General features: G+C 41.4%; 4 protein-coding genes and 8 non-coding genes across 18 annotated transcripts in view; 8 read left to right on the plus strand and 4 right to left on the minus strand.

Annotated features, from left to right (window-relative positions):
* DPP3 (dipeptidyl peptidase 3) overlaps nt 1-51,891 on the plus strand; it is a 112,771-nt gene extending 60,880 nt beyond the window's left edge. For both annotated transcript variants that reach the window (XM_089658077.1, XM_089658078.1), the window contains exons 14-18: nt 1,729-1,853; nt 4,423-4,543; nt 17,626-17,805; nt 30,307-30,469; nt 51,388-51,891. In XM_089658077.1, coding sequence (XP_089514203.1) covers nt 1,729-1,853; nt 4,423-4,543; nt 17,626-17,805; nt 30,307-30,469; nt 51,388-51,545 — 747 coding nt within the window. In that variant the 3' untranslated portion in view covers nt 51,546-51,891. The remainder of the gene's footprint in view (nt 1-1,728; nt 1,854-4,422; nt 4,544-17,625; nt 17,806-30,306; nt 30,470-51,387) is intronic.
* Nucleotides 51,892-62,161: 10,270 nt separating this feature from the next.
* BBS1 (Bardet-Biedl syndrome 1) lies at nt 62,162-129,201 on the plus strand. 2 transcript variants are annotated; one of them, XM_089658079.1, is made up of 17 exons: nt 62,162-62,429; nt 65,300-65,370; nt 86,880-86,914; nt 87,000-87,272; nt 94,787-94,833; nt 96,696-96,734; nt 96,874-96,946; nt 102,128-102,259; nt 102,492-102,598; nt 104,772-104,892; nt 105,014-105,172; nt 106,345-106,414; nt 108,099-108,257; nt 109,139-109,272; nt 116,975-117,109; nt 119,798-119,884; nt 126,098-129,201. In XM_089658079.1, the coding sequence occupies exons 1-17, from the start codon at nt 62,398-62,400 to the stop codon at nt 126,182-126,184; spliced, it is 1,761 nt and encodes a 586-aa protein (XP_089514205.1). In that variant the 5' UTR covers nt 62,162-62,397; the 3' UTR covers nt 126,185-129,201. The 2 variants fall into 2 exon arrangements, with proteins under 2 accessions (XP_089514205.1, XP_089514206.1); XM_089658080.1 differs by lacking the exon at nt 65,300-65,370.
* A 5,192-nt stretch (nt 129,202-134,393) lies between these two features.
* Nucleotides 134,394-134,465, plus strand: TRNAD-GUC (transfer RNA aspartic acid (anticodon GUC)). The gene has a single exon. It is a non-coding gene; the product is annotated as a tRNA-Asp (tRNA).
* A 288-nt stretch (nt 134,466-134,753) lies between these two features.
* TRNAQ-CUG (transfer RNA glutamine (anticodon CUG)) lies at nt 134,754-134,825 on the minus strand. Its single transcript has one exon. It is a non-coding gene; the product is annotated as a tRNA-Gln (tRNA).
* Nucleotides 134,826-138,931: 4,106 nt separating this feature from the next.
* TRNAL-CAA (transfer RNA leucine (anticodon CAA)) lies at nt 138,932-139,039 on the minus strand. The gene is made up of 2 exons: nt 139,002-139,039; nt 138,932-138,977 (listed from the first exon to the last, which is right to left on the minus strand). It is a non-coding gene; the product is annotated as a tRNA-Leu (tRNA).
* Nucleotides 139,040-140,220: 1,181 nt separating this feature from the next.
* On the plus strand, nt 140,221-140,302 carry TRNAS-UGA (transfer RNA serine (anticodon UGA)). The gene has a single exon. It is a non-coding gene; the product is annotated as a tRNA-Ser (tRNA).
* A 10,899-nt stretch (nt 140,303-151,201) lies between these two features.
* On the plus strand, nt 151,202-151,312 carry TRNAL-CAA (transfer RNA leucine (anticodon CAA)). Its single transcript has 2 exons — nt 151,202-151,239; nt 151,267-151,312. It is a non-coding gene; the product is annotated as a tRNA-Leu (tRNA).
* A 415-nt stretch (nt 151,313-151,727) lies between these two features.
* On the plus strand, nt 151,728-151,799 carry TRNAD-GUC (transfer RNA aspartic acid (anticodon GUC)). The gene has a single exon. It is a non-coding gene; the product is annotated as a tRNA-Asp (tRNA).
* Nucleotides 151,800-152,047: 248 nt separating this feature from the next.
* Nucleotides 152,048-152,119, minus strand: TRNAQ-UUG (transfer RNA glutamine (anticodon UUG)). The gene has a single exon. It is a non-coding gene; the product is annotated as a tRNA-Gln (tRNA).
* Nucleotides 152,120-175,531: 23,412 nt separating this feature from the next.
* On the plus strand, nt 175,532-175,614 carry TRNAL-CAG (transfer RNA leucine (anticodon CAG)). The gene has a single exon. It is a non-coding gene; the product is annotated as a tRNA-Leu (tRNA).
* Nucleotides 175,615-175,670: 56 nt separating this feature from the next.
* RNASEH2C (ribonuclease H2 subunit C) lies at nt 175,671-192,589 on the plus strand. The gene is made up of 5 exons (XM_089658081.1): nt 175,671-175,826; nt 175,912-176,073; nt 179,797-179,909; nt 186,594-186,713; nt 192,089-192,589. The coding sequence occupies exons 1-5, from the start codon at nt 175,769-175,771 to the stop codon at nt 192,107-192,109; spliced, it is 474 nt and encodes a 157-aa protein (XP_089514207.1). The 5' UTR covers nt 175,671-175,768; the 3' UTR covers nt 192,110-192,589.
* Nucleotides 192,590-217,728: 25,139 nt separating this feature from the next.
* Nucleotides 217,729-261,928, minus strand: KAT5 (lysine acetyltransferase 5). Of its 5 annotated transcripts, none has more exons than XM_089658084.1 (15): nt 261,796-261,928; nt 255,775-255,841; nt 254,145-254,213; nt 251,447-251,583; nt 248,563-248,634; nt 248,355-248,435; nt 246,296-246,364; nt 243,335-243,415; nt 240,225-240,473; nt 238,487-238,576; nt 232,829-232,969; nt 229,017-229,110; nt 228,776-228,935; nt 228,562-228,643; nt 217,729-219,220 (listed from the first exon to the last, which is right to left on the minus strand). In XM_089658084.1, exons 1-15 carry the CDS (start codon nt 261,802-261,804, stop codon nt 219,086-219,088), a joined length of 1,536 nt encoding a protein of 511 aa, XP_089514210.1. In that variant the 5' UTR covers nt 261,805-261,928; the 3' UTR covers nt 217,729-219,085. The 5 variants fall into 5 exon arrangements, with proteins under 5 accessions (XP_089514210.1, XP_089514209.1, XP_089514211.1 ...); XM_089658083.1 differs by having other exon boundaries at nt 246,281-246,364; XM_089658085.1 differs by having other exon boundaries at nt 243,320-243,415; nt 246,320-246,364; nt 261,796-261,927.
* Nucleotides 261,929-288,358: the final 26,430 nt, after the last annotated feature.

Genomic DNA, 288,358 nt, shown 5'->3' on the forward strand with positions numbered 1-288,358 from the left:
AATTCAGATTCCGGTCACCTTTCTGTTGCCAGTCTCCTTATTCAACAATGAATCATTATGATCACCTGTATCCTGGGAGCTGACCCAAGTAGGCAAGGCCCCACCCGACACATTTCATCATAGGGAGGACGTCGTCTGGGACAGGAGCCCCCCAGCTGTTGTTCCCTGGTGACATCCTCTCTGCAACATTGCGATGTTAATGCTGTCACCATACAAAGCCTGGAAGTAAGGTTTTTTTTTTTTTTGCCAGAGCACAGTCATTGCGGTAAACTAGTAAGGGGAAAGTGTATGCTAGTAATCTGTGATGTGAGTGTATTTCTTGATAATGTTTAATAAAATTTACATTTGTTTTAGCAGAAAAACACCGTCTTTCTAATTTTTTCCTGAGCACCCATTATAGAAATTGTATATATTTATTGAAAATAGACAATATATGAGAAAAGTCTGGTCTTTTGGAATAAATATTGGAAATTAGGATATCCAGGAAGTCGTGCTGCATATTCCAAGTAGAAGAGTGTGAAGGACCATCTGACATCCATTTGCCCCTTAAAGGGGAGAGCGCATATTTGATTTACTGCTAACCTTGTCAAATGACAAGGTGAGAGTGGTGTCACCAGTGGTGGATGCACACTGGAAGGCACACGTTTTAATGCCAAAGTGTTTTGTGGAGCACGTAAGATTCACATACAAGGACTTGGATTACTGTTGTTCACTGTTTGACATATACAGAGTGGCACGGTATACTGTATATGAACAATTGTCATTTTCAGTAAATTTTTTTTTTTTATTTGAGGCATATGGCAAGTTAAGGTATAATTTTGTATATTTGCAGTATTGCAATTGTGGTATTCCATTCAGTGTTGCCATACTTTTGTCCTATTTCAAAGCACCTGAAGTTAAGGTGCTTCATACTTGGAAGTTGTTTGGGCTGTTTGTTATTATCTGAATTTTACAGCTTAATTTCGACAGTCTGATTCCCTGTTTGTTCTGCCTGAAGGTCTTCATAAGGGTCAGGATGCTTCTAAATCCACTATATGATGTTGCCAACTAATTTCTCAGGCCTATGGGATCAAAGGCCAGATTCCTCTTTCCCTAATTAGGGCCCATTTCACGAGGAGTGTCAGTGCTTCCTAGGCCATTCAGCATCAAGCTTCTGTTCAAGTGTGTGAGGCTGCTACCTGGTCTTCTGTTCACACTCTTGAAAACTTCTGCCAGGAAGGCTCTTGCAGGCAGCTTTGTAAGGGAGTTCCCCCTTCTCTGTTTGAGAATTTGGGCTTGCTGGCCTTGTTGCTGTGTTGTTCTCCACTCAAATTCCTTGCTTTGGCACATCCCCTGTAGTAATGATTATTGACTCTTCTTTGTCCTGTGATGTACGATTAAGAAATTAGGACTTTTGATTTACCCATGGAATCCTTTACACGGGACATATAGAGCTCTCCCCTCTGGCTTGTGTTCCTCATTGCTTGCTACAAAACTGAAGCTTAGCTACGCTGGGAGGGGTTATACCTTTGCAGGGATTCCAGCCTTTTTTTGGCCGGTGTCCATTCACCTGAAAGGTGCAGCATAACCCATGTAGTAATAACTATTAACTTCTCTGTGTCCTGTAATGTACTCCAAGAAAAGGATTTTACAGGTAATCAAAAATCCTAATTGTTTTTGTTGACCCGTAAAGATTCCTTAATTTGTATATGTTCTTTTGTACTCCTAATATTGCTCTTTTACCTTCAGGTGAAGAGTTGGTATAAGCCAGGTGAAACTTGGGATAGTAAATTCTCAACAATTGCTTCTTCCTATGAGGAATGCAGAGCAGAGTGTGTTGGCCTTTATCTGTGCGTCAATGAAGAGGTGCTACGGTAAGAAAGTGGACCTCTACAGTGAATGTGTAAAGTGACACCTTACTTGACTGCTTTTGTGATGTTATTCCAAGTGCATTGATATACTGCTTTGAATGTGCTACAGCTTTAGCTTCCTTTCATTCTCACAACAAACAATAACCATGCATGTCTATGTTCTCAGGGTTGCCTGGATAGGCACCATCACCCCAAAAACTATGAACAAATAAACAATTCCTTGCGTTTGGGACTTTTAAAGGTGCCTATACAAATTATGCTACAACAATACTCCTACAACACATAAGTTTATTGTATTCATAAAAACTTTAACATATCTGGTCTGTTTCAACCACATTTTGTTACATGCATACATTAGGATGTGTACATTTTCTTACTAAATATGTTTCACGTTTCCATTCTACCCTGCTCTATATCACTTGGCTTCTCTATTCTTGTTGGAATGTAGTTATACAAATCCAGATGGTTCTGGCTGGGGAGAATTCACACTGACAGGGTGGGATGGAATACGATAGCTGTGAAACCTGTTTATGAAAAATAAAAAATCTGTGTCCTAATTTGTATGTAAGAAAATAATTATGTTGGTTGAAATAGACCAGAAATGTTAATGTTTTTATGAATACAATAAACTTCTATGTTTTAGAAGTATTTGTTGGTGTATAATATTTATAGGCACCTTTATAGTCCCATACTCAAGGTATTGGTTGTTTATTTGCTCACAGCAAACCGTCCAATTGTGCAGAATATGTACATGCTTGCATTGCTAGGTAATGTTCCATACACTGGGCACCTGCACATACAGTACTCAAACTGCTCAGATCTGCATCATGCACCACAAAGCTGCTATACAGAATACATGTGTTTCCAGGCAAACCAGCCCAAAGGGTCAAGTGCCCCAAAATTCCAAGTTAAACTTCTGCACACTGCTCAGTACCTTTCGTACACTTCTAGCAAACTTGCATAAAAAGGGAATTTTGATTTGTATACATTGCTTTTCATGCTAAGGTTGACCAGCTGCATCATTGATTCATTTCTGGCCCGTTCTTGCTGCAAAATCCCAAATGTTTACTTGCCCAAAGTATACTTTAATGGACATACAGTTGTGCTCAAAAGTTTGCATACCCTGGCTGATCATACTACTGATCATGCCAAAAACTGTCTTTTATTTAAGGATAGTGATCATATGAAACCATTTATTATCACATAGTTGCTTGGCTCCTTTTAAATCATAATGATGAAAAAAATAACCCAAATAGCACTGAAAAGTGTAATACCCTGGAATGTTTGGCCTTGGTACAGACACACAAGGTGACACAGGTCAAAATGCCAATTAAAGGCTAGTTTCTCACAACTGTGGCTTTTTAAATTGCAATTAGTGTCTAAATGTGTATAAATAGTGAGTTTGTTAGCTCTCACGTGGAGCAGGCTAGATACTGAGCTATGGGGATCAGAAATGAACTGTCAAAAGATCTGCATAACAAGGTATTTGATATTCCTCACCTAGCTTTTTTGTGGCATTGGCGCAGTAAAGGCTTCTTTCTGGCAGCTCCACCATGCAGCTCATTTTTGTTCAAGTATCATCGTATTGTGCTTAAAAACAGCCACACCATCTTTTTCCAGAGCAGCCTGTATTTCTCCTAAGGCTACCTGTGTTGTCGTGTGTGTGTGTTTATTTTATTTTTTTTGTTTTTTTTTTGTATCCTAAACAATTCTTTTTACCATTGTGGCTGCACACTTTCTTGGTCTACCCGACTTAGGCTTGGTATTAAGAGATCCCAGAACTTTCCACTTCTTAAGTGATTGAACAGTTCTGACTGGCATATTCAAGTCTTTGCATATCTTTTTATATCTGTTTCCATCTTTATCAGTTCCATTACCTTGTTACACAGGACTTTTGACAGTTCTTTTCTGCTCCCCATGGCACAGTATCTAGCCTGCTCAATGTATCCATGCGAGAGCTAACAAACTTACTGACTATTTATACACTTATGCTAATTGCAATTGATAAAGCCACAGATGTGGGAAATTAACCTTTTAATTGCCATTTTAACCTGTGTGTGTCACCTTGTATGTCTGTACCAAGGCCAAATATTCCAGGGTATGTAAACCTTTTGATTAGGGCCATTTGTGTGATTTATGTTGTTCCGATTTAAAAAGTAACCGAACAACTATGTGATAATAAATGGCTTCATATGATCACTATCCTTAAATAAAAGACAGTTTTTTTGGCATGAGCAGTCATATTTCAATATAAATGCCAAACTTTCACGATTTCTGCCAGGGTTTGAAAACTTTTGAGCACAACTGTATAGGAGTTGATTTACTAAAACTGGAGAGTGCAAAACTGGTGCAGCTCTGCATAGAAACCAATCGGCTTCCATTTTTTTTTTTTTTGTCAAAGCTTAAGCAAGCTGAAGTTAAAAGCGAATTGGTTACCATGCATAACTGCACCAGATTTTGCACTCTCCAGTTTTAGTAAATCAACCCCATAATGTCAATATAAGCTAAACTGGCACACTTTGAGAAGACCTACAGACCCTTCTGTTAACAATATTGTTTATGCAACCCACAGGATATTTGGCCATGAATCTCAGGAGGCACAAGATGTTCTGTTTGTTAACTGGCTGAATATGGTCCGGGCTGGATTGATGGGACTGGAATACTACACACCAGAGACTGGGCGTTGGAGACAGGTAAATTCATTCTTACTAGAAGAAGAAATCGCATAACGGAGCACAGAACGGTCACAGGCAACTTGTATTATTGGCACATCTGAAAACAAAGGGGGGACAGCTTAATATACACACATCCTGGTTTTAATCAGACACACACCTGATCATTTGATAAAGAACTCATTATCATTTCTTATTCACTACTTCTGCAGTCTTTGTGAAGCCAGGAGGTGGCCCAGACTGACAAGCAAAAGGCTACAGCCTTACCCTGAAGCCTTTTAAATGTCCCGATGAATTGTCTGCAAATGGGTCACTTGAAAATTGCATTTTGTTTTTAACTAGTTTTGTGATCCAGACAACATAGCCAAGTCTCACTTTCCTTGAAACCTTTCTGTAGACTTAAGCAGGCCTTCTATTAGCTAATTTTCTTTCCTTCAGTCACAGGTTGCAGGAAAGGAAATTGCTTGATTTTCCCATGAACACATTCGGTGTTCATAGGGGAATTCCTCCCATTAAGCTTTTGCATTCAGACAGCGGGAGGCTATAGGTGACAAAATGATCAAACAAAAAAAACCTGACAGGCTGGTTGAACTGAAGCTGAATGAGCAATCAACTTCAGTACAACCAGCCTGCCCATACATGGATCAAAATTAATCTGGTCCCTACTGACCGGATGAATTTCATTCTGTCTATGGCCGGCTTAAGTTGCAATTGAGGTTTACAGCTTGGTCCAAGACCCACCCAACCTGTGAAAGGATAGTGAAGATAAGAGATTAACCCCTTCACACCTAAGGGTAAAACAAATGTAAATGCCTAAGCACAATTTTGCAACGTTGACATGTTCGTAAAACCGTACATATCAGAACTACTTTGTACATCCAGATGGATTATACCGCGTTTTTTTCAGAACAAATGGGGCTTTCATTTGGTGGTAAATGAAAATAAAAAAATAAGGAGATATCCATTATCAAAGGAAAACTGGCCCAAAATAGCAAAAAAAAAAATTTTTTTTTTTTAATTAGCTGTGTGTTTCTTGTTACTACCATAACCTACCACCAAAGAACAACCCGAAAATAAATTTCCCAGCTCTTGACGATCGCAGAGATACCATATATGTGTATGTTATTTGTTGTTTGTACCCGTAGTACAGCCCAGAAACAATAGTGCGCATTTTGTTTTTGTCTTAAAACACACTGACATTGACACTAACTGACACCAATTATTTATTTATTTTTTAAATCCTGATTTTTTGACCTTTGACTTTGACCCAAACAATAACCCTGACACTGAACTAGATCAAACCTTGATCTAGGTATTTTTTAATTTTATTTTTTAATATTTGTTTATTTTACAAACTTATTTTTTTCTCTCTATGGCAGGAGTTAGAGAGATACAATGTATCTCTCTCCTCCATTCATAGAGAGGGAAAAAAACAAGGGGGCCGGGCTGCACAGTGACTGATCACTGTGATAGCCAATCAGAGGCTATCACAGCGATCATGTGACCCAGAATTAGGAGTCCCGATTGTTAGAACGGGACCCTGGTTCTCAGTGACACCAACGCAGTGCAGCGCACTCCCAGCATAAAGGCACGCAAATCTGCGGCCCCACGGAAAAAAGCCCATTTCCGCAAGGCCACATATTTGTGTGACGTTGGCGTCAAGGAGTTAATCTGTTGTTTACATCTCTTAGTCATCTCTCATTGCTAGATGTAATGATGTAGATCCTGATTGCCTTACAAAACTGCTCCTCTTTACAGGTTTACAGGGGGGTCATATCAAAACGCCTACTAGATTCTTGTATTTATTTTGAGTTGTATTTAAATGGTTTGACAATCTTTTTTTTTTTTTTCTTCAAGATGTAATCGTTATTCTATTTAGGAATTTATTTTTGTTTTTTTGGGGGTTTTTTCTATTTGCTAGAAGGTATTTTTTTTTTTTCTTTTTTTAGTAGATGAGGCTTTAAAAAAACATAAAATGCTTTACCTGACTGCTAGCAATTTTCTAATTTTTGGTCATTGAAGAACACAGCGTAGTGATGATTTGGCTGTTGGAGTTTAGTGAAGCTAGGCACCAAATACAAAAGTGCACCCTAGGGTCAGACACTGCTAGCAGCCAAACCAGCTATTTTCTAGAGGCAGCTCCAGTTTTTAGGTCTTAGAATCCTTAGTTCTCTTTCTTATCTTTGCAGGGTATGTTTTGTTTTCTTACATCTTTAACCACAAGCCTACAGGGCACTTATACCCCCTTCCTGCCCAGGCCAATTTCCAGCTTTCAGCGCTGTCACACTTTGAGTGACAATTGCGCGGTCATGCAACACTGTACCCATATGAAATTTTTATCATTTTTTTTGTGACAGAGTTTGGTGGTATTTAATCACCTCTGGGGTTTATAATTTTTTCTTAAACAAACCAAAAACCACTGAAAATTTTGATTGGCGGCACTGACTGGAATTGATAGGTGGCACTGACTGACACTGAAAGGCAGCTCAGATGGGCACTGATATGTGGCATTGATGTGCACCGGTAGGCACTGATATGTGGCATTGATGTGGCACTGACACAAGGCACTGATGGAAACTGACAGGTGGCACTGCTTGGGCTACACTGATCATAAGGGCACACTGATCATCAGTGCCCTGATGATCAGTGTACAGTTGCAAGAAAAAGTGTATGAACCCCTTGGGATTACGTGGAGTTTTGCATGAATTGGGCATAAAATGTGCTCTGAACGTCATCTAAGTGACAACAATAGAAGAACACAGTCTGCTGAACATAATACTACACAAACATTAGATGTTGCCATGGTTTAATTGCACATAACATGTAAACATTCACAGTGCAGGGAGGAAAAAGTATGTGAGGCCCTAGCTTAATGACTTCTCCCAGAGCTAATTGGAGCCAGGAGTGAGCCAACCTTGACTCCAATCAGTGTGATGATATTGGATGTGTTGCTGACAGCTGTCCTGCCCTTAAAAAACACACACCTGTTTTGGGTTTACTGGTTTCAAGAAGCACTGTCTGATGTGAACCATGCCTCGCAGAAAAGAGCTCTCAGAAGACCTACGATCAAGAATTATTGACTTGCATGAAGCTGGAAAGGGTTACAAAAGTATCTCCAAAAGCCTTGATGTTCATGTGTCCACAGTAAGACAGACTGTCTACAAATGGAGAAAGTTTAGCACTGTTGCTACTCTCCCTAGGCGTGGTCGTCCTGTAAAAATGACTGCAAGAGCACAGCGCAGAATGCTGCATGAGGTAAAGAAGAATCCCAGAGTGTCAGCTAAAGACCTACAGAAATCTCTGGCACATGCTAACATTTTTGTTGACCCATCTACAATAAGGAAAACATTAAACAAGAATGGAGTACATGGGAGGACACCACGGAGGAAGCCATTGCTGTCCAAAAAGAATATTGCAGCATGTTTGAAGTTTGCAAAAGAGCACCTGGATGTTCCACAGCACTACTGGCAAAATATACTGTGGACAGATGAAACCAAGAATGAGTTGTTTGGGAAGAACACACAACACTATGTGTGGAGAAAAAAAGGCACAGCACACCAACATCAAAACCTCATCCCCACTGTAAAACATGGCGGAGGGAGCATCATGGTTTGGGGCTGCTTTGCTGCCTCAGGGCCTGGACAGATTGTTGTCATTGATGGGAAAATGAATTCCAGAGTTTATCAAGACATTTTGCAGGAAACCGTACGACCATCTGTCCGCCAACTAAAGCTCCGCAGAGGATGGGTGATGCAACAGGACAATGACCCAAAGCATACAAGTAATTCAACAAAACAATGGCTGCAACAGCACAGAATACGCCTTCTGGAGTGGCCCAGTCAGAGTCCTGACCTCAACACGATTGAAATGCTGTGGCATGACCTTAAGAGAGCGATTCACAGCAGACATTCCAAGAATATTGCTACACTGAAACAGTTTTGTGAAGAGGAGTGGTCCAAAATTACTCCAGATCGTTGTGCAGGTCTGATCTGCAACTACAGGAAACGTTTGGTTGAGGTTATTGCTGCCAAAGGAGGGTCAACCAGTTATTAACCAATTCAATACCGGGCAATTTTACACCTTCCTGCCCAGGCCAGTTTTCAGGTTTCAGCGCTCTCACACTTTGAATGACAATTGCGCGGTCATACAACATTGTACCCAAACTAAAATGTTATCATTTTCTTCACACAACTAGAGCTTTCTTTTGGTGGTATTTTAATCACCACTGGAGTTTTTATTTTTTGCTAAATTAACAAAAAAAAGACCAAAAATTTTGAAAAAAAAAAAGTTTTTCTTTGTTTCTGTTATAAAGTTTGCAAATAAATAATTGTTCTTCATAAATTTAGGCCGAGATGTATTCTGCTACATGTCTTTGGTGAAAATAACCCAAATTAGGATGTATTTTTTAGTTTGTAGGAAAGTTATAGAGTTCACAAACTATGGTATAGATCTGAATATTGATCAGTCCTGAAGTACTGACGGCCAATCTAATTTCTTGAGGTCCAAGAATGTCAGAACAGTACAGATATCCCCCAAATGATCCCTTTTTGCAAAGTAGACAGTCCGACGTACTTCATAAGTGGCATGGCGATTTTTTTGAAGTTGTTTTCTTTTTTTGTCATTTTTTGTAAAATTAAAAAATTAGTTTCACTATTTTTTTTTTTTTACATATTGTCATATAACTGGCATGGCGGTGATCAGGGACACTGACTGGTGACAGTATGAAAAAAAAATTGTGTTTTTTTTTTTTTTTTCATATTTCACTATGACCAAAGTAGTACAATGTTACCATAGTAACATTGTACTACTTTGGGGAAGTGATCAGTATTTTTTTCTTTTTATTTTACAAAATTTGCTTATAGCAAAGAATTACTTTGCTATAAGCAAGCATTTACCTGAATTTTTTATTTTTTTTTATTTTTTATTTATTTATTTTTTTTTGTGCTTAGCTGTGATTTGGCCACAGCTAATCACATGACATGTGCATGTGATTAGCTATGACCATTCACAGCTAGGCAGTAATATACAATGGATGGCTTCATGCATGACATCCATGGTATACAACTGTCATGTGACCTGCTGTGATTGGTCAGAATCCTTCCATAAGGACTACAACAACCAAATCATCTATACCAGCATAAACATTGTCTTGAAAATTCAAAGAGAAAATCTACAATACAAAGATAAAAGTGTACCTTTAGTAACCTGTGACAATCTAGCACTAGAATGGATAAGAAATATAATCAAAGATTTGCAGCCCATAACAGAGGATGAAACTCTAAAATGAATATTCCAACAGCCCCTAGTGCTTGTTTTCAGGCAACAACCCAATCTCAGACATAGATTAATCAGAGGACACAAAGGCTCCATGTACACTGCAGCTGATAAACTCATGTTTTTAAGAGCTTTTCTGCTTTTTTTTCAGCAGCCCGCAAACTCTGCCTAATGTTTTCCTATATGTCCATGTACACTATGTCGTTTACAGACAGTTGAGTTTACAGTCAGTTTTTTTGAACGCATCAAACTTGCGTTCAGTAGTAGATTTTATCAGCGTTTCAAACGCTTGTAAACGCAGCTAACTGCATTTATAAGCGTTTGCGTTTGAAATTTTTTTTTAACTCTTCCATTTGCAGATGCTGTCCAGAGTCTTTTTTTTCTTTTCATGAAAAATGCATGCAAAGCATTTTCCTGGTACTCAAATGGACCCGGTACACTGTATTTTGAGGTTTCGCATGAAAGAAAATATGTCAGACACTGCTGCAATAATTTATGCACAGATGTGAGCTGGAACACATCCAAACACCAAAGAAAAAAAAAAAAAAGACAGCTAATCTCAACAAATAGAGCTTCTGCTCTCTCTAGTTCTCTCAAAATGTCTGCTATAGTTCATTTTTTTACTTTCTGGGTGCACTGTATGTTTGTTTGGGGTTTTTTTTTGTCAGATTGTTTTACTTAACTACTTCCCCTCTACCCTGTAGCAGAAATACGGATACAGGGTGGCAGGGGTGCGCAAAATCACATGTATATTTGTGATTTTTCAGTTCCGGGCCTCGGCTGTCAATCATCAGGTCGCGGAAGGTGATTACTCGCCGGCGGGGAAGAGACCTCTGTAAACAATACAATTCTCTCCCCTGTCAGCTCCTGCACACTGCTTTGTATGGCTCTGCATACAAAGCACTGTGCTTACCGTGAAACACAGACACAGCCCACGTAGCAAAACAGCACACGGTTAACCCTTTGATCGCCCCACGTCAACCCCTACCTGCCCAGTGCCATTAGTACAGTGTCAGTGCTTTTTATTAGCACGGATCACTGTACTGGTGTCATTAGGATGTCAGTGACACAAAATCAGATTTGCTCCACCCCCCCCCGTGTTAGAATGTCCGCCGCAGTCCCGCTATAAGTCACTGATTGCTAGTAAATTACTAGTAAAAAAAAAAAAAAAAATTACAGTATCTATACTGCCATTTGTAAATGCTATAACTTTCATGTAAACCAATTAATTTACATGTATTGGGATTTTTTTTTTTTTTTAGCAAAGACATGTAGCAGAATACATTTTGGCCTAAATTTATGAAGAAATGCTATTTTATTTTTTTTACTGTACATGTTTAATGGCAAAAAGTCAATAATATTTTTTTTTCTCAAAATTGTTGGTCTTTTTTTGTTTATAGCGCAAAAAATTAAACGCACAGGCGATCAAATACCTCTGAAAGAAAGCTCTATTTGTGGGGAAAAAAGGACGTAAACTTCATTCAGGTGCATCATTACATGGCCATGCACTTGTCAGTTAAATAACGCAGCGCTGTATCGCAAAAAATGGCCTGGTCAGGAAGGGGAGTAAATCCTCTGGAGGGCAAGTGGTTAACCAGTTGCCAACCAGCTCACAGTAAATGTACTGCAAGTGGGCGGCAGGTGCAGGCATGGCAACGTTTATGTACATTGCTGGCTTTCTTCCAGTTTTGGGGTGCGCACACCACATCACATGGTTGTAAGCAGGTTTCAGCCAGTGATTTTGGCAAAAAAAACTGCTGAAAAGCAGGGAGAAAAAAATAAGTAAAAGCAGCACATATTACACACATTACACTTGTTAGGCACACAGCCTGTTGATTGCCCCTTGATGCTAACCTCTTTCCAGCCAGTGTCATTGGTAGAGTGTACAGTATAATATCTGCTGACCGTATTAGTGTCACCAGTGAGATTCGTGTCAGTCAGTCAGTATCCCTCCCAGCCAGTGTCTGTTAACACCAGTTTGCCTACCACACTGTCACAATCCCTCTATAAGTTGCTGATCACCACCATTACCTGCGTAAATTCCAGTATACAGTATCTCACAGAAGTGAGTACACCCCTCACATTTTTGTCAATATTTTATTATATTTTTTCATGTGACAACACTGAAGAAATGAAACTTTGCTACAATGTAAAGTAGTGAGTGTACAGCTTTTATAACAGTGTAAATTTGCTGTCCCCTCAAATAACTCAACAGAGCCATTAATGTCTAAATCGTTGGCAACAAAAGTGAGTTCACCCCTAAGTGAAAATGTGCAAATTGGGCCCAATTGGCCATTTTCCCTCCCCTGTGTCATGTGACTCGTTAGTGTTACAAGGTCTCAGGTGTGAATGGGGAGCAGGTGTGTTAAATTTGGTGTTATCGCTCTCACTGTCTCATACTGGTCACTGGAAGTTCAACATGGCACCTCATGGCAAAGAACTCTCTGAGGATCTGAAAAAAAGAATTGTTGTTCTACATAAAGATGGCCTAGGCTATAAGAAGATTGCCGAAACCCTGAAACTGAGCTGCAGCACGGTGGCCAAGACCATACAGCGGTTTTACAGGATAGGTTCTACTCAGAACAGGCCTCGCCATGGTCAACCAAAGAAGCTGAGTGCACGTGCTCAGCGTCATATCCAGATGTTGTCTTTGGGAAATAGACATATGAGTGCTGCCAGCATTGCGGCAGAGGCTGAAGGGGTGGGGGGTCAGCCTGTCAGTGCTCAGATTGTACGCCACACACTGCATCAAATTGGTCTGCATGGCTGTTGTCCCAGAAGAAAGCCTCTTCTAAAGATGATACACAAGAAAGCCCGCAAACAGTTTGCTGAAGACAAGCATACTAAGGACATGGATTACTGGAACCATGTCCTGTGGTCTGATGAGACCAAGATAAACTTATTTGGTTCAGATGGTGTCAAGTGTGTGTGGTGGCAACCAAGTAAGGAGGTGGGAGTGTCATGGTCTGGGGCTGCATGAGTGCTGCCGGCACTGGGGAGCTACAGTTCATTGAGGGAGCCATGAATGCCAACATGTACTGTGACATACTGAAGCAGAACATGATCCTCTTCCTTCGGAGACTGGGACGCAGGGCAGTATTCCAACATAATAACCCCAAACTCGCCTCCAACACAACCACTGCCTTGCTAAAGAAGCTGAGGGTAAAGGTGACGGACTGGCCAAGCATGTCTCTTGACCTAAACCCTATTGAGCATTTGTGGGGCATCCTGAAACGGAAGATGGAGGAGCGCAAGATCTCTAACATCCACTAGCTCTGTGATGTCATCATGGAGGAATGGAAGAGGACCCCAGTGGCAACCTGTGATTCTCTGGTGAACTCCATGCCCAAGAGGGTTAAGGCAGTGCTGGAAAATAATGGTGGCCACACAAAATATTGACACTTTGGGCCCAATTTGGACATTTTCACTTAGGGGTGTACTCGCTTTTGTTGCCAGCAGTTTTTACATTAATGGCTGTGTGTTGAGTTATTTTGAGAGGACCGCAAATTTACACTGTTATACAATCTGTAACTCACTACTTTACTTTGTAGCAAAGTGTCATTTCTTCAGTGTTGTCACATGAAAAGATAGAATAAAATATTGACAAAAATGTGAGGGGTGTACTCACTTCTGGGAGATACTATATCTATCATGGTTTGTAGACACTAAAACTTTCACACAAACCAAGACATACACACGTATTGAGTTTTTTTTTTTAACCAAAGACATACCAGAATACATGGTGTTTTCTTTTTTTACTGGATGTTTTATAACAGAAAGTAGAAAATATTTTTTTTTTTCGTTTTATAATCAAATACCACCAAAAGAAAGCTTTGTGTGAAAAACGGATATAAATTTAATTTGGGTACGGTTTTGCATGACCAAGTAATTATCATATAAAGTAGCACAGTGCTGAATAGCAAAAAAAAATACTCAGGTCATGACAGGGGTAAAACCTTCCAGAGGTCAAGTGGTTAGCATAATGCTAAAAGTTTGGGTATTATTGCATTGACCTTCGAAGAAGGAGGTCCATCTCGAAGGCTTGTCTTTAAAATCTGGATGTTGGTGCAAAAAAAAGTATCACATGCAGTAGTCAACTGTTCTTTAAAGATCACGCAATCTATGTACACCCTCACTGGATTGTTTACTGGCTCATTTTAGCCATGACCTTGGTGTCCGACACTTACTCAGGTCGGACAGTGAAAAGGTGTCTCCTGTTTATGTTGTGTTATCTGACTGATTGGTCCAAGGTCTTGTTTGGCCTTTTTCCGCTCTTCTTTTTTCTTTTTTTTTTTTACCAAAGTGTTTGCTCCAGCTTTAGCCTAAGAAAATGCAAGATCTCCGTTGTGGGCTATCTGGACTATATCCTTCTATGTGTGGGCTCTCACTCTACCCTGCTAGTCACCATCCACCCTTTGGAGGATTTCAGTTGAATCCTGAACTTCAAGAAGTTGTTAATGGATCAGTCTCTTTTCCTGGAATATTTTGGTTTGTTTCTGGATACAGGTCAAGCCATGGTGTTCCTTTTTACTGGAAAAACATAGGAAGCTGTATGTCCATGGGAGAGTCTAACCAAATGGGGCAAAGCTCCTCTGTCTCTAGATAGACAGACCAGCGTGGGTTTTGCAGGTCAAGGTCTCACTATTATGGTCGCTCCACTCCTCATCGCTGTTAGCCAGAAAGTCATTCCTATCCCTACACTGGATGATTGTGACAACCGATGCCAGCCTGAGCAGCTAGGGAGGGGTGACAGGGACACTAGGGCTGTGGAGGCAGGAGGAATCTCTGTTAATCGATGTCCCAGAACTGTGTGTGATGCGAATGTGCCTCTTTGGACCGGTCTCTGACGGTTCAGTCAGACAATGTCAAAGTCACTGTGTCACCTACTTGGTGGAGTTAGAACTAGAGCGAGAGAGAGCGCCTCTTGTCAAACTTTCCTGGTAGTGATGAAAGGAGGTATTAGGAGTGTCGCGTGGGCTGGTGTAGCAGGCAGCACCAGCTGGTGTTTGCAAAAAGCATATTACTGTAGGTCACAGGGCAGGAACTGGAACGTGGTGACAAGCACAGTTAGGATACAAGCCGGAATCGGTACATAGCTAGGCAGTACAGAAGCACAAGACAAGAGCAGAGTCAGGATACAAACCAAGGTCACAGCAGGCAGACAAATCCAAAGATGTCAGGGGAAAGCTGAGTCGTGCACAGGTAGTGTCACGTACCTAATTGGAGACTGAAACAACGAGGTCGGCCTCACTTGTGTCACTAGCCCTAACCCCACTGGAAGTGAAACCGAGGGTGTCTAGGGACCAGGGGGACAAGAGCGCCAGCAGATGTTGTTTGCAGCTCTTGCAGTTGGAGACTTTGGAAGACTGATGAACCTCTGATTCAGGCACAGTAGTAATATGCAGAGCTGGTATGGTAGATCGCCAGATGTGCACCAGAGCAAGGCAGGAAGCAGGGATGGGAGACAGGAGCAGTGTCAAAGGAATAGTCAGGGTCATCAACGGGCGGACAGCGAGGTACCAAATCATAAGCAAGCCAAAGTCAGGAGCAGAGCCAAAGTCAGGAACAAGTATCGGGCAGGAGAGTAATCAGTCAGGTCAGGAATAAGCCGGGTCAGCAACAAGGAAATCACACAGGAACGAGCAGGAAACGGAACAGCTGAAGACCAGTCAGCATTCAGCACAGACAGAGGCACCTTTTAAATAGTCAGTCTGGCGCCAATCTTCACTGTGCGTGTGCACGTGCTTGTGCTTATGCGCACGTCTATTCACCAGCCATCTCACGGGAATTCCCTTACAGGTAGGAAGGTATGATAGGTCAAAGCTCAAGTAAAGCAGGAACTAGCTGAAGACCACTCGGCAATCCATGCACATCATAGGCCAGCTTGAATAGGCAGTTTGCCGCCAGTGCCAGTATCAGACGTGCCTGTGCACATGCGTGCTAATGCCTGTTCTGCAATTAGACTTCTGGTTCCAACACATACTGAGCTCTATTACACATGGCCATGTCAATCATCAGGGAGGAAAGAAGAGTCTTGGAGTGATGCAGGAGGTTGTCTCTATCATGTGATGGGAAGAACAGCATGATCTGGCTCAGTCCATGGTCTACATTCCCAAAGTAGACAACTGACAAACAGATTACCTAAAATGACAGACTAGATCAGGCCAGACAACGATCTTTCATCATCTCTTCCCAACCACAAAGTGAACAGGTTTGTAGTCAGGACAAGGATCAATGGTCAGATGAGACAGACACTCATAATTGTGGGTCTAGGCTGGCAACATTATCCCTGGTAATCAAACATGGTGTATCTACTCATGGATATTCCTTTGTGTCGTCTTCTTCAGGCAGATCTATTGTCTCAAAGCCCATTATTCCTTCATTCTTCCAGTTGCTTGCTTTACTGGCATGGCAATTGAAAGCCAAGTACTAAGGGACAGGGGGCAAGTTGACTGATTTCTGCAATGGTTAAGGCTCAAAAATCTACTTCTCGAAAGATGTATACCATTTGTATCTGGAACGCATACATTTAATGGTGTCATTCCCTTGGGGATCCATCCACATTCCGTTCTTTTCTTCACTGGGGTGTAAATCAACAGTTTTCAGCATAATCAAAAATCAGATATTATGCATGTCTGGTCAGACCCCTGATGTTCTGTAGGACCTGGTGCTTTGTTTTGCAGAAATTTGCCTTTTGAGAAAATTCAAGAACTTCCATTGCTGATTCTCTCACAGATTTGGACCATTTCTGGTTTACCCAAGGACAAAGTAGTTCTTCGTTCTTGGCTTTATTTTTTGCCAAATGTAGTGTCTTCTGTTCATCTAAATGAGGACATTGCTCTTCTATTTGTCTTGCCTTATCGGGGAGCATGGGTTATTGGACCTATTAAAGTTTCCTGTGCTCTCTCCTAATTCCGGCATCCTGGGGAGAATTTGCACTGGCTATGAAAGCTGAGTCGGAGGATTGGTGGAGAGCTACAAGAAAGATCCTGGTGGTAAAATCCTTGAAGTGAAAGAGTGGTGGAATCTCCTTTGGAGTGGAGGGGTGGTGGAACTCTCAGGGATAAGTGTGTGGAGAGAGGAGGAAGAGTGGTGACACCTGGAGAGAGATAAAAGTCCTGGAGTGGAGGAGTGATAGAACCCTCCAATACATTTCGAGTGCTTTTAGACCCGGTTCATAAGTGGGTCAAAGGATCTGGTGAGTAGCTCATGCAGATGGTGGAGATCATATGGTGGTCTTAGTATTTGACTGGACTTCTACTTTAAAGAAAGTAGGATTGTATAATTTTGATCACAAAATTATGGCATTGCATTTTGCTATTGTAATAGATAGATATTCAAGCTGTATGTTGTATCCTTTGTTAGACATAGAGATAAAGATTTTGATGATAAAAAGCGGCTCATGTACAATGTAGTGTATATTCCTAGCTGCAATGGCCATGTGCAGGAGTTACATTATCTTTGACCAACCAATGGCCAAAGAGCGACGGTAGAAAAATACCAACAGAAGGTTGCAGTAGCACCGACGAGTGTATTATTGCACTGAAACAGTTGGTCCTTTTTAGATCCTTTTGTCTCTACTAGTCTTTCATGTCTAATTTAATTCAAACATATAATATCCAAATTCAAACTAGGGAAATGTTGGTGCTCTTATCCTTTAGAACAAATCCTTTTTTTTTTTCAGTATAATATGAGGTATATCGTTTTTTTCTGGACGCTTGGCATAACTAGATTTGAGGTCATTACTGTACACTATTTAACTCCAGCACTAATGATGGTAACTGTGTTTGTCAGGAAGATTGTGTCACATTTCTATTCAACTTTTCCAGGCTCACATGCAGGCTCGATTTGTCATTCTTCGTGTCCTCTTAGAAGCTGGAGAAAATTTTGTCACCCTCACCCGGAAAGTTGGGGTTGATGGACGACCAGATGCACAGGTGACGCTGGACAGAAGCAAGATTATGAGTGTGGGCCGACCAGCAATTAAGCGATTTTTGCTGCGTTTGCAGGTGTGTGTGTATATATCACTACAGTATAAAAAAAGAATAACTGTCAGAATGCCCAAAACCATATAAAAGCAGTTGATGCAGAGTACTGCATGAAAAGAAATGTTCTGCCAAACATTCTTGTCATTTGAGATAGAAAAGAGACAGACCCTGCTGGTAGGCACAGTTTATGTCAGGGCAGCACAGTGAAGACCAGGGCAGATCTGTAACCTTCTTGAGCAGTTATTTTGCAGACAACAATTAACAAGTGGGTTCAGGGAAATTCCCTGGATATGGGATCGATTTAATTTCTGTGGGCAGAAAAACTGTCTTGCAAATTGCCTGCTTTTCTGACCTTAAATGTTTTGTAAAGTATATGTAAACTAAATTTTTAACACATTAATAGAATTCAAAAATCATTTTTAATACTTTTAAATGTACAGTTCAAGTTATATATATATTTTTTTTTCTTTTTATACTTCAATTAAGATGTTCACAGTCTTGCAGTGTAGATATCCGGAATTGTGTATCCTCCACAAAACTTTGGCGGTCATACCCAGGCTAGCCTGAAATGTGACCTTCAGATACTGGGCTCTGCATTGTGACACTGTCAAGACCTTTTTGTACTGTCTTGGTTAACAGCAGAGCGCTAGCAAGGTCCAGAACTGTGACCCAGCTTCCGAAGACTCACTTTGTGAGCAAGGCCAGTTAGGCTGACATGTAAGGAACTAACTCCACTGTGGCATTGTTGCTCACCACTGCTGATTTTATCATGGTAAAAGTAAGGCTCATAGATTTAAGTAAATTATATTATCAGTTTAGTGCAGTGTTGCATGTGCTTCTCCCTTTTTCTCCTGCCATTCCACTTTAGAGGAAGCACTAGCTCACTGCAGCTACTGCTTCTAAATCACCACATAGATCATCCATTCTCTTTCAATGGCATGCTTACTGGGATTTGGTCACCTCCGACCACCTCATCAGCACCAGTTGGGTTTGTAATTGAGGTTTTACCTCACTATGGGCATACACTGGATATGAAAAGTCTACACACACCTGTTAAAATGTCAGGTTTCTGTAAACTTTTTCCACCTTTTAATGTAACCTATAAACTGTACAACTCAGCGAGCATGAAACTGAAATATTTTAGGTGGAGGGAAGTAAACATAAAAAACTAAAATAATATGGTTGCATAAGTGTGCACACCCTCTTATAACTGGGGATGTAGCTGTGTTCAGAATTAAGCAATCACATTCAAAATCGTGTTAAATAGGAGTCTGTACACACCTGCCATCATTTTAAAGTGCCTCTGATTAACCCCAAGTAAAGTTCAGCTGTTCTAGGTCTTTCCTGACATTTTCTTAGTCGCATCCTACAGCAAAAGCAATGGACGACAAAGAGCTTCCAAAGCATCAGAGGGATCTTCTTGTTAAAAGGTATCAGTCAGGAGAAGGGTACAAAAGAATTTCCAAGGCATGAGATATACCATGGAACACAGTGAAGATGGCCTTCATCAAGTGGAGAAAATCTGGCGCAACAGTGACATTACCAAGAACTGGACAACCCTCCAAAATTGATGAAAAGACGAGAAGAAAACTGGTCTGGGAGGCTGCCAAGAGGCCTACAGCAACATTAAAGGAGCTGCAGGAATATCTGGCAAGTACTGGCTGTGTGGTACATGTGACAACAATCTCCTGTATTCTTCATATGTCTGCCGCAAAAACACTGCACATCACCAAAAAAAACCATACCCACAGTGACGCATGATGGTGGCAGCATCATGCTTTGGGGCTGTTTTTCGTCAGCTGGAACTGGGGCCTTAGCCAAGGTAAAGGGAATTATGAACAGTTCCAAATACCAGTCAATATTGGCACGAAACCTTCAGGCTGCTGCTAGAAAGCTGAACACGAACAGGAACGTCATCGTTCAGCATGACAACGACCCAAAGCATACATCCAAATCAACAAAAGAATGGCTACACCAGAAGAAGATTATTTGGAATGGCCCAGCCGGATCCCAGAACTGAATCTGATCGAAAATCTGGGGGGTGATCTGAAGAGGACTGTGCACAGGTGATTCCCTCGCAATCTGACAGATTTGGAGTGTTTTTGCAAGGAAGAGTGGGCAAATATTGCCAAGTCAAGATGTGCCATGCTAATAGACACACCCAAAAAGACTGAGTGCTGTAATAAAATCAAAAGGTGCTTCAACAATGTATTAGTTTAAGAGTGTGAACACTTATGCAACCATATTATTTTAGTTTTTTAGATTTACTTACCTCCACCTAAAAGATTTCAGTTTGCAAAGTTGCACAGTTCCACTGCAGTGGGTGACTTTACTTTTCCTATTTGTTCTAAAGGCGTTTACTCAGTATCCTCAGTAGGATTTGATGCCTGTAATCTAGCTCCTGGGACCCCTATTTAATATAGGATCATCTTTTTTGTCCATTATTATTTTGTTCTACAGGATTTATATAGCGCCAACAGTTTACACAGTGTTTTACAAAATGAAGGCAGACATTCCAGTTACAATACAATTTGGTACAAAAGGAATCAGAGGGCTCTGCTCGTTAGAGCTTACAATCTAAGATTTTACCCAATTATTGGAGCACAGGTTCTAAGCATGCTCTGGCACATTATCTGGTGTAGTGTAGCTATGACCCTTCTTAGCCCCCATCTCAAGGTGTGCCTGAGGCCCTTCCATTTGAAAGTGTGCCTGTGGTGATGTTACTTTCTTTGATTCAGAATCTTCATAGTCTGCTAGAAGCTGTTTTTGAGTCACCTGTAGATTACCTCATAAAAATCCAGAGTGCAGCGATAATAAAAATGTCCGTATGTCTGACCAAATGTGATATATAAAAGCTCAGATAAAAAGAGTAAGATAATATATCAAATAAACCGTCTGTATCTATAACTAAAATTGATATATAAACTCATGTAGATAAGTAACATCAACTAAATAAAATAAGTGAAAAGCTCATAAGGTGACAATCCGTGCTTATAATTCCAACTGTAGCGATGCTTTAGTGCTTGTGCTTGAAGGTGTAGTAAAATTACTCACTCACCAGATATGCATTGGAAATGCACATGTAAATATACTCTCAGAGGTCCTATTTAATGAAGCGAGATATGCTGGGCGTAAGAATAACCTCCCTCTGGGTAGTGTGCAGCACAGCAGAGGCTCCTGGATCGTATGGTAATCCACTCAGCCAGAGGTCCCCTTTAAGGGATGGATGGGTTTGCAGCCTGTGTTACAGGGACTCCATCCTCTGGATACTGGGATGGGCCAAAACTCTTATGGTAGGCTCTGGAAATTAGTAGCTCCACAAGAGAACCAAACAAAAAGTGCCCATAGTGTAGTATTTAAAAGAATTTATTTAACCCAAAAAGATCAGGTAAAATGGTCAAATAAGCAGAGTGAATGCGGACTGACCAAACACTAAGATGGCCGCCGGACCTTCTGAAGACGTGTGGTACGAAACGCGTAAGGGGGGGCCAAAACGCCGTGACGTCACGCCGCCAGAGCCTCGTGAAGGTCTGGCGGCCATCTTAGTGTTTGGTCAGTCTGCATTCACTCTGCTTATTTGGCCATTTTACCTGATCTTTTATCTGATCTTTTTGGATTAAATAAATTATTTTAAATACTGCTCTATGGGCAATTTTTGTTTGGCTCCCTTGTGGAGCTACTAATTTCCAGAGCCTACCATAAGAGTTTTGGCCCATCCCAGTATCCAGAGGAGGGAGTCCCTGTAACACAGGCTACAACACCCATCCATCCCTTAAAGGGGACCTCTGGCTGAGTGGATTACCATACAATCCAGTAGCTTCTGCTGTGCTGCACACTACCCAGAAGGAGGTTATCCTTACGCTCGGCATATATCGCTTCCTTAAAGAGGACCTCTGGGAGTATATTTACATGCGCATTTCCAATAGCATCTGGTGAGTGCGTAATTTTACTACACCTTCAAGCACTAAAACATCGCTACGGTTGGAATTATAAGCACGGATTGTCACCTTTTATGAGCTTTTCACTTATTTAGTTGATGTTACTTATCTGCATGAGTTTATATATCAATTTTAGTTATAGATCTGGAAGTTGTATTTGATATATTATCTTACTATTTTTATCTGAGCTTTTATATATCACATTTGGTCAGACTTACGGACATTTTTATTAGCGCTGCACTCTGGATTTTTATGGTTTTTGAGGTTTTACTTGGTTAGCTTTTTAGTGCACTAGCCGCTTTTATCAAGAGCGTTCACTGTTTTTTTTTTCCTCTTTTTGTAGATTACTTCAATTTACAAGGGGTTGTTTCTAACCTGACCAACGCAGTATGCACTACCCTGCATTTAGAGGATCAGCCTGCTGTTTCCTACTCAAGGTCTTTTAGAGCTCCTACAACTGCAAATATCTAACTGCTTCACTTTTATATTTAACCCATTTCTCTATGGGAACTGGAAACAACCTGCAGAATCCTGGGGACCTTCTGATAAAGTTTGAGCTTTTTTTTTATTCCCTTGAAAGGAAATTTATTCCACACTGTAGAAATTCCAGGGATCCACCTTAACAAGCAAACAGCTGAATGGGTTGATGGTGTTCTTACCTTTTTTAGAAATTCTACTGACCGGTAGTTATATTCTCGACCTAGTTCCCAGTTTGACTTAACAGGAATGACCCTCCGTCCTGTGTTGTTACTTTTGATTTCTCAAACTGTCATAATGAATTCAGTCCCTTAAAGTGGATCCCTCTATCACTGAGGCAGATCCTCATGTCCTGGAATGTTTGAAACAATTGTCTGGAGCCCTTTACTTTTGTTGTGATGGCTTCTTACAAAGATCTAAGCTTGTGTCTTCCATGGGGATGATGTCTGCTCATATGGGTTGGGCAGTCTGGTTATGTGCCTGGGATATTGTAGATGCTTTCATTTCAATTAACATCTCACTTGGTTGCCCTTCATGGAAAGTCGTCTTTTTGCACCTGCTATTGACACTGTCATTTGCAATGCGAAGTGTGCTCCTGCCCTAATGTAGGAGGTATGTGGTAGGCAGAGTGGAAACCCATCTTTCCCCTTCATCTGCTGCATCAGTAGAACCTCATAGTCAGTCTGTTTACCTCCCGCTCAAGCCACAGGACTCAAAGCCAGTGGGCGTCTATCTTCTCTGCTTAGCTCTACTTGAAAGTGCACCCCAATTTCTGCAAGTGGGGGGGTGTTTTATCCTGCATTGTCCCCTGATAGTGTTCTTCACAGGCATTTGAATGCTCAGTTCTCCCCCCTGTAGCCTCCTATTCTGATTCTTGAGTCAGCAACCTCAACTTTCTCTCTTGGTACTGCACACTCCCTCGTGCTTCTTCTCATGTTTGTCTGCACTTGCATCTTGAGACCTCTGATTCCTACTTTAGGAGTAAACTATCTGGGATTGGTATTCTTGTCAAGCTTGCACTCCTTTCTTCAATGGTATTCCATGTCCCTCCCAAGAGATTGTACCGCTTGCAGGGCCTGACTCTCCTCAGTCTTGTACTTCCTCTAAGCGACCTCTAGACCTATAAGGTCAACAGGAATCAGCCCTTACTGATCTCTTCTCTAGTAGGGACCTCACTCTTCACTTTCAACAATTCTGAAGCCTGCTCAAAGCACTAGTCCTAGTGCCTTTTGCTTGCATCCCCTTTGTGGAATGTTCAAAAAGCCTTCCATTTCCTGGATTCTACAGTTCTATTACTACAGAAGGTCCTATATTCTGTAAACCTTATCAAGAGCTGTTTTTCCAGATGTCTAATGTTGGTAGACTTAGGTTTTTATAGAGTGGGGTTGTTCAGGTCAAGTCCCCGCTCACAAAGTCCACTCTCTGTAGACATCTGATCCCTTTCTTATGTGTACCACATTTTTCCCGTACCCCCCTCTCAGGGGTTGTTTGGCAACCTCTTTTTTTTTAGCATGGTCTTCCCTTCTTATGCAATTGTTTTTTCGTTTCTCTCCCCTGTCCTGAGCTGGCCATGGACAGTTCCTGCTGAACCAGCTGAGATTTGAAGTGTGTATTAAGTATTGTTCTCCAAAATAGAAAGTTCCAAATTCATTAGGGAATCCTTCTGTGGGTTGTTTTTGTGCAGTGCCATCATCCTTGGAAAGCTTGAGGAACTCTCCCTTTGATAAAACAGCTGACCTTCCTACACTGGACAGCACTGAGCGTTTCATTTATGACCACTTTAATCTTTCTCATAGTGACATAGTTAATCTGGTTGCAAAAAAGACACTAGTCCATCCAGTTCAACTCAGTTCAATGTATTGTCTTCAGGATCCCCTCAATCGTTGGTTCCATGTTGAAGAGTAAGGCGTGCTACCTCTTTTACTCAGGTGAAGGCTTTCATTCCTGGAGGGTTCTGTATTCCCTTGCATGGTCAGCAGACAGGGGTTGCTGGGACCCTGCTGTAGATTCTCCCTAAGAGGCTGTCTGGCGGCCTTTGTGGGACATAATCAATAGGAGGAAGGTCCACTTTCAGTGATTGACCAACAGTCTTCTGGGGAACTCTCTTTAGATTCCTTCATCCCACCTATCCTCAATCAGGAGAATGTTCCTAATAGCACTAGGATTCCCATCCCTTGTTCTTGGTAGAGGATGCTACCATTTTTCCAAGGTAGGTTGGATCATTCTTAAATCATATAGTTGGTAAGTGGTTACGGAGGCTGCTGTGTACTTACATCACCACAGAAACACTTCTGGGTCTTGCTTGGAAGGAGATCTTCTTCTCCCTCTAGTCCATCAGTCTGGGTTACAGTTTAACCCAGCCACATCACCTTTATTATGTGGTGTTGTTTATTTCAGGAGGATTCAGGATCAATACTCATATATTTTCCAGCTTACGGGTTTTTCTCTTCTATACATTTGGATTGTATGTGGTGAGAATTCTCATACCCATGGCTATCTCATTAAGGGATTAGTTGTCTCATCAGGGGACATTTTCCTTTATCATGGACCTCCCTTTTCCCTGAAGTCAAGGTTTAGAAGTGTTAAGCACAAGCTTTCTTTCTGTTGACTGGCTGGACTTTCCTTTCCATTCTGTCTATTTAAAGCTTCCTTTCCTAAAGTCAAGGGTTGGGTATCCTAGACTTAAAGGGTTTTTCAGTAGTTGATCAAGTAGTGTTTCTGATGAACACAATACAACTGTTTGAAATTCCCTTTAGAGATATGTTTTCTTTTTGTTGACCACATTGGTTGTTGGTCTTTTTTTTTTTTCTCTTGTTTGAGTAATATTTGTTCCACCTGTTTTTTGGTGGATGGTTAAATGGCCCTCCATTTTTTCTGCTTGAGACAATTTCTTCAGGTAGTAGTTTCCCCTTAGCCAGTTCTTATTTGTGCTGGTTTGGAGCACCAGGTTGTTCCTTTTTTTGTGTCCCTTTCTTCATTTAACCTTGCTTCAGGGGTTGATTCCTTCAAATATACTTTTGTAGCTTGATCTTCAAATCTAAGGAACCTCTCAGTGGTTGTTGCCCACTCCTCAGACTGCTTTTTAGATGTCTCAACTGTTTAAGAATTCCTCAATGGGGAAAAATAGGGGGAAAGGCTATGGCAGATAAGAAGGTTCCCATGTTACAAACAACCAGTGGAATTGGTACCATTTTGTTTGGAAAAAAATATGCAAAATACATGTGAAAAAGGTGTCAATGCATTAAAGTGTTTGTTCACCAATGCCAGAAGTCTTGAGAATGTCCTGTGGGAGGGGCGAAACACATTGACGCACTTCCGGTCTGCCATCTATCCGTCCTATGCAACTTCAGATGAGTGGAAGCACGCTGAGCGGTGCGTTCCAAGTGGCTATCTTTGATGTTGGTTAGAGAGACACTCTGTCAACCTCTGCAATAAGGCTGTGAGGTTTCTGAAGCTGTGCTTGGATGTTATGGGAACTGTTTGGCCGGATGAAGGCAAATAAACAATGCTTTTTTTGATTTTGTGAAATGTGAGTGGCCTGGTATTATTACTATTATATGGGGTATTAGCAATATTACACTACATACACTTTTTTTTCTCTTGCACTACTGTGGAGCTGGTTTGGAAGGATATATCAGGAGTGATTGGAAGGAGAATCTAATCCCTATCTGGTAAAATGGAGTCCTGGAGGATGTAGAGTGGGTAAGGAGCAGGGCCCTCCTAACCTTCTTGTATTAAACTGTATTGTTGCTGTATTGTCTCCCTTTATTTTGTAAAGCACTGAGCAAACTGTTGGCGCTATATAAATCCTGTATAATAATAATATTAATATAGGATCCCCAAAAGTCCTAAAAGGCGTGTAATTCACCAACATCTGGTGAGTGCGGTTTATGTTGGTTACAGCACTGGTGGATGGTAGAAGCACATACTAAAAAGAGAGTTTTTTTGGTTGGAGCACTTAGGAGTTTGGGAATAAGGACTTTATATGTTTTTTGTACACTTTTATATATTTTCTATATTTTTATATTTTTACTTTTTATTTTTTGCACTTTTTATTTGAATTTATTATTCATATGATTTGGGGGTTGTTATTTAGTTTTTATGGGTTTTGATTTGCACTGTTTATATTGTTTTATAATGCCAGAAGTCTGCCAAGCAAAATAGGTGAATTGGAAGCTTTGGTGCATGACAAGAACTATGATTTAATTGGTATTGCTGAATCTTGGATTCATTCTTCACATGACTGGGCCATTAATATTCCTGACTATGTTCTCTTTCGGAGAGGCAGGGTAAATAGGAAAGGTGGTGGTGTCTGTCTCTGTGAGAAGTGATCTTAGAGCAAGTGTGAAAGAGGACCTAGTTGATGGAGAGTGTGATGAGGCTGAAGCATTATGGGTGGAACTGCATATGAGGGTGCGTACTACAAAGGTAATCACTGGAGTTTGTTATAGGCCTTCCAGTGTTAATGAGGAGATGGAAACTCAGCTCCTTGTACAGATTGAAAGGGCTGCAAGGGCTGGGACAGTGATAATGGGAGATTTTAACTACCCCGAAATTTACTACAAGACAATTTTATGGTACAGTTCATAGACGCCCCTACTAGGAATGATTCTCTGCTGGACCTGGTAATCTCAAACCATGGAGAGCTTATTACGAATGTCCATATAAAAGAACATCTGGGTAGCAGTGACCATAACATGATTTCATTTGTTAGCTGTAAACCGCAAGCACATACGGGAAAAATAAAAACGCTCAATTTCAAGAGAGCTAATTTTCCAAAGCTGAGAGCTTCTCTCCATGACGTAGATTGAGAGGGAATATTGGCATCAATGAACACAACACAGAAATGGAAGTTCTTCAAAAAAGACTGTATGTGAACACACTGCAAAATATGCAAATAATCAATAGAGAAGATGGTACTTTCAGGGTGCATAGACATGAATACCACAGATTAAAAGTTGTATAACCAAAATACGAAATAAAAATTATATAACTTTTAATGTGTGGTATTCATGTCTATGCACCCTGAAAGTCCCATCTTCTGTATTTATTATTGCAATTTTAAGGGATGTGGTGCAATAATCATCTGGTCACTCGCTCGCCACTTCACTGTTTCACACTGCAAAATATATTCCCACGGGCAACAAGTTTAAAAGGCTAAAAGTCAAACCTATGTGGCTTACAGCCAAAGTTAAAAAAGCTATAGATAATAAGAAAAGAACTTTTATCAAATATAAAAATGAAGGAACGCTATCATCGTTTAAACATTACAAAGAATGACAGAATATGCAAAAAGGAAATAAAGGCCGCAAAAAATGAAAATGAATGACAGATTGCAAAAGATAGCAGGACCAACCCCCAAAAATTCTTCAAATATATTAATAGTAAAAAGGTCCGGTCCGAGCATGTAGGCCCTTTACAAAATAATCTAGAGTGAGTGACTGGGGACAAAGAACGCAAATTTATTTTAATACCTTCTTTAGCTCTGTGTATACAAAGGAGCATGGGAGAGCTCTTGTCCATAATGGGCATAGTATTGACACAGCCCCAGATGATCCACATTGGCTCACAATTGATATGATCCAAAAATATTTAGATAGTATAAAGGTGAGTAAAGCACCTGGACCAGATGGCATACACCCATGGGTCCTTAAAGAATTGAGCTCTGTCATTTCAAAGCCATTGTTTCTAATTTTTAGGGACTCTTTAATGACTGGCATAATACCACTATATTGGCGTAAGGCCAATGTGGTACCAATATTTAAAAAGGGGTCAAAATCTTTACCAAGTTTAAGTTTAACTTCTATAGTTGGGAAGATACAGGAGAGTTTAATAAAAGACCACATAGATGAGTTCTTGCTGGAAAAAAATATTTTAAGCAACAGACAGCATGGATTCATGAAAGACAGAAGTTGTCAAACAAATCTGATTTCTTTTTATGAAGGGGTGAGCAAAACCTTGGACAGAGGGGTGGAGGTGGACATGGTATACTTGGATTTGGCAAAAGCGTCTGACACAGTTCCCCACACATGACTAATGTGTAAGGTAAAGTCTACAGGCTTGGAACAATCCGTATGTAAATGGATAGAAAACTGGCTAAAAGATCGAATTCAAGTGGTTTAATGATTCATACTCTGTATGGTCTAAGGTTGTCAGTGGTGTACCCCAAGGTTCATTGTTGGGACCCTTACTTTTTAAAAAAGGCCTGGACTCTTTCTTGGATACACAGAATATAACTGGATACTAACATTTATAGGTAAAGTTGATCCAGGGAATATCCGATTGCCTCTCGGGGGATCAGGAAGGAATTTTTTTCCCAGCAGGAGCAAATTGGATCATGCTTTGCTTGTTTTTTTTTGCCTTCCTCTGGATCAACTGTGGGTATAGGATAACGTTTTTTTTTTTTTGTTTTTTTTTTAATGGTTGAACTGGATGGACTTTTGTCTTTTTTTTTTTTTTTCAGCCAGACTAACTATGCAAAGGATGTAAATACAATTTTTCTCAACAGAAAGTGAAAAGATTGGATATAGATATTACATTATTAATTTATTATCCCATGTTCTCTGATATACACAACAAAGAGTAGCAATTTGCATACCTATTTATACAAAATCATCAAATCTATATTTATTCTGTTAAAACTAGACCTGCATAATTTAAAAACACTTTAAATTGATATCTACCAAACATGGCTAATACTGTATTTAATTCAAATAAGTACGTGTGTTTGTGTTTATTTCAATCCACCATTATTATCCTGACTTCAGTTAAAGAGACAAGAATCCACATGGACTTGACATTAATTATAATACCCAGCTGTGTACATTTAATCACTGGGTGTTGTGCATAGGTTGATCGTATCAAAGGACCTCCAATGAATTCGGTACTTATATCATCACGCCTCCACCCAGAAATGCACAATACCCTTGATACTTGCTTTCACAATATTAGCCTCACTCTCATTAGGAAAAAGGACATTAGCCAGTCAAACAAGATTTAATTTAAGATTTCATTAATAATCCTTCAGGAGCCTTAGCCAGCCAAGCAGGATTGTGGAGGCATCTCATATCATGCAGTCACAAGTACATAGCAGTAGAGTGGATAGATGTAGTAAAGGCAAGACAGCAGCTGATGGCAAATCAGATGTAAGCCATACATCCATTTATAGCAAACTGTGCACAAAAAATGTACATACTTTCCATATGCTCTGCATACAATCCAGGTCATCAGTATATATATCTTCCTACACTGATCATACTTCAGCAAGTACCAATGTCCAGGCAATCCTGTGGTATGAAAATCACCAAAACATGTCAATGAATATGAATCAGTAGATATACATAGTCTCTGCATTTGAGCATTTTATCTGTTCAAAAGCAGCATGTTATCATTCGTCTCCTGTATAAGCGGCAAAGATGCAGGCAAAGAGTGCTGGAAATTTTGTAAACACACTGGGGCTTATTTACTAATGGCAAAAAAGGCTTGACGTTGCAAGGGAAGTTCCATTTTGCAAGGGAATCTTCAACAGAGCTTAGTGAATTTTGTGAAATTTTACCTATGCAAAGAATACCCAATCATGTACAAAGAAAATTTTAAAAAAACTGCATTTTTACTTGCAAAAGACTGGATGATGAAAGTTAGCAGAGCTTTACTTCATTCCCATTGCAAAGTGAACAGTCTATTTGTCGTTTTTTTTTTTTTTTTTTTATGTAACAGTAGTGCAGTCTTATTGTCTTTTAGTAAACCAACCCCACTGTAAGATCAGCATACGTTTGTAGCTCACGTGAACTCTACACAATCTATATAAATGTTGCTATGGTCACATTTGTTGCACTGTTACCCGCATTTATAGTTATTTTAGCTTAAAAAACTTTGTCCAACTTGCGGATGTCATGTCTGTTACGCCACCTCAGAACTGTCACAACTTTTGGGCATCTCCCTGGTGACACAGTAATACATGCCCTGGTATACTGGTGTCTACATTTATCACAATGTTCTTTTTCTTTTGTATTTTTTAAAAGGAAGAAAAATGTCAGTTAATTAAAAGGGTTACAGTTTACATCTACATTAATGTCCATTTTTTCCACATTGTCTCTGATTTCCATAGGTATATAAATCCACAGCAGATGTAGACAGGGCACGTGAGATGTATGATGGATACTCCAAAGTTACAGACAGCGAACCATATCATTTTCTTACACTGCGAGACATTGTGATCTTAAGAAAAGAGGAGCGCAAGTCATTTGTACAGATAAACACACGGCTGACAGGTGAGTAATGCGACTGCAAACTACCAGACACAATAGAAATGTCTGCAGGCTTGTTAAATAGAATAAAGTGCAGTCAGTCATGGAAACCAGGTATATAAAGATAGCTGATTGTTTCCATAGGTAATGTATATAGGCATTTAACTTTGCAGTTCCTAATTAAATATTGAAATAATGCCCATAGTCTTGTTATCTGCACCATAGTGTCAAGAGCTTTCCACCAGAGCTTCTGGCTCCACCAGCTGCTGCAACAAGAAAAATGTATTTCTGCCCAGAACTGAGATGTCCGTTTCAGTGGATTGACTCTTTAAATGTAATCTCAAGTACAAAGCGTTTAGCAGATTGTATGGTGTTAGGTTGAGTCATCAATGAATTTGTATTTCATTGATTACAGGGAAGAGAAATGTAAAGGAAAGTTTGGCGAAGATTTAACTGTAAATGGGCAAAGGTTTTAAATTGATAACTTTAAACCGCACTAGAGATGAGCTTGGGCATCCTCCAAACTTATCTCTAACCCAAACTCCCACTTTTCAGTAAACCAATGAGCTTGGGACCAGGCCATTCCCCAACCCGTAGCTTCTGTGAGCTAAACTGCACCTATAGACTTTCTTTCTGCAGCATGTAAAAAAATGTTTTCATGGGTGAATTGGCTATTGAATAATTGTAAGGTTAGTTTACATTGATATCACACTCTTAAAAACATTAAGCACACCATGTTTTCTGGTCCTTTCAGTGGTCGTATTTTAGATGCATTTACCATGTATTAGAGTGCATTATTGCCTTTTGTAGATGAACGCAATGCATGCCAAAAGAACAATAAGTGTAAGTTAACATTACATATAATTGTATTCAAAATTTGAATACTGAGCCAGAACCTTTAAAAGTGCTTTACAAAAAACATATATAAAGTGAAACAGAAACCATTAGGAACAATTAAAAAAAGTGCGTATTTTTATGACTGTTAATTCCAGCACTGGCTTAAATTATGTTTGCATATGAGTACAGTAGATCTCAGTTGACATTTGAGGTTATGCTGCTTTGTTTTTGACTCTTAGTTGCCTATCTGCAAGGAATGACTTTAGCTGCTCATAATCTTGTTTCTTTCCCATCTGTTGAGGAATTAGTAAGTCATATACTGTTGGGTTTTATTGTTGCTTACAAGAAGATTGGATACTTGCAAACATACAATCTGTAAGCCAGAGCAGGGTAACCCCTTCTACTGGAAGAAGGCCTCAGTAATTTTTCTAGTGTCCTAGGAGGATGGACCTATTTTTTTTCCCTGCTCAACTTGAAAATGTCTAACCTAGCTTTTTTTGCTACCGTAGTATTTCCTCTTTTTTTGCTCAGTCAAGGTAACTTGCTTCATCGATGCATGAGCTGGTCTCTGTGATAGGAAGTCATCCGGACCAGCCTTTCCTCTGCCTAGCTTTGGATTGCAGTACCTAGACCCAACTAGACAGAGGGGGCAGTCCTACTACTACAGGTGATCCCAGCTCACATTTCTCTAGTGTTCCTTGGTAGTTTGCTCTGTGTCCTTTGAAGGCACTAATGTCTGTAATATGGAATCCAGTTACCCTATGAATATATGGCCCACCTCATCATCAGGGTCCTCCTTGGCTCCACCTGGTGAAGATGAGTCCCTTGCTGTTTTTGTATGTACTGCAGTTATTCAGGACTTTGCAGCCATGTTTACTGTGTTACTTGGTGGTGCCAACTGAAAAACCTAAGTGCATTCCCGGGCCTTCCCCTGCATAGATCGTTTCTTATCTTCCCGCAGCCTTGAAAGTGGCCAAGCCACCAATCGCAGTGATCATATCTGACTCTGATATGGGGTCAGCTTAGTCTCTCCCTGATGAGACTATTTTTGGGGAATCTCAGTCTTTAGCCATTACTCTAGATTTACAGGAAACCATTTTGGGCACTATTGATGCAGGACACTTATTGGTGGGTGAATGGGGAAAGATGGGGGGGAGGGCTATGGCAGATAGGAAGGTTCCCATGTTACAAACAACCAGTGGAATTGGTACCATTTTGTATGAAAATAAGAAATATGCAAAATACGTGTGCACAGGGTGTTAATGAATTAAAGTGTTTGTTCACCAATGCCAGAAGTCTGCCAAGCAAAATATGTGAGGTAGAAGCTTTGGTTCATGAACAGGACTATGATTTAATTGATATTGCTGAATCTTGGCTTCATTCTTCACATGACTGGGCCATTAAAATTCCTGGCTATGTTCTCTTTCAGAGAGACAGGATAAATAGGAAAGGAGGTGGTGTCTGTCTCTATGTGAAAAGTGATCTCAAAGCGAGTGTGAAAAAGGAACTAGTTGATGAATAGTGTGATGAGGCTGAAGCATTATGGGTGGAAATGTACATTAGGGTGCGTACTACAAAGGTAATCATTGGAGTTTGTTATAGGCCTCCCAGTGTTAATGAGGAGGTGGAGACTCCGCTCCTTGCAGAGATCAAAAGGACTGTGACAGTGATAATAATGGGGGATTTTAACTACCTGGAAATTGACTGGAGTAATGGTACTGCAGAAAGTTAAAGGGCAAACATTTTTAAACCTACTACAGGACAATTTTATGGTACAGTTCATAGAGGCCCCAACTAGGAATGATGCTCTGCTGGACCTGGTAATCTCAAACCATGCAGAGCTTATTACGAATGTCCATATAAAATAACATCTGAGTAGCAGTTACCATAACATGATTTCATTTATTGTTAGCTGTAAACAGCAAGCACATACAGGAAAAATAAAAACGCTCAATTTCAAGAGAGCTAATTTTCCAAGGCAGAGAGCTGCCAAGACTTAGATTGAGAGGGAATATTGGCATCAATGAACACAACACAGATATGGGAGTTCTTCAAAAATACTGTATGTGAACACACTGCAAAATATATTCCCATGGGTAACAAGTTTAAAAGGCTAAAAATCAAACTTATGTGGCTTACGGCCAAAGTTAAAAAATTTATAGATCATAAGAAAAGAGCTTTTATTGAGTATAAAAATGAAGGAATGCTATCATCATTTAAACATCACAAAGAATACAACGGAATATGCAAAAAGGAAATAAAGGCTGCAAAAATAGAAAACGAACGACAGATTGCAAAATATAGCAGGACTAACCCCTAAAAATCCTTCAAATATATTAATAGTAAAAAGGTCCGGGGTGTGTGGCCTGGAGCAGCATGGCGTAGGGTGCACTTTTGGGAGCTCCGTCCGAGACTAATCAGTTTCTGCTGATCCTGCATAATATCCTGCTCTCTCTCATACCTGTTACACCTGCTAACCTCTCTTCTAACCCTTCCGCATCATGTCACCTCCTGAAAAAAGTTGCTGACGCTAGCGGCAGACTTAACAAGTTCTGACATAAAGAGACATTACGGGGTTAGATGGCGCCATTGCTTCCTCTGCGGGTGAATGCTGATACGAACAACTGACTTGCAAAATTGAAGAGATTGATATTTCCCTTATTCGTCAAGACTTACTAAAACTCTGGGAGCGGGACACGGAGGCGGAAGCGAGCCTTAGCCACGTGGAGGATAACCTGCTGCCATTACAGGTTACCACTGAACGCCTGAAACACCAACTACATGCCATTCTGCAAAAGCAAGATGACATGGAAAATAGACTTTGGAGGTGCAATATCAGATTTGTTGGTCTACCTGAGGGTGTAGAGGGCTCGGATCCAGCTACTTCCCGGGAATTATCACCACTACCTACGGCAAGACAGCGTTCTCCCACATCGTTTTGGTGGAGCGGGCCCATCGCCTGGCCTCTAGGCCTCCGCCAAAAGGGTCACTTACACGTACATTTGTTGGCAAGTTCCTGAACTACCGTGATCGTGACACCATTCTTCGCCTCACCAGGGAAAAAGTAAGCATTCCCTTCCATAATATAAGGATTGCAGTGTTTACCGACTTCTCTGCTGAGGTGCAAAAGCGATGCGCGCAATTTGTGGAAGCCAAGCGTCAACTCCAAATCCATCATATTTTTTACGCTATGCTATTCCCTGCCAGGCTTCGCGTTGTGGGTGATTACAAGTTCCACTTTTTTTGAAGACCCAGAATCGGTACTAACGTGGCTGGATCAGCGAGCAGCAGCGGGTCCTGCACCAGCCTGACCTCCTGGGACATCTAGTGGAACTCTGCTCCATGTATTCCCACTCCAGGGACTCGTGAGTGTGTCAAGCCGCACCTGTCTGTGACTCTGACTCCCCCTTATTGTGCACATATTTATTTTTTCTCACTTCCCCCTCCCTCTACAACTGCAATTTTTTTTCTCTTTAATTTTTTTTTCTCCGTTTTTTTTGTCCTCCTGGTCTCAGCTCCTAATCCCCTTCATTTTGTCCTACTTGCAAGTCTTGGGCCTCTCCCATCCAGATGTCCGTTGATTTATTTTCTCTTCTTTCCCCTCTCCCCCTTTCCCCCCTTTCCCTTGCCTCTTCCCCTTTCCCTTGCCTCTTCCCCTTTCCCTTGCCTCTTCCCCTTTCCCCTCCCTCTTCCCCCTCCCTCTTCCCCCTTCCCCCTCCCTCTTCCCCCTCTCCCCTCCCTCTTCCCCCTCTCCCCTCCCTCTTCCCCCTCTCCCCCCTTTCCCTCGCCTCTTCCCCATCTCCCCCCTTTCCCTCGCCTCTTCCCCATCTCCCCCCTTTCCCTCGCCTCTTCCCCTTTCCCTCGCCTCTTCCCCTTTCCCTCGCCTCTTCCCCTTTCCCTCGCCTCTTCCCCATCTCCCCCCTTTCCCTCGCCTCTTCCCCATCTCCCTCCTTTCCCTTGCCTCTTCCCCTTTCCCCCCTTTCCCTCGCCTCTTCCCCCTCCTTTCCCCCTCCCGCTTATCCTTCTTCTCACTCCTTTCTCTTTTATACTAGTTCTATTATATTCTTTTATTTTTTCTTCCACTTGGGCATCCAACACCCTGGGCAGTGACCCGCTTTTCAGCGGATTGTTCACTCCCTTAGTAATTGAACCTTCCCCAGTGTGTTTCGGTCTTTGCTGTTTTTTTTGTCTGCAAGGTCTGTTTTTTAGGTGGAGGTTTGGGTTCCATTTTTTTATATTTTACCCTATGCAAGGTTTCTCTGGCCAGCTGGAATGTGGCACTTTGTCATCAATACCTCTACCTACTGCCATCTCCATGCTGGTCCAGAGTGTATTGTTTATTCTGTTCCCTGTTTAGTTTTGTTCATGTTAGTATTCCATAATGGTTCTAGGTTTTTGGATATGGATTGCTCCTCTTGGTTGTATGTTTCACTGTGATATTATTGTAATATGTGGCCTGTTCTTGTGGATCCATGTGCATATGTCTCTGTCTTGCATTCCGTTATGGCTAATCTCAAATTTTTGACGCGGAATGTCCGTGGCATGAGGGTATGGCCTAAACGCACTGCTGTATTGTCCCATTTAAAATTTCTGAAAGTTGACGTGGCAGTCCTTGTGGAAACCCACATCACTGACCAGCTCCAACTGGCCCTTAAGCCCTAGATTGGGTGGCTTTATCAAACCCATTACACCTCTAATTCTCGAGGTGTTGCCATACTAATTGCTAAGACCATCCATTTTCAGCTCCTAACTTTGCACTTGGATCCTCAGGGTAGGTTTCTTGTTTTACACGCAATCCTTAATGATATAGAAATGTTGATATTGGCCTACTATATCTTTCCCCCCCCCCCCCCTTCCAGTTTGCAGTGTTAACTGAAGGCTTGGTGTATATTGCACAGCACCCCGCAGTCCCTACAATGTGGTTGGGGGATTTTAATATGATTATAGACCCCAGTCTTGATAGATTGGACTGCAACCCCCACCCATTCCCCATCTCAAGTTACTAGATTTGGTAAACTGTTGGCAGAATTTGCACTGGTGGACACCTGGAGATACCTGCGCCCCACGACTAAAGCTTACTCCTGCTTTTCCGCTTCCCAATCTACTATGTCCCGCATAGATTTTATATTTATATCCAAATCACTTTTACCTAATTTTGAGGAGGCAGGTTTTGCCCCTAGGATGTTATCTGACCACTCTCCATATTGGCTGACACTTCGACAATCCTCTTCGACATCTACGTATATGTGGAAACTGAACCCCTTTTGGTTGACTGTTCTTCCTAATTTGGAGGGCATGCAGGTCGATTGGGACTATTTCTTTACCAATAACGAGGAATCGGCCGATTACGGGATAGTATGGGACTCCTTTTAAATTTCATGCCCACAGCATTTTGGCGTCCCGCATCTCTAGGTACAAGGCTACATCCAGACTGGTTATGCAACAGGCGGAGGAACGATTGCTAGACTTAAATCACTCTTTTCAGGCAAAGCCCTCGACTGAGGCTGCTTCCATAGTGAAACAACAGGCTCGCTTGGTTAATCACCTGCTTTTTGAGAAGGCCAAACAAAACATCTTTTTCTGTAGACAGAGAATATTTGAACATGGGGAGTGAGCTGGTCGCTTATTGGCATATTTGGTGCATCTGGATTTTAGGTCCCCCACTGTGATCTCTGCACGATGCCTCTGGTACCCATATCACTGACCCAGACCTAGTGGCAAGGGAGTTTCGCAACTTCTTTTCTGCACTGTATTCTTCCACGGTTACTTGCTCTCACACTGAGCTTAGCAATTTTTTGCAAACCATACCTTTTCTTACCCTTACCCCCTGTCAAACTGGTAAATTGGAAGCCCCTATCTCCATCAAAGTTATAACTGAAGCCATAGCCCACTTATCCCCCTCTAAAGCACTTGGCTCTGATGGACTCCCATTGGAGTTTTACACCTATTTCCAGGACTCTCTCATCCCTCGTCTACACAAGTTGTACCAACATAGTTATAAATCCGCCTCTTTCCCAATCTATGGGAGAAGCATTAATTGTGCGTATACCTAAACCCGGTAAGGATCCCCTACTTCCTGAGTCATATCGCCCCATTCTCCTCTTACAACTCGGTATCAACATCTTTGCTAAGGCCCTGACCCTGCGATTAAACAAAATAATTTTACATTTAATCCACCCGGATCAGGTAGGGTTCATGCCAGCTAAAAACACGGCATTTAATCTAAGGAGGCTCTTTATGAACCTGCAGGCATCCCATGATTATATGGGTTCCAGAGTTGTTGTTTCACTTGATGCTGCTAAGGCTTTTGACTCGGTGGAGTGGGGGTATTTATGGGATTGTTTGCGTAGATTCGGATTTGGGCCCAAATTCCTTAAATGGCTTTGATTACTTTATCACGCTTCTACAGCCAGTCGGCGGACGGGTGTCTGATTCCTTTCCCCTTTCCAGGAGCACACGCCAGGGATGCCCTCTTTCCCCCTTGTTGTATGCGCTGGTAGTGGAACCACTAGTCATAGCTCTCCAAACGCACCCCGATATTCGAGGTCTATGCTCTGGTCAACTAACCGAAGTGGTGAGCTTATATGCAGATGACATGGTCTTGTACCTGGAGGATGCGGGCCCCTCTCTTAGGGCCGCTCTTAACCTTATAGACCACTTTGGACGCTTTTCCGGTCTTAGAATATGCTGGGGGATACCCTGATTCTCCTTCTGGACATTGGTGCTCCTACTGAGGAGCAGGCCTCTCTCCCTCTAGTTAGAGTCAACACTATTCCATATCTTGAGGTTGTGGTTTCTTGCGTAGCTGAGGATTATCCTCAGCTTAACCTGGAACCTCTATACCCTATGCTGAAATCCAAATTACAGGCGTGGGCTCATCTTCCTTTAGGGGTTATGGGGCGTATCAACTTGATCAAGATGGTGCTTCTACCTAAACTTCTTTTTATTCTTTGGCATGCACCGGTATATTTACCCTTGCGGGTTTTTAAATCCCTTGATTCAATGTTCAACTCCTTTGTATGGGGCAATATTAGACATAAACTGTCATGGCGTGTTCTTAAACATCCCACACATTTGGGGGGGCAGCGCTTCCAGATTTTAGCCTCTATTATTTAGCAGCCCAATTGTCTCATTTTCTTCACTTGGACAAAGGGGATAAAGACCGATATCTTGCCTTGCTGTGTGCTCCAGTCTTCTCTTGGGCTACTCACCCCTTTCAGTTTTTACTAAAGGGCGTGCAGGACCGCTCAATTTATGGGTGGCCGCAGGGGATTGCTGTACCACCACTGGAAGATCTGGTTGTTGGCCTCTAGTAAGTTGCAGGTTCCCTGCATACATGCCCACACCCCGAACCTCCCTGAATTGCTTACCATCTCCAACTTTAATCTATGGATCAATAGGGGGATTTTGTATGTTTCCCAGGTGTTCACCAGTGCTGGTATCAAGCCCTTTCAAGACCTTAGGTTGGAATTTGACCTCCACAACTTTATGCTCTTCCACCATCTCCGGATTGCCCAGTTTGGTGACTCCAGATGCCTTATGGATGTGATTCTGGGTACGGAGTCAAAATAACTTACATACACATTTTACAATGCCCTCCTTCTACCCCCTGCATCTGTCGACATTGGCATATAGCCTTAAAACCCGATATGAGGTGGACGTGGGGAAGCTGGAGGATGAACTGTGGGAAGAGGTATTGTCCTCAAACAAATTGGTCTCCCCGAAAGTGTCGGATTGCCTCACCCAGCTGTAGATACTATATAGAACCTATTTTATGCCTATTCAGTTAGCTAGATACAGACCACAATACAATCCACTCTGTCCTAGATGTGGGTTTCTGATGGCACCTTTTTTCATCTCATATGGTCTTGTCTTATCCAGTGTTATTGGATTCAGGTGGTTTGGTTCCTTCATGATAAAATGGGCTCCCCTCTTACTGTATGCCCTAAGCAATACTTACTTGGTCTTCTCCTGAGTTCAGAAATCTACAAACTATTTTCTTACAAGAAACTCTTTATGGTCAGATTGATTGCCCATACTTTGGCTCCGAGCACTGCCACCTACATTTCCACAGTGGGTCGCTGCAATAAATAGTATGCTACCAGATAAGGTTATTTATATGCATAGAGGATGCCCTGTTAAGTAGCATCAAATTTGGGATAAGTGGCTTGACTCCATGTCCACGTGTGATGTGGAGGATGATGTGATTGCAGTTTGTTTATTTTGCCCTTTCCTTGTTACGTATATGGAGCTATGTTAGCTGATCATTGTCCGTTTTCTTTTACTTGCCCATGGCAAGTGTTTTCCTGTTTGTGTACTTATAATTCTTTTTGCCATTACTGTGTCCCCATTCCCATTGTATGGATGATGTGACTACATGTATTCTTCTCTTAATAAAGAGTTTGCTTGTTAAAAAAAAAATGGTCCGGACCGAGCATGTAAGCCCTATACAAAATAATGGGTGGGTGACTGGGGACAAAGAGGAGGCAAATTTATTAAATACCTTATTCAGCTCTGTGTATACAAAGGAGCATGGGGGATCTCCTGTCTATAATGGGCATGGTATTGACACAGCTCCAAATGATCCACATTGGCTCACAATTGATGTGATCCAAAAATATTTAGACAGAATAAAAGACCTGGACCGGATGGCATACACCCACGGGTCCTTCAAGCTAGAGCTCTGTCATTTCAAAACCATTGTTTCTAATTTTTAGGGACTCTTTAAAGACTGGCATAGTACCACTGGATTGGCGTAAGGCCAATGTGGTGCCATTATTTAAAATGGGTGAAAATCTTTACTAAGTAATTATAGACCTGTTAGTTTAACTTCTATAGTTGGGAAGATACAGGAGAGTATAATAAAAGACCACATAGATGAGCATGGATTCATGAAAGACAGAAGTTGTCAAACAAATCTAATAATGAGGAGGTGAGCAAAACCTTGGACAGAGGGGTGACGGTGAATGTGCTATACTTGGATTTTGCAAAAGCGTTTGACACAGTTCCCACACACGGGTAATGTGTAAGGTAAAGTCTACAGGCTTGGAAAAATCTGTATGTAAATGCTGTCACACAAAACGCTTTGGGTGGAGCCTTCGTTACTGACATCACACCACCAAGGAAGGGAGCGGCGGCCATTTTGGTATCTGTTTTATACCTTATTCCACGTGGATCGTTTTCTGCACATGCATATCGATATTTAATCAATAAATACAGTTGCAAGAAAAAGTATGTGAGCCCCTTGGGATTACGTGGAGTTTTGCATGAATTGGGCATAAAATGTGCTCTGAACGTCATCTAAGTCACAACAATAGAAGAACACAGTCTGCTGAACATAATACTACACAAAAATTAGATGTTGCCATGGTTTAATTGCACATAACATGTAAACATTCACAGTGCAGGGAGGAAAAAGTATGTGAGGCTCTAGCTTAATGACTTCTCCCAGAGCTAATTGGAGCCAGGAGTGAGCCAACCTTGACTCCAATCAGTGTGATGATATTGGATGTGTTGCTGACAGCTGTCCTGCCCTTAAAAAACACACACCTGTTTTGGGTTTACTGGTTTCAAGAAGCACTGTCTGATGTGAACCATGCCTCGCAGGAAAGAGCTCTCAGAAGACCTACGATCAAGAATTGTTGACTTGCATGAAGCTGGAAAGGGTTACAAAAGTATCTCCAAAAGCCTTGATGTTCATGTATCCACGGTAAGACAGACTATCTACAAATGGAGAAAGTTTAGCACTGTTGCTACTCTCCCTAGGCGTGGTCGTCCTGTAAAAATGACTGCAAGAGCACAGCGCAGAATGCTGCATGAGGTAAAGAGGAATCCCAGAGTGTCAGCTAAAGACCTACAGAAATCTCTGGCACATGCTAACATTTTTGTTGACACATCTACAATAAGGAAAACATTAAACAAGAATGGAGTACATGGGAGGACACCACGGAGGAAGCCATTGCTGTCCAAAAAGAATACAGCAGCACGTTTGAAGTTTGCAAAAGAGCACCTGGATGTTCCACAGCACTACTGGCAAAATATACTGTGGACAGATGAAACCAAGAATGAGTTGTTTGGGAAGAACACACAGCACTATGTGTGGAGAAAAAAAGGCACAGCACACCAACATCAAAACCTCATCCCCACTGTAAAACATGGTGGAGGGAGCATCACGGTTTGGGGCTGCTTTCCTGCCTCGGCCTGGACGGATGGTTGTCATTGATGGGAAAATGAATTCCAGAGTTTATCAAGACATTTTGCAGGAAAACGTACGACCATCTGTCCACCAACTGAAGCTCTGCAGAGGATGGGTGATGCAACAGGACAATGACCCAAAGCATACAAGTAATTCAACAAAACAATGGCTGCAACAGCACAGAATACGCCTTCTGGAGTGGCGCAGTTTGAGTCCTGACCTCAACCCGATTGAAATGCTGTGGCATGACCTTAAGAGAGTGATTCACACCAGACATCCCTAGAATATTGCTACACTGAAACAGTTTTGTGAAGAGGAGTGGTCCAAAATTACTCCAGATCGTTGTGCAGGTCTGAGCTGCAACTACAGGAAACGTTTGGTTGAGGTTATTGTTGCCAAAAGGAGGGTCAACCAGTTAAGTCCAAAGGTTCACAGTCGGTGGTGGGTGGAGCCTGGACATGGCGGCTGAGGGGAGCGAGCGGCACTAGCTTTCGGCTAGGTCCCGCTTCCCGACCTCCCTAGTGACCCATAGAGAACGACTCACCGGAGCCTGGAGAGCGTGAAATGGAGCCCGGAGAGACGGAGATGGGAGCAGGACAGAGGCTGCAGTGACGCGCCGGCTCCTCCGGTGCCTCGTGAGAGAGGGATCTGGACGGCTGGGAGGAGAGGTGACGCGGAGGGGGAGTGTATGCAACCGCGGAGGATCTCTGGGAGAAGCCGGCCGGCCGTATGATGAGACAGGGAGACGCCGGCTTACTGTTATCGGCTCCCTGTCGCCCATAACCCCCGGCCTATTGCTGCATACAACCCCCGGCTTGTTACTGGCCATGTCTCCTGGCTTGCTGTTGCCTGCGGCCCCCGGCCAGTAGACTGTTCAATCCGGGGAGAACTGGGAGTATTAGGAGACTCGCCCTGCATCCCTGGGACGAAGCCCAGAGAGGAAAAACGAGGCACTACGTGGGAAGACCAGAGGAATCCCCCCTCAGGACATGTGAAGGCCCTCCACTTATGCTTGGAGCCACCGTCTTGTGAAGAGAAGGGTGAGTGAGAGCTTTGGGGGGTCTATTGTGCAGTGGACTATTGAATGACAGTGGGATCCAGGGGTCAAGGAGGAGAGAGGAGGATTCCCTGGGCTTAGAAGAGAAAAGTCCCAGGTGCCCCAGGAGAGCAAAATACAAGAATAATCTGCAAACCTGTTTGGAGCACAAACCATAAAGGAGAGGTATACCCCCATCTAGAGCATATAGGAGACAAATGATATATAGAGGATATGAAGAATAAAGGTCCTAAGGGAGCAGGGCTCAAAGGGTCTCAATCAGGCACGCTAAGGAAATTTACATCATATGGTAATACTACCCCAGAAAGGCCCCAAGGAGACAGTGCTAAAGGGGAAATGGACACTAGACCCGGAAATAGTCCTAGATTGTCATTGGGTAAGAACAGCAGTAGAAGCCAACAAATAGAGGATGGCTTGGGAAAAAAAGAGCTTGATGGTGAACTACAAGTACCGAATAAGAAGGAGATGACAGAAATGTTTCAAAGTTTGGAGAAAATGATAAAACGTGAAATGACAGTTATTCGAAACGACTTAGGGCATTTGCTGTCGAGAATGGAAGAAATAGAGGAGAGAGTTAAAACCCAGGACCAAACCATAGATAGTCTAAGGAAAAAAACAACTCATTTGGAGAAAATCCAGAAAAAATTACTCTATAGGATGGAAATTCAAGAAAATAAAGAAAGAAGGTGTAATCTCAGGATGCGAGGAATTCCAGAATCTGTAAAAGGGGAAACATTATATGAACTAGTTAATAAAATCTTAAACTCCATAAGAGGCAGTCCTGAAACAGAAGTGATTGAACTAGACGGAGTGTTCAGAACAGGAAAGTTTAAACAAGAGACTGAGAGGGACAGATCGAGAGATATCGTTGTTATGTTCCAGAAATTTGGGGTCAAAAATGAGATTTGGAAGAAGATCAAGGGAAGATCATTAATTAAGTATAAAGATTGGACTATTCAAATTTTTGTGGACTTAACATCAGAAACTCTATGGAGAAGGAGATCCCTGAAACCCCTGTTGGAGCAAATGAGAAAACAGAAAGTGCAATATAGATGGGGTACCTCGGTACCTCTAATTGGCTGGAAAAATGGGGTCACAGCATATCTGAGATCCCCGGACGAACTGAGAGATTTTTGCGATAGACTGGACTTGCAAAGAGTGGAGATAGCTGGGTGGGAAGAAGAAGAAAAAGGAGATACGGTTAATGCAAGAAAGGAGGACTGGCAGCGGGTCGGGGGGAGGGTGAGGGAGGTCCTGGGGTTGGGGGGAGGGAGAATTAAGTAAAATATACGCTTTGCTTCTTCTCTCTCTTTTCTCCTCACCCCCCCCCCCCCCTCGTATCCCCCCTGTAGAAGCGAAGGTCCCTCTGGAAGCTCCGGTTAAGGGGGGAAGTAAAGGTATTGTAGAGCCCAGTTGATAGAGAAAGGGGAGCTGGGGAGGTTGGAGGAGAGGTGAGCCGTCCATGGGCGGAGCTTACGCCCAATATTTTAAATCAACCGTGGAAACAGTTCCACAAATGATTTGTAGGCAGTTTATAAGCCTAAAAATGGGTAGGGGGAAAATAAGAGAGAGGGGGTGGGGGAGGGGGTGGGGGATAGGGGTTGGGGGGTTAATACTCTGCAAGACAGCTGGGCCTAATAGGAAGAGACGAATTAGAAGAAAGATAGACAGACTTATGAAGGATGGAAGAAATACAGTTTATAACATATAATGTGAATGGGTTGAATTGTCCTGGGAAAAGATTTAAGTTGTTTAAAGAGTTACATCACAGGGCAACGTCAGTGGTATTTTTACAGGAGACACACTTTGAGATAGAGTCAAACGTGAAACTAAAATCTAAATATTATCCAACATGGTATTACGCTGACTCTCCAATTAAAAGAGCAAAGGGGGTGGCAATAGGTTTGGCAAAGAATATGAGATTTGAGCTGGAAGAGAGAAAGACTGATCCGGAGGGCAGATTCCTATTTTTGAAAGGTAAACTACAGGGAATTGAGTGTACACTAGCCAATATTTATTGTCCCAACAAAAAACCGGAGATCTTTTTGAAGGGTCTGTTGAAAAAATTGAATGATTTTAAAAAAGGGCGTTTAATTATAGCAGGAGATTTAAATCTTTGTATGGACCCACAAAAGGATACAACCTCCCTTGTGCAGAGAGAGGGGGGTAGGTCTCTGAGAGCTTTGAAGAAGGTGATCCACGAGTACCAACTGGTGGACTCATGGAGAATAATGCATATGAAAGACAGAGACTATACCTTCTTCTCTAATGCACATGAGATATACTCGAGACTGGATTACTTTTTGATAGATCATCAATTCATTGAACTGTTGGTTAAAATAGAAATAGAGACAAGAACTTTCTCGGATCATGCCCCTGTCATAATGAAAATAGGATGGGGAAGAAGGTGGACGGGAGGCTTGGGATGGAGGTTGAATGAGGCTCTTCTCTTGGATGAGGATATTGTACAGAAGATCAGGGAAGAGATCAAAGTATATTTCAAGGAGAATGAGACAGAGGAAGTATCGACAGCTACAGTATGGGAAAGCCATAAGGTATATATAAGAGGAATCTTGATTGCGATGGGAGCAAGGAAGAAAAAAGAAAGAAGAGAGAGGGTTAGCGGACTCCTAAAGGAAATCCTGGACTTGGAGCAGATACATAAGAAGAAAATAACAATAGAAACAAGACAGAAGTTAAAGGATAAAAAAGACGAACTAGAGAGACTGATGGAAGAGGAGAGGAGAAGAGTATATAACAAAGTATTAAGTGAAAGATATAGATGGGGAGATAGACCAGGAAAATACTTAATGAGAGCCCTGAATAAAAAGAAAAACAGGAATTATATAGAAAAGATAAAAAGTCCTAAGGGGGAGCTGGTTCATTCAACTAAAGAAATTATTAAAGTATTCACGGAGTATTATAGAAAGCTATATAATATTGGCCATCAAGGTACTCCAAAAGAAACTAGAGAAGGTATTAACGAAAAAAGGATGATATATTTAAAAAATGCGGGATTACCTAAACTCAGTGAAACACAATTGAACTCCTTGGACGTGGAAATTTCCCAGGAAGAAATAGAAGCAGCATTAAGAAGTACAGGGGGGGGAAAAAGCCCTGGCCCGGATGGTTATACAGTTAAGTACTATAAAAAATTTAGTGAATCACTGTTACCGAAGCTGAAGAAGTATATGAACGACTTGGGAGGTGGGATGGAGGGGAGGAGGGAATCCCTTCAGGCCCATGTAGTTCTCATTCATAAGGAGGGAAAAGATCCTTCTCAGTGCTCTAGCTATAGACCAATTTCATTATTGAACACTGATACCAAGTTGTACGCAAAGGTTCTAGCAAACAGGCTGAAAGAACTAATGCCTGAATGGATCCATGGAGATCAGGTGGGCTTTGTCCCAGGGAGAGAGGGCAGAGACAACGGGTTGAGAACTTTAATGCTTATGCAGAAAAGTAGAAAAGGAAAAGCCCCGGTGGTGCTCCTGTCAATTGATGCCGAAAAGGCGTTTGATAGAGTGGACTGGGGCTTTATGATGGACAACTTGGAAGTGCTGGGGATCGGAGAGAGAATGCGGGAGTGGATAGGTATTTTATATAGGGAGCCCACTGCAATCATTACGGTAAATGGGGAGAGGTCGGAATACATTGAGATGTCCAACGGAACAAGACAGGGCTGCCCATTGTCCCCCCTGTTGTACGTTTTGACACTGGAACCCTTGTTGTCAATAATAAGGAATAGTGGTGCGGTAAAGGGAATCCAGATAGAAAATATAGAACATAAGGTAGCGGCCTTTGCGGACGACCTATTGTTCTATGTAGGCAACCCCCGAATAACATTACCAAGTATAATGAAGACCCTGAAGGAGTATGGTGAACTATCAAATCTAAAAATTAACCCAACAAAAACAGAGATCCTGAACATCAATATACCAAAGAGCGAAAAAGAAAAGTTACAAAAAGAATTCCCCTTTATATGGAGAGAAAAAGATATAAAATACCTAGGAATAAAACTGGCTACTTCTTATAAACAACTGTATAGATTAAACTATATTTCTTTGATAAACGAGACTAAAGATGAGTTAAAAAGATTAGAAGGAGGAAATCCATCATGGTTAGGACGTATAAACCTAGTTAAAATGGTAATTATACCTAAAATACTCTATAGATTTCAAATGGTCCCAATTAAACTCCCAGAGGCGTTTTTTAAGATAATGAGAAGAATGTTAACAAGATATATATGGAGGAATAAAAAACCAAGAATATCATACGAAACATTGAGCAGGACTAAAGAGAAAGGGGGAATGGGACTACCTGACGTCAAGAGATATTATAAAGCAGTAATTTTAGCAAGAATATATGACTGGACATTTAACCATAAGGGAAAAAGTTGGGTAAAAATAGAAAACGAACTGAGTGGAATTAGTTTGAGTAAGATGATATGGGTCCCAGCACAATATAGAAGAATTAAAGAAAACACAAGCACTTTCACTTTAAATGTTTTAAGGACATGGGATAATTTACATAAACACATGAAATGGGAATTCAACTCTATATTAATGCCACTTGCAAACACAGAGTTTTTTCCTCCAGGAAAGGAAGAGATATCAGGGAGATGGTTTAAAAAAGAAGATATCCAATTGAGAGATGTATTGGTAGAGGGGGAATTGAGAACATTTAAAGAATTAAAAGAGAGGGGGGGGGATATGTTTAATAGAATAGATGAGTGGAAAAATCACCAATTAAAATGTTTCATTGGAAATCTCCCAAAACCTTTGAGATTAAAAAAGGAGTGGAATTTGTTTGAAAGGCTATTAGAAACACGTAGGGATGGGAAACACGGTGTTACAAAAATTTATAGGATCCTCACAGAATTAGACACGGACACAAAGTTAATTTTTATAACAAATTGGGAAAGAGATATGGAGGTGGTGATAGATGAAGATCAACAGAATAAGATATTTAGATTGGTACACGAGAGTGTTAGTATGAGAGACGTCGAGATCAACTATAAATGTCTGACACGATGGCATATTACACCGAGCACTGAGCACAAGATGAGTGGGGAGAATTCAAAAATGTGTTGGAGAGGATGTGGGGAGGAGGGCACGGTGTTCCACATATGGTGGCAATGTCCAAAAATTCAGGTTTTCTGGAAGACAATAGTTAAATTAATAGAAATAATAACTGGAAATGACATAGGGTTAGACCCAACCATGTGCCTCCTGCATAATGTTGAGACAACAGTAAAGAAATATAAAGAATCAGGAGTATGGTATTACCTAAGTGCTGCAAAAGGGTTGATACCTAAGTTTTGGCGGAAGACAGAGGTGCCGATGGAGGAGGATTGGATTAATAGGGTAAACCAGATTAGCAGAATGGAAAAATCATACTATATGCAGGAAGATAGGTTGGAAATATACTATTCGCGATGGGAAAAATGGGAAAAATCAGGAATGAAAGAGAAATATAGAAAATTTTAAACTAGGAAATTAATTAAAGTTAGTGGGTCTTGAGAGATTGGTGATCTTGCAGAGGGGAGGGAGGGGGTGGGGGGTAGAGGTGGGTTGGGAGGGGAGGGAAAGAAAAGAGGTAATTAGAAGGGGGCAAAGTAGAAATGTTTTGATTATTTGTACGTTTGGTCCTCTTCTTATGGAAATTTTGTAATACTATGAAAAACTAATAAATATTTAAATTAAAAAAAAAAAAAAAGTCCAAAGGTTCACATACTTTTTCCTCCTTGCACTGTGAATGTTTACATGTTATGTGCAATTAAACCATGGCAACATCTAATGTTTGTGTAGTATTATGTTCAGCAGACTGTGTTCTTCTATTGTTGTGACTTAGATGACGTTCAGAGCACATTTTATGCCCAATTCATGCAAAACTCCACGTAATCCCAAGGGGTTCACATACTTTTTCTTGCAACTGTACTACACTATATTAGCTTCTCTGGCTCCTGTAGTTGAGCTATCTTCCCAGATTAAGGATATTCGCACCACCGGTACTTAGAGAATGCTGGATGATTGACCCCTATGCTGCTTCTCTGTTCCTGCACCCAGATGTGACATTGTAACCAATTCTTGTATACATCTAAGTTCTGGTGAGTGTACACCCACCAGAAGTGGTGGATTACCTTCAAGAATATACGCACATCTGCACTTTGGTCACATGGATATATCATGTTTTAATCTGAGGACTGTTTCTGCTCATATATTTTCCAGTTGAAATTGGAAGGATATATATGGACATTTATTCACTTTATGCACATATTGTACTAAATAGCACTTTGAGTATTTTTGCACAGATATTTTTCTGAATTGATAATATTTATATATATATATATATATATATATATATATATATATATATATATATATATATATATATATATATATAGCGTTGCACTCTATATATTTTAGTGGTTAATGATTCATACTCTGAATGGTCTAAGGTTGTCAGTGGTGTACCCCAAGGTTCAGTGTTGGAACCCTTACTTTTTAAATACATTTATAAACGATATAGGGTCTGGGAAAATGGTAAAAATACAATTTCAGTCTTTGCAGATGACACCAAGCACTGCAGTGGAATAACGTCAGGATGTCTCCAACTTACAAGCCGACCTCAATGCACTGTTTAATTGGGCAACTATGTGGCAAATGAGGTTTAATTTTGATAAATGTAAGGTTATGCACTTGGGGGTTAAGAATATGAATGCATCTTACATACTAGGGGGAGTACAACTGGGGGAATCAATGGTGAAGGATCTGGGAGTTCTGGTAGATCACAAGCTTAATAATGGCATGCTATGCCAAGCTGCAGCTTCTAAAGCGAACAAAATCCTCTTTTTTTGTATTTAAAGACTTATAGACTCCAGAGAGAGAGATATCATTTTATTCCTGTACAAATCATTAGTAAAACCTCATCTGGAATATGCAGTTAAATTTTGGGCACCAATTCACAAAAAACATTGGGGAACTGGAGAAAGTACAGAGAAGGGAAACCAAACTGATAAGGGGCATGGAGGAGCTCAGCTATGAGAAAAGATTAGAGGAACAGAATTTATTCTCACTTGAGAAGTAGATTAAGGGGGGATATGATCAACATGTATAAATACATCAGTGGTTCATATAGTGAACTCGGTGTAGAGCTATTCACCCTGAAGTCATCAGAGAGGACAAGGGGGCACTCTTTGCGTCTGGAGGAAAATAAATTTAATCTCCAAACACGGAAAGGTTTCTTCACAGTAAAATGTAGAATAGACTCCCTCAAGAGTTTGTTCTGGCCAGCTCAGTGGACTGCTTTAAAAAAGGCTTGGATTCTTTCCAAGATACAGAGAATATAACTGGATACTAACATTTATAGCTAAATTTGATCCAGGGATCTCGGGGGATCAGGAAGGAATTTTTCCCCTGCAGGAGCAAATTGGGTCATGCTTTTTTTTCCTTCCTCTGTATTAACTGTGGGTGTAGGATTATAACTTTTTTTTTTTTTTTTTTTTTTTTTTTTTAATGGTTGAATTGGATGGACTTTTGTCTTTTTTTCAGCCAGACTAACTATGTAACTTCTGTTTTGCATTTGGTGGATCAGCCTGTTGTCTCCAGTCTTGGATCTTTCAGAACTCCTACAGCTGCAGAGACCTTTCTGTTACACCTGCTCTTGAGGTATTCATCTTATGGAGCTTAAAACACTGCAGTGGGCACAGGGACTCCCCGAGCATTTACTGGATTTGTTTTTGCTTGGAAAGAATGTTAGACAGTGGTCTAAACCAACCGTGGATCTGTGGTTAACCATGGATCTTAACCTAGGAACCACTAGGCCAGTAGAGGGCAATCTTAATTTGAGAATTCTACTGACCAACATTTAGAATTCCTTTTTAAACCCCAGTTCTCACTGGCAGGCTCTGCCCCTAAACATATACTCTAGGTGTGACCTTAATTTGCCAAACTGTGGCAGAATGTTCAAGAGCCCTCAAAGGAGATCTTTACACTGCAGCTGGGGATCCTTTCCTGATTGAGCATGTGAAGCAGGTGTCTGAAGCCCAACAATTCAGTGGAGATGGCTTGCTGGGTGCCTCTAGGCTTGTCTGTAATATAGGTCTGCTGTTATACAAATGCAGAGAGCACTTTGGTTAAAGTACTGTGAGGAGGACATTGCATCCAAGGAGTACTTGACTTACTTGGTCTTCGAGAGACTGTCTCTTCAGACCTACCATTGACATTATCCTCACAGATATCATTGGAGGTCTGGACATTTAGCTGCCTCAGCATTAGAAATCAAAGGTTGTCTAAGTCTCTTTCTACTCTCCCCAAATAGGGACTACTAGGCCTTCACAAGTTTGGTCCTCCACCTACCTACAAGGTCAGGAGAAGAAACCTGTTCAACTGTCAGGAAAGCCTTCAGCATGAAAATGCACCCCCACTTTTACAAGCAGGGGGAAATTTGTTGATCTTTGCAGGCTCTACAGTAGTTTTCCCTTTGGACATTCAGGTGTAGAGTGCCTTTTCAGGGTCACAGACTAATCCTTCACCCCCAGCTCTATTTCAGTTCCCATCTCTTTTCCTAATAGTGTCACTGCACAGATTAACAGACCTACCTCTGCTCCTTATTGGTCTTCTGAACCAAAAGACCCTTGTTCTAGTTTCTGCACCACTTTGGTCTCAGGAGCTGTAGTCAGTCTGGTCTCTGTTATCGCCCACAGAGAAATCAATTCTACCCTTTGGGACATGTAAGGCAATCAGTTGTGCTTGGTTAGAAGGGCAGGCATTGAAATTGTAGTAGATTGACTTGATTGAACCTCATATATTTCTGGAAAAAAAAATAAGACTTTTTTGTTTTTCTCTACAGGGGCAGCTGTAGAAGCCTTGCGATATGACAGCAGTCCTTCAGGTCTGATCCAGTCTGTCACAGAGAGATTCCCTGATGATGAAAAGGAGCTGGAGTGCCTAATGCTAGAAATGAGTTGTGCAGATGCCCATTTCTGGGGGAAAGAGTGCAGCAGATGATTACTGTGGCTTCCAAATCACATTCTGCAGGGCTGTGTCATGGATGGATTATTAGACAGTACTCTGCAGGTGTTCAGCTTGGATTGGGTGTAATTAGCAATATGGCAGATCAATTCAGGAAATGGTTTTGTGAGTAATCACTTATGATGATTATGGGGGAAAAAAATTTAATGGGGCCATGCCAAGATGAAAATTACAGAGGGTTCCTTAAGGAAAGAGTGGCCAGGACCATCCTTGTGTTGCAGTGCCAATACATTTAGGTCTGACAGGTACAGGTTTTTGTGGCCCAAAGATGAGATGAGGTCTAAAACTGAATGCATTCAAAAATAAAAATAATTTTACCAAACTGGATTGTGTTTTTGTATTTGTTTTTATTTATTGGTTGTTAATAGTTGTGACCTTCTTGGTGAACAAAGTGATGCCACATAAATAACCTTATTATGTTTGAAGGCCTCTGCTAAATGAATCGAGCACTCCTAATAAACAGAGTGGGACTAGCCGAAATAGCCATTACCTGCAGATTACACTAGGAGAGCACCTCCCCCTGTGTAATCTGCAGGGTTTGGCTAGCTGTTTCACAGTCCAGCTCTTTGAATCAGTCAGTCATATATTCAGTTTAGAAGGGGATCAGTGAATGATCTGGTGTAGGCCACAGATCCTGAACTGAGTCAAATGCTGATTTGAGGGAAGTAAAAGTTGATAAAGGGCCAATTAGGAATTATTTGCTTAAAATTACACTTGCTCTGCTTCTGAATTGCAACATCCTTTGGCACTCTTTTTTTTTTTTTTACATGTTTCTCCCCAATCATACAGCTGCTTCTGCAGCATCCCTGTTCTCTTTCCTTCATTTCTTCTCCATATTCATGTCATTCTCCAATCATATCACTGATTCATCCATCTTCCTCTTCTCTATGCTACTGCACAGTTTCATTTATCATTCACTTTCAGGACTCCTTACTCATTGTCACTCCCCAGTATCATCGCACCTTCTCCAGCATTTCTCCACCCACTTCTTCTCTATGTTAATGTATTCTCACAGTTCAGTCACTCACAGCACCCCTTCTTGCTACATTTCACTTCACAATCTCACTGCTTTTTCTCCTATATTATTTGGCACTCCTTCTCCACCTCCATGTCCATTAAGAAATATGCACCCACTCACAAAACTACTCCACTCATAAATGTTGCACAGTATGATGTAAGAGGTGGTATCAAAAAGTTTTAAGACTAGTTTTGTAACACGCCAACAGATGGCAGCACAAGGCTGCACACACAGTCACTGAGAGCACTGATGTTCATAAATCAATGTGCCAAAAAACATCATCCTGTGTGCATCAGGAGCTGTGCAACTGGTGCTGTTCTAGACACATGCATTGCCACGTCTGCTATTTCATCATGGACAGCAAGTTAGAACATAGAGTGAATGTGAAATTCTGCGTGAAACTGGGCAAATCTGCCACAGAGATGTTTGACATGATTCTGCAAGTATACAGTGATGCTGCAATTAAATGTTAGAAGTGTTTTGAGTGGTGCGGTCACTTCAAGAGTGGAAGACCACGAGAGATCAGGAAGACCTTCAACAAGCTCAACCCCCAAAAATGTCAAAACTATTCATCTACTTGTGCATGATGATCATTGGAGAACAATCCACAACATTGCTGCCATTGTCGGTGTGTCCTACGAAACAGTCTAGGCCAGTGGTGGGCAACATTTTTCAACTGAGCCAAATCTCGCCAAAACCACGATTGAAATTTATTTTGAGAGCCACATTTTTAAAACTGAAAATACATAGGATGGTACACTGTTTTTAGTTTCAATATGTTTTTATAGTAATTCATCCCCCACATAGTAATTCATCCCCCACATAGTAATTCATCCCTCATATAGTAATTCATCCCTCATATAGTAGTAGTAAGTAAGTAGCAAGTAGTAAGCCAAGTCCCCCCTGTGTCAATTCGCTTACCTTTGCTCCGCGCGTTCCTCTGGCCGTGTTCCCGCGCCGTTCCGGTCTTCAGGGCAGACTGTGAGAGGAGCCTAGCTCCTCTCACGTTCGTCATGCTCCCCCGCCTACACACATCCTGACAGCCAATCACTGGCTATCAGGATGTGAGTGGCAGCGAGACTGGCCAATCATTGCATTTGAGCGCGCTGCCCTAGCTGTTTTTTTTTTTTTTTGGATCACGCTGCAGAGTCCCTGCCGCCCGAGAGGAGGGAGGGGAGCGGGCGCCCGGCACACAAGAGCCGCATTAAAGCGTGTAAAGAGCCGCATGTGGCTCGCGAGCCGCGGCTTGCCGACCATTGGTCTAGGCAACCCTCATGTGTGATTTGAACATGCACTGCGTTTCTGCCAAGTTCATTCTCAGCCTGCTGATCCTGGAGCAGAAGGAACACAGTGTCAGTCTGCCAAGAACTCTGTCTGTGTGCGGCAGATGACCCCTCCTTCATGTAGAAGATCATTACCAGTGATGAAACATGGGTGTACGGGTTTCACAATTGCTCTTTGTTCTAACCAGCTGTCCATGATGAAATGGCAGACATGGAAATGCACGTGGTAAGAATAGCACCAGTTGCACAGCTCCTGGTGTTACATAGGACGATGTCTTTTGGAACACTGACTTATAAATGACGATGCTCCCTGTGACTCTGCATGCAGCCTTGTGCTGCCATCAGTTGGCGTGTTACAAAACTAGTTTACCAACTTTTAGATATTACCTCGCAACGCATACAGCGCTCAACAAAACTGTACAAGGTTTCCCCCTGACCGCCACATAACATACCTCCTGAGATGAAAAACATTTCTGTTTCCTCTCTCCCTACATATGCAGAGCAAGACATGAGAAGTATGCAAATCCTTACGGGTGCCTTAAAGCTGCATGTGGTTTGGTTTACAGGCAACAACAGCACTTGACAACTTTTACTGATTTCATTTCATTGTTGTTTTTTTTTTTTTTTAAATACTGAAAGTTTTAGCAGATGATACAAATGTTTTCATCACGTGGTACTAGGACTGCTTTGGCTGTCAGAAGTATTGGCCCCAGAATACTTTACTTTTTGCCCCTTGTGGACCAAAGCAAATTTTACATTTTCACTATGGGCATGTTTATTCAGGGATGCAGAGAATGCAATAAGGTAAAAAAAACAACCTTCTGCCTTTTAGAACCACTTTAAGAGGATGCCCTTTGACAAGCTATTGGAGGTTCTTTCTAGAACTCTGTTCTCCCTGGTAGACCCTGCTGGGCAACCTGTTCTGGTAATAATCTTGATTACTCTGGCTCCCTAGACTAGGACCATTAGAAGACATCTCATCAGAACCATAGAATTTTTTTTTTTTTTTTTTGTTCTGAGTTCACTGGTCCAATAACTCTGCTGAAATCTATTTCAAGCATTAATTACTCTTTCAGTGATAATCTCATGACCTTGTTTACTCTGGCTGACTAGACTAGGACCATTAGAAAGCATCTTATCAGAACCAAACAAGAGTGACTGCAGGAAAAAGACCATGAGGTCCATCAAGTCTGCCCAAATTTTTTTTTTTACTTATTTGAGTACACTAATTGAACGACTAATTACCTCTGGTGAAAGTCTATTCTAAGCATGAGCTACTCTTCAGTAATAATGCCGTCTAAGATTAGTTTGAACTTTCCTTTTGCTAGTTTGAGGTCATGTCCCTGGATTTGTCCAAATCAGGCTTGACCAGGAAGATTTCAGCACAGTTGCTGACAAACTTGCAAACATATGGTAATCAACAAACTGATTCTCATGACAATATGGGAGTTAATGCTAGTGTTAGAACTTGGGTTAGCCCTAGGATTATGGTTTCCTATCTTCCAAACTTGGACACAGAAAGCTGAAAAAAAACCTAACCTTCTCCAACACATCTGAAAAAAAATAGGTTTGGGTAGACTTCTCATTTAATAGGGGCCTTATTGATAGGGACTATGATGTCATGGATTAGTAAGGAGTGCTATTGGAACCACATACTGCATTTGGCAGAAAAATATGGCTTCTGGCCAGGAGGAGTACATTTCTATATGATGAGAAAAGAGTTGCAGCTGCACACCTCTTCATGTTTCATACATTGGGAGTTTTGTGGATCTCTCAGAAGAAAAAAAAACACCCAAACAGATAGGGATTCATTAAAGTGATACGATTTTTCGTAAAATAACAAACATGTTATACTTCCCTGCAGTGGTGTTCCACAGAGCAGCCTGGATTCTCCTCTTCTCAGGTCCCCCGCAGGCTCTCCCGGCTCCTCCTTTCTGTTGGGTGCCCACATAGCAAGCAACTTGTTATGGGAGCACCCGCTGCTCCATGTTTCTGTTCACACATGGAGCCATGGCTTGGCCCTGCCCCCCCTTTCTTCTCATTGGCTTGACTAGCTGTGATTAACAGCAGCGGGAGCCAATGGCTCCTGCTTACTGTCTCAGCCAATGAGGAGGCAAAGACCCGGGACAACGAGCCTGTTGTGCACATCGATGAATCGCAATGAGGCTCAGGTAAGTATTGAAGGGGCTGCACACAGAAGGTTTTTTTACACTCATGCATAGAATGCATGCAGGTAAAAAACCTTGAGCCTTTACAACCACTTTAAAGCATAAGTAAAGGTAAAAAAAAAATAAAGAATTGCAGACAGGCAGGCAATGTCTCTTCTGCAATAAATTAGGGTTATCCGTCTTTTCCAAAGCTTCACATGCACAGCTCCCTTTACAATACTGGCACCGGGTAAGTGCAGGAGTGATGTCATCCTGCATCAGGCAACCAAGAGGGCCAAAGAACAGCACCTGAAATAAGTTGGTGAGAAGATGCTGGTGCCAGCGAGGAAACTCACAGGCATAGGAGAGAATTCTTGCCTTGAGTTTCACACTAATAATGATTTAGCATTCTTCTATTCAGCAAAAGATTTTACACAAGGCCTTGTTCACACCATATGTGCAGAAAAACTGATGGAAACTGATGCGCAGATTTCACTTGCAGAGATATAGGTTTACACAGTTTTCATGCATGCTGCATCTGATACTAGTGTTGTGGTGTGAACAGAGCGCATGGAGAACAATTGATTTTGTTGTGCCCTTGCAGAATGTGTGCATAAACACGACGTCGCTGCGCCATGGCGTGAATGAGCCCTTAAGGTTAAACTGATATTAAGCTGCGCCCCCCCCCCCCCCCCAAAAAATACACTGCTCAAAAAAATTAAAGGAATAATTTTTAATCCGAGTATAGCATCAAGTCAATTAAACTCCTGGGATATTGAACTGGTCAGTTAAGTAGCAGAGGGAGTTGTTAATCAGTTTCAGCTGCTTTGGTGTTAATGAAATCAACAACAGATGCACTAGATGGGCAGCAATGAGATGATCCCCAAAACAGGAATGGTTTTACAGGTGGAAGCCACTGCCATTTTTTTTCCCTACTCATCTTTTCTGTTTTTCACTAGTTTTGCATTTGGCTAAGGTCAGTATCACTACTGGTAGCATAAGGCAATACCTGGACCCTACAGAGGTTGCACAGACAGTCCAACTCCTCCAGGATGGCACATCAATACGTACGATTGTCAGAAGGTTTGTTGTGTCTCCTAGCACAGTCTCAAGAACATGGAGGAGATTCCAGGAGACAGGTAGTTACTCTAGGAGAGCTGGACAGGGCCGTAGAAGGTCCTTGACCCATCAGCAGGATTGGTATCTGCTCCTTTGTGCAAGGAGGAACAGGATGAGCACTGCCAGAGCCCTACAAAATTACCTCCAGCAGGCCACTGGTGTGACTGTCTCTGACCAAACAATCAGAAACCGACTTTATGAGGGTGGCCTGAGGGCCCCGACATCCTCTAGTGGGCTCTGTGCTCACTGCCCGGCACCATAGAGCTCGATTGGCATTTGCCATTGAACACCAGAATTGGCAGGTCCAACACTGGCGCCCTGTGCTTTTCACAAATGAGAGTAGGTTCACCCTGAGCACATGTGACAGATGTGAAAAGATCTGGGGAAGTCATGGAGAACATTATGCTACCTGTAACGTTCAGCATGACTGTTTTGGTGGCGAGTCAGTGATGGTCTGGGGAGGCATATCCATGAAGGGACGCACAGACCTCTACAGGTCTAGACAATGGCACTCTGACTGCCATTAGGTATTGGGATGAAATACTTGGACCCATTGTCAGACCCTATGCTGGTGCTGTGGGTCCTGGGTTCCTCCTAGTGCATGACAATGCCCGCCGTCCTGTAGTGAGAGTATGCAGGCAGTTTATGGAGAATTAAGGAATTGATACCATTCAATGGCCACAACACTCCCCTGACCTAAATCCAATAGAACATCTCTGGGATATCATATTTCGGTCCATTCGATGCCACCAGGTTGTACCTCAGACTGTCCAGCAGCTCAGTGATGCCCTGGTCCAGATCTGGGAGGAAATATCCCAGGACACCATTTGTCGTCTCATTAGGAACATGCCCTGATGTCAGGCATGCATAAAAGCACGTGGGGCCATACAAACTACTGAGTACCATTCTGAGTTGCTGCAATGAAATTTCAGCAAAATGGACTAGCCTGCTGCATAATTTTTTCACTTTGATTTTCGGGGTGTCTTTGAATTCAGTCCTCTGTAGGTTGATAATTTTCATTTCCATCAAACAATGGGGCATCCTGATGTTCCTAACACATTACCCAATCCATATCAGTATAGATATTCAGCATGATATTTTTCCCCATTGAGATCTGTTGTGTTTTCAAAGTGTTCCTTTAATTTTTTTTGAGCAGTGTATATTGCAGCTTACCAATATTAAGGGCTTGTTCACAGCATGGTGCAGAGAAGTCAGTTTTTCTACACACATTCTGCAAGGGCACAACAAAATCAATTGTTCTCTATGTGCCCTGTTCACACCACAACACTAGTATCACAGATTTCTTTCTGTGCAAGAATCTGCAACATATATAAAACTCATTAAGGAACATGAAAACTGATGTAAACTAATGTCTTCAAGTGACATCTGCACATCAGTTTCCATCAATTTTTCTGCACGTATGGTGTGAACGAGTGTGATGACAGTTCAATTGTTTTCTTTTTTTTTCCCTTAATTCTCACTTGGTGATCCAGCCAGTAACACACTTCCTGCCTTAGGGTGTCTCCACTCTGGATAAGGGAGCAACAGAGAGCCCTTTGGACAGAAACACTCAATCTGGGGAGAAAGTAGTGTTGGATGCACTAGCAGGCTTACAGCCCTGGACAAAAGTTTTGAGAATGACATAAATATTTACCAATTTAATAATTTACCTGCAAGGAAACACATGCAGTCATTGCTTTGCATAAAAAAGGATTCACAGGCAAGGATATTGCTGCTGATGGTTGCACCTAAATCAACCATTTATCAGATCATCAAGAACTTCAAGGAGTGAGGTTCAATTGTTGGGATGAAGGCGTTGGGGCACCCAAGAAAGTCCAGCAAGCGCCTGGACTGTCTCCTAAAGTTGGTTCAGCTACAGGATCGAGGCACCACCAGTGCAGAACCTGCTCAGGTATGGCAGCAGCAGGTGTGAGTGCATCGTCACGCACAGTGAGGCAAAGACTTTTGGAGCATGACTTGGTGTCAAAAAGGGCAGCAAAGAAGCCACTTCTCTCCAGGAAAAAATATCAGGGACAGACTGATATTCTGCAAAAGGTACAGCGATTGGACTGCTGAGGACTGGGGTAAAGTCATTTTCTCTGATCAATCCCCTTTCCAATTGTTTGGGGCATCCAAACCTTGTCCGGAGAATAAAAGGTGAGCGCTATCATCCGTCCTGTGTCATGCCAACAGTAAGTCCTCATGCACACTTGATGTTTTTACAGCTGCTGTTTTTGGCTTTTAGTAGTTTTTTCTACAGCCAGTAAACTCCTCAGCATGTTACCCTATGTGTCCATGCACACACAGACTATAATCAGCGTTTTTTGGCTGGAAAAAAAACCCAGAACTAGTGGCTTTCTAGAGGAGTTTTTTAACTGTAAAAACACTCTAATGCTGAAAAATGCAGCAAACTGGCGTTTTTTTGGAGATTTTTTTGAGAAAAAGAAATTGGGGGGTAAAAAACACAAAAAAAATGCAAATGCGAAAAAACACGGCTAAACACTAATGCAAAAACGCTGATAAACTCACGTTATTAACGTCACTTTACACAACTAACGTTACCAGCGCATGTGCATGGAGCCTAAAGCGTCCTGAGACTATTTGTGTGTGGAGTTGATTCTCAGCCAAGGAAGAGGGAGCACTCACAATTTTGCCTAAGAACACAGCCATGAATAAAGAGCACTGAGTGCCCATTCACATATATGCAGATTGGATGCAGTTTGAACCGCATCCAATCCGCATGACATGTGAAAAAACATTGCTTCCTATGGTGCCTGTTCACATGTGTCCGATGCACTGATGGTGTGGATTCAGTGCAGTTTAAAAAGAGTCATGTCCAATTTCTGAGCAGTGCGATACGGTTTAGGTGTGGATTACAGGCTATTGACTTCTATGGGAACTGTTTCTAAACCTGACATGTGTGAACAGGATAAAATCCTGACCTGATCCTGTCCTAAACCTGATGTAAATCTGACCTCAACTGGAGAACAGCTACTGTGTCAATTAGCTGTGATACTGAGCTTCTATCCACACTGCACGTGTGAAACAGCACTGAATCCGCACTGCCAGTGCACCGGACATATGTGAACACGCACCGTAGGAAGCAATGTTATTTCACATGTCATGCAGATTGGATGTGGTTTAAACCACATCCAATCCGCATATATGTGAAAGGGCACTTGACCATGGTAAGCACTCTGTAGTACTGTAGTAAATGGTTTCCCCCAGTCCTCTGCCACTTTTTCTGGACAGCGTGGTCTGTCAAAAGAAGTTGAAAAATAGAAGACTTACTGGCTGGATCACCAGGTGAAATTAAAAGAAACAAAAAAGAAAACTAATGTAGTGACCACATCTAAGGAATGGTAAACAGAGTGTGGCTTGGCAGCACATTTAGCTGGTCGTGCTGTCTGTCTTCTTGGCCGATTACCCAGATCATTATCCTGCTGACAACCTCCCATGCAGTGGTGTGTGAGCATTGTGCAATGCAAAACGTATGGCAGGCTGTACCCTTTTCAATGCAGCACAGTACAGGACAATCCACTGCCTCGCACTGCAGCAGACAATACAACTGTGTGACATTTCAATAAAAACACAAAAAGGTTGCTCCTCCAGACCCCTGTAGACACGCCCAGCCCAGGACACACAGCTGGGCTGTGTGTGCCTGTAGACCGACACAGCCCAGCCCAGGACCAAGCCCCCACAAGTGCCCCCATAACAACTGGCTTGCTATGGGGGCACTTGGATAAGAGGAGTAGCCAGAAGTGTTGTTGGGGCACCCAGAAGAGAAAGTTTGGTGAGCACAGAGCGTTTATTATTTTGAGAAAAAAAGATGCTTTTAAATCACTTTAACCACTTCCTGACCGCGCTATAAGACATCTACAGCGTGGTCAGCTAGTTCTGGGAGGGCATCCATGGACGTCCTCCAAGAACCACGCCCCCTGGGGTATGCACCATGCACATTCTGTGATCACTGTGTCCTTGGAACACAGCTGATCAAGTGTCCATGTAGGGGGCCAGTCAGAGCTGCCATCTACATGTGACTAGCTGTGTCCAACCACAACAAATCACATGTAAACAGGAAATGCTGGTAATCAGCAGTCCTCTCCTCACGCTGACAGCGTGTGAGGAGAGGAGAGCCGGTAAGCGTTTCTTAGGGGGACATCTACACTGCTCATCAGTGCCCCGATGACCAGCGTAGCCCCATCAGTACAGCAAATAGTGCCCATCTGTGCTGGCTATCAGTGCCTCCTCAGTGATGCCTGTGAGTGCCATCTATCAATGCCCATCAGTGCTGCATATCAGTGCCTCCTCATCAGCACACATCAGTGAAGGAGAAAGATCACTTATTTACAAATCTTAACAGAAACTAAGAAAAACTTTTTTTTAAAAATGATAGCAAATAATAAAAACCCCATTGGTGATTAAATACCACCAAAAGAAAGCTCTATTTCTGTAAAACGAATTATAAAAATTTCATATGGGTACAGTGCTGCGTGACTGTGCAACTGTCATTTAAAGCAGTACAGCGCTGAAAAATGGCCTGGATGGGAAGGGGATGCCAGTGCCCGGTAGGCAAGGGGTTAATGTGTTATTGATCTGATGTTACTCATTATGTTGGCAGTAGAATCGCTGTCATACAGGCCATACACTAGTAGGCAATTAAAAAAAAACAAAAACCACCATTGTGAACCAGCGTTCAATCATAAATCGATCTGATGAATCTGGGCACCCCTCCATCAATAGTTGTGAAGTTTTGATCAGTTCTCAGTTTTTCTTTTACAAAGCAGGTCGCAGTTGGTTAAATTGTCATGCGATCAAACAGTTCTGTCTGCACATAAATCATAATGGCATTCGACTGCCTCCCTTCTCATTTCCGTTTTCTAGAAGCCACCGAAAAAAGGAAGAAATTGCTAGTTTCATTAATAAAGTTATTGAAGGGAAAAAAAAATAGCTGTACCCGGATATGACATATTCATTTGGCTGAGAGGACGGTCCAATCACCGTTCTGCAGTGGGCGTGTACGAGAGGACTTGGTGATGGCTTAACCGTTGTCGTGGCAACCGCAGGTCGGCCTATTAAGAGCAGAGCTATCAGTACACCGGGACGGTTTATTTACCTAACGGGTGAACGTATGAAAATTATAGACTGCCGATGATCATAGTGATCGGGCTGCGTATGTAGTCCGACATTCTGGGGGAGTATTCCGGTCCTCGTCTCCTACTTCTTCGGTCCCCATAGCTGGACGGTTACCTGAGCCGACCATGTCCTCCTCATCTGATACCAGCCGAGAGGGGTGAGGATGCCGCTTGTATATAATACTGTGTGCTGTGGTGGGCGTGCTCTGTGGTGAAGTAGGGTTGCCTCCTCACCCCTTTAAAACCGAACACATATTAATTACACAGGTTCTGGGGCTGATTAAGGTGGTAATTAAAATCACTTTTGTGCATTATCTGTGTTAACCACTTGCCCTTCAGAGGATTTACTCCCCTCCCTGACCAGGCCATTTGTTTTGTGTAACTAACAATTGCGCAGTCATGCAACGCTGCACACATATTAAATTTACATACTTTTTTTCCAGTTTACTGAACTTTCTTTTGGTGGTATTTGATCACCTCTGTGTTTTTTATTTTTTGTGCTATAAAAAAAAAAGACCGATAATTTTGAGAAAAAAAAACAATATTTTTGCCTTTTTGCTATCAAACATGTCCAGTAAAAAAAATTAAAAAATCAAATTTCGTCATTTAGGCAAAAGTGTATTCTGCTTCATGTCTTTGCTAAAAAAAAAAAAAATCCCAATATGTGTAAATTAACTGATTTACCTGAAAGTTATAGAATTTACAAATGGCGGTATATATACTGGGTTTTTTTTTTTTTTAATTTTTACTAGCAATGGCGGTGATCAGCAACTCATAGCGGGACTGCGTGGGGCATTCTGGCACTGGGGGGAACTGACTTGGTGTCACTGACATCCCCAATGACACCAATACAGTGATCATTCCACTGACACTGTACTAATGGCACTGGGCAGGAAGGGGTTAACATCTGGGCGGTCAAAGGGGTTAACTGTGTGCTGTTTTTCTGAATGTGTGTGCTTTCCACTGTAAAAAGCAGTGTGCAGGAGCTGGCAGAAAGAGAACTATATTGTTAACATACAGTTCTCTCCCTCTGTCGGTAATGCTGATCGATCACTGGTGAGTAATCACTGGCCGGGACCTGGTGATTGATAGCCGAGGCTGCGAATAGCAGCGTGCTCCCTACCCAGAAAGGCAAAATCACATGTGTGTATGTATATATATATATATACACACATACACACACACGTGATTTTGTGCACCTCTTCCGCCCTGTATACTATAGGCCAGTGGGAAAGTGGTTAAGGTGGTATATTATGCTTCTGACCACACAGTCGTACAGGGAGCGAATTCCACAGATACTGCAGAGTGGGGTGTAGAACCCAGACACACCATAAAACCAGCATAGAGGCTCTAGAGAAAACTATGAAAGTACTAGAGATAGGCTCTCCAGCAATCTGCCAGACCCATGGGACAGCACACTGCATGTCAGTTGTTTTTCATTCTAACAAGTGAAGCAGCAGGATTAATACTGTAGAGATCACCTTTATGCTGGGAATTGTCTGCAAAATATTCAGCCTTCTCAGGGGAAACTAATCTAGAAGACATATTAGCAGAACTAACCAAGACTGAAGCCTTAAACCAACAAAGTCTCTTATGCTAGCCATACACTGGTCGAAAAATCGTTCAAACTCTTTTTCAAATAACGAACAGTTGGTTGTGGGTGCAAACATATTGCCATCGTGTAATGACCGAATTTCTAACGATAAATTGATCAATGGAGATAAACGAAGCTATCTGGGGCTAGAATCTGCAGATTGTGTTTAGAGACTGTGAGCAATACCTATGGACTACCCACATGCTGGCCTAGCTGCTGCATGGGTAAGATGTAAGCTAACATATGGTAACTCTGAAGCTGTACTACAAACCTTTCCACAAATCAACAACAAGGATCATCAAAAGCTCCAAGACCTAAGTGACCTGCTGATGGACCTAGAGTTTTGAAAGGCAGGACTTAAGTCATTTGGACTCCGCTCATGGTTTAAGTCTGGTGCTGTCAAAACTGCCATTCAGCCTGCAAAAGAAATGGGCAGCATAGGGCTCAAAATACAAAAGAGATTGTAATGTATCCTTCCCAATGTTCTAACATGTTTACAGGTTCATCAATGATCAAGCAAGAACAAGAAATTATCCCAGTTTCAGCTTGAGTGGACCCAACTTTCAACCAACTTGCATGACAATATAGCAGCTAAACATATATACTTACAGAAAACAGTATCTGTTAAAAAGGCAGACCTTCCATCTTGTCTCATCCTCTTCTACTGATCTAAAGGAGGTAGAGATAATGATCCTAATCATCAGTGCCCGATTCACAATAAACCTCACCCTCTCAAAAAATGTCATGGAAAATTTGGGATAAGCTATAGGTGCTGTGCTTCTTAAGACCATTTTACTAAAGATCCTGAGGGTATTACTAAGTTCACAAAGAGCAACATTGACAAGCATGTTACAGCTATTCATCCTTACCCCACTTCCTGCCAATCCAAAGCATCCATGGACCAAACCATGGCTGAGAACAGAATCATGTTCCATCTGCAATAACTGTTACCTCTTCATGTGCTGAAGTCTATGTGAAGGCTCCAATTCAAATGCTGTGACAAGGTATGTCTAGTCAAGAAACATCCAGTGGGGCAACCAGTGAAAGCTATCAGGATGTATGCCATAAGTGGAGAACAAGGCAACAGATCTGTAAACAAAAATTATTTTTTTGGCATAAAAGGACATGCAACACCATATACACTCACCGGCCACTTTGTTAGGTACACCTGTTCATTTGCTTGGTAACACAAATTGCTAATCAGCCAATCACATGGCAGAAACTCAATGCATTTAGGCATCTAGACATGGTGAAGACGACTTGCTGAAGTTCAAACTGAGCATCAGAATGGGGAAGAAAGGACAGATGATTCCTGAAGTTTTTTTTATCATGTTTTTTTTGCAGATATATTGTACATGAGAATCCTGATTCTGTATACCTCATAATAATTCAGTTGGTATGATGTGTTGAGTTTTTTTTTTTTTCTCCCCTCAGTGAGTCCTCAAAATGGTTGGATGCCCATTATGATCCTGTTGCTGGTCTGAATTCATTATCATCCTGCATTGGTAAGTTTTGGAGACCTCACTTACAAAAGATATTGAGAAGATAGAACGAATCCAGGGACGGGCAACAAAAATTATGAAAGATCTGGGGGATAAAACATCAGCAGATACTTCAGGAACCTAATATGTACAGTCTGGAGGAAAGGGGGGGAGATGTGATTGAAACCTTCAAATACATTAAGGTTGTGAATAAGACTCGGGACGGCAGTATTTTCAATATGCTAAGACCAAGAATGCAGGGACATGACCTCAAACTAGCAGAAGGAAAGTTCAAAACTAACCTTATAAAGTATTATTTCACTGAATGAGTAGTTGCTTGGAATAGAGTTCCAGTGGAGGTAGTGAGCCAGTCAACAGTAAGTGGATTCAAACATGTTTTGGTCAAACATAGATCTCTGCTCAGACAAAAATGTTTAAAAAGTATGTGTGTGTATAGAATATACAGTTGTGAGCAGATAAAACACATTTCTTTTATATCTTGTGGGATTCTTATTCAACTGTAGGCCGTAACAGAATGGCACAACCATAAGGCAAAACATGAAAACACGTAAACAAATGAAATTAACCCTGTTCAAAAGTCTGCCTACCCCTAGTTCTTAATACTGTTTATTGCCCCCTTTAGCATCAATGACAGCATGTGGTCCTCTGTAATAGTTGTCTATGAGGCCCCAAATTCGTGCAGGTGGTACAGCTGCCCATTCGTCTTGGCAAAATGCCTCCAGTTCAAGTCTTTGGTCGGTTTACATGAACCACTCATTTGAGATCTCCCCAGAGTGGCTCAGTGATATTAAGGTCAGGAGACTGTGATGGCCTCTCCAGAACCTTCACCTTTTTCTGCTGTAACCACTGGAAGGTCAATTTGGTCTTGTGCTTAGGGTCATTGTCGTTCTGAAAAGTCCAAGAGTGTCCCATGCGTAGCTAGCTGCTTTCATATTGCCATCAATTTTCACAAGATTCCCCACACCTTTAGAGCTCACTCACCCCCAAAATATCAGTGAGCCACCACCATGCTTCACAGTGGGGATGGTATTCTTGTCGCTATAAGCCTTGTTGACCCCCCTCCAAACATAGCATTTATGTTTTTGACAATAAAGTTTTGTTTTGGTCTCATCTCTCCAGATTACAGAAGCTGTGAAGCATGTCAAGGTGTTGTCGGGCATATTTTAACTGTGCTTTTTTGTGCCATTGGCCTAGTAAAGTCTTTCTGGCAACTCAGTCATGCAGTTCGTTTTTGTTCAAGTATCGTTGTATTGTACTCTTTGAAACAACCATACCATCTTTTTCCCAAAGCAATTTGCATTTCTCCTGAGGTTACCTGTGGGGGTTTTTTCGTATCCTGAACATTTCTTCTGGCAGTTGTGGCTTCAATCACTCTTGGTCTACCTGACATTGCCTTGGTATCAAGAGATCTCCAAATTTTCCACTTCTTAATAAGTGATTGAACAGTACTGACTGGCATATTTAAGGCTTTGGATATCTTTTTATATCTTTTTCCATCCTTATAAAGTTCCATTCCTTTGTTACGCAGTTCTTTTCTGCTCTCCATGGCTCAGTATCTAGCCTACTCAGTACATCCATATGAGTGCTAACAAACTCATTGACTATATATATACACAGACACTAATTGCAGTTTAAAAAGTCACAGATGTGGGAAATTACCCTTTAAATGCCATTTTAACCAGTGTGTGTCACCTTGTATGTCTGTATCAAAGCCAAACATTCCAGGGTATGTAAACTTTTGATCAGGGCCATTTGGCTGATTTCTGTTATGATTTAAAAAGGAGCCTAACAACTATGTGATAATAAATGGCTTAATATGATCACTATCCTTAAATAAGAAGTTTTTTGGCATGATAGGTTTTGGCAGATCAGGTTTTCAATGTCGATGCATAAATTTCACGATTTCAGCCAGGATATGCAAATGTTTGAGCACAATTGTATATACACTCACCGGCCTCTTTATTAGGTTCAGCTATTCAATTGCTTGGTAACACAAATTGCTAATCAGCCAATCACATGGCAGCAACTCGATGCATTTAGGCATCTAGACGTGGTGAAGGCGACTTGCTGAAGTTAAAACCGAGCATCAGAATGGGGAAGAAAGGGGATTTAAGTGACTTTGAACGTAGCATGGTTGTTGGTGCCAGACAGGCTGGTCTGAGTATTTCAAAAACTACGGATCTACTGGGATTTTCACACGCAACCATCTTTAGGGTTTACAGAGAATGGACAGAAAAAGAGAAAATATCCAGTGAGTAGAAGTTGTGTGGATGAAAATGTCTTGTTGATGTCAGAGATCGGAGGAGAATGGGCAGACTGGCTCAAGAAGATAGAAAGGCAACAGTAACTATGCAGAACACCATCTCTGAACACACAACATGTTGAACCTTGTTGCAGATGGGCTACAGCAACAGAAGACCACACTGGGTGCCAGTCCTGTCAGCTAAGAACAGGAAATGGCGGCTACAATTTGCACAGGCTCACCAAAATTGGACAATAGAAGATTGGAAAAACATTGCCTAGTCTGATTCTCGATTTCAGCTGCGACATTCAGATGGTAGAGTCAGAATTTGGCGTAAACAACATGAAAGCATGGATCCATACTGCCTTGTATCAAAGGTTCAAGCTGGTGGTGTAATGGTGCGGGGGGGATTTTCTTGGCACACTTTGGGCCCCTTAGTATTAATTGAGCATCGTTTAAACACCACGGTCTACCTGAGTATTATTGCTGACCATGTCCATCCCTTTAAGACTACAGTATACCCATTTTCTGATGGCTACTTTCAGCAGAATAATGCACCATGTCACAAAGCTCAAATCATCTCAAACTGGTTTCTTGAACATGACAGTTCATTGTACTTCAATGGTCTCCACAGTCATCAGATCTCAATCCAATAGAGCACCTTTTGGGATGTGGTGGAACGGGAGATGTGCATTATGGATGTGCAGCCGACAAATCTGCACCAACTTCTTGCTGCTATAAATATGGACCAAAATTTCTGAGGAATGTTTCCAACACCTTGTTGAATCTATGCCACAAAGAATTAAGGCAGTTCTGAAGGCAAAAGGGGGGTTGTCATGTTTCACATGACTGTCATATGCCTTTAAGTGTCTTCTGTATTTTATCTCTGTTTCTCCTTTTCCTTTGGTTTAGTTAATGCTGTATAGATAGCCCACCCTTTTCCCCAGAAATGCATTGCAGCTCTAGCCTCATGTCATAAAGCAGGACATATTATGATCTTTTGACCTATCAGATGTTTATTGTTGTAAGATTCTCTCAGTTTATGGAATAAACTTCACAAGATATCATCTTGATTGAGTCACTGACTGTGGTATCCAACTGAGATTGGCGTTATCGTTATCTCATCACAACTGTAAGTTACAGAGATCACACTTTCAATGCTTAGATTGGAGAGACAGAACAGGGGTCCAACCTGGTACTAGCAAGGTGTACCTAATAAAGTGGCCGGTGAGTGTGTGCTTACTTAAAAAAATATCCTTTATATCTTTCCTGTCTGCTGGCCATCTCTTTCCAAAACTTCCTGGATTCCCTGAATGCTTTGCATCTTCTCCCCTGCTGTTTTACTTTCAATTTCTACTACAAATCCCATGGTATGTTGTTGCCTGCTGGCAGTGATTCCTGTATTGATTATGCCTCCTGGGCTCTGTGACACAGCAGAGCCTATACACTTGGCTTAGTGCATATGTGTTACATAATTCAAAGAAACAGATGTGTAGGGATCACAAAGTAAGTTTACCAACTTCAAGAACCTTCAGATTCATAGGCGTAGGCTAGAAATAATTTAAATACATTGGAGAATTGAACATGTAAACCCCCAGTTTAAATAGAAATGAAAGGCAAAACATTTGTGTATACATACAGAGGGTAAAATAAATATTGAACACGTCACTATTTTTCTAAGTACATATATTTCTAAAGGTGCTAGTTACATAAAATGTTCTCCACATGTCACTAACAACCCAAAGAAAAAAAAGCAAATAAGTTCAGAAATTAAGTTATATGGAATGACATGGGGAAAAAGTATTGAACACATGAAGAAAGGTAGGTGAAAAATGGCATGGAAAGCAAAGGCACCAGCTGAAATTGTCAGTAATTGGGAAGCGATCATGCCCCTTGTCAGTGCAAATAATATCAACTGGTTCAGTCTCAGCTGATGGCCTACAAAAAGGTGTCTCATTACCAAGATGTCCCATAAGAAACATCTCATGGTGAGTAAAAGCAAAGAGCTCTCAAGACCTTTGCACCTTATTGTTGCAAAACATACTGATTGCATTGGTTACAGAAGGATTCCAAAACTTCTGAATGTTCCAGTGAGCACTGCTGGGGACATAATCTGGAAGTGGAAAGAACACCATTTCACCATAAACCAGCCACGACCAGGTGCTCCTCTCAAGATTTCTGACAGAGGAGTAAAAAGAATTATCAGAAGAGTTGTCCAAGAGCCAAGGACCACTTGTGGAGCGCTTCAGAAAGACCTGGATTTAGCACACTCACACAAAAGACTCCATTGCTGAAGAAAAAGCATATTGAAGCTCATTTAAAGTTTTGCTCAACATTTTGACAAGCTTGTGAAATACTGAGAGAATATAGTCTGGTCAGATGAAACCAAAATTTAACTCTTTGGGTGCCATAATACACACCATGTTTGGAGGTCAAATAGCACTGCACATCACCCCAAAAACACCATACCAACAGTGAAGGGAGGAGGTGGGAATATCATGGCTTGGGGCCATTTTTTCAGCATACTGTACAGGCAAACTTCATGTCATTGAAGGAAGGATGAATGAATGGAAAAATGTACCAAGACATTGTGATGAAATCGGCTGCCATCTACCAGGATGATAAAGATGAAACCAGGGTAGATATTTCAGCAAGCCAATGATCCCAAACACAAAGCCAGTGAAACTTTCAATTGGTTTCAAAGAGAAAATAAAGCTGCTAGAATGGCCCAGCCAATCAGCTGACTTGACAGTAAAAAATCTATGGAAAGAACTAAAGATCCAAATTCATAGAAGAGACCCATGGAACTTTCAGGATTTCAAGACTGTTTGTGTGGAAGAATGAGCCAAAATCACACCTGAGCAATGCATGCGACTAGTTTCTCCATACAGAAGAGGCGTCTTGAAGCTGTCATTACCAACAAAGGATGTTGTACGCATGACCACACAATTGTCAATTATAGTACCGCAGCGCCGTAATGCAAAAAATGGTCTGGTCAGGAAGGGGGGTAAATCCTCAGGAGGGCAAGTGGTTAAAGGAGCCAGCTGAACGTCATGTAGAATTGACATGTGCTTTCTGGTAGATAGACTGTTTACAGATATGTGACATGGTCAAGAAACTGGTAATTTTGCAGAACCTGAAGTGCTTTTGCTTTGTTGTGTTACATGGCGTCATCGGGGAAGTGATCATAAGTTGGAGTAATATTGTTTCATGCTCATATCACATGATTTAAGAAGATTTCGAGGGATTATTAGAATTGGATTAAAAGAAGTTGCTTAATACAGTAATCAAATGAGCCTCAGTTTTTGTTTTTTTTTGTTTTTTTTATGTATTTATTTTTTATTTGCCTTCAGTTACTGATGATGATTAAAAGGAATATGCTGGGATTAAAATATGGCTGATGTTGTTTGAAATGTGATATTTTCTGACCTCTTACAAGCTGTTTATGTAGCAAAGTGAATGTTTACTGAGCGTCGTAAATAAGGTGAAGAAGTGATCAAATCCTTCAATCAAGTGCAAACAAACATTCACTATACAAAGTTAGCATAAACCTTGCAAAGTGAATAATCCCTCTACTAAGTAACTCCTTTTGTAAATCAACAATGTCTCCCATTTTAAGTGTGCTTTGTGAGTTCACAGTTAACTATTATAATTAAGGTGAAGCCCACATGCCAGCTAAATATCAAAGTAGGGAAAACAAAATATGAAGGGAGCATTCATCTTTTGTAGGTAAATCTGCACGGTTACAACTACAATTTCTTGTATAAGCCTAGCCTCAGCTGGTTCCCTATATACATATCCACTCTGGAAAATGATCATTAAAGTGATATTAAATCCTATTTTGTTTCTTTTTATTAAAATAAAATAGTGTATTGGGCAAAATGGTCCCTTACCTCGTCTTTGGGAGTTCTCCCATGGCACTTTCCCCACCTCCTCCTTCCGTGTGCCCCTTTGGCAATCTGTGTGCTAAGGGGGCACTCTTATGGGTGTGCTCCTGAGCCAGATTGTGTGCAACCATAGACACACAGTGTGACTTGGTCAAGCCCCCTGCTCCCTCCTCACAGGATTTGACTGACAGCAGTAGGAGCCTATGGCTGCAGCATGGGACATTCAACTAGAAGTTGAATTTCACCTTAACATTTTCCTGTCAATCCGTGTGGACATCATATGACATCCCTCCAGATAGCTGCCTCCTGCGTGCCGGTGGGGCCACGCTGCAATGAGATCTGTCACTGGCTGTGTCCAGCGGACACAGACAATGACTGATCTGTGTACCAGCCTGTTGCTGGTACCATGTGAAGGCTGTGACCATTCACAGCAGGTCACATGACAATTGTAAACCATTGATGGCTTCCTTTCTTGCCATCCATTGTATACAATTGTCTTGCTAGCTGTGATTGGTCACAGTGATCACATGGTACAGACTGGGCCAATCACAGCCCATCTGTGTCATGTGATTGGCTGTGGCCAGTCACAGCTAATCACAACAAAACAAACTGAATGAATAGATTTTCATTCAGTAAAATGCTTGTTTATAGCAATGACATTCATTGCTATAAGCAATCATTAAAAAAAATCACTAACCCAGAGTAGTACAATGTTACTATGGTAACATTATATTACTCTGGTCACAGTGTGTTAGAAAAAACAAATCATAAAAAAAGTAATAAAATTAAAAAAAAAAATTTATAACAATAATATATATTTTTTTTTTTTCATACTGTCACTATTCAGTGTCTCTGATCACTGCCACACCAGTTATATGATGACGCTTTACTGTAAAATGTTTGCTTATAGCAATGAAAGTCATTGCTATAAGCAATCATAATGTATAAAAAAAATACTGACCACCTCCCCAGAGTATTACAGTGTTACTATTACATTATATTATTGTATTACATTACATCATTCCGGTCACAGTGTGTACAAAAAAAAAATTACGTTTTTTAGTTTTTTGTTTTTTTTTGACTGTCACCAGTCAGTCTCTAATCACAGCCACACCAGTTATATGATGACTGGTGACAGTATGTTTTTTAAATTTCTTCATTTTTCACAAAATTATGACAAAAAAAGACAACTTCAATAAGCTCGCTTACTAAATATCTCAGACTGTCTACTTTCCAAAAAAGGGTAATTTGGGGGATATCTGTGTACTGTCCTGACATTTTTGGGCCTCAAGAAATGAGAGAACCCGTCAGTACAGCAGGATTGATCGATTTTCAGATGTATACAATAGTTTGTGAACTCTGTAACTTTCCTGCAGACAAAATAATTTACACTGATTTGGGTTATTTTCACCAAAGAAATGTAGCAGTATACATTTTGGCCTAAATGTATGAAGAACATTTTTTCTGTTTTATAACAGAAACTAAGAAAAACAATTTATTTTATCGTACATCACAGGACACAGAGCAGGCCATAATAATGACTGGGTTACATGCCACCTCCAGGTGAATGGACACTGACCGACCAATCAAACAGGCAGTCCTCCCCCATATAACCCCTCTTACACAAGAAGTTTTTTTCGCCAGGGACTGTAAGGTGTATGGTCACTAAACATGTGCTGCATGTGCTCTGTAAGCATACTGGGAGGTCTGGAATGATTCTACTGAGAGTCAAGGACCTCAATCAGATCCATTCAAAGGCTGTTAGCCAAAATGGATGGTACCCGAGCCTCGCTGGATAATGAAAATAATCTTCGGGGTTTTGCCTGTAATGTGGCTTTACAGCGCTAGACCCTGCATTTTCGAAACCCTGTGCAGTTTGATCTGACCAAGGCGCTTCTGGCAGGGTGCTATACGGGTCCAAGGCAGTGGTTCCCATTTTAGAAGGGGGACTGAGACCTTGAAGGTCTTTAGGGCAAGGCCCGCCGTGATGGGTGAAGGTTGGTCTCTGACTAAACGTTCAGGGGCCCACAGCGGTATTGGTAAGTGTTTGTGCGTGTGTGTATGTATGTATATGTGTGTGTGTGTGTGTGTGTATATGTATATATATGTATGTGTGTGTGTGTGTGTGTGTGTGTGTGTGTGTGTGTGTATATATATATATATATATATATATATATATATATATATATATATATATATATATATATATATATATATATATATATATATATATATATATATATATGCACCTGGGAAGACCACCAGGGGGAGTACCTTGGCTGCTACCGCTGCTGGACCCTGGAGAGATGACCAAGACACACGGCAGGTTATTCTAAGGGCATGAGAGTATTTCCCTAGGAAGGTTGTGTACATGGTACCCCTTTGATTCAGTGGACTGCATTGGAGTGTGTTGCTTCACTTTAAGGAGTACTATCGTGAATGCTGTGTTTTGATTAAATTCTTAAACAGTTCTTGTAACGCTAGTGGAGGTAATGTCATCCAGAATGCGGTGTGGGGCAGGCACAGCAGGAAGGGGTGCAAATGCACCACCGGAAGGTCCTGTAGAGCCTAGTCGAAATGCCACTGTGTTATCTTCTCCTGAAAGACCAGGGGCAACAGGTCAACATGAGCCACTGCGTTTGTCTGACATTTTGGTTACTACTGGTGTGTGTCTGCTTCAGCGTACGTAACCAAGGAGGATTCTGCATCAGCCTTAGCAGAGTTAGAATACAAGATTGCTGTGATTTTTGCATCCCCATCCTTGGACCCATCAGTCCTTGAACAAGAGTGGGTGGAATCTGAGGATGAGGATGCGGTAGAAGATCTTCTTCAAGAGGGTCGGGCAATTGATTCTCTATCAGAAGAGTCACAGCCTGATGAGAAGCAGGGGGTTTCTGCTTCTCAATCACAGAGGTTATTAGTTAAGACCCTTACCGATATGGTCCGGTCAGAGGTTTCAAGTTACCCAGCCTCCCCCCCCCCCCTTGTGGAGGCATCTGAGGGCTCTTTTTTTTTTCCTCTTTGAGCTCATTAAAGCCGCCTCAAAGTACTCAGGCTTTTTCCAGTGAACCCTCTTTTGGAGCAAGTTATGCTGAATGGGAGTACCCAGACAGAGTTTTTGTTCTGCCTAAAAGATTCTCCATTCTGTATCTTATGGAGGAGAAGTTAATTAGAAAGTGGGGCATGCCAGCGGTGGGCGCAGCTGTGGGACAGACTAAAACATTTAATGTGAAAATGGCTTAATGTAGCTTAACGTGTAATAAACTGCCTAAATCTTAATCAATTGACTTGAAACTTTGCACGGCACAAGGTCTCAACATCCCAAACATGTCCTACAAGTTTCATAGATTTTGGCCTGCCACAAAGAAAATGGGGGACATTAAGCTTGTTTTTTGGTAGCTTAATGTACAAAAAAGAGCTTAGATATTAACCAATTTCCCCCAAACTTCACACAATAGAACTCTATTGCAACATATTCTGAAAATTTCAGATCATTTGGTAAATTACACCAAAGGTTATTCACGTTAAAGTAATACTAAAGGCTGTGGGGTTTTTTTTGCATAAAAATAACAAACGTGATACTTACCTCCTCTGTTGCAATTGGATTTGCACAGAGCAGCCGGGATCCTCTTCTTCTCGGGTCCCTCTTCTGTGCTCCTGGCACCTCCCTCCTTTTCAGTGTCCCCACAGCAATCAGCTTGCTATGGGGCACCCAAGCTGTGTCACAGCGCCGTGTGTCCATTCAGACACAGAGCCCCGACTAAGCCCCACCCCCCTCATCTCTGATTGGCTAGCTGACTTTGATTGACAGCAATGGAAGCCATGGCACTGCTTTGTCTCAGCCACTCAGGTAGGAGAATCTCGGAAGGCTGAGAAAGTCATGGTGTTCGCTGGAGAGAGGGAGATAAGGTGAGTGTTAGGGGGGCTCAGGGGGACTGCTGCACACAGATGGCTTTTTATCTTAATGCATAGAATGCATTAAGATAAAAAACCTGCCTTTACAACCACTTAAAGCTATATTTTACAATGCTAAAACATTTAATGTAAACAGCTTAATGTAAAAAGAGCTTAACGTACCCAAACATGTCCTAGAAGTTTAATGGGTTTTGAGCTCCCCACAAGTGAGTGACATTAAGCTTGTGTAGCCCCTACCACCTTGTGTAGTGGCCATTGCGTGGGACAGCCAATGGGGGAATATTATGAGTGTGTGTTTGTGGCTCACCAACCAATCACTGGGGATTTCTTGGCTTGTGGTGCATGCTTGGGAAGTGCATATTTCCAAGTGCTAAATACCAGTCAATATTGGCACAAAACCTTCAGGCTTCTGCTCGAAAGCTGAACATGAAGAGGAAGTTCATCTTTCAGCATGACAATGACCCAAGCATACATCCAAATCAACAAAGGAATGGCTTCACCTGAAGATTATTAAAGGTTTAAAATGGCCCATCCAGAGCCCAGGCCTGAATCTGATTGAAAATCTGTGGGGTAATCTGAAGAGGGCAGTGCACAGGAGATGCCTTCGTAATGTGACATATTTGAAGAGTTTTTGCAAAGTCAAGATGTGCCATGCTGATGGACTCATATCCAAAAAGACTGAGTGCTGTAATAACATGAAAAGGTGCTTCAACAAAGTATTATTTTGAGGGTGTGCACACTTATGCAGCCATATTATTTTAGTTTTTTATTTTTACTTCCCTCCACCGAAAAGATTTCAGTATGTTTTTCAACTGAGTTGTACAGTTTATATGTCAAATTAAAGGTGGAAATTTTTCTGAAATTATTTTTTTTTGTCTCATTTTCTCACATCAGAGAAACCTGACTTTTTTAACAGTGGTATGTCGACTTTTTATATCCACTGTATATATTCATGAGAATTACTGTGTGCTCAATCTTAGTACAGTCTACCTCCAGGTCAAAATCTATGAAACTTCTAAGACATGTCTGGGAAGTTGAGAACGTGGGCTGTGCAAAGTTTCAAGTCAATTGACTGAGAGTTAGGCGCATTATGGTGCTTTTAGCTCTTTTTACATTAAGCTGTTTACATGAAATGTTTTAGCATTGTAAAATATAGCTTAATGTGAATAACTTTTGGTGTGATTTACCAAATGATCTGAAATTTTCAGAATATGTTGCTATAGATAGTTTTCTATTTTGTGATGTTTGGGGGAAATTGGTTAACATCTAAGCTCTTTTTTGTACATTAAGCTACCAAAAAAACAAGCTTAATGTCCCCCATTTTCTTTGTGTAAGGCCAAAATCTATGAAGCTTCTAGGACATGTTTGGGAAGTTGAGAACTTGAGCTGTGCAAAGTTTCAAGTCAGTTGAGATTTAGGCAGTTTATTACACGTTAAGCTACATTAAGCCATTTTCACATTAAATGTTTTAGTCTGTCCCCGCAGCTGTGTCTTCCCTGAATAAGCATTTAACTTGTCGTGTGGATAATGCCCAGGTGTTTAAGGATTTGGCAGATAAAAAAATTAGAATTCGCTCCTCAATGCTCCCTCTTCCCTGGCAGCGGCTGCTGCACAACCAGCGGTTGCTGCTATCAGTATCTGTCAAGATTCTGAATGACCATGTTAAACTGGTGGTTAAAAGACCATCTATTTTGAAGGAGGATATGGCTGGATTTGGCAGATTTACCACAGGCCTTGTGTTTTGCAGTTGATGCCCTTAAGGATTCTATTCAGCAGATCTCTCGAATGGCCCTTCTGTCGGTACACATCCGCAGGGTCTTGTAGTTAAAGAGTTAGGCGGCACAACTTCCGTGCAAAAGATTGTTGGCGGATGTTCCCTTTCAGGGAGAATGTCTGTCTGTTTGGGGATGTCTTAGACAAGTATATCCAGAAGATCTCAGGGGGAAAAGTGTGCTTTTACCCTTTAAGCGAAAGTCCAACGTCCGACCTTTAAGGGGCCAGTAACTTTGGTGGTTGGGGCTTCTTCCGTTAGGCAAGCATTTCACTGGACACCAGGGCTCTGCATCGAAAATGTCAGGGCCAGAGGAAACCCTGGGTGCAGAAGCCTACCAGGTCAGATTCTAAGTCCGCTTCATTATGAAGGGGCGCCCCCACTCGTGTGGGTGGTGGAAAGACTTGTTTTTTTTCAGAGATCTGGAGAGCTGATCCAGGACAAGTGGGTCACTTATACAGTTGCTCAGGGGTACAGACTGGAGTTTTGGGGCATTCCTGCTACCCATTTCTTAGGGTTCAGTGTATCCAAAATCCATTGAGAAGGAAATCTTTGTTTCCGTTCGACCAGCTGTTGTCCCAGGCCACGATTGTGGAGGTTCCATCGCATAAAAGGTTCCAGGGATTTTATTCAAACCTCTTCACAGTTCCTAAACCGAATGGGGATGTAAGGCCTCTTCTAGACTTAAAGAGGCTAACCTGGTTCCTAAAGATTTGTTCATTTCAGATGTAGTCAGTCCCGTCAGTAGTTGCTCCTTTACAAGAGGGAGACCTTTTAGCGTCCATAGACATCAAGGACGCATACCTGCATGTACCAATATTTCCAGCTCATCAAAAGCTTCTGCGGTTTGCGATAGAAACTCAACATTTTAAGTTCCTGGCACTACCTTTTGGGCTAGCCATGACTCCTTATGTGTTTACAAAGATTCTGACTCCAGTTCTGGGGCTGCTCAGAACTCGGAGAATATAGATTTTGGGCTATCTGGATGATCTACTGCTCAGGGATCAGTGTGGTCCAAGTCTGAGAAAAAATGTGGCACGCTTGGGCTGGGTGCTCAACTTTGAGAAGTCAGCCCTGGAGCCAGTACAGAGTTGGAGTATTTGGGGTTGGTCCTAGACACTGTCCAGGCAAAAGTGTTTCTGCCTCCAGGAAAGGGCCACTCCCTGAGAAATCAGGTTCAGAGTTTGAGGAGCAGGAAGTATCCTTCCAGTCAACTCTGTATGAGGTTAATAGGAAAGATGCTATCCTTATTTGAGGCAGTGCCCTATGCGTAGTTCCATTCAAGGCCTTTGCAGAGGAATATTCTGTTGCCATAGAACAAAAACATTCCAGCGCTTGATTACTGCGTTTCTTTCTCCCCCTGGGTGCTGCAAAGTTTGAAAGCTCTGAATTTGGAAAAGGGGAAGATCTTTCCCACCAGTGGTTTGGAAGCTGGTAACAACCGATGTCAGCCTCTCGGCTTGGGGGGCTGTTCTAGAAATGACCACAGTCCAGGGGATGTGGTAGCCACAGAAAAAGATTCTTTCCATAAATATCTTTAGATAGCTTTGGACGGTGCGGCTTGCCCTGAGATACTGGACGACCAGGCTTCATGGTTGGCCAGTTAGGGTCCAGTCCAACAATGCTACAGCAGTGGCACACATTAACCACCAAGGCGATACCAAAAGCCGGAGGACTCAGGAGGAGGTAAGTCACATTCTGGCTTGGGCAGAAGGTCGTGTTCCAATTCTGTCAGCAGTATTCATTCCAAGGATAGAGAATTGGTAGGTGTTAGAAGCTTTCCTTAACCCAATATCTAATATCTTCTTATTAACAGTACTAACATAAGTATGAATGAGTTGGATCTTAATAGAATAATTGAGTTATTATATTTATATTTGTTCTAGATTGGGAAAAGTAAGGAATTAGACTTCAGAGTCTGTGAACATATATCTTGGGTTTTTCCTTTACATTCAAGCCACATATGAGAGCAATTAGCTATACCTTCCCCCATCCTCCCCCATCTATGTAAGAGATAAAGTTACACTCAGACTTTGAGAGAAGTACATTGGAGGTTTTGTTTTATTACTTCTGTTGGTGTCAATTATCTTAGTGGGACTACAAGAGAATACCAACCCACTTTTAGGTTGGTGGGGGCTGGATTGCTCTTTTTTAATAGCAGAACAAAGGTTTGAGTCTCGGGCACTCTATAGCAGCCTTGATGCGACAGACATACACACACACATACACACACATATACATATATACAATCTTATTATCAAGAACTTAACTATATTTTTTGGACATTATTTAAACATTCTGTATGCCAATATTTTATTTCTAATTTTATGCAACGTTATTATTAAATCATCTTTTTGACTTTTATACAAGCAGTGGAAGGACTTTCTATCTAAACATTTCTCATCAATACAAGTTAATAAAATATCGAGTCAATACGATATTTTACAGTGGCGAGCCTCCAGTTCGATTCGTTTCCGCCGATCGCTTATTTTTGACTTTTTTTCTCTTTCATCTTGCTGAGAGGGAAGCTGTTTGTAAGTCAACAAAATATGAAGTCAAGCTTTCAGGAGAAGTAAAAGTCTGCAACAGATGAATCGTCGGCATAATCGAGAACCTAAAAGCAGAATTGGTGAGAATTTTGCGCAATTGCAAGAAACGCTGTTCCTTGGTGATGTCATTTCCCGCCAAGAGAGAAAAGACGCGTTATGTAAAGAAAGACCTTCTTAATCGGTAAGTAATGGATTTTATTGATGAATTATCTAGAGAGAGTAAGTTAGAATTCAAGAATCTGTCTACATTTGTTAAAGATAATGAACTTTGGCGGTACATGTATAATGAGTGCTTACAGGCTAATATTAAGATAGAAAAATCTAAGTTTTCCTTTAAGAAACTGAGCAAACAAGTTAGAAATGTAATGAAGTTAGTTCATGTTTTTAACGCCATGATTTTTGATGTTCCTAAGACTGCTACATGTGTAATGAAGCAAGATCAGAGCAGTGTATGTGCTAATTGCCAGATTTTGACTGAGCAAATAGATGATATGCAAAGTGCAATTCAAACAAAAGACATTCAGTTATCTGACCTGCAGAATGATGTAAAAAGAATTTGTGTGAATACTAAGGCAGAGAAACAAAAATCTTTTGTACCAGAGATCCAGTATATAGAAGGAGATCCTACCAATCAGGAAGAAATGTGTAAGAGAAAATTAAGGGATAAAGCTGCAAAACTTAATCTTAAAATCCTTGATCAGCTCATGAAAATTTTGAAGGATATGCCAGCCTATGATATGGAATCTGATGCTTTCTATAACATGGAGGTTTATGAAAATTTTTGTAATAATTTTTGTTTAAATCAGGAGCAAAGAAATTTTCTATTCTGTTTATGGCTCCCCAGTGTTATGGCATGTAGATTAATCAAAACGCCATATATTGAGGATGATGAGGAAATGCATAGCAATGCATCAGACCGACTACGTCAATTATTGAAATTTACTACTGGACAGGAAATTCCTTCTTTGGAAATCTTATACTCCTTAAGAGCTACGATTAATGATGATCCTTTTGAATTTAAAAATAGATTTTCTAAAGTATACAAAATGATATTTAATTTAGACAATGAGACTCCTTCTATGGTAAATGCTTTTGTTAAAAAATTCAAGTATCTTGATCCAGCATCTGTTATTATTGCTACTGGAAAAAATGATTTAGATCACGCAGCCAAAGTTATAGATACATTTAGAAGGCTTAAATTAAACAATCAGAAGAAGGAAAGTTTAATTGTTCAAAATGGAGAAGAGAGAGAGACCATGTGCTTAGCCACACCCAGTTATGATGATGAATACGTCACAGGCAGGACGAGAGTCTCAGAGCAGACAGGAAATACTATTTGTTTCTATTTTAAACTATTTGGTCATTTGAAAAGAGATTGTATTCATTATAAATTAGATTTACAAAGAAAAGCTTTGGAATTAGAAGACCAAAATATAATTTCTGAACAATCTACTCCTCCATGTTCCAACAATAGTCTGTCTGAGTTGCCTTATGCCTCAGAAGTTAAAAAGATCAGTTCACTGAGAGTCAACAACAGCTTAAACAATATGGTAAACAGTGCTGTTGTCATTAATAGGAATGGTTTACTGCCATTGCCGAAATTGAGATCAGGATCAAATCGAGATTCTTCTTCTTTACTGTTGGAATATGTTGCTCCAAATTTATTGGATGAAAGTGGAAGGCCCAAATCAACATCAATTGATTCTTCCATGTACGGTAATGTTGGAAGTATTTGTACAGCAACTGCTGACATGTCTTCAGATCATAAATGGCCACATACAGGAACCAATCTTGAATTGGAACAATTGGTTATATCACATAAGGATCTTTGGAGTCAAAGCAAAAATGATGTAGGTTTGTTTACAAATTTTGAAATTGACATTGAAGGTAGAGACCCTAAGCCTCAACCTCAATACAAATTGCCATTAGAATCAATTAATCCACTCTCTTCCATTGTAGATGAGTTTTTACAGCAAGGAATTTTAAAGAAAGTACAATCAGTGGTGAATAATTGTATTTGGCCTATCAAAGTTGATAATTCATATTCTTTATCAGTTGACTTCAGGACATTGAACAAATGCATCACAAATAACAAATCTATTGTTCCTGATTGTAACATAATGTCACATCTGGATGCCAAGGCCAAAATATTCTCAGTACTTGAAATTGCCAATAGCCATTTGTCAGTACCCTTAGCTAAGAGTTGTCAATATAAACTTGCTTTTAGCTTCAACAAAGAAACTTATACATTCACAAGATTAGCCCCAGGCATGGATATAAGTGATGGCATTGTTCATGAGTATTTGGGAAAAATATTATCTAAATTCTCTAGGCCAGAATGTATTGTCCAGCATGTAGACAAGCTTCTTTTGTCTACACAAAATATAACTGAACATATCACTCTTTTGTCTGAAATATTTAAGTTATTACAAACAGCAGGATTGAAATTGAATACAGAGAAAGTTCAGTTGATGAAAAGACAGGTGGAATTCCTTCATATGCAAATTAGTCATGGACAGAGACAGTTGTTGCAAGAAAAAGTTAGAACTATTTCTGCTTATCCAATTCCAACAAATCGCAAGGCTTTGCATCAGTTTTTGAGTGAAGTAAATCATTGTAAAGATTTTATACCCAATTTTGCAGAGAAGTCTAGATCATTATTTGATCGTTTGAGACAAAAAGATGGAGTATTTGATCAATGGGATCAAACTGAGAAAGAAGCTTTTGAACTATTGAAATGGGATTTGCAGAATGCTACTACATTAAATACTGTTGAGTTTTGTAGTAAAATTCCTTTTGTTTTAGAAACCAATGTTTCCAGTAATGACATCTCAGTAACTTTGTCACAATTAAAAGAAGGTAATCAGAAAATAATAGGTTTCTTCTCAAGAACTTTGACAAATATGGAGAAAAACTTTGATGCACATATGAAAAAATTGTTAAGTGTTTTCTTTGCAGTCAAAATAACTGAAAACATTGTTAGATCAAGTAAGATTATATTACAGACACCTGATTCATCAATGAAACTCCTAGAGGAAGATGGTTCAACAGAAAATTACCGTGAAAATTATCCTATATGGTATAAAACACTGTCTTCCAAACACATTCAGATAGATGTAACAAAAAGACATTTTCAGGAAAACATACCAACACATGTTTGTACAGCTGTAGGTGAGAAGTTTGTACCTCATGTTTTCAACATAGGAACTGAGAAAAGTTTGAAACCAGTATGTATTACTGCAGATCAGTCTTACACTACAAGAAGTGAGCCAATACAGGAAACAGTTACGCATTTTTCCAATTTTATAGAGATAAGATCAAAGGCATGATCCTTTGTCATCTCTGGGTTGATACAAAACCTTTCTTTGGTTTTGAAACCAAGGTTTTGAATCATGACCAATAATGGAGATGTAGCGTCCTGTTATATTTATTTTTGTTTATTTCAGGTACTTATATAGCGTTGTGAATTTATGTAGTGCTTTTTACATATATAGTACATTCACATAAGTTCCTAACCCTCAAGAGGAGTACAATCTAAGGTCCCTAATTCACAGTCATACATACACATACTAGGGACAATTTAGATAGGAACAATTCTCCTACCAACATGTCTTTGGAGTGTGGGAGGAAACCGGAGTACCTGGAGGAAACCCACACAAGCACAGGGAGAACATGTAAACTCCAGGCAGGTGATGCCATGGTTGGGATTTGCATCAGCAACCCTAGTATTGTCAGGCGGAAGTGCCCGCATTCTAAAATAGAACACTACAAGTCAATAAGAAGTGTTATAATCAAAATATGTCTTCCATGTCATGACTAGAAATGTTTGTGATTATGATATGTAATATTAACAGATAAATGTAAGAGGATTAATCAATGTAAAATTATCTATGCCAAAATAATGATACTGCATTTCTGTTACAGGAAATGACCTAAGAGTAACTGTTAAAGGAAGAAAACTCAAATATTTCTAAACCTTTCAGATGATCATACATTTTCCAAGAAGGAAATTTATTCTGGAAGAAGCTTTGCAACAAGAATTTCATTCATCATAGTTTTGTTGTTCTTTTTATGTTCAATAAAGTTATTTTAACTTTACAGAGCGCTAGAAGAAGACAAGACATCTCAAGGCATCTCATAGAGGAAGAACTTATAAAACAATTGACTTTTGACTACTGATGAAATAATTCATTCATCATCAGATATATTGGTTTTTTGTGTGTACATTTTATTTTGACATATGTTTACCATATCAAGATGAGATCCGTTTTCACATGAACATTTGCAATCACACACTATGTATTTTCAGAAATGAAAGGGTTAAACTTTTGTTATAACAGAGTCACTCTACTTAGTTAGAACATCTGTTGTTAATTAAGCTAGAGATATGTTATTCTAAGGTACATATAGAAAAACTTAGGCAAGCTTTACATTGTTATATGTATGTTTTTTAAAAAAAAATCATTTGATATACATGTATGGATTGAAGTTAGAGAACATATGTTATGTTTAAATGTTGATAAGGTAATTTGAAAAATGTATGGATTATAGAACTGTGTGCTACACACATTTTGGAGGGAAAATATGAAACATCTATTTTTTAAGTGACATATTTTAAAGTATTGTACTATAATGTTACAGTTATACATTTATTAAGGGGATGAATTATTTGGTGAAAGGAAAGGAAAATAATAAGGGTAAAAATATTTTTATGTGATACATAACAAAAGGTTTATCAAAGAATTTGTTTTCCCATTATAGAATCAAATTAAAGATATGTTCAGATCAATTATCTTAAGATCCAAAAACGCATGAATGGATACGAAAGTGACGAGAATGTGTATAAATGGATTAAGATAAGGAAAATGATTAAGATTCGATAAAATCGATCATTTTGAGAGGGAAATGTTAGAAGCTTTCCTTAACCCAATATCTAATATCTTCTTATTAACAGTACTAACATAAGTATGAATGAGTTGGATCTTAATAGAATAATTGAGTTATTATATTTATATTTGTTCTAGATTGGGAAAAGTAAGGAATTAGACTTCAGAGTCTGTGAACATATATCTTGGGTTTTTCCTTTACATTCAAGCCACATATGAGAGCAATTAGCTATACCTTCCCCCATCCTCCCCCATCTATGTAAGAGATAAAGTTACACTCAGACTTTGAGAGAAGTACATTGGAGGTTTTGTTTTAATACTTCTGTTGGTGTCAATTATCTTAGTGGGACTACAAGAGAATACCAACCCACTTTTAGGTTGGTGGGGGCTGGATTGCTCTTTTTTAATAGCAGAACAAAGGTTTGAGTCTCAGGCACTCTATAGCAGCCTTGATGCGACAGACATACACACACACATACACACACATATACATATATACAATCTTATTATCAAGAACTTAACTATATTTTTTGGACATTATTTAAACATTCTGTATGCCAATATTTTATTTCTAATTTTATGCAACGTTATTATTAAATCATCTTTTTGAGTTTTATACAAGCAGTGGAAGGACTTTCTATCTAAACATTTCTCATCAATACAAGTTAATAAAATATCGAGTCAATACGATATTTTACAGTAGGCTTCTTCCTCATTCATCGGCGGTTGTTTCTGGGGGGAATGGGCTCTGCATCCTGAAGTTTTACTGCTTTACTGTCTCTGAATTTGATAGCATGGCTGTTGAGACCCAAATCTTGAAAGATAGGGGATTGTTAGGCTTGATTATCTACATAATGTTGAACGCTAGGAAGCTAGTTTCTAGGAACAATTATTATAGAACTTGGAAGGCCTATATTTCCTGGTGTGAAGATCGAAAATGGCACACCTGGAAATATTTGATTGGGAGAATTTTGTCTTTTCACCAATCGGGAGTAGAAAATAAGTTGGCTGTTGGTACTATTAAGGGTCAGGTGTGCTGTTCCTCCTGTCAGACCGCCCCTGTGTCCTTGGAACTTGGCAGTTTTACAGAAACCACCATTTGAAACCATCAGGGAAATTCTGTTAGTTTTGCTAACTCGAAAGTTTCTGTTTTTGGTGGCAATCACCTCTTCAAGAAGGGCATCGGAGTTGGCAGCCCTTTCTTGTAGGGAACCATTTGTATTGCCAGAAGGACCCAGGAGAAAACAGGCGGCATCCAAATCCACTATTTCTAAGTGGATTAGTCAGTTAATCATTCAAGCCTATGATTTGAAAAGCAAGGTTCCACCCTTTCAGGTAAAAGCACACACTACCAGGAGTGTGGGGGCATCTTGGGCTAACCACCACCAGGCGTCAGTTGCTCAGGTTTGCAAGGATGTTACATGGTCTTCGGTTCATACATTCACAAGGTATTACCAGGTGGATGTCAGGGCCATGGAGAATTCTGCCTTTGGTCGCAATATTTTATGAACAGCTAAATATCTCCTTTTGGGATGTTGGTGGGAGATTTATTGTGATGTTACCCACCCCTCAAGGTTATTGCTTTGGGACATCCCACATAGTCATTATTATTGTCTGCTCTGTGTCCTGTGATGTACAATAAAGAAAATTGAATGTTTTCATAAATTGAGTACATCACGAGACACAGAGGTCCCTCCCCTTTCTGGATTTTCATTGCTTGCTACAAAAAGTACTTCCTGTGTAGGAAGGGTGATATGTTTGATTGGTCAGCCAGTGTCCATTCACCTATAGGTGACATGCAACCCACATAATAATTATTATTGCCTGCTCTGTGTCCCTTGATGTACTCCAAGAAATGGATTTTACAGGTAAGTATGTAAAAAAAAAAAAAAAAAAAAAAATCATTTTTTTTTCCCTTTTAATTTAGCAAAAAATAAAAAACCCGGTGGTGATCAAATAGCTCTATTTGTGTGAACAAAATTAAAAAATTTAGTTTGGGTACAGTGTTGCAATTGTCATTCAAAGTGCGACTGTGCTGAAAGCTGAAAATTTGGCCTGGGCAGGAAAAGGGTTAAACTGCCCTGTACTGAAGTGGTTAAATTGTTCAACCATATAAAAATTAACATCCTCCCCGAAATTTTGCTCCAGGTACAATTAGGCATTTTGAAGGCCCTCATACTTTTTTAGCAGTGAGTTGGCAAACTAACATTTTTTCTTAAATAAACCACTTACATTACATATTTTCTGTTTTTCTCCATGAAGCTCTTGCTGATTTACATGGGGATGGCGAGTATAAGGTAATACTTGTTCACTATAAGTAGATAATCTCTTGTATTGATATATTTTAATTACATAAATAACCGTTACTACTTTCTGTGGCAGATGGTGGTGGGTGACCTGGGCAGCGGGCCCTATAACATGAAGCTGAAAGTGTATAAAGGCACAAGTTTGTTGTCAGAAAATGCCTTGCTTGACATGCCAACTGGCGTTGTGGCTTTCCTGATGGATCAGAATGAGCCACGAACACCAGCTGTGGCCGTGGCTTCTGGACCTTTCATATATGTATACAAGAATTTGAGACCCTACTTTAAGTTTACCCTGCCAGCACTGGAAGTCAATGCCCTGGAGAAGGAAGTCTGGGATCAAGCTAAAGAGGTAAGATGAAACAAGAATGGGCTGAAAGACAGCAACTATTTGTCCAACAGCTGAAGGGAGCCTGAAGCTGCTTACATGTAGTTGTTACATGGCTCTTTGTATGTACCTTATGTGCAGCAGGGAACATGGGCAAATTAAGTTAGTGTTTTAGGTTAAGTTTTATTTCATGAAATAGGAAAAGTATAGCCAGAATTCTAGTTTTGTACCAAACAAGCTGCATCCTTCAAGTCTGTCAGCCTGGGTAAAGTTTTGTAAAATAAAAAGAATAACATTGCTCACACAGGACAGCGAATGAATTTGAGCCATGGGTGTACTTTTCGGCACCACCGGGCTTTACAAGTCGATTGAATATTTCACTTATGCCAAAGAAGCCGTGCAGAAAATGGTTGGCTGAACAGTGTCTGCATCCTGTCAAATACAGACACTGGATATTTTAACAACCGCTAGAGCCGTCTGTTAGACTACACTGAATTAAAGGCACTTTATTAGTAAAGGGCTAAAAGTTCTGAAATTGTATGCAAAAGATTGTGCCTAAAGGTGGGCTATAAATACTACATAAGGACTGATTGATAGATCCTGAGGAGGTAAACCACAAAACAGATTCCTATATCTCTTAGGCACTGTGTATGGCTTTGATATTATCGTAGGCATGAAAACAATGTGCTACTCTCCTTGTTGGAAAGAAATAAAAGAAAAAGGGGGTGTTTCTAAGAGTACCTGTAAAGAACCCTGTGGATGTACAAGAAACTAGTGCTATAGCCGACGTAGATCATACCTGGCATTTCAGCCAAAGTCCGTCATATGAGTACGTTCCTATTGTTGAATTTTGATGCACACTGATGTAATGTTCCTTTTATTCAAGAGTGATTGCAGGTTTCTTCTAATGGAGCATGAAATCCCTATGTGGAAAATGACTATAACTAAAGCTAGATTTCCATGATACACAATATTGTGTTTTTCCCAGCCACTTGAAGAGGCGAGTACCATACGTATACTGATTTATAAATTTTGGTGGTACTCTTAGAAGCAACCTGTTTTGCTTCTGTATTTTCCAGTATGTCTTCCTGTGTGGGTTAATCCAGTGGCTGCTCAAGGATTGTAGATTATACAAATCTCTGTATTGGATTTCCACTCTCTCCCAGTGTTCATTGGTTCTAGGAATTCAAGCTAAATTGTACCTGTTGGCACTTTTTTTCTTTGTAACCACTTGCTGCCCCACCACATTACATTTACTGGGTCGGGGCAGCATGGGAAGGCACAGTCGTGTGTGCGTGTGTGTGTGTGTGTGTGTGTATACCTTCTTCCGGGTTTGGGGCATGCACATGTGTGCCCCCTGCTGACCCGTGCTGTGTTTTGACACAGCATAAGTTTGGCAGCTGACTTCAGCCAATGATTTTGGCTGAAGTCCGCTGATCTGCTGTGTTCAGTCACACACACAGTTCTGCGTTTTACAAAACCCAGAATTCTGTGTACAGGGATCAGCAACAGTAACCGCATGTATGACACACATTACACATTGTTGGGCACATAATTAACCCATTGATTGCCCCTAGATGTTATCTCCTTTCTATACAGTGTCATTAGTACAGTGATAGTGAACATTATTAGCACTGATGACTGTATTGGTGTCACTATTGATGCCCAGTAGTGTACCTCCCAACCAGTGTCAGCTAGTGCCAGATTGCCCGCCACACAATCACAGTCCCACTATAAGTCACTGATCACTGCCATTACCAGTATAATGTCATAGCTTTGTAAATTCTGGTATGTGTATATGTACACCATTGTTTGTAGATTATATAACTTTCGTAGAAACCAATTAATATACACTTTTTGGGATTTTTTTTTTTTACACCAAAGACGTAGCAGAATACATTTTTGGCCAAAATAACAGAAATTAGAAAATATTGCTGTGTTTTTTTGTTTATTTTTTCCTCTGTCTTTTTTATTTTATATAATATATATAAAAGCTCTATTTGTGTGAAAAAAATTATTTAAATTTCATTTGCATATAGTGTTGCATGACTGCGCAAATACCAGTTAAAATTGGCAAAAAATGCCCTGCTGATGAAGGGGCAAAAAATCCCCCCACCCCAGTCCTCTGCACACATTGCACCCTATCTCCCACCGGTATACAGTCAGGTCCATAAATATTGGGACATCAACACAATTCTAACATTTTTGGCTCTATACACCACCACAATGGATTTGAAATGAAACGAACAAGATGTGATTTAACTGCAGATTGTCAGCTTTAATTTGAGGGTATTTACATCCAAATCAGGTGAACGGTGTAGGAATTACAACAGTTTGCATATGTGCCTCCCACTTATTAAGGGACCAAAAGTAATGGGAGAATTGGTTTCTCAGCCGTTCCATGGCCAGGTGTGTGTTATTTCCTCATTATCCCAATTACAATGAGCAGATAAAAGGTCCAGAGTTCATTTCAAGTGTGCTATTTGCATTTGGAATCTGTTGCTGTCAACTCTCAAGATGAGATCCAAAGAGCTGTCACTATCAGTGAAGCAAGCCATCATTAGGCTGAAAAAACAAAACAAACCCATCAGAGAGATAGCAAAAACATTAGGCGTGGCCAAAACAACTGTTTGGAACATTCTTAAAAAGAAGGAACGCATCGGTGAGCTCAGCAACACCAAAAGACCCGGAAGACCACAAAAAACAACTGTGGTGGATGTCCGAAGAATTCTTTCCCTGGTGAAGAAAACACCCTTCACAACAGTTGGCCAGATCAAGAACACTCTCCAGAAGGTAGGTGTATGTGTGTCAAAGTCAACAATCAAGAGAAGACTTCACCAGAGTGAATACAGAGGGTTCACCACAAGATGTAAACCATTGGTGAGCCTCAAAAACAGGAAGGCCAGATTAGAGTTTGCCAAACGACATCTAAAAAAGCCTTCAAAGTTCTGGAACAACATCCTATGAACAGATGAGACCAAGATCAACTTGTACCAGAGTGATGGAAAGAGAGAGTATGGAGAAGGAAAGGAACTGCTCATGATCCTAAGCATACCACCTCATCAGTGAAGCATGGTGGTGGTAGTGTCATGGCGTGGGCATGTATGGCTGCCAATGGAACTGGTTCTCTTGTATTTATTGATGATGTGACTGCTGACAAAAGCAGCAGGATGAATTCTGAAGTGTTTCGGGCAATATTATCTGCTCATATTCAGCCAAATGCTTCAGAACGCATTGGACGCCGCTTCACAGTGCAGATGGACAATGACCCAAAGCAGACTGCAAAAGCAACCAAAGAGTTTTTTAAGGGAAAGAAGTGGAATGTTATGCAATGGCCAAGTCAATCACCTGACCTGAATCCGATTGAGCATGCATTTCACTTGCTGAAGACAAAACTGAAGGGAAAATGCCCCAAGAACAAGCAGGAACTGAAGACAGTTGCAGTAGAGGCCTGGCAGAGCATCACCAGGGATGAAACCCAGCGTCTGGTGATGTCTATGCATTCCAGACTTCAGGCTGTAATTGACTGCAAAGGATTTGCAACCAAGTATTAAAAAGTGAAAGTTTGATTTATGATTATTATTCTGTCCCATTACTTTTGGTTCCTTAATAAGTGGGAGGCACATATGCAAACTGTTGTAATTCCTACACCGTTCACCTGATTTGGATGTAAATACCCTCAAATTAAAGCTGACAGTCTGCAGTTAAAGCACATCTTGTTTGTTTCATTTCAAATCCATTGTGGTGGTGTATAGAGCCAAAAATGTTAGAATTGTGTCGATGTCCCAATATTTATGGACCTGACTGAACATTTCCACCTCTGTGTAAACACTGCCCCATACATATTGCTCCCTTGCAAACATTGGGGGGGGTGGGGGGTAAATGATAACTTCACTTTTTAACAAAAAATAATAAATGCCCATTTTTTGGCAGGTAAAAAGACTTGCATTTACTGTTTTTGTTTTTTGAAACCTGGAAAGCATTGCACAAGCTGATCTCCTGTTGTCATGCAGGTCTCCTGCAGACTATCAGTGTATGCTGTACGATGTATGAGCAGGCAGTTTGACACTGACAGGAAGCTTCAGTGAACTACCAGAGTGCTCAACAGCACCATAGTAGTTCATTGAGAATTAAAAGACGACATCACACCTGTCTCCAGCCCTGCAGAACATCACAGCTGTCTCCAGCCCTGCAGAACATCACAGCTGTCTCCAGCCCTGCAGAACATCACAGCTGTCTCCAGCCCTGCAGAACATCACAGCTGCCTCCAGCCCTGCAGAACATCACAGCTGTCTCCAGCCCTGCAGAACATCACACCTGTCTCCAGCCCTGCAGAACATCACACCTGTCTCCAGCCCTGCAAAACATCACACCTGTCTCCAGCCGTGCAGAACATCACACCTGTCTCCAGCTGTGCAGAACATCACACCTGTCTCCAGCCCTGCAGAACATCACACCTGTCTCCAGCCCTGCAGAACATCACACCTGTCTCCAGCCCTGCAGAACAGCACACCTGTCTCCAGCCCTGCAGAACAGCACACCTGTCTCCCCTCTCCTTGTCCTGCAGAACATCACACTTGTATCCCTTCTCCCAGCCCTGCTGAACATCACACCTGTCTCTCCTTTTCCTGCCCTGCAGAACATTTCACCTGTCTCCAGCCCTGCAGAACATCACACCTTTCTTCCCTCTCCCAACCCTGCAGAGCATCACACCTGTCTCTAGCCCTGCAGAACATCACACCTGTCTTCTCTCGCCTAGCCCTGCAGAACATCACACCTGTCTCTAGCTCTGCAGAGCAATCATGCCTGTCTCCGTCCTCCCACCCCTGCCTCCCCTCTCCCAGCCCTGCAGAACATCACATGATATATTTTGCAAGGCTGAGAGAGGGGAGATAAAGCACTGTCAGTAAAATAAGGAAGTTGCCACAGTTCTTACCTTGCAGCTGGCCACCCATACCACAGAGTTCTTCAGACCCACCTCCACATGGCTGGAAAAGCTCTCAGTTGGAGCTCTGTTCTTCAGGAGTGCTACCACCTTCTCCACCCACAGGACAAGGTAGGAAATGCAGGACAGGCAGAGCAGAGCATCAGGCTGTCCTCCACCTTGTCCGCTTAACACACCACATGCGCTCTCTGTAGCATGGTGCCGGAATTTTACCCCCACCCATCCCTGATCCAGACGTTCTAGGGCAGTGCGGGCTGAAGTGGCAGCTGTTTTGGGCCCCACAACAATGACAGGTCCCAGGGCAGCTGCCCCTTTTGCCCTGCGTTAAAGACGGTCCTGCATAGAATGCGTGGAGGTAAAAACCTTCAGCATTTACAACCACTTTTTAATATAAAGATGGCATGTGGTAACATTTTAAAGTCTTCTTCCTTTGTATAATGTCCAGCTATACAGTGGGGATCGAAAGTTTGGGCACCCCAGATAAAAATTTGTATTAATGTGCATAAAGAAGCCAAGGAAAGATGGAAAAATCTCCAAAAGGCATCAAATTACAGATTAGACATTCTTATAATATGTCAACAAAAGTTAGATTTTATTTCCATCATTTACACTTTCAAAATAACAGAAAACAAAAAAATGGCGTCTGCAAAAGTTTGGGCACCCTGCAGAGTTAATATCTTGTACTGCCCCTTTTGGCAAGTATCACAGCTTGTAAACACTTTTTGTAGCCAGCCAAGAGTCTTTCAGTTCTTGTTTGAGGTATCTTTGCCCATTCTTCCTTACAAAAGTCTTCCAGTTCTTTGAGATTTCTGGGCTGTCTGTCACGCACTGCTCTTTTAAGGTCTATCCATAGATTTTCAATTATGTTGAGGTCAGGAGATTGTGAAGGCCATGGCAAAATCTTCAGTTTACGCCTCTTGATGTAATCCCCCGTGGATTTTGAGGTGTGTTTAGGATCATTATCCATTTGTAGAAGCCATCCTCTCTTTAACTTCAGCTTTTTCACAGATGGCATCATCCAAAATTTGCTGAAATTTTATTGAATCTATTTTTCCTTCTACTCGTGAGATGTTCCCTGTGCCACTGGCTGCAACACAACCCCAAAGCATGATTGATCCAACCCCATGCTTAACAGTTGGACAGAGGTTCTTTTCATTAAATTCTGTGCCCCTTCTTCTCCAAACGTACCTTTGCTCATTCCGGCCAAAAAGTTCAATTTTAACCTCATCGGTCCACAGAACTTGTTTCCAAAATGCATCAGGCTTGTCTATATGTTCATTTGCAAAGTTCAAACGATGATTTTTGTGGTGAGGACGTAGAAGAGGTTTTCTTCTGATGACTCTTCCATGAAGACCATATTTGTACAAGTATCTCTTTATAGTGGAATAGTGTACCACAACTCCAGTGTCTGCCAGATCTTTCTGGAGGGATCGTGCAGTCAAACGTGGGTTTTGAATTTTTTTTCTCACAATCCTGCGAGCTGTTTTGTCTGATATTTTTCTTGGTCTTCCAGATCTTGCTTTAACTTCCACTGTTCCTGATGACTGCCATTTCTTAATTACATTCCGAACAGAGGATATTGACATCTGAAAACGCTTTGCTATCTTCTTATAGCCTTCTCCAGCTTTGTGAGCGTCAACTATTTTCTGTTTCAGTTTTCTAGACAACTGCTTAGAAGAACCCATGGCGCTGATTGTTGGGGCAAGGTCAGATGAGTCTGGGCATTTAAAACCTTTGAGATTGACATCACCTGGTCTTCCCAGACGATGATTGAGAACAATCCATGACACTGGCAGGTTTCAGCTTGGCAAAGGGGGCAGTGCATGCTATAAATTCTGCAGGTGCCCAAACTTTTGCAGACGCCATTTTTTTGTTTTCTGTTATTTTGAAAGTGTAAATGATGGAAATAAAATCTAACTTTTGTTGACATATTATAAGAATGTCTAATCTGTAATTTGATGCCTTTTGGAGATTTTTCCATCTTTCCTTGGCTTCTTTATGCACATTAATACAAATTTTTATCTGGGGTGCCCAAACTTTCGATCCCCACTGTATATAGGTGGTTGGCCATGTTTTCTGTTAACATACAAAGCTTGGCTCCTTGACAGTATAATGCTGATACTTTTATTTCATAAACCTACACATAAGGGGTCTGTCTGGCTAAAAACTCCAAACAGTTTTATAATGATGTGAATCGCGCACAATGCTAATTTTTGTTCTTGGTAATCCAGGGGAAGCCGCTTTTTATCCAGGACAAATAGGTACATTTTACTTGAAATAATGTGACATGCTAATTCTTATATGTGCTATTGTGACTCATACACATTTTAATTGATAGTTCTACCATGAGGAGTATATTTATAAAGTAGTGAATGTGATTTTGCTGCAAACATTCACTAATGGTGAATCAATCACCATTCTAAAAATACATGCACCTGGAAGATACACTTGTGAATGTCAGATTCACTGTTTATAAATGTTCCCTTCTAAACAGGATAACATATAAATAGTACTTTCTGATATCATAATATGTTGTTTAAATATTATTTGTACAAAAAATTAATATTACTCTTTTTTTTCATCTCTAATTTAGGACAGAATAGATCCATTGACTTTAAAAGAGATGCTTGAGGGAATCAGGTATGAATTGGGGTCTGAGACTGCTAGATCCTATTTTTAGACACATAGTTTACGTGAAAGTGTTTGCCAGCATTTATGTCAGATTTTTGTCCAGTAACATGTAAAGAAAATATATGTATGAGCTATTTTTATTGGCAAAATATTTTTTTAAATTTTGTCCAGCCAGTTTTGTCAGTCACTTAATTCTGCCACACTCCTCAGCCAATTAGGAGACAAAAATGGGTTTACTTAGTGGAGCTTTGTGTAGAACTCCACTCTATATAAAAGATGGCTGCTTCACTCTTCAAAGTAATGATACCACCAAGATTCCGAAGAAATAAATTTGCAAACAAATATAAGGAGATTCATACCTGCAGCTGTCGCAGTATTTGGATCAGCCGTTGTAGCAAATTGGAATAGTTCCTAAGTTGCAGTACTGAAAGCTGCCGTTTCCCTTTCAACATTTGATAATCCACTGTGGTCTCCAGTATATATGGAGCAGGGCTGGAGCAGCAGTGCTTGCCCTTTCAACATAGGGATCATGTATTCATCTGTGGATTTTCCAGTCCAGTTTCTTTGGCTCTCTGGAATTTATCAGAAACTGTAACCCTTTTAGGCAGCAAAGCTCCCCCAGTTTAGGCTGTCAGTCAGACACTGAGTACACAAGAATACAAGAGTCTGTCTGCATTGGATTTACAAACTCCCTGTATTCACGCCTTCTAAACATTTTTGTAATTTAATCACCCTGTTGGACTTTTTTTTTTTATTCTGTAAAATGGAAAATACAAAAGATAATGAGAACTGTAATGCTCCTAGCCTTTAGCCCAGCTGCCTGCAGGCTGTCAGTCTATGGCAGGCTGAAATACACTGCAGTTGTACAAGGTTGAACACTGTACCTAGTGGTATTTGCGTTTTAGGACCCTATACGTTCAGGTACATAGGCTCGTAATGCAGCATACTATGGCAGGAGTTCTCACTGCTGGAAGAGATGTAAGAAGCCAGTGTGTGAATCCGCATACCAGACCCCGCTTATGGCTGGAATGGCCTTTTTAGTATAAACATTTTAGCATGTGGTAATATTATAGGGTGCTCCAAATAGGGAGATACCGACAGCCTGAGCTGAGGGAGGTTTGCGGCTCTTTTGCAAAACAATAAAATGGAAACACAGCAGTTTTAGCATTGCAACTTTGCATCTATTCCAGTTTGTTACAACCGCTAATCCAATACACTGATGGGAGTGCATTTTATCTTATTAGCACAAGTAGAAGATAAACCCATTTTCTAGTATATCTGATTTTTTTTTTTTTTTTTGGGGGGGGGGGTTTTATACAGGTGTGAGCGCTTAGATGGATCACTTTGAAAAAAGATGATGCTGAGGGCAGAACAAAATATTTAGTTCATTGTGATCTGTTTTATTTCACAGGGGGAGAGAAATCTTCCTGACTTCACAAGGGGCAACTTTTTATCACTCAACAAACCTAATTGAGGATATTTTTAAATTTAAGAAAACCTAATCACTTTTCAGATTCCATTATTGTATGTGCTCTCGCTGAAATACTCACCCTCTTCTAGGGGTCATTCAGCCCACTTGTAAGTCAGGGCTCCCTTTGCGTGCATCAATAAAGGGCCCCTGTCTTGTGGAAGTACCGGTATGTTGTAGAGATGGGCCCAATGTCTTTATGTGGTGCCATTCTTTACTGAAAGAGAGGACTTGTGAGGATGATGCAGTCATTTATTCATTTTTTAATATTTTTTTGTCTCACTTTTTTATACATCCTTTTGTTTGAATTTAACACTGCTGCTTAACATTGAGTTCTGCTTATATTAAATGTTATGCAGTATTCCCAAATGTAGCACTGTGTGATTTTTGTTTCTTTGTGCAGGGATAAAGCAGAGATTCCTCTTTCAGTGAGATCACTCCGGTATGTATAATTCAGATGTCTATTTAAAAAATCCTCAACATTATAATCGTATCTGCTTTTCTTAATAGCTATAATCCAGTCAGCTGCAGGCTGAGCACCTTACCCCACAATGACCATCTGGCTCTCTACTTTTCTGCAGGTTCCTGATGCTTGATCCTCAAGAAATGGAGGCCTTTGTAAATACATATAAACAGTTACCTCTGAAACGACAGGTAACCATCTTGTCATTTTGATGACACAACAAAATGGGCACATGGGAACTTTTTTTTTTTTTGCTTGCTTGATGCATTATTGAGAAAGTATTCTTTGGTAGCACTGACAAGCAACAGAAAGTGAGGCAGTGAACATACATAGGCAGTAAACACACATGCATAGGCCTCAGAGTTTAATTTTAAATAAACTTGCATTAGATGCCAAATTTTAAAAATCTGCAGTTTCAATAGCTTTGATTAACTATTCAGCAATCTGAATTTTGAATGTGTGACTTGGCAATCTGATTTATGAATGTGTGACTGTAACAGGTAAGTTTAATCCCTTGCCATCAGAATAAAGGTTTGGTGACGAGTTTAGTCATTTGCATTGTTCCTAATGGCTTTAATATCTGCAGGTTCAGTGGTTCTGCAATGGATTTAACATTTTCATGAATGGAACCAAGTCAATATTTTGTAGATAAACATTTATATTTTTTGTAGGGATAAGAGCAGAGAGAGAAACGAGCTGTATTTTCAGGAAGGGACAATCTGATAAGGACAGAGTTTCTTTTGTTTGTTTGTTTTTGTTGTGTTTCCCCCCCCCCCCCCCTCGATTTGCTTTCCTCTTACAATGGACAGCTGTCAGCATCCACCCATAAACTTTAGTTACCCAATCCAGCAAGATCAGGATAGCACTGCAGTCTTTAACAGTTGGATGGTCTTTCCTCATTGTATGAAACTGAAAAAAATATGTATTGCCTTTTCATTTAAAATGTACCTTCCTGTGGTAAATGTTTCTTTTTTTCCATTAAGGGACACATGAAGCTGTATACTGTCGGGTTACATTGCCTCCTACAGGACTATTAGACTCTGACAATCCAAAATTATAGGCCAGCATAAGACTTTGTTAAAACGTGTTCTGCCCCCTCTGTGAGTCCAACTGTATCCCATCTCAGGGCATTACCACTGTGGGACATCTAGATGACCTCCTGCTAGGGAATCTTTAGCATGAGTCCTGGTGGACAATCTTGCCATAACCCTCCAGTCCTTGCAGAGGTTTGGATTGATCCTGAACCACCAGAAATCGGCAATTGAATAGAGTTCTTACTTGGAATATCTTGGACTAGTCCTAGATACCGCTAAAGCAAGAGCTTTTTTTCTTCCCTAGGAGAAACTTTAAACTCTCCACTCCTAGACTGCTACTCTTAAGCCCAAGAGTTGCCCAGCTCTCTTCTCTTTTCCATGAGTGTTCTGGGGCTAACAGTCTGATGGCTTGCTCCAAGGCAGTCCCATTTTCCATATTCACTTAAGACCCCTACAGCACAACATTATGTCTTCCTGGGTCAAATCAGTCCAGTCCTTGGACAGACCAGTTCTTCTGGCACTGAGGGTTCGGTTGTCCGTGGCTTAGGAATCTGGCTCTGCAGCTGGTGAAGTCCTTTCTTTCTGTTTTCTGTAAGATCCACTCAATGAATACCAGCCTGTCAGGCTGGGGAGAAATCCTTGGCACCCTATCAGTGCAGAGAACTTGGATGTTGTAGGAATCTTGTCTCCTGATCAACATTCTTAAACTTCGGCAATTTGATTATTCCTGCCAGGCTGAACTTCCTGGCTGATGAGTTATGCAATCTGTATACTTTTTGACAGTGTCATGGCAGTGGCATACATCATCAATCAGGGAGGAAACAGAATTCTCACTGTAGAAAGAAGTTTAGAGCAGATCCTTTCCTTGGCAGAAATTCGCTTTCCAGCCTTGTCTGCAGTTTACATCCTAGGCTTGAACAATTGGCTGGCAGACTTCCTCAGCCAACATCCCCTGGACCTGGGAGAGTGCTTCCCACACCTGGTTGTGCTCCAGAACCTGTCATGGGTGGGGGATGTTAGTTGTGGACCTCCTGGCTTACAGGTTCAACAGAAAACTGGGAAGGTTTGCCATCAGATACAGAGATCCTCAACTGGAAGCAATGGATGCTCTGGTAACTGTGGGATCAGTAGTCCCTGATCTGGGCTTTTCCTCCCCTGAAAACCCCTTCCTTGTATGCTTCACAGGATCAAGTTGGAGGGCATTCTGGTGATAGCTCTTGGCTTTGGATTGGCCCAGGCAGGTGTGGTACTACAACCAGAAATAGTGGCCCTTGGGGAGAAAACATTTAAAATCACTGAATGTCCCAAACAAACATATAGTAAAGGGTTAATAGTCCACAGTACTTATAGTTAGTATTTCCATCTGACTTTGTCCCATACGGACTCGGGATAAGAAGACAGCTAGCTGTCAGAGTAGAAGCTCCTCTGTGGTAGACAAAAAAGAAGGTAAAAAGCAGTGCTTTCTGGGTGTAGTAGGTAGGTAAAAAAAACTATTTTATTAAAAAATAAGGCAACTCACAAGAGAAGCTGTATAAACCACATATCACATAGAGCCATCTTCTAAGGGTAATCCTGTCCGGATTGCTGAAGGTGGTGTCTCCCCAGACCTAGGACAGTCGCTCCTAAGGCTCCGGGCAAGCAAGGGTATCCTGACGCTGACAGCGGTGACGTCACTGGAACTAGAAGTCAGGAAGAGGCTGCATGCTCCTTTCTCAGGCCATTATCACTACATACTACACTCAGAGCGCTGTGGTTTCCCTTCTTTTGTGGTACTTCAACCAAAAGTTTCCTGGTGAACTTTCTGTGGGTTCTTCCAGATTGTCCAGATCTGTCTCGCGGATCGAGTTTTTATGCTCCTGCTTCTTGGTCGCTAGCTTTAATGGCATGACTGAAACCCAGGTTCTAAGGGACTGAGGCATCTTGTTGATCCCATAATGCTAAAAATTAAGAAGTCTACTTTTTGCTAGGTGTAGACCAGCGTTTGGCCCAGTGACAGTGCCATCAGTGCTTTTGCGATCTTGTTCCAGAGACCACTGGCTTCCCATTCCTTGATCAAGATCTTTTGTGCAGGTAGTCTCTCATATGGCTCCCTCTGTTTGCTTCCCTGTGATTTTGTGGGACCTGAATTTGCTTCTCTTGGCACTTCACAAACATCTTTGTGAACCTATCAGTGATATTCCTTGCTCTACTGTTGCCCACATGGTTGCGTTTCTCATTGACATAACCCCTGTGATGCAAGTATCTGAGCAGGTGTGCCTCTTGGGCTCTTCGGCATCAGGCAGCCTTGTGGTTAACAGGAGGATGTGTGCAGGCCTCATATGATGCCAGTTTTGGGTATGCCTTTCTCAAGATGGCTCTTTAACTGCAGGCAGTGCCCAGTTCTGTTCGTTTTTGTGGGCCTGTTGACCTTTTGTTCTCACTCACCCCTCAGTTGAGCTGATTTTGGACATCCCAACAATACAGTATTTGGCTTCCTGTGTTTTCAATGGGTGAGAAAGAAAATTGGATTTTTGTACTTACCGTAAAAATCTTTTTCATGGGATCCATTGAGAGATGCAAGCCCCACCCCTCTGTGTTTATAAGCATGCTCTTGGTACTGCTTTGCCACAGGCATACCGGTAGTATTTTAGTTAAGCAGTATACAGTCCTCAGGTTAGTGGCAGTATAACCTAATAGTATATGCCTTCCTCCATCTTTTAATCGATTACTGTCCGCCTCATGTACATAAATATCCAGACAGGATGCGTGCTGGTGTGGGTGGACGTTCCTGAACAGCCTCCCACATCACGTGGCAAACAGTGGGTGCACCCAGTAGCCCAGTGATCGGTTTGTCCCCCTGGACATAGTGGATCACATTCCCGCTGTGTCAGGTTGATCACATGGTGTTTTATCATATGATTGCTGTGTCCAGTCACAGCAATCGCTTGGTAAACATACTAAGCCGAAAGTAAAACATTGGTATTCTCTACTCTCACACGGATCGGCTGTGAGAGCAGAGAGGAGAACCATTGCTGCAGCCTGTGAGTGTACACTGCTTGTTACAGTGCATGTACACTCAGACTACAGTGTCACCCTGCCCCAGTGTCCCTGATCACTGCCCCCAGTGTAGTAATAGTAAACAATGCATCCAGCCTCTGTCACCTGTCCCAGTGTTAATGGTGCTCACAATAACACCGCCATACACCATAACAATGACCTGATCACTGCCATACCAGCGTCCTGATTACCACAATTCACCGTACCAGTGCCCTGATCACTGCCGTATGCCATACCAGTGTCCTGATCACTGCCGTATGCCATACCAGTGTCCTGATCACTGCCGTATGCCATACCAGTGTCCTGATCACTGCCGTATGCCATACCAGTGCCCTGATCACTGCCATATGCCATACCAGCTCCCTGGTCACTGACAAATGCCATACCAGCACCCTGATCACCGCTATACACCATACCAGCATTCTGATGACCGCCATACCCCATACCAGTGTCCTGATCACCTCATATGCCATAAAAGAATGCCTAATATAAAGGAAGATTGGGATATTTATGCTAGCCGTGTGCAGAAATGTATGTAATGATTTTTGATGAATTGATAACTGGATTAAATGGTATTTTTCATATCTGTCATGAGTTCAGTTTGGGTATTAGTCTTTTTTGAACATCATTTATGATGTTTCTATCTATATGTTAGATAGAAAAAGATAGATACCATTTATTTATATATATATATATATATATATATACATTTCTGTCACATTAATTCACCACTTCACCCAGAAAATTGTTGCAATTACAAATGTTTTGGCATTGTCATGTTTTTTTCTTTTGTTTGTATTGGTATGACAATAAAAGTGGAGAAACAAAAAGCCAAATCTGACACATTCAATGCAAAACCCCAAAATGGACTAAAAGAAATTATTGGCACCTTCTCAAAAGTTTAAGAAGTTATTGCTTTCCAAGTTTGTGATGCTCCTGTAATTTTGTAATTAAACTCACCTGTATCAATTAACAGATCTTAATGTTCCTGTGTCCACTGTGTGCAATATTTTCAAGAAGTTTGAAGTCCATTTTTGGTGTTTTGCATGGAAAGTGTAAGACTTGGCTTTTAGTTTCTCCACTTTTTTGTGTCATACCAATACAAACAAAAGAAATAAACATGAGAATGCCTAAACATTTGTAATTGCAACAGTTTTCTGGGCAAAGGGGTGCATTATCTGATAGAAATGCACGGGTACCAATATTTTTGACCATGACTGTATATAATCTAAACTATTTTAATAATTACAGTCCATATACAATATATTTTTGTAAGCATCTCTTTTTGATTGTATACTGTAGACTGTGATCACATGTATGGCAACTCTGAAGAAGAACATGGCAGATGAGGATGCTGTGTGCTGTCTTGTTATCGGTACAGAAAGTGAAGAAATATTTATACTGGATCCAGAGGCGTTTACTATTCTTACTCGAGTGAGTACCTTTGGAAAGCATGTATTATTTTATTTTCAAGGATCTGCATTAACAAGCTGTGACTGTAGAAGTATTACTAGTGATTAGCAGGTGTCAGAAACGTGCTCCATGTAAACCTATTCTGAAAGCAAAAATAATTCCAGTAAGGCAAAAGATACTGGTGCTGTAGGAAGATGGACTTCTTAAAGTGTACACTGTGATAGTTGCCACTCATATCTGTTTATGTTGGCAGGTCAGTCTTCCCAGTGTACCCACTCTTCTGGATGTGAATGGACAGTATGACATTGAATACCGTGTCACAGTAGCTTGCCGTAATGGCAATGTCTACATTCTACGTAGGTAAGGAAGCCTTTAGGTATGTCTTTATGTGTGCTGCACCATCTACTTGTTTGTTGCCTGTTCTAGGGAATAATGAAGAACCAAATTAGTAATACAGCAGGTTTATTCTTTTGTATTTTGGTTATTGCTTGGACCTTAATGGATTCTTCAGCAGGAATATTTTACCTTCTTATGATATATATGTGAATCTGATCAACAAAATGTGAATAAAATGAACCTCTGCTGATCGTTATACACTGGAATTTTTTTTAGTTTTTTTTTTTTTTTAGTTTTTCATTTTTATATGAGGGCTGTTTAACATAAGGGCTGCCTTTTTTATATGGAGGTTCATTTTAACAACTTATTCTCGCACACAGTAATCTTGCAAACTTGCAGTTACACCCCAAAACACATTCTGCTACTTCTCCCAAGTAAGAGGATATCACATGTGTGAGATTTTTTTCATAGCCTAACCACATAGAGGGGCCCAGGCACCTTTTGGGCTTTCACAGAGCATAAATTACACATCTAATATCCTGACTACCTATCACACTTTTGAAGGCCCTGAAGCACCAGGACAATGAAAACACCCACAAAATGACCACATTTTGGAAAGCAAACACCCCAATGTGTTTTCTATGAGGCATAATGAGTCCTTTGAACATGTCATTTTTTGCCACAAGTTTTTGGAAAATGTTGAAAGAAAATGAAAACGCATGTGTTTGGTTTGTTTTTTGTTTTTTTTTTATACTCAAAGTTGTCAATTTATAAGATATTTCTAACACACAGGATGGACATACTAATTAATACACCCCAGAATACATTCTGCTACTCCTCCTGAGTATGGCAATACTACATGTGAGACTTTTTCACAGCCTAGCAACATAGAGAGGACAGTGGAAACACCTACACATTACAACATTTTGGAAAGCAAACACCCCAACGTATTTTCTATGAGGCATCATTTTTTTGTTTTCAATTTTTTTAGCACAAAGTTATCAGATTCTAAGATATTTCTGACACACAGATGTTGCTGGTCCACTGGGACACCATAAGATGGTTTTGGTCTGCTAGGGACACTGACAGATGTTAAAGGTCCAACAGGGACACTGACAGATGTAGATGTTGCAATGGGACACTATTGCAGATGTTGATGGGACACTGGTACATTGTGACAAATGTTGCATTTGAGCACTATTGCAGATGTTTTTGTGCACTGGTACACTGTGACAGATATTGATGGGACATCTGGTACACTGACAGATGTTGACGGTCCACTAGGGATACCGACAGATGTTGATGTGCACTGGGACACTCTGACAGATGTTGATGGGACACTGTGACAGATGTTTTTGTGCACTGATACACTGACAGATGTTGATGGGACAGATGGTGCTTGGTGCACTGGTGTGGAGTGGCTGTGTGTTGTTTACATTGTGTGATGGCTGTGATTTGGACACAGCCATCACAAGATTGAGAGTGCCAATCACAGCACCCATGTCCCAATCTGTGATGTGCTGTGTCCAAGAGATACAGCCATTACTGGATAGCGCCATTGCACAGCCGTGTGTGAGCCTAGAATCTGACAGGATGTACGGGTATGTCCTGTTAGAATGGCGCTTGTTCCACCTGCCCTGTTATGTACAGTGGCTGGGTGGGAAGCAGTTAAAAGAAATCAATAAATTACATACTCCCAAACCATGCAAGTTAATAGTATATCAAGCCTCTAGTTCGTGTCACAATGATTCGTCTGACCCAGAGTGTTCCAACGCCAGAGAGATGCCGTCTGGGACCCAAAACAGCTTACATGTTTTGAGGGTAAACCCTCTCCATCAAAGCCTCATCTTACCCTGGAAATACATAAGCTGGTTTGGATCCCAGATGGTGTCTCTCTGGCATTGGAACACTCTGGTTCAAATGAACAACTGTGCCACGAGCTGGAGGCTTGATATGCTAAAAACTTGCATGGTTTGTATGTAATTTATTTTTTAATATAGTACCCATAGGATAATGCACTATGCTGATGCACCCTCTTTTGTTTGTGTTTTTGCAGTAGTTCTTCAGTTAGAACATTGATTGCACTGTATATGACATACGGAAAGCCACCAGAGGGTCACTTGCAAATCTATATCAATTTTAAGTACCACAAAATTATTTACTGAAACTAAAACACAGTTTGGATGACTTTTCATAGAGACTCCAAGCGTCCCAAATACAGCATTGAACTGAGTGCACAGGTGGTAGGATTGCTCCGTGTCCAGAAAAATATAATTATTGGAACATCTCAGGAGACTTTGCATGGATACTCACAAAAAGTAAGCATGCCAAGATAAATGTATTCGATATGTCATTTGCTATAATTGTCAATGCAGTTTTAAAACCTTAAACCCAAAGATTTACAAGATGCATCTGTAACATTTTATCATATCGTGGCAGGGAAAGAGGCTGTGGACAGTTACCCTCCCTGCATCCATTATGACAATGTCTTTGCTGGAGCAGAAGTCGCGCAGTATTCAGGCTGTGTTGGTGGGGCTGAAGAATCTGGAAGTTCACCTGTATAGAGATAAGAATCTGCTGAGTGTTATTTCTACCCCAGTGAGTCTATGGAAACCTTTTATTTTACTAATGGGTCATTTTTCACATACTTTGTACACCCCGATGGGCTCACTGGTAACTCGCATGTATATGTGTTCAATCTGTACTGTTCTGTTCTTGAACTTTTTAGTAACTTAGAAATGCTGTGTGGTTTATAAAGTAACTTTGTGCCAAAAGCAATGATCAACTTAGTGCCAGCCATAGATGGATTGAATTTCAGCTGGTTCAACAGGGAAGTGTTGCACCAAGTATCACCAGGCATGCTGTAGCCCTTTTTATCATCTGAGAACACTCACAAGCAGTATACAGGATTTATGATTGTTGAGGTGAATTTCTTCTTTTGGGGAGCACTTTGGTACTTTGGAAGACTGTAGAATATGGATTATCAAGGCTCCCTGCTAGCGTCTTACCCCTGATTTCACTTCACATCTCAATGACCTCACCATAGTCAGACAGCAATTACAGCCTCTTAGGAGTAGAAATACTTTCAAGTAAACTTTATATAGTAGTAACTTTAAATTAGTACTCCCTGAAAATTTGCTATAGATTCCTTTAAAACCAATCAGTTGGACTATGCTTACAAGGTTACCTGCTTTTATACCTAAGCCCTGTTTTAGTCTCCAAATGTAAAGTATAAGTTATATTTCTGGTAGAAAAAGTCTAGTCATGCTAAATAAGGTGTTGTAGGAGATATATGGCATCGCTCCAAGCCAGGAAACACTAGAAAGTAATCACCCTGCTAACAGAGGAAAATGGGAGCAGCATCCGCTAGTGTTCCAGAAACTGGGTAAGCTCAATGGATGGATGCTGCTCAGACCGATTCTGGGAGTTCAGTGTATGTGAGATGGCCTCAGCTGCCGCTCTGTGATCAAGCCCCCGGTGGCTGGGGCGAAACGCATCAGTGGGCGTAGTCAGAGTGGCAGCTGAGGCCATCCCACATACACTGAACTCCCGAGATCAGTCTGAGCGGCATCCATCCATTGATCTATATAAGGTGTTCTTTACATTTTCTCAGTTTGGAGATGAAAGAGCCTCCTCTTTGAGTTTGTACTTTGGAATGTGAGCACCTGGAATTGTTTCGGTTTCGTTCTCTTTATAAAAACTGTATATAACAGTTACCGTTATGCTGTACCTTGCAATAATATCATTCATTAAGCTCTGATTTCCTTCAGGACATAGTGACCAGCCTGTGCTTTGGAAGATACGGAAGAGAAGATGACACTTTAATCATGACTACAAAAGGTAGAGTACAGATCTCCAACTATAACAAAAAGTAATTTTAAAAATTAAATGTCCCACACTCAAACCTTTCCTATAAAAGATTAGTGCAAACACTAATTTCAAAGGAGTCAATCTTGGAGGGGTAAACCAGGTTGCAGCATATGTAGTTGATTATTTTTTTTTCTTTTTTTCTCTTTTAATATCACACATCCATTGACATGAAAGAATTTGATGACTTTACTAATCACTCACCGTTTTAAAATAAACTTCCAGAAATCTGAGGTGCCTAACGTTTTGCTCAGGGAGTTGCAGAGCAAATCCCTTATTGAGAACTTTCCTTTTAAATGGATTTCTGTTTCAATGAACTATTTAGGCATCGTTCTATATCAGGGGACCCCACACACACACTTTTGAAATGTATTCGAGCAGATCTAGATCTCGTTGGTTGGGCTTTGTAGCATAAATGAAATGACTGTTTTCCCCAAAATATGATATATTCTTCAGGTGCTACATGCACCCGCACTCCACCCTTCTCGTGGGAACATAAGGCTCTTCTGGTCTTTCATTTGGTCACGAAAGCCAGCTAGACTGCAACAAACTATCCTCCGGCTCTCTAAACCTGACAGGGGCCTGGGCATACTGTCACTATATCACACAGCTGCCTTTCACAAGCTCTCAAAGTGCTTTGAGGATACATGTCTATATGCCTATAGTGTTGCAACCTCACACCCCACCCCCTCCATAGGATATACTGTAAATGGCCTTTGAAAGTTCCTTAATACGCTCAACATCTCACCATCTGATTCACCCTGATACCCCACTATCAGGAATTCAAAATTACCCCCAGGCCTGACCGATTTCAGATTTCCAAGTTTTGATAGAAACTAGAATAACTTGAATCCTCCATTTCAAGAAAACAATCTGTGTTGACCAGTGAACCGATGTCTGCCCCCTTGGATTTCTTTCCCAGTACTGTGACATCTGTCAGAAACTCCAGTGTTGATACAATAGTTTGCAGGAATTTTAAACCTCCGAGATGTGGAAGATCTTACCTCTGTGTTGAATGGAAATGCTTAAGTCTTCAAACATAGATGTTTCTGCTAGCTGGAATTTGTGTCCTCTCTGGAATACATCATATTTCTGAATAGAGGGTATGCTTTAACTGCCCTTTTAAAATACTGCATATCTTGGCCCCAGTGGTTAAAGCTGAAGTTGGGATAAAAATTGCATAAGCAGAGAGATTAGGTTCTGTGAGTCTGCAAGTCAAAATGGAAGATTTCTAGAGAAGAAAGCTGAAGTTATATGCAAATCCTTTACTTTTCATGTTGCATTTCATGTTGGGCTTAGCTCCACAGTGCCCCCCAACTTGAAATTGGTTAGTGAGGTCCATTTAAAGAAAGCCAAAATGCACACTTGAATAGTGCAGAGTAATCCAAGCTTAACTTTATTAGAAAAGTTAAATTTTACATATAATTTCAGCTGCCATGATCTCATCTAGTTGTAATTGTTTTTATGCACAGTTTTCACTGAAGACAACCCCTTTATGCGTTTTATTTTTTTAGCCTGAATTTCCCATGGTTTTGACAAGTTTATAATACTTTAAGGAGCAATTTTTTCTCTTAACTTTCAGAGCTTTCTTCTTTAAATCCTTTAAATGTCTATTACTAGCCACTTATTCCAACAATTTCTTGTTTTTTTCACTCAGGAGGAGGACTCATTATTAAGATCTTGAAAAGGACTGCTCAGTTTGAGGAAAAGGATACATCTTCTGGTCCCCCTATTGGACAGAGCATCAAACTTAATGTCCCCAAGAAAACCAAACTTTATGTAGACCAGACCCTGCGGGAGAGAGAGAATGCTGTGGGTAGGTGAATTATTGACATTGTTTTCCACTGGGAAGAAAAAGTATACAAATTCTACCCTCTGTCCATAAGTTATGGTTATATGTGTAAAGCGCTCATGCTGGCCATACACTGTGAGATTTTCGTTCAAATTCTTTCTTGCCTTCATTGAGTCAACTGATTTCACCAAATGCCCTTAAAATTTAATCTAGACCTGCTATTTTAATGTAATCCCAGAGGTATTACACTGGTTTCATTCAATATCTGTATTTATTCTAATAAATTTTATTTCCTGCAAACTTTTTCAGAGCTACGATCAAAAGCAAACTTCGATTTGTCCCCACTAACCATTAGAAAATTGAACGACCATTCTCAAACAAAAAAATTCTAATGAAATTCTACTAGTGTATGGCCAGCTTTAGACAATGTTTCAACAAATGTGATAAAATATGGCCTGTGAGGACTCCATTGTCTGTTGAAGGAATGTTTCAATGTTGAGTGTATATGTACACTAAAGTATTTTAGCAAAGCATCACTTTTAAAAATAGTTGTTTAATATATATTTGCTAATTGTATATATTTACGGATTGTGCCTCGAATATGCCCAGATAGGTAAATAGATCATGTAAAGGCATACATGTGCCAGTCATACAACAAAATTAGCATGAAACAGTTACTCTTCCTGTAAATGGTAGGCATACAGGATAAAATGTCATATTCTTTACCTTCACAACTGCCAACATATTGTATATGGCCAAATCTGTGAAATATCAGATTTGTTAACCCAAAAGCCCAAAAGTATGTTGGGTAGTCTGATGTTGATTTGTATGCCAAACATAACTCGGACTAAAAGGAAGTATGAATAAATGAAAACATAAAAGCAATATTTCTTTTTTTCTACCAGCTATGCACCGTGTATTTCAAATGGATTTGTACCGCCTACGTCTTAATGCTGCCCGAGCGTATGTTAAGGCTCTGGATGCTAGCCTTACACCAGTATCTTCAACCATGCAAGAACCTCTTACACTTAATGCTATTGTAAGTACACGCTGCTTTATAGATTCGTTTTTCTCAGGTGTGCATTTAATGGTACTGGTACATTTAATGGTAAAATAGTAAAAGATTTGTTATCCAAAAAAATACATTTTTTTTTTTTTTACATACAAGGGAAAGTGGTACAAAAAGCAATAATTGTTGGAGGTATTATTCGGTTAAGTAAAATGCAGTTGTTGGTAGGGGTGGAATAGGCTTCACTGAAGAGATTGGTTTTTCAAGGATTGCCTAAAGGCAAGCAAGGTAGGGTATTGCCGTATATGTTGGGTTAGAGAGTTCTGGAAGTTGGGACAGGCTCTGGAAAAGTCCTGGAGGCATCTGGTGGAGATGTTGAGAAAGACGTATTTATTTGTTTGGTAATCACAAGTCAGGGAAGGGAATGGCGGGAGGAGGCAGTGGTGGGGTAGATAAGTCTGGCAGCAGCATTTATGGTATACTAAATGGGTGTGTGGAGGTAGGCCAATGAGGAGGGCGTTACAGTAGTCAAGGTGAAAGATAACCAATGTGTGGATTAGCAGCTTGGTGGTGTAGTTAGTTAGGAAGGGGCATATTCTGGAAATGTTATGGAGGTTAAGGCAACAAGATGCCAAAAAATTCTTAAAATATATTAACAGTAAAAAGCTTGGGTCTGAGCATGTAGACCCTTTACTAGATAATTTTGAATTGATTGCTGGGGACAAAGAGAAGGCTAATTTATTAAATACCTTCTTTAGCTCTGTACATACAAAGGAAAATGGAGAAGCTCAAGTCCCAAATGGGGGTAATAGTGATATACAGTGCTCAGCATAAATGAGTACACCCCAACATATTTGTCAGAAAACCTTTACTTTCCCTTCAGAATCAACATTTTCTATGGGACTTTATACTATAAAATACTCCCACAATTGCAGGCCATTGATTGCAAACAAGATTTGTTAATTTGCACATACAAAGTATTGTTCCTAAAAAAAAATTCATTCAAGACCATGTTGCAAAAATGAATACACCCAATGAAAGTCTAAGGAGTAAAGCTAAATTTTGGACAACAAAATCCTAATTAACAAGAATTCAACTACTGGTGAGTCTAATTATTCAATAAACAGGTGTCCAGCAGATAGTTGATTATAAAAGGGCGTTACTTAACAAAGAAACCCCTTTCCTATTTTATGCTGTCAGCAATGACACCACATGGAACAGAAATGTCACAAGGCCTGAGAAAGAAAATGTCTTTACAAAAGAAAAGTGAAGGCTACAAGAAGATCAGCAACGCTTTGCTTATCAGTCAGAATACTATAGCAAAAGTGATACAAAAAAATAAAGATGGAATTGCAACCATCTCACAGAGACGTCCGGGCTGTCCATGGAAGTTAACACCCCGACAAGAGCATCTTCTGATTAGAAGGGTTGAAGAAAATCGCCATGCAAGTTCACTGCAGTTACCCAACGATGTAGAAAGCCAAACTGGGGTGATTGTTTACTGTGACACATTACGGCGTACACTGCAGAGAATTGGCATGCATGGGTGTCATTTTGGTGCCATGCACAAAAAAGCCTGCCTAGAATTTGCCAGGGCCCATGCACTCTGTACTCTGGAGTTATGAATGTTAGGAACTGATGGCTTCAGAACTATATTGTTGCAAAGGTGAGGAGTACAAAGAAAAATGCACGGTGCCTACAGTGAAATGTGGTGGAGGCGGTGTCCTTCTGTGGGGCTCCATAAGTGCTGCTGGTATTGGGGAGCTGCATTGCATTGATAGTATCATGAATTCAGATGTACTGCTCTACAGTATATTGAAAGAGAAGATGTTACCATCACTCCGTGCCCTTGGTCATCATGCACTTTTCCAACATGACAATGATCCAAAACACCCATCTAAGGTCACTGTTGCGTTTCTGAAGAATAGGGTGAAAGTGATTCAGTGGCCAAGTATATCTCCTGATCTGAACCAAATCGAACCCCTAGGGGGAATTCTGAAGAGACAAGTTGAGCATCACTCTCCATTCAGCATCCAGGCTCTAAAAGAGGTCGTTCTTGAGATAGATGTTGCAATATGTCGCCAATTTTCATACAAAATACTAGATGTAGTAGTTTTTCTTGTGGTGTGGATTCATTTTTGTATCAACTAATTATATTACAAAATCTTCAGTTTTACTTAGTTATATTATTAACCTTATTTTCATGTAATGAGCTAAACAATTTTAAAACTCAGTTTTGTCAAAATTTTGGAAATTGTTCTTGTGTTAATTGAGATATTGAAACCTTACTTTTCAAAAGGGGTGTACCCCTTTTATGCTGAGCACTGTAGCTCCAAATGATCCACAATGACCAAAATTGGTTTGGTTCAGAAACATTTAGACAAAATAAATGTTAATAAAGTACCTGGACCAGATGGCTTACACCCAAGTTTGTCCTCAAAGAGTTGAGCTCTGTTATATCTAAGCCATAGTTTCTAATTTTTAGAGACTGGTATGGTACCACTGGATTGGCGTAACGCCAGTGTGTGCTTATACTTAAAAAGGGTCATAGTCTTTACCAAGTAACTACAGACCAGTTAGTTTATCTTCTGTGCTTGGGAAGACACTTGAGAGTTTAATAAAAGACCATATAGAAGAGTTTTTGCTAGAAAATAATGTTTTAAGCAATAGTCAGCATGGATTCACAAAAGACCAAAGTTGTAAAAAAAAAAATCTGATTTCTTTTTATGACAAGGTAAGCAAAAACTTAGACAAAGGAGTGAATGTGGACATAGTATACTTGGATTTTAGCAAAGCATTTGAGACTGTTCCTCACACACGGCTAATGTGTAAATTAAAGTCTACAGGCTTAGAAAATTCAGTTTGTAAATGGATAGAAAACTGTCTAAAAGACCATATTCAGAGAGCAGTGTTTAATGATTCATACTTTGAATGGTCTGAAGTTATTGGTGGTGTACCCCAAGGTTCAGTGTTGTCAGAAATTTAGCTCTGAGAAAATAATCCGTATATAATGTATGAAAACAGGTGGGGATCTAGAATTAGGAAGATTCCCTACTAATTTTCATAAAACAACTGATAATCTGAATTCTTTATTGGTGCTAATTTGAAGACGAAATAAAAAGCAATAATGTGCAAAAATATATACTTATTATTAATAATAAAATCAGTACAAAATGGTAATGAAATATAATAGATGATGATAATAAACAAATCAAAATAACATTACAATGATCTATTCAAAAATATTGGTTAGAAATTCAAACCAGCAGTTATTTTCAAATATTAATAAATTGAAATTAACTGTTTAGCAAAGCAGTGTAAGAAACTATCAGTAACTTAGCAACATATGGTAACAGCTATGCAGATCAACCACATGATCTCTCTACAACCAGATATTCAAAGCTCAACATGTATCTTGGCATGAATTGATTTATAATACCATACACAGGCCAATCCAATAAGCTTAGAATCTATCTGAGACCAAGATCAACTGTTCCACAAAGTTGTGTACTTTGTCATATATACCCAGCTAAACCATTGACTAGAAGCTGAAATTAGCTTCGGGGTATTTTAAAAGAGAATTATCCCCCCAGAGAATTGATCTGAAAATAATTTATACTACAGTTGCTAACCATAAACGTAACTAAACGATTTAGCTAAACGATTAAATGACTAAATGATTTAGCTGGAGATATAAGGCTAGTACCAACTGCTTGCAGAAAAATGAGAGTTATCACTGATACCATCGAAAATATTGGTAACGTATGTCAGCTCTTGGCTAGCTTGTGTCTGTGTGTCCATCTGTTGTTTTCTTGTCTCCTGTGTGTCCTAACTTTTATTATCCCAAAAGAACCTAGGCGGACATAGCTTATCTTGCTTAATTATGAAGTTACACTAGGTGTCATTTTCTCTACTAAATGATCCCAATTACCTGAAGGGGGCAGTATAGGATTAGGAATGATTTTGAGTTCTCCTGTGTTAAAGTTGACTTTTAACCTTTTGGCTGATTAAAAAAAAAACTCTAAATTTAAGAGATAAGAATTCACTGAAAATAATGTTAGAACCCTTGTTCAGAAACCATGAACATAGAATATTAAGAACAAAATGGCTTCCAGCATGCCCATGTAGAGATAAGTTCAGGCTTTCCAGTTTAAGTCTATGAGCCCAGAACAGTTCAGACAGTGTTGGGACCCTTACTTCCTAACATCTTTTATAAATTATATATAGTCTGGAATTAAAAGTACCATTTCAGTGTTTGCAGATGACACCAAGCCATGCAGTAGAGTTACATAGTTAAAGATGTCTCTAGTTTACATGCCAACCTCAGTGCACTAATTAATTGGGCAACTACTGTATGTGGCATATGAGCTTTAATGTTGATAAATAAAAGGTTATGCATTTGGGGGCTAAAAACATGCATACAGTGCCTTGAAAAATTATTCATACCTCTTGAAATTTTCCACATTTTGTCATGTTACAACAAAAAAATTAAAATGTATTTTTGGGGATTTTATGTGATAGACCAAAACAAAGTAGCACATAATTGTGAAGTGGAAGGAAAATAATAAATGGTTTTCAAACTTTTTTACAAATATCTGAAAAGTGTGGAGTGCATTTGTATTCAGCCCCTCTGAGTCAATACTTTGTAGAACCACCTTTCACTGAAATTGCAGCTGCAAGTCTTTTTGGGTATGTCTCTACCAGCTTTGTACATCTAGTGAGTGGAATTTTTGCCCATTCTTTGCAAAATAGATCAAGCTCTGCCAGATTGGATAGAGCGCATCTGTGATAGCAATTTTCAAGTGTTGCCACAGATTCTCAATTGGATTTAGGTCTGGACTTTGACAAGGCCTTCCTAACACATGAATATGCTTTGCTCTAAACCATTCCATTGTAGCTCTGGCTGTATGTTTAGGGTCGTTGTCCTGCTGGAAGGTGAACCTCTGCCCCAGTCTCAAGCCTTTTGCAGACACTTAACAGGTTTTCTTCTAAGATTGCCCTGTATTTGGCTCCATCGATCTTCCCATCAACTCTGACTAGCTTCCCTGTCCCTGTTGAAGAAAAGCATCCCCACAACATGATGCTGCCACCACCATGTTTCACGGTGGAAATGGTGTGTTCAGGGTGATGTGCAGTGTTAGTTTTCCGCCAAACATAGCGTTTTTGGTTTTAGGCCTAGAAGTTTAATTTCGGTCTCATCTGACCAGAGCACCTTCTTCCACATGTTTGCTGTGTCCTCCACATGGCTTCTTGCAAACTCGAATTCTTATGGCTTTCTTTCATCAATGGCTTTCTTCCTTACACTCTTCCATAAAGGCCAGATTTTTGGAGTGCATGACTCCCACTTAAGCTGTGGATCTCTGCAGCTCCTCCAGAGTTATAACAACAGGAGAAAAGAGGGCACATCAGCCCTAGTGCATTACCTAAGATTATACTTTTAATGGATTCAAAGAAGAAATATACTCACAAACACGGTGATAACAAAGGCGTATAGAATTCAAAGCAACCAGTACACCGGATCAGCTCCTAATCTCGAGAGGACCCTCCAGTGGGGCAGTGTCCCCATTTTCCAATGGGAGGGGCTTGCATTATGCCATGCAACCTCTGTTTCTGTGATTAAAGACTGTTAGTGTAAGACAGCATAGGCCCTGAGACCACTGCTTGAAACGCATCAGCCATCTGGAGGATCCTCTCGAAATTGGGAGCTGATCCAGTGTACTGGTTGCTTTGAATTTGATATGCCTTTATTATCACAGTGTTTGTGAGTATATTTCTTCTTTTAATCTATTAAAGGTATCACCTTAGGTAATGCACTAGGCTGGTGCGCCCTGTTTTTTCCTGATTTTACAGCTATCGTCCCTGTGTTCTTCCACTGAACCCTAGAGGACAGTAAGGCCTTTGCTAGCACTGGTTGCGTGAAGGACCAGATACTATTCCATCCTAATATAACACTTTTGAGCGCAGGGGACTGTTTCCTTTTTGTTTTTGCTCCTCCAGAGTTACCATGGGCTTCTTGGCTGCTTTTCTGATTAATGCTCTCCTTGCTCGGCCTGTCAGTTCAAGTGGACAGGCATGTCTTGGTAGGTTTGCAGTTGTACCATACTTTTTGTTTTTTTTCCATTTTCAGATGATGGATTGAACAGTGCTCCATGAGATGTTCAAAGCTTGGGATATTTTTTTATAACCTAACCCTGCTTTAAACTTCTCCACAATTGTATCCCTGACCTGTCTAGTGTGTTCCTTGGCCTTCATGATGCTGTTCTCTAACAAACCTCTGAGGGCTTTACAGAACAGCTGTATTTATTCTGAGATTAAATTACACACATGTGGACTATTTACTAATTAGGTGACTTCTGAAGGCAATTGGTTCCATTAGATTTTAGTTAGGGGTATCCAAGTAAAGGGGGCTGAATACAAATGGACGCCACACTTTTCAGATATTTATTTGTAAAAAATGTTGAAAACCTCATTTAAAATATCCAGTTCAATTTTGGTCACCAGTTCACAAAAAGGATATTTGAGAACTGAAGAAGTGCAGAGAAGAGGCATGTAGGAGCTCCGCTATGAGGAAAATTGGCTGAACTGAATTTTATTCTTTCTTGAGAAGAGGTGATTGGGGGGGGAATGTGTTTGCCATGCATAAATACAAAAATGGTCCCTATAGTGAACTTGGTGATGAGTTCACATATGGAAAGGCTTCTTCGCAGTAATAGCTGTGAAAATGTGGAATAGACTCCATCAAAAATTGGTTCTGGCCAGCTCAGTCGATTGTTTGTTTTAAAAAAAAAATTGCTGTATTGCTGTATTCATTCCTAAATGCACAAAATATAACTGGATACTAATATTTAGAGGTAGCAACAGGGGCAGTTGATCCAGGGAATATCAGATTTTCTCTTGGGGGATCAGGAAGGAAGTGAATTGGATCATGCTTTATTGGGTTTTTTATGCCTTACTCTGGATTAACTGTAAGTCTAGAATTGTGTATAAGGAGTTGTGTGTTTTTTTGTTTTTTTGGGTTTTTTTTAGATCAAATTTAAGGAAGTGGTGTGACAGCCATACCAATATGTACATCAGTAAATTTGTGATGCACAAGGAGACTGAAAGGAAGAGCTGAGGATTAGTGAGATTTGCATGTCATCAGTATGTAAGGTTATCAGCTGACTAAGGGAAGACATGTAGAAAGAGAATAGGAATCTTAAGGACAAAGCCTTTGGTGACACCAACAGGAAGAGGAGTGGAGGAGAGTGAGCAAAGAGTAGAGTCTTGAAGGCCAAGGAAGTGGTGTTTTGTTTTTTTGGGGGGGGGAGTGTTGTTTTGTTTTGTTTTTTTAGTTTTAGCAGGAGCTGGGTGGTCAACTATCAAAATATGCTCTCTGTCTGCAAATATCAATGCAATTTTCTGCTCAGTAATCTAACTACTTCAGTTGTGCCAGTTGTGTACCTTCACCCTGTGTCTCATTTTCAATTACTGGAAAGTGGAGGGTCCTTGACCAATAAGGTTGTTCAGTATCTCTTAACACAACATCTCTGAGATTGGAGGAAATGGGTGCTCAATAGCTAAGCTGAGCTGATCAAAGTATTAGCTGTCTGTGTGTTTGCAATGGCAGTTTAGAAATGTTTATTTTTTGCCATATATTTAGTCATATCGCCTTAAAGGTCTATCCTGCCCATGTCAGCTTTTCTCTTTCTGTCTTTAGTGATGAACATTTTAAAAAAATCCTCTCTTATTCCAGGTACAGGGTATTGGTCCTCGTTTCAAACTGATTCTTAACTTACAGAACACATCACAGAACCGGCCATCCATGCAGCTTTTAATTAGTTTCCTGTATGATGAACGACTATACCAGTTAAAGCCAGCATTTTTCAAGGTAGGTCAAAGAAAACTTGTATACAACATGACAAGCATGCATTCATAAATGACAAGAATTTTACTGGAAGCTTGCCTTTATTTTATTTAATACTTTGCTTCCCAAACTGGGATCACCCTCTGTAGACATGCCATAACATTGCCATGTAATGTGGCTTTCCAAATGTATAAACCTAATAAAATCTAAACAGAGGTCTTTGATTTCATACATTTGCAAATACCATTGGAAAAAATGTTCACTTAGCAGTTTAACATGCTTGAGTGTTAGGGGGCATTTTTGTTAGTGTAGTATTCACAGCAAATGAAACTTGGTTAATAAAAAAGTGCTGGAGAAGGGAGGTACACTTTTTTTTTTTTTTTCTGTGTTCTCATTATTCTTGTTATGCATTACATTTCAGCTTTCCAGTTGACTAATCTTCACATCCAAACTGCTTAGTAAACAACTTCTTTTTACACTAAATGTACTAATAAACATGGGATGGTTGTTGCGTAGATTTTATTATTAGTTTATTTTACTATATATAGTATAATCAGATTTTTTTCCTATCTGCTTGGATATTCAATGGCTTGAATCACAATTAGATCTAACCGTGTATGCAGTCATTATGTGAGCACCTAAGCCTAACAGTTGGATCTAAACCATTTCCCTGTAGTTGCATAAAGGTAAAGCCAAAGCCATTGTAGACCCATCCACCTGAAGCTTGGCTCAGGTGACTTACTAGTGATGTTAACCATTTACCATCCGACTACTGTATGTAAACGGTCAGACAGCTCACCCCTGACGGCATTTAATAAACTTCCTCCTTGTGCACACCCTGTTATTGCCCTGTCTTTTGGACACATCTGATCACAGATTGAGGTACAGGGCCCAGTGTCCCTGAATACTAGCCACACCAGCACAGTTTCACTATACCAGTGCAGCCAGTCACAGCATCCCTGATCACCACCACACCAGTCCAGTGTCACCAGACCACTGCATCCAGCAACAGTGTTCATGATCATTTCCCCACCAGACCACTGCAGCCAGTAACCTTGTTCTTGAGTCCCGGTGTCACCAGACCACTGTAAGCTAGTAACTGTGTTGCTGATCACTGCCACACCAGCATCCAGCAACAGTGTTTATCACCACCACACCAGTCCCAGGGTCACCAGACTACTGTAAGCCTGCATCAGTATTCTTGATTGCAGCCACACTTGTCCCAGTGTCACCAGAGAAGTGTATGTCAGCAACCATGTTCCTGATCTCTAGCCATTGCCAGTCCTGACGTTGCTGCACCAACAGACAGCAGCAATGTTTCTTGTCACTGCCACACCAGTTTTAGTTTCACCCGACATGTAAGCCAGCAACAGTATTCCTGATTGCAGCCGCACCAAACCAGTATAAGTAAGCAACAGTGTTCCTGATTGCTAACCATGCCAGTCCTGGTGTTGTCAGACCAGTGTAAGCTAGCAACAGTGTTGCTGATCACTGCCACACCAGCAGCCAGCAACAGTGTTTCTTATTACCGCCACAGCAGTCCCAGTTTAACCAGACCAGTGTAATCCAGCAAAAGTGTTCCTGACTGCAGCAATAGTGTAAATCGGCAACTGTGTTTCTGATCGCTATCCATGCCAAACCCAGTGCCACCAGACCTGTGTAAGTCAGCATCAGTGTTCCTGATCACTGCCACACTAGTGACAGTGGAACCAAATTAGTTCAGCCAGCAAAAATATTCTTGATCGCTAGCCACATAAGTCTCAGTGTCACCAGAACCAGTATAACCATCAACATTGTCCCTGTTGCCACCACATCAGTACAGTGTCACCAAAGCCAGTGCAGCCAGTAACACATGTGGTATGTGTTTTTTGTGCAATTGTCAGTATACCTATGCTGTGTGTGGGAAATAACATGTTAAACAGACAAAGACAATGTTTGTGAAATAAAATCAAATTTAATTTACGTTCCTCATTTTCCAAAAACTTCGAGAAACTCACAATGCTTCTCACTAAATACCTTGGAGTGTCTACTTTCCAAAAAAGTGTAACTTTGGGGGCCTTTGTACTGTAGACTCTATTATATTCACACAGGCTAAATAACATACACTTATTTTCTTTTTTTTTTTTAACCAAAGAAATGTAGAATACATTTTGGCAAAAATCTGAAAGACAGAAACTTTATATAGTAAAACAAAACCCAGTGGTGATTACCACCAAAAGAAAGCTATATCTGTCTCAAAAATGATCTAAAAATAATTTGGGTACAGTGTTGCATGACCAAGTAATTGTTAGTCAAAATATCACAGTGCTGGAAACTGAACAATGGCCTGAACAGGAATGGAGTTTAACATGCTGGTTTTCAAGTGGTAAAAAATATTCAGATTCAGGTTTTGCTAATTGCAGATATGCTTTATGTGGAGGTAACACAATAAATATTCCACCTTGAATTTGCTGCAGACAGCCAAGGCAGATAGAAGAATGAAGCAGACACCTGTGCATACAAGGAAGGGTCATCCCTTCTATCAATAAACATTTGAAGACTACAAAGTTACTCTTATACCTTTTTGGGTTTTTTTTGTTTTGTTTTGGGTTTTTATTTTTGGTTTATTCGCCTTCATTAGCAACCAAAGACCAAAGCAATGTTGTTCTTTATCTTGTACCTAAGAAAAATATTTTGTAACTTCCTGTCTATGGTCCAATACTTTCTCCTCAGATTCCACTTCTGGTTCCTGGTTTAAACTATCCAATTGAGACATTCATTGAGTGCTGCTCTGATAAAGGCATTTCTGATATCATTAAGGTAATTTTCGGTATCTGTTAAATCTTTGAGTTACTGCAGATTTTCCAAACTTCTTCAAACGTAAAGTGGCAGCAATATTTATTAGACAAAATGATTTAGAGCTGATTCATACATGTGCGGTGCGGATTGAAGCTCAGGTTTCACAGCTAATTGATACAGAAGCTGTTCACAGGTTCACGTCAGATTCACGATGGAATTAGCTCAGGGTCTTATCCTGTTCAAACGTGTGCGGTTTCTAAACAGTTCCCATAAAAGTCAATAGCCTGTAATCTGCACCTGAAACAGACCGCACTGCTCAGAAATTGTATATGACTCTTTTTAAAATTGCACTGAATCTGCACCAGCCGTGCACCAGTCATGTGTGAACAGGAACCATAGAAAGCAATGTTATTTCACATGTCATGCAGATTGGATGTGGTTCAAACCGCATCCAATCCACATATATGTACTAAAAGAACTATTGTGGCACTAAAAGAACAACTATTGTGGAAAATGTTGTTCTGTTTTTTATTTTGTTTACAACCCTTACATTTATCCAGTGAAGTGAGACTAGTCTCTGATACACAGAGATGAAAGGAACCCTCCTTTATAAGTTGTACCTGTTTATCTGCAGCCCTTTCTTCTGTACATCAGTTCAAAGTCCAAAAGTTACACAGCTTGCCTGAGCTTCCAGAGTCAGGGAGCAGAGATCTGATCACACACTGCACAGCTCAAAGAGAAGAGATCTGTGTAACCTGAGAGCTAAGTGGAGGGAAGGGACAACCCACACACACAGCACACAAGAAACTTGCACAGCTTAGACTATCAGTCACGGGCTGTGTACTGGAGCTCTCCTCCCTCATCCCCTTTCATCTTTTGGAGTCTGAAAACCCTTTAGCGGTGACTCCTGTTCATTTCTTCATTTTGCATGTCAGAGGTTTACAACCACTTTAATGTATTTGTATAGAATACAGTGGGTAAAATACGTATTGAACACATCAACATTTTTCTCAATAAATATATTTTTTAAAGGTGCTATTAACATGAAATTTGCACCACATATCGGTAACGGCCCATGCAATCCATGCATCCAAAGAAACCTAAACAAATAAGTTTAGAAATCTTTATGTGTAATAAAAAGGAATGGTACAGGAAAAGAGTATTGAACTCACTAACTGAAACTTATTTAATACTTCATGCAAAATCCTTTGTTGGTAATAAAAGCTTCAAGATGCCTCTTGTATGAAGAAACTAGTCGCAAGCATTGTTCAGGCATGATTTGACCCATTCTTCCACATAGTCTTCAAATCTTGAAGATTCCATGGGCCACTTCCATGAACTCTGATCTTTAGTTCTTTCCATAGATTTTCTATTGGATTCAAGGCAGGTGATTGGCTGGGTCTTTCTAACAGCTTTATTTTTTTTCTTTGAAACCAACTGAGAGTTTCCTTGGCTCTGTGTTTGGGAACATTTTCTTGCTGAAATGTCCACCATCGTTTCATCTTCATCATACTGGTAGATGGCAGCAGATTTTGATTAAGAATGTCTTGGTACATTTTTCCATTCACCCTTCCTTCAACGACTTGGCATTTGCCAGTACCGTATGCTGAAAAACAGCCCCACAACATGATGTTCACACCTCCAAACTTCACTGTTCATATAGTGTTTGTGGGGTGATGTGCAGTGCCATTTGACCTCCAAACATGGTGTGTATTATGGCACCCAAACAGTTGATTTTGGTCTCATCTGACCAGACTATGTTCTCACAGTATGTCACAGGCTTGTCTAAAATGTTGTGCAGCAAACTTTAACCACCTGCAAACCGCAGATAGCCGAATGACGGCTACACTGCGGCCGGCCACTTCTGGGAGGGCGTCATATGACGTCCTCCCAGAACGCGCTCTCCTGCGTGCCCCCGGGGGCGCGCACCCGGTAATCTCCGTGATCGCTGTGTCCTACGGACACAGCTGATCATGTGATGTGGTAAAAGGCCAATCACAGCGGCCTTTTACCACGTGATCAGCCGTGTCCAATGACACGCTGATCACCGGGAAATGCAATTGCCGGTTCTCGGCTGCACTTTCCTCACGCTGTCAGAGCGTGAGGAAAGTACTGCCAAAAACCGGCAGTTGTCAGAGCAGGGATCGGCACCGATCATCAGGGCACTGATGATCGGTGCCCAGCAGTGCCACCCACCAGTTCCGCCCACCTGTGCCTAGCAGTGCGCTCACCTGTGCCTAGCAGTGTGCCCAGCAGTGCACCCTCCTGTGCCCAGCAGTGCCACCCACCTGTGCCCACCAGTGCCACCCACCTGTGCCCACCAGTGCCACCCACCTGTGCCCATCAGTGCAGCCCAGCAGTGCCGCCAGTCAGTGCCTAGCAATGCCGCCAGTCAGTGCCCAGCAGTGATGCCAGTCAGTGCCACCTATCAGTGCTGTCTATTAGTGCCACCTATCAGTGCCGCCTATCCGTGCCACCTCATTAGTGCTGCCTATCAGTGCTGCCTATCAGTTCCCATCAGTGCTGCCTATCAGTGCCGCCTATTAGTGCCCATCAGTGCTGCCTCATCAACGCACATCAGTGAAAGAGAAAAATTACCTGTTTGAAAAATTTTATAATAGAAACAAAGAAACTTTTTTTTTTTCAAATTGTTTGCACTTTTTTTGTTTATAGCGCAAAAAGTAAAGTGCCCAGCGGCGATTACCACCAAAAGAAAGCTCTATTTGTGAGAAAAAAATTTCATATGGGTACAATCTTGCATGACCGCGCAATTGTCATTCAAAGTGCAACAGCGCTGAAAGCTGAAAATTGGCCTGGTAAAGAAGGGGGTATAAGTGCCCGGTAGGCAAGTGGTTAAACAAGCTTCAAGCTTTTTCTTCAGCAATGGAGTCTTGCGTGGTGAGCGTGCATACAGGCCATGGTGGTTGACTGCATTACTTATTGTTTTCTTTGAAACAATTGTACCTGCTAATTCCAGGTCTTTCTGAAGCTCTCCACAAGTGTTCCTTGGCTCTTAGACAAGTCTTCTGATAATTCTTTTCACTCCTCTGTCAGAAATCTTGTGAGGAGCACCTGGTCATGGCTGGTTTATGGTGAAATTATGTTCTTTCCACTTCTGGATTATAGTGCTCACTGGAACATTCAGAAGTTTAGAAATCCTTCTATAACCAATGCCATCAGTATGTTTTGCAACAATAAGGTTGTGACGGTCTTGAGAGAGCTCTTTGCTGTTACCCATCATGAGGTGTTTCTTGTGCGACGCCTTGGCAATGAGACACCTTTTTATAGGCCATCAGTTGAAACTGAACCAGTTGATATTAATTTGCACTGACAAGGGGCAGGATTGATTTCTAATTACTGATAGATTTCAGCTGGTGTCTTGGATTTCCATGCTTATTTGCATCTACTTTTCTTCATGTGTTCAATACTTTTTCCCCCGTGTCTTCCATTTTATTACATATAACTTAATTTCTGAACTTATTTGTTTTGGTTTTTTTGTATGTATGGATTGCATGGGTTGTTAACAACATGTGGTGAAAATTTCAAATGTCAATGGCACCTTCAGAAATATTTACTGGGAAAAATGGTGACATGTTCAATACTTATTTTACCCGCTGTATATGTAACTTCTGTTTACACTTTTTGCTACTTTTTTTAAGTTTATCAAGTTACATTTGTCTCTGCTAAAGATTGACAGGGATGATACACTGAAGTGATATTAAACCCCAAAACAAAATGTAATGTATCTTACCAATTATTAGATGTGGTGGCTGCATTAAGTTCTTTTTTTTGCTCCCCACCTGGTGATCTGGCCAGTTAAATACCTCATGTATTAGTGTGCTTCCACAATGAATGAGCACAGGGGGCACACCAAAACCGCAACATTGTCAGTGTTGTGTGGAGGTTTAAATACACTAGCAGATTTAAATACACAACAATTTGAAGTCAAACTCCAGCTCACACTTTCTAATCAATTACAGAAAACTGTTTTTTCCTTTTCGAATTAAAATATAACTTGAGGCAAAACTTTTTGTTTTGGATAGAGTAGAGATGGATTCGAACACCTTTTCTTTTCTTTCCTTTTTCTTTTTCTTTTTTTTTTTTTTTAAGAGATGCACCATCTCAATTTGTCCTGTTTAGCATTGTCTTGTTTAGCATTATCATCGAAAGTGAAAGTAAAATAAGCCCCACATTTTGGGTTGTCCCCAGAAAACTGAGGGGAAATCTTCCAATAGGGACACTAGTTCTGTTGATCTGAGAGTTCCCAAGAAATTCCCTTAATTTGCATAGATTTCCTCACTTCCTGTTTTTGGTTATGGGACAGGAAGTAAAGGTAACTCTCCCTTTAAAAAAAAAAAAAATAATAATTTTTTGCCTTAAGTTCTACTTTTTAAGGTTTTTTTTCATGAATAAATAGAAACTGATCCTTCTAAGCACCTCTGCCAGTGTTAACTGGTTTTCATTATCTCTGTAAACTGATTCATGTTGAAGAGAGCTTGTTCTTTTTGAATAATAAGACTTACTGGCTGGATCGCAAGATGAAAATTAAAGGAAAGTAAGTCTAAAAAGAAAATCTAATGCAGCTATCACACCTAAGCTGCAATAAAACAAATGTTCGCTTTTGTTTTTAATACTGCTTTACTGCTTATTTAGGCTTTCTTTCACATATTTTCATCTAGCAATCCAGCCAGTAAAACTGTAGTTTTTCCAAAGATCAAGCTTTCCAGCAGAACGTATCAGTTAAAGAGCTATAAGACAAACCGTTTAACACTAGCAGGAGTGCTTACAATGATCAGCTTTTATTTATGTAAAATGTTTATAAGCAGATCGAGAACAGTTTTTCCTTTTGAGATAAGGAATTTGCTGGAGTTTGGCATCAATATGTTAGTGTATTAAATCTGCTAGTACATTTAACAGAATGAGAATGCTGCTGTCCAGAGGTGTCCCCTATGCTTATCACATCCAGCATGTAGGCACTCTAATACAGGAGGTTTGTTACTGGGCAGATCACTGGGTGAAAACCAAGGGCAAAAAGCTTAACAGATTATGTAGGGAGGAGAGGGGCAGAGGAGCTGTGAGCACAGACAGTATTTACACACTCCCAGAAGAGAAGAGGGTTTTAATGTGCAAGAAGGGAGGGGATGGTACTTGGACATTTATGGAGCAGAAAAACACAGGAAGGAAGAATTTAAAATACTTGATTTTTCTGCACCTTTACTTGCAATATTTGACAGTTGGTACAGGGGCTCTTTAAAGCTGATCTACACCTTTTTGATATACTTTACATAATTCATTTGGGCCAAGATATTCATTTGGGCCATCTTGGCCCAAACAAACTATGTCCCTCACTAACCTGTGAGGTTGCTGGATGCGCGATATAAACTGTATGTAGCTGCAGCTACCTACAGCCTACCGCACTGTGTTCCGGGTGCGAGCTGAGACTTCCAGTCTCATACCCTGAACACAGTAGAGTCTCTCACAGTGGCAATCAGAGGAAACGTACACCGTGACCGACTATACTGTGTTCCGAGTATGAGACTGGAAGTCTCGGCTTGCACCCAGAACACATTGCAGTATGCTGTATGTAGCCACAGCTACAAACCGTTTATACTGTACATCCAGCGGCCTCACAGGTTAGTGAGGGACATAGTTCTTTTGGTCCATGCTGGCCCAAACAAATTATGGAAAGTATATCAAATTGTGGAGATCAGCTTTAAGGAAGAGCTGGACTTAGGAAATGACACTGTGCTGCTGATGTCCTATCCAGGAGGAAGGACCTCTTATGGGAGTAGTAGAGACATGAATATGGGGGAAAATAGGTTATGTATGTGATCTGTGGGCAGTTACGGCCACTTTGCTCAGTCATGCTACCTTTTACTGCTCCTACTATTAGCCCAACCAACCTGTCCACTCGGCTCACTTTGCTCATATTATTTGCTTTAATCCAGCTTCCTCTGGTTCTGTTTTTCCATGCTTGTTTAAGACATAACTTAACCTGGTAGCCCCTGCTGTCTGTAATAGGTGGCATCAACCCTTCTGGCACAAAGAGCATGGGGCAGTTTCAATAGGTGTCCTAGTGAGGGAGGCATGGTCCAATGTGCTTGAGCACAGGCCATGTCAAATACTCTTCACACTGAAATGTTAACCTCGGCAATTGTAAAATTATTTTTTGCTGTGTTTTTGTACCCTTGTCACCTATATTTCAGATTGAACAGACTTTCATTCTCTTTATAGGTTTTTGTCTTGAAAGAGGGGAAAAGTACACCACTGATCACTGCACATATCAGTATGCCAGTCAGTGAAGGTCTTGTAGCTGCCTGATCAGAACTTTAAAAGTCTAGTTCCCTGGAAGAGGCTTCAAAACACATACCAAGATGCAGAGTCCACAAACGCAAAAGGATCAGAATAATATGTGTGTAGATTTATTTATTTATTTACAGACTGGTTCCTTTATAAGATTTCAGTGTATTTTTAAAGCTACCTTTTAAGAAATGTTTTTTCTGACCAAGCAAACATTATTTTTTATTTGAGGGGGGGGTAGTGTCTGCCCTCTGTGCCCTTGGCATTTACAGCATTGTCAGCTGATACATGTAAACATCTTAAATGCTTTATTAGTGAATGATAAGCCAGAAACCTGAGTGAAACTGGTAAGAATGTGGCTTTCCACTGATCATTAGGACACTTGTATTCTACAGTCACAGGGGAGAGCAGTCCTTACAAGCCAGCAACATGCTGTATGTGCTGTCCAGATGTAGAATTTCATCTGTCATGTACGGTACACAGTGTGTACACAGTTATCTTATTGTACTATTGATAATGAGCCAGTGACCTCTTCCATTGTGGCATAACCCACAAAGTTAATTGATGAGCTGAATATTGAACCTGTTTATGGGATGACTGCCTGTTTGAAATAGGCACAATACTGTAAGTAGAGATTAGCGATTTTTGAAAAACATGCCTGAACTGCAAGATACTTTATTGGCAGCTATTGCCACCTTCCTTCTAAAAAGTACTAGTTACTTGGCTAGCACATGCAGTGGACTGCTCAATTATGCATACAAGTAAAGACAGAACTTTGCATACTTGCAACTGAGTATCAAGAAAAATTACTAAAGTCAGTGAATCCCCATGAAAACCAGGAAACTAGCATGTTAGAAGGAAGGTCAGCAAAGGCGGTCTGCACGTTATTTCAGATTAGGATTCTCTCAATTGTTAGGGAGCCATGATTCACTGCTGCTGGTATTTGAATAATATTTTACGAGGTCTTGTAAGAGTTTTGTAATTTATTTAAATGTGTTTATATGTAAGTTAATAGAAATAAATTTTTACAGTAAGTCTATCAATTGTTATAGGTCGGAATATACAAAAGTTTCAACTATGGATAGAATCTGGTGGGCTGATTTATACACTAATCTCTTGTCTCTTGAAGACTCCACAAATGAGATCTCCACCTTTCTATAGGGTCTGTTTGTCTTCCTGCTAACAATTGTTTACCCAAGAACTATTAGAGTTCATTGTTGAGCAATGTAACCTTAGTTTATAGCCGGTAACCCAGAAACCATTTCAGTGGAAGCCTATCACTGTTGCAGAATTTAAAACATTTCTCATCCTGCATTTAAAACATCATGAATTGAAAAAAAAAAAGAGCCTCCAGAAAGAAAACAGAAGTCATATTGGTCAACACACTTCATCCACCATATGTGCATATATTCTTCAATCAAACCCAGGACATGAGATCATGCTATCTTGAGATTTTTGTTACCATTCTCTGTGCAATCACAGAAGTAACCCCACATATGTTAGACTCCATAAAATAAGGTTGCGCATTCATTTTATTTTCAAGCGGTAATAAACTTTCAACTTAAAATTGTACCTAGAGGTCAGCTTATCGTATAGCTTACTTGTAGGTACAGTGAATATCTCTTAAGCGTTCACTGTTCAAGAGATTATTCACATCACCAAAAGCCAATGATATCACTGCATGTACACAGTGACGCATGTACAAACGGAGTATGCCCTGAATGTATTGTTCATGTACTGCAACGATCTGACATCATCGTAGTCTGGCCACTCAAATGTGCGGGGATGAAAAATCCAGAAGGAAGACCAGGCAAAAGTGAGAGTACCGGCAGCAGTGACAGCACGCCGCTGGAGGGCTCCATTTAAGGAAAAGTCTGTCATAATGTGCTAATATGCGGTGCATACTAGCACATTATGGCATGCCTATTCACAGGGCACATTTTTAAAGAAAGTGGTAGACTTTACTATCGCTTTCAAAACCACTTCCTTTTTTTTTTTTTTTTTTTTTCAAAACACATTTTTTTTAGAAATGTTGACACCCCAAAAAAAGATTGAGAAAGTACTTAATTAAGAAAATCAAAGTAGATGTGTAAATGTTATCCAGTTTCTGGGCATATGGAGGATTAGGGCTAGGAAGCATAAATATGTAACCACATTATCTGTTTAATCTCTCTGTGCACTTAAAAATAAATGTTTTTTTTTTTTACACAGGCACCTGGAAAGTATTACACCCACAATCAGTGGATCACGGGTGCAATGTCAGGCTCCTGCACACAGTCTCCTCCAGCTTTCTGTCTGTAACTTTGTACGGGCTTTCAGTTTGAAAGCTGGAGGTTGATTGAATGGATGACGAGCATACTGATCAGTGCAGTACGAGCCCATTAAAAACTACAAGCAGTCTGCTGCAGTGGAAGATGGGACTTGTAGTTCATTCATTCATTCACAGATTGCTGTGAATGAATGACGTGGCTGGTTGACACAGCCCTGCACAGCTTTGTCAATTATTTATTGTGATAGCAGCTGGGGGAAAGAGGAACCCCCACCCACTGTCATTGGGGGGGGGGGGGGCTACTCGAACAAGTTACATGTTCAGAAGGTGAACTTATCCTTTTTAAGTAGAAAAAAAAAATGTATAGAGGGCTTGTACATATGTTCAAAGATTAAACTATAAACAAACCCCCAATTCCCGATCAAAAAACAAAGTTTCAATCTTAAACCCTAACTCCTAACAGCAGCTAAACACTATTAGTGATTCACGTCTAAATAACAAATCAACAAAGTGCAGCTCCCGTAAATACACAATCCCTACATTCAAACAAAATACTTACAAACCATTACATTCCATAAAATGATAAAAATGTAAACAAGCAATATAATAGAATCCAATAGTGTTGACACTATACAGAGCATTAGAGCAAGGATGCATAAATGTAACACTTGCTTCATAACTAAGTTATGGCATTTTTATGTAATAAAATGTATAAAAGGCTTGTACATATGTTCAAAGATTGCTTGTAGTAAAATATTGTGTTGTGCAAGGCTGTGTGAGACCTTTTTTTTTTTTTTTCTTTTTTTTTTTTTTTTCTTTTCACCTTCCCCAATTTGCTGCTCCTGTTGCTCATGGGAGTTAGAACATTTTACCCACTCATCCTAGAATGTAGTACATTGATTAGGGCACCCACGCACTTCAAAATGATTCTATAAAGAGACATCAGACATTTTGAAATGCCAGAAAAAACAAAAACAAATGGCAACCACCCATTCTCTAACTGGCCTTTGCAGCAAGGAGCACATGGAAGGTGACGCATGTAAAAAAAAAAAACAACAAACAAAAATTCCCAGCTCCTTTACCAGCCAGCCTGCGACAAGCCAAATTACCCTAACAGTTCACATTGAAACAAGGGGTTTCATTTGCAAATATATGCATAAACTGCAGAGGCCGCTTCACGGCACCTCAGTATATCTGCAGTCCTAGTCTTGCACTTAAAAGAGTTAAGACTAGAATAGAAAAGAAAGGCAATCAAAGATGAAAGTACTTATTTTTTTTTCTGTTGGATTCTCTTTTTGCAATCTTTCTGGAGGGCATCATTTGACCCTCTCCTTGCCCTATCACAGGGTTAAGCTGGATATAAATATACTGGGTTTCTTTCTGCTGATCGAACAAAAAATTGACTGATCTGTGAATCAACACAAGTGATGTTGATGCAGGGATCTCTCCCGCTGTTCTATTGTATTGTCATACAGGTAACTCCCTCTGCAACAGAATGCACAATTCAATGGCTGCAAGTGCTAAACGAAAGCCTGCTTTCCAGCATAACCTTGCAACAGCAGCCAATCATTGGACCAGCTTCTGTTGAACAGACAGCGGTACACATATTACGAAATGTGGCCAGTTCCTTTTGAACGGGTCATTTTCGGTACGTGTGTACTGGATTTCATGGGTGGGAGAAAGGAGTGCTAAAAGATTATAAAACCTTTCAGCAGACCCTCCCACAATATCAATTTCATAATTATATCCATATTTCCAGATAACCATATTTTACATTCAGGCAACCAACATATTTACACACAGCATTGCATTCCAAGATGATAAGCTAATCTCTTTTGTGTAGGTTAGTGACATGTCCAAACTGCCTCTTGTACCTTTATAATAAAGGCATGTTTAGACTTAAAGAAAAACTCTGGGATAGGCAAAAAAAATCACCCATAAAAAAAAAGGTGCAAATACCAAGCACAATGAGGTTCCAAGGGATATGTAGATAACCACAGTATGGGCAGCTCCAACAACTCATCTGACCAGCAATAAGACATGAGCACAAATCAACAAATAAAGGAGTGCACTCAACCCTGTGGAAGTCAATAGAGTCACAAGCCCAGGAACAGTTAAAATCGAAATTCACTTTAATGTTGGGTTAAAAAGCATGAAATATAGGAGTGCCCAAATAGATACATCACCAAGCCAGTGGAGAGGAGAAACACATATTCCCAGAAGCTGGAGGATGATACATGATCCTGAACCCAACAGTAGGTTACTCAGCCCAGGAGCCTCAGGACAGTGCGAAGGGTGTGTGGATGGCAGCCGCAGGGATCAATGAGATTGTACATCTGCCGGAAGTCACGTGTCCCAGATTCGGTTGTTATGTCATATACCTAGCGAGGGACTGCCCAAACAAGGGCTGGTGAGGGCAAACCCGAAGTCTAGGGGGCACTCCATTTCAAACCAAAGGAGAGAAGCCGGTCATCATGATAACATGTTTCAGGTACTTGCATCTTACTCAGATCAAGATTAAAAAAATCACCCATTAGTACACCCCCCTACAGAAAACACTAAACGGTTAATAAAAGTTTGAAAATCCTTACCATTTAAGAGAAAAAAGTAATTGAATTTTCATGACCTCATCTCTAATTCAAAAGATAACAGCATTTGCTCTGCCAAGGAGGTATAACATCAGGGATTACATCATAACTCTTCTTTCTCTCTGCATTAAAAGGAAATTACAGTTCCTGTCCAACACAGGGAATTGTAGTGAATGTGGGCAGGTACACTAAGCCTGTACGTATATGTTGATTCCTTTCTATTCTCAGAGGAATGTTACCCAGACCCTGCACTGGGCTCACAGGGTCATCCTTTAATGTTGCCGATCGGCACTGGACCCTGCGTAATAGGGCCTTGTGCTTTGATATATAGCTTTGTTGACTGGTAGGATACTATACAGGTCCAGGGCAGTGATCCCCAACAGGGAAGGCAAATCCTTGAAGGCCTCTGTGGCAAAGCCTGCAGTGATGAGTGAAAATTGGACACTTTAGGGGTAACCCTTCAACAGGAATTCTGAGTGCCTGGGATAGCCCTATGCTGGTACTAATGCCTTGGCTAGTGCCCACCCACCCCTTCCCTGTGCACAGTGTGGTGCCTAGGGGCTGTTCTGGTAGTTTGGCCGCCATGTTGAAGATGGCTCACTTCCTCCCTGTCCCTTGTGAACTTCTGTGCAGAGAGCCATAAAGAATTGAGACAGACTACGAGAAGTTTGAGAGGAAGTGTCCAGGCAGCCATTTTTGGTTTTGCATGCATTTCAGTGGGCCAGCAGTTATTGTAACAGTTTTCTGGGGGTGACAGGGCATTACTACAGGGGCTCTCTCTCTCTCAGGGTACCAGCACGCCAAAGTTTTTTTCTTATTTGGTGCCTTTCAGCTGATGCAAACCACTATTTACTAGCAAGAGTTCTGGGATGATTCGTATTTTCGCGTGAAAGTTGTTTGAACTAATTTGAAATTTGGATCATAGCGGCCGCCACAAGAGCCACAATTCTTCCCTGTACATCCTGATTTAAAGCCTGCTTTGTACATGGACTTGGCTAACCTTGATAAAGTGTTCATTCTGCTAAAGAGGTTATTATTATTATTATTATTACTACGAGTTTATATAGCGCCAAAGGGTTTGCTCAGCGCTGTACAATAGGGGGGTCTCAATACCCCATAGAGAGCGAGTTCACTAAGAAATGGAGTATGTGTTTGGTAGATCCGGCAGTTTTTTATCTCAGTGAATCCTTACTATGCTGGGGCACAAGATTATCTCTAGAATGGTGGATCTCTTCTAGAGATGGGAAGATTATTTCTTCCTCTATCCTGGAAGGTCCTGCCAACTTTAGGAAACCCTAGATGTGGATCATCTGGCATCCAGGTTCAGTACAAAACTGGACAGATTTGTGTTCAGTGTCAGGGATCCTCGAGCACTCATGTTAGATGCTCTTGTGACACTGTGGGATCACTTCTCCCTAATATATGCCTTTCCACCATTGCAGCTTCTTGAAGGATTCAAATGGAAAGGATTCTGATATCCCAGCTTGACTCAGGTTTTGACATCCGTATTGACCAGTTAGATTGGTCTATTGGCTTCATAGTACAAATGGTTCTTTTTTGGTTAGCAGTTAGTATGATTATGCTTCCCTCATAGAAGGTAATAGAAGCCCATTTTCAAGTATCACATTATACAAAGATAATGCAGAATAAGCCTGTCTGTATATTACAGGTGAAACAAAAAAAATTAGAATATATTGTAAAAGTTCATTTATTTCAGTAATGCAACTTAAAAGGTGAAACTAATATATGAGATAGACTCATTACATGCAAAGCAAGATAGGTCAAGCCGTGATTTGTCATAATTGTGATGATTATGGCTTACAGCTCATGAAAACCCCAAATCCACACTATCAGAAAATTAGAATATTACATGCAATAAATAAAACAAGGATTGTACATAGAACAATATCGGACCTCTGAAAAGTATAAGCATGCATATGTACTCAATACTTGGTTTGGGCCCCTTTTGCAGCAATTACTGCCTCAATGCGGCGTGGCATGGAAGCTATCAGCCTGTGGTGTTATGGAAGACCAGGATGCTTCAATAGCGGCCTTCAGCTCTTCTGCATTGTTCGGTCTCATGTCTCTCATCTTTGTCTCGGCAATGCCCCATAGATTCTCTATGGGGTTCAGGTCAGGTGAGTTTGCTGGCCAATCAAGCACAGTAATCCCACAGTCATTGAACCAGGTTTTGGTGCTTTTGGCAGTGTGGGCAGGTGCCAAGTCGTCCTGGAAAATGAAGTCAGCATCCCCATAAAGCTCGTCTGCGGAAGGAAGCATGAAGTGCTCCAAAATCCCCTGGTAGATGGCTGCGTTGACCCTGGACTTAATGAAGCACAGTGGACCAACACCAGCAGATGACATGGCTCCCCAAATCAACACAGACTGTGGAAACTTCACACTGGACTTCAAGCATCTTGCAGTGTGTGCCTCTCAATTCTTTCTCCACACTCTGGGTCCTTGGTTTCCAAATGAGATGCAAAAGTTGCTCTCATCAGAAAAGAGGACTTTGGACCACTGAGCAACAGACCAGGTCTGTTTTTCTTTAGCCCAGGTAAGATGCTTCTGATGTTGTTTGTTGTTCAGGAACGGCTTGACAAGAGGAATACGACATTTGAAGCGCATGTCCAGGATCTGTCTGTGTGTGGTGGCTCTTGATGCACTGACTCCAGCCTTAGTCCACTCCTTGTGAAAGTCCCCAACACCTTTGAATGGCCTTTTCCTGACAATCCTCTCCAGGCTGCGGTCATCCCTGCTGCTTGTGCACCTTTTTCTTCCACACTTTTCCCTTCCACATAACTTTCTATTAATGTGCTTTGATACAGCACTTTGGGAACATCCAGCTCCTTTTGCAATTACCTTTTGAGGCTTCCCCTCCTTATGGAGGGTGTCAATGATGGTTTTCTGCACAACTGTCAGGTCAGCAGTCTTTCCCGTGATTGTGATTCCTACTGAACCAGAATGAGAGACCATTTAAAGGCTCAGGAACCCTTTGCAGGTGTTATGGTCTTATTATCTGACTAGAGTAGTACACTTTGAGCCTAGAATATTGCACCTTTTTACAATATTCTAATTTTCTGAGATTGTTGGTTTGGGGTTTTCATGAGCTGTAAGCCATAATCATCACAATTATGACAAATCACGGCTTGACCTATCTTGCTTTGCATGTAATGAGTCTATCTCATATATTAGTTTCACCTTTTAAGTTGCATTACTGAAATAAATGAACTTTTGCACGATATTCTAATCTTTTGAATTTCACCTGTAGATATACCAGTATGTAGGATAACCATCCAGATCTGGAGTAAGCAAGAAGCAAAAGTCATGCACAGTTTCTTTTGACCGGAAAACTAAAGCCTGACAATATCGCCAATCCTCGTTAGTATAGTGGTAAGTATCCCCGCCTGTCACGCGGGAGACCGGGGTTCGATTCCCCGACGGGGAGGCATGTATTTTTTAATCACTTTACGTTATCAATTCTAATATCTCTTTAGTAGTACTACAGTTTACATTAATATTTATTTCCACCACTGTACTACATTTTACAGGCATACCAGTATTTTAAGCAATGCTGTTCTTGCATGTCCATTGCATTTTTTTGTATCCATCCAGATGTGAATTGTTTTAACAAAGTGACAGCTTTGTTTGGATTTCTATGGGTATTCGGCATCTCTGTATTTTATCATGGATGAAGTAAACAGGGTAAAAAAAAAAAAAAAAAGTTAACTCTTTAAGGTCCCACCGAGATTTGAACTCGGATCGCTGGATTCAGAGTCCAGAGTGCTAACCATTACACCATGGAACCTTGAGTATTCTTTGCTACCATTTTTTAAGCTAAATCTATTATACAAAATTATCTAAATTTTTTTTTTTATACCAACAGAGATAAGAAATGTTTTTAAAAAAGTAAAGAAAATAGATAGAAGCACCAAAACAATGAGTAAAAACAGGGCAAACAAGCATAATTAGTTGATTGAACAAAGATAAACACATCTAATTAGTGATATGAGTTGTCAGGCTCTTCCCTGCCCTGCCTCTACAGTTCCATCACAAGGTAAAGTACAAGGAATACTAGTATTTTAATAAGCAGATGTAAAATTAATAACAGAAATAAGTCTTATGCTCACAATAAACCTAAAGAAAAATTCTCACTTCCATTTTTTTTCAGTGTTTTCTCCCCAAGGGAGCAAATGTTTCTACAAGGTTGGACAGGGGGCCCCCAAGCTGTCCGAAAATGTAAGACTCCATGTACACTGCAGCTGATAAACTCACATTTAGGAGCTTTTCTGCGTTTTTTTCAGCAGCCCCTGAACTCTCCCTAATGTCTTCCTATGTGTCCATGTACACTATGTCATTTACAGTAGTTTACAGGCAGTTGAGTTTTCAGTCATTTTTTTTAATGCACCAAACTTGTGTTCAGATGTAGATTTTATCAGTGTTTCAAACGCCAAACATTTGTAAACGTGTGTAAACGCGGCTAACCGTGTTTATAAGCGTTTGCGCTTGGAAAATTGTTTTAACTCTTCCATTTCCAGATGCTGTCTAAAACCTTTTTTCATCATGAAAAATGCATGCAAATAGTTTTCCCAATATTCAAATGGACCTGGTACACCATACTTTGAGGTTTTGCACGAAAGAAAATATGTTAGACACTGCTGCAATAATTTCTGCACAGAAATGAGCTGGAACACATCCAAACACCACAACAAAAAGAAAAGACAGGTCATCTCAACAAATACTGCTCTCTCTGCTTCTGCTCTATTTCTCTCAAAATGTCTGAAATAGTTAATTTTACTATTTTTCAGTGCATTCTGGGTATTTTGGAAGGTCTCCTGAGGTTATCTTTAAAAAACGCTTCTAAACCCAAATGCTCATAAACGCGCATTAACGCATATAAACGCGGTAGGTAAATGCGGCTAAACAGACATTTTTTAACCTACGTTTTCCAGCAGTCAGTTTCCATCGTTCAGAAGTGTCCTGTGTACATGGAGCCTAACTAGCAAGGAAATGGCCACTTGATAACTGGCTCTTGTCTCAACTCCAAGCACTCACCTAAGACATGTGGCAGCAGAAGGACTGCAGAGGGATGGGAGGCTGACATATCGCCCTCCTCTTCCATCTGCATGTGTTCCATGTGTCCCTCTGCATGGTGTTTCTGTGTTGTGTGTGGTTTTCTGTGCCAATACCAGTAGAACATGGATTCCTTACAACACCTAAAATGACAAATAATCCTTAAAGCAGAGTTCCACTCACGCTGTCAAAAAATAAAAGTCAGCAGCTACAAAAACTGTAGCTGCTGACTTTTAAAAAACAGCCACTTACCTGTCCCTCGGTCCCGTGGTGTGTCCCCCGCAGTGTGTTTCACTGGCCGTCCTGTATTCCAGGAGGCCGGCATCTTCAGTGTGGGCACCTGGCTGTGCAGCTTGCGGCTTCACAGCCGAGTACCCACTGTGCATGCGCGAGTAGCACTGCACTTCGTGTAGTCTTCTGGGACCTGTCACATGTCCCAAAGGACTACAGGGAAGGAGGACACCTTCAGCTTCTGATCGCCTAGGCGATTGGACCAGAAGTGGGAGCGGGTACCTGTCAATTTTGAGTACCTGCTCCCCCCCTGCCCCCCAAAGGTGCCAATCCTTAATGGGGAGCGGGGGTGCAGTCCTTAAAGCGGAACTTCCCCTTTTGGGTGGAGCTCCGCTTTAATGAATGTAGGCAGGAGCCTACATGGGGTTCAGGGGCGGACTGACCATTTGAGCACTCGGGCACTGCCCGAGGGCCCGGGGTCAGTAGGGGGTGTCACTATTGCGGCGTCAGACCCCAGACCTTCTCACCAAACTCGTGACCGAGGGACTGGCCGATCTAAACCCGCGATGTGACCTGCGTAGCAATGCCACACCCAGCTGCACCCTGCACAACGATATTCCACCTAATGGATACCGCTCGATGTGCCAGCAGCCTGAATCGATTGTTACTGGGTTAGGTTAATTACGCCATTAACCCCTTCACACTGCCACCACCTCCTTTTTGATCAGAGAAAGAGGAAACTCGGCGCTCAGCTATAACACTATAATGGTTGATATAATCGACTGCATAACCTGGTCATAATACAGGCCTGTTATACAGAGGGTTTAAACAAACAGTAGCGTCTCTTTAAAGGCAGGGATTTGTAAATTGCAGTTAAGAGCTATAGAAACAGTTCAACACTTTCAGAAAGAGAGATTTATTACTAAAAGGGTGAAACAGGTGCAATAAAATACTTACAGAGAAGATGTAACTAGGATAGATATACATAGAAAACAGCACAGCACAGCAAAGAGATAACAGGGAGAAGTTAAAGGGTTAAGTTACTTGCCATTAAGCCTTGGAAGGAAGCAGATCACGTTTCAGAGCGAAAAGCACAGGTCTCCCCAGGTGGTATATTGATGTTAAAAATGGGGCATGTCTTCAAAACTCTTAGGCTTGACAGCCTGCTTTAAAGTTTCCCAGCAGGGGGTGGTTCTGAAGTAAAAGACCAATCCCCTGTTTAGGGAGGGATCATCGGGCGGAACCCTAAACTGGAGCCCACATCTTTCATAATTCATATTCTGGTTCATAACTTTCCATCTGCACAAGCGAAAGTTCACCCGCGGCTATATTATTATGCAGACAAGTCTGGGGATTATTTATGTATGAATTATGAAATTATATATTGCACGGTTCACGAGTTCCATGTTTCGGCTTCCCTGATGGTCCGAGATAAGCGAGTGACCCATCAAACTGTTCGCCTGCTCATTGGCCATCTGACAAGGTGTCCGGTTTTTATGGAAGTCTCTCATATTCCAAGATATGAGACATAGGGGAAAAATTTATTTCAGAAGTGTTCATCTAATTCTGTCACCTATGCTGAGCTAGGTTATTAGCTGAGAGTCCCTTTCAACTCCTGGGAAGGTACCGCTATCCCTTCACGAGGCGTGAAATTACACAGGTACTTTGCCCATTGAGACTCCAGCTCTCTTGGGAAAGCTGGTCCTATCTCTTCCTAGGTGAGAAAGGATAAAGCTTTCACAGACAGCTCCGCACCTAGCTAGAAATGCCTTGGCAGGCCAGTGACCTATAAACAGTACACACACATCTGTCACTGTGCCTCTCAGGAAGGGAGGGGGAAGGAGAATGAGGGAATAACATGCTACTCTTAACAAAATGGCAGACTGCGTCAGTCCCTGGTGCACACGTTTGCGACAGGGAGCCCCTTGAGATGCCCCTGGTACCTTTTTATAGGCTTTTTTGGGTGTAGGCAAGGACACAGGGGCCCCATGATCCCCTATTGCCCGGGGGCCCCATGAGTAGTCAGTCCGCCCCGATGGGGTTCATGCATTTCTGCTATGCTGGTCAATCTTGTCAAGCTGTGCTGTTTCTCCTGTCTGCAAGTTTACTGAGCCAGCCAGGTGCAAATTGTTATAATGTAGATGTGTAGTGGATCGGAGATATTGATTCACCAGATTTTCCCCACCAATATTCTCTTTATAGGTAGATTGAATTTTTAACAAGTTATGTAATTAATGATGTCATTTTTTTTAAGACTGCAGTAAGGGCTAGTTCACACTAGGAATCGCATACAAATGCATTGCATGTTCTTATGTGATTCACATGCGGTTCAGTGTGGTGCGATTTGAGCTCATTCATTTTGAACGGGTTGAAATCGCACTGCACCAAAAGTAGGGCATGCACTACCTTTGGAAATGTGCAACAACCAGATCACTTGGTACTACTGTAATATGCGATCTGGTGCAGGCAAATGCACTGCGTTTGGGGTGTCGTTACATTGACACTCACTGCAAATCACGAGGGCGGTGTGTTTGTGAGAGAAGGAACAGGGGTTTTTCCCACACCTTGTTCTGGTGTGAACGAGGACTCATAGAAGATGAAAAAACAGGATGTCAGAAGTGGGATTTGAACCCACGCCTCCATTCGGAGACCAGAACACCCAACTGGGAAAGACATCAATCTTGAGTCTGGCGCCTTAGACCACTCGGCCATCCTGACATTTCCGTGGGGTGTTTGTGGTCCTTCTTTTTTTATAACACATATTTGATATCCTTCATAAAACAGGACAAATTCAGATTTGTGAGTTGTTAATATCTCTAGAGATTATGGCTGAGTTTGGATAGAATGTTGCATCGCAAAAATAGAGGGGTCACCCTGTCCCCCAATTATCAGCCCAAAATCCCGTCGTCCTCTGCCTCAATACAAGAACCCGCAGACTACAATACAAGCCGCGAACCGGGTGTGGAGGAGGCATACAGCCGCTAGGTGGCAGATGATGACGTAAGGCCGCTAGGTGGCGGATAATAGCACACACAGCCGCTAGGTGGCAGATGGTGACTTAAGGCCGCTAGGCACCGGATAATAGCACACACAGCCGCTAGGTGGCGGATGATGACGTAAGGCCCCTAGGCGGTGGATAATAGCACACACAGCCGCTAGGTGGCAGATGGTGGCTTAAGGCCGCTAGGCGGCGGATAATAGCACACACAGCCGCTAGGTGGCAGATGGAGACGTAAGACCGCTAGGCGAAGGATAATAGCACACACAGCCACTAGGTGGCAGATGGAGACGTAAGACCGCTAGGCGAAGGATAATAGCACACACAGCCGCTAGGTGGCGGATGATGACGTAAAGCCCCTAGGTGGTGGATAATAGCACACACAGCCGCTAGGTGGAAGACCAGTCTACGTACGTAGTGATGACGTATGTAGTTACACGGCGGTTGCGTTAGTTGCTGTTACTAAGTGCAGAATTTACGACGTCCTACGCATTGATCCATTGTCGTCCGCTAAGAAATATGTTTCTGCAATCATATATGGCCCTGTCTGTCCAATCCTGACATTTGACACAACTACAATCTGCCCAATCTAAGATATTTAGACGTTAATTGCAGCGTTGTTACATAATACCTATTAGAACGCCCAATTGTAGCCTTAATAGAAAAAGATCTGCAGGAAAAAGGGAGATAACATCGTATACAGTCAATGTGGCTGTGCCAGCCATGTACTCAGCACATTGTGTACCTGTATGCCGTACAAAGGGAGATCTGAGCGCGGGATCTAATCTAAGTCAGAAATAGCGACTGTTACAATGTTGCCACCTACAAAACCCGTCAGTCAGGAAAGAACGCGGTATATTAGTATTAATACATGTGAACGTGAGCTGTTTTATAGCGGCTGGTAGTCGTGGCCGAGTGGTTAAGGCGATGGACTTGAAATCCATTGGGGTTTCCCCGCGCAGGTTCGAATCCTGCCGACTACGTGAGAATCTTTTTGCACCCTTGACCTAAGCAGATAATTTTGAAGAGGAAGTTTCCTCATAGAAGCTCATAATTATACCTTGCACTTGGATCAAGACTAAGTTTATAACTGCACCGCAATACAATACACATCCACTAGTTTGGCAGCAACGAGGGGTGGTGAAGTGTTCTGCTATAATGCATTGCATTGTGTTCTTTATTTCAAGTGTCACAAAATTTTTTCTGAAGCAAAATCTATCTGCACATCCCTAAAGAAAAACGTGCAAAATGGAATGCGTGCACATAGGAGGGTGTACCTGTGGGGTACCATGAATCCCTCTCAAAAGGGGTACAGATTTCTACACCAAGACACAAGGTAACTATCAGAAGAAGTGTAATTGTCGATGAAACTTCAGTGTATTCTCTTCTTTCTCCTCCCTTACAGTCGTCTAGTTCTTTGGTTTCCCCTTCTCTCCTGACGTGGTTGTCGGTGGCTCTAACAAGTCATGAGATGCTGACCATGTAAGTTCAAAAACTCCAGGAGGTGACCAGAAACTGCAGACACGGTACAGGGGATGACCAGAGACTGCGGACACAGTACAGGGGATGACCAGAGACTGCGGACACTGTACAGGGGATGACCAGAGACTGCGGACACAGTACAGGGGATGACCAGAGACTGTGGACACAGTACAGGGGATGACCAGAGACTGCGGACACTGTACAGGGGATGACCAGAGACTGCGGACACAGTACAGGGGATGACCAGAGACTGCGCACACAGTACAGGGGATGACCAGAGACTGCGGACACGGTACAGGGGATGACCAGAGACTGCGGACACAGTACAGGGGATGACCAGAGACTGCGGACACGGTACAGGGGATGACCAGAGACTGCGGACACTGTACAGGGGATGACCAGAGACTGCGGACACGGTACAGGGGATGACCAGAGACTGCGGACACTGTACAGGGGATGACCAGAGACTGCGGACACTGTACAGGGGATGACCAGAGACTGCGGACATGGTACAGGGGATGACCAGAGACTGCGGACACTGTACAGGGGATGACCAGAGACTGCGGACACGGTACAGGGGATGACCAGAGACTGCGGACACTGTACAGGGGATGACCAGAGACTGCGGACACAGTACAGGGGATGACCAGAGACTGCGGACACTGTACAGGGGATGACCAGAGACTGCGGACACACTACAGGGGATGAGCAGAGACTGCGGACACAGTACAGGGGATGACCAGAGACTGCGGAAACACTACAGGGGATGATCAGAGACTGCGCACACAGTACAGGGGATGACCAGAGACTGCGGACACAGTACAGGGAATGACCAGAGACTGCGGACACAGTACAGGGGATGACCAGAGACTGCAGACACTGTACAGGAGATGAACAAAGACTGTGGACTTTTGGGGAGGGGAGCGGGTGCCCGAATTTGATAGGTACCCGCTCCCACTTCTGCGGAGCTGTCCTTTCTCCCCGTCTTCTGGGACACGAGACAGGTCCCAGAAGACTGCCGGACCATTCACAAAGCGCAGCACTTCTCGCGCATGCGCAGTGGGCACCCGACTGTGAAGCCGCAAGCTATCACAGCCGGGTGGCCACACTATGCCGGCCCCGGGAGAGAAGATGGTGAAGACAGCGCTGAACCGAGGAACAGGTAGGACCCGGCCGCTCCATATTCGCTCCATAAGACACACAGACATTTTCCCCCATTTTTGGGGGGGGGGTGGAAAGTGTGTCTTATGGGGCAAAAAATATGGCATATGGTTTTGTTTTTCCACAATTCTTTTGTATATTATTTTTGTACTGGGATCTAGTGCTGAATGTTATACGTTTGTATGAAAACCACAATAAATATTTCGTAAAAGAAACTTCAGTGTATTCAAAATTTCATGAACTAAAACAAATGCTTCAAACTGAGTGAAATTCCACATCAGTGTCACATAAAGATAAGCCACAAAGTGACACAGAAATATAAATTAATGCAGACAATCCAAACACTGTAAAAGAAGTAACCAGGACACAAGAGGCTTCAATCAAGAAATCCACCAGAAGAAATAAAGGCATCCCAGCCAAACATCTGTCCTATGTTGCTAGCATTAAAACCAGAGCCAGATTCATGGGATGAGTTGCAAAGACTTCCAACCCATGAGAAACAAAAGTGGATCAGAGCTACTGATGAAGAGATGACATCTGTTAGTGAATTGTAATGCTTTGACAAAACTGCTTGCAAGTAGTGATGGGCCGAACACCCCCCTGTTCGGTTCACGGTCGAATATTCAAACCTAATGAAAGTTCGACTGCGAACTTTGAACTCAAAGCCAGTCTATGGGACTTGAACTTGTAAATTCAAAAGTGTGCATTTTTAAGGCTTATATGCAAGTTATTGGCCATAAAAGGGGTATGGGGACTTGGGTGCTGCCCTGAGGGACATGAATCATTGAAAAAAAAATGTCAAAAAGTACTGTTTTTAAAGGGGCACTTTTCATTGATTAAAGTAGAAATAAAAATGAAAAATTCCTTTAAATATCATGCCTGGGGGTTCCCTTAAAAAAGTTGCACATCTGTAAAATGTATAGAACCTGCTGCAGCAGGACTGACATTTTTTATTTTTGCCACAATCCACTTCAGACAGAGACTGAAAACAGCAATGCTGCGTTCATGAGCACATGCGTTGAAAAAAGCCCACGCCAATGAAGTTTTGGAAGTCAACGGGGAATAAGCAGTGCCCTGCACCTGTGGAGCTCTGTCATGTGATGCAATAGGGTGGCTGCCCTTACGCCTGCATACAGGGACCACAGCTCATAGCATGAACAGTTTAGGTGACAACGTGTTTACTAGAACTCCAAATGATGAAAGACCTGCTATGTCCATCAAAGTTCATATGTCCCTTGATGTAGTTGAAAAGGAGATGTTTGTAGATGAAGCAAACCACTAAGTAGCACTTAGCAGTACCGTTTCGCTCACCACGCCCTAGACTACCAAACAACAGGGAGCAAGCACAGAAGAAACTCCTTGTTCTACAGTGCTCCTTTGCAAAAAAACCTGAAATGAAAGAACATTTTGTTAACTTTATGCAAAAGATCTTTGACCATGACCAAGCAGAACTTACCCCATCACTGAAATCAGGTTAAGAGGGTTGGTACCTATCTTTGGCGTCTATCACTCTAAAAAACCAAGGCAAATCAGAATAGTTTTTGATTCTAGCACTCAGTATGATGGCATCTCATTAAATGACGTACCTCTTAGCGACCCTGATTTGAATAATACGCTGCTAGGTGTCCTAATACGTTTCTGAAAAGAGAAAGTTGCAGTTACTAATGATGTGCAGCAAATGTTTTATTGTTTTGTGGTTAGAGAAGATCACAGCAACTACTTCAGGTTTCTTTGGTTTCAAGATAATGACCTCATCGAAGAAATTACAGAGTTCAGGATGAAAGTACTGCACATGTTTTTAGAAACAGTCCTTCACCTTCCATAGCCATTTATGGTCTAAGACAAATAGCTAAGCAGCAAACAAGTAAAATTATAACAAGATCTGGCACTCAGCACATAGGTACTCCCCAATACAGTAGAAGGAATAGGGGAGGTGAAAAAAAGAGGGGGGGGGATTTGGGGAATTAGGATAAGGTAGTTGGTATAGTTAAACATGAAGTAGCAGAAAACCATAAGTGGTATAGGCACACAAATGGTAAAATCAATAAAGTCCAAAAAGAGTCGCTGTATAATGACGTGTTTGGTGGTTAATGGCTGGCGTCCTATAGAGCAAGGCCAACTCTGTATGCAGAAATAAAGAGAGAAAAAAAGGAGGTTCCAAAAACTAAGTGCAGATTATTGTTGTCACATTTAATGGATAGGTCAAAATGCATCAAAATATAGGTCTGGATCTTGTGATTCTCACAATAAAAGCTTTTCACTGTAGGATTTATAGTTTTAAAACTACGACCGTTTGAAGATGGCAACCTCCTGGGAAGTGAGCAACTTGGAGCAGTTTGTTTTTAACCGCTCCTCTGCCCTTGCTGTAGAGTGAGTTGCCATAGGAACCCAGGTGTGTGAGCAGCCAGCAGAGTGACAAAAGCTACTCCGCCCACTCCAGTTGTAGACTACTGGTGGAGGCAAGAACACCGCACAATTTCCCCAGAAATTGTAGATTTTCTAGTTAAGTGTTCTTGCAAGAACACTTATTGTTAACTCACAAATATATTCTTGGAGTGTGGAAGGAAAAATCAGGACATGATTTCTAAACTGCCATCACTCCATTGTTTGCAACTCACGCCGCTGGTGGAGTCTACTGGTGGAGGCAAGAACACTTCACACAATTTCCCCAGAAATTGTAGATTTTCTAGTTAAGTGTTCTTGCATGGCAAGACCACTTACTGTTATCTCACATATATATTCTTATTCTTATTATAGCCAAATTTACCACCCTAACTCCTCCCACAGTTTTTACACTACATAGACAGTAATATACCGAAATGTGCGGATTGTTCCCGATTGGTGTGCTATTACTTTGTGGAACGTTTTGCCGAATGGTTCACGAAATATCGCCGTTTTTGTGGTGAAATTGGTCCCATAGGAATGAATGGCGCAATGTTCAAAACTAGAGTGTGAGCTAACAAAGTTAGAGTGTGAGATGAAAAATCAGGACATGATTTCTAAACTGCCATCACTCCCATATTTTCAAGCCCACCTACACAATTCTTATATCAAAACCTTCCGCTATCCCTGCTGCCACTAAAATTGTCCACGGCTAAGCCATAGTCCTGATAGTTTTCACAATATGACCATTTGTTTGCAACTCACGCCGACCATTGACATTCATTGAAACTCCACTCTAGACACCTGAAATTTGAAGGGCAATTTCTAAACTGTGACTGTGCCTTAATTTTTAATATTTCAGAGACATACAGTCATGGCCGAAATTGTTGGCACCCTTGATATTTTTCCTGAAAATCAAGTATTTCACACAAAAAAGGTATTGCATTAACACATGTTTTGCTATACACATGTTTATTCCCTTTGTATGTATTGGAACAAATATAAAACAGAGGCAGAAAAGCAAATATGACATAATGTCACACAAAACCCCAAAAATGGGCTGGACAAAAGTATTGGCACCCTTAACTTAATATTTGGTTGCACACCCTTTGGAAAACATAACTGAAATCAGTCGCTTCCTATAACCATCAATAAGCTTCTGACACCTCTCACCCGGAATTTTGGACCACTCTTCCTTTGCAAACAGCTCCAGGTCTCTCTTATTGGAAGGACACCTTTTCCCAACAGCAATTTTAAGATCTCTCCACAGGTGTTCAATGGGATTTAGATCTGGGCTCATTGCTGGCCACTTCAGAACTCTCCAGCGCTTCTTTGCCATCCATTTCTGAGTGCTTTTTGACGTATGTTTGGGGTCATTGTCCTGCTGGAAGACCCAGGATCTTGGACGCAAACCCAGCTTTCTGACACTGGGCCCTACAGTGCGACCCAAAATCCTTTGGTAATCCTCAGATTTCATGATGCCTTGCACACAGTCAAGGCACCCAGTGCCAGAGGCAGCAAAACAACCCCAAAACATCATTGAACCTCCACCATATTTTACCGTAGGTACTGTGTTTTGTTCTTTGTAGGCCTCATTCCGTTTTCGGTAAACAGTAGAATGATGTGCTTTACCGAAAAGCTCTATCTTGGTCTCATCTGTCCACAAGACGTTTTCCCAGAAGGCTTTTGGCTTACTCAAGTACATTTTGGCAAACTGTAGTCTTGCTTTTTTATGTCTCTGTGTCAGCAGTGGGGTCCTCCTGGGTCTCCTGCCATAGCGTTTCATTTCATTTAAATGTCGACGGATAGTTCGCGCTGACACTGATGCTCCCTGAGCCTGCAGGACAGCTTGAATGTCTTTGGAACATGTTTGGGGCTGCTTATCCACCATCCGGACTATTCTGCGTTGCAATCTTTCATCAATTTTCCTCATCCGTCCACGACCAGGGAGATTAGCTACAGTGCCATGGGTTGCAAACTTCTTGATAATGTTGCGCACTGTGGACAAAGGCAAATCTAGTTCTCTGGAGATGGACTTGTAACCTTGAGATTGTTGATATTTTGCCACAATTTTGGTTCTCAGGTCCTCAGACAGTTCTCGTCTCCTCTTTCTGTTGTCCATGCTTAGTGTGGCACAGACAGACACACAATGCAAAGGTTAAGTGAACGTCTCTCCTTTTTATCTGCTTTCAGGTGTGATTTCTATATTGCCCACACCTGTTACTTGCCCCAGGTGAGTTTACAGGAGCATCACATGCTTGTAACATTCTTATTTATCCGCAGTTGTGAAAGGGTGCCAATACTTTTGTCCAGCCCATTTTTGGAGGTTTGTGTGACATTATGTCGAATTTGCTTTCTTTCCTCCCTTTTTTTGTTTTGTCCCAATACACACAAAGGGAATAAACATGTGTATAGCAAAACATGTGTTAATGCAATACGTTTCGTGAGAAATACATGATTTCCTGGAGAAATATCAAGGGTGCCAACAATTTCGGCCATGACTGTACTATGCAACAAAATGTAGGTCCGGGTCTTGTGATTCTCACAATATAAAGCTCTTCACTGTAGGATGTATAGTTTTAAAACTACAACCGTTTAAAGATGGCAACTGCCAGTGAAGTGAGCAACTTGGAGCAGTTTGTTTTTAACCGCTCCTCTGCCCTTGCTGTGGAGTGAGTTGCTATAGGAACCCAGGTGAGTTAGCAGCCAGCGGAGTGACAAAAGCTACTCCACCCACTCCAGTTATAGACTACTGGTGGAGGCAAGAACACTTCACACAATTTCCCCAGAAATTGTAGATTTTCTCGTTCTTATTCTTATTATAGCCAAATTTACCACCCTAACTCCTCCCACAATTTTTACACTACATAGACAAGTAATATACCAAAACATGTGGATTGTTCCCGATTGGTGTGCTATTACTTTGTGGAACGTTTCGCCAAATGGTTCACGAAATATCGCCGTTTTTGTCGTGAAATTGGTCCCATAGGAATGAATGGCGCAATGTTCAAAACTAGAGTGGGAGCTGACAAAAGCTAGAATGTGAACTGAAAAATCAGGACATGATTTCTAAACTGCCATCACTCCCTCATTTTCAAGCCCACCTACACAAATCTTATATCAAAACATTCAGCTATCCCTGCTGCCACTAAAAATGTCCACCGATAAGCCATAGTCCTGATAGTTTTCACAATATGACCATTGGTTTGCAACTCATGCCGCCCATTGACATTCATTGAAACTCCACTCTAGACACCTGAAATTTGAAGGGCAATTTCGAAATTGCAACTGTGCCTTCATTTTTAATATTTCAGAGACATACTATGCATCCAAATGTAGGTATGGGTCTTGTGATTCTCACAATATAAAGCTCTTCACTGTAGGATTTATAGTTTTAAAACTACAAAGGTTTGAAAATGGCAACCGCCAGTGAAGTTAGCAAGTTGGAACAGTTTGTTTTTAACCGCTCCTCTGCCCTTACTGTAGAGCGAGTTGCCATAGGAACCCAGGTGTGTGAGCTGATAGCAGAGTGACAAAAGCTACTCCGCCCACTCCAGTTATAGACTACTGGTGGAGGCAAGAACACTTCACACAATTTCCCCAGAAATTGTAGATTTTCTAGTTTTATTTTTGTTCTTGTGAGTGTTTTTATACCAATCCATTATATGTCACAACAGTAATCTGCAACTCCAAGTACAGCAACTACGGAATGGCAACATCTTTCGTCCTGTCACTGATTGAGCCTCTGCTAAACCAAGGCTACTGTGTAAAGACGGACAATTTTTACACCTCTCCAGAACTTTACGAGGTTCTTCTTCAGCACAAAACGGATGCATATCGAACCATTGAGGCTAACCGGCGCAACCTGCCATTGATGTTTGCAAAAAACAAGCTGAAGTCAGGAGAATTAGTTGCCTGGCAGAAAGGAAAAATGATTGCACTTAGATGGCGGGACAAGAATGATGTGTGCCTAATGAGCGTTCACAATGCCTCCACAGTGATGGTACAAACAAAAGGTGGGAAAAACATTCAGAAGCCGCAGGTTGTCATTGACTACAACAGCACCATGGGAGGTGAAGACAGAGCTGACCAAGCTATGAAATTCTATCCGGCGATGAGAAAGCAGCAGAGGAAATACTATAAAAATATTTTCCGGCATCTTCTGGAACAGTGCTTGTGGAATGCCTATATTCTGTTCCACAAAAACAGTGACAAGCCTGTGGTTCATGCGGACTTTATATGGAATCGATTTTCCTCAAGCATCAAACACCATCAGTGTCTGTGGGTAGATCTGGATGACGTGCTGTGGGAGTTGTCAACCCAGAACATCTGACTGGTTGTCATTTTATGGACCACATCCCTCCAACCCAAAAAAAGGCAGCACCTACAAGGATGTGCGTGGTATGTTGCTCTCAGCGAGATGAGAGTGAAAAGAAAATCTGCAAGGAAACAAGGTTTCATTGTCCTGATTGCGATGTCCCGTGTACACGATGTGCAGTCCCGTGTTTCAAAATTTACAACACTCGTGATGTTTTATAAAACAAAATGCAGTGTCTATGTAATATTGTTTGGACAGAGTTCTTGTCAGGAATGGACTTGCCAATAGTGGTGGGACTCACCTGCCTTGTGGGTTGAAGTACCAGGACTGGCCAGCGGGTGCTCTCAGCAACCAGAGGCTCACTCCGGCAATTAGCCACCACCTGGGGCTGATTGCAGGTGGTGTATTTAAGGGATGGCCAGACCTGCAGTCTGTGCCTTGTTGTACTATTTGCTTGGCCCTGGTTTCCTGATCCTGTTACTTCTGTCCTGACTCTGCTTGAACTCTGCCTGTACTGACCTCGGCTAGTCCTAACCACTCTCCCGCCTGCTCCTGGTACTCCGTTTGCCCGTTTGCTACCGACCCGGCCTGCCTGACTACTCTTGTATTGTATGTTTGTTATCTGTTGGAGGTTTGGTTCAGTTTGTTTGCACTGTGTTTATGTTTAGTTTTGCACTGCGTTTGTATTGTTAGTCTTAATAAATTATATTATTTACTATATCTGAAGCCTGCGTTTCCCTGTGTCAGTCCACACACTTCTGGTCATACCCGCATCCCTGACATTACAACAAGGCCATTCCTCACCAGAAGTGGCTGCACAGGGAAGCCATCTTGGCTTGTTGCTGGGAAGGATGCATCCTGATGAGGTTGTGTATTTGTCGCTGCTGGTCTTTGAGGACAGGGAGTATGCTTATCAGACTCTGAAGGAGTATACCCGGGATCAACTGCTAGAATGTATACGGATCACTCATGTTCTAGTAGGTCAGGGCACAGAGTTCTCTGAGGTGCAACCTTTGATTCAGGTTTGTGCAGAGTTGGCTTCATCTGGTACCCCTGAAAGTAGGAATGACTTTTTGCCACCGTTTAGTGCAGACCAGGTAGAGTCCCTGGTATGGTTATTAGAGGATGATGTGGATTGCTTCTTGGAGCATTATGCTGCATGTTCACAACAGGTATTAAGGGATTGTATAAACGCAGTGCAGTCTTTGACCAGACATGCTTTGTGTAAGCTGAGCTTTGTTCAACCCATACTGTAGAAATGGTCAGACTTGTTGCACCCAGCCTCAGTCAGCTTACAACGTCATTCCTCCGCTCAAGGCACTCTTCCTACATCCCCGACAGCACCCCCAGTGACGGCTCAGTATACTCTGCTAACTACCACATATCAGTCCTCTGCTCCCACTCGCTGCACCTATCCTGCCTTTAACCCTGTAAAGAAGTCCTCTGTAGCAACTGCTCCCTCCTCTGTTCCATCTTCCAGCTCTTCTCTGTCTTCAGCTGCTCCCTCCGTTTACAAACCTGCGCTTACTTACAGTGCTCCGGTAACTAAAACCAGGAAAAGGCGAAAATTTTTTCCAACCAATACCATCCTGCCAGTATCCAAACTGGTCAGCCTGCCATCTGAGAACCCGCCTTCCGTGGTGCAGCCTGGTGCCTCGGCGCCCACAATTCAGCCTGATGTCTCTACCCAGCCTGATGTCTCTACCCAGCCTGATGTCTTTACTCAGCATGATGTCTCTACCCAGCCTGATGAACTGATCCAGCCTGATGATCCTATTATGCCAGGTGACTCGGTGCCCGTTGTCGAGCCAGACGATCCAATGCCTGACGACCCGGTACCTGCTGTCGAGCCAGATGACCTGATGCCAGATGACCCGGTGCCCACTGTCGAGCCAGATGACCCGGCGCCTGCAGTCTTGCCAGATGATTCGGCGCCCGCAGTCTTGCCAGATGACTCGGTGCCCGCAGTCTTGCCAGACGACTCAGTGCCTGCAATCTTGCCAGATGACTCGATGCCCGCTGTTCCGCCAGGTGACTTGGTGCCCGCTGTCTTGCCAGATGACTCGGTGCCTGCTGTTCCACCAGATGACTTTGTGCCCGCTGTTCTGCCAGATGACTCGGTGCCCGCAGTCTTGCCAGATGACTCGGTGCCCGCAGTCTTGCCAGATGACTCGATGCCCGCTGTTCCGCCAGATGACTCGATGCTCACTGTCTTGCCAGATGACTCGGAGCCCGCAGTCTTGCCAGACAACTCGGTGCCCGCAGTCTACATTGACAGTCTGTTGGAGCCATGCATTGCACCCGTGATCTGCTGATCATGGGTGTAATACTTTACATGGAAAAAAAGTACATTTATTGTTTTTTTTTTACAAACGGGAACTTATCCTTTATAACTCATTTGAGAGTTTGACAAAGACAACATCGAGCTAAGAAGGGAGTTCCTGGAAAAGCAAATATTGTGGAAGAATTAAAAATAAACAGTTTTATCTTCCCTACTGTATAGAGTATAAGTAGTTTTCAGAGTTTAAACACACCAGGTGTCAGGATGGCCGAGCGGTCTAAGGCGCCAGACTCAAGACTGTGAATGTCTTCCCCAGTTGGGTGTTCTGGTCTCCGAATGGAGGCGTGGGTTCAAATCCCACTTCTGACACATCTTTTTCATGTTTATTTTTTAAAATATATATATATTTTTAATTATTGTGTTTCAATCGACAATACTCCATACTATTTAAACATTATTTTGAATGTTTTACCATGTTATCCACCAAAGTAAATAATTTAAATTGCATTGTAGAATATTAGATTTCATAAACTGAATTCTGCACAGAGATCCTCCTCCAGGGAGACAGTGACCTGAACAATGGCCTCAATGCTAGCCCAGCCTACACATTAGCTGGCTATGGCGAAAGTGGTTAGGAGTAATGGGTGAGTTACTTTGTAGCCAATACAAGTGTATAGCATCGACATAGTACCTTCTCAGCATTCTTGACTATACATAATCTTAGTACATTGCTGTGCTGATGTCTCATACAAAAACGCTGCCACCAGCAAATCTGATAGGTTAGTCCTCGTTAGTATAGTGGTGAGTATCCCCGCCTGTCACGCGGGAGACCGGGGTTCGATTCCCCGACGGGGAGGCCACGTTTTCTTTCTTGTTGCTTGATTTATTTATTCATTTTCGTGTTCCTCACAGCATGATATGCTGAATGTAACTCATAATACCCTACTATTCCTGGTTCAATCTTTCACATGAATGAATTTGTGATCTGCATTTTACGTTTAAAAATTACAATCAATTGCTGAGCATTTGAATTCATAAAATGGAGCTTATATCGATAAAATGAAAGCCACCACGGCTGCTTAAAGACAGACTTAAAAAAAAACAAGGTCCCACCGAGATTCGAACTCGGATCGCTGGATTCAAAGTCCAGAGTGCTAACCATTACACCATGGAACCTCACACCGCCCATGAGTTTGAATGTATTCTAGAAATATATATAGTTGAGCTTTGTAGGCTCTTTAGCATGTAACATTTTGGTTTGCTACATTTTTTTTTCTCCAAGAGCTATTGCGTTGACATTTTGACTGTGTGAAGAGGTGAGAGGCCTTTTTCTGTTGTGTGAGAGTCAAATTACAAAAACCTTCCCAGCATGACAGCTAGAGGAAGACTGATGACTTAACACCAGGTGAGGTGCCAGAACATGTTCGAAATCATGCATTTTCCCACACCACACAAAAATTCACTGCCTTCTGCAAATGTACATACAGTGGGGATCGAAAGTTTGGGCACCCCAGCTAAAAATTTGTATTAATGTGCATAAAGAAGCCAAGGAAAGATGGAAAAATCTCCAAAAGGCATCAAATTACAGATTAGACATTCTTATAATATGTCAACAAAAGTTAGATTTTATTTCCATCATTTACACTTTCAAAATAACAGAAAACAAAAAAATGGCGTCTGCAAAAGTTTGGGCACCTGCAGAATTTATAGCATGCACTGCCCCCTTTGCCAAGCTGAGACCTGCCAGTGTCATGGATTGTTCTCAATCATCGTCTGGGAAGACCAGGTGATGTCAATCTCAAAGGTTTTAAATGCCCAGACTCATCTGACCTTGCCCCAACAATCAGCACCATGGGTTCTTCTAAGCAGTTGTCTAGAAAACTGAAACTGAAAATAGTTGACGCTCACAAAGCTGGAGAAGGCTATAAGAAGATAGCAAAGCATTTTCAGATGTCAATATCCTCTGTTCGGAATGTAATTAAGAAATGGCAGTCATCAGGAACAGTGGAAGTTAAAGCAAGATCTGGAAGACCAAGAAAAATATCAGACAGAGCAGCTCGCAGGATTGTGAGAAAAACAATTCAAAACCCACGTTTGACTGCACGATCCCTCCAGAAAGATCTGGCAGACACTGGAGTTGTGGTACACTATTCCACTATAAAGAGATACTTGTACAAATATGGTCTTCATGGAAGAGTCATCAGAAGAAAACCTCTTCTACGTCCTCACCACAAAAATCATCGTTTGAACTTTGCAAATGAACATATAGACAAGCCTGATGCATTTTGGAAACAAGTTCTGTGGAAATTGAACTTTTTGGCTGGAATGAGCAAAGGTACGTTTGGAGAAGAAGGGGCACAGAATTTAATGAAAAGAACCTCTGTCCAACTGTTAAGCATGGGGTTGGATCAATCATGCTTTGGGGTTGTGTTGCAGCCAGTGGCACAGGGAACATCTCACGAGTAGAAGGAAAAATGGATTCAATAAAATTTCAGCAAATTTTGAATGGTAACTTGATGCCATCTGTGAAAAAGCTGAAGTTAAAGAGAGGATGGCTTCTACAAATGGATAATGATCCTAAACACACCTCGAAATCCACGGGGGATTACATCAAGAGGCGTAAACTGAAGGTTTTGCCATGGCCTTCACAATCTCCTGACCTCAACATAATTGAAAATCTATGGATAGACCTTAAAAGAGCAGTGCGTGACAAACATCCCAGAAATCTCAAAGAACTGGAAGACTTTTGTAAGGAAGAATGGGCAAAGATACCTCAAACAAGAATTGAAAGACTCTTGGCTGGCTACAAAAAGCGTTTACAAGTTGTGATACTTGCCAAAGGGGGCAGTACAAGATATTAACTCTGCAGGGTGCCCAAACTTTTGCAGACGCCATTTTTTTGTTTTCTGTTATTTTGAAAGTGTAAATGATGGAAATAAAATCTAACTTTTGTTGACATATTATAAGAATGTCTAATCTGTAATTTGATGCCTTTTGGAGATTTTTCCATCTTTCCATGGCTTCTTTATGCACATTAATACAAATTTTTAGCTGGGGTGCCCAAACTTTCGATCCCCACTGTAGGTGCTGTTAATTCTTAGTGGCACCTTCACCCATGTTGCAGGCACACATGTATTAGTGCCTTGGGGCTGAGAAGGATCTGAAGAAGAGGCTTTACCCATGAAACACATAAGCTGGTTTGGATCCTGGATGGCATCTCTCTGGCATTGGAACACTCTGGGTCTGACTAACCATTGTGCCACGAGTTAGTGGCTTGATATGCTGTGAACCTGCATGGTTTGTGTGTATGATTTTTAATAAAGTACCCAAGGGATAATGCACTAGGCCAGAAAGCCCTTTTTTGGCTGTGTTTTCGCAGTTGCTCTTTGGATTACCCCACTCGTTAAAGGGCAGCCATGTTTGTTCTATCCCTGGGTGGTGTCTCAAAGGAAGCACACATGAGAATTTGTCCCTAGTCCACTCCCACTCATGCGCAGGAGCAGGGGCGGACTGACAACTCATGGGGCCGCCGGGTAATAGGGGATCATATTGCCCGTGTCCTTGTCCAAACTCAAAAAAGCCTATGAGAAAGGTACCAGGGGCATCCCATGGGGCCCCCTACTGACCCCAGGCCCACGGGCAGTGCCCGAGTTTCCAAATGGTCAGTCCGCCCCTGCACAGGAGGTCTTTTACACTTTGCTCAGAAGGCGGCATAAGTGTTCTGAGGAAGCTTTTAGTTGGCTGCAGAGGTGGATGTGCAGTTTATCCACTTGCCGAGCCATCACAGTAAATATACTGCAGTGGGGCACCACCTCATCCCTTTAAAACTGAACACATTAATTACACAGGTTCTGAGACTAATGTAATGCAGATAAGGCATTAAATGAGTTTAATTACCACGTTAATTAGCCACAGAACCTGTGTAACTATATATGTGTTTGGATTTAAAGGGATGAGGTGGCAACCCTAAGGGGTGTGCTGCGCTTTCCTAACCTGAAGCAGGCACAATGTCGTATTTGTACGTCATTTCCCTGCACGTGCCAACCCGCCGCAGTAAGGGATGAAGTGGCAACTCTTTCGCCCTTCCTGTGTCTGCCAAACTCTCTGGCATACCACCCATTACTGTAGTCTGCTCCTTCTTCCTTTGATTGCCCCCTTAGCAAGCCAGCTGCTAAGGGGGATATTGTGTGTGCTCACTCCTGATCCAGGCTGTGTGCGCCCATAAACAATTCCCCTCCTCATAGGAGTTTGAATGACAGCCTCAGGAGCCTATGGATGCTCTCAGAGTCTCCCGTGAAAGCAGAAGAGAGTGGAAAGCAGTGTTTCAGCCAGGGCAGGGCTGCATTTGTGAAAGGAGGCAGGTAAGTGTTTATGGATGGTGGGGGTAGGATAGCTAATGGGGAGTTTTTTACCTTAATGCAGAGAATGTGTTAAAGTTAAACACAATTTTGGCTTTAGAATCACTATAAATATATAAATAAGTTTGTTTGCAAGCACCATTCCCTTTTGTGTGAGTTATTTCCCATTGTATGCTTGATGGGGTGAAGCCACTACCCTTTGGAACCCTATGTTTCCCACCTATGCTCTTATGCCAATTCTAAAACTACAGTCAGAACAAAAGGTAATGTTTCTAATCCTTTGCCTCTTCAGAGAGGCTTCTGGCTATCAGGCTTCAGACCTCTCAGCATAACAAGAGACTGATGCTAGAAGCATAGTAATAAAGAATGCTTCTATTTGTAAATATCTTGTTATGTTGCATTGATGCTACTCCCTTTCTACACCAATACCTAGGCCTTAACAGATGAGTTTGAACAATACTCTAGCTTGCACTCTATCCTGCTGCTTCTCATACTACAATACAAACCACCTTGCATTGGGTGTCCCAGTCAAAATATCGTTTAGTCAATGCTTCTTACCCAATATATATATATACGGCTACAATCACCTCATACCCAATATATGAATCCAGACTTGGATCCTGTCAATATTCAGCTCAATGCTGTTCCTCATCTAAACTCATGCAATCTCTATTAGGCAGGCTTAACCTATTTAAAATCATATTTATTGACATTCACCCACCTGGATTCTCCTTAACAAGCCCAGCGTGCATTCTTATTGGCATCCAAGCAGCAAAGACTATCCCTAAAACTACTTGAAAAGTAAAGTAATGGTGGCTGGTCTATTACGCAGTCCTTACCAACCTGCCCTTTAAAGGTCCTTGCTCTGCAATGGGCATAACCTGGGATACAAGGTGACATTGCAAGGGATAATCTTCTGCCTGGCCAATGATTCCCATGCACTCTACTTTGAGGGAATTATTTATATTCCTTACCCCACCCCACCCAAAAATGGTCTGTGACATGAAAATAGCATAGAGCAGGGGTCGATAGATCAGGTAGATCAGCATTATGGGTGCCCTCAAAGGGCCAGTTGTATCTGTAAGATTAGATGTCAAGAGCACCCCCCACAACTTCTGTCTTTTTTTATGCCCCATGGTCCATTGCTTTTTTTTTTTTATTTTTTCCTGAAGTACAGCATTAGATAAATAACACTTGTCACAACCTTTTATCATATTTTTTTAGTTCCGTTCTAGTTCTGTTACCCTTTTTGTTTCTCACAGCAGTTGTCTTTGAAAAGGAGGACTGCATAAATTATGATAAATAAAGCCCGAAAAATAAAGCATTGAACTCACTGAACTCATTGTCAGCTCAGTGTAAAATAACATAAAAAAATAACAGCTGAGAGCAAAAATGCTCACTCCAATCCAGTTTTTATGAATGGAGTGGCCCTTAGATTGTTGGGTGCAATTGGACATGCTGGCAGCATCTGATCACCCTGTGACAAAGATTTCAAAAAGGAAAAGTATAAACTGCTTTTTTTTGGTGGTTTTGTACTAACTACTAGAGTAGAGTTCTCCAAACTGCAGCCTGCAATCCAGATGTGCCCCTTTGCTTGCCTTTATCTGGACCTCTAGGCACTATTCCTCCTACTGATATGAGGTGCCATTCCTTTCACAGACAACAACGAGGCACTTTCTTCCACTGACACCAATAATGGGGAACAGTCTACATTCTTTTCTGATCATAAGGGAAAGTTACATAGTCTGGCTGAAAAAAAGACACAAGTCCGTCCAGTTCAACCATAAAAAAAGTTATAATCCTACACCCACAGTAGATCCAGAGGAAGGCAAAAAAACCCAGCAAAGCAGGATTCAATTTGCTCCTGCAGAGAAAAAAAATGCCTTCCTGATCCCCCGAGAGGCAATCGGATATTCCCTGGATCAACTTTACCTATAAATGTTTGTAAGCAGTTATATTCTGTGTATCTAAGAAAGAATCCAGGCCTTTTTTAAAGCAATCCACTGAGCTGGCCAGAACCAACTCTTGAGGGAGTCTATTCTACATTCTCACAGCTCTTACTGTGAAGAAACCTTTCCATATTTGGAGATTACATTTCTTTTCCTCCAGACGTAAAGATATATGTAACATGTTCTAATAGAATAAATAGAATAGAAAATAACAGTATAGAATGAAAGAGAATTGAATCGAATATAAAAACAATAAAACAAAATAGAAATAATATAAACAATTTGAGTTTCGAATAGAATTTGAATTTGCATGCCGATTTGATACTTGATCGATTTCGGTTGAATTGAATTCAATTTGACCCATTTTGGAAATTTCAAATTGAACTTTACAATGAATAAACTTAACAAATTTCAAAAAACAAATGAAATGAATTTAACTAAACAAAATTATTTAAAGAACAAATCAAAACAATTTTTTTTCGTTCTGCACATTTCTACTCACGGATTTTCTGCTATCTCTCTCTCATATAGACATAATTAATAGGATAAATTAACCTTTGTAGCATGTTACATTTAGGGTGGAACATGCAACCTCTTACAGCTCCTGCCTCCTCTTCCCCTGACCCCGCCATCCCAGTGTCATCTGGTGGGGGATCTTCACCCACACCAGCTGTCACAATTTAAAACCATAAAAAAATACAAATTTTTTTTTTACCTTCAAAAATATGTGAATTTAATATTTTTTTATAAAAGGTGAACTTTAAAGAATGTGTTACTCCAACATTTCATATTCCTGATATGTGCCTCCTGTACTTGTATGAAAAAGGTATCCTGTTCTCTTTGTATTGCTTCCTTTGTGTGAAATCCCAGGCACTCATGCCAGTCCCTCTACTTTCCTATTAAAAATTTACTACACTAAGCATGAGAGAACATCCATCTAAGCGTGGCCGGTTTTCTGGTTGTGCTGGGAACTCAGCCTGCTCTCCTACAGTGATTAAAGGAGAAATACATACAGTCAGGTCCATAAATATTGGGACATCGACACAATTCTAACATTTTTGGCTCTATACACCACCACAATGGATTTGAAATGAAACGAACAAGATGTGCTTTAACTGCAGACTGTCCGCTTTAATTTGAGGGTATTTACATCCAAATCAGGTGAACGGTGAAGGAATTACAACAGTTTGCATATGTGCCTCCCACTTTTTAAGGGACCAAAAGTTTTGGGACAATTGGCTTCTCAGCTGTTCCATGGCCAGGTGTGTGTTATTCCCTCATTATCCCAATTACAATGAACAGATAAAAGGTCCAGAGTTCATTTCAAGTGTGCTGTTTGCATTTGGAATCTGTTGCTGTCAACTCTCAAGATGAGATCCAAAGAGCTGTCACTATCAGTGAAGCAAGCCATCATTAGGCTGAAAAAACAAAACAAACCCATTCGAGAGATAGAAAAAACATTAGGCGTGGCCAAAACAACTGTTTGGAACATTCTTAAAAAGAAGGAACGCACCGGGGAGCTCAGCAACACCAAAAGACCCAGAAGACCACGGAAAACAACTGTGGTGGATAACCAAAGAATTCTTTCCCTGGTGAAGAAAACACCCTTCACAACAGTTGGCCAGATCAGGAACACTCTCCAGGAGGTAGGTGTATGTGTGTCAAAGTCAACAATCAAGAGAAGACTTCACCAGAGTGAATACAGAGGGTTCACCACAAGATGTAAACCATTGGTGAGCCTCAAAAACAGGAAGGCCAGATTAGAGTTTGCCAAACGACATCTAAAAAAGCCTTCACAGTTCTGGAACAACATCCTATGGACAGATGAGACCGAGATCAACTTGTACCAGAGTGATGCGAAGAGAAGAGTATGGAAAAGGAAAGTTACTGCTCATGATCCTAAGCATACCACCTCATCAGTGAAGCATGGTGGTGGTAGTGTCATGGCATGGGCATGTATGGCTGCCAATGGAACTGGTTTTCCTGTATTTATTGATGATGTGACTGCTGACAAAAGCAGCCGGATGAATTGTGAAGTGTTTCGGGCAATATTATCTGCTCATATTCAGGCAAATGCTTCACAACTCATTGGACGCCGCTTCACAGTGCAGATGGACAATGACCCAAAGCAGACTGCAAAAGCAACCAAAGAGTTTTTTAAGGGAAAGAAGTGGAATGTTATGCAATGGCCAAGTCAATCACCTGACCTTTATCCGATTGAGCATGCATTTCACTTGCTGAAGACAAAACTGAAGGGAAAATGTCCCAAGAACAAGCAGGAACTGAAGACAGTTGCAGTAGAGGCCTGGCAGAGCATCACCAGGGATGAAACCCAGCGTCTGGTGATGTCTATGCGTTCCAGACTTCAGGCTGTCATTGACTGCAAAGGATTTGCAACCAAGTATTAAAAAGTGAAAGTTTGATTTATGATTATTATTCTGTCCCATTACTTTTGGTCCCTTAAAAAGTGGGAGGCACATATGCAAACTGTTGTAATTCCTACACTGTTCACCTGATTTGGATGTAAATACCCTCAAATTAAATCTGACAGTCTTCAGTTAAAGCACATCTTGTTTGTTTCATTTCAAATCCATTGTGGTGATGTATAGAGCCAAAAATGTTAGAATTGTGTCCATGTCCCAATATTTATGGACCTGACTGTATAGTCAAAGCTTTTTGGAATGTACTTCTTCTGTGGATCACAGGAGTGCAATTCATTCTAAACTCTTATGACCTGTTTTCAGCTGACAGCGGAATGAAGTCTGCTGTAAGCTGCTGTCACTCAGGATCCACCCCGGAGTCTGCAGTGGTACCTGGCTCAGGCTCTCAGTGAAATGCTGAGAGCCTGAGCTAGCCGCTCCCTCCACCTCCACAGCCCAGCGCTTCAGTGAGGGTGGGGGGAAGGAGCAGAGCAAAGAGTGGTTACTGACAGTCCCGTTCTCTGCTCAAAGTGGCTGCGAGAACTCAGTGATCACTGTGTTCTCATCCTTAGAGCCGGCGAGGAACAGGTGCAGCATCGGACCAATGCTGCATTTACCTAAGTAAGTACAAAGAGGTAAAACTTGTGCTGACATGCCTCCCCATACACAGTCATTCACTGGGAAGACCAGTGCCTTGCTATTTCTCTGTCCCTAGCTCTCTGACTTCCTTATGCAGTTGAGAACAGAGGGTATGTGATCACTTATAAAAAAAAAAAAAAAAGGAAAAGGGTATTTATAATATTTTTCATATCTATTGTAACACCTTGCATTACAGGTGAAACTCTAAAAATTAGAATATTGTGCAAAAGTTCATTTATTTCAGTAATACAACTTAAAAGGTGAAACTAATATATGCGATAGACTCATTACATGCAAGGCAAGATAGTTCAAGCTGTGATTTGTCATTGTGATGATTATGGCTTACAGCTCATGAAAACCCCAAATCCACAATCTCAGAAAATTAGAATATTACATGCAATCAATAACACAAGGATTGTACATAGAACAATATCAGACCTCTGAAAAGTATAAGCATGCATATGTACTCAGTACTTGGTTTGGGCCCCTTTTGCAGCAATTACTTCCTCAATGCGGCGTGGCATGGAAGCTATCAGCCTGTGGCACTGCAGAGGTGTTATGGAAGACCAGGATGCTTCAATAGCGGCCTCCAGCTCTTCCTCATTGTTCGGTCTCATGTCTCTCATCTTTCTCTTGGCAATGCCCCATAGATTCTCTATGGGGTTCAAGTCAGGCGAGTTTGCTGGCCAATCAAGTACAGTAATCCCACGGTCATTGAACCAGGTTTTGGTGCTTTTGGCAGTGTGGGCAGGTGCCAAGTGCTGCTGGAAAATGAAGTCAGCATCCCCATAAAGCTCGTCTGCGGAAGGAAGCATGAAGTGCTCCAAAATCCCCTGGTAGACGGCTGCGTTGACCCTGGACTTAATGAAGCACAGTGGACCAACACCAGCAGATGACATGGCTCCCCAAATCAACACAGACTGTGGAAACTTCACACTGGACTTCAAGCATCTTGTAGTGTGTGCCTCTCCATTCTTCCTCCATACTCTGGGTCCTTGGTTTCCAAATGAGATGCAAAAGTTGCTCTCATCAGAAAAGAGGACTTTGGACCACTGAGCAACAGACCAGGTTTGTTTTTCTTTAGCCCAGGTAAGATGCTTCTGATGTTGTTTGTTGTTCAGGAGCAGCTTGCCAAGAGGAATACGACATTTGAAGCCCATGTCCAGTATCCATCTGTGTGTGGTGGCTCTTGATGCACTGACTCCAGCCTCAGTCCACTCCTTGTGAATGTCCCCAACACTTTTGAATGGCCTTTTCCTGACAATCCCCTCCAGGCTGCGGTCATCCCTGCTGCTCGTGTACCTTTTTCTTCCACACTTTTCCCTTCCACATAACTTTCTATTAATGTGCTTTGATACAGCACTTTGGGAACATCCAACTTCTTTTGCAATTACCTTTTGAGGCTTTCCCTCCTTATGAAGGGTGTCAAGGATGGTTTTCTGCACAACTGTCAGGTCAGCGGTCTTTCCCATGATTGTGATTCCTACTGAACCAGACTGAGAGACCATTTAAAAGGCTCAGGAACCCTTTGCAGGTGTTATGGCTTAATTAGCTGATTAGAGTGGGACACTTTGAGCCTAGAATATTGCACCTTTTCACAATATTCTAATTTTCTGAGATTGTGGACTTGGGGTTTTCATGAGGTCCGATATTGTTCTATGTACAATCCTTGTTTTATTGATTGCATGTAATATTCTAATTTTCTGAGATTGTGGATTTGGCGGTTTCATGAGCTGTAAGCCATAATCATCACAATTATGACAAATCACGGCTTGAACTATCTTGCTTTGCATGTAATGAGTCTATCTCATATATTAGTTTCACCTTTTAAGTTGCTGTTAGGTGCCGCCTGGCAGTGTCTCTAGCAGCCCACAGCATGGATTTCCTCAGGGCGCAGGGTCTAAGTCCCAGCCTGCTATTCACCAGGGCCCCTCATGGTGGGGATGGACTTGGTGCAGACTGGAACCTGGTCGCGACCCCCGAGTGCGTCCGGCTGTGGTAGAGAGTACTGGCAGGGGAGTGCAGGAACGGAGTCTGATGGGAAGAGGCAGGCAGACTTACTAAAGGTGATCCGTGCAGGATGGATGGATCGTCGGGTGAAGTAAGCATAGTCAGACAGGCTGGGTCGGTATCCTGCGGCAGCGTGGTACAGGAGGATCAAGCAGAGAATGGTCGGGGTCACAAGCCAGGTTCAGCAGGTAGCGGGCAGCGCGGTACCAGGGATCTGGCAGAAGAATGGTCAGGCAAGCCAGGGGTTAATTAGGAGAAGTCAGCAGGATCAGGAACAAGCAGAGGTTGGCAACGGATAACACAGGAATGCAAATCAGGAACAGAACAGGTAAAACCAAACGGCAACTTGACATACCTGTTCCACGTTTAAATAGCCCACCCCGCGCTGTCATTGGTGCTGGGCGCATGTCCGCGATCGTGATTGCGCATGCGCAAACACCGCCGCTGCCGTGCACGCCCAGGTCCCGTCGCTCGTCCGCTAGTGAGGACTGGTGTTCTGCGCATGCGCCGCCCGGCGCGACGCTGCAGAGCACCAGCGTCCTGACATTGCCCCCACCCCTACGGGCAGCCGCCGGGTGCCCAATTGTTCTCTCTTGTGTGGATGGTTATCAAAAAAATCCCGAATCAGCCTAGGGGTATGAACGTTCTGGACAGGTTCCCATGAATTCTCTTCCGGGCCATACCCCTTCCACTTAATGAGAAACTGGGTATGGCCTCCCCTCTTCCTACAGTCTAGAATTGTCTCAGTTTCAAATTCTTCCTCCCCATCAACGTTTATGGCCTCTGGAGGCCTAGATCTCTGGTTCGGGAATGGGTCCGGTGCCGCGGGTTTTAACAGGGATACATGAAATACCGGGTGAATTTTAAAAGACTCAGGAAGTATAAGCTCGTACGCCACCTCATTAATCTTCTGTTTCACCTTAAATGGGCCCAAAAATCTTGGTCCCAATTTCCTTAATGGGCATGTCATCTTTAGGTTTGTTGTGGCCAACCAGACCTGATCCCCCGGGTGCAGAACAAGCTCACCTCTTCTTTTCTTATCAAAAGCTTTCTTACTGCCCTCCTGGGCCTTCCGGATTGCCTCTTGTAGGACCCTATTGTTTGTTGAAAAAAATTGCAGCAAGTCTTGTGTAGCTGGCACCGACATTTCTGGAATCGTGTCCGGTAAAAAAGTCGGGTGGAACCCATAATTGGCAAAAAATGGAGATTGCTGAATAGCCGCGTGGTTTGCGTTATTATAAGCAAATTCGGCTAGTGGTAAAAGAGTTAGCCAATCATCCTGAAGAAATGATGTATAGCATCGGAGATACTGTTCCAAGGTTTGGTTAGTATGTTCCGTCTGTCCATTGGTCTGTGAATGGTATGCTGAGGAAAGTGATAACTTGATTCCCAAGGTTTCGCATAGAGCCTTCCAAAATTTTGAGGTGAACTGGACTCCTCTATCTGAAACGATATCCTTTGGGATTCCATGGAGTCTCACCACCTCTTTCACAAAAATTTGGGCTGTCTCCGCAGCAGATGGTGTGTTCTTAAGAGGCAGAAAATGGGCCATCTTGGATAGGCGGTCCACAATCACAAAAATGGCGGTATGGTCCACGATAAAATCAATAGAAATAATTTCCCATGGTCTGTTAGGTACGGGTAAAGGGCGCAACAGCCCCCAAGCCTTGTTCCTGGAAGGCTTATTCCTTTGACAGACCACGCAGGTCTTCTTGTAAGCCTCGCAATCCTTCGACATGCTGGAACAGATGCGCACTTACCCGTCTTCACCGGAGAGGAACGTACCATGTGGCCCGCTTCTCCACAGTAGAGGCACAGGTTGTTGCGACGGCGTCTCTGGCGTTTTTAAGGTGTTAGGGAGGGACGAGCTAGCCCCACTTGCATTGGTTCAGGTGGACCTAGAGCTTCTGGGCTGCAATCCCCTGTAGGGCTACTGGACTGCCCTGAAACACGGGGTAACATCCATGCAGGCCTCAGACCATGACCTGACCTTTCCATCCTGCGCTCCCGTAAGCGTCGATAGATCTGGATAGCCAGGGTAATGAGGTCTTCTAGCGTGGCTGGTATGCCTACCCTGGCTAGTTCGTCCTTTAAGGACTCGGATAGGCCTATGCAGAACTGATTGCGCAAGGCCGCATCGTTCCACTGCGTGTCTCCCATCCAACGCCTGAATTCCGCTGCATATTCCTCCGCCGGCCTACGACCCTGTCTGAGAGCCTGAAGGGCCGACTCGGCTGATGCTGCTCGCTCGGGATCATCGTACAGAAGGCCCACCGCTTCGAAAAATACTGACACTGACTCCAGCTGCAGTGGTTGCTGGGTTTCCAATAACTGATGGGCCCATTCTTGAGGTTCGTCCAGTAACAGGGAAATGACGAACCCCACCTTCACGGATTCTGTGGCGAATGTGCGTGGCTGCAGCCTGAAGTACAGCTGGCAGGCATTGCGGAATGCTCTGAACTTCGTGCGATTCCCGTTGAATCACTCCGGTATAGGAACATATGGTTCTGGCATAGGTGTAGGCCCTGCCGGACCGACCGGGATTCCGGGAGTACTGCCAGCCACGGGTGAGGTACCCGGGTCTTGAGGTGCCGAAATGGCGGTGGTCAAGGTCTGGACCCGACCGTCCAGATGGGTGTAGCCCTCCTGCAGTGTCTTTACCGCCTGAGTTAGAGCCGCCAGGTGTTGACACATTTCCTCCAGTGGGGATGGTCCTCTTCCAGGCTCCGACATTTTGGCCATTTGGTACTGTTAGGTGCCGCCTGGCAGTGTCTCTAGCAGCCCACAGCACGCATTTCCTCAGGGCGCGGGGTCTAAGTCCCAGCCTGCTATTCACCAGGGCCCCTCATGGTGGGGATGGACTTGGTGCAGACTGGAACCAGGTCGCGACCCCCGAGTGCGTCCGGCTATGGTAGAGAGTACTGGCAGGGGAGTGCAGGAACGGAGTCTGATGAGAAGAGGCAGGCAGACTTACTAAAGGTGATCCGTGCGGGATGGATGGATCGTTGGGTGAAGTAAGCGTAGTCAGACAGGCCGGGTCGGTATCGTGCGGGCAGCGTGGAGGATCAAGCAGAGAATGGTCGGGGTCACAAGCCAGGTTCAGCAGGTAGCGGGCAGCGCGGTACCAGGGATCAGGCAGAAGAATGGTCAGGCAAGCCAGGGGTTAATCAGGAGAAGTCAGCAGGATCAGGAACAAGCAAAGGTCGGCAACGGATAACACAGGAACGCAAATCAGGAACAGAACAGGTAAGACCAAAAGGCAAATTGACATACCTGTTCCACGTTTAAATAGCCCGCCCCGCACTGTCATTGGTGCTGGGCGCGTGTCCGCGATCGCGAGTGCGCATGCGCGAACACCGCCGCTGCTGTGCATGCCCAGGTCCCGTTGCTCGTCCGCTAGTGAGGACTGGTGTTCTGCACATGCGCCGCCCGGCGCGACCCTGCAGAGCACCAGCGTCCTGACAGTTGCATTACTGAAATAAATGAACTTTTGCACAATATTCTTATTTTTAAAGTTTCACCTGTAATACTGGTTGCAGGATATTAAGCGAACACAAGATAGAATCATATTAGTGTCTCCTTTCAAGTCTCTTCTAACTTCAAAGGAATGTGCTTCCTCAGACTAGCTCACTACCTTTTTAGGAGGAGTCAACCTCTGCTAAAGTCTGCTTCTGCCCCTTTCTAGAGTCTCAGTAAATCTTTGCCTTCATCCTTTGGCCTGAAGAGATTTCACTTAAGTTCAACATTACTTCAAGAATGAGTTGTTTTTTTTTCTGAGATTTCACCATCTAGAGGGAAACTTGCTTTCACACAAAGAAGGCTCTGAATCTTAATATGCACCAACTAGGGCCCCATCGAGCATGCAGAAGATTGGACACTTTGGTGAAAAGCAACAATGTCCTTTTTGCATGTATTTTAACAAAAGACTTCAGCTCCAGAGTTAAACCCAGTCACCAGTAACTGAGAGCCCAAAGCGAGTTAGCCTGACAGTTTGGTAGTTTCTCCCGGCTCACTTTGGTAGAGATATCTCAGAGGCTGGGACTGATGTTAAATTTTGATCCTGTAGGAAAATTGGGAGGTGCTTAACCACTAGGGGACAACCCACAGTACATTTACTGTGACAAGGCAGCCCCTGTGCGTAGGATCATGTATATAAACGTGGTCTGCATTTTCAGGTAGGGGGTACGCGACCACCCTACCGGCACTGCCGATCGTGGCCCAGGGAGTCATTCACCAGGTCCCAGCCGGAGATTACCCGCCGGAGTCCAGTGATTGCCGGCAAACACCGACAGGGAGAACGACTGCATTGTTTACAATGCAGCTCTCCTCCCTGTCAATTTGGGCACACTGCTCGGGATGGCTGAGCACAGCCGTCCCGATCAGTGTGCTTACAGTGAAGCACACACCCCCCCGACCCCTAGGAAAACACTCCCATCACACAGTTAACCCTTTGATTGCCTCTCATTGTTAACCCCTTCCTCCCCAGTGCCATTAGTACAGTGTCAGTGCTTTTTTTTTTAGCACTGATCACTGTATTGATGTCACTGGGGATGTCAGTGACCCCAAGTCAGTTCCCCCCCAGTGTCTGAATGTCCGCTGCAGTCCCACCATAGGTTGCTGATCGCCATCATAGGTTGCTGATCGCCGCCTAAGTTGCTGATCGCCGCTATTAGTATATAAAAAAACAAAAATCCAGTATCTAGATCGCCATTTGTAAGCGCTATAACTTTCAAGTAAACCAATTAATTTACACGTATTGGGATTTTTTTCAGCAAAGACATGTCGCAGAATATATGGGTGCGCAAAATTGCATATATATACATGACTCGCGCTCCCGTGGTTTTCGTGCCCCTCCCAGATAGCGTCAGATTGCACGTCTGTACACCAGTAATCACATTTAACCCCTTGATTTCCAGGAACATGCTCATACACAATAAACCTCCATTGCTTGTATAGTGTCTGAATGGATCAATATCATTGATCAGATCAGCACTATACCAGCGTTCACTTTAGTATAGTGTCCCCAAAAACACAGCGTTAGTGGGATCAGCCCTGCCAGCACCTGCGTTTAGCCCCTACGCTTGCCCCCCCTTCTCCCCCAGCAAGTGCAGTGTCAGTAGGTCACTATCACTTGATACATTGCACACAAAACCGCAGTGTTCGCAGAATCAGGCCTGATCTCTGTTAGCACTTGCCAGTAAATTTTGACGACTCTCAATTGCAGCAGAGTGCCAGTACTAGTGCCGCTCTACCTTTTGGTGAACTGGCGAGCACCAGCGGCCTAGTATATCCTGGTCTTTCACATACCAACACTGCAGTATCACTTGGTGAGGTGGTGAGTCCCATAAGTGCAGTACAAGCTGGTGCGCTGGGGAGCACAAGTAATGTCCCGCAACCACCAAGAATTCGCACACAGTCCCGTAGAGCTACTAGTATCCTTCTGGATGTGCTTGCAAATCCCGATTGGCAGCCCACATATTCTGCAGCACCCGTACTTCCCCCATTCACTGTCCAATCTGGTGGAAACAGCAAATTTAACTATTCCCCTTGATTTTTTTTGGAGCTGTTTTTCAAGAGAATATCTGTATGCATTGATTGTGCAATTTATGTGCACAACAATTTATTACCGAAAACCCAAGTTCAAACCTTGGCAGACCATTCGCATGGAAACCCATTACGGTTTCAGAATTTAAATTTTTTTTTTGGGCCTAACCCTTAACATGGGCATTACTAAAAAATGAATTATGGTTGTATTGGTCCACAGACCCGATTCATCATATGCCCGTGTTCTCTGCTGCCATGGCCAAGCATATTATGAGATGAGAGTATAATGTGTTTTATGCATTTCAATGACAATACACTCTGTCGTCCTCGGCGTAACCCTGAATTTGACCGGCTCCACAAAATTTGGCCCCTCGTAAATCACCTTAACCAAAAATTTGCAGATGTCTATACTCCCCAGCAAATCATCTGCGTTTGATGAGTCCCTCATTTCCCCAGCAAGCGTGCCAGATATGGGGTCAAGATGTAGAAGACCCGTGAGAGGGCAACAGGCTATACATATACGTTTGGATTTACGAGAGAAAAGAGAAAAAGAAAAGTCATGTGGAGCCCCCCGGATGCCCAGACTACATGGGAAGTAGTGGCAACATAGTTTGGGACTTGGTGTCATCCTTTTTCCATATGGGGTACCACTTATTGCCACAAGTTTTTGGAAAATTAAGAAAAGAAAAAAAAAAATATGTTTTTGTTTTTTATTTTATATTTCAAAACCTTGGGAGAATAAAATAGATCAAAATTCCCACCATGCCTCTTTTCAAATTCCATGGGGTGTCTACTTTCCAAAAAGGGCTGTGGGGGGGTTTGATGCCATCCTGGCATTTCAGGGCCTCCGAAACTGTGATAGGCAGTGAGGAAGTGAAATGAGGAAATTACGCACCTTCAGGCTTTCAAAGTGGTCATTGGATTTCAGGCTCGGGTGTGTGTCTAGGCTCCCAAAAAGTCTCACACATGTGGTATCCCCATACTTGGTAGAAGTAGCAGAATGTATTTTTGGGTGTAATTCCACATATACCCATGGCTTGTGTGAGAAATATATAATTTAAATGACAACTTTGTGTAAAATAAAACAAAAAAAAAATGAAAAAAAATGTTTTTGTCATTTTCCAGAAACTTGCGGGAAAAAAAAAATCTTCCATGGACTCAATATGCCTCTCAGCAGATAGCTTAGGGTGTCTACTTTCCAAAAAGGGGTCATTTGGGGGTGTTTGTACTATCCTGGTATTTTAGCACCTCAAGGAATGTGATGGGCAGTCAGAAAGTAAAAGCAGTGTAAATTCCATTATCTATACCATAGTTTGTTGATGCTATAACTTTCACATAAAGCAATCAATATACACTTATTGGGATTTTTTTTGCCAAAAACATGTAGCAGAATACATTTTGGCCTAAATTTATAACTAACTTTGAGTTTACTATATATTTTTTATAGCCGAAAGTATAGTTTTTCTTCAAAATTTTTGGTCTTTTTTTGTTTATAGTGCAAAAAATAAAAAGCGCACAGAAGATCAAATACCACTGAAAGAAAGCTCTATTTGTGTGGAAAAATGGAAGTAAATTTAGTTTGGGTACAGCATTGCATGATTGCGCAATTATCAGTTGAATTAGTGCAGTGCCGAGTAGGAAAAAGAGGCCTGGTCATTAAGGGGGGTAAATCCTCAGGAGGGCAAGTGGTTAATGTGATACTGTGTTACAATACTTTGTTGAACCTTCTAGAGCAGTGGTTCTCAACCTTCCTAATGCCGCGACCCTTTAATACAGTTCCTCATGTTGTGGTGACCCCCAACCATAAAATGATTTTCGTTGCTACTTCATAACTGTAATTTTGCAGTGGGAGGAGTAGTGCCACGTCATTGGTGATAGTGGGAGGAATAGTGTCCCATCACTGATGTCAATGGGAGGAATGGTGCCCCATCACTGGTGTCAGTGGTGGGAATAGTGTCCCATCATTGGTGTCAGTGGGAGGAATAGTGCCCTATCATTGGTGTCAGTGGGAGGAATAGTGCCCCATCATAGGTGTCAGTGGGGGGAATAGTGCCCCATCATTGGTGTCAGTGGGAGGAATAGTGCCCCATCATTGGTGTCAGTGGGAGGAATAGTGCCCCAACATTGGTGTCAGTGGGAGGAATAGTGCCCCATCATTGGTGTCAGTGGGAGGAATAGTGCCCCATCATTGGTGTCAGTGGGAGGAATAGTGCCCCATCATTGGTGTCATTGGGAGGAATAGTGCCCCATCATAGGTGTCAGTGGGGGGAATAGTGCTCCATCATTGGTGCCAGTGAGAGGAACAGTGCCCCATCATTGGTGCCAGTGGGAGGAACAGTGCCCCATCATAGGTGTCAGTGGGGGGAACAGTGCCCCATCATTGGTGTCAGTGGGGGGAATAGTGCCCCATCACTGGTGTCAGTGGGAGGAATAGTGCCCCATCACTGGTGTCAGTGGGAGGAATAGTGTCCCATCACTGGTGTCAGTGGGAGGAATAGTGTCCCATCACTGGTGTCAGTGGGAGGAAAAGTGTCCCATCACTGGTATCAGTGAAAGGAATAGTGCCCCATCACTGGTGTCAGTGGGGGGAGGAATAGTGCCCCATCGTTGGTGTCAGTGGGGGGAGGAATAGTGCCCCATCGTTGGTGTCAGTGGGGGGAGGAATAGTGCCCCATCGTTGGTGTCAGTGGGGGGAGGAATAGTGCCCCATCGTTGGTGTCAGTGGGGGGAAGAATAGTGCCCCATCATTGGTGTCAGTGGGAGGAATAGTGCCCCATCATTGGTGTCAGTGGGAGGAATAGTGCCCCATCATTGGTGTCAGTGGGAGGAATAGTGCCCCATCATTGATGTCAGTGGGAGGAATAGTGCCCCATCATTGGTGTCATTGGGAGGAATAGTGCCCCATCATAGGTGTCAGTGGGGGGAATAGTGCCCCATCATTGGTGCCAGTGGGAGGAATAGTGCCCCATCATAGATGTCAGTGGGAGGAATAGTGCCCCATCATTGGTGTCATTGGGAGGAATAGTGCCCCATCATTGGTGTCAGTGGGAGGAATAGTGCCCCATCATTGGTGTCATTGGGAGGAATAGTGCCCCATCATAGGTGTCAGTGGGGGGAATAGTGCCCCATCATTGGTGCCAGTGGGAGGAACAGTGCCCCATCATTGGTGCCAGTGGAACAGTGCCCCATCATAGGTGTCAGTGGGGGGAACTGTGCCCCATCATTGGTGTCAGTGGGAGGAATAGTGCCCCATCACTGGTGTCAGTGGGAGGAATAGTGTCCCATCACTGATGTCAGTGGGAGGAAAAGTGTCCCATCACTGGTGTCAGTGGGGGAGGAATAGTGCCCCATCGTTAGTGTCAGTGGGGGGAGGAATAGTGCCCCATCGTTGGTGTCAGTGGGGGGAGGAATAGTGCCCCATCGTTGGTGTCAGTGGGGGGAGGAATAGTGCCCCATCGTTGGTGTCAGTGGGGGGAGGAATTGTGCCCCATCGTTGGTGTCAGTGGGGGGAGGAATAGTGCCCCATCGTTGGTGTCAGTGGGGGGAGGAATAGTGCCCCATCGTTGGTGTCAGTGGGTGGAGGAATAGTGCCCCATCGTTGGTGTCAGTGGGGGGAGGAATAGTGCCCCATCGTTGGTGTCAGTGGGGGGAGGAATAGTGCCCCATCGTTGGTGTCAGTGGGGGGAGGAATAGTGCCCCATCGTTGGTGTCAGTGGGGGGAGGAATAGTGCCCCATCGTTGGTGTCAGTGGGGGGAGGAATAGTGCCCCATCGTTGGTGTCAGTGGGAGGAGGAATAGTGCCCCATCATTGGTATTAGTGACACCAATGATGGGGCACTATTCCTCCCACTGACACCAATGATACTTACCTTGCTGACCCCTGCTCCAGCCTGGGCTCGCTCTCTCCCTCTCCCATGGTACAGACACTTACCGGTCAGCTGTCTTCCTTCTCCGGCCGCTCTCCTCCTCTTCACTCGCTCGATCTTCGCGGTGCCGCTCGGCTCCTCCTCTCCAAGCTCCACCTCCTCGTCGGTGATTGGCCGCCTGTGTGCATCGCCTGAGCTACAGTTCCGGCGGCCAATCACCGGCGAGGATTGATCCCCGAGGTGTGTCCAGATGACAGGGGCGGCATGTCATCCCGCCCACACCTGGAGACGGATAGAGGAGCGGTGTCTCGGTTCCTAAGACCATCGGAAATATATGTTTTCCGATGGTCTTAGGCGACCCCTGTGAAAGGGTCGTTCGACCCCCAAAGGGGTCGCGACCCACAGGTTGAGAACCACTGTTCTAGAGCATTTAACTCTTATTTCATGCACATCTACTGATTTATTTTTGTTATCTCTTTATATTCTGACCTCAATACAACCAGTATACTTTTTCACCCTATACAGGTGAAACTCGAAAAATTAGAATATCGTGCAAAAGTTCATTTATTTCAGTAATGCAACTTAAAAGGTGAAACTAATATATGCGATAGACTCATTACATGCAAAGCAAGATAGTTCAAGCCGTGATTTGTCATAATTGTGATGATTATGGCTTACAGCTCATGAAAACCCCAAATCCACAATCTCAGAAAATTAGAATATTACATGCAATCAATAAAACAAGGATTGTACATAGAACAATATCGGACCTCTGAAAAGTATAAGCATGCATATGTACTCTGTACTTGGTTTGGGCCCCTTTTGCAGCAATTACTTCCTCAATGCGGCCTGGCATAGAAGCTATCAGTCTGTGGCACTGCTGAGGTGTTATGGAAGACCAGGATGCTTCAATAGCGGCCTTCAGCTCTTCTGCATTGTTCGGTCTCATGTCTCTCATCTTTCTCTCGGCAATTTCCCATAGATTCTCTATGGGTTTCAGGTCAGGCGAGTTTGCTGGCCAATCAAGCACAGTAATCCCATGGTCATTGAACCAAGTTTTGGTGCTTTTGGCAGTGTGGGCAGGTGCCAAGTCCTGCTGGAAAATGAAGTCAGCATCCCCATAAAGCTCGTCTGCGGAAGGAAGCATGAAGTGCTCCAAAATCTCCTGGTAGACGGCTGCGTTGACCCTGGACTTAATGAAGCACAGTGGACCAACACCAGCAGATGACATGGCTCCCCAAATCAACACAGACTGTGGAAACTTCACACTGGACTTCAAGCATCTTGCAGTGTGTGCCTCTGCATTCTTCCTCCATGCTCTGGGTCCTTGGTTTCCAAATGAGATGCAAATGTTGCTCTCATCAGAAAAGAGGACTTTGGACCACTGAGCAACAGACCAGGTCCGTTTTCCTTTAGCCCAGGTAAGATGCTTCTGACGTTTGTTGTTCAGGAGCGGCTTGACAAGAGGAATACGACATTTGAAGCCCATGTCCAGGATCCGTCTGTGTGTGGTGGCTCTTGATGCACTGACTCCAGCCTCAGTCCACTCCCTGTGAAAGTCCCCAACACTTTTGAATGGCCTTTTCCTGACAATCCTCTCCAGGCTGCGGTCATCTCTGCTGCTTGTGCACCTTTTTCTTCCACACTTTTCCCTTCCACATAACTTTCTATTAATGTGCTTTTATATAGCACTTTGGGAACATCCAACTTCTTTTGCAATTACCTTTTGAGGCTTTCCCTCCATATGGAGGGTGTCAATGATGGTTTTCTGCACAACTGTCAGGACAGCAGTCTTTCCCGTGATTGTGATTCCTACTGAACCAGACTGAGAGACCATTTAAAGGCTAAGGAACCCTTTGCAGGTGTTATGGCTTAATTAGCTGATTAGAGTGGGACACTTTGAGCCTAGAATATTGCACCTTTTCACTATATTCTAATTTTCTGAGATTGTGGATTTGGGGTTTTCATGAGCTGTAAGCCGTAATCATCACAATTATAACAAATCACAGTTTGAACTATCTTGCTTTGCATGTTATGAGTCTATCTCATATATTAGTATCACCTTTTAAGTTGCATTACTGAAATAAATGAACTTTTGCACGATATTCTAATTTTTCGAGTTTCACATGTACTGTGTGTATTTATTTATGGTTCCAAGCTGGGGGGGGTCCTCCTGGTCAAATGTTTACAGTGGTGTCAGCAGGGGTTGAGTTTTCATAGCAGACTCAGGACAGACATGGAACCCAAAAATACTCAGCTGCCCTTAAGGGGGTAGCACTACACTATGCACAAGTGCTTTACCTCTCATTTCTATTTTAAACTGAATGGGTTGTTTTACAAGGTGAGGGTATATATGTACTTTGAAAATGAACTCTGGAGGGAAAAAAAAAATTCTTGCCATTTGTTATCTAAAAATCAATTACCTGTAATGATGGTGTCCTATTACTGGCTGCTGCATTTAGTAAAACTCTTAGACCAGGGGTCTCCAAACTTTCTAGACAAAGGACCAGTTTACTGTCCTTCAGACTTTAGGGGGGTGGGACTGTGGCCTTTGGGAGTAGAAAAGGTCCCATTGTCAGTGGGAAAAACAATGCCCCATTTTTAGGGGTTAGCGGGAGGAATTGTGCCTCATCAAATGTGTCAGTGAGAGCAAGTGTACCCCATCAGTGGGGTCACTGAGCCCCATTGTTGGTGTCATTGGTAGAAATTGTGACTCATCGTTCGCATCATTGGGAGGAATAGCACCCCATCATTGGTGTCATATGGAGGAATAATGCCCCATCATTGATGTCAGTAGGTGGAATTATGCCCCATCATTGGTGTCAGTGGGCCCCATCATTGGTGTAATTGGGAAGCATTGTGCCCCATCATTGTTGTCATTTGGAGGAATTTTGCTCCACCATTGGTGTCATTGGAAAGAATTGTGCCCCATCATTGGTGTCATTGGGAGGAATTGTGCCCCATCATTGGTGTCAATGGGGAGAATTTTGCCCCACTGTTGGTATCAGTGGATGAAATATTGCCCAAGGGCTGGATAAAAGCAAGCAAAGGGCCGCACCAGTTTGGAGACCACTGTCTTAGAATTGTTCACATGGGGCACATCAATGCGCACACCTGTGCAAGGCCATGTTTACCCACACAGAGATGTACAGGTGTTCGACGTATCCCTATGCAGGCAGCCCACTGATGTCAAATGGGACGCAATGGCGGCACAAATACAGTTGCCGCTGTCAGTTTGATATATCTGTGTGGGTGCAGATGCATGTCCCGGAACTAACAGTGTGTTCAGTTCCATGTACCAGTACAGATGTCAAATTGGGAGCAGCGTCTGATTTTGTGCAACCGCTGCATCCCAACTGACATCAATGGGTCTTCCTACACAGGGATACATGGAACACATGCACACCCCTGTGTGGGTGAATCGACTAGGTGACCCAAGCCGAAGTTTGACCCCCTCTCTTTCCCCCCAGCTTTCTGAGACACGCGTTTTTCATGTTTGTTGACAAATACACTAAAATAGGCCCTGCACCTTTTTTTGGCACTGAGCCTCATGCATTTTGTAAAGAACATTTTTCATACGTTTTGTTGTACAACAAAAAGCGCATCTCCTAGCCACATTTAGGGTGCTATTGAGAAACAATGGCATCGCAAGTGTGATGTGTGCTTCTGCACACGTTTCCAGAACGTGATGACGTGAATGGGGCCTCAAACAAGGAACTTCTGATAATTCCAGAATATAGATTTAGTACATTACAAAACCCAATGACTGGACCACAATACACAACTAGTCTTCACATAACTTGTCAGGATGGCCGAGCGGTCTAAGGCGCTGCGTTCAGGTCGCAGTCTCCTCTGGAGGCGTGGGTTCGAATCCCACTTCTGACAGTATTTTTTTTTCCTAGTTATCTGACATTAACTGAGCTATAAATATGCGGCAGGTGATGTACATGTTCTAAGAATATGACGATAGCTGTCCTTTATTGTAGGTCACATATTAAATTTCCAGAGTACGACTACATTTCCCAGCATACCTAACAGCATGGGTGCCGTTCACCGTCACTTCCTGCAGTCTGTGCGGTGGCGGGAGAGTGCAGTAGGTGAGTGTTGGAAAGGTTGGTGTGATCAATGTGCTTCTATAGAGATGAATGGGTCATTGTATAATGTACATCTGTCCTTCCTCAGACATGACTGACAGCCGCGCTGCCCCCTGCGCCCGCCTGGAGCTCCACACCCTGTCCTCGGCTACCCAGGAGCCGCTCCACCTCCTCCCCTGTGTGATACAGAGACAGGGGGCGGCCAGAGTCACCGAGTACTTCACCCCGGCCATGAGGGAGGCCTCTGGAGGTGAGTGGGCTGATTATTGAGGGAGGGAGAGAGAGGGCCTGGTACTGCCTACCTACCTCTGAGTATGCTGTATGAGGAGCATTCCACCCAGTACCCTGACTGGTGGAGGTAGGTATCTGTACTACACGCCCCCTATACACACAGGTAAGTGGTTGTCTGTTAGGCCTCATGCCTAAGAGTGCTGCTTTTGAGGGCACTTGGTGTTTTTTTTTTCCCCCTGCCTCTAAACACCCCTCCATGTTGGTCTATGCATCTGCCCACACATAGGTGTTTAGAGGCAGAAAACCAAACCCAGTCGGCTCCCCTAGGAGCAGTGGTGTTTTGGCAGAAAAAAATGCTTGATGTGCATAATTGTGTCCAAATGTGTGAACACTCAGCGTGCTTAGTACATTAACCTCTTGGCGCCGGCCGTACGCACATGTTCGGCCGCCCGGCGTCTGGGCCTTGACGCCGAGCGGCCACATATTTGCGTGCAATTAAGAAAAATATATGTGCTGAGAGCGCGTGCTCCCAGCACACATATTCGGTACTCACAGAAAGGTCCCGATCTCCTCTTTCGATCAGGACCTTTCCCGATCATGTGACAGCGAATCACGGCGGTTACATGACCCTAAAACCCCGCCCCACCTCCTGGCTTCTGAAATTTTTAAAGGGCTGGGAGGTGCCGGCGCCAAGGGATTAACCACTTGAAGACCACCTAATGTACATCAGCAGCAGCTACAGGCATCACCCCGGTATTGTTTTTCTACTGTAGCCGATTCTTCTTTTTTTTTTCTTTTTTTTTTGTTATAAGCAATCTTACCAGCTAATTAGCCACTGGATTGGTTTTGCAGGTGGTGAAAGGAGGTGTCCCCCCCTACCCCCCACTTCCGCAGCCGTCCAGTGCCTCTCCGAGCACAACGATTTTCCAGCTAAAGGATACTGATCGATGTGCCAGCAGCCTGAATCGATTGTTACTGGGTCCGGTTAATTACGCAACTAACCCTCCACACTACCACCACCTCCTTTTTGATCAGAGAAAAAGGAAACTCGCGTTCATCTATGACACTATAATGGTTGATATAATCGACTGCATAACCTGGTCATAATACAGGCCTGTTATACAGAGGGTTAACACAAACAGTAGTGTCTCTTTAAAGGCAGAGATTCGTAAATTGCAATTAAGAGCTATAGAAACAGTTCAACACTTTCAGAAAGAAAGATTTATTACTAAAAGGGTCAAACAGGTGCAATAAAAATATTTACAGAGAAGATGTAACTAAGATAGATATATATCTATATCTATCTATCTATCGAAAACAGCACAGCAAAGAGATAACGGAAAAGTTAAAGGGTTAAGTTATTTGCCATTAAGCCTTGGATGTAAGCTGATCACGTTTCAGAGCGAAAGGCACAGGTCTCTCCAGGTGGTATATTGATGTTAAAATGGGAGATGTCTTCAAACTTAACTCTTAGGCTTGACAGCCTGCTTTAAAGTTTCCCAGCAGGGGGTGGTTCTGAAGTAAAAGACCAATCCCCTGTTTAGGGAGGGATCATCAGGCGGAATCCTAAACTGGAGCCCACATCTTTCATAATTCATATTCTGGTCCATAACTTTCCATCTGCCCAAGCGACAGTCCACCCGCGGGTATATTATTATGCAGACAAGTCTGAGGATTATTTTGATATGAATTACAAAATTATATATTGCACGGTTCACGAGTTCTATGTTTCGGCTTCCCTGATGGTCCAAGATAAGGCGAGTGACCCATAAAACTGTTTGCCTGCTCGCCTGCTCATCGTCCATCCAATGATATGTCCAGCTTTTATGTATGTCTCTCATATTCCAAGATATGAGACATAGGGGAAAAATGGATCTTTTAAAAATGTTAACAGGTGTGGGCTTCTTGGGAATGCCTTGAACTCCTGGGAAGGCTCCCTTATCTTTTTACGAGGTGTGAAATTACACAGGTTCTTTGGACAGTGCTGCACCACCTGGCTCCCTGCCAGGAGCTGGCCTGTGACACTTTTAACACACATCTGTCACTGTGCCTCTCAGGAACGGAGGGGGAAGGAGAATGAGGGAATAACATGGCTACAGACTGCGTCAGTCTCTGGCACGCACGTTTGCGACACCCACTGTTTCCCCCTTGCTCGTACTCATACATAAACGGCAATTGCAGCACATGTGAGGTATTGCCGCGACTATCCAAGCAAGAGCAAAAATTCAAGCACCAGACCTCCTGTGTAACTCTAAACTGATAACCACTAAAGGCATTTAAAGCTTCATCCAAAAGTCCAGTTCAGAAGGTGCTTGGAGATACCTCTGTAAATTTGCAGTATCACAATAATTGGGAGAAATAAATACGGACTCCTGTACCACAATTTTATCTTTTAAAAGCACATAGGGATTTTATTATAAAATTGTAATCTTCAAATTGTTTATCACACTTACAAAGACTGTAATCTTATGTGATCAGAAATACCAGTCTCAAAAGTCATCCAAAGTAATCCAAAATTTCCATGTTCTCCCTGTGCTTGCTTGGGTTTCCTCCAGGTATTCCGGTTTCCTCCCACATGCCAAAGACATGCTGGTAGGTTAATTGGCTCCTGTCCAAATTGGCCCTAGTATGTGTTTGTATGAATGTGAGTTAAGATTGTACATCCCTTGAGGGTTAGGGACTGATTTGAATGTACAATATATACAGTATGTAAAGCGCTGCGTAAAGTGATAGCATTATATAAGTACCTGAAATAAATAAATACAATTATAATGCTTACTCATCCAGAAGTGACAGTGTCATGCCTGTGTAGCGGTGACCAAGAATCAACAGTTGTAACATGGCGTAAGATTGGTCAAAGTTGTTGCTGCTCATGTATCCTCAAGCTGTGGGGAGAGCTAAGATGCAAGAGGTAAAGGCACTGCGATCACTCCAAAACCCTGCTAGGAGTTGGGGACTCGAGCTGGAAGTGGCGCACTGGATGTGACCTCATTGGAACCGGAAGGATCTGCTGGCTGGAAGATGCACCTTACTGGAACGCAAGGCTCATCGCTGCAGATGTGGGATTAGGCTGTTGTCAAAAAATGCGTTTTTGGTGTGGCGCTCACACAGGCGTATGATGTAGTGTGAACAAGGTCTTAAAGCCCAGCTCCAGGAAAAAAAAAAATACCCTTACAGTGAGGTCGCCAGTACTGCAAGAGTTAATTCATCATTTATTCTAGGGGCAGATGTATGGCCGAAGATTTTTTTGACCTGTAGGTCACAGGTGTGCACTTACTTTTTGCTCTCTTGCGACCCAGTGTCTACTGATAGTGGGCTATTATTGTCACAGAGCTGCTCCAGGCTCTTGAAGGATCCTAACCATAAGAATAATGGGACTAAGACAAAAAGATGTGATTATCTAATGCCGTTGATTGTAGAGCTGAACCTCAGTTGAATTAAAAGGAAAACAAATGTACAGTTATGTATACATTAAAAACGTTTTTTTTTTCTTTTTATGCACATTTCACATTTCCCTGTCAGTGAAGACACTGAATCAAACAAGTATGCCAAATTAAATCTTTTCATTTATTACTCCTGAATGTAAACAGAGCGATATTTATACTGGCCTAAGAATATGATGATAGATCTGAAAACACTAAGAAAAGGCAGACTAACAGGTTAAAATTGTAAGGTTGCTCAGTATGCCTGGATATATGAAAATAGCTAATTTGTTTATTGCAATTTCCCTTCTTTTATACAGGTAAAGAGGTCTCTTTCAGAGGCAGAATGCTCCGAGGACAGGAAGTTGCTGTACCTGAAGGCTATATGGGGATTGTCCTGAAGGAGGATAATAAACCTTTCTCTGAGGAAGAGGTAAAACTGCTTATGTGACATAGCATAATTAGATTATTTCACTCAACTGTCATTTTAAAACAAAAATTTCTTCAGTATGTAAGTACTATGTATATTCTTGCTTATTGGTTTTGCTCATATGTTGTTTAACTGGTTCCCTGCCACCCTATAGCAGAAATACTGCTGCAGGGCTGTGCAAAATCATGTATACGTACAGTGGATATAAAAAGTCTACACACCCCTGTTAAAATGTCAAGTTTTTGTGATGTAAAAAAATTAGACAAAGATAAATCATTTCAGAACTTTTTTTCTACCTTTTTATTGTAACCTATAAACTGTACAACATAGTTGAACAACAAACTGGAGGGAAGTTAAAATAATATGGTTGCATAAGTGTGCCCCCCTAAACTAATACTTTTTTGAAGTACCTTTTGATTTTATTACAGCACTCAGTCTTTTTGGGTAAGGGCTCATGTACACTGCTGCTGATAAACTCACATTTAGGAGCTGTTCAGCGTTTTTTTCCAGCAGCTCCTGAACTCACCCTAATGTTTTCCTATGTGTCCATGTACACATCTTTGTTTATAGGCATGTGAGTTTACAGTCCTTTTTTTGAACGCACCAAACTTGTGTTCAGCAGTCGATTTTTTCAGCGTTTCAAACGCAAAACGCTTGTAAATGCGGCTAAACAGACTTTTTTTACCTACGTTTTCCAGCAGTCAGTTTCCATCGTTCAGAAGTGTCCCGTGTACATGGGGCCTATGAGTCTACATAGTTACATAGTTAGTCTGGCTAAAAAAAGACAAACGTTCAACCATTTAAAAAAAAAAAAAGTTATCATCCTATACCCACAGTTGATCCAGAGGAAGGCAAAAAAAAACAGCAAATCTTGATCCAATTTGCTCCTGCAGGGAGAAAAAATTCCTTCCTGATCCCCTGAGAGGCAATCGGATATACCCTGGATCAACTTTACCTATAAATGTTAATATCCAGTTATATTCTGTGTATCTAAGAAAGAATCCAGACCTTTTTTATAGCAATCCACTGAGCTGGCCAGAACCAACTCTTGAGGGAGTCTATTCCACATTTTCACAGCTCTCACTGTGAAGAAACCTTTCCGTGTTTGGAGTTTAAATTTCTTTTCCTCCAGACTTAGAGTGCTCCCTTATCTTCTGTGATGACCTCAGGGTGAATCGCTCTACACCGGGTTCACTATATGAACCACTGATGTATTTATACATGTTGATCATATCCCCCCTTAATCTCCTGTTCTCAAAAGAGAATAAATTCAGTTCCTCTAATTTTTCCTCATATCTGAGCTCCTCCATGCTTCTTATCTGCCCTTCTCTGTAGTTTCTCCAGTTCCCCAATGTTCTTTTTATGAATTGGTGCCCAAAACTGAACTGCATATTCCAGATGAGGTTTTACTAATGATATGTACAGGGGTAATATGATATCTCTCTCTCTGGAGTCTATACCTCTTTTAATACAAGAGAGGATTTTGCTCGCTTTAGAAACCGCAGCTTGGCATTGCATCTCATTATTAAGCTTGTGATCTACCAGAACTCCCAGATCCTTCTCATCCATTGATTTCCCCAGTTGTACCCCCCCAGTATGTATAATACATGCATATTCTTAGCCCCCAAGTGCATAACCTTACATTTATCAACATTAAACCTCATTTGCCACATAGTTGCTCAATTAAACAGTACATTGAGGTTGGCTTGTACGTTGAAGACATCCTGTAAGGACGTTATTCCACTGCACAGCTTGGTGTCATCTGCAAAGACTGAAATAGGATTTTTAATCTCAGACCATATATCGTTTATAAATATATTAAAAAGTAAGGGCCCCAACACTGAACCTTGGGGTACATCACTGACAACCCTAGACCATTCAGAATATGAATCATTAATCACTACTCTTTGAATAGGATCTTTTAGCCAGTTTTCTATCCATTTACATATGGATTTTTCCAAGCCTGTAGACTTTACCTACACATTAGCCATGTGTGGGGAACTGTGTCAAACGCTTTTGCAAAATCCAAGTATACCACGTCCACCGCCACCCCTCTGTCCAAGGTATTGCTTCTTTGTATACACAGAGCTGAAGAAGGTATTTAATAAATTTGCCTTCTCTTTGTCCACAGTCACACACTAGGTAATTTTGTCAAGGGCCTACATGCTTGGACCGGACCTTTTTACTATTAATATATTTGAAGGATTTTTGGGGGTTGGTCCTGCTATCTTTTGCAATCTGTTGTTCATTTTAAATTTTTGCGGCCTTATTTCCTTTTTGCATATTCTGTTATATTCTTTGTAATGTTTAAACGATGATAGCGTTCCTTCATTTTTATATTTAATAAAAGCTCTTTTCTTATTATCGATAGCTGTTTTAACTTTGGCCGTACGCCTCATAGGTTTGATTTTTTTGCCTTTTTAAACTTGTTGCCCATGGAATATATTTTGCAGCATGTTCGCATACAGTCTTTTTGAAGAACTCCCATTTCTGTGTTGTGTTCATCAATATTCCCTCCCAGTCTAAGTCTATCAGCATCTTGGCTTGGCAATATTTGCCCACTCTTCTTTGCAAAAAACACTCAAAATCAGTCAGATTGCAAGGGCATCTCCTGTGCACAGCCCTCTTCAGATCACCCCACAGATTTTCAGTCGGATTCAGGTCTAGGCTCTGGCTGGGCCATTCCAAAACTTTATTCTTCTTCTGGTGAAGCCATTCCTTTTGTTGATTTGGATGTATGATTTGGGTCGTTTCCATGCTGAAAGATGAAGTTCCTCTTCATGTTCAGCTCTATAGCAGAACCCTAAAGGTTTTGTGCCAATATTGACTGGTATTTGGAATGGTTCATAATTCCCTCTACCTTGACTAATGCAGGCCATAGATGGGTCGAAAATCGGCCGATTTTCTTTAAAAAAACGTAAAATCGGTCGTTCAAGCGGCCGACGTTACCAGCAACGGTAAAAAAAATTGGCCGATTTTCATCCCGTCCACAGCCGGCAAAAAGTGTCCCTGCAGAGAGCTCCGCTATTTCTTTGACAGTTCCTTGACATTTATAGCGGTTGCAACAATGTATTTGTATCCATTTAGGATACAGATGTTTTTATTCAGAAACAAATAGATACAATGTTGCAACCGCTATAAATGTCAAGGAACTGTCAAAGAAATAGCGGAGCTCTCTGCAGGGACATTTTTTGCCAGACTGGAATTCCTCTTCTTCTTCATCCTCTTCTTCTTCTTCATCCTCTTCTTCTTCTTCATCCTCTTCTTCTTCTTCATCCTCTTCTTCTTCTTCATCCTCTTTTTCATCCTCTTCTTCATCTTCCTCTTCTTCTTCATCCTCTTCTTCTTCATCCTCTTCTTCTTCATCCTCTTCTTCTTCATCCTCTTCTTCTTCATCCTCTTCTTCATCCTCTTCTTCTTCATCCTCTTCTTCTTCTTCTTCATCCTCTTCTTCTTTTTTCTTCTTCTTTTTGTCTTCCTCTTGCAGGTCACTGCTCATGCGCAGATTTTTTTTTATCTGTAAAAAGATCGGCCGATTTGCCCATCATTGCCGCGAAAATCGGCCGATCGGCAAAATCGGCTGATTTTTTTCCAACTTTACCGATAAAAAAAAAATCTGCCAAAATACCGAAAAACGGCCGAACAATTAGCCCACTAACGATCCGAAAATCGTCCGATTTTATGTTCGGCCGAAAAATCGGCCGATTTTCGACCCATCTATGGCCTGCATTAGGACCCAGTTCCAGCTGAAGAAAAACCGCCCCAAAGCACGATGCTGCCACCATTATGCTTCACTATTGGTATGGTGTTCTTTTGGTGAAGTGCAGTTTTGTTTTTGTGCCAAACATATCTTTTGGAATTATGGCCAAAAAGTTCAACCTTGGTTTCATGAGACCATAACACATTTTCCCACATGCTCTTGGGAGACTTCAGATGTGTTTTTTTTTTGTTTTTGTAAAATTTAGCTGGACTAGGAGGTTTTCCTTCATTAAAAAAAAAAAAAAAAAAAAAAAAAGGCTTCCGTCTTGCCACTCTACCCAGACATGTGAAGAATACGGGAGATTGTTGTCACTTGTACCACACAGTCAGTTCTTGCCATATATTCCTGCAGCTCCTGTAATGTTGCTGTAGGCCTCTTGGCAGCTTCACAGACCAGTTTTCTTCTCGTCTTTTCATCAATGTTGGAGGGACGTCCAGTTCTTGGTAATGTCGCTGTTGTGCCATATTTTCTCCACTTGATGATGACTGTCTTCACTGTGTTCCATGGTCTATCTAATGCCTTGGAAATTCTTTTGTACCCTTCTCCTGACTGATACCTTTTAACTTGGGGTTGCACCGACCTTTTTAGTGGCCGAAACGTTTCGGCCAAAAACAACCATGTTGGCCAATATAAAAATAAGCACCGATACAGCGCCGTTCGGTGGCTTTCACCTTTACCTGAGAAATCACTGAATGATCCCAGTGCTGGGCATAGAGATAAGTGAAGGAAAGATGGCCTCCACTCATCTCTATGCCCTTGGAGGACCAGAGTGATTTCACTATGGAGATTTTTAAGTACCATAGTTTGACGTCATTCCATGAGAGTGTGCAATTTGAAAGCATGACATGTTGGATATCTATTTACTCACCGTAACATAATCTTTCATAATTTGCAAAAACATTTGGGTATATATTGTTATGATTTAAAAAAAAAACAAAAAAACCCCACAAGTGTGTTTTTTTTTTTTTTTTTTTTTTTTTTTTCCCCCCAAAAAAATATATATACATTTTTAAAAAAAACCATCTGTTTCAGTATTCGGCCAAGTGCATCCTGAATTTTTGCTTTTGGCACCAGAATTTTCATTTCGGTGCACCACTACTTTTAACAATGAGGTCCCTTTGATGCTTTGGAAGCTCTCTGCGGACCATGGCTTTTGCTTGTAGGATGTGGCTAAGAAAATGTCAGGAAAGACCTACTAGAACAGCTGAACTTTATTTGGGGTTTATCAGAGGCACTTGAATTGATGGCAAGTGTGTACTGACTCCTATTTAATGTGATTGCTTAATTCTGAACACAGCTACATCCCCAGTTATAAGAGGGTGTGCACACTTGTGCAACCACATTTTAGTTTTTTTGTTTACTCCTCCTCCAAAAAAGATTTCAGTTTTTCAATTGAGTTGTACAGTTTATAGGTCACATTAAAGGTGCAAAAAGTTCTGAAATTATTTGTCTCGTTTTTTTTACATCACAGAAACCTGACATTTTAACGGGTGTGTAGACTTTTTATATCCACTGTACGTGATTTTGCATTTCCGGGATAGGGGGCGCGCACGCGCCGACCTTGGCAGCTACAGCTGTTGATCACTGGGTCCCAACTGGAGATTCCCCGCTGGCATCTGGTGATCACCCAGGAACAGTGAAAGGGGAGAGGTCTGTGTGTAAACAACACAGATCTCTCCCCTGTCAGCACAAACAGGCTGCTTTGTATTGCTCTGCACAGCAGAGCAATACAAAGCAGCTTGTCTACATAGTACAACACAGCACACTCTGTAAAACACAACACAGCACACTGTTAACCTTTTGATCGCCACAGATGTTAACCCCTCCTTTCCCAGTGTTATTAGTACAGTGCCGTTGTTTATTAGCACTAATCACTGGGATGTCAATGGCAGTTAGTCAGTTCCCCACAGTGTCAAAATGCCCGCCACAGTCCTGCTATAAGTTGCTGATCATGGCCATACATTACTGGATTTTTTTTCTCATTTTGTCTCTGATAGTTGAGGTCTACCTATGATGCCAATTACAGGCCTCTCTCATCTTTTTAAGTGGGAGAACTTGCACAATTGGTGGCTGACTAAATACTTTTTTGCCCCACTGTATATCCTTAACCTCAGGCCTGGCATGTTGCACCCCCTTCCTGTCCAGGCCTGCTTTCATTTCTCAGTGCTCTCATAGTTTGACAATTGTTTCTTCATTGCAAAACTGAACCCAAATTAATTTTATTGATTTTCAAGACCACGTTTTTGTATTTCATAACCACTGTAATTTTTTTTTTTTTTTTAGTACTTTTTACGATAGAAGGGAGAAAACGCCTCTCTGCTGTAAAACATATTAATAAAAAATGGCAAAACAGTATGAACACCTCCAAAATTACCTTTTTTTTTTTTTTTTTTTTGGAAATGAAGAAATGTGATGGTATTGAGGTGGTTAAAATTAATTTAAGGTGTGCTTAGCCCTAAAAGTTACACAGGAAGCCAAGTGCATGTCTTTTGTTATTAGTGGAAGAAAGGTGAAATGTTAGATGCTCGGCTTGATGATATAGATAACCCCAAACACACTTAAGACCCCGTCCCCCAATAAAGAAAAAAATATTGCACAACATTGATGTTCAGTGGCATTGTAAAACATTTTGTTGGCACGTTAGAAATATGTATATATGTAGTAGGTACATCTAAAGTAGATTGGTGATTTTACAATCTGATTGTAGTTTGCGGCTATCTTAAAATGAACATTCTGACACTCATGACCTGTTCAGCCCTTAGGTTGCAGGAGCCACCAGCTTGGGAGGGATTTTTAGATGAGCAGATTGCAAAAAATTACTCCCATTTGAGGGTTAAAGCTGTACATTTGCCTTCATGAACCAAGATGTTTGGATTTAGGATCCCTTTAAAATAGGTATCACATTGCTTTGTCTTCCTTTATTCCAGGATCGTTCACTGACAGTCAGAACCACTTTTCAGTCTTTTACGCAATGGAACCTGGAAACGCCACCATCTGCAGATGATGTCTTAGTGATGTCACTAGCATGGCCGAAAATTGCTGCTGCGGTAACACATTCAGACCATAGTATTTTAATTGCGCAGTCATTTCAAGCATAATTGTCTGTATTTAGTTTACACAGGATCAGTAGTAATTCATAGAATATATGGGTTATACTGCTGCCTTCAGGAGGAATTGGACATTGGTAAACAAGCTTTTGGCCAGCCAGGTGTAGCCCTTCCCATTCCAATGGTTGTTCAGCTTGTAGAAAAGCAACAGTAGAAGTATTGTTGTTTCTTCAAGGAACACAGGATTAGTAGTATTTCATAGACAGTAGGACCATTCAAAAACAGTCCACCTGAAGGGTGAGCAACAGCGACACTAATGGGCCCACATAACAAAGAAGTAAAAACGGGGCAGCCTGCAGCTCAAAGGACTGCCTGAAAGACCTTATGCCTGAAGATGGCGATGGATGAGTCTTAACTTCTTCAAGTAGGCCGTACACAAATGCCTAGACGCTGAGCGGCCGCATATTTGTGTGCAATTACGAAAAACATATGTGCTGAGAATGCGCACTCCCAGCACACATGTCCGGTACTCACGGAAAGGTCCCGATCTCTTTCGATTGGGACCTTTCCTGATCATGTGACCGCCGTGACAGTGAATCACAGCGGTCACATGACCCTAAAACCCACCTCCCGGCTCCTGAAACCCTTAAAGGGCTGGGAGGCAACGGCGCCAAGGGGTTAAACATCCACCAGGTGATAGTCTTGCAAATCTGGAAAATAGATGCCTAATAAACACTCAAAAATCTAGAATGTGCTTTGAAGGGAAAAGCTGGAACTTTGTGATTAAGGCCATAAGCCTAAACGATCTGTGTGCACCATAAAGAGAGTGCATCAAGAAGGTGGTCCCGCATATTGGGGGCCATCAGGAATGACAAAAAGAGAGACATTTAAGAGGAAGGAGTGACTGCAAGATGAAAGCAAACAGCATGAACTACTTCCAAGATGTAAAGAGAAATCTTTTTTTGTATTTTCAGACCGAACAAAGAAATATAAACCCAGTGCCCTGGTTAAGACGAAATACCAAAACCACCTTAAAAGGATTGTTCATTACAAGGCAGGGCAGCTAGCTTAGACAAAGGCCTTGCAGAGGTGGTGGCAAGAAGGAAGGTAAATTTGAGAGTAAGGGGAAAATATCCCTGATAGGTTCAAAAGGTTGTTTCTGAAGAGCTGACAGAACCAAATTTAGATCCCACATTCACAGGTGGGAATATGAGACACCCCACAAAAATGTCTTAACCAAAGAATGGAAGTCTTTGGAACAAGATCGCAGATCTGAAATGTCACTTGACAGTGCTCAGGACCAGATATTGTTTCAGGTCAAATTGCAGAAAAGTCAGGATTCTTCCTACCAAATACTTCCTTAAAGAGATCTAAAAACCCCAAAAAGATGTTATGTCAGCAAAAGGCATGCACAGCAAGCATTTTCTGTGTTGCAGTTCAGCAGACCAATTTTAGCCAAAGTTACAGTGGTAAGAAAAGGTATATGAACCCCTTGGAATTACACAGTTCTAAACTGTCTCTATGGACAATTTGTCTAAGTAATCATTCACACCATGTGCAGATGCGTCAGTTTTTCTGCACACCTTAGAGACCAATAGGTTTTTTTCTTTTTTTTTTTTATGCCCTTGTCTATGTGCTCTGTTCACACAAAAAAAAACACTGGTATTACGTGCGGGCATGACATCAACACTGCGGTGTGAACAGGGTACGTAACTGACACACATGAAAACTGATGTCAACATGTATAAAAACTGATATGAAACTGATGTAAACTCATGTCTCTGCAAGTGAAATCTGCGTGAATTGCCATCAGTTTTCATGCACGTATGGTGTGAACAAGGCTTAACGGTCGACTGACAGATGCCTAAATACTTAGAAATTACTTTGTATACTTTTCCAGCCTAAAGGACTCATTCACACCATAAGCAGAAACCTGTGTTTTTCTACATTAGAAAAAAGCAAGTCTCTGCAAAACAATTGTTTTCTATGTGGTCCACACCAAACGCAGGTGTGATGTGCGGAATTATGTAGAATGCCTGCAGCTACACTGATGGAAACTGACAGCACTGCTCTGCACTCCATGTGAGAGGCAGTGAAAAGGAGAGCAGAGCGGTGCCTTCTCTCCCAGTGTCCCAACAGCAGGACCGCATATAAGGGGGCAGCAGGAAGTAGCAGATGGTGGTCACAGGGGGCTACAGATGGCCAGCTTCTCCTCACTGAAGCTGTTGCTGGCCAGCTTCTCCCCCTCTCCCTCCCTCTGGCTTTTAGGGGTTGCAATGAGCACACAGGAATTGTTTAGGATGGAAAGCAGGAAAAGGGGCCAGTAAATGTCATTTACCGACCCCTTCTTCTTATGAATAAACACAGCGAGTGATCGGTGCCAATCACTCGCTGTGTTCATTATATATGAAGCATACACAATATTTACTGTTTCAGTTTATGAATGAGCATGAGTCTCCGTATACAGCCTCCTGCTCATTCTGCAGTGCAGCCATGCTGCAGAGAAAAAAAATGAGGAATGATCTCAATCCCTTTTTTCTTTCTTTTTAAAGTGAGACATCAGGGATCCCCCCCTCCCAAAAAAAAAAAATTGTGAAAATATAATGTAATGTGTATGTAAAATAAAGTGTAAAGCCTCATTTAGACCTGTGGTTGGGGGGGGGGGGTAAAAATGCACAGTTGAGGGAGATTTAGACATGTCTAAGGGCTCATTCATACCATCTGCACAGACTGCCAAACTGCAGGTCTCTGCGATACACACAATTGTTTTATATAAGTCTCTTGTTCACACCAAAACGTGCGGAGCAGTGCAGAATTATGCAGCATGTCTCCATTTTTCCTCACAGCTCCACACTGAAACGCAGACCAAACTGACAGCCCTGCTCTGCATGACCCCTGTGTGACAGGAAGTGGGAGGGAAAGCAGAATTGTGCTCTGTCTATACTGCCCACAATACTTTCCCTCATGTCAGATCGTGGCTGGGATAATGCTGCTCCTCCGGTATGTCTGGTGCAAGGGGAATGTTGTTGGGCACGGATGGTGGGGGACAGAGCGGCGGCACAGTAGAGAAGGAAAGAATGGTGATGGATAGAATGGTGGGTGCAGGAGGACATAATCACGCAGGACACTGTTGGTGGGGGACACAATGGCTGGTACTGATGAGGAGGACAAAATGAGACAGGATGTGATGTCAATCTGTGTATAAAATTAAATGCTACTGAAAACCGATGTGAGCACATGTGCTAGACTGAGACAACATCATTTAAAACTCCAAGAGAACAACTTGGTTACTCACAAACCAACTGTTGAAAACAGGAAAAGGTTAGTGGGCAGAGATTATTGGGTTACTGTAGGTGTCGGCAAGCACAAAGTGAGGTGAAAGATGTGTGTCCTTTGCAATTAGATCAATGGTGGGAATATTGTTCCTCACCCTAAAAAGGTGGGAACAAAATATGTGGACCACTTGTAGTAGTTCCCAATGCCCAGAGATAGGACAGGGGAGTTTTAAGAGACTTTCCACAGTCTGGAACCTGGTAAGCACTCTGTAGCTAACAGTATATAAAGAATTTTGAACCCCCAAATGCAGAATTCACTACCTGAAGGTCACATTTCAGGTTTTCTTTGCTCAATTTTGGTCTCATCTGACCACAGCACTTTCTCCCAATCCTTCTCTGAATCATTAGATGTTCATTGGCAAACTTCAGACGGCCTGGACATGTGGCTCCTTGAGGAGGGGACCTTGCAGGTGCTGCAGGATTTCAATCCATGGCGGCGTATTGTGTTACCAATTGTTTGTTTGGTGACTGTAGTCCCAAATGCCTTGAGATCATTCACCAGCTTCTCCCGTGTAGTTCTGGGGTGATTCCTCACTTTTCTCATTATCATCCTTATCCCATGAGGCAAAACCTTGCATGGAGCTCCAGACCGATGGCGATTGATGGTAATTTTGTATTTTTCATTTGTGATTATTCGCTCCAACAGTTGTCTCCTCACCAAGCTTCTTGCTGATGGTCTTGTAGCCCGTTCCAGCCTTGTGCAGGTCTACAGTCGTGTCCCTGACATCCTTTGACAGCTCTTTGGTCAATTGCCCATGGTGGTGAGGTTTGAATGGAGGAAAGATTCTGTGGGCAGGTGTCTTTTATACACATAACGAGTTGTCATTAGGAGCACCTTCTTAAATTGACAGGACTAATCTGTGTACCACCTGAGCACATAGCCAGTCTGTGGAAGCCAGAATTATTATTGTAAAGGATCAAATACTTACTCACTGAACTCAATTTATAACCTTTTGGATCATGTGTTTTTTTTTTTTGGCTTTTTGGTTGATCTCTATCATTTAAAATACACCTATGATAAAAATTTTATAGACCCTTCATTTCTTTGTAAGTGGGAAAACTTAGAAAATATGCAGGGGATCAAATAATTATTTTTGCCATTGTATGCAGTCACTGTCATCTGAAAGCTGTCTTTTATGCCTAGCAAACACACCCATCTCTCGAGTCAGAATACAACCTCTCCACTGTAGCAGTAGGAGATCAGTATGTCAGAGGACATCATGGTAGGGTTCCAATTCTTGCTAGGTCCACCTGCAGCAGAGAATGCAGGTGGAGATCAGTTCTGAAAGCCTCCTGTTTCAGGAATTAATGGCAATTAGGCAGCACATATGGCTCAAAGTTGTTAGGACACAGGTCAGAAGCCACAGAGTGATGACACAAGCAGATCAAACCCATCATTCGGCAGTTGAATCCAACTTCAGGATCATGGGGTGGAGGGTGGGTGGTTGCCATGTGTACCACACACTTAGACTATCTAGGACTACACAACACTTACAAAGAAGAAATGTTTGGCTTGTAGAGTTGGCCTAAACATTGCTAAATATGGCTAGCAAAGTTGTTGTGGTATACTGGCTTTATGCCTAGCTTAAGTTAATAATCCAGTAGAAGAAACCTGTAAATACAAAGGCTATCTTTGTTGAAATCCCCTTTTGAAAATGCAAACTGCCTGTCTGTTATGTTTAGCCATTGTATTCAGCAGCTGCTGAGTCCCTAACATTGAACAGATATGAAGATCAGTGGTCAAATGTTCTTTTCCATTTAATATCTGTATATGTGTCCCTTACCAGTGACTTAGAATTTTTTTAGATGGTGATCAGCAATGGAAGAGTCTGGCTTTCTCTTTTTGTAGGCAGACCCTACTTAAATTTCTGCAAGCGTCAACGTTTATAGTTGCATGCATGTTGTACAGGCTAAGGCTGTGGAATTCAGTTTCTTGTTAGAAACTAAAACGTAGAAAATGGCTTTGCAGGCTGGTGAAATATATGAAGTGTGGCATACTCCACCTACAGTTCTATAATGTCATTCTTCTTTTCTTTTCAGGTCCATGCACCAGTTGATTAGAAGTTTACATTTCTGTCTACCAAGACGTATTTTTCCAGTAAATATTTTGCATATGTAAATATAGATTAAATGCATTCCATTACTCATTGTTGGTAAATTGAATACTGCACCTGTACTGTTACACCAAAAGTGTATCAAGTAGAATATTTTTATAATTAAAAAAAATGCTGTAAAACTGTCTATTCATAAAGGTATTGAAAGCCAGAAAAAAGTAGTAAAGTGTTTTTTTCTATTTAAAAACATCTACATCATGCAAAAAAATAGAACCGCTTTTATTGTAACCTTATCAGGATCAGGGATATGTTCTTTGCTAGATGATCTTATGGGACTGATATTCATAGCAGAAATTCCTGAACGGCTATCCTCCTTTATAGAACAGGCCATGTGACTAGCACTTGTTCTATTCCAGAATCTTCTGTTCTTTACAGAGTTAAAAATTTCAGCTGCATTACCCTTTAATAAAATGTGTGTTTTTGTTTTGTTGGTTTTTTTTTTTATAGTTCTGCTTGGGTAGTTTAGTGTAATATTGACACTGCAGATGCACAGTGACTTTTAGACCAGTGTGTTTGAGGAACATTTTATGAAACACTCTAAACACACTAAAAGAAATACTCCAAATCTGATATGTCTATTTTGAATAGATCTATTCTTATGCAAATTCTGAGGGCGCCTGTACACCACAATCGCTGTGTTCAGTTCTGCATGTGTGTTTACATGCGTTTGTTTTTTTGGGGGATTATTTATCATTTTATTTTCTTTATTATACATCACGGGACACAGAGCAGGCTATTTATGACTATGTGGGTTATATGCCACCTATAGTTGAATGGACACTGGCTGACCAATCAGAGGAGTCCTCCCCTATATATGCCCTCCTACACAGTAAGTACTTCAGTGTTTTTGCCAGTGTTTGTAAGGTGGATGGTCACTGAAAGTGGTGTTTGTGCTCCTGGAGCATACCTATTGTCTAATACGGTCACTATGAGATTCATGGACTTTAACCGGATCCATTTGGAAAGCTGTTTGGCAAAACAGATGGTACCCGAGCCTCGCTAGATAAGGAGAAGAATCCTCAGGGTTTTGCCTGTAATGCAGCCGTAAGGCATTTTCCAGTAGGGTGCTATACAGGCTCGAGGCAGTGGCCCCACATTATGGAGACAGAGTCCTTGAAGGTCAACAAGAAAGGGCCCACCGTGATGGGTGAAGGTTGGACTCTTCGTGTAATGAGTCCTATGGCAGGAATGGTAAGGTGCTGCCTCCTTCCCTTTTTCTTTTCTTCCCTCTTTTTGATGAAAGAAGGCAAAGTAAAAATGGAGGGAAAACAAAGGTAGTAGTTTTTCCTTTGCTGTTGGCGAAGGTTGCCACTAGGGGTAGTGCTTCATTGCTTAAAGCAGAGCTCCACCCAAAAGGGGAAGTTCCACTTTAAGCCTTTGTCCCCTGCTCCCCATGTAAGTATTGGCACCTTTTGGGGAGCAAGTACCCGAATATGACAATGCCCGCTCCTACTTCTAATGTGATCGCCTAGGTGATCGGAAGCAGAAGTTGTCCTCCCCCCACTCCCTCCCCGTAGTCTTCTGGGACACACGACAGGTCCCAGAAGACTACGGGGGCATTCACAAAGCACAGCGCTTCTCGCGCATACATGGGGCACTTGGCTGTGAAGCCACAAGCTGTCACAGCCGGATGCCCACACTGAAGATGCTGGCACCAGGGAGAGAAGACGGCCAGTGAAACCAGCGGTGGCAAGGACACCGCTGGACCATGGGACAGGTAAGTGTCTGTATTTTAAAAGTCAGCAGCTAGTTTTTGGGTTTTTTTTTTTCAGGTAGAACTCCTCCTCAGGACCTTACTGATATGATCCGGTCAGGTTACCACCCCCATTCAATCCTCTGAGGTTACTCAGGCTTTCCCGGTGCATCATCTCTTGGAACAAATTACATATGCTGATTGGGATCACCCGGATAGTGTTTTTGTCCCGCCAAAAATATTTTCTCTCCTATATCCTATGGAAGAGCAGTTTGTTAAAAAATGGGGCATGCTTGTGGTCGATGCAGCTGCTTCATTCCTGAATAGGTCATTAACTTGTCCTGTGGATAATGTCCAGATTTTCAAGGATCCAGCAGATAAGAAGCTAGAATCTCTGCTTAAGCCCTCCTTCTCTCTGGCAGGTTTGGCCACACAGTCAGCGGTAGTGGCTATTGGTATTTGCCAGTGTCTTTTGGACCATGTCAAATGATTGCTGGAAAGGCCATCAGTGCAGGGAAAATATTCAGCCAAGAATTTGGAGGATGTTCCACATGCTTTATGCTTTGCGGTGGATGCTCTTAAGGATTCAATTCAGCAAATTTCTCACATGGGCCTCTTATCAGTTCACAGGCGCAGGGTTTTGTGGCTGAAGAGTTGGAACTGCTGTGCAAGAAATTGTTGGCAGGTTTTCCCTTTCATTGGGAACAACTTTTTGGAGAGGATTTGGATAAATATATCCGAGTTCCCTGTTGCCTTTTTAAAAGGAAATCGAAGTGCTCTTTTAAGGGATCAGAGGCTTTGGCAGCTGGTCCCTCATCTACTAGACAGTCGTTTTGTCGTACGCAGGGCCAGAACCCAAGGAGACCCTGGGTGCAAAAATCAGCCAAGACAGATCCTAAGTCCGCCTCCTTATAAAGGGGCAGCCCCAGTTGTTCGGGTGAGTCTTTTGAATTTTGCAACTGCATGGGAGACTCTAATCCAGGACAGGTCGGTTATTTCTACGGTTTCTCTGGGGTACAGACTATAATTTCGGGTCTTCCCTTCTCCCTGGTTTCTACAATCAAATGTGCCTATGAATCCAGAAAAAAAGGCTGTTGCAGACACTCGATCGCTTGTTGTCTTGGAAACAGATAATGGAAGTTCCAGTGAGAAGTTTCAAGGGTTAACCTGTGCAAAGCCAATAGGGGATGTAAAGCCCATTGTGGACCTCAAGGCTCTAAATCAGTTACGAAATGTCCGATATGGAATCTGTCCAGTCAGTAACAGCTTAGTTGCAGGAAGGATATTTTTTAGCACCCATAGACAGCAAGGATGCATACCTGCATGTTCCAATATTCATCTCTCACCAAAAAGTCTGTGCTTTGCAGTAGGGGTTTGGCATTTCCAATTCATAGCTCTGCCGTTTTGGCTGGCCACAACTTCTTGAGTGTTTACGAAGGTTCTGGCTCCAGTGTTGGGGATACTCAGAACTTGAGGGGCATCAGTCATAGGTTATTTAGACAATCTGTTGCTAAGAGGTTGGGCAGTGCCAAGTCTGGAGCAGGATGTTGCTGTTACGTTTCAGGCCCTGGATCAGTTGGGCTGGGTGCTTAACTTCAAAAAGTCAGCTCTGGAGCCAGTACAGAGTCTGGAATATTTGGGGATGATCCTAGACACGTTTCAGGCAACAGTATTTCTGTGTCCAGGGAAATGTTGCACCCTTAGAGACCAGGTCTGCAGTCTAAGAGCAATAGGTATCCTTCGCTACATCTCTGTATGAGATTGCTGGGATGGTCTCCTTATTCGAGGTGGTACCCTATACGTATTTCCCTTCCAGACTGCTGCAAAAGACCAGTCTGACTGTTTGGAACAAGAAGGTTGCAGCCCTGGATTTGGAAAAAGGGAGCACCTTTCGCCTAGTGGTGTGGAAGGTGATTACCACCGATGCCAGCTTCTCGGGTTGGGGGCTGTCCTGGAGGAGGCCACTGTTCAGGGAACATAGCTTCCAGGAGAAATCAATGTTGTGGAACTTCGGGCAATGAGGCTCGCTCTGAGGTATTGGACATTCAGGCTTTGGGGCTGGCCAGTAAGGATTTAGTCTGACAATGCCACAGCAGTGGCATACATTAACCTCCCAGGGTCGTACCAGGAACGGAAGAGAATTACCTTTTGACCTGAGCAGAAAGTTATGTTCCAAGTTTGTCAGTGGTGTTCATTCTGGGCATAGAGTATTGGCAGGTGGATTATCTCAGCTGCTGACAGTTGATTCTGGGGGAAGGTTTTCTTGGCAATATGCCAGTGATGGGGTTGCCCGGATGTAGATCTGTTGGCAGCCAGGTTCAACAACAAAGTTGACCTGTTTGTGTCCAGGATGAGGGACCTTTGTGCGGCAGGGGTGGATGCCTTGGAGTCAGTTTTCCCTAATCTTTGATTTTCCTCCAGTTCAGCTGTTGCTACATCTCCTACGCAGGATTCTGGAGGAGGCTGTTCTGGAGATTCTAATCGCCCTGGCACACGGAAATATTGACACTGGCAGTAGATGGGCCTTGGTTCCTGCTGTTCTGACCAGACCTGCTGTCTCAAGGTTTTATATTGTACTCAGCTTTTTGGTTGCTAAATCTGACTGTATTGCTATTGAAACCCAAATTCTAAAGAATAGGGGGGTAGTGGATTCTGTCACTCCCATTATGATGAGCACTAGAAATTTAGTTTCCAGGAACATTTATTACAGAACATTGCCTGATGTGAGGTCCGGAAATGGCATCCATGGAAATATGTGATTGGCAGGATCCTGTTGTTTCTTCAATCAAGTCTGGAAAAGAAATTGGCCATTGGTACCATTAAAGGCTGGGCTTCAGTGTTGGCTATTTTTCCCCCCCCCAGAGGCCCATTGCATCTCATTCTCTAGTTCATACCTTTTTTTGTAAGGAGTAATGTGTTTAGCTGCACCTGTTATGCTACCTTTATGTCCATGGGACTTGAACTTGGTTTTGCAGAGACCACTGTTTGAGCTTATTAGTGCGATTTCGCTAGTCCCGTTGACCCAGAAGGTTTTATTCCTAGTGTAAGACGGTATTGCAACCTCAACTGTCTTTTTTTTTTTTTTTAAACCAAAAGGTGGTTTCTAGTTTTCCTCTCACTCAGGACATTGTTCTGCCTTGTTTCCTAAGTTGACAAGGGAGAAATCCTTGCATACCTTGGATATGGTACACGCTATAAGGGTCTTCCTGAAGTTGACGGCTCAAGTCAGGAAGTCTCATGATCTTTTTGTGCTGCCTAAGCGGCAGGTGGTAGCCAAGGTGACTATTTTGCATTGGATTCATCAGTTGATCATTTAAGCCTATGGTTTGAAGGGTAAGGTCCCAACGTTTTGAATAAGAGCACACTACCAGGAGTGTGGGGGCATCTTGGGCAATCCACCATCAGTTGCTCAGATTTTCAAGGCCACTACATGAGCTTTAGTTCACACATTCACAAGGTTCTATTGGGTGGATGTAAGAGCCACAGGGAAATCTGCCTTTGATCACAGCGTCTTGCGATTGGGTGAGTAGGTTTTTTGTGGGATTGTTAGTGGTGGCTATCAGTGTCACCCTCCCCTCAAAATGTCTTTATTGCTTTGGAACATCCCACATAGGCACAAATAGCCTGCTCTGTGTCCTGTGATGTACAATAAAGAAAACTTTTTTTTTTTCTTTCTACATAGTTACCTGTAAAATCTATTTCTTGGAGTACCTCATGGGACACAGAGATTCCTCATCTCTTTCTGGAACTTCATTGCTTGCTACAACACCTAAGTACTTTCAGTGTAGGAGGGGGGGGTCACATAGGGGAAGTCTCCTCTGATTGGTCAGCCACTGTCTACTCCCCTATAGGTGGCAAATAACCCACATAGTCATGAATAGCCTGTGCTGTATCCCATGGTGTACTCCAAGAAATGGAATTTACAGGTAAGTACGTAGAAAAAAAATCCAATTTATTCTACCAGTATGCATTAAAAAATGTTTGACTGCATCTGAAGGAAAAAAAAAACCTGTTTCTGCCTCCTCCAATATGGATAATATGAAGGTGCCACCCTCTGACAGCTGCATTTCTTTATCATACATCACAGGATATCGTCATATCCATTATAATAAGGCTTTGCTGCTACCAGGTGATTGGACAAGGGTGGGGTTGGGGGGAAAGACAATGATTAGCAAACTTAGAACCTTCTTTAAGTTTTTTCATGGCCAGATTAATGGGGGAGAAGAGTTTCTGTACTCCAAGAAACAGATTTTACAGATAAGGCAAACATTCTCTTTTCTTAATTGTACAGTAAAGGACACAGGCATAATCTTGAAATGTTCAAAAGCAATACATAAAAAGAGCAAACGCCAACAGGCCCACAAAATAAAAAAAAAACTGAGTACAAGACCCTAACTAGACAGTTTGTTGTAGCATGCCAAAGCCAGCATCAGCAGAGGCTTGGACATTCATCTGGTAAAACAGTAAACAAAAGACCAGGGGGCAAGAATCCTCAAACCAACCCCTAACCCTATGTCCAAGTACACTGGATTGCCACTGACTCGATCCTGCAGAGAGCCATGGAAGAAGCTTTAGTGGAGAAAAAAAAAATAGATCAGGAAAACTGATCCCACTGAGTCACCAGAGCATCTACTGTAAAAGCTCAAGGATGATGAAGGTACAACTCCCCTTGATCCAGAAGGGGACAGCTGATGAAGTCAAATAAATTAATCCAAAAAAGATTCTTCCCTCTTTTAACAAATAATCTACCTATATATACAAAGCAAAACTTTCCCCATATAATTATATACGTGAACTACCACAAAATCATAAATTCCAGTGTCTCAGTGATCAAAACCAAAACATAAAGTCCAGTGTCTCGATAATCAAAATAGTAGAGCTAAAAAAGATGTGTTTCTTGCAGCGTTGATTGTGTTCAATAATTTTTGTGAAAAACCTTAAAGATAAAGAAACTCACAATAGTGTATTACCATAACAAAATCACAAACAAAAACACACAAAGAGAAAAAGAAAAAAAAAAAAAAAAAATGGAAATTATATATATATATACACACCTATATATACACATACATGCACACACAAAAGTGTATCATAAGACTGTGCAACACTAAGTGATATAAATAGTGAAACACTTGTGAAAAAACCTTCCAAAAAGGATAATAAACACTCGTGCTCAAAAAATATAAAATCCTGAAGTGATTCACTCAGTGAGACTCCTACCCACACGTGACACTTCTAGTGAGTAAGGCAAAGTTACCCTTACCAACAGTAGAAAAAACCCACGCCTTTATAATATAATTTGTAGAGATCCTCCAAAGGAACTTTTCTCCTCCTTCACTTATTGTTAGGGTAATGTTGTAATGCCATCCACATTCACAGGTCTATGGTCATGGATTTACCAGGCTCCAGTATAATGGAAATTAACCATGACGTACCTCCATGTATATTCAGAGTAGTAACATTTTAATGAATCTGCTTACATTAAAAACTTGCGATTAGGAACAAAACCCCACTTTATGGGAATTACCAGGCAGTTCTCACAGTTTCCCAGGCAGTTCACACATGAGTATCCAGCGATTCCCCAACAAAGATGGCCGCTGTAACACTTCCGGTTCCTGCTCCTTGCGTATGACGTCACTTCCTCGACGCGTTTCGTCACATCCAGGACTTAATCATAAGAGAGAGAGACGTCCTGACACCTGGCCGCAATAAATACCGCTCCTCAATTGCCTGACGATACTCCGATCGCCATATTGGAACAGGGAAACATTGCCCTTACTAAACCGCACAGCCGACTAACAGGAAATATACTCCCTATACACTCAAAAAATGGGAGCATCCCCAGTGGGACCGCATTCAGTATGGCAGCTATATCCAATAATCCAAATCTAGAAGATTACATTAATATATATCTCAACTAATCATGATTTCACATTGAATACAACTATTAAATTAAAGCATTGATAAAACCATTATTTAATTTAATATCCCCTACTTTGTGTATATCCTAGCAAACATCTCATATAGTAAACTATATCTAGACTAATATCTACTGTCTAAACGCCCCCTACTGGTCATGATAAATATTACCATCTCATCTAAAATATAAATATCCTAATAAAATACACATACAGTTATAATTAATTTTAAATATAAATTATTTCTTTTTTAACCTAAAAAACCAGAAGAACATTTATTTTAAAATATTTATATAATTAACTAAGTTAGAACAAAAATAAAATAAAACTACAACCGGACATTTAGTATTATTTAAAAATTAGAAATAAAACAATTAAGGTCTAAATCCACATTTAATCCTCTAGGTCTAAGTGTTCTTAATTGAAATATCCAAAATGTTTCATTTTGTGACAAAATTTTAATTTTATCACTACCTCTCCAGTGAGCTTCTATAGAGTCAATCCCACAGAATTTCAGGGTCCCCGGATCGCAATTATGGATATCCCTGAAGTGTCTGGAGAGACAGTGATCTTTTTTACCTTTTCTAATATTATTAACATGTTCGCTCAATCTTTTATGAAGGGGTCTTGACGTTCTGCCCACATATTGTAAGTGGCATGAACATTCTAATAGATATGTGACAAATGTCGAATTGCACGAAATGAACTTTTTTATTTCAAAACTCTTTCCTGTATTTTGGGAAGTAAAATCTTTAATAGATCTGCTATTAATACCTGTTGTTTTACATATGGAACATTTTTTACAGGGATAAAAACCTTTAAGATTAAACATATTTATCTTCTTTTTCCTGGGGGGAGAAATGACATTTTTTACTAAGATATCCCTTAAGTTGTTTGTTCTCCTATAAATAAAAGTAGGTTTTTCCGGTATTATCTGGCCCAAGATTCTATCCTTTTTGATAATTGGCCAGTGTTTGTTAAAAATAGATTCTATCTCTTTGTATTGACAATTATATCTAGATATAAACACATAGTCCACCCTTTTATTTTTCTCTTTTATTTGTTTAGATTGATAACTAACTTTTTGATCTCCACTGTAATTCTTGCTAATTTCAAACCTAATTTTTTCTAACTTGGTAGAGTCATATCCTTTCTGGACAAACCTGTCCTTAATTATCTCTGATTGTTCTATATAATCCTTCAGTCTCGAACAATTCCGCATGATTCTAACAAACTGACTCTTAGGTATACCATTTATCCAAATAGGGTGGTGGCAGCTATTGGTCGGTATGAAGCCATTTCTGTCTGTTTCCTTAAAATATGTTTTAGTAAAAAGAGAATCATTTTCTTTAAAAATATTAAGATCTAAAAAATTGATCGACATAAAATCCACCGTAAACGAAAAACCTAAATTATATTCGTTATTCTCTAAAATTGAAAAGAACTCTTTCAATGATTGTAGGGAACCCTCCCACATAACCAAAATATCATCAATATAACGTTTCCACAGTATGAGTTTCTTCCTTCTATTTTTAAAAATGTCCTTCTCCTCCCAATTTGCTAAAAATATATTGGCAAGGCTGGGCGCAAACTTTGCGCCCATTGCAACCCCTTTTTTTTGTACAAAGAATTCTCCATTATACCAAAAATAGTTCTTATCTAAACAGAATTCAAGTAACTGGATGATAAACTTTCTCTGCTTAATATGAAGATCAGAGAAGTTTTTCAAAGCCCATTTAATGGCTCTAATGCCGTCATTATGTCTAATATTCGTGTATAAAGCATTAACATCAATAGTAACTAACAGAGTCTCCTTAGTAATTCTCATATTATTCACTATATTGATGACATCACTACTATCCTTTAAATATGAGGGCATTTTTTTCACTATCGGCTGTAAATAAAAATCAATATATTCACCCGTTCTTGAATGTAAGGATCCAATCCCATTAATTATTGGTCTACCCGGGGGATTGGTCAAATTTTTATGAATTTTAGGTAAATAATAAATAATTGGTGTTTTACAATGATTAGGAATCAAATATCTACCTTCTTTCTCTGATAAAATACCATTCTTTTCTGCTTCCTTCACTAGATTATGGAGCGTTTTTTTGTACAATTTAACTGGATTATTTTTCATTTTCATATACGTCTCTTGATCATTTAACATATGTTCCATTTCTTTTTCATATGCAGATCTATCTAAAACCACCACCCCCCCCCCTTATCTGCGGGTCTGATAACAATATTTTTCTTTTCTTTTAGAGATTTTAGTCCTAATTGAAAGCCTTGATCTTCCTGATATTTTTTCCTTTCCACCTCTATTAAATCATCAATGACCATATTTTTAAACACCTCTATGTAGTGATTTTTATTTTTAGTAGGATTAAATGTTGAATAATTTCTTAGTCCACTATGTGCGTAAATATCACTAGGGCTATTTTTATTCGCATTTTTATTCGGACCCGGTAAGGAGGCAAAATATGTTTTAATATTTAATTTTCTCATATATTTATTGATATCTACATAAGTACCAAATCTATCCAATTTTGCCTTTGGTGCAAATTTTAGACCTTTATCCAAAACTTTCATCTCATCTTTAGTAAGAGTTGCTGAACTAATATTGTAAATGCCTTCCCCTATACTTCCTTCCTTTTCCTCTTGTTGTCTCTTTGTTCCTTTGCTTGCCCTTCTGGGCTTACTTGTTCCCCCCTTTCTAGGGGTACTGTTCTTTCTATTTCCCCTCTGTATTGATCTGATGGGTACTCTTGTGTCCCCCTCCCCCATCCTGGCTGGTAGAAGGGGGCTGGTGGATACGGACCCGGCGGTCTTCCTCTGTGGCCCCTTGGAAAAAAAATTCCCCTCCTTGGGTTACCCCCATATTGTTGGGGATGACCCCAATCATCCAAAGGTTGGAATCTATTGTAAACAGGGATCGGAAATTGATTATTATAAGAGTTTTTAGGACCTCCATTACCTCTCCCCTTATTTCTCCATGGGGAGTTGAATTGTCTTTTTCGTAACATTAGAGGGATGGGTAGTTTTTATAGGTGAATTGGCCGGTGTGGAATTTTCTGATTTACAATTTTGGGATACTATATCCTGCCACTTATAAATATTGTTATTTTTATAGTCTCCTGTATCTCTAATGTATTTTCTATGTTTTCTTTTTTTCACCTCCAAATCTTTCTTATCCAATTGTTCACGCAATTTTTTTGATAAGGCATTAAAATCTTTATGATCTTTGAACCCTTCAATTTTATTCTTAAGTTCATTTAATTGGGATTCTACTAGTATTAACTTTTTTTTTTTCCTCTCCATCAACATATTCAACAGTTGTCTTTCACATTTATGGAAAAATTCCATCCACTCTTTATTTGAATCCTCATCAGTGAGGCCATCATTGGGACCTATGTCCCATCTCAGGCGTCTAGGTACAATATCCTCTACCAAATATTTTTCTAAGGTTACCATATCCCACCAAATTTGAATCTTTTTTTCCATATTATATCCTATTTTTTTAAACATGTGTTCTACATTATCATCCAACACCGTGTGTGTTGTGGAAAATACCTCTTCTAAATTAATTTGTCTTGAACCAATATAATTAAATATATCCATAGTCACTTCACAATACACTCCCTAGTGTTAATACTTATAAATAAAATGTGAATATGGTATCAAATCAAAAACAAACCCCTAAACCTACACTAATATCAAATTGGAAAAAAACTTTCAACCCCTGAAAGCTCAAAATCAAATAAATTAATCCAAAAAAGATTCTTCCCTCTTTTAACAAATAATTTACCTATATATACAAAGCAAAACTTTCCCCATATAATTATATACGTGAACTACCACAAAATCATAAATTCCAGTGTCTCAGTGATCAAAACCAAAACATAAAGTCCAGTGTCTCGATAATCAAAATAGTAGAGCTAAAAAAAGATGTGTTTCTTGCAGCGTTGATTGTGTTCAATAATTTTTGTGAAAAACCTCAAAGATAAAGAAACTCACAATAGTGTATTACCATAACAAAATCACAAACAAAAACACACAAAGAGAAAAAGAAAAAAAAAAAAAAAATGGAAATATATATATATATATATATATATATATATATATATATATACACACACCTATATATACACATACATGCACACACAAATGTGTATCATAAGACTGTGCAACACTAAGTGATATAAATAGTGAAACACTTGTGAAAAAACCTTCCAAAAAGGATAATAAACACTCGTGCTCAAAAAATATAAAATCCTGAAGTGATTCACTCAGTGAGACTCCTACCCACACGTGACACTTCTAGTGAGTAAGGCAAATATATCCTTACCAACAGTAGAAAAAACCCACGCCTTTATAATATAATTTGTAGAGATCCTCCAAAGGAACTTTTCTCCTCCTTCACTTATTGTTAGGGTAATGTTGTAATGCCATCCACATTCACAGGTCTATGGTCATGGATTTACCAGGCTCCAGTATAATGGAAATTAACCATGACGTACCTCCATGTATATTCAGAGTAGTAACATTTTAATGAATCTGCTTACATTAAAAACTTGCGATTAGGAACAAAACCCCACTTTATGGGAATTACCAGGCAGTTCTCACAGTTTCCCAGGCAGTTCACACATGAGTATCCAGCGATTCCCCAACAAAGATGGCCGCTGTAACACTTCCGGTTCCTGCTCCTTGCGTATGACGTCACTTCCTCTTGACGCGTTTCGTCACATCCGGGACTTAATCATAAGAGAGAGAGACGTATGGTAACCTTAGAGAGAGGGATATGGTAACCTTAGAAAAATATTTGGTAGAGGATATTGTACCTAGACGCCTGAGATGGGACATAGGTCCCAATGATGGCCTCACTGATGAAGATTCAAATAAAGAGTGGATGGAATTTTTCCATAAATGTGAAAGACAACTGTTGAATATGTTGATGGAGAGGAAAAAAAGAAAGTTAATACTAGTAGAATCCCAATTAAATGAACTTAAGAATAAAATTGAAGGGTTCAAAGATCATAAAGATTTTAATGCCTTATCAAAAAAATTGCATGAACAATTGGATAAGAAAGATTTGGAGGTGAAAAAAAGAAAACATAGAAAATACATTAGAGATACAGGAGACTATAAAAATAACAATATTTATAAGTGGCAGGATATAGTATCCCAAAATTGTAAATCAGAAAATTCCACACCGGCCAATTCACCTATAAAAACTACCCATCCCTCTAATGTTAAGAAAAATGAGGGGAAAGATGTACACACAGCTCCGAATCCACAAAAAAGACAATTCAACTCCCCATGGAGAAATAAGGGGAGAGGTAATGGAGGTCCTAAAAACTCTTATAATAATCAATTTCCGATCCCTGTTTACAATAGATTCCAACCTTTGGATGATTGGGGTCATCCCCAACAATATGGGGGTAACCCAAGGAGGGGAAATTTTTTTCCAAGGGGCCACAGAGGAAGACCGCCGGGTCCGTATCCACCAGCCCCCTTCTACCAGCCAGGATGGGGGGGGGGACACAAGAGTACCCATCAGATCAATACAGAGGGGAAATAGAAAGAACAGTACCCCTAGAAAGGGGGGAACAAGTAAGCCCAGAAGGGCAAGCAAAGGAACAAAGAGACAACAAGAGGAAAAGGAAGGAAGTATAGGGGAAGGCATTTACAATATTAGTTCAGCAACTCTTACTAAAGATGAGATGAAAGTTTTGGATAAAGGTCTAAAATTTGCACCAAAGGCAAAATTGGATAGATTTGGTACTTATGTAGATATCAATAAATATATGAGAAAATTAAATATTAAAACATATTTTGCCTCCTTACCGGGTCCGAATAAAAATGCGAATAAAAATAGCCCTAGTGATATTTACGCACATAGTGGACTAAGAAATTATTCAACATTTAATCCTACTAATAATAAAAATCACTACATAGAGGTGTTTAAAAATATGGTCATTGATGATTTAATAGAGGTGGAAAGGAAAAAATATCAGGAAGATCAAGCCTTTCAATTAGGACTAAAATCTCTAAATGAAAAGAAAAATATTGTTATCAGACCCGCAGATAAGGGGGGGGGGGTGGTGGTTTTAGATAGATCTGCATATGAAAAAGAAATGGAACATATGTTAAATGATCAAGAGACGTATATGAAAATGAAAAATAATCCAGTTAAATTGTACAAAAAAACGCTCCATAATCTAGTGAAGGAAGCAGAAAAGAATGGTATTTTATCAGAGAAAGAAGGTAGATATTTGATTCCTAATCATTGTAAAACACCAATTATTTATTATTTACCTAAAATTCATAAAAATTTGACCAATCCCCCGGGTAGACCAATAATTAATGGGATTGGATCCTTACATTCAAGAACGGGTGAATATATTGATTTTTATTTACAGCCGATAGTGAAAAAAATGCCCTCATATTTAAAGGATAGTAGTGATGTCATCAATATAGTGAATAATATGAGAATTACTAAGGAGACTCTGTTAGTTACTATTGATGTTAATGCTTTATACACGAATATTAGACATAATGACGGCATTAGAGCCATTAAATGGGCTTTGAAAAACTTCTCTGATCTTCATATTAAGCAGAGAAAGTTTATCATCCAGTTACTTGAATTCTGTTTAGATAAGAACTATTTTTGGTATAATGGAGAATTCTTTGTACAAAAAAAAAGGGGTTGCAATGGGCGCAAAGTTTGCGCCCAGCCTTGCCAATATATTTTTAGCAAAATGGGAGGAGAAGGACATTTTTAAAAATAGAAGGAAGGAACTCATACTGTGGAAACGTTATATTGATGATATTTTGGTTATGTGGGAGGGTTCCCTACAATCATTGAAAGAGTTCTTTTCAATTTTAGAGAATAACGAATATAATTTAGGTTTTTCGTTTACGGTGGATTTTATGTCGATCAATTTTTTAGATCTTAATATTTTTAAAGAAAATGATTCTCTTTTTACTAAAACATATTTTAAGGAAACAGACAGAAATGGCTTCATACCGACCAATAGCTGCCACCACCCTATTTGGATAAATGGTATACCTAAGAGTCAGTTTGTTAGAATCATGCGGAATTGTTCGAGACTGAAGGATTATATAGAACAATCAGAGATAATTAAGGACAGGTTTGTCCAGAAAGGATATGACTCTACCAAGTTAGAAAAAATTAGGTTTGAAATTAGCAAGAATTACATTGGAGATCAAAAAGTTAGTTATCAATCTAAACAAATAAAAGAGAAAAATAAAAGGGTGGACTATGTGTTTATATCTAGATATAATTGTCAATACAAAGAGATAGAATCTATTTTTAACAAACACTGGCCAATTATCAAAAAGGATAGAATCTTGGGCCAGATAATACCGGAAAAACCTACTTTTATTTATAGGAGAACAAACAACCTAAGGGATATCAATGTTCAATTAAGAACACTTAGACCTAGAGGATTAAATGTGGATTTAGACCTTAATTGTTTTATTTCTAATTTTTAAATAATACTAAATGTCCGGTTGTAGTTTTATTTTATTTTTGTTCTAACTTAGTTAATTATATAAATATTTTAAAATAAATGTTCTTCTGGTTTTTTAGGTTAAAAAAGAAATAATTTATATTTAAAATTAATTATAACTGTATGTGTATTTTATTAGGATATTTATATTTTAGATGAGATGGTAATATTTATCATGACCAGTAGGGGGCGTTTAGACAGTAGATATTAGTCTAGATATAGTTTACTATATGAGATGTTTGCTAGGATATACACAAAGTAGGGGATATTAAATTAAATAATGGTTTTATCAATGCTTTAATTTAATAGTTGTATTCAATGTGAAATCATGATTAGTTGAGATATATATTAATGTAATCTTCTAGATTTGGATTATTGGATATAGCTGCCATACTGAATGCGGTCCCACTGGGGATGCTCCCATTTTTTGAGTGTATAGGGAGTATATTTCCTGTTAGTCGGCTGTGCGGTTTAGTAAGGGCAATGTTTCCCTGTTCCAATATGGCGATCGGAGTATCGTCAGGCAATTGAGGAGCGGTATTTATTGCGGCCAGGTGTCAGGACGTCTCTCTCTCTTATGATTAAGTCCCGGATGTGACGAAACGCGTCAAGAGGAAGTGACGTCATACGCAAGGAGCAGGAACCGGAAGTGTTACAGCGGCCATCTTTGTTGGGGAATCGCTGGATACTCATGTGTGAACTGCCTGGGAAACTGTGAGAACTGCCTGGTAATTCCCATAAAGTGGGGTTTTGTTCCTAATCGCAAGTTTTTAATGTAAGCAGATTCATTAAAATGTTACTACTCTGAATATACATGGAGGTACGTCATGGTTAATTTCCATTATACTGGAGCCTGGTAAATCCATGACCATAGACCTGTGAATGTGGATGGCATTACAACATTACCCTAACAATAAGTGAAGGAGGAGAGGAGGAGAAAAGTTCCTTTGGAGGATCTCTACAAATTATATTATAAAGGCGTGGGTTTTTTCTACTGTTGGTAAGGGTATATTTGCCTTACTCACTAGAAGTGTCACGTGTGGGTAGGAGTCTCACTGAGTGAATCACTTCAGGATTTTATATTTTTTGAGCACGAGTGTTTATTATCCTTTTTGGAAGGTTTTTTCACAAGTGTTTCACTATTTATATCACTTAGTGTTGCACAGTCTTATGATACACATTTGTGTGTGCATGTATGTGTATATATAGGTGTGTGTATATATATATATATATATATATATATATATATATTTCCATTTTTTTTTTTTTTTTCTTTTTCTCTTTGTGTGTTTTTGTTTGTGATTTTGTTATGGTAATACACTATTGTGAGTTTCTTTATCTTTGAGGTTTTTCACAAAAATTATTGAACACAATCAACGCTGCAAGAAACACATCTTTTTTTAGCTCTACTATTTTGATTATCGAGACACTGGACTTTATGTTTTGGTTTTGATCACTGAGACACTGGAATTTATGATTTTGTGGTAGTTCACGTATATAATTATATGGGGAAAGTTTTGCTTTGTATATATAGGTAGATTATTTGTTAAAAGAGGGAAGAATCTTTTTTGGATTAATTTATTTGATTTTGAGCTTTCAGGGGTTGAAAGTTTTTTTCCAATTTGATATTAGTGTAGGTTTAGGGGTTTGTTTTTGATTTGATACCATATTCACATTTTATTTATAAGCTGATGAAGTCAGCCTGTACTGCAGTCAGGGCTGGAACATGACACTCTGTTGAGGTCAAAATCAATTTTGCTTCCTTTTCTGCTGTCTTCTTGTGCATCCATGTTGGTTGATGTAAGCTACAGCCATGGCAATATCTGAACCCAAGTTAAATCTCCCAAATCCAGTGCTGAAATGACAGTCGAATGACCTTGAGCTCCAGGATGGTTATTGGAAGTTTGGATTTGCCCACTGACCAGGAACCCTAAAATATCAACAGTGCAAAGACTCCTCCTCAGCTTAACAGACTGACATCTGTTGTGAAACTCTCCTAAGTTGGTAGATTTTCAGTTTCGCATTGGAGTCAAGAAAGTTGTTTCTTCTACTAAGTCAGGGAGAGGCAGGATGATAGAGACAAATGCATGGGATGGTCCAGAGTCCATTAGTCCCAAGCAGACAGGATGCAGAGAGTTCAAGAGAGAAAGTGGGCATAAGGCACTGCCTCAAACAAGGAGCAACAACACGTTTTATGAACACAAGGTACACGCAGTGAAAAGAACCATGTCTAACAAAACTGTCCCGTTATACAACACTCGGAGCATCGGGATACCGGTCACACAAGAAAAATAATTACAACCATATCATCTAAAAGTCAGAATGCATTTTCTTGGCTGAGAACTGGAAAAAAAGGCGCTGTGGAAAATGCTCTCAGACAAGCACCTTAGTGAAGGTGCATCTTTATTGGGTGAGACAAAGTAGCAAATATAATAAAATTGACCAGCCTGAAGTGGACAGTGTGACTCCAATGGACGGCCCGTCCGCTCTGAGGGGAGCTGAGATCAGAGAATGCTCCTGTCGGCTTCAAATCACGTGGTGTCAGCGTACCAGCGTCCTGGGTAGTGTCACCATGGCAAGCGAAGGCAGTGTCCGGCGTTGGCTTCAGCTGGGAGCATATGTAGGGTTACCAAGACGACATGTTTCACGCAGTTGCGCTTTGTCAAGTCTCTGGTAACCCTGGCCGGCGGCCATTATATAGAAGACCATTAAAGGGAAGGCTGGCTGAGTGTAATTAGCAGGGGATGGGGTGTCAATCAGAGCGGACGGCTTGTCCTGAAGCAATGCTGAATACAAATTTAAAGGTATAGATTGCAAATTATAAAAAGTGATATGTATAAAAACAATATTGGAAAGCATGATATACTTTTATCTTTAGCAGAATAAAGGTAATACAATAACAAAAAAACCTATAAGTTAAAAATGACATCGCTGGTTCATGGAAACTATGTCAAAAATTGCGTTTATAGTGAGGTAATTATGGGTATATGGACAAAGAAGGGAGTAGGGAGAAGTGAATGCTTGGCATATGAAAATGACTGTACAAATGGTATATGAAAATGACTGTATAAAAGGTATAACTAAAAGGAATATAATAAAATCATTACAGGTATCAAATTAGGTAGCTCATATGTTCATAATTAAATAAATATAATAGATGCGTAATAACATGTATTCGTAATTGAGTAAACAGAATATATACATGGTAACAGTGCAGATTAAAAAACAAGTAGTAAAAGAAGACAATACTGTATGTAATAAAAAACACACTGATGGATCCCAGTTCTGGGGACTAGAAGTCATACTTGTTAAATAATGCTATGGATTTCAAGATCCTCATTGAGACCATTGGGGGTCATAGAACCTAATTTGTAGATCCAGAACGTCTCTCTCTTACATAAACTGGCTAGTCTTTCATTGTCAGTAAATGTACCCTTTGGAATATGTTTGATTGCTAAGACCTCAAGAAGACTGAAATAATTTTGATGGGATTGCAAAAAGTGCCTGGGGACACTATGCTTATCGCATCCATCTCTTATAAGTCTTCTGTGCTCCCCTATGCGTTTGCGTAGAGGGCGTGTGGTTCGGCCTACATATAGGAGCTTACACGGGCATGTGAGGACGTATATGACATGGTCAGTTGCACACATTATAAACTGACAAATGTGGTAGCTGTTGCCCTGGGAATCCAAAAACTGTGATCTGCCATGGGTGATGGACTGACAGGTGAGACAACCTCTTTTGTTGCATCTGTAGATACCAGTTCTGTGGTCAAATGAAGGAAGGGGGCTATTATCTTTGTAGGTGGACAGTGACATTTTGCTTGGGGCTAGAATGTTTTTCAAAGTACGGGCTCTCTTGAAAGTTACTTGTGGGGCGCGTGTGAGAATAGGTGCTAGTCTAGGATCTAATTGTAAAATGTGCCAGTGTTTGCGAATGAGGTTTGTAATGTCACGATGTGATGTGTTGAAACCAGTGATGAACTAGACCGGTCACGGGCCTGAGTGTATGTTCGGTCTATCAAGATGCTATGTTTGGTATATGCGTTTTTTTATAAGGGAAGGGGGATAGCCTTTCTCAGAAAACTTTTTTGAAAACTGCGCGAAACATGTCGTCTTGGTAACCCTACATATGCTCCCAGCTGAAGCCAACGCCGGACACTGCCTTCGCTTGCCATGGTGACACCACCCAGGACGCTGGTACGCTGACACCACGTGATTTGAAGCCGACAGGAGCATTCTCTGTTCTCAGCTCCCCTCAGAGCGGATGGGCCGTCCATTGGAGTCACACTGTCCACTTCAGGCTGGTCAATTTTATTATATTTGCTACTTTGTCTCACCCAATAAAGATGCACCTTCACTAAGGTGCTTGTCTGAGAGTATTTTCCACAGCGCCTTTTTTTCCAGTTCTCTTCATCATGCATATGATTAACAAAGCAGCAGTGGTGAGCTCATGACTAACTGTTCACATGTTTCCACCTGGAGTGGCCTCTATGCGCTCATTTGTATGAGTTTTTATTTTCTTGGCTGCCCTATTCCGGTCCATTGGCCAATGTCCAGACCATGCACGTATGGGCCACTAGAGCAAATTTTCCAGAAGGAGAAATATCAGAAGTTAGATAAAGGGAAAAGAAAAGGGGGGCAGGGGGAGAGAGCACGCCGATTATAGTGATGTTGCAGGAACTAAATGAATGTCAAATTTCCATGCAAGCAATCACAGGCTGCATGGTAAGGCCAATAAGCACAAAAGGGGATTCTTGGTTTACCTGTAAAAATCCTAACTTAGAGTACATCACAGGACACGATATCTTCATATGCCTTGTGACAGGGTTTTACTGCTACCTTCAAGTGATTGGACATTGTCAAAAAAAACAAACAGGAAATCCCCATCCATGCATAACCCTTCCCAGGTAGGCAGGCTTTGGTTTTGTAGCAATCCATAAAACAACAGAGGAAGAGGGGAGGGATCTCTGTGTCCTGTGATGTACTCAAAAGAAAAGGATTTTACAGGTAAACCAAAAATTCGATTTTCTTTATCCTACATCCCAGGAAACAGGCTCTCTACATATACTGTAGATAACCATTACAGTAGATTTCCCACAGCTATCCATTACAATAGAGATGTCCCAAAGCTGAATATGAGGAGAGGGCAGCAAGCTCCAATTAATCAAACTAGGAAGGGTTAGAACCTCACACAGCAGCTTGCAACACCAGCCTCTTGCATCCGGAGAGGCCCCACTTAGCACAGCTTTGTAGAAGTATGAACCACAGACAAGGTAACTGCCTTACAAACTTGAGCTTCCTAAGTCTTATGTTGAATATCCCAGGAAGCAACAACACTCCAGGTAGAATGAGACATCACAGAGACTGAAGAAACATTGCTCTTTTAGCCTTTAAGATTTAGAGATAAGCTGGTAAATTAATAGAGAAGTGGTAGGATTTGAAAACTATCTGACCCTTCTTTAGACCTTCAGGAAGCACAAAGAGGAAATCAAACTGCAGAAGTCCCCTTCAGGTAAACCCCAACTGTACAACCCAAATCCAAGGTATGAAGGAGCTTGCCTCCTGACCTCTGAGGCTTAGGACAGAAGGAAGGCAACACAGTATCATGGTTAATGTGGAACGAAGAGAACATCTTAGGCAGAAAGGATCATGGCTGAGGATGCAAGATCACCTTGTCATAATGGATCACCAAGAATGTTTCTTTACAGGCAAGAGCAGCCAATTCTGAAACTCTAAGAGTCAAAAAATAGAGACTATTGTAATACAGAAAGTACTAATTTGAGGTCCTACGAAGTCAGAGGAGCCCTGACTGGTGGAACAATATGTGTGATCCCTTTTACAAAGGCATTTACCAAGGAATGTGAAGAGAGGAGTCTCTGGAAAAGAACGGTCAAATCTGGAATCTAAACCTTGATTGTACTGAGCCAGAAGCTAGTTAATTCCAGACTAGAGAAATATCAGTCTGGATACTTAAGACTTACCCACAACATACTTAAGAGGATGAAAATCATGTTACCTGTCACTGCCTATTACTATTGTGATGAACACGGTGCCCAACCCCTGCCCTTCTCACCAACTCATGACAAAGGACCGGCCAATCTCACACCACGCTGTCACAGATGAACCCTGCACAAATATTTTCCAGCTCATGGGACCACAATCTAGGTGCCAGCAGCATGAGAGCAATTGTCACTGGGTTAGGTTAATTATGCAATTAACCCTTCAAATTCCAAACTGCCACCAGATAGCTTTGGGACTATCAACCTTCCACAATGTTAACAAGAACAGATGTGAACAATCAACATCTAACACACACTGTCACCACCGACAGGTATATTCAGAGGATTATTATATACAGTAGCACTGTTTAAGAAACAGGGATTGTTTAGTTTGCATTAAAAGCCTTAGGGATAGTTTTAACATGTTTCAAAATAGGGTTTATTAACGAAAAGATCAAAGGGTGCAATTAAATTATTTACAGAAAGGGATGTTACAAAGAAATAAAGAGACCAATAATGCCACAGAGAAATAAAAGAAAGGAGTTAGGAAGGCAGAATACTTGCAAAGTCCAATTGCCCGAGCTGTGGTTCTCTTGGGTGTTCCTTGGTTGATGGTAAAACAAGAGCTTGGTTACTAGATCCGGTCAGTCCCTTTACTGTGATATCACGGGGGTGTCGCCAGAAACCAACTGACCAATAATCCGGTTTAAGGGATGGGTGCTGGGAGGCCACCATGTATACGACCAATTTCCAAATACAGTTTTGCATTAATATCAATACCTTTCAATACGTGCAGGTGGTATTCTAGAAAATGGCAGATTATTATTCACTATTATATTATGTATTCAGGGATACCAAACACAGCTTACCTTGTCACCCAGGAGGGAGGAGACTTTCTCCTCTTTGTATATGCTAAGGTAGTCATGTATGACCTTGATTTGTTCAGTATATTCTCCATTAAAATATATACCTAATAGTAATGTGTCCTGTTCCTGTTGACTTCTATGAATTGTAATGTTGTGGAATAGATGTTTTATGGCACGCTCTGGATTCCTAGAGCCTTAATGGCCTTACATGTCATGTGTGACAGCTTGACTGAGTTATAATTGTTTTACGATAGGGCAGAGGAAAGTGTTTTTCATTGTTCTTGGAAACAGACATCCTGCCAAGACTAATTAGCTCTGGACAGGTCTGGACACTGCGTATATTTGTGGTTAAATTAAGAGGTTCTTTTGAAGTTAGTTAAAAGTTACAGCTACAAATTCCATCATTTGCAGCAAGGGAGGGGGGCAGGGAAGTAGGAACACTGCTTATGAGACCTTAACAAGATGGCTGTCGTGCACAGCTTCCATCTCTATTGCGCACAATCGTTACAACTATCACAAGGGATGTTTATATTCTTTGTGATAATAAAAGTTGGACAAAGGCGGACACGCATGTAGGTCTCTTAGGTATATGCAAACCTGTGTTCGTGAATGTTAAAGCGAGCACAATAGTTCCAGCACCAGACCTCCTGTGCACCTCCAAACTGGTAACCTATAAAGGCTTTTAAAGCATCACCTATTGAGATTTTTAAGTACCATAGTTCGCTGCCATTTCATGAGTGTGCGCAATTTTAAAGCATGACATGTTAGGTATCTATGTACTCAGCGTAACATCTTTTATTTTTTTTGCAAAATAGTTGAGTATTATATTGTGTTTTTGGGCATTAAAATTAATTAAAAGTGTATTTTGTTTTTAAAAAAGTTGTTTGAAAAAACCGCTGTGCAAATACAGTGTGACATAAAACATTCCAACACCCATCATTTTATTCTCCCAATTCTCTCTCTCAATATATATAATGTTTGAGGGTTCGAAGTAATTTTTTAGCAAAAATTTAAAATGTAAATAAAAATGTCAGAATTGGCCTGGTTTTAAAGTGGTTAAATTAGGACCACATCCACAAGGAAACCCACAAAGTCCCTTTGGGCCTGAGATAAATATGGACCCTGTGATTCTTCAGGCGTACATTCCTCAGAGAATGAATTTTCCATGTCCCCCATGTTCCGGAAAAGTCACTTGCCCCTTTTACCTTTTCTTCTAGTTGATCCTCAATGGGTTCCTCCTCCGTTAACAGAAGGGAAGGGGTGCATTTTCATTTGCGACCACGACAGTCTAGACCAGAAAGGACACTGGAGAACTGTTGCAATCGAGTAATAGCCGATTTGAATTCCTCCATTGACATAAACCCTTTAGCAGGAAGGTGCCCCAGAAGTAGTGGAAAGACCAGACAAACAGAGGAAATCAGAGCCACCTGAAACTAACTGACCTCCAGGGGTTACACTGCAACACCCAGATTTCCTCCTGCCTAATAAAGGAACAGTGTTGTCTACCTTTCCATGTGGAGGGCCTTCCAAAATGGTGGCCACCAGTAGTTTGAAATCACCGGCCCACTCAGCACCTGCATGCGCAGGTCCCTGTTAAGGCAGATGGGGGCAGAGAGAAGCACTGAGCGCCACCCAGACAGCCTCAGTGCCGTTGCAGCTATGTAGTGCTTGGGGTGGCCGGGAACAGCACACAGTAAAGGCAAAATGTGCACAAAAACAGTCACAGGAAGGTTGAAGGTAGGGACTAGGGAAAACAGAGCAGGGAATTCATTCCATCCCTACAGGGTAGGAACACTCAGGGATACCCCAGGACACTTACCAGTCCACACTGCAGGGTCCCTCCAGGAATCCAAACTTCAACCCTCATTGTGGGCTTTTGACACAAGGGCCTTTAGGGACCTGACTCCCCAGCTGGGGATCACTGCCCTGGACCTGTAGAGCACCCCACCAGTCCACAAGGAAATAAATAATTGTACAGGGTTCAGTGAGGAAAAACAGCAACATTACAGGCTTTCCTCGCATGTCCAGGACAGAGTTCAGTTACTATTCCTCGTAGTAGAAGCTATAGATAACAGACCCAGATAAGCCAGCCTTTTGGTTCCGGGTGGAAATCTTGAGAATAAACCAGCTACAAAGAATAAATTTGTGCAGAGCCTGCACAGACATGATTATCACCTATGACACAAGTACAAAAAAAAAAAAAAAACTAGGATGTGCCTACCTAGGGTGGGGTTAATCCTTTATTTTACAGCCAATGTCTAATCACCACAAGATGGCAGCATGACCCTATCGTAAGTTAACATGTACTTTTTCTGGAAGGAAAAAAGTAAGATTTGCTCTATAGAAGGTAATACTTGCCTTCATCTGAACTCCTAGTTACAAGCCCATAATAATTCCTATGCAGCTTACAAAAATGTAAGTGCAGCTGAGAGCTTTATAAACTTCTCTGACCAATGGACACTCAGGCACCGATCATAGTACAGTGGTAAGGCATGTGTTCCCTCATACTCACAATTACCAGGGTTTTGACAAGTGACAGGGGAGGCCAGGATGGTAAGAATTAAAATCTAATGGTCAAGTGAACCCAATGCTTGGATTATTGCAGGCAATGTTTAGATGTGTTTTAAGTCATCCAGTTCCTTAGCTGTGACATTACCATTTTTGATCTAGAATGTAGTAATTAATATATAAGAAATATGCAATTCTGTATGGATACTCTGCTGGGAACACAGTGACTTTTTCACCATTTAACACAGAAAAATCTTTTTTGACCATTCTTCTTGTGTGAGTCACAGGAGTGCACTTACTTGTCTCCAGTGACCCACTGAGAGCCTGAACCAGCCATTCCTGTCTCCTCTTCAGCTTGGTGCTCCAGTGAGCGCTAGAGGGGCGGGGCAGAGCAGAGAGCTGGTGACTAACAGTCATTGCTTTCAGCCCCGAGGGAACCGAGAGGTCATGTGATCGCTCAGTTCTCAGGCTTAGGGCCAGCAAGGGACAGCTGCTACATCACACCAATGCTGCAGCAGGGATGCAAGTATGTATAATTGTTTTATTTTATTTTTTTTCAATTTCATACTTCAACTTTAATAAATAAGTGAGCACTTTTTAGGGTTTCGTTCACATTATCCAGTTTGAAATTGATCATAGTGGTGAATCTCTACCCTTAGGCTCCATTCATACCAATGTGTTTTTTAGTTCTTTTTGCAGAAACGCACTACAGTCCATTTAACATGGTTTCCTATGGAACATGTTCATATCTATGCTTTTTTGCTACAACAGAGTTCAATGGAGAAGCTGCTGAAATGCATGAAATGCGTTTTTGCTGCATTTTGCATTTTTCTGCTGCCCAGCAACAAAAATAATTTCACTTTTAATATAAAAAAAAAAAACTGAACAAAAACACAAAAAAACTCGATAAAAACATATCATAATCATGTAGAAAACCGCAACACAAATGGCAAAAAGCACTGGAGAAAGCATCAAATGCAAAATAATAATATGTGAACCAAGCCTTAAACTGTGGCTGTCAATAAAAGGGCAATCAGCCAGGAGATTCCATAAAACCTGTGTATTTCCATGAAGCAGCTGAAATGAAGTTCTATAATCTTGGCTAACACCAAGCGAATAAAAATCATTCAACCAAGATGACTATTATCTGTATTGCCCACCATAATGCTTTTGGAACAATTCTTAAGAGTTTGGAGCAAAATACGCATTTTAACTGCAGAAAATGACTTATTTACCTACTGATATTGTTAAATAAATTATTATCCATGTAAAGAACCCCACATTGGTTCTAAAAGATCTTTTAGACGTAGTAAGAAACACCACTTGTATTTACAAAAACATTACAGCTAGCAGTAGCCTCCATCATACAGTCACAGCAAGTCACTCGTAGAAAACAAAATCACAAAAATATTTTTTAAAGTTTTTGTTCTATTAAACTCTTCTGGGCTTATTTCATTAAGCAGTGCAAAAACTGTGAAGTAATGACAAGCAGATTTCAGTTTACAGAAGTCTTACGATGCACTGTATAAATCCAATTAGTTTCATCTAAAACACATAGGTGGGGAATCTTTTCCTTTACTTCTTGTATCTTCCCATTTCCCTAATTTTAGGTGAATTTGGTCAACCATACCATGGCATGGGCATACAGCTCTGGGTGACCATTCTGTGGCAAATTTAAAAAAATGTTGATTGCCATGGTTTCTCTGAAGGTTAGCTGCTGTGGAATCTGCAGTCTCCTTGCACCTCTCCCCTCCACAAATAAGTATGTAAGGCTGAGTAGATCATACATATTCAGTTTTGCCTGACAGTAACTGAATCATGCTTGAACACCTTAAAGCTCCTTCCATGTCTATTTGCACCTTTAGAGGGAATCTGTAAAAGGTTTTGCAAGTATAGCGATTTCTTTTTAACATGTTTAGTAGTTGGATAGGATATTCAAGCAAATATTTTAAAATTTTGGAGCTAGTCATGCTAGTGTGTATTGATGGTCATTTAAACAAAGTCTACAGCTAAAAAGTCTATAAAGATTTGTTATAGACTACTCCATAGTTGTCCAATTAGTTCAATATGTCAATTTTTGTTGTTGTTTGTGTGTGTGTCTTAAATACAATTTCTTTTACTCTGTACAGCAAGAACCTCTTGTATATGTACAGTTCCAGCTCATTAAGCCACTCACACCTTGGCATCAGTGGCACTTTTTTTTTAATCAGCCAGTAATCCAAAAGACCGTATATGACCTCCATGGAATGATAGAATTGTTTGTCAGTTCTGTGTTGAATGAAGTGGAAAAATTCACTTGTTCAAGGGTTCTTGGCGTTCAGGCTTTGAAAGTCTCTTACACACCATACAACAGCTTAACATTTCTGGTTCTTCTGATTTTCAAGTTCTTGTATTTTATTTCCCTACCACTTCCCTCTTTTGCTCCAGTCCTTCGGCGTAAAATGCAGACATTTGGAGTCTATCCTGAGAACCCTCTTCAACATAGCTCTTTCGTGACCTTCCACGATGTCTTCTGAAAGTGTAAGAATGTACTGACCCTGCAAGAAACATTCTCTGGTCACTGAGAAATACTGCCAAGCTAGGAAATAAGTTACAGTATAATGGTGGTCAACGTACATGCTACAGGTTGCCCTAAGTGTATCCCTCATATCACCAAAGGGCTGCACATAATATGCAGTGAATATAATGCTAAAGAAAGTTGTCAGACTGCAGACATGCAACAGGACAGAATATGAAATTTAAAGGCAAGTCAAAATTCTGTTTATCTTAATCATAGAGTACAGGACACAGGCTGGATATTCAGACTCTGAGACATACCCATGCAATGAGGGGTAAGCAAGAAGTGCCAACAAGCCCAAACAAACAAAGGTCAAAGACCCAGCTCAGAGTGCTAAGAAAACCTTGTGGTCAAAGGCTGCATCCACAGAGGTCTGGACATCCACCTAGTGGACCTTGGAGAAGGCATGAACTGAAGACCAGCTGGTGGCCTTATAAGGCTAGGCAACAGAAGCTTGATGTCATAAAGCCCAGGAAACTCCAACAGAGCTGATAGTGAGCACGTAGTGGTACTGGGGGTACCTTACCTTTTAGAGCATAAGCTCTTGCGATGAATTGTCTTATCCATTTAGCAACAGTGGACTTAAAAAGCAGGGTGTCCTTTACAAAACCCTGTTGGCAAAACCAAAAGAGTCTGTTTTTCGAATAGACACTGTGGCTGTCGGATAAACCCTGACAGCTATAACCATGTCCAGAGAGTGGGGAGCAATTTCCTTGGAGATGCTGTGGAGCAGGGCACAAAGAAGGAAGGACAATGCCCTTAAAGTAGAACAATGAGGCAAAAGTTTTTTTTTAGTTTTGGATAAAGGGAAGAGGGATTAGAACACTTGTCAATCTTTTATCGCTGTTTGTCCCCGTTAGGGAGATTCACCCTCTCTATTTGTACTATTTACGATTGTCATTGAAACTGAAAGTAAAAGAAAACAAATTTTGGGTTGTCACCAGAAAAGTAATAGAAGGGAAATTTTCCACTAGGGACACTAGTTCTGGTGACCTGGGTGTCCCCCAAGAAATTTCCTTAATTTGCAGGGGTTTCCTCTCACTTCCTGTTTGACTATGGGACAGGAAGTGAAGGGAAATCTCTGCAATGGGACACAGATGCCAAAAACAAAATCTGACAGGAGTTATAAACCTCCCTTGCTCTATCCAAAATGAAAAAAAAAAGGTTTTGCCTATAGTTCTTTAGGGTGGAAGGCTGAGCATACGTTGGCTAGAAAAGTGGGTCCTGAATGCAAGACCACTTTATCCTTGGGGAGAATCAGGAAAGGAATGAGGAAGCCGCTAACCCAGAAACAAATCTGACAGATGTGATAGTCACCAGGAAGGCCAAGAGGAGGAGAAAGCACCCAGTGAGTTCAAGGGGTGGTGAGAGCCAGACTGAGATCCCATGAAAGCATAGGGTGCTGTAATGGGAATTTTATCCAAAACAGCTCTTGAATAAAGGTCTAACAAGTGAAATTGAAGCCAAAGGGTTCTGGAATAGGATGGGTACAGCCGAAACCTGACCCTTAAGAGTACTTAAGGTCAAATTTGGATCAAGTCCCAATTGTAGGAAGGCAAAAGTGTGAGGTACAGAATAACCTCTGGGGTTGAAAAGCCTGTATTTATGCCAGTCAAATTTAATTTCCAGGTACGATAGTATATTTTTCATTAGGTGGCTTTTCTGGCTCTAAGTAAGGTAGGAGTCAGAGAAACCCCATCCTTCAAGACCTGTGTTTCAACAGCCATAACTGAGGAGGAGGATGAAATAAGGAGCCTTGGGACAACAGGTCTGGCCTGTTTGGAAAAGGCCAGGGCTCATCTTTCAGACTTTTGAGTATGTCTGGGCATCAGGTTCTTCTGGGACTTTCCAGTAGAATGAAAATCACTGATTAGTCTCTTCCTCTACTTTGCAGAGCAATTAAGGAAGAATCTGCACTGGAGGAAAGGTATATTTTAGCCTGAGTCCAGGGAATTGGATCCCAATGGTACACGATTCTTGGTCCTGGTCACAAACAGGGGTAACTTCTTGAACCTGAAGGCTAATAAGCCACATTTGGAGTCCTTAATTTCTCACATAGGAGATAGAAGATATGGGGATGAAGGGACCATTTCCCCTGGTCCAGGAGGTGACACCTGAGGAAACCCATCTGCCAATTGTCCATTTCAGAATGTGAAAAGCAGAGATTGCACGTTAGTGGTTCTCTGCGCAGTAGAGAATTGTACTTTCTTCCTTAATCAGTTCCCGCCCGGCCTATGGCCGAATGGCGACCGGCAAAAACCCTCGTCCCTCCGGGTGGACGCCATATGGCGTCCTTTCAGGCATGCGCAGTTTGCATTCCAGCAGAGGCGCGCAGCGGCGTGATCTGTCACCGGCCGTGTACCTCGGACACGGCCGATGACAAATCTGTGTATCAGCCCCGTTGCCATTACCATGTGACCTGCTGTGACCAATCACAGCAGGGCACATGACAGTTGTATACAATGGATGGCTTCTTATCATGCCAACCATTGTGTACAAGTGTGGCTAGCAGTGAATGGTCACAGCGATCACATGCACAAGCTGGGCCAATAACAGCCCAGCTGTGTCATGTGATTAGCTGTGGCCAAATCACAGTTAAAGGGGAAAAAAAAAAATCCTGAATGAATCGATTTCATTCAGGTAAATGCTTGCTGATAGCAAAGTAATTCTTCGCTATGAGCAAATTGTGTAAAAAAAAAAAAAAATATAGATCACTTCCCCAAAGTAGTACAATGTTACTATGGTAACATTATACTACTTTGGTCATAGTGAAATATGAAAAAAAAACTTAAAAAAAAAGAAAAAAAATGTAATAAAAATAAAAAATTATCAATTTTTTTTTCCTACTGTCACCAGTCAGTGTCCCTGATCACCCCATGCCAGTTATATAATGCTGTACTGCACTGGAGACAGTATGTAAAAAAAAAAAAAAAAAATTAGTGAAAATCATTTTTATTTCCGAAAAATGACAAAAAAATTACAACTTCAAAAAACTCGCCATGCCTGTTATGAAATACGTCGGACTGTCTACTTTGAAAAAAGGGGGCATTTGGGAGATATCTGTACATTCTTGGACCTCAAGAAATTTGATTGGCCGTCAGTGCTTCAAGACTGATCAATTTTCAGATATATATCATAGTTTTTTGAACTCTATAACTTTCCTACAGACTAAATAATAAATACTAATTTGGGTTATTTTCACCAAAGACATGTAGAATACATCTTGGTCTAAATTTATGAACAATTATTTATTTGCAAACTTTTATAACAGAAACAAAGAAAAACGTTTTTTTTCAAAATTTTCAGTCTTTTGTTAATTTAGCAAAAAATAAAAACCCCAGCGGTGATTAAATACCACCAAAAGAAAGCTCTAGTTGTGTGAATAAAATGATAAAATTTTTGTTTGGGTACAATGTTGTATGACCGCGCAATTGTCATTCAAAGTGTGCGAGCGCTGAAACCTGAAAATTGGCCTGGGCAGGAAGGGGGCAAAAGTGCCCGATATTGAAGTGGTTAAAAGGATAAGTTCACCTTTATACAAAAAATACTAAATGCACATTTTTTTGCAGCTTAAAAAAAATGTGCATTTATTATTTTTTGATGCAGGAGCCTGTAAATCATTGCACTAGCAATCAGCAGATCGCTGGTGCCATTTCAGGTCTCCTGCAGATCTTTCAGTATATCTGCTTGCCCGTACGGGATGTATAGGCAAGTAGATATACACACAGGTAGAATCAATGGACTACCACAGTGCTCCAGAGCGCCGTGTTGGTTTATTGAGAACCACAAGCTGACAGCCGCTAAGGCTGTCTAGACTTGTAGTTTCGCATTCACAGAACACAGTGAATGGGTGATACGGCCGGGTGGGCGGAACACCACATGGCCGCATTTTTTCTAAATTTTACAGCTAGCGAGGGGGGGAGCAGGGGCCCGTGCATTCTTAACATGTTACATCCTGAATATGGGTGTAACATGTAACATGTTATGAAGGGTGAACTTATCCTTTAACGCTGCCTGAATCCTGTTATTCCCCTGATAATTGATATAGGCCATTGTTGTAGCACTGATGATTGCACACTGACTGAGTATCCTTAAAAAAGGGTGGTCCAGTGATGCAAAGCTAGTTCTACTGGCTGACCTCCAGGATGTTTATAGGGAACTTTGCTTCCCTTAGGGACCAGTTTCCTTGAACCAAGAGAGATTGGAACATGCCTTCCCAGTCTGTGAGGCTGGCATCTGTTGTTATCACAGAGTAGGGAAGAAACATATTTTCATTTGGTAACCCACCAAATTAAGGAGTACCTTGCTTGACTGGAGAGACATACAGTGAGGAACAGAAGTATTTGAACACCCTGCGATTTTGCAAGTTCTCCCACTTAGAAATCATGGAGGGGTCTGAAATTCACATTGTAGGTGCATTCCCACTTAGAGACAGAATTAAAAAAAAAAATTCAGGAAATCACATTGTATGATGTTTAAAGAATTTATTTGTCTTGCACTGCTGAACATAAGTATTTGAACACCTAAGAAACAGCAAGAATTCTGGCTCTCAAAGACCTGTTACTGTGCCTTTAAAAAGTCCACCTCTACTCCACTCATTAACTACCTGTCTGAGCTCTTTAAAGACACCTGTCCACCCCACAGTCAGTCAGACACCAACTACTACCATGGGCAAGACCAAAGAGCTGTCAAAAGACACCAGATACAAAATTGTGGACCTCCACAAGGCTGGAAAGGGCTACGGGGCACTTGCCAAGCAGCTTGGTGAAAATAGATCAACTGTTGGAGCAATTGTTAGAAAATGGAAGAGGCTAAAGACAACTGTCAGTCTCCCGCGGACTGGGGCTCCATGCAAGATCTCACCGCATGGGGTATCACTGATAAGAAAGGTGAGGAATCAGCCCAGAACTACAAGGGAGGAGCTGGTCAATGACATGAAGAGAGCTGAGACCACAGTTTCAAAGGTCACTGTCGGTAGAACACTACGCCGTCATGGTTTCAAATCATGCATTGCACGGAAGGTTCCCCTGCTCAAGTCATCACATGTCCAGGCCAGTCTGAAGTTTGCCAATGACCATCTGGATGATCCAGAGGAGGCATGGGAGAAAGTCATGTGGTCAGATGAGACCAAAGTAGAACTTTTTGGTCTAAACTTCACTCGTCGTGTTTGGAGGAAAAAGAAGGATGAGTTGCATTCCAAGAACACCATCCCTACTGTGAAGCATGGGGGTGGTAACATCATGCTTTGGGGGTGCTTTTCTGTAAAGGGGACAGGACGACTGCACTGTATTAAGGAGAGGATGAATGGGGCCATTTATTATGAGATTTTGAGCAACAACCTCCTTCCCTCAGTCAGAGCATTGAAGATGGGTCGTGGCTGGGTCTTCCAACATGACAACGACCCGAAGCACACAGCCAGGATAACCAAGGAGTGGCTCCGTAAGAAGCATATCAAGGTTCTGGAGTGGCCTAGCCAGTCTCCAGACCTAAATCCAATAGAACATCTTTGGAGGGAGCTGAAACTCCGTGTTGCTCAGCGAAAGCCCCGAAACCTGACAGATCTAGAGGAGATCTGTGTGGAGGAGTGGGCCAAAATCCCTGTTGCAGTGTGTGCAAACCTGGTCAAGAACTACAGGAAACGTTTGACCTCTGTAATTGCAAACAAAGGCTTCTGTACCAAATATTAACACTGATTTTCTCAGGTGTTCAAATACTTATGTTCAGCAGAGCAAGACAAATAAATTCTTCAAAAATCATACAATGTGATTTCCTAATTTTTTTTTTTTTAATTCTGTCTCTCAGAGTGGGAATGCACCTACAATGTGAATTTCAGATCCCTCCATGATTTCTAAGTGGGAGAACTTGCAAAATCGCAGGGTGTTCAAATACTTCTGTTCCTCACTGTATAGGGAGATGGAGAGAGGAATTGTGTTTGTTCCTGGTAAGAAGGTGTTGTGTTAACCACTTGCCTACTGGGCACTTTTACCCCCTTCCTGCCCAGGCCAATTTTCAGCTTTCAGCGCTGTCGCACTTTGAATGACAATTGCGCAGGCATGCAACACTGTACCCATATGAACTTTTTAGCATTTTTTTTCTCACACACATTGAGCTTTCGTTTGATGGTATTTAATCACCACTGGGTGTTTTATTTTTTTTTGCTAAACTAAAAAAGACCAAACATTTTGAAAAAACTACGTTTTTCTTAGTTTTTATTCTAAAATTTTGCAAACAGGTAATTTTTCTCCTTCATTTGTGCGTTGATGAGGCTGCACTGATAGGCATTGATGGGGAAGCACTGATGAGGCTGCACTGATATGAGGCAATGATGGGCACTGATCGGTGGCAATGATGGACACTAATAGGCAGCACTGAAGAGCACAGACCGGTGGAACTGATGGGAACAGATTGGCAGCACTGACAAGCACAGATTTGCAGCACTGACAGACACTTTTGAGACTGCACTGACAACCAGGGCCCTGATTATCAGTGTAGATGTCTCCTTTCAGACTTGCCAGTTATCTGCAGTACTTAACTCATGCTGTGACAGCGTGAGGAAATTACTGCTAATAACCGGCAAGTGTATTTACATGCTGATCAGCTGTGATTGGACACAGCTGATCACGTGATAAAAGGCAGCTGTGATTGGCTTTTTACTGTATCATGTAACACAGCAATCAGAGCGCCACTGTGGGGCACGTGAGCGGCGTGTTCTGGGAGGATGTCATATAACACCCTCCCAGAACTGGACAACCACGCTGTAGCCGTCATTTGGTTATACAGCAGTCAGAAAGAGGTTAAAGAGGCCTTGAGTGGAACGGAGCAAAAGGGACATCCTTGAACGAGGCTACCATAAGGCCCAGGACACTCATGAAGAATCTCACAGAGGGATGTCTTTTTGATCATAAGGTCTGAGCAGGGTATCCTAAAGAGGCAAGTTTGTTTACCGGAAAGAAAACATTTGCCTAGTCTAGCATGCCTGGTCTCATTCTATGTTTATAATGAGACCCAAGTATTTTATATAAAAGGAAGGCTGGAGAGCAGACTTTTTGCATAGTTTGGTTGAAAAAAAAGACACAAGTCCATCCAGTTCATCCTACAGAAGGTGGGGTGAAGGTTGATTACCCAGCTGAAGACCTGAATAATCTATATAGGTGATTGGATGTTTGTAGATAGTTTTGATAGAGATGAATGCCTCAGAAAATCATCTAGATACCCTATGAGCTAAAGGCCCTAAATTATTAGGAGGAGGAGTAGAGATGCAAGCACTTTTGTGAATACTCTAGAAGCTGAATGGCAGCATCACAAATTGAAAGGGTTTGTCTACAACTGCAAAGCACAGAAAGTGTTGATGAGCTGGGTAAATGGGAATGTGTAGGTAGGAATCACGAATGTCTATTGATGTGAAATATTCTCCTTGTACTGACCTTGGGGTTTCCATGCAAAACTTTGGAATACAAAGTTATTTCTTTAGGGACACTGACCTTGGGGTTTCATGCAAAACTTTGAAACACAAAAGGTATTTCTTTAGAGATTTTAGGTTCACAACAGGACAAATAACCCAATAGGATTTCGGTACCATAAACAGGTTTAGATATAATCTTTTAAACCTGGCCTCTAGAGGGAACAAAATGACCACTCCCTTGGACAAGACAAGGTTCTGGGCAGTCTGCAAATCTGACTTTTGGCTGGTTTGAGAGCACAAAATGATGAGGGGGTAGAGTTTGAAACTCTATTTTGTACCCTTTATAAAACAACTAATTGAACCCAAAGGTCTGGGACGTGTTTGACCCAAAGGGATGCAAACTGCAACAGACATCCCCCCCACTCTTAAGAGTGAGGGAGTCCCTTCATTATGAAAAAGGCTTTGGTGCAGACTTGGTGGACTATGTGTTCCAAGTCTTGCGCCAAAAGAAGGGCTGAATTCTAGCTTTGAAGATTACGTGCTCCTCATTTAGAGAAGGTAAACATAGCCAAGCAAAGGTGTTTTAGAGCCTTCCATTGTGGAATAAGGGCCTTTCCTTCTGTGACCTTTTATGAACTTGTCAAGTGTATCACCAAAGAGACGTCTTCCTTCAAAAGACATATGCATGAGGTATGTTTTATAGGCAGCTTCATTCTGTGCACAGAGACAGAAATGAGAGTCATTCTGGAAATTTGTGTCATAACTTGTTCTGTGGCATCAACACAAAAGTGGAGCAGAAGGCAATGTTTGCTAATTGTTGCACCAGAACTCGGTCCTGGAATATAGGATCCTGTTCATTTCCCTAGTCCAATTAGCTGCCGTTTGACAAACCAAGACTGCAGGAACTGGAGTACTCTAATTGCCAAAAAAAGGCCCCTTCTATTTTTTTATGAATGAGATATATTTTCTTAGACTTTGAAGGTCTCTTAGTAACCAAAGGGGATGGCGAGATGGAGGAGACTCAAGTGTAACTATTCTTCCTGAGGCTTATGCGGACAGCAGAAGCAAGTATATCTATATGGGCAAATATTTTGTGTGAAGCCAAGGAATCATGTGCCTAAGGGTGAGGAAATTTTCACAGCCTCCTCTAGCACGAATTCCAGGTCCTCTTCATTTTGCACCATTTCTACCACTTCTAGAGTGGGTAGGTTAATTTCTGACTCAATAGAGAAGGTAGATGGGATCTATGAATATCTAACCTGTGCAATTAGGATGACTTTACCACATTTGACCATTTCCTGTTGCTTGTGTGCAGTCTTAAGCTGGGAACACACAGGACAAAAATTACCCTAAACTGGTCAGTGCTGTCGGAATTGGCCAACTTTCAGCCCGTGTGTACAGCTGTGTCAGTTCTACAGAAGATGGTCTTACAACCAGCTTCTGTTGAAGGGGCTTGCTGCAAACCAACATCCAACTAGCATCCAATAAGCTCTGGCAGCCAATGATCAGTGTGTTCTGGCAAGGGGGGGGTCAGACTCTCTCACAGACTTCTATATGCACCAAAACACAGACTACTGTCTGCAGGGGGCCCAGAGGCTGCACAGTAAGTAAGCCAAAGAGCAGCAGAGCACTGTGGTTGTTGTACACATGGTAGAAACTGCAGTAGTCGCTATTATGGTTTTTTGTGGTTTTAATTCCTAATTTTAGGTTTGTATTTGTTGCCATTACGTTTTAGGCACGGAGTCACTTTTATATATTACCCCTGGGCTTTGCAGACTACCAGACCCCTGGATTAGATCTAGCAATCAGGATACATTCAATAGATAAAATAATTTGTCTATAATAAGAATGAATAACTTAGAAATGGGCTGCAATGGTACAGAAAAAACAGAGGGGAAGCTTTAAGTTGAGAGCTTTACCTTGTAATAATTGATGAGATTTAGGTACTGCAGTGTAGATATAACATCTTCCTTCTTTATACTGGTTATCTCACTAATTTCACTATAAATAGAAAAGCCCATATTAGTACACATAATTTTTTTTCTCATGGAGGTACTTTCTTAACATTACTACATTGCCTGTACACATCACTCTATGGCTTATGACTTAGTTATGTTTATCATTACATCTTACTTAATAGTGATCTGTGGTCTCTCTCCAGTCTCAGTCTTCAGTTCCATGAGGATTTCCAAGATTGTTTGAGACCAGTAGCTACGGTAAGATAGAAGACCCAAATCTGAGAGTGGCTTTTCTGGAGTGCCTGTCTTTCCCTCTACTTTAGACAATTCATAACCTGTCAGAAGTAAGGAATGCTTTAAGTACATTTCAGATGAGGACACAAGATGAAATAGAAGAAGTGTTGTAGGCTACTTACTGAATTCTATAAGCAGTTTTCCATATCCTCTTCTTTGGTAAGGTGGCAGGGTAAGTATACAAGCCACATTATAGTCCTCTGTAGACTCCTTCTCCTGGAAAGGTCAACAGAGTAGAGAGTGGTAAATGTGTGTCAATGTAACTATTATATATTATACATGAGCTTCATAGTGCAAGGGGTGACCATTAGCACCACATCCCCAAGATAAACATGTACTGTACTAAATTACCTCATAAGGGTGGGACTTTTATTGTATACATTTTCAACTACATGGTAAGAGTAATACAGTTACACTATATTACAGCTTCAAATAATATTTATACAAGAAATAAAAACAGGACAATTCCAGTGTACTTGCCATCTCACAATTTGTATTTTGCACACATTTTAAAATTCAGGTTTAATTATTCATTTTGGTTCTCAGCCAACTGTGACTACATAGGGAAGTTCCTGCAAATGCGCCCCATAACTGTATAGCATTTTTAATTCTTAGGAGGTCCACTTCATATATAACATATAGATGTGGTGACTGTGTCCCAATATAAAAATAAATACAGAGTAGCTAGTTACAGTAATCAGTGGAATCAAAACTGTACCCGCAGAATGGTGGGAACACACCACTGTGCTGGGCTGCTAGGAAGAGAAAGTAAGCTCAAGCCAATGACCCTAGGGATACTAGGAGGTCTTTACAGTGGACTGTTAGGTTCAAGACCTCCAACTAGTCCTCTCCTAAAGGGTAATTGTAACTGTATTACTTTTACCATATGGTTTGTAAACTTATATTCCGACAATTGAAAAATCTCATCCAAATTAAGGGATTTAGTACAATAACCATTTTGGTTGCCTTGAGAAAAAGCTTATAGGAATGAATGAAAAATACTTTTTACATTAGCTTCATAGAATTCTAAGGGTTACACTAAAAAAGTCAGGCACACTGAGGTCCACAACACCCGAAGGATGGAGCAAAAAGTGTGTCCAGCAAATGTCAGACGAATCACTAAACGAAAAAAATAAAACACTTGGCAGAGTAAAATGTTTTCAAATCCTTAAGAGTTGTCACTGTTCAAATGGATTCTGTACAAATGGATCCTAAAATCTTATTTTATTTTTATCCTAGTCAATACTACTTTGCTTTTGTGCACAAAAGGTTTGAACATTAAGGCTGGTTTCACACGATTTCGGTGCACTAATGTGTTCAGTAAGGCACCCAATCATTTGAATGGGCTGCCTATGGCACCAAAAAACGGTTTATGCAATTTTTTTCAACACAGTGCACCACAATGCATGCTAGTGTGTCACTGTGGCTGCAACGCACATGCGTTGGCAAGGTGTATTGAGTTGCAATTAATGGCACCAGGGCACTCCAATGCACACAGTGTACATTTTCACACACTAGTTACATGTGAATTACTGCGAAGCAACAGGGTGAACCTGCCCATAAGATTGCTTGATAATTTGAACATTGACACCATTTTCAAAAAAGAAGGTTGAGATAACTTGAGATGGGATATTCCAGTCAATGAGTCAGATGTTCTATTCTGTTCAGGTGTGTTTGAGTTGTCCTAGCAGATCCTCCAAGGCATGGGTGTTGTTTTAGACTCCACTTACACTTGTGCACATTACAATGAAAGAGTACCAAAATGCATGGTATATATGTGTGCCGCCACTCATTCTGAAAGGCAACTAAGACACCTACACAATGTAAAAAATGTGTCCGCACCTCACCACACAACAACAAAACAAATGTGAAAGCACTGTACCTTGCGGTAGGTAAGTGACATTACCCAAAAAGCGTACAGATGTTTTTTTTTTTATGTGTATTGAGACTTGTTAAGGTCCCATTCATAGTGAACTGGCTGCCTTATCACAATGCGTGTCAATGTTTGAGCTTTAGGCTCGAACACTGAAAAGGGTTGCAAAAATGCCTGAAGACTCGGGCAGGCCATACATAATTTTCTTTTTTCATTGTACCAGCAAAACACTCCTGCTATGGCACTGTATTTTGACATTGGGGAGATTTCCCCATAGACAGAATACAATAATCAGTGATGCAAGCTGTAGCCGGCGGTACTGAAAGTACGGGAAAAACTCAACAGGCTGGTTGTACACAAGTTGATCAATAGACTGACTTGTGAACAACGAGCCAGCCCATACATTCATCAAAATTTTGAACCCATGCATGGCCGGTTTTGGGCTCCAGTTGAGAAAATTGGTGTTAATGAATGTAACATTAGAAAAACACTGGAAATTGTTGGTGTTCATGAAAAGATGTCACAGCAGAAACCATTGATACTAAACGAGTACATGTACAATTTAAAGCACAACAACGGCAGAACCCCCCAAACTGGATTTTCAATTTTTGACTTTGCATGGATTGGGTGGTAGTTACAACCTATGAGACAGGAAGGGAAACATTTATCCAAAAGAACAACATCACTTCCTTACTTTTTATCCAAAAGCAAAACAACCCGACACTATCGGAAGAGGTAACAGACTTGGTCAACTTGTGCTGGTTTAATAGTTTTATTGTTGTATATGTGTTCATATGGTGTGCAAAAATTTTGCCTCTCTTTTCTTTTTGGAAAGTTGCTGTATATTTTATATGCAATGCCAATTGAAAAGCAAAGGCAAGAATACTGTTGATTGTTTCTGGAACTATAACAGCACTGTCCGTATGCCTATGGTCTGGGACGTATTTGTTACTTACTGATTGCTTATTTATCACTGTAATGACCAATGTTATTTGATTTGTTTGTAGTTTGTCATGCACAATTTGTGCGTTCATTTGTTAAAAAAAAAAATATGTTAAAAAAACCTAATAAAGTCTGATTAAAAACAAAAAAAACAAAACGGACTAAGCTCCTTTGGCGCTACTTCTCCTGTGTGTCACAGGAGTGCATTTAGTTCTGCACTCCTGTGGTGTGTATTCAGGCCAAAGTCCACTGTCGGCTGACATCAGTTGGTCCAGACTCTGGAGGGATCCCAACTTTAATGTTGGGACCCACCCAGATGAGTGATCAGCAGCTGGCTCAGCCTCTCAGGGTGCTGCTTAGAGGCTGAGTCAGCCACTCCCACCTCCTCCACAGCCAAGGGTTCCAGTGAGTGCTGGAGGGGCACTAGTTTCTTCTGTAATTGTTGAGGCAGTTTTCCCCAGCTGATACGTTACATTCCATCCCTGGAGTGCAAGCCAGCTTCTGGTCTCGGGGTGGCAGCAGCCATTTTAACCATAAGCACTGTATGTGCCGGTCCTTAGGCACATATACATGTAAGTGCAGTGTAATTGTAAGGTTTCATATGGTTTAGTAAAGTCATCTGCCTTGTGCAAAGAACCTTATGCCCGATACTGCTTTTTAAATGGCATTGGAATGTATTGGAAGGAATCACATCCTGGTATATGTGAATGGTCAAGTTGCTGATAAATACACAGTAGGTCCAACCAAAAAAAAGCGCAAAGAGACCTACTATCTAGTAATGGAAGGTCAATCCATTGTGGTGAGTGTTAATCGAGGGGGGGTGTCACCTGGAGCACCTGAAAGCGGTCATGTGTTCATCTGTTACTAATGGCACCAGTACCTGTCCCCCCCCTTTTTTTTAAGCAACTACTATTTATATGGGACTTATTGATACATTGGACATTCATTGTATTTTCTGGTGTTGTTCATTTTTTTTTTTATCTTTTGCACTTTTACATGAGGCAAACGGTTTAGTAATCTTGATTCACATTTTTGGCAGCACAGTCTATATACACATTTATAGAGTAACTACAAATATTACAGCATCTGAATATATTTACAGCTGACAAGAACACCAACCTTAGAGAAGTAGCCAACAATATGGAAGCCTTTTGAGTCATATTCAGTCATAATATAAAAGAGGAAGGGATCTGTGTCATAATATAATGTTTTGTGGTCCAAGAAGCATTTCGCCAAAAGGCACAAATTCTGAGAATAACTCTGGAAATAAAGCATAAAAGGTAACGGTACATTAGATTTAGAAAGGAGGCAATAGTATATTTCACAGAAAAGTGACATCCAGAATCAAAACCCATTTTCCCAGTGATTTCAAATATACAGACATGGGTTGGGAGAACTGCATAATCCTGCAAGTGGGGAGAAAGGGGTGGTTTGGAAATGGAGGCTGTGTATGCCAACCATGCTTCATGTTACGCCCTAAACATGGGTGTAACATTTTCATGGTCTGAAATGTGGGGTTAGCTTTTAACCACTTGCTTCCCAAGCCTGAGACTTCTCAAATAAACATCAACTTTTTTTCCCTAGACAATTACTTAGAACCCCCAAACATAAAATATATTTTTTAGGCAGAGGCCCTAGAAAATAGAATGGTGTGTTTTTTGGGGGGTTTTTTTTGGAAAAAATATACTTTAAATGAATTTTAATGCAAAAAAACCCAACAGAATACCCAATTGTTTGGTAAAATGTAAAGGATGTTATACCGAGTAAATAGATACCCAACATGCCATGCTTTAAAATTGACCATGCTCGTGGAATGGCATCAAACTATAGTATTTAAAAATCTTCATAGACGTGCTTTAAAAACCTTTACCGGTTACCAGTTTAGAGTTACATGGAGGTTCTGGAGGTAGAATTATTGCTTTGGCTATAACATTTATGGTGATACCTCACGTGTGTGGTGCGAACAACGTTTACATATGTGAGTGCGACTAACATATACATTTGTCTTTGTGCGAGAGCACGGGAGGACATGGGCATGTTAACTTCCATTTTCTTAGACTATAGAGATGATTGGGGACATTCCGGTCCTTGGTCATCTCTATGGTAAGCCAGTGGAACTGCCTGATTCTGTCCCAGGGCCTCCTCTGCCGTCCGTAAAAGTGATCCAGCTTAGCCGCTTGGATTGCTTTCACTTTATTTAGCATTGCCCACTGAAAAAAAAGATATTGGGTCAGGACTACAGCTGCAGCTATGGCCCCAGCATAACAACTGAATCTCAAGGACATACAGGTATGTGTATTTGAGGAGAGTAGCTAAAGTGTATTTCCACTTTTGCAGCCATATTGGCATAACACCTACTTTGTCACATGTTCTCAAGCACACAGCATAACTTAAAACCTATTTTAAAAATGCTTCTTCCCTTTTACATGCTTAAAATAGCTACCTAGCTTTACTCTTCCATGTAATGTTAAGAAGGGGGATAGGGAGTTAAGTTTACCATAATTAACCCTTTTTGTATGGTGCTGGCAGTTGTAACCAAAATCTGAAAATGGTCTATCCTAGAAAACGGTATAAAGATCTCAAGGCTTGGGCAGTGCATTTAATGTATTTTTCCTCAGTGTGTTGACACCTCTAATTACACTTTGAAATTGTTCACAATAGCTAGCATTCCTATGTACAGACTTGTTACAAAGTAACAACTAGAAAAGTAAAAAAAAAAATGTTTTTTAAATTATTTTTAAGTGTGCTGTGTGAATGGAAACACAAAACATACAGTGGGGTGCCTCTCTTCCTGAGGCAGAGCTAAACAATAACTTCGCCTGGCCCACTGCCCACTTAGAATATCTTAGGATCCGTCTTACCAAATCCTACCACACCCTCTATGAAGCCAATTAATCCCAACCTTCCGTTCCCTTAAACCCTTACTCATGCCTTGGTTTTGCCAAACCCTCTCGTGGATTGGCAGAATCAAGGCGGTTGTAATTGTCTCTTTTAAAATCAACATTCTTCAATAAAAAAATTATTGAAAGGATAAAACATACACCAGGGAAATTAATTATTTTATCCCCTGCAGATTTTGTAAGTTTGCCCACTTTCAAAGAAATGAAGGGTCTATAATTTTTTTCATAGGTGTATTTTAAATGATAGTGGCAGAATATCAACCAAAAATCCATAAAAAACACATGATACAAGAGCTATAAATTGAGCTGCAGTTCAGTGAGTAAAATAAGTATTTGATCCCCAAGACAAAAATGACTTTGTACTTGGTGCAGAAACCCATTAGCAAGCACAAAAGTAAAATGTTTCTTGTAGTTGGCTACCAGGTTTGCACACATCTCAGGAGGGATTTTGGTCCACTCTTTACAGATCTTCTCTAAATCCTTAAGGTTTCTTAACTGTCGCTTGGCAACTCGAAGTTTCAGATCCCTCCATAAATATTCTATAGGATTAAGGAGGGAGATTGGCTAGGCCACTCCATTACCTTAATGTGCTTCTTCTTGAGCCACTCTATTGTTGCTTTGGCGGTATGTTTTGGGTCATTGTCATGCTGGAATACCCATCCACGACCCATCTTCAGTGTTCTTGCTGAGGGAAGAAGGTTTTCAACCAAGAATTTACAATACATGGCCCCATCCATTGGCCCCTCAATGCGGCAAAGTCGGCCTGTACCTGTAGCAGAGAAACAGCCCCAAAGTATAATGTTTCCACCTCCGAGCTTGACTGTAGGGATGGTGATCTTAGGGTCATAGTCAGCATTTTTCTTCTTCCAAACACGGCGAGTTGAGTTAATGGCAAAGAGTTAAATTTTGGTCTCATCTGACCACAGCACTTTCTCCCAATCTTTCTCTGAATCATTAGATGATCATTGGCAAACTTTAGATGGGCCTGTACATGTGCCTTCTTGAGGAGGGGACCTTGCGGGTGTTGAAGGATTTCAATCCATGGTGGCATATTGTGTTACCAATGGTTTGTTTGGTGACATTGGTCCCAAATGCCTTGAGATCATTCACAAGCTCCTTCCATGTAGTTCTGGGCTAATCCCTCACTTTTCTCACAATCACCCTTAACCCTTGAGGCAAAATCTTGCATGGAGCTCCAGACCGAGGACCATTGATGGTTATTTTGTATTTCTTCCATTTGCGAACAATCACTCCAACAGTTGTCTCCTTCTCACAAAGCTTCTTGCTGATGGTTTTGTATCCCATTCTAGCCTTGTGCAGGTCTACAATATTGTCCCTGATGTCCTTTGATAGCTCTTTGGTCATTTGCCTATGATGGTGAGGTTTGAATGGAAGAAAGATTCTGTGAACAGGTGTCTTTTATACACATAAGTTGTCGTTAGGAGCACCTTCTTAAATTCACAGGACTAATCTGTGTACCACTGAACTGAACAGTTACTCACTGAACTGCAAATCAATTTATAACATTTGTATCATGTGTTTTTTTTCTGGATTTGTGGTTGATATTCTGTCTATCATCTAAAATACACCGATGATAAAAATTATAGACCCTTTATTTCTTTATAAGTGGGCAAACTTACAAAATCTGTAGAGGATCAAATAATTATTTATATGGTCGCCTTAGTAGTCCATGACCCTTTATTGCAGGTTATAGCAGGGATATAAAAATATCCCAAGTGTTTCCGGGGCTGACAATCCCCCTTCATCAAGGCTTAAAATGTTCTTGTAGGACTCTGATCTAAAAAAAACCCTGGGTAGTGATCTATAATCAGTCGTAATGGATGTGTGTCTATCACAGCTGACATAGATCAATACCCAGAATTTTTAGGTCATATTAAAAATTAACAAGTCTGGTGTAGTGGGCACTCCTAGACAGACTGCATTCGCATGAAGTACCGCCAAGATATCATGTGGAGCATCCATGACTGAAAGAACTGAAATTCAATTAATAAAAAGGGGTGGGCCAAGAACAGTTAGGCTGGGGAGGAAAAAATGATGGATGTCCTCTAGCAAGGAAATGAGATGGGCTCTACCCAACTTGATGCAGCTTCTAATGCACAATGTAAGAAACTTACAGTTTGCAATGAAATTAGAGGAAGCATTTTAAGTAGAGGAGAGAAGCCTGTACAACTGTGCTAGACTAAAGGTGATGCTATAGCACATCTTTAAATAGGGAAATTAAATCATGGGCTATCCTATGTGACATTGCTTAGGTACATCTCAGATAGCTCCAGGTGAACAAGATCAGGTTAGTGTCAAGAGTGAATCTGCTAAGCAAATTCTTGTAGTTTGGCTTACTTAGTTAGGTACATATATATTTGGACACAGGCAAAATGGCACTAAGAGTAGCCACCCCCCCTTTTTCAAGGGACCAAAAGAAATTGGACAATTAAATCAAAAGCTGTTTCATGGCCAGGTGTGGGCCTTTGTTATTTCATCAATTAAGCACATAAAAGGTCTGGAGTTGATTCTAAGTGTGGTATTTGCATTTGGAATCTATTGCTGTGAACCTACATCATGCGTTCAAAGGAGCTGTCCATGCAAGTGAAACAGGCCATTGTAAGGCTTAAAAAATGAAACTAATCCATCAGAGAGATAGCAGCAACATTAGGGGTGGCCAAATCAACAGTTTGGTACATTCTGAGGAAAGAAGAATGCACTGGTGAGCTCAGCAACATAAAAAAGGCATGGACATCCATGCAAACCCAACAGTGGAGGATGATCTCAGAATCCTCTCCATGGTAAAGAAAAACCCATTCACAATACCCAGACAGGTGAAGGACACTCTCCAGGAAGTGGGTGTATCATTGTCAAAGTCTACAAACAAGAGAAGACTTCACGAGAGCAAGTACAGAGGGTTCAACCACAAGGTGCAAACCACTCATAAGCCTGAAGAATAGAAAATCCAGATTAGACTTTTCCAGAACTGGTCTGGCTTTTTTAGATGTTTTTTGGCAAAGTATTCTTTGGATGGATGAAACGAAGATTAATCTTTACCAGAATGACGGGAAGAAAAAAAGTGTGGAGAAGGCATGGAACAGCTCATGATCCAAAGCACACAACGTCATCTGTAAAACATGGTGGAGGCAGTGTGATAGGCATCCATGGCTTTCAGTGGCACTGGGTCATTGGTGTTTATTGATGATGTGACCGAAGACAGAAGCAGCCAGATGAATTCTGCTGTATTTAGAGATAACCGTCAGCCCAGATTCAGCCAAACGCAGCAAAGTTGATTGGACGGTTCTTCACAGTACAGATGGACAATGATCCAAAACACACTGCAAAAGCAACCCAGGAGCTTTTGAAGGAAAAGAAGACATTTCACTTGCTGAAGGCAAAACTAAAGGCAGAAAGACCCACAAACAAAGAACTGAAGACAGCTGCAGTTAAAGCATCAGAAAGGAGGAAACCCAGTCTTTGGTAATTTCCATGGGTTCCAAACTTCAGGCAGTCATTTCTAGTAAAGGATACTCAACATAATATTAAAAATTAACATTTTATTTATGATTATATTCATTTGTCCAATTACATTGGAGCCCCTGAAAATATAGGGACTGTGTATAAAAATAGTTTAAGTTCCTAAAAATTGTACTTGATATTTATATTCAACCCCTTGAATTAAAGCTGAAAGTCTGCACTTCAAACTCATTTGAATTGTTTCGTTTTAATTTATTCTAGTGGCATACAGAGCCAAACGTATGAAAATTGTGCCTGTGTTCAAATATATATGGACGTAACTGTATGTTTTCCTGCCAAATTACTAAATACCTAGTCAGCTGATCCTAGATTTACATAAGAAAAATACACTTGTACTTACCTTATTTTTACGTCCATCTATCTCAAAGAAGGAGATGGTCCCTTTCCTGTAAATTTCATTCCCTGGTGGATGTCTCAGGTTACATTTAGTCTTTGAAGGACAAAAGAAAATATCAGCATTAGGACAATTACTAAATTTATATTGTATTTGTATTGTCCACATCAACCAAAGCGATTAAAAAGAACTTATGTTATTCTTTTAGGTTGTATATGCTTTTAAAATGTACATACAGTCATTTTTTTGGTATTTTTGCATAGAGTTGGCAAGGGTTATCCATGTACTATCAAGTTTTTTTTGTTTGTGTCCCGCTGAGATTTCCTTTTCTGTAGATACAAAAAGAAATTAAAGGAAATCTCCCTAAAGTGGAAGAAATGTCCATCATAGGTAGTTGTCATTGGAACATTTGCCATTACGTACAACTTAACGCAAAACTATACTCACTTTAGTTCCAGTGACGTGGTGTCTTGGAACTCCCTGCTGGAAGTGGACATCTTCTAGCGGACGGCCTCCAGATTTTAGTTGCCAGCCGCTTTTTGTCCAGGCCAAAGCAGCATCACTCTTGCGCATGCAGAGGATTACAGTCAGGCTTCGGCATTGCTTAATTTCAATTGGGGGGGGGTGAATGCTGAACATGTTACATATTACACCCTAAATATGGGTGTAACATGTTCAGAGAGGTGAACTTAGCCTTTGACATGCATCATCACTCATTTTTAACATGTGCTGAATATCAACAGATACCGTAATGCAAGTCAGTACACAATGGGGCATGTGTTAATGCTCACTGTAAGGCAATGATGAGTTTTATGATTTATGTTGACATGTTCATATAAAACTTTGAAGAGTTTCCATTTATATCGATGGAAGATGCATTGAAATGACTGTAAGGCTTTACTTTTTTTCAATAATAATAAACGTCATATTTACCTTCTCTGTGCAGTGGTTTTGCACAGAACAGCCTCGATCGCCCTCTTCTGGGGTCCCCTGCCGGTGTTCCTTGCTTCTCTCCACTCACCCCCCCTCACCGAGTGCCTCAATAGGAAGATGCTTCCTAAGGGGATACTCAAGCATGTTCGATCCCCAGCCAGGCTGTTTGAGTCTATTCAGACACACAGCCCAGCTCGGCCAACCCCCCCTCCCCCCGCTGTCAGGTTTTGACTGACAGCAGCAAGAACCAATAGCTCCCACTACTCTAAGCAAAGCCCGTGAGACAGGGGAGAGGGGAGAAGAGCTGCTGTAGATGTGCACAACCTTGAATCGAGATCGGGCTCAGGTGAGTATTTAGGGGGCAAGCAAATAACATTTTTTTTTTTAATGCAGAGAATGCATTTAAAAAAAAACCAAACAAAAAAAAAACCTTTTACCTTTACAACCACTTATAAGACTACAGGAGAAGCCTGCCCTCAGGCCCTCTCTCTGAATTAAACTGAAGCAGAGATACAAAGATATGTGTCACTGTTTTGATTGAATCCATTTTCTGTGTAAATTAGTCTCATTTTTGAGGCATGTAAATAACAGACTTTCAGCAAAGCAGATAAGATGGTCCTTAAAAAGTAAAAATGAGCATAGTGCTGCACCTGCTGGCCATGTGAAAAAATATTTTAGCCCTGTACATAATATAGAAGACATATACACAATCACAATGTCTTTTAAAAAAATAAGCAAATATGTACTTAGTTGCTAGCGGTAGCAAACCTTTTGTTCATTACAGCTAGTGAGATTAATTGTTTTAACTTACCAGGTGTCTCTGCAGACACTTAAGACTCTTGACATACTTGAGGCAAAATTCACATAGGTAAAGGACAGGTAGCACAGTCAGCTCTTGGGGGTATGGGGAAAAGTACCAAGGCTTGAGGCGGTGACGTCCTAGCTCAATACATTCAATGTTCTTCATGCGAGTTATAATGTCATCATGACTACGGTCAGACACCAAGCTTCCCGTCATGCGTGGGGCAGAAGGGATTCCATCTGAGCTGTCCTGGGAGTCCTAAAATATAGAAGATTATGTTAACCTAGCCCTCAAACAAATCAACTTGCATATAATACATTGATAAAATAAATAACAGTTGGGCAGACACTTAATTTATCATTACATGTTTGTCCTAACAATAAATCCAAATGAAGTTTAAATAATATGCAGCATTGTGTTACAATATTAACAAGTTATTTCCCATCACCAAAGTGATGTGATCAATTTATATTCCCTTGTAATACACAAGTTCACAAAAAAAAAACATCCCCAATTCTCTTTCAATATATAAATCTTCCAAAAAGTGCTCAGTCAGTGCACCATGCCTCCTCGTCTCATCAGAAAGACATTAACTAAAAAGCCATGCCTTTCTTGTCAATAATGTTGATGATTTTCTCCAGAAGACTCCTTTCTCCCAGGGATGTGCTCTCTCCCTTCCTCACATAATCCCCAGAGCAAGCAAGAGATACAAAAACGTTGATAGTATAATCCCATAAAAGAAAAGTCCATCGGCTTTTTTAAAGCTGACAGCTCTACCCCCTTTATTTTATGTGAATATTAGGAGAAGATTTGATTTATTTTATTAATAGAATTTTTAATTTTATGGGATTACAATATTGGCTTTTTTGTATCTCTTGCTTGCTTTGGGGCTCCGGCTGAAAAGCTCCCTATGTGTTAGCATATTGCAGGTGACAGGTTCTCTTTAAGGAGACACCTTGGGTTTATTAGACCTTTAATGTGAACTCTGTTGAAGCAGATCCAGCACAGATTGTGCTCAGCTTCTTTGGGTTTGACCGCTCTGCACCCAGAAGGGCCTCACATCTTAGTACTTCCAGGTTTATTCTTCAATGAGGAGGTCAGAGAATGGATTTTCTACTGCAGCTCCAGTGAGCAGTGACATATAAACAGCAGCTTTGGAAACCAGGGTACAAATCTAGCTACACCGCAGTAATTGCACATAGAGTGTAGCTGTAGGTAGTTTTTCCACCAAGAATCACAGATTCTCACCAATGGACAGCCATCTGAACATTTGGCCCTAATGCACATTTGGCATTTTTACACCTGCGGTTTTTGGCTTTTGGTGTTTTTTCCTACAGCCAGTAAACTCCCTAAAATGTTATCCTATGTGTCCATGCATACATAGGCTTTAACCACTTGCCTACCGGCACTTATACCCCCTTCCTGCCCAGGTCAATTTTCAGCTTTATGCGCTGTCGCACTTTGAATGACAATTGCGCGATCATGCAACACTGTACCCATATGAAATTTTTATAATTATTTTTTTTCACACAAATAGAGCTTTCTTTTGGTGGTATTTAATTGCCGCTGCAGGTTTTATTTTTTGCGCTATAAAGAAGAAAAAAAAGAGCAAAAAATCTGAAAAAAAAAAGTTGATAGGTGGCACTGATGCTGCTGCACTGATATGCAACAATGATGGGCACTGATAGGCAGCACTGATGGGTGGCACTGCTGGGCACTTATTAGGGCACTGATTATCAGTGCCCTGATGATCGTTGCTGATCCATCCTCTGACAATTACCGGTTATCGGCAGTACTTTCCTCATGCTGTGACAGCGTGAGGAACGTGCAGCCGATAACCGGCAACTGCATTTACCGGAGATCTGCTGCGTCATTGGACACAGCTGATCACGTGGTAAAAGGCCGCTGTGATTAGTCTTTTACCACATCACATGGTCAGCTGTGTCCGTAGGACACAACGATCACAGAGATCGCAGGATGCGTGCCCCTGGGAGGGTGCGTTCTGGGAGGACGCCATATGATGCCCTCCCAGGACTGGACAACCGTGCTGTAGCCGTCATTTGGCTACAATGCGGTTGGCAAGTGGTTAATCAACATTTTTTGGCAGGGGAGTTTTTTGGCTGGGAAAAAAAAAAAAACTAGCAGGTTTCAAAAGGAGTTTACTAGCTGTAAAAACACAAACACTGGTAAACGTAGTAAAATACGGCAAACTAACGTTTTTGAACTGAATTTTTTTTTGTGTGTGTAAAAAAACACGCTAAACGCTGAAAAACACAGCTAAACACGGATGCAACAATACTAAAAAAAAAAACCAAGACTTTATACAGCCAACTTTACCGGCGTTTTAAAAAAGCCCAGTGTGCATGAGGCCCAACTCTGACAAGGCAGGAAGCTGGTGTATCAGATTTGTTGGGAAAAAAAACAAAACATTCCCCTCCAGATTCCTACCTTTTGTTGTTCTGAATAAATAGCTGTTTGTCTGTGTCCATGTGCATGAAAGCGAATGTCAGTGATTTTATAATTAGCAATCAGCTACTGCACTTGTATTATTCTAAGGAATGTTGCAGAGTCTGCATCCCTTTAGAAGTGATTTTCTTCTGGGAGTATTTCACAAAGAATGACGTTTTTGTCGCAGGGAATGCCCACAATTTGATTTGACTTGTATCTGTGCAGACTTCTGGGAAAATCAGTGAGCCAATCACACAAAAAGGAAATTAAATTTCTGGGGATGTGGACACATTCTGTACACTGCGTACAGAATGCCTCCAGGTTGCCATATTGTATTTTAAAGATATTACAGTGCTGCAGATTGGAAAGGAGAGGTCATTTTTAATAACATTCAATTACAATATGACTTGTGTTGCAACTGTATATACTATATTTTTTTATTTGCTTTTTATCCCCTGAAAATAGCGTTACCCTTAGATGTAAACAAATCAAATATCGCAAAACTTTTGCACCTCGTAATCATATCTTTTCTCATGTGCTAATGGTATAAGTCAAATTGTAATTCATTTTTGTTTAAGGCCTGTCTCTAAAGTCATTAGTCACCAGTAAATCACAGGATTACTCAATAGGCCAAAAAAAAAATCAAAAGTTATTACCTCATCGATCATTACCTCATCGGCACTCAGACAATTCGATTTCCTTTTTCGACCAGGAGGTACAGCAGGGGCACTCGGCCTTCGTGCTGCCCCATTCTATAAGGTAGAAACAGAAGAGTCAGCAGCCACTTTATAAAAGTTTCAGTGGTGTACAAGTATATCGACATGAGTACATTTAAAAAAAAAATGTAAAAATTAAAAAAAAAAAAAAAAGTACGTCGCCCGCCCTGTAGCTGCCACCCACTTGCAGTAAAAATTTATGTGGGAAGACGTCAAGTGGTTAAAATCGAAAACAACTTAGCTGGTTAAAAAAAAATTCTTGTCTTAGAATCCTTTTATGTTGGAAATATAAATGTTGTTTATATTTAGCAACAGCTTAAGCTGTTTAAATACAATGTCAAGGTATTTTAAAGACACCTTTCAAATGTTATATTTTTAATTTCTTGATCCTTCAAGGAAGGCAAGCAGCAAAACATTTTTTTTTTTTACCTTAAAGCAAGGAATACATTAAGGTAAAAAAAAACCCTTTACCTTTAGAATCACTTTAATTATGCAGTCCAGTTTTGGTCAACAATCCTGGAGAAAGATATCTATGAACTGGAGGAAAGGGCAGAAAAGGAAAAATAACGCTAATAAAAGGGGCTGGAGGACCTCAGTTATGAGGGAAATTGCAAACCTTAAATATATTCTCCCTGGAGATGACGCGCTTAAGAGGGGATATGATCACAATATACAAATCTTTAAATAGTGACTCTAGCATCGGGAGAAAACTATTTAATCCTAATCTAGGTCTCTAAAGAAGACACACGGTCACACGATGAAGTTGGACTAAAAGTGAATTCAATTTTAAAATGCATGAAGGGTTCTTTACTGTTAGAGTGGTAAGGGTGTGGCACTCCCTTTATCCCTGGATAAAGTTAAAGACTTTTAGATTTGTTTCTTGGGGAACACAAAGTGCAAGGATATTGGTAGGGCCACTAAAACACACACAAGCACTCAGGTTAAACTGGATGGATCAGTATCCTCATTTAACCTTACCAAGAGTGTAAGTGAAAAACAGGAGTTTGAACCCATGATTATTCACTTCCAAAAGTGATCTATACTCCTAAAAATGTTTGAAAACAATCATATTTTTAGAAAGGAAATATTTTACAAAAAGACATGTGCGGATATTAGTGGAATTACTGTTCATGCAGGTGGGAGTTTGGGAGGGGCTAAAGGAACATACTTAAAGGCTTGTTTACACTTGCTTTAAAATGTGTTGTGTTTGCTTTGCTTCACAAATTATACTCTATGTGGCTTTCTTTTTGCTTCAAAGTGTCTCCAAAGCTTCTATAGAAGTCTATGACAAAGCTCGCTAGCAGCATCTGGAGCTTTTGAGAGGCTTTTATTCAGCTGTAGTGTCGCTTTGTTTTGGAGGTATTGCAGATGAGATATCCCTGGATGCACTGGGAAACCAACAGGTGAACTGGAAAAACGTCATCAGCAGTCACTTCCGGTTCATGTGTATATGTTCTGTAAAGTGTCTGGGGCAGACGGCACATTTGGTGTGCAGCAAGGAGCAGCAGGAAGGTCAGCAGGGTTCAGATTGGAGCAGAGCAACTAGCAGACAGCACACAAGGTGTGCAACATGGGAACGCTATAGCAGATGGTAAGCAGGGACTGGAGAGAAAGGACTGAGCGGCACAGGATCATCAGAGCTGGGGACCAGAGCGGGACAAACTAGCAATGTCACACGTGCTGCGCAGCGTGGGAGCAATATAGTGGGATGTGAGAGGGGACCAGAGAGAGGAAGAACAGCAAACCAGATGATCAACAGAGCTGGTGGTTAGTACTGAGTGGGGGATCAGTAGAGCTGGAGGTTAGTACTGAGCGAGGGATCAGCAGATCTGGGAGCTACTACTCAGTGGGGGATCAGCACAGCTGGAGGTTACTACTGAGCAGAGGATCGGCAGAGCTGAAAGTTACTACTGAGCAGAGGATCAGTACAGCTGAAGGTTACTACTGAGCGGGGGATCAGCAGAGCTAGGAGTTACTACTCAGTGGGGGATCAGCAGAGCTGGGGGTTACTACTGAGCGGGGGATCAGCAGAGCTGGGGGTTACTACTGAGCGGGGGGATCAGCAAAGCTGGGAGTTACTACTCAGTGGGGGTTCAGCAGAGCAGAGAGTTACTACTCAGTGGGGGTTCAGCAGAGCAGAGTTACTACTCAGTGGGGGTTCAGCAGAGCAGAGTTACTACTCAGTGGGGAATCTGCAGAGCAGAGAGTTACTACTGAGCGGGGGGATCAGAGGAACTGGGGGTTACTACTGAGCAGGGTATCAGAGGAGCTGGGGGTTGCTACTGAGAAGGGATCAGAGAAGCCGGGGGTTACTACTGAGCAGAGGCTATTACGTTTTCAACAGCATGGTATTTAATTGCTATAAGACCAAGGTACATTAAGGCCTAGTTAACAATAGCATTGAAATTAGGCATTTTAGGGGTATTTTTAACTCTCCTCAAACACCTATACAGTTGATAATATGGACAGCGCACAGTGCTGTTCACATTACCAAAACATGAAGCATTAGTGTTGCTTTTTTCTTTTTATATAACACTAAATACGGTGTTGATAAGTATGTCGACTCTGCTATGTAAAAAAAAAACAAAAAAAAAGAAAAAACAAAAAACTGGGGAATACAGACTAACGCCCCATACACATGATCATAAAATCAGATGACAAAAATCGCTTTTAGAGGGATCGTACGATAATCTGATCGTTAGTACACAGCTTTCAACAGCTGATCACAATGGTTTATGCAACAATATCTGAAGGAACAAGCACAAAAATTTTTCTTGCACAATAACAGCGCAAATGATTTTTGTTTAATCAGTACAGTATTCGTCCGGAAAAAAAAAAATAATAAAAAAAAAAATCGAGAGACCAAGACCACGCATGCTCAGAAACAAAAGAATACATTACAATACAATACATCACTTCCGAAGTTGTATTCTGTCGTACGAGAATTTTCGTAACCTTAGTAACCTCTTCATTTTCGATATGAGCCTAGCATGCAACAAAAAATGAACAATAAGTTATCCGATTATCTGATCGTGTGTAATAGGCATTAAACAAAATCAGTGTTTCATATAACGCTTATATAACTTCCAATAATTATGGTAAATAACAGCTGTGCACTCTTTCAGAACATAGGCAATTTGTGTGTGTGTCATGAAGTGTGAATGTGGACCCCAGAAGAGGAGGTTCAGATCTGCTCTGTGCAAAACCATTACACAGAGCAGGTAAGTATGACATATGTGTTATTTTTTTTACAAATCCAACATTTACAATCACTTTAAGGGCTCTGTCTGTGCAGGGAAGATCAGCATCTAAACCCAGAGAAACTGGAGGCTGATGGATTGGAGAAACTATAAGGCATTAAAATTAAATTTAAGGTTAAGTTTACTAGTATTGTGCATTAGATTTTAAAATGATATCCATGCAAAAAAGTCTCAGTCTTTAGTACTACTTTAATATAAAAGATTTATATCCCCCCTCCACCTTTCATATAGTTTAATTTCTGACTCCCAGTAAAAATACCCTGAGAGAAAAAATACCAGAGAGAAGCAACTAAAAGTGAAACGTACATGTAACAATATTTAAGAAACAGGGAACATATTCTATCCATCCAGTCTGCTTCAAAATAGGATGCCATAAAGCAAGTAGGATGGAAGGTGTTATAAGTAGTGTGTCACAGAGGTCTCAGCAAGAGTCTCTGTTAGTAGGCTTTAGCTGGTATAGATCGTATCTTAGAAAGAAAAAAAAAAAAAACGCAAAAAAAAAAAAAAAAAAAAAAAAGGAGGGAGAACAAAAAGGGAAATGCTACTTCAAGGTAGAAAGAGTTGGATAAACGCTTGCAACCCCAGGAGGACAGAGGACCGCACATGTAATAAGCTCTTGTCCTCAAGAGGACAAGCAGGAAAAAATTAGGAAGAACTGGATATATTTATATATATATATATATATATATATTTTACTTTCACTGTTTCACAGTATAAATTAAGCCCTTTTAGTAGTGATTATCTGCTTTTTTTGTACTATAAAGGCCAATTTTTAAAAAATTATTTTTAACGCCATCATGTCAGCTGCTACTAAATATGTTAGAGACAGCAGGCACAGGGAGCTTGTATCAAACTACCTGCTTAAGACAAGTCAGTTTGTCATACATAATATCATATTACAATCATGTCTAGAAATCTGCAAGACAGCATATTTTTTTAATTTTTTTTTTCTTTAAATAAAGATTTTAATCTCTGAGACTGATATGTACCAGATTCAACCTCTAATATATATATATATATATATAAATAAATAAATAACTATACACACACACACACACACACACACACACACACACACACACATACATATATATATATATATATATATATATATATATATATATATATATATATCACACACACATATATATACACACACATATACATACACATATACATATATACACATTACACACACAATATGCTATTGTCAGAGTGGACAAGGTATTTTGTTCCCCAACCATATAGCTGGTTATTTTTTTTTTTACATATTAAATTATACTCGACAATTTTTTTTAAGTTTTTATCTGGTTCATTAAAACAATAAAATCGACCAACTAATCGATTCTGAAAATCATTATTTGCAACATTTTGTGTGCCATAAAATACATGCTATGTTTGTGGTCAGTATTTGGTTAAATAAACCTGATGACTTTCTGCATAAAAAATTTCTATGATAAATTGGTATATTATAATCTGGAAGCAATTCATAGAAAAAAAAAAAAAGACAACTCCTTGCTTTTTTCCCCCCCAAAATTACTAGCAAACAAAATGTAAAAAAGAAGCACACACACCAACCCCAAGTGTGCAAGACAGAAAAGGTCACTTAAACTGACCTTTACAGCAGGAAAAAAAAAATCTGACAAGCGATTACACACAAATATTAACAAAGGCAGTGACATACAAAAAAAACAGCTTCTTGTCGTATGTTTTACCTGCGGAAAGACTGAGGCCTGAGTGTTTTCTACCACTGGTGGAACTGGAGTGGCTGGCGATACTATTTCTACTTTCCGTTTCTGATGGAAGAGCAAAGTAACTTGTAAGCCATTAAAGGAAAATAAAATACAAGGAAAGTTGATCTTACGGAGAATACTGAAATCAGGGAAACAGATATGAATGGAAGTATGGGAGACGATATCTTACTGGAACAGGGAGAGATTTTCCTCCTCCCGCAGGGGCTGCAACTGGAGGTAGAATGAGTTCAGGAATCTTCCTCTGTGGAAAAGGAATGACACAGGGTCACACTTACGGATTTTACTTTATTAACCATTGCTGCACGAAAAAAACTCTTCTTAATGTATGTCACTGTGTGACAGAGGTTCAGAAATAATCTGCCTGTGTCATTATGTTTTAAGACTGACACTTATGCACACAGTCACCACCTGCCTGAGACAGGGGTGGCAAAGCAGCCATTTAAAACCAGACACAGATGAAAAACTCAAGCTGGATTGCCAAGCATTAAATGATTTTCTAGAGCTAAAACTAAAGTTCCCCACACAGACCAGATTTAAGACTTTTCCAATAAATTATATACACAAAAATTCAGAATCCAGCATTAGGTGAGAAAAACTACAGTGACCCTGTAGGGACCTGACGGTCTGAATCTAAAGCACAAAGTTAGTTGCATTTAACAAGCAGCAATATCTAGTAGATAATGATTATGCTCAGTCATTTCAGCTATTAATGATCTCTTTTGTTTGATCAATATAGGCAGCGATTACTAGTGAAAGCCAGATGTCTAAATTATCAGTGGATCTACAAATATAGATATAGCTGAAGTTATACCAATATTTCAACCCTACAAAAAAAAAAAAAAAAAACCCCACAAAAAAAACCACAAAAAAAACCCCACATCTTTCACCTGTGGCTTTCGCCAAAAATGTTTTTTTTGCACATTGCTCAATTCAGTTTGTGACTGGCTTACTTTAACTTCCTTAATTAAGAACACAATGCAAAAAAAATGCATCCCTCTCTCACAAGAATACCTTCATTTTGTAAGATGTGTGTTAGTTGTCCAAAATAATCTCTATTAGGTGGATTAAGGAAAGTTGGCATGCACTGAGCACCAGAAGCTTTTTGGACATTTCTGAATGCATTAAGTGATCATTACGCATCCTGGAAATCAGTGTGAATGTGGTGAAAGTTTGTTGTAGCTATAAAATCATATTTAAAAAAAATCTACTAAAATCTTTCATCTACAGCTATAACAATGGGATTCAGCACTCCCAGTCTAGAGGAGGGTCAATGAAACTTTAATTGTTTTCTTAATGTCTGTGAATGTGATATTCCTTTCAGCATTTACATGCAAAATGGTAACACCCGGTTGGATAAGGCCTTACAAAGAGAAGAGTTGATAATTCTAGTGTGGAAATCAACTCTACCACAAACTGATCATTTTTGGAAGCATGTTGGTAAGCTTGATCACATGATGGCTTTAATTCTCAGGCATTCCTGCCATCAAATATCTCTACAAAAATTAGCACTTTTGGTATCCAGCTCTCCGAATGGACGCTCGTTCATTTAGACTAGGCACATTTGGAGATTCCTGATGCACATGAGTGACATCTTTGTTATGGATTGAGTTACTGAGAACTTTACCGTATATGGGCCAGCCTGGTGGTGCCCACTTACACATCAAATATACATTTTGGAACAGGTTAGTCTGATAATATAAACTAAACAAATCCCAGCGCCAATCAAAGAAAGTATACAATTATGCAGCTGTGCACCAGTGAAAACCACCAATAATAAATAACACAAAAAACAGTGCAAAATTTAAATACATAAAAATAATCACAAATAAATAAATGTCCATGCAAAAAAATATATATAATATTTCAAACATAAGTCCTTATTTTCCCAAAAGGATTTTCAAAACAATGTTCCAAAATGTGCTTCCACCTAATCACCACGTGAAAAATAATATTGACCGCACTCACCAGATGGAGGTGAGCAATAAGCCTCATAGGATATAAGGAATCCTATAGCCCCTCAGGAAGAACTCAAATCGCCTTCACCCTGCTTAGATACAGCAATCGACTCCACTCTACTTCTCCATGGAATCCTCAATAGTGTGCAAGGAAAGAAAGGCTACATAGTGTAATACTGCCACTCAATACCATATAAATCAATAGAATAAGGACACTCACATGTTTCAATAAAATAACAGGCCTTCAAAACGCCCTGTGGGTGGGGCGAAATGCATTGATGCACTTCTGGTCTGCCGTCTTCTTGGCCTACGTCACTTACGGTATTTGGAACGCACGCCGACTTTTGTGGTTAAAGCAGCCATTTTTGAGGTGGAAAGCTGGTCATCCTCTACAGTGATCCTTAAAGCGTGAGATCCCTATATTTACAATTTGGAAACTTGTTCCTTTGAAGCCTTTGAGGCTATTAAACAAGGCCTGTTATTTTATTGAAACATGTGAGTGTCCTTATTCTATTGATTTATATGGTATTGAGTGGCAGTATTACACTATGTAGCCTTTCTTTCCTTGCACACTATTGAGGATTCCATGGAGAAGTAGAGTGGAGTCGATTGCTGTATCTAAGCAGGGTGAAGGCGATTTGAGTTCCTCCTGAGGGGCTATAGGATCCCTTATATCCTATGAGGTTTATTACTCACCTCCATCTGGTGAGTGTGGTCAATATTATTTTTCACGTGGTGATTAGGTGGAAGCACATTTTGGAACATTGTTTTGAAAATCCTTTTGGGAAAATAAGGACTTATGTTTGAAATATTATATATATATTTTTGCACGGACATTTATTTGTGATTATTTTTATGTATTTAATTTTTGCACTGTTTTTTGTGTTATTTAGTCTGATAATATATTTTTTTCATTACAAATGGCTACAATTAGCGCAAGGCAAGTATTGAATACCTGAGCTGATCCTGTACAATAAACTGCATGTTTTGTCAGCTGTCCAGTTTTTAAGGACTGCATTTCAATCCAAGCTACAATGCACATTTGGCACACACACAGAGGTGAAAATCTGCTTTTTATCATCTTGTCAGATTACTCACCACTTCTCTCTCTGGCGAGCTAGGCCTTGATCCAGAAAGCCCATTCTTTGTTGGAGTTTTTGCTTCTTTTTTTGGAAATTGAATTTTTTTCAAGTCTAAACGGTCATAAGTAACCCACTCATCTAGCCGCTTATTAACTGTAAGAATAAAGAAATAATTACCATTTTTGGTTTATATACCGCTATCATTTTCTACATTATGCTACAACATATGTTGTATTGGTTTGTTAAAGAGTAATGCCCCTTTTGTGGAAAAAAATAATACAGCATATACAATTGCTACACAAGTCATACTGTAATTTTATATTAAAAATTACCTTTCATTTTCAAACTGCAGCCACTCTAATTTTCTGTAAAATTCAATGCAATATGGCAACCAGTTCTGTATACCATTAGTGTAGAAAACACCTCTAAAAACATAATTTCCTGCTTGGGTTAAAAAAACTCTGCATTAGATACAAGTCAGGCTTTAGGCATCCTTTGCAGCAAAAAATGCCATTTTTGGTGAGAAACTCCCTAAGCCTTGATTCACATCTGTGCGGGTGCTGACGCTGCAGGACTGCATTCACACCACCCACACAGAGGAATGCGGGACCAGCAAGCGGGTGCCATTAATTCTTATGGCACACTGCCCACACTGGAAACTGCAACTGTACTGGGAACCTCGGTTCCTGTGCGGGCTGCGATTTCCCAAGTAGTGCACAGACTTCTTCCCTGCGTGTCCAGGGGCACAGGAGTCCATTCAAATGAATGGGCTCTCGTGCCCGTGCTAATCGCGGCCCGCACAGGTGTGAACCAGGGGTTAATGGCTTCTAAATAGACATAGAAACTGCAACTTTTCTCATTAGAACACTGAAAGTGTATCAGCTGATTGTACTCCCTTTTAGAAGCACACTGCGCAGGACATGGTCTAACACAGAGCTATTCCTTCTGCACAGAAACAGATAGGAATCTGCAACAAAAAATTTTAAAATCCTTGCAAAGTACATTGATCACTAGAGTGGATTATTTTTCTCTTAACAAAAGCGGAGTCACTCTTTAATATGACACAATAATATTTAACCTGTGGTGGGCGTGTTCATAAGACTGTAGCTCTGTGCCAGCTATATTGACTTTTAACATACACATGTACAAGTGTCCGCAGGAGCATGACTGACATATATATTTTCTATTTTCTACACACCGTGCAGTTTGCTGTAAGCAAAACTATTGCATCTCTGCACCTGATTAATAGAGGTGATTTTGCAGTTTTCCATATAGAAAACAGACACAGATTCTGTTGTAATGGATGTAGGCAGTTGGTACACTACTCACATCCCTTGTAGGGTTGTTAAGCATGCAGACTCTGCTTGTGTAGGGATTACACTACACGAGCAGAGAATGCAGGGTTAACAACTCTACTCCTCCTCTCCAGCTCTGAGCTGGGCAGGGACCAGTGATTGCAGAGAGATTGGAGTGTGCAGTTCCAGCTCTTATGGTCATGTGCTGTGTCTGTCAGACACGGCAGAACAGAAAACTGTATTCCTAATTAACAAAGGTGATTGTGCCCCTTTTGTTAATTAGGAGCAGGCTTTGCTCCTTTTTTATGTTTAGAAGAGCAATGCAAGCATGGTGCTTGCATTACTCTGTTAAAGTGGTTGTAAACCCTTACACGTACACATGAAGTGACTGGCTTCAGGTGATACACAGAGATAAAACAAATCCTCCTACATAAGTTGTACCTGTTTATTTGCAGTATTCTTTTCATCTGTTTAAAGTACTGAATTTATAAGCTTGTCTGAGAGTTCAGAAAAAAATGGGAGCAGAGGAGATGAAATTACACTCTGCAGAGCTCAGTAAGAAGAGCTCAGTGAGCTGAATGAAGGGAAGAGACACCCCCCCCCCCTCCACACAGCTCACAGGAACAGAACTGAGGCTCTCAATCTGCTGGAGGTCCCTCCCCGTAACCTTTTTCTATTGGTGTCAGAAAAACTTGTGAGAAGTGATTTATGCAGAGAGCAAAGGAATGAAACAGCAGACAGAAATGACACTTAGTGGGCTTAATTGAAACAAGTACACATTATAGAGGGATATGTTTTGTTCGTATTTCATGTCTGAGGTTTAAAACCACTTGAATTCCTCCAATTCAGTAGCTGTAGATAATTACTATGATTTCGCAGTGATCACCTGAGAAAAATCTGTCTCCCCCTGCCTTGTTCATACCATAACACATATTGCCACACATTTTGGCATTTGCTGTGTTGAGGTACTGGAGCTTCCAATTTAACAGATGGGACCATTCAGAGAAACATATGCAAACTGCTGACACAGCCCAGTAATGCGTTACAGAATACAAACAGTGAATGAAAACCTGCCTGGTATGAATGACCCCCTTAATGTCAAGGGGAAGAGATAGACCACTACATTGTTTCCCAGCACCCTTGGTAGTGGAAAGAGTTGTATACAGTATATTTATCTGTTCAACATGCAAATTACAAAAATGTTCAAACTACACTAGTTCTTACCCTGATACCCAGATACCCTGTTTTACCCAATTTAGGAACACACTAGTCAGCTTCTAATAACCCGAAAACTCTACAGCGCACCAGCTTCTGCAGGAAACTCTAAAACATAACATGTAATTTAAGTTTTTGAAAGCATTTAAAACATATTCTATTAAATTACCAAAATAATATTTTATGAATGCATAGCTTACTCACAGTCAATGTAGTGAACATAGAACAGCTTCTTTGCAGACAGGTCTTTAACACTCAGGATTTCTGCCAATGCTAAAAACAATACAGAAAAATAAAATCATTAACTGAAGGGCATATTGTCATTCCAGGGATGTTAGATTCCTATCGACTGACACCCGGAACATGTAGTTTCGGGCGTCGGGTAGGTAGTTTTTTTTCTACCTTTAGCTCACCTGTCAGGTGGAAGCATTTGGCGGCAGCGCTGCCGCCCGATTGCTTCCACACCGCATTACATTCAGTGGAGCAAAGGGGAGACAGGCAGGGTCTTTTAGACCCTGGATGCCTCAATAAAGAGAACCTGTCACCAAACAATCATCACATAGGGGGACTTTGTCCCCCTATGTGATGAAAAAAAAAATTAAGGCCCCCCCCACCCCCACATATATGCACGTACAAACGTAAAAGCTGGGGTGCCTACGCATGCAGATTGCGATACACGTCACATATCGCCGCGCGTGCCAGAATGAGAGCAATAATTCTAACACCAGACCTCCTCCGTAACGCTAAACCGATGACCTATAAGGAGCTGTAAAAGTGTCGACCTATAGAAAATATAGGGTACTGAGGTTCGTTGCCATTTCGCGAGCGCGCACAAATTTAAGGTTTGACAAGTTGGATATCTATTTACTCGGTGCAACCTCATCTTTTATATGTAAAAATAGGGTAATTTATTGCTTTTTTTGTACCCTAAAATTAACTTACTTGTATTTTTTACTGAAATTTTGTGGTAATATCACGTGACATAAAAACTGGAACTACCACTATTTTATTCTAGGGTCTCTGCTTTCAGAAAATAATGTTTGGGGCTTTTATGTAATCTTCAGGCCTAAAATGATTTTTTAAACTTGTGCAAAAAAATTAAAAACCGGCTCTGGCAATCGGTGCTCATTACACTGCAAGGTCTCTCCTCTCCCTGCTAGTCCCCGGGTGCGGTGCTGGAGAAAGGCAGGGAGGGGAGGAGGGGATAAACTGTGCAATGGTAAAAATATTAAACATTTAAGTGTGTGTTTTTGCCTTCCTCTGGATCAACTGTGGGTGTAGGATTATAATTTTTTTTTTTTTTTTTTAACGGTTGAACTGGATGGACTTTTGTCTTTTTTCAGCCAGACTCACTTTGTGCTAAAATATCACAGGATATTAAAATACACTCATAACTGACAGCTGGATTTAGATTTCTACATGACCCTCTTAGATTAAAGCTGTCCATAGATGGACTGAATGGCAGGCGGTTCAGCAGGGACTGGCCAAGATTAGGTCCATCTATGGATAGGCTGATTGTACATAAGTCGATCCATCGTCCATGTTGGATGGTTTTTACATGCGATTACTGCCAGCGGCTATAGTCGCTAGCAGTAATCATTGTGTTCTGCCGGCCAGGAGGGCTCTCTGTTGGCATAACACAATAGTGCTACAGGATGGTTTCTCCCATCAACACTGAATGTGTTGATGAGGGAATCAAGAGATTTTCTTCTTGCAACCCGTGGTTGCAGGAAAGAAAATTGAATCATCTATGGCTTGCCTTAGGGTAGATCACACACTGTGCATTTATTAAAAAATAATGAATCATAAACAAGAGAAAATCAGAATCACGTACGCCACTCCACTTCATTGTCTTGATTCTTGCGAAGGACAGGTAATCGACATCCTTCCACAACCTCTGCCTGAAAGTATGAAAGCAGTGTTAACACACAAATAGATCTTTTGTTTTTTTCTACAAATATAAAATATTAAAAATGTCCACCTTGAAAATAGTTGCTAATTCAGAACTCTATCAACAATACTTTGAAAAAGTCAGTTGTAAATATGACATAACAGTTGTTGAATACGTTAAAGAGAAAAATGCATTCAAACTGGTTTATATACGGCCGTCTTTGGTGTATGTAAACCCCAAATGTATTTTTGTCATATTTGGCATTATGTCTCATTTTTCTTAAGCAAATCTTTACTTTTGTGAATCTACTGAATTTTTATTTTCTGGACTTCCTACCAGTAAGGCCTCTTGCACACAGAACTGATGTTTGAACACCTACTTTTTTTAACGAAATTTCAGGCACTTGCTTTGCATGTACTTCCTGTAATTGCTCTGTATAGATTGTCTATGTATATCACAATCAGGATACCGCTGGAGCGCAGCAGGGCTTGCAGGAGAGCTAATACCTTTGTAAACACTCAGGGTGCAGAATCCAGAGCAAATGGTAGGGCTACAAACTGGCAGTCCAGAGAAATATGAAAGTAGTATTAAAATGCTGGAAAGGCACAGTCATGCAAGTATGCATCCTTGATGTTAACAGAGGCTACAAAGTCTCCCTGATGGAGGCTATGACGGACCTGGAGGATTTGTACTTGAGTGATGACATTTAAGGCCTTCAGATCAAAGATGCAGTGGATACCCCTCTGTAGTTTTGCAACAAAGAAAACGTTGCAGTAAGAACCTTAAAATCTTTCAGCCACTGGAACAATGGTGATAGCTCCATCGTTCAAAAGATCTGCAAAAGCAGTATGGAGGTCTGCTATTCTGTGTGGAGATACAGACAGGTTAGACAACATCAAGTAGGACAGGGATGTGGACTCTAGCTTGCAGGACCTGGAAACCATGTCTCTTATGCAGGCATCCAAGATGTCCAGGTGTGTTCACACCAGCGGCTGATGTGCAGTAGGAAACGGGCACCTCAGCAGTGCCAATGTTCCTTTTTTTTAATGAACTTTAGTGACATTTTATTACATTCTATTGGTCACCACCATGTGGTGCAAGATGGTGGATTGCATCACACTGCAATGGAAAAAAAGTAGGACTTGGATATGCTAAAGTAATAAAAAGTCTTCAAATTTACAGAACAAGTCCAGTTGAATATGACAAACCACTACTAGATAAAGCATATGTCAATTTGTTTGTGTAGGTTCACAGTGGGAAGCAAAGCTGAATACACAGCCGCTGGTATGCACTGGGAGACAAAATGCTGATGTGCCGATCCTGGCATATTACTTAATACACAACACTTATTGATGCATTTTTTTTTTTTGGAAAGGGTCAAGGACTTTTTTTTGCCCCGCAGCAGATTACGTTTTGCGTGTTACAGACTTCAAAGGACCCAAACCAAAAATGCAAGTGTTGCGTTTTTTATGCATTTTGTGGTTTTGTTTTTTTTTTGCTATTAGGAAAGTATGACAGTTATGTCCATGTAGTGCAACTTTACACTCTATGGCACTCAAATAGCATGAAAGTTGCACAAAAGTGCTGGAACCTTTATGTGTCCAAAGTCGCATGTTAGGGTTAAAGGTAGCCCTTGGCCCCAACATTTAACCCTAACCCTTGGCCCCAACATTTAACCTGAACCATAGCCATAACACTAGCCCCTAACCCTAACATTTAACTGTAACCCTAACATTTAACCATAATCATAGCCCTTAACCCTAACCATTAACTCTAAGCCCTAATCATAGCCCTTAATCCTAGCCCTACCTCTTAACCCTAACATGTGACTTTGGACACAAAGTTTGCTGCTACTTGAGTGCCAGAGAGTGTAAAGTCACATCAAAGTCGCACTACCTGAACAGAACTGTCATACTTTCCAATTAGCCTAAAACCCCCCCCCAAAAAAAAAAAAACACACTGCGCCAGAAAAACCCATCAACTGCAACCTGCATAGATGTGAACCTAGCCTTAAAGCAGTACTATACTTCATGTCAGCTCTGCGGTGTCCCAGAGCTCCTGCAGTAGTCGTTGACATTGTTGGCTGTTTCCATTAGCTAACATGACAACACTCCCGCAAATTTGTGGGGGATCATTCATCGCGGCAGATGCTGAAATTGTATGCTGAGCTGCATAGCAGACAGGCAGGTAAGAAACTTTAGAGCAAAAGAAACAGAGGCCGATTTACCTAAACTGGACAGTGTAAAATCTGCAGCTGGTCATTGCAGCCAATCAGCTTCTAACTTCAGCTTGTTCAATTAAGCTTTGACAATAAGTCCTGGTTCACACTGCTGCAACTTCAGGTGCGACATGTGATTTACAAATCGCATCTAATGTATTTCTATGGCACTGTCTTAATAGGTGCAATTTCAAGTAGCGAGATATTTTTTTCACCACTTTAGTGCAACTTAACTCTCATAGACTATAAGGTAAATGGCACTGAATTCGCACCTGTGTCTATATAAGTGCTACTTTTAAGTCGCTCTTTAAATGCGACCAATTCACACCACTTTTAATTTTCACTCAGTGTGAACCAGGATGTAAACCCGGAAGCTGATTGGTTTCTATGAAGAACTGAACAAGATTTTGCTCTCTCTAGTTTTAGTAAATCAACCCCATTGAATATCTCTTCTGCAGTTAAAAATCTGCCTGTTTTGGTAAATCAACAGTTGATTGTACAAAGATTGCATGTTCAGACAGTAACATGTTGGGTGACCCTTAGAATTATATCGAACTGCCCTGTGCTGGAACTTTAGTGGAGATCTAGATCACTGTGAGAGCATAGTGATCCAACAAGCCCCCAACAATATGTACCTATCACCAATTAGTTTACCTTTGTAATATGTTCCAGCTCTTGCTTCCTCTCAACCCCAAAACCCCCAGCCTCTGACAGCCGCAGGGGATCCTCCCCACATCTGATGTCACAATTTGAAAAGAGGGCAGCCATGCGGGGCTCAGCCCACGTGATTACGTAATTAATTCACCCAGTTCTGTGACAAAACTACAAGTACTGCTGTCCACTGCTGCCTAAGGCTTGTATTTCTCAATGAACCATGAAGGAACTGCTGAGAAATTTTTCAGTTCTTCCTGCCATTCAGTAACTGCCCATTCAGGAGGTGTGGGCAGACAATGTACTGAGAATCTGCAGGAGCCTGCCATTGCACCTGCGCTCTGTTGATTGTGGGTGTAATGCTTTACAGGCTCCTGTGTGAAAAAAAAAAAAAAAATAATAATAATAATAATAATAATAATAATAATAAATCCACTTTTTTTTTACCTGCAAAAAGATGTGCATTTATATATATATATATATATATATTTTTTTTTTATAAAAAGGTGAACTTATCTTTTAACTGGATTTGCAGACGGCATGTAATACTGTTGTGCTCTGTGTGATTTTTATTCTTTCCCTGCTCTATTCAAAACTAAAGCCTTTGCCAGTGGAGGGCCGTGCTACCCTGCACAAGTGTTCCATGCATACCTGTGCAGGCAGTCCCTTTCATGTCAAATGGGACACAGAGGTTGCAAGGACACAAATCTGACATCCGTTCACCTGCACAGATGTCAGATTGGGATCAGCGTCTGTGCATCCCTGTGCAGGCAGTCCCTTTCATGTCAAATGAGATACAGAGGCTGTACGGACGCAAATCTGACATCCATTCACCTGCACAGATATCAGATTGGGATCAGCGTCTCTGTATCTTTGTGCGGGCAGTCCCTTTCATGTCAAATGGGACACAGAGGCTGCACATACAAAAATCTGACATCCATTCACTTACAGAGATTTTAGATTGGGATCATTGTCTGTGTCCGTGCATCCCTGTGCAGGTAGTCCCTTTCATGTCAAATGGGACACAGAGGCTGCACAAACGCAAATCTGACATCCATTCACCTGCACAGATGTCAGATTGGGATCAGAGTCTGTCTGTGCAGCTGCTCCATCCCAAGTGACATCAATGCAGTTGCCTGCATGGAGATGTATGGAATACCTGTGCATCATCATGCAGGTAAACACAGCCCTCCATAGGCATACACTTTAGTACCCTGTGTGAAAGAGGCCTAAAAAAAGGTTTTGTCTTAAAGCGGAGTTCCAGTTGAATAAAAAAAATAAATAAATAAAAGTCAACAGCTACAAAAACTGTAGCTGCAGACTTTTAAATAAAGACACTTAACCGTCCCTTGGTCCAGTGGTGCCCTCACTACGTCTGGTTTCACCGGCCGTCTTCTCTCCTCAGCGCCGGCATCCTTATGCAGGCCATAGACTTCCAATAAAGTTGACGAATTATCGGCCGATAAAAAAAATTGGCTGATATTCGGATCATTAGTGGGGAAATCGGTCGGCCGTTTTTCGGAATTTTAAGACATTTAGAAAATTGGCCCTGCTGGAAAATCGTCAAACGATTTGGTTGTTCGGCCGATTTTCACAGTAATTATGGTCAATTCGGCCGTTCTTTTTGCAGATTTTCAAATAAATTGAATATGAAGAAAAAGAAGAAATAGAATATCAAGAAGAAGAAGAAATAGATTTTGCAGGAGAAGAAGAAATAGATTTTTCAGGAGAAGAAGAAATAGATTTTTCAGGAGAAGAAGAAATAGATTTTTCAGGAGAAGAAGAAATAGATTTTGCAAGAGAAGAATAAGTGCAAATAGTGCAAATAAAAAAAGTATCACGGACAGTACTCAATTGTTTCTGTCGCAAATGCACTAATACGGCTACAATCACCTCATGCAAGAGAAGGAGAAATCGATTTTGCAAGAGAAGGAGAAATCGATTTTGCAGGAGAAGAAGAAATAGATTTTGCAGGAGAAGAAGAAATAGATTTTGCAGGAGAAGAAGAAATAGATTTTGCAGAAGGAGAAGAAATAGATTTTGCAGAAGGAGAAAAAGTTGCAACATTGTATCTATTTGTATCCATTTCGGATACAGATGTTTCTATTCGGATACAAATAGATACAATGTTGTTTCATCTTCTTATGCATTATCTATTTCTTCTGTCAAATATAATAGCGGACACCGCTATTATATTTATTGCCGGCCGTAGACAGGACGAAAACCAGATGACTTTTTTTTTTTACAATGGTAGTAACGTCGGCTGACTGAACAACCGATTTTACGATTTTCTAAATAAAAAAAAAGGCCAGATTTCTCCAAGTCTATGGCCTGCGTTAGTGTGGGCACCCAGCTGCGACAGCTTGCCAGCCAGGTGCTCACTGCGCATGTGCGAGAAGCGCTGCGCTTTTTGAATGGTCCCGTAGTCTTCTGGGATCTTTTAAGTGTCCCAGTAGACTACATGAAGGGAGAGGACAGCTTCCACTTCTGATCGCCTAGGCCAGGTGTAGGCAACCTGAAGCTCTCCAGCTATTACAGGACTACAAGTTCCACCATGCCTCTGCAAGTCATAGCTGTAACTGTCTGTTTTGTAATGTTGCAATGCCTCATGGGAAATGTAGTTCCACAACAGCTAGAGAGCCGCAGGTTGCCTAGGCGATTGCAGTGGGAGTGGGTACCTGTCAAATTCGGGTACCCGCTCACCAAAGGTGCCAAACCTTAACGGGGCGCGGGGGACAAAGCATTAAAGCGGAACTTCCCTTTTTGAATGGAGCTCCGCTTTAAGTAAATAAATATAATTTATTCTACATGTCTGATCATTGGATAACAGCCGTGACATGGCTTTGCTTCACACAACGTAGTGGCTGCTTTCCTCCCCACATTGCAGCACTGAAAGCAGCCCAGCTCACTGATAATGGATTTGACTGCCATGAAAACACAGGCCTCCGACGTGCCTTCTATTCATGAAACAGAAACAGCGCGGCTAGACCACGTGAGGAATCCTCACCTCTCCCCTACATTCATTTTCAGCCAGGAATAAGGAAGAATGAATGTACACAAAGATACCACTAAAGCTACTAATAATAAATCCTCACCTCCGCCATGTTGACTCTACGGCTTCTTCCGTCTCCCTTCCCCGCTGACTCCGCCTCTTCCCCCTGACCACCGAGCCTTGGGTTAACCTCACCGCGCCTGACCGGTGCAAGTTTTTCTTTTTCCTCAAAACACGTTGGATTTGCGATTCATATCCTTCACACAAAACCGTAAGGGATCGATTATGGTTGCTTTTGGAAAGGAAACTTAAACTAGGCACTTTACAAGTCAGCTTCGAAGGCGGGACAAAGAGGGCTTCTGCTCTGTAACGTGGAACGCAAGGTGCGCTTCACTGCAGAGAACAGGCTGAAGTTCCAGGAAGTGTGTGGTTGCATTTATGACGTACATTCAGCACACGATTCAATTAAAATGATCGCTGTTTCCCTTTAAAACAATTAAATAATTACCTCTGTTTATTGTTATAACATTACAGAATACATTGTGTTCAAATATATCACTGGGAAAGCAATATTGGGGAGGAGGAGCGCCTTCTGGTGTCTGTAGTTGGCTTTTCAGTGCCTGGTCAAAATTTCAAATATTTAGAATATGTATTGCCAAAAAATGTTTCATTTCTAGACAGTGTAGGGAATGGGTAAAATCCTCCCCAGGTGGTTTTTTATGTATGTTAGCAGAATTTCTCTTCAAAAGTGTTCTCTCTAAAAATATATTTTTAAATAACAAACATGTCACACTTCCCTGCTCCGTGTGATGGTTTTGCACAAAACAGCCAGATCCTCCTCTTCTCGGGTCCACCGCCTGTGCTCCTGGCTCCTCCCTCCACCTAGTGCCCCCATAGCAAGCTGCTTGCTTAGGGACACTCGTATGGGCTTGCTCTCAACCCGGCTCTGTGTATCCATAGACACACATAGCATAGCTCAGCTCTGCTTCCTGCTCACTGCCAGTGATTGACAGCAACAGAAGCCAATGGTTCCTGCTGCTGTCTCTGAGTCTATGAGGAGGGAGAGAGAGCAGAGAAAGACAGAGAAAGACACTGCTCCCATGCACAGCGCTGGATTGAGATCCAGCTCAGGTGAGTATGGGGGGGAGCTGCACTCAGAAGGTTTATTACCTTAACCACTATATATAGTATACTGGAATTTTTTTTTTATACTAGTAATGGTGGCGATCAACGACTTATAGCGGGACTGCAGCGGACATTCTGACACTGAAACTGACTAACTGTCACTGACATCCCAGTGACACTAATACAGTGATCGGTGCTAATAAAAAGCACTGCCACTGTACTAATGGCACTGGGCAGGAACGGGTTAACATCTGGAGCGATAAAAAGGGTTAACTGTGTGCTGTGTGTGCTCTTTACTGTGTAAGCATGCTGCTTTGTATTGCAGGGCACTGTAACATTACAGAATACACTGTATTTGTCTCTTTTCTCCCGTTTGTCTGAGGATCCCAGTCATCTACCGGCCCCCGGGCCCAGTTTCACGCTTTCTGGATGACTTTTCAGCATGGCTATCATACTTTCTCTCCTCTGAGGTGCCTGCCATCATCCTCTGCGACTTTAACATCCCAGTCAATGCTCCCACCCCTGCCACCACTCAACTGCTCAACCTAACTTCCTCTTTTAACCTAACACAATGGTCACAATCCACCACCCACTGCAATGGCAACACCGTTGACCTTGTATTCACCCACCTATGCACTACCTCTCTAACACCCCTTTTCCTCTCTCTGATCACAACTTTATAAGCTTCACACTCTCCCTGCCACCTACCCCCCATGCCTCCAACCAGCAAACCGTCACCTGTAAAAACCTTTATCACCTCAGCCCTGACCTTCACTCCGCTACTGAGCGCCTCTATGATGAAATTGCACCCCTGTCCTGCCCAGAGCTGGCCACATCTGCCTACAACAACTATCTATCATCCTCCCTGGACGCTCTTGCTCCTCTTTCTACAAGCAGAACCAGGCCTCGCCTCTCTCAACTCTGGCAAACATATCACACCAGAAGTCTCAAAAGACGCAGCCGCACTCTTGAGCGAGCATGGCGTAAAACTAAATCCCTGAAAGACTTTACCCTCTACAAATCTGCTCTTCTTAAATACAACTCCAGCCTCCACGCTGCTAAGGAAACCTACTATAACACTTTCATCAAGACACTCTCATCCAATCCTCGTCAACTCTACCCTTAATTCCTTACTCCACCCCCTACTGCCTCAGCCCACCAACTTACTTACTGCACAGGAGATTGCCAGTCACTTCAAGAAGAAGATCGACAAAATTCGTGATGAGATCTCCAGTGTCAAGCTTCCTCCTCTAACCAACATACCAGGCCCAACACCAAACTCAACACTCCTCCTTTGACCCTGTTACCACCAAGGAAGTTACCGATCCCCTTTCCAAGGCCCACTTCACCACCTGTCCCCTGGATCCTGTCCCCTCACAACTGTTGCAGCCTCCTTCCTGCTCTATCCTAAACTCTCTATCCCACATCTTCAACCTCTCACTCTCCATGGGCACCTTTCCCTCCCCACTCAAAAATGCACTGGTTACCCCCATTCTCAAAAAACCCTCGTTGGATCCCACCTGTTTGAACAACTTAAGACCCATCTCCCTGCTCCTGTTTGCCTCCAAGCTTCTCAAGCACCTTGTTCACAACTGTATGAACTGCTACTTCACTGACAACAACCTTCTTGATCCCCGACAGTCTGGCTTCCGCCCACAACATTCCACAGAAACTGCCCTACTAAAACTCACTAATGACCTACTAACTGCTAAAACCAACGGCCATTACTCCATACTCATACTCCTTGACCTTTCCGCTGCCTTTGGCACAGTCGACCACCTGCTCCTCCTCAGTAAACTCCACTCCATCGGCCTCCGTGACTCCATCGGCCTCCTGGTTCTCCTCTTACCTTTCTCAGAGCACTTTCAGTGTCACATACAACTCCTCCTCCTCCGCTCCTCTTTCTGTTGGGGTACCCCAAGGTTCTGTTCTTGGGCTCCTCCTTTTCTCTCTCTATACTTCCTCCCTGGGCCAACTGATAACCTCCCATGGCTTCCAATACCACCTCTATGCTGATGACACCCAGATCTATCTCTCCACTCCCCAGCTCACCCCCTCAATCTCCTCACGTATCACAAATCTACTAAGCGACATATCAGCATGGATGTCACATCACTACCTCAAACCCGATCCTCCACTCACGACCATTAAGATCAACAGCACAACCATTGGTCCTTCCCCTCATGCCAGGGTGCTAGGCGTAATCCTAGACTCTGACCTCTCCATTGGGCCCCACATCCACTCACTGGCTAAATCCTGCCGCCTCAACCTGCGGAACATTTCCAAAATCCGCCCCTTCCTGACCAATGACACCACAAAACAACTTATCCATGCCTTGGTTATATCCCGCCTCGATTACTGCAACTCCCTCCTCACTGGTCTACCGTTACACAGGCTATCCCCCCTTCAGTCTATTATGAATGCTGCTGCTAGACTCATACACCTTACCAGCTGATCAGCAACTGCTGCCCCTCTCTGCCAATCCCTTCACTGGTTTCCACTAACCCAACATATAAAATTCAAAATACTAACCACAGCTTACAAAGCCATCCACAACACTGCCCCTAGCTACGTCACCAACCTCATCCACAGATATCGGTCAAATCGCCCACTCCGCTCCTCCCAAGATATCTTCCTCTCTAGCTCCCTCATCACCTCCTCCCACGCTCACCTCCAGGACTTCTCCAGAGCCTCTCCCATCCTCTGGAACTCCCCACCACAGCATGTCCGGTCAGCCCCCACTCTGTCTGCCTTTAGGCGATCTTTGAAAACTCACTTCTTCAGGGAAGCCTACCCCACCTCCACCTAAGAACTGTACTTGAATCACCTCCACCAGATCATCCCCCGCAGCTATCACCTTTTTTATCATCTCCCCCTTCCTTTAGATTGTAAGCTCCACGAGCAGGGCCCTCACATTCCTTCTGTACTGAAAGTATTGTAATTGTGCTGTCTCCCTTATATTGTAAAGCGCTGAGAAAACTGTTGGCGCTATATAAATCCTGTATAATAATAATAATAATAACTGGAGCTGTATTGTTTTCAGGCAGGGACCCGGTGATTGACAGCTGTAGTTGGCTTTGGTGGCACCAGTAGGGCACGCACACGCACGACCCCTACCCTGAAATACAAAATCATCTATATATACAGGATTTTGCGCAGCCTTGCCGCCCTGTAGCAGTAGTTCTGCTATAGGGCGGTTGGGAAGCTGTTAAAGTGGCAACCCTACTCTCTCAATCAACATTGACTATTTTGAATCCTTATGCTGCAAGGATTGGTAAATAGATAGAAAAGTATATTATATTTACTTGTTGTAAACTGTTTTTTTTACATTTTGTTTAGTTACTTCCTGGTTTTCATGTCTAAGCAAATTATGTCATACATCCCAGGAGTCTTCAGTAGGAGAGGAGGGGCTTTCTCAGCTAAGCACAGGCTCCTATCTGCATGCCTGAGCTAAAGGCAGATGGATTCCAGGAAGTAAATGCTACATGACTCATCTGTTCTTACTCAAGATGGCCACTGTCAAAAATACTATGGGATGTTTTTGTAAGTAATTTCCCTGCAAAATAAAGCATGGAGACTTGGATGAGGCAGTTTGTTTTGAATATTAAAAATTAGTTAAATAGCACTTTTGGTTTGTGGTGCTCAGATACAGAGTAGTTCCGCTTTAATGCAGAGAATGCAATAAGGTCAAAAAACCTTCAGATTTTAGAATCACTTTAAACTGCACACAGATGGATCAAACTTTGTCCTGTTCAGCAGGGACCAGTCAAAAATTTATGGTTGTACTCGCTCAGAAGACGTTGATCTAGCTATTGACTTCTATTGAATGGGACTTGAAAAACAGTCCTGCTGCCAGAATACCATGGCACAGCAGGGAGTATGCCTTCCTACACCTGAATGTGTGGGTTCGGGTATCCGTTTGTTGATCTGACTGATTAAAAAAAATGAACTGCCTGTGGCCAGCCTTAGACAGTTGTCCCTGAAACAGGTGTCACGTTAGAAGATACCTCTTCGGGGGACAGCTCTAAACCTTCGGATTTCCCCTCACTCTCTTTCTCAGTGACAATGGATGCTATTACAAATAGTGTGTGTGGGGGGGGGGGGGTAAATCACCCCAATAGGAATTTAGACCTTAATTCTTCATGGTTTCCTTAACTGGGCATTCCTTGTCTCAGAAATTTGGGAGATATGATAATGTGACCCCTTAGCCTATGTGTTTGAAAAATAAACATACAACAGAAAAAAACATATTCAGCACAGATTTTCAATATATGGACATTTCCAATGTTGAGTTCCAGGTGCTGTGGCTATTTTGCCATGGCGTCTCTTTGAAAGGTTCTGAACACCCAAGGGGTGGGAAGGTTCAGTGACCATGTAACCACTGTGATAGGGAGTCAGTCCCATCATTAGTGAGGACGTTCCCTGCCATGACCACCAAGGCAGGGGAGTTAACTTTCAATGCCATAACCAACCATGCAAGGGGGGTTAAATTTCAGTGCCACTGACCACAAATTCAGGTGGGTGGGGTTGTTACATTTAACTGCCACTGACCATGAATGCTAGAAGTTATTATTGCATCCAGTGACACCAATGTTGGGAGTTATTATTGTGCCCACTGAATCCAATGCTGGGGATTATTATTGTGTCCATTAACACCAATGTTGGGGGTTATTATTGCATCCACTGATTTCAATGCTGTGGGTTATTGTTGCATTCACTTACACAAATTATGGGGCTTACTATTGTGCTCACTGACACCAATGTTGATAGGTTTTATTGAACTCACTGACATCAATGCAAGATGTTTTTATTGCTTCCACTGACACCAATGTTGGGGGTTAATATTGCTTCCACTGACACCAATGTTGGGGGTTATTAGTGCACTCACTAACATCAATGTTGAGGGTTTTCAGGCTGCATTCACAATTGAGTATTTTTTAGCTTGAAACTCGAAGCTCCAAAAACGCTCAAACTTAAAAAATCTATTGTTCTCTATGGTGCCTGTTCATGCGGTCAGGTGTGAACAGGCACCATAGAGAAGAATGGATTTTTTAAGTTTGAGCTTTTTTGGAGCTTTGAGTGCCAAACTACAAAATGCTGAAGTATGAATGCAGCCTTATTGCACTCACTAACACCAACGCTCAGGGTTATTATTGTGTCCGCTGACACCAATGCTGAGGTTTATTATTACTGTCATTCACACCTATGCAATCCAACTTCTTCAGTGTGCATTACGATATGCTGTAAAAATGCAGCAGCACTGAATTTCTTTTACCATTGAGGTGCACTATAGGCTATTCATTTTGGAAAACACAGTAGCCCAATCCACACTAAGGCTAGGTTCACACCTATGCAGGTTGCGTTTGAGCCATTTCTGCATTGCGTTTTGCATTGCATCTTGCATTTTTTGCACTTGCATTTTCAATGTGTTTTTGCTGTCTTTTTGATGCGCTTTGAGTTTTTTTCATTTTTTTTAAATTTTTCTTGTTGCTAGGCAGATTTAAACACAAAGCACATAAAAAAACGCAGCAAAAACACAGCAAAACGCATAGTCTCCACTGAAGTCTATAGAAACAAAAACACAATTTTTTGCGTTCAAAAAGGTTCCTGACTATTTCTAAAAAACGCACTGGGTGAAACCGCACAGGTGTGAACATGTCCCATAGGAAATCATGTTAAATGGACTGCACTGCATTTCTGCAAAATGCAAAACGCTGCAGAAAATGCTTAGGTGTGAACCTAGGGTAAGCCTGAGTTCACACTGATGGGGTGCGGCACATTGCATTGCGTTTTGCAAACCGATTTTGGGGTGTTGTTAACTTAACATACACACCTGCAGCAGTTCGCATGAACGGGGTGTGATTGTGATGCGGTGCGGAATTCGCACAGAAACCGCTGAAAATTCTGCACCGCATCTGTGTGAACCCAGGCTAATACATAAGAGCTCCCAGCAAAAGGAACAATATATAGAGTCACCTAATAAACTTGAAGGAAATTGCAGCGCACATTTTGTATAGGATCCCCAACTCGAAAGAAGGCAACTCAGTGCATGAAAATGCGCTGCTATTTTGTGGCTCTCTGGAAGTGTGCTGTATAGGATTCATATGTTTAAGGATTTCACAAATAAACATATAAAGGATTCCTTTCCAAACCCTTATTTTCTTGTGAATACACAATTCAGTTTATAATTACTTCTGTTTCCGTTAAAAAATAATTACCTCTTTTTATTGTTGTAACATTAGTATACATTATGTGTAAACATAGAATTGTGACACCAATATTGATAAGGAGGAGGCGGAGCTCCATCTGGTGTCTGTAGTTGGCTTTTCACTGCCTGGTCAAAGCATTTCAAATATTTATACTATGTATAGCCAAAAAATCATTCATTTCTTTTAGACAGTGTGGGGAATGGTTAAAACCCTTGCCAGGTGCTTTTTTTATGTCAGCAGAATTTCCCTCCTAAAAGTGATTTTTTTTCTTTTCTTTTTTTTTTTAAACAAACATGTCATTCTTAGCTCTGCATAGAAACCAATCAGGTTCCAGGTTTTTGTCAAAGCTTAATTGAACATGCTGAAGTTAGAAGTTGATTGGCTGCCTGCTATACATTTTGCACTCTCTAATTTCGTAAATCAATCCTTGTGTTTTTCTGCCTCCTTGTAAAGTCTTTTGTGAGCTCCCTAACCTCTCCTTTTCCCCTTCATTTCTGTTAGTTTGGAATGAGCAGTGTATGTTAGTTGCAGTCATTTGTACTGCTCTGTGCACACTACAAATCTCATTGTCCATAGTCCATCTTGGGAGCAAGCAAGAGATGGTGGCTTTCTTCACACAGTGGGACCATGGATAAGAAACGTAGCCACCCTAATATAGGTAAATGGGTCACAGCAGCAAAAAATAAATTAAAATCTGACAGCAAGAAAAGGTGCTTTTTTGAGGTAAAGAATATGTAAACCCAACATTTCACATCCCTGATGTGTGCCCACTGTACCATGTACTTGTGTGAAAAAGCATCCTATCCTCTTTGTATTGCTTCTTTTGTGTGAAATGCCTGGTGTTCCTGCCAGTCCCTCTGCTTTCATATTAAAAACTGACCACACTAAGCAGGAGAACACACCGTGGTCAATTCTCTAGCTATGCTGGGAATTCAATGTACTCTCCTTTAATGATCAGACTTGTGCTTACACAACCCCTACACAGCCATTCACTGGGAAGATTAGTGTACTGCTGTTTCACCTCCCCTAGCTGAGAACAGAGGGTATGTGATCACTTATAAAAAGAGTAAAAACAAGTTATGTTTGTTTTATCTATAAACAAATATTCTGCCTTTCATTTCTATTTTAAACTGAATGGATTGCTTTACAAAGTATACAAAATCACTTTAAGGATATATACTTGAATAGATTTCTTTTTAAATTAGAGTATAGTGTAACTGTGTATAGCGTCTGTGTTGAGCTGACTCATCACTTGGGGTATCTGGGTCTAATCCTAAATGCAAGTGTACAATCCAAACGCACACGTTCCTGCATTAAAAATTGCTGTGTGTATAAGTGGGTGCTGCAGCGACCGTCGTCTGGGACCGAACAGAATCAGCAAGGGAGAATGTCACCAGCACACCGAGGATCACCAATATAGATCCAAAAGTTTTAATGAACAATCACATAGTTACAGCAAGGCAACGTTTCGGAGTCTCACAGGACCCCTTCATCAGGCATGTGACAAAGGGATCCTGCGAGACTCCGAAATGTTACATTGCCTAGCTTTAACTATGTGATCGTTCATTAAAACTTTTGGACTCATATTGGTGATCCTCGGTGCGCTGGTGACATTCTCCCTTGCTGGGTCTAATCCAGCTCAAAAATAAAAAATGTCTGCTCACGAACCTGGACTTCTCAGCCCAGGAGTTGACCAACTCTTTGCTTCTGTATGAGCATTTATAGGGCTGATGACAGCCTTCCTTGAGGCATGTTCATTGAAGTGAGAGAGGGATTGTACAGAGAGGGAAGAACAGTCTACTGTACAGCCCAAATGTGTGCCGTTTAGCAACGAGGTGTAATATGTTATCATATTAGGAGTGAAAATTCAACAGTAGTGGCAATGATAAATTCATACCAGTAGTGCCAAGTTTTTCTGAATTGGTCATCTCTGTTTTGAAGTAAGATACGGTAGTTAGATTTTCAATTTCTTTTATTTAATTTATTTTAGTTAACTACAAGGAAAGTTATATAATTAGGTAAAAAAAGACATCCAGTTCAACCTATAGAAAAAAATAAATAAATAGAATAAATAACTAGAAAACATCCATATGCAGAATCCTATACACACAGATGAATCTAAATCAGGGGTGTCAAACTGGCGGCCCTCCAGCTGTTACATAACTACAAGTCCCATCATGCCTCTGCCTTTGGGAGTCATACTTGTAACTGTTAATCTTGCAATGCCTCATGGGACTTGTAGCTTGGGAACAGCTGGAGGGCCACCAGTTTGACACCTGTGATCTAAAGGAAGGCAAAGAAATCCCTGTAAAACATGGTCCAATTTGCTCCAGTGGGAACAAAATAAATTCCTGGATCAGATCAACAATCTCTGGTGTTATTACCCGTAAATTTTAATATCCAGTATATTGTGTGCATCCAGCTCTTTTTAAATATAATCTACTGAGTTGGCCAGAACTAGTTATTTATGGAATTTGTTCCACATTTTCACAGCTTTCTGTGTGTGAAGGTTAAATCTTATTTCCCCCAGATGTAAAGAGTGCTCCCTTGTTCTTTTTAATGACCTTTAAGTGAATAAGACCACTTGGACCACTTATGTACTGTATTACCAATATCTTCTTGTATCAGCAATTGAAGATATCTAAAGATATCAGAGAGCTGCAACAGGAATTTTGTTGGATCAAGGCTACAGACCATAGGAAACCATAGCTGTAATTAGCAGAGAAGGAGAATGCATGCAAGGTCACTATGATTAGTTGATGTTGGCTAGTGTTGGGCTTGATGTTTGAGTCGAACGTAAGTTTGACTCGAACAACGTCCATTTGTGTGCTCGGCGAACACACGAGCGATAAGACTGTTTGCTTGCCGCACCCCACAAAGCACTGCGCTTTGACAGTGCATTGTGATTGGCCAAAGCAATGCACCAGACCACAAGTCAGGTGCAATGCTTTGGCCATTCACAGCACACGATGATGTCACAAGGGGGCGGGGTCACCCGGTTGATGTCACCAGGTGGCCCTGCCCCTTAGATATTTAAGAACTGTCAGGCCGGTGGAGCTGTCAGACGGCGGAAGCCAGTGTTGAGAGTGGAGCATTTTTTTTTCCTTTTTTCACATTGGCGGTGGCGTCGGGCATCATGATTGATGTTGGATCTACTTCGCGGGACTTTTTTTGTCTTTAATAAAGGACTTGTCAAAGACTGTTTTTTGTGTACCCCATACTCATTCACATGGGGGGATCTGGGGGCCCCCTTGTTAAAGAGGGCTTCCAGATTCCGATAAACCCCCCCACCCGCAGACCCCTACAACCACCAGGCATGGTTGTGGGGAAGAGACCTTTGTCCCCATCAACATGGGGGCAAGGTACTGTGGGGGAGGAGCCCCCCTGCCCAAAAACACCCCCCCTATGTTGAGGGCATGTGTCCTGGTATGGTTCAGGAAGGGGAGGCAGCTTGCTCGTCCCTCCCTTTTCCTGACCCTGCTGAATGCTCGGATAAGGGTCTGGTATGGATTCTGGTATGGGGACCCCCACACCATTTTTTTTAATTTTGGCGTAGGGTTTCCCCCAAAATCTATATCAGACCTGAAGGGCTTGGTATGGATAGGGGGGAGGGGGCCCATGTAATTTGTTTTGCAAAAATTAATTGCAATTCTTTTTACATTCAATATATCAAACATAGGTGCAGCGCTAATGTAAAGGTATGAATATCGTGCATAATGATAAATTAATATTCAGCAATATGAATCATTGTTAATCCATTGATATATAAAGTGAAAGTAGTGCTAAATTAAAGTGACCAACATATTGGAAATAATATATAAAGTGACAAAGCATTCAATAAAGTGAATATTGGTGTATAAAGTGCCAAAAAAGTCCACATATAATGGTAGACGTGAAGTCCTAATACAAGATCTCGGGTTAGAAGTGATCCCCTTTAAAATCTTCTGGTGATAAATTAAATAATAGAATTGCGCACTCACCCGATGCGCAATAACATCATGCATTTTAGAACACAATCTCTCAGAAGGTCAGCTGGGTCCTCATATAGTCAGTTGTTTCTGGTTGTTTACTTTGTTGTTACCTGTGATTGGATAATAAACCCTCTGAAAGCAGTATCACGCTATGTGGCATCCTTTTCTTGGGCTCTTGATGAGCCTAACCACCCACAGAGTCACTTGATGAGGAGAAGGAAGTTGCTGCTATCCATGGTTAGCCCAGGGAGGAATCCATGCCAGGTTGTAGACGCCCTATAAGAGGACCCAGCTGACCTTCTGAGAGATTGTGTTCTAAAATGCATGATGTTATTGCACATCGGGTGAGTGCGCAATTCTATTATTTGATTTATCACCAGAAGATTTTAAAGGGGATCACTTCTAACCTGAGATCTTGTATTAGGACTTCACGTCTACCATTGTATGTGGACTTTTTTGGCACTTTATACACCAATATTCACTTTATTGAATGCTTTGTCACTTTATATATTATTTCCAATATGTTGGTCACTTTAATTTAGCACTACTTTCACTTTATATATCAATGGATTAACAATGATTCATTATGCTGGATATTAATTTATCATTTTGCACGATATTCATACCTTTACATTAGCGCTGCACCTATGTTTGATATATTGATTTTGGGAGGTTGTTTGGTACCTTTTATTGGTTTCGCAGCTGCTTATTTATAGCACTCACTTCTGTGTTTTATGCTCTTTTTACATTCAGCTGTCAGTGGGGAACCCCTACAATATTGCTTACAAAACTGACAGTATAAAATGTTGTGGTCCGAAAATTGGCGGCTGACCTTAAGCAGGATTTTCAGGTCTTGGGCCAACGCCTGGACAGTATCGAGGCTAAAGTTGATGCGACAGCCCATAGTGTCTCCCAAAATTCCAACATGATTACCGACTTGCAAGATCGCCTGGAGGAAGCATACTCTAAAATTGATGATTTGGAGAATCGGGCCAGGCGATACTATTTTCGCATTCGAGGACTCCCTGAGTCGGTTAAGGAGCTCACTAGCTGTGCACACACCCTCATGCGGTCTGCTTTGCCCGATATTGATGTTGATGACCTTCATCTTGAGATAGATCGTATTCACAGAGCATTGATCCCCCCCCCCCCGGCAAGGGGGGCTTTCTAGAGATATCATTGTCAAGCCTCATTTTTTCCAGGTCAAGGAAGCGGTTATGAGGTATGGCAGAGAGAATCCGGACCTGGAGCTTACAGGGCACAAGATACAAATCTTTGCTGATGTCTCTCCGGCCACTATCCAGAAGCGGCGATCCCTCAAGCCACTACTCTCTCACTTAGTTCAGAAGGGCATTAGATATCATTGGGCCTATCCCTTTCGCCTGCAGTTCACTCCTAATGGAAAGCCCTATGGGTTTTCTACATTCCAGGATGGCGAGGAATTGCTGCTTCAGCTGGGCGTTATCTCTCGCCGTCCAGCATCCCATTCCCCTACAGGATCGGCTTCTCGACCTCCGCTGTTCTCACCATTGTGGACTACGCCAAATTCTGCGAAGAAGGGGTCAAGGAAACCTCCGGGGAAGATCCCTTGAACTCCCGTGTCCTTTTGGTGACTTTTCACTGTGATTTTTTGATAGGTGATGGCCTCTCTGTGGCTCCTGGGGAGCGTTGGCCGCTGCTGCTCTGTTGTTGTGGGGGGATTGGCGGGGGGGGTTGGGGGTGGGACCTGGGGATTACATTACATCTGTTTGCTGAATATAATTTGTTTTGTTCTTATATTTATATATACTAAACGTTTGATTTATTGCTGATGGGTTACTGTTACTGTCGGTGCCGGAGATTGTCTTTGCGCTCTCCCTGACTGGAAGACTCTTCCCCGAGATTGTTTCTCTGGGTAGATCCATTCCACTACAGGGCTATTGCTCTGTTTTTCCTGGTACATAGTCTAATTCATTTATATAGTATTGTTTCGTGTACCACTATTGGGTTACTTGACATGCGGACTTTTGTGTTCCGAATGTCTTCTCTTTTCTCTTTTCTTTTTCTCCAATTTTTCTCTTTTTGTCTTTCTTTGTTTTCCTCTGGGGTCAGCTGGCAACATTTAGGGGCTCTTGGGAACATTTTCACTCTTCAGGAATGGAGGGTCTCTATCCTGCTTGGCTCCTTAATTATTTATAATGTCTTCCCTACGGTCTACTAGAGGAGGTATTTGTCTAATTTCTCACAGGGGCTCAATTCAGGGGCTCAATTCCCCCTCCAAACGCATACAGGCTTTTAGCTCGTACCACTCCCTTGGGGCGGACAGTTGTAGTTGCCTTGCAGTAGTTGCCTTGCAGGAGACGCATTTTCCCCCCTCCTTCTCTCCGCACTATATCCATAAAAATTACCCTGTCTGCTTTTTTGCTAATGCTACAGAGAAAAAACGGGGGGGTGGCCCTTTGCTTCTCTCGCCGTCTGTCCTTTACCGAATCTAAAATTATCCGGGACAGGGAGGGGCGATATCTTCTGGTGAAAGGCCACTTGGGATGAAACCTAATCACCTTTCTAATTTATTACACTCCAAATACCAATCAGGTGAAATTTTTTCAGTCCCTGCTAAGCACTCTGGCTGGGGAATTTGAGGGTGATGTTATTCCGGTGACTCCAATTTAGCACTGGACCAGACTCTGGATCGTTCCCAAACCGTTACGCTTCAGCCTCCTTCTAGACGGAGCCGTCAGTTGGCCCAACTATTATATCGCTATGACTTTATTGATGCGTGGAGAGAAGCTAACCCTACTTCTCGAGACTACTCCCATTACTTCAGGGCTCATAACAGTTATTCCCGCATTGATAATATATTTCTTCATACACATTCACTCCCCAGACTTCTTACTGCTAACATTTTCTCCACGCCCTGGTCTGACCAAGACCCAGTTTCTATAACCTTGTCATCTGGGACACCTGGTAAGACGGCTTTTCACTGGCGTCTTAATGACTCTATTTTGGGTAACCCCTCTCATTGTGGGGAAATCTCCTCACACTTACAAGCATTATTTGACTTCAATAAAGCAGAGGAGACGAACCCGGCGGTTAATTGGGCAGCCCATAAGGCCTCGGTCAGGGGGTGTATTATTCAACTTTCTTCTCGTCTTAAAAAAGCCTGAAATGACCTACTTACAACTAAAACTCAGTCATACAATGACCTTGTTGCTCAACATAAGCAAAATCCCATTCCAGATTTGTTACTTAAACTTGACCAGGCCCGACTGGAACTTAATTTCTGTCTTACTACCATTGCTGACAAACAGCTTTGTTGGTCTAATCATAAATTCTTTACTTGGAGGGACAGACCTGGCACTCTATTAGCACGCAAGCTGACTCTTAGACATTCCCAGACGGCTCTCCCCAAACTCAGATTGGATAATGGTTCGCTATCCCAAGACCCTAGTAAGATCCACAAATTTAATTCTTTCTACACTAAACTTTATAGCTCGCCCAAGGGGGTACTTCTTCATCTCTTGACACCTTTTTGGGGTATGTTTCGCTTCCCCCCCTCCAGGAGGCCCATAGGTAGATGATGGAATGGCCTATCTCATGTGAAGAAATCGAGAATGCTGTGAAATCTCCTGCCCCTCATAAGGCCCCAGGACCGGATTGGTCTTCCCAATAATTATTATAAAGCTTTCCCTTATATTCTGACGCCCCATATGGCCCTCTATTTTAATTATTTTCGGGACGGGGGAATGGTACTGCCGGATGAAAATAAGGCATTCATCAGTGTCATCCCCAAGCCTCTCAAGGACTCCGCTATGGTTTCCAATTACCGGCCTATTTCCTTAATTAATTGCGATTTAAAGATTCTTACTAATATCCTGGCCCTACGTCTCCATAAATTTCTGGCCCTATATATTCATGATGACCAATCAGGATTCATAAGCAATCGACAAACATCGGACCAAATTTGTCGGACTCTAGCTTTGCTGTCAGCTGTGCAGTCCAATTGGGACGGGTCATCACAGAGGGAAATTCTACTACTATCACTGGATATTCATAAAGCATTCAACAGTCTGTCTTGGGACTACTTGCTTCAGACATTAGACAAATTCGGGTTTGGCCCTCATTTTACGACGCTGTTACGGGCCCTATATTCTAATCCGCTCAAGTTTCCATTTGTGGATATAAATCTGCCCCTTTTTCGATAGAACGAGGAACTAGACAGGGATGTCCTCTTTCTCCATTGCTATTTGCTTGCCTTAAATATCTTGTTACCCGATTCAGAGGTTCATTACCTCCAAGAAAATTTAGATTTTCAGTGGGCCCCTGGTTCTCTCCGCTATCTAGGGATTCACCTCACAAAATCTATATCGACGTTATACAAGACCAACTATCTCCCGCTTTTCAAACGACTTAAACATGACTTACTAGACTGCCAGAATCTTCCACTTTCCTGGTTTGGTAGAATTAATTCTATTAAAATGATCTTTTTACCGAGACTATTGTACTATTTCCGGAGGCTACCAATCATGGTCCCTAAACGGGAACTGTTATTACTACAAACAGCAGTCTCTAGATTTATATGGAGGGGAAAATGCCCTAGGATTAACAAGTCTACCTTATTCTCCTTGAAGAGGCATGGCGGTTTGGGACTCCCCAATCTCTTGGCATACTTTCAGGCGGCTCAAATAGCACAGTTATCGTGTACTATGGCCAGGGGGTATGTCCCCCAGTGGGTTGGGATTGAGGCTCTATCGTGCCATCCATATGCTATTGGTACTCTCATGTGGCTTCCCAGTGGATTGCGTCATCCTATTTTGTGTCCTACTCTATCCTATTCGTTATCAGTGTGGGATAGATGGTGAGCTCACAAACCTTTCTCCTCCCCACATACCTCGTTAGCTCCAGTATTTGGTAATCCTGAGTTTGCCCCGGGTCTATCTCCATCGGTGTTCCAATGGTGGATTAATAAGGGTCTGTTGCGTATCGGAGACTATTTAGATGGGTTTTGCCCTCGGTCTCTTCAACATTTTTTGACAAAATATCAGATGCCTCCCAGAGAAATATTTTGTTATCACCAACTTTGCTCTTTTATCACTAGCAAACTTAGATTACTCTCGGAACCTTGTGCGCTTACTTCCCTCTAGGTCTCCTGTGGAGCAGATGGGATGATGCGAGGTTGTTTATCCATTATTTATGCTTCCATTGTTGATCCCCTCACTAAATTATCCTACATGACCCAATAGGAGGGGGATTTAAATAGTTCATTAGATCTAGATACATGGCGGAATGCGACTCATACTTTATCAAAGATCTCGATTAACACTGATCTTATTGAATCCAATTATAAAATGCTACTTCGCTGGTATTTGGTTCCTACTCGCCTAGCCAAAATGTACCCCTCAGTATCATCTAGCTGTTTCCGACACTGTAGTCAAGAGGGTACTATTTTCCACGTTTGGTGGAAATGTCCAGTTGTGAGTAGGTTCTGGATCCGCATGTTTAATTTTATATATTCAGTAACAGGAATTAATATCCGTAGATCACCGGAAGTGGATCTTGTTTCATATACTACCCGCTGACGTTCCCAAAAAATCGACTAAACTAATTTTATACCTCTTACTGGTGGCTCGCATTACCATAGCTAGAAGTTGGAAACAATCTTTGATCCCGTTAGACAGGGTGAAACAAAAACTTAATTGGATAATGGTAAACGATAAACTTACAAGTATTGTCAATAACAATGTGTCCAGATTTGAGGGAACTTGGGAGCCTTGGATTAATTATATTTCTGTATCATGACAGTCTTACAGCTGACCCCCCCCCCCCCCCCTTTTTCTCCTTTCCCTTAGGAGTTGTTTCCTCTTTCTTTTCTCTATTTCTTCTCTCTTTTTCTTATTTCTCCGCTGAATTGTTTTTGATACGTTTGGTTTATTCCTATGGTTCAGTCTCTGCTTATTGATTGATGAAACCTGTACATCTTGATGGTAATGGCACTCTCTGTGTGTATTCCTATTGCCATTGTTAGTCAATTCTTTTTGCGTGCCTATCAGTGCTATGATCGTGATTCTGTATATCGCTCCACTATGTAGGTGGACTTTTTTGCCATCTCGTTTTAAGCTATTGTATGCCTGCTTCTCAATAAAAATATTGAAATATAAAATGTTGTGATCTGAGACCTTAGGTCCCTATAGCATCTGGTATATTAATTTCTGAGGATTTTTAGTATCAAGGGTTACCCTCAGCCAAGTTGGGAGTCCACCTAAGCCATAAGTTGCGCATGGTAGTCTTCATATTTGCACAGATAGCTCACGAGCAAGGAGCAGGTCGCATGGTGGCCAACTCCAGGCATGGGCCTCTCCAGGCTGGCAAAAAACAATATAGGCAGAAAGAAAGGAAGAGAACAAAGTGGGAGTTATAAGGAGGGGACAGAAGAGAGAAGAGAACAGCAAGCCTCCCCATTAACATTAGGTCTAGCAAGTTGGTCCTGACGTCATCCATGCCTGCTGGAGCCAACAACAGTGGCATTCTGATACTACATGCGATTTTAATATTTGGAATTTGTAAGTAGGATTTTGACTTTCATAAATAAACTTATTTTGCAGAACTTCACTATTGGCATCCATTTCTTCCCTGTATGTGAGTTAAGGGTAAAAGGAAGAAGAGGAGATCGTGACACCATATTTTAGGATGGAGATTAAGGATCATATCCCACACAGCTTGTGCTATATTAGACCACCTATAATTTGGGGTCTATAGATCTGGTAAGAGGCCGTGTTTCTCTCTGGTGGTGGATTTCACATTTTTCACTGGATGATTGAGTTGATGGACAATTTGTTTTACTTTGTTTCATTTTCACTGGATGTTTGAGTTGATGGACACTTTGTTTAATTTTCACTGGATGTTTGAGTTGATAGACACTTTGTTTCACAGGCTGAAGCTGCAGTAGATCTATGGATTTTTGTATTGTCATTTCATACTCACAAATATTTTGTTGAGAATAATTTACAATTATATATCAGTGTTTATATTACAATTACAATTATATATCAGTGTTTTTTTTTATTTATTTGTTTTAGTGGAGGTAATTGGTTACACAGGGCAACAATCTTTGTTAATTAGGTATTACTACACATTTGATATTTTTTTGTTTTTTTTTAGTGCAGCTGTGAATTTATTGTTTATCACTAAGCGCAGTGAATAGAGATTTTTGTCTCCCCCACATCCTGTTACCATTTTTCCATATAGGTTTACCATTCGTGAAGATCAGGATATTGTAACTCTTTAAGATGTACCCTGAGCTGTCATCAATGCGTTTACATAGGTATTCTATCGGGGTTGTCGTGGATAGGTCAGAGACCATTTTCAGTGAGGTGATGAAGTGGGCTATTTGGGTGTATTGATAATATTCTGTGGGTGGTAAAGCCTGCTTTTCTTTAAGGTGTTGCAATAATAAATCCCCTCTGTGATCATAAAAGTCGGTGATGCGTAAAAGCCCTTTATTTGTCCACCATGCAAACTCAAAAGGGGCGAGGCCTGGGGTTAATGCAGGGTTTGCTAACAACGGAGCAAGGGGGGGTATTGGTCGACCTAAAAGTGTGTTTTGAGGACAATCTGTCCCACAAGCCCATGGAGAAGGACAATGTGGGGCATAGGATAGGAGGGTGGGCTTTGGTGGGTAGCCAGAATAGATGGCTGACAGGAGACATGGGTAGAATAGAAGGTTCCAGCTGCATCCAAATTGGATGGCTTTGTTTTGTGTGAAAAGAGATCAAAGAAGCCAGCTAAGCTGCCTTTAAATATAGGAGCAGGTCTGGGACCCCTAATCCTCCTCTTACCCTGGAAACATAGAGTGTCTTTCTATTCACCATAGGCCTCTTATCACCCCAGATGTATACTAGTAATTTTTGCTGAAAAGTTTTTAGATCAGATATATTTAAGGACATTGGGAGTGTTTGAAAGAGGTACAGTAATCTTGGCAATATTCTCATTTTAAGCAAGTGCAGCTTGCTGAACCACAATGGGGGGTTCTAAGGCAATCTTTGTAAATCAACAGAGAGAGTTTTGTATAGTGGGGGGTAGTTCTTTGGGTACAGAGTTTAGAATGTTGAAGCGTCTGGATTGTTCGCTGGTCCAGTAATATGTTCATAGCCTAGGATTTGGTGTGATTGACTTTAAGTCCTGATATAGAGGAAAAAAGTTGTAAATCAGAAAAGAGATTAGGTATGGAGGTAACTGGGGAGGAAGGAAGTAATAGTATGTTATCTGCAAATAGGGTGCATTTATGGACCCTGCCCATACAAGGAATATCTTGGATGGCTTTCTGGCACGAAGCCTGATTGCAAGGGGCTTCAAGCCCAAGATAAAAAGTATCGGGGACAGGCGGCACCCCTGGCATGTTCCTACTAATGGACAGGTGTGAGGAGCTGTGACCCTTAATTTGGAGGTTTGCTGTGGGCTCATGGCAGAGAGTGCGTAATAGTGTCATGAAGTGGGAACCCATATTTTTGGAGGACATACAGTAGAAGAGAAAATCCCAAGATGGGGAATCAAAAGCTTTTTGTCAATCTAGGGATAAAAGCATAATGTTTCTTTGATTCTGATTATCCCAGTTCAAATTAATCACCGATATCATATCTATCAGGTGCCTTGTCTAGTCTGGGGTCTGCTGACCAGGAACAAACCTCACCTGGTCAGGGTGTATGTATCGTGGTAGGAAAGAGTTTAAACTATTTGCTAATACTTTCATCATGATTTTTAAGTCAACATTTAAAAGCGAAATAGGGCAGTAATTAGCACAATCCCCATGGCCTTTGCCCGGCTTAGGAATCACATGGATAGTCGCATGGTTTTCATGTGGTGGTATTGGGCGTCCTTCTCGCAGGTCATAAAAGTAGGTGCATAAGAAGGGTGTCCATAGTTCAGTGTACTTTTTATAATAGTGCCCTGAAAAACCATCAGGTTCAGGTGCCTTAGAAGGATATAGGAATTTGATTGCCGCCGCTATTTTCGTTTTGGTGAAGGCAGAGTCCATTTTTTCCACATGGGCTCATGTTAAATGAGGAAGTGAACGATTTTGAAAACATTTGTCGGCTACATGACCTGGGAACGGTCTTGGTGTGGAGTACAGACAAGCATAAAAGTTAAAGAATTCACTTAGTATCAATTGGAGATTCTGAGTGGAAATCCCATTGTGTTGTCTTAATTTCAGTAAGGCAGGATTAAAAGGTCTCGGGATCAGTTTCCCTGCCAGAAATGTGTTGGATTTATCCCCCGTGTGATAGTATCTATGTGTGGCCCAGTATAGGTGTTTTTCGGCTTTGGTCATCAGGCTAAGATTAAGAGCAAGGCTGGACAAATCTATTTGTTGGTAATTTGTCTATTTTAAAGGTAAGATGTTTTGGATATTCATGATTTAATGTTTCTAGAATGAAATGTCCATTGCTTGGAATTTCTAAATATTAATTTTAAAGCAGGAGAAGTCTGCATAATGGTGAACTTCTGCTAAGAGGTTAAAGTGGAACTTTACCCATAACAACTTGATATAAAATTATTATTATTATACAGTATTTATATAGCGCCAACGGTTTGCTCAGTGCTGTACATTATAATGGGAGACAGTACACGAGACAGTACACTAACAATACAATACAATACACAAGGGGTTCGAGGGCCCTGCTCCTTGGAGCTTACAATCTAGGAGGGAGGGGAGAGTGGTACAGGAGGAAATAGCTGTGGGGGATGGAGTGGTGGGAAGAGCGGAGGAGATCAGCAATTAGGTGAGGGCGGGGTAGGCTTCTCTGAAGAGCTGGGTTTTCAGGGTGCACCTAAAGGTGAGGAGGGAAGGTGACAGTCTGATGTTAATGTTATTTAGTAAGAAACATACATTCCACATTATTAATTATGCTACCAATATTAGTGTGTGCTGTAAATTGCCTCCAGTGTTGCTCCTGTTTCTTCTTGCTGGAGGCTGCCATTTTGTTGATGCCCAGAGTCCCTGAGTAGTAAATCTTTAGACTGTCAGCAGTTCAGCTTCTAGTGGCTCTGTTTTTTGCCACAATGCCTAACAATAGTGAGCAACTGAGCATGTGCAGAGCAGAGTTAGATAGTGTATTACTGGATTTTAAACAGTATAGGCACTTTTTAAAATATATTTTACATAGCTATACTTGCAAAAGTGGTCAGCTTGATTCAACAGGTCTATCGTGACCCTGAGAGCAGATTTATCATTATTAAAGGCACACTTTCGGGTCATGACTCACGATCGCAAATGTTTATGCACCAAATTCAGCTCAAGCTTCCTTCTTTTCTCACTTTTTCACAGTTCTTGATAGGTTTCTATCCCCTCATTTACTGGTGGGAGGTGATTTTAATCTGGTAGCTAACCCCCTTTTGGACAGAAGTTCGTCTTCACCATCTTTCCAGGCCTTCCCAAAATCCCTCACTAAAAAATTAGAAACACTTTAATTGGTAGTCTCCTGGAGGGCACACAATGTAGGAGCCAGAGATTACTTATTTTACTCCCACCCACATGACTCTTATGCTAGATTAGATTATATCTATTGTTCCCCTATTCTGCTAGCCAACTCTAAGAAGGCATGTATTCATTTAAGTCCCTGGTCGGATCATAATATAATAGTATTGTCTATCACTTTCATAGGTCTTGCACCCAAACCCTATTCCTGGTGCCTTAATGACTCTATGCTCACGGATATCAACTCCCGCCAAGAAGTAGTTATATATATCCAAGAATACTTTCAGCTAAACACAACTCTTGATATCTCCCCGGCAACTTTGTGGGTAGCCCATAAGGGGGTCATGCAAGGCCGCCTCATCTCTATGGCCTCATCTAGAAACAGGGAACGGTGGAAACAAATTCCAAAACTTACCCGAGAATTAGAAACACATTATAGAGCTCATATTGGCAATCCATCGCTCTTAAACAAAACGATGATATAGCAAAAGCGTTTAGAACTGAATAATTTATTATCCCAGAAAACTGAAACGCCCTACGTTGGGCGAAGGCCTCTTTACTGCTACATAGCAACTCAGCGTCTACTATGTTCGCACGGAAATTAAACCATTCTATACGACCCCCACATATCTATAAACTACGAACTAAAACCAACAGCATCTCCTCTTTGCCTCATAAAGTCCTGGGTATTTTTGAAAAATTCTACTCTACCCTTTTAGCCCCCCCACAATCTCCTGCTCCCCTAAACAGATCCTAGATTAATTCTATTCCCCTCCCTACTCTCACACCTTCTCAAGTATCCTCCCTTAATGCCCCATATACCATGGAGGAAATAACCCGTTCAGCGTACTAAGAACTTCTACAGCACCGGGCCCTGATGGGTTTACGACTAGCTATTATAAACATTTTGCTCCTACACTGGCTCCTTTTTTGCTGTCGTTATTCAATCATGTTTTGCAGGGCAGCAGGTTCCCTGAGGAGATGCTGTTGGCTAATATGTCTCTTTTGCCTAAACCCTTAAAAGACCATCATCTCCCTCAAAACTAGACCAATTTCGGTAATGAACAATGACTTGAAAATTTTCAGCTGTATTCTGGCAGATAGGTTGGCCCCTATTATATCCACTTTGGTCTGACCGGACCAATCAGGATTAAACCCGGACAGATTTATCACAAACAACATTCGCCTCACACTAAATTTTATACAGGACACCAATTTGCACTCTAAGGAAGTTTTGTTACTGAGCCTGGACATCAATAAGGCCTTTGATAGCGTTCTCTGGCCCTATTGTTTTCTCTACTGCAGAAGATGGGCTTCAATGCCGAATTTCTGTCTGGTGCACATCCTTTGTACGACTCCCCCAAAACAAAAATCAGACTCCCAAGTTGTAATTCCGATTTTTTCACACTGGACAGGGGTACCCGTCAGGGCTGCCCACTTTCACCCTTATTATTTGCTCTTGTTTTGGAACCCTTGGCTATTGCAATAAGATCACATTCAGATATTTCTGGTTATCCATTTTTTGTTTCGCATTTCAAATTATGTATGTATGCAGATGATGTTATGTTTTTCCTCACTAACCCATTAGTGTCATTGCCCAATTTATGCACATTATTGAATGACTTTGCTACAGTATCAGGTCTTACAGTAAATTTTACCAAAGCGGTAGTTATGCCTGTTAATGTTACAGATTCCCTGAGTGCATCTCTCCGGAATTCTTTTCCATTACGTTGGGCTACTGACCGGATCCCATATCTACCTCACTTTCAACTTCTCAAAACTATTTGCCATTAATTACCCACCATGCGTGTCTCGCCTCGCCACTCTTTTGAAGGTCTGGCATGGATACCCCATCTCATTCTTGGGCAGAGTCACGGCAGTAAAAATGAACATCTTGCCTAAATTACTTTACTTATTTAGGGCACTCCATATCCCAGTCTTGAAGGCATTCTTAGATCACTTTCAACAGACGATCAATAATTTTAATTGGCGTAATAAACTCCCTCTTTTTACCTCATCGGTCCTATACCGATCGCAGCGGGCGGGAGGTTTTGAACTCCCCAATTTCTGGTTTTACTACCTGGCGGCCCGTTTTGCACAGATATCACAATGGACAACTATTAATTCCCAGGTCCCTTGGATCAGATTTGAATCCCAGTCTATTCATCCGTACTATCTTCCAGGCATATTATGGTCAAAAACACCCCTCCCGTTTATTATTGAACCATAATTCCATTGTTGCCCAATCGCTAATGCTTTGGTCCCGATATAATTTTAAAATAAATCTTGTCTCCTCTATCTCCCCAGGTTCATCATTTTTTTGGTGACCCAAACTTTATCACAGCATTCTTATCCCCACAGGCATTCCATTGGTGGTATGATAGATCCCTCATCAGGTTATCTGACTTTCAAAGAGGAGGATATTATATCACTTTTGAGATGCTTCGGATACTTTTTGACATCCCGCTTCGGGAATATTATCATTATCGACAGATTTAGACATTTTTTCTTCTCACATTTTGGTCTGATACCTTCATCCCCGATCTCACTTTTCGAAAACGTATTAACCGTGACTCTCCCAGGGGTAGGGGTCTCATTTCAGATTTGTATCGCCAATTTCTGGTTACTGCCTTCCCATCTCCCCCCCTTTATAGACAGAAGTGGGAGGAGGATGGGGGTGTCACCTTTTTTGATGAGGATTGGGAGTCCATGGTGGATAATATATGTAAGAGCTCTAGATCTCTTTCTGTCTGATAAACTGCCCTCAAAGTATTAACCAGATGGTATTATACCCCATTTAGATTACATATCATGTTTCCAGGGACGTCCCACCTTCTGGGGCTGTGGCCTTACCGGTACCCTAGTGTATATATTTTGGGACTGCCCAGGCCTCTCATTGGTATGGCGCAAGATCTCCGATGTGGCCTCTGCTGTGGCAGAGGCCCCGGTGCATCTGTCTATGCAGTCTTGCCTACTAGGAGCCCATATCCCGGGAGTTCGGACTGAGATTATGAGGCTAATCCATACTATCATATATCCGCCTTATGGGCTATAGCCCTACATTTAAAATCCCTCACAGTACCCTCACAGTACCATTGGCCACAGTTCTGCAAAGAGTTGATGCAGTTATGCTCATGAAGAGAATTCATTACACATTATTGGACAAGATGCACTTATTTGACAGAAAATGGGAAGTCTGGGGAGCTCACAGGCATTTACTATCTGACTAATGTCCACTCATATTTTGGTTGATTGAGTCATTTTCTTTGTAGCTATATAGCTCTGCATGCCCTTCTACCTATATCACTCATGTACTTAATTTATTTTCTCTTTTTTTCTTTTTTTACTTTGCAAGGTTGTACCATTTGAAATATGCATTACAGACATGCCTTGTTCCTGTTGTATATCTTACTTGATGTTGTACTGCCATTTTGTAGTATATTTCTTGACAAAAGAAAAAAATAAAAACGTTTGTAAACAAAAAAAAAGTGACCAGCCTGAAGTGATCTACTAGGACTTTATTTTCTGACTAAAGTTCCACTTTAAGGAGATAAGTCTCTGGTTTACTTAAAAAAGGAGCAAATCATTGGCGTAGACAGCTATTTTGTGTTGACCTTGTTTAGCAGGATATTTGTTTTTTTTCCGATATGGCGAAAAGGGGTTCTAGGATAAAAATAGAAATGAGCAGGGAAAGGGGACAGCCCTGACAAGTGCCATTGTGTAGAGAGAAGCGCTCTGATTGAAAGTCATTGGTCCTAATGGAGGCTGTTGAATGAAAGTAATTCACCTTAATCCACCTTCTGCAACCCAGGCCTATGTGCTGAAGGTTTAGTTTTAAAAAATTTGATTTTACTCTGTCAAAATGCTTTCCCAGCATCAATAGCAATTAATACCAGGGAATCTTACTGGAGGTTGCACCATGAATAAAAATATGGTGGTATTGTCTTTGGCTTCTCATGTAGGAGTAAAACCTACGTGATTGAGGTCTACAAGACTGCACAGGTCAGGCAGAAGTCTGTTTTACAATATTTTGTTGAAGATTTTCAGGCTGGGGTTTAACAGGTACATTTACTAGTATCTAAATCAAAGGGTTCTTTCCCTGCTTCAGGGATGTAGGGTTGACTGAGATTTGGGCACATAGGGTGTTTTGCAGCATCTTCCCTATTTCAACATGTTGACTTAGGATCTGACAAACTTCTTATCTAGAGTGGCCTAAAATGTTTTAGAATAACAACTCAACAGTGATGCCATCAGGGTTTTGTTGGATTTCACTGGGCCACAAGGAATTTGTCGTCTGTGATAGGGTATTGCATTGCCTTGCTGTTAGCTTCAGAGATGGTGGGAAGACCCCTATGACAGGTTTGCAGGAGAAGAAAGAGTGAGGAATGGGGTCCCTGGAGATATGGTTGTGGGTAAATGTTGTACAATTTCACGTAGTAGACCGTGAAACATTGCACTATATCCTAAACTTTAAAGGACCAGGGTTCCCCTTAGTGTGAATCGGTATGCCGGATATATGAAAGTAATTTCATTTCTTGAAAGCTTGGTTTGTGTTTATGTTTATGCATATGTTGTTATTCTATGTGTTGGGAGGCTCCGATTTTGAAAAGCAGGAAGGAAGAGTTGTTATCTAAATGATATAGGTTCTGCAGTTTGGGTCCAGGCCAAAGATTATTTGTGGAATGTCTCCAAAGATGATAGTTGAGGGATAATAGTAGTAACCTTGTATGTCCATTCTTTTCTTGAATCAATTTAGATCAGCTCTCCCCTAATTTTTGTGACTTTCCCAAAGAACAATTGAGTACTTTTTTAATTTGCACTAACATCTACATTATCAGGACAAGCTTTCAGGGAGTGGTCCCTTCTTCAAGGTCCAAGCAAGAAGGGGGCACACCCTGAATGATTTTCTTG

Source organism: Staurois parvus, unplaced genomic scaffold, assembly GCF_062004578.1.
Source record: "Staurois parvus isolate SC_StPar_1 unplaced genomic scaffold, SC_StPar_1.0 ptg001051l, whole genome shotgun sequence".
NCBI classification, from domain to species: Eukaryota; Metazoa; Chordata; class Amphibia; order Anura; family Ranidae; genus Staurois; species Staurois parvus.

Excerpts from the sequence above, each read along its gene's own strand:
- BBS1 (XM_089658079.1), top strand. The coding sequence starts at position 62,398 with ATGTCCTCCTCATCTGATACCAGCCGAGAGGG. Across the intron at positions 62,430-65,299 it reads TCTGATACCAGCCGAGAGGG|TGAGTCCTCAAAATGGTTGG; the intron begins GTGAGGATGCCG and ends TTCTCCCCTCAG. Across the intron at positions 96,947-102,127 it reads AGTTACCTCTGAAACGACAG|ACTGTGATCACATGTATGGC; the intron begins GTAACCATCTTG and ends TGTATACTGTAG.
- RNASEH2C (XM_089658081.1), top strand. The coding sequence starts at position 175,769 with ATGGGTGCCGTTCACCGTCACTTCCTGCAGTCTGTGCGGTGGCGGGAG. Across the intron at positions 179,910-186,593 it reads AACCTTTCTCTGAGGAAGAG|GATCGTTCACTGACAGTCAG; the intron begins GTAAAACTGCTT and ends CCTTTATTCCAG. Across the intron at positions 186,714-192,088 it reads GGCCGAAAATTGCTGCTGCG|GTCCATGCACCAGTTGATTA; the intron begins GTAACACATTCA and ends TTTTCTTTTCAG.
- KAT5 (XM_089658086.1), bottom strand. Across the intron at positions 248,436-248,562 it reads GAAAATCTCTCCCTGTTCCA|AAACGGAAAGTAGAAATAGT; the intron begins GTAAGATATCGT and ends CTCTTCCATCAG. Across the intron at positions 238,577-240,224 it reads AGTGTCTGCAGAGACACCTG|ACTAAATGTAACCTGAGACA; the intron begins GTAAGTTAAAAC and ends TGTCCTTCAAAG.